Source organism: Schistocerca piceifrons, chromosome 8, assembly GCF_021461385.2.
Source record: "Schistocerca piceifrons isolate TAMUIC-IGC-003096 chromosome 8, iqSchPice1.1, whole genome shotgun sequence".
Taxonomy (NCBI): Eukaryota; Metazoa; Arthropoda; class Insecta; order Orthoptera; family Acrididae; genus Schistocerca; species Schistocerca piceifrons.
This window is the reverse complement of record NC_060145.1, coordinates 136,789,824-137,078,181: the sequence shown is the minus strand read 5'-3', so window position 1 is coordinate 137,078,181 and position 288,358 is coordinate 136,789,824. Positions and strand designations below refer to the sequence as shown.

The window sequence follows — 288,358 nt, the reverse complement described above, 5'->3', positions numbered from 1 at the left end:
CCCATACTGTTCAAGTGTCCACCGAGAAGGCTATTGCTGACGTAAAAGAACGATTGAGGAGTGAGATTGAAATTCGGACTGAAAGGCTATCAGTGATGAGATTCGCTGATATTGATATCCTCTCTGAAAGTGTGGTTGAACCCAGTCAATGAAATGAAATGTCAGTTGAACTCAGATTACAGACTGAGAAGAAATCAAACAATGACCGAAGTAATGACAAGTACAAGAAAAGAGAATAGAAATAAATTTAACTTCAAAACTGGGGAGCACGCTGATATCTTGAAAGCAAAATAATATACGGTGGACAAAGCAAGGGAACTATAAGACACAGTGTCTAACATGTGCATTAATTTGAAGAAGACATTTTTTGAGAGTAATTATCCTTCTGTACCGGGCCACAACCTCTAGAAATTTCATGAAGGAAAGCATGGTGCGTAGCAACTTGCAATGTCTCTCTACTTCGACAATTATGTCGTTATGTCGTTGTCAAGTATACATTGATGAAGATCACACGCTGCAACACATAAGGTATGCTGAAGAAAAATATCAATTAGGTGCCATATCTTATTAGATGCAGCATGTGGCGTTCATCCACTAATACTTTATTACGACGAAATTGTCGAAATCGGACGGTAGCACAGATAATAAAAAATAAAAACAATACAGCCTTCTACGAAACATGCTTTCTTTTATAAAATTTCTGTGAATGTTCGCCTGGAGCAAAGCATTACATAGAAGTGAATAAGAGAAGAAGAATAAAATTGAAGCTTTTGAGATGTGATATAACGGATGGATGCGGACAAGAAACAGGAAATGAGGTTTACATCCGAAACGATGACAAAAAAAAAAAAAATTGTGGAGAACATTAATTGAAATATGGGACATGTGTGAAGACGTCAGGGACTAACATCCATGCTACTAGAGAGAGCTATAGAGGAACAAGAGTGCAGGAAGAAAGAGACCGGAATATATTCAACATACACTCTAAGACAAAAATAAAATAAAAATACGACATACCACGGAGGAGTCATTCGAACGGGATGGAAATCTGTAGATGTGATGTACATGTACAGACAAGCAAATGATTTCAATTTCAGTAAAAATTGGAAGATTTGTTCAAGAAGAAGAGCTTCACAAATTGAGCAAGTTAACAACGCATTGGCCCACCTCTGCCTTTTACGCAAGTAGCTATTCGGCTTGGCACTGTTTGATGAAGATGTTGAATGTCCTCCTGAGGGATATCGTGGCAAACTCTGTCCAATTGGCTCGTTAAATCGTCAAAACCTCTAAATGGCTGGAGCGCCCTGTCCATAACACTCCAAACGTTCTCAGCTGGGGAGAGATCCGGCGAACTTTCTGGCCTAGGTAGGGGTTGCTAGGCACGAAGACAAGCTGTATAAATTCCCGCCGTGTGCTGTTGGGCATTATCCTGTTGAAATGTGAGCCCAGGATGGCTTTCCACGAAGGGCAACAAAACGGAGCGTACAATATCATCGACGTACCGCTGTGCGAGAAGGGTGCAACAGATGACAACCAAAGCGGTCCTGCTGTGAAGCGAAATGACATTTCAGACCACCACTCCTGGTTGTCGGACGGTATGGCGGGCGACTTGGTATCCCACAATTGTTAGTAACGTCTCCACAGACGTCTTCGCTGATCGTGGTCTCAATTTGAAGCGGGATTCCGCACTGAAGACGATTGTACTCCAACCAATGAGATTTAAGGTCGAAGACATGCCTGGTGAGGCCCTGGACAGCTCTGGGATTCCAGCCTAAGAGTTGCCTACCGCGCAGCTCAACAATCAAGAGTGTTTACTCAACAAAGAAATTCGCCAAACAGCCGTGCAGATTGAAAAGTCCTTTTATTTAATTTTCGCTACTATTTTCGGCAATTCAATATGTCATCTTCAGTCCCCATGTACACCTGTAAAAAATTATCGATTTTGGCATACTGGGGCCACCTGTTACTGGATGTCGTGAATTCGCAAGTTCTTCCTTCGAAGACTACCTTTGCCAGAAAGGTGGCCGGATCTCTCCTCAACAGAGATCGTTTGGAGTACTATATGCAGGACCCCCCCCCCCGAACCAGCTTCGAATTTTGACGATTTAACGCGCCAGTCGGACAGAATTTCTCATGACATCCCTCCGGAGGACATACAACTACATCAGTTAATGCAGAGGGCCCAGAAATGGACCAGCATGTTATTTACTTGCTCTATTTGTGAAGATCTTTCTCTTATGTAGATCATTCAATTTTTGTGAAATAGTAATTATTTGTTTGTCTGTACATGTACGTCATATTTATACCGACGTCCGTTCCATTAGCATAATTTCTTCGGTGTGCATCGTTTTCTTCGTCTTAGAGTGTACAATTGAGGATGTCTTTTGGTTCAATGAGCCATGCCAAAGATCATGCCAAATCAGTTCATATGAGCGGATAGTGATTCAGGGTACAGCGTTTTTCTTTGGATGGGGAACTATACGTAAGACCTGGAAGAATCAGAAATGGTTATTGGCATTAGACTCTGAGATGATGAGGGTGCCGTGGAAATAGAGCGGGCCGAATTAATTCAATCAAAGGACTGATGAAACCCACCTACCTTTAACGAAAATATCTTTCATGCGATCTAGAGCCTTAATTCTCAGTTCCTCCTTCACCTTATGACATATATTTCATCGAGAGTCCGTGACGCCTAAACAAAGCAGGATTCCCAGTAACGATGTAAGCCATGTGTCATTTCAGGGCCGAGATGACTATGCGATTAGGGGCGTCTTGGAAGCATAGGCTAATTTAATGACCAGTGTTTTCATTTATATACAGTATGAGCTGCTTTCCGTCTGTGAGAGACATGTAAGCTGTAAAAAGAGAAGTTCATCCTCAGCGCCTACCTTCACGACACCTAAGACTGCATCTTGCGATGTGAAGAGATGACATGCGGACGCATACGAAGGATTTCTTCCTTGACATCTGTACCAGAAAAGACGGACATGTGTTACTGGAACCACCTGATTAGAAACTTTGAAGATGAGACTGTCATGCCACTCGCTTTGAAAGCGCAGGAAGCATCCAGGAGTTCTCGTCGCTAAGCTGCATTCAAGGTCTCATTTATTAGGCGCAGCTTCGAATCGTATTGTCGCCTGAAGTACGTCGTCCACCGCAGCCTTAGCTGCTGGCTTGAGACTTGCGAGTCACCAGTTAATTCCTGTTTTCTCCAGTTCCTTGTCTATTAATATTTGTAATTCTTGAATGGTCTGGGGACGTACTTTTTACAAAATACTGGAATTTACTGTAACATTACATGACTGTACAGATAAAAGCCCAAAACCGTGTCACGTGAAGCATGCGGGTCAGCTCCGTCTATAGTGTCATATAAACTCGATGTAAGTGCTTTATGAATGCAGTGGTAGTTCCTGACGTACTTGCAGTAGTAACCGTTACTTGATTCCGGATTGTACGGGACAATATTTTAACACTCTTTCAATACGTAGCCGGCGCTAGAGGACTGCTGCCGCTAGCTGCTCCGCCTGCACGGGTTGGAGGTGGGCGTAGTGCCGACAACGCGCGCCAGGGGGCTGAGTCAGTGACTCGTAGCTGCGAACTCTTTGTGGCTCTGCGGCGCTCCTTTTACGGCGGATCCAGTGGCGCCTGGTGGGCGGCGACCCGCATCACCCCAAGGTCAAGTTGGCTGCCGCCTCCGATGGGTCTGGCCCTTGCTCAGTGGCTAGCTATTTCCTGTGGTCACCTACAGCCAAATTAGCAGTGGAACCCTCCGTACATGACACGTAGAATATGTATCCTTTTATAACTCCCCATTCCCTTACGCTATAAATTACGAGAAATCATAGAAGCAGTTGCGGGTTGACCCGAAAGACTCCTCACAAACGTGAAAGTGAATTACAACTGAAGTGTAATAAGTATATTAACGAGTCTGTTAGAGCTCTCAGAAATTATTTGCTCCTAAGTCAATGGCTTGAGCTGATAATTATACTACAACTGAACAGCTATCCAACCAAAATGCTTAGTGCCAATTCATTATATGGGAACACGCTGTTGTCTACTGTTGTGAAGGTAGTGGCAACATCCCTGTTTTTCCATCCGAAGTATCTTCTGATATTCCGCTATACATACAGGTTACCTAAGTCTGTAAAATCAAGTTAATTCCAGTGATCAAATAACTATCTACATAGTCTCTAATCTCCAAGTCCCCCCCCCCCCTGCTCCCTCCCTCACCACCACCTGAGGACAATGCACAGAACGTTCATACAACCATGTGAAACTGTCAGAAAAGTCCTTCATCTACGTCTACACTTCATGGATACTCTGCGAATCACAGTTACGTGCCTCGCTTAGGGTTCATGGTATCATTTTCAAAATAATTCTCTATTATTCTAGTCTCGAACAGCGCGCGAAAAATCGAACACATATATCTTTCCATGCGAGTTCCGATTTCCCATAATTTATGATGATGATCACTTCTGCCTATGTATGTCGGCGTCAAAAAAATATTTTCGCATTTGGAGGAAAAAGTTGCTGGTTGAAATTTCGTGAGAAGGTTTTCACGCAAAGAAAACCGCCTTTCTTTTAGTAATGGCCACACCAAATCCCGTATAACGTCAGTGACACTCTTTCCCCTACTTCACTATAATACAAAACTTGCAGCTCTTCTTTGAACTTTTTCAATGTACTCCGCAAATTCTATCTGGTAAGAATCCCAGGTTGCACAGCAGTACTCCAATAGAGGTCAGACAATCGTAGTGTAGGTTGTTTCTATAGTAGATCTGTTACATTTTCTAAGAGTTCTGCCAATAAAACGCAGTCTATGGTTTTCCTTTCCCAAAACATTTTCTATACGTTCTTTCCAATTTAAGTTGTTCGTAATTGTAATTCCTGGCTATTTAGTTGAATTTACCCCCTACAGTTTTGATTGACTTCTTTGAGATGTTGTTCAATTCACTCGTGACATTTGTATGAGCGTTGGTTGCATAGTCAAAGCGTTGACCCATCATGTGAATTTCCGCAGTTCGTCGTTTTGTGGTAAGATGCTACTGACAAAACCAAATCTCCCCACCCGTGGTGATTTTTTCTAGAAAATAACTGCACGCCTTTGGCGTTGGTATCAAACTGCAGCAGCAGTCAACGCGTCGATGTTTTGGTTCGGCGACAAAAGTATTCGGAATGAACTTTGCGCATTTTTTTCTCTTCTTTAAAATATCCTGGACAAAGCCTCGAACACTTGATTTAGAGATGTTGCTCCATTACGATTTGTTACACAGTAACCTTGACGCAGTACTGTCGCACGTCCACTGTTTAACACTACCTGCTCACAACTGACTAGTCCAATGTGTATCAGTTGTTTACATTTATCAGTTCAAGCTGCCACCATATTTACTGCGGTTGACGTCGCTTATAAGCCAGTCTCGAAACTTTTTGGACGCGTGGTATATATTTAACTTATTGGAGAAACTGCTTCACTGACTTTCTTTTGACTGTTACATCCGTTACGTTCAACATTCATTTCACTCATCTTGTATTTAATGTCAATACTTATTTTGAAAATATGAGTTCCATTTCTATAATTTATCTTATGTCATTTTATTTATATATTTTATATAAATTGCAGCTCGACTGCTTGGCTGTACACAAGACTGAGAACTTGCGATGCAACTGCAGCTTGGAAACGAGGCACAAAAATAAAAGATGAATAATTTAACTGAAAACTAAAAAAAATCGGAACTTCTATTTTCAAATAAAACAATTTATCAGCTACTGAGCTGCAAGTAGTATTCTCCTTCGAAAACAACGGAGAAAATCACGTGAACCTCATTTTCCCAGCTTTTACTACTACCTGAAGAATTTAATATTGTTCTAATGTATACATTCTTCCATTACTTCTTGGCAGAACAGTTCCATACCAAAGCCTGAATAACAAGTACACTGGTTTTATTCTGAAATGTCTCTGTTTGATTCGTTCCATACTATTTTATTTGTATTTCGTGCTGTAACACGCAATCGTTTCTAATTTAGTATTGTTCTTTGTGTTTGTTACCATTCAGCGGTACACAATCGTATTGAAGTATCAATTTTTCCAGTAAGCACCTAATCCTATGTACATTACCTACATTTTGTGCTCCCAAATTTCCTTTCTCTCTTTGACATCTGTATCAATGAGTAAGTGAGCGCGTATGTTGAATTTGTCACATATATGGTAGCAGTACAGCATCTGGCTGTCTGCTGTGGTGGCAACAGTGTAGCCAACGTAGCTTTCTCAGTCAAGGCAAAGAGATTTGTAGCCTTTCGGTAGCCATTCGACAGTAGTTAAGTTGGTGGCGGAAAGCACCGCTCTGGTCTCTTAAGGCTACCTGGGGGAAGTTCGTTGCTGGAAGAGGGTGCTCTCTGCACACGGGACTGGACTCTTTGGTGAAAGAAGACGGTACTCTTAAGAGCGACTTGGCGATGGTTAATGTTTTAATGTCTGATGGTGTGTAGCTAGTTCATTTTCAAGTTCAGTAGTCGAATTATTATATTTTTCAGAGCGTAGTCACGAGCACATTTCATTGTATATAGTAAGTTTTCCCGGACCTCGTTTTATGAAAGCAGAACACGTGGTACAGAAAGTTCGTTACTCCAGCACAGGGCTAAAATTCAGTTGTCTGACTTTTTCGACTGGAATGTACACTACTGGCCATTAAAATTGCTACGCCAAGAAGAAATGCAGATGATAAATTGGACAAATATACTAAACCTGACATGTGATTACATTTTCACGCAATTTGGGTGCATAGATCCTGAGAAATCAGTACCTATAACAACCATCTCCGGCCGTTCAAAAAATGGTTCAAATGGCTCTGAGCACTATGGGACTTAACTTCTTTGGTCATCAGTCCCCTAGAACTTAGAACTACTTAAACTTATCTAACCTAAGGACATCACACACATCCATGCCCGTGGCAGGATTCGAACCGTAGCGGTCGCGCGGTTCCAGACTGTAGCGCCTAGAACCGCTCGGCCACTCCGGCCGGCCATCTCCGGCCGTAATAAAGGTCTTGATACGCCGGGGCATTGAGTCAAACAGAGCTTGGATGGCGTATACAGGTACAGCCGCCCATGCAGCTTCAACACGATACCACAGTTCATGAAGGTTAGTGACTGGCGTATTGTGACGAGCCAGTTGCTCAGCCACCATTGACCTGACGTTTTCATTTTGTGAGAGATCTGGAGAATGTGCTGGCCAGGGCAGCAGTCCATCATTTTCTGTATCCAGAAAGGCTCGTACAGGACCTGGAACATGCGGTCGTGCATTAACCTGCTGAAATGTAGGGTTTCGCAGGGATCGAATGAAGGGTAGAGGCACGGGTCCTAACACATCTGAAATGTAACGTCCACTGTTCAAAGTGCCGTCAATGCGAACAACAGGTGACCGAGATGTGTAACCAATGGCACCCCATACCATCACGCCGGGAGATATGCCAGTATGGCGATGACGAATACACGCTTCCAATGTGCGTTCACCGCGATGTCGCGAAACACGGATGCGACCATCATGGTGCTGTAAATAGAACCTGGATTCATCCGAAAAAAATGAAGTTTTGCCATTCGTGCACCCAGGTTCGTCGTTGAGTATACGATCGCAGGCGCTCCTGTCTGTGACGCAACGTCAAGGGTAACCTCAGACATGGTCTCCGAGCTGATAGTCCACGCTGCTGCAAACGTCGTCGAACTGTTTGTGCAGATGGTTGTTGTCTTGCAAACGTCCCCATCTGTTGACTCAGGGATCGAGACACGGCTGGACGATCCGTTACAGCCATGAGGATGAGATGCCTGTCATCTCGACTCTTAGTGATACGAGGCCGTTGGGACCCAGCACGGCGTTCCGTATTACCCTCCTGAACCCACCGACTCTGTATTCTGCTAACAGTCATTGGATCTCGACCAACGCGAGCAAAAATGTCGTGATACGATAAACCGCAATCGCGATTGGCTACAATCCGACCTTTATCGAAGTCGGAAACGTGATGGTACGCATTTCTCCTCCTTACACGAGACATCACAAGTACGTTTCACGAGGCAACGCCGGTCAACTGCTGTTTGTGTATGAGAAATCGGTTGGAAACTTTCCTCATGTCAGCACGTTGTAGGTGTCACCACCGGCGCCAACCCTGTTTGAATGCTCTGAAAAACTAATCATTTGCATATCACATCATCTTCTTCCTGTCTGTCAAATTTCGCGTCTGTAGCACGTCATCTTCGTGGTGTAGCAATTTTAATGGCCAATAGTGTATGTGTGAACTTTTCTCGTGCGCATGTGTTTTACTTCTTCTACATTTTGATTTCATTTAAGTTTTAAGATCGTGTAGCTTTCTTGACACCAAGTGGTGGTGATTTCATCGTGTGTAATTTCAGTATCATCTTAATTAAGTTTTATTCTTAATTCCGGTGAAATTTTATTGGTACTTATGCCTATGCGGTTTACATCTGTATTCCTGAAGTTTTCACGAGTCTTAGTAATTTTGCTCTGTTCATGAATATTCACGGCATTTGCGGGTGTTTCACGCTAGCGTACCTTAGTTTCATGTGCAAGATTTTTCAGATAAATTTCGTTGTCGGAAAATGTTCCACAGTATTCTTATTCACAATAATTCAAGCACAGCTATAGGGACAAACCTTTGACTTATTGTGATGGGCAAAATTCTTTTTATCTCTAACCTTGCGTGTGTGAATCGTGAATGTTGCTGTGAACTTTTCTCATGCGGACCTAAGATTTTCTTTTCATATATCACCGCGACATACCTCAGTACCGAATATAATAATAATATAAGTGTGTTAATTAATTAAATAACAGACAACGACAGATCATAGTTTAGAATTACTTTGCTGATTTTTAAGATGATGTTTTATTTCAATAAACTACGTTAAACTGTAATGATTGTAAGATTATTTTTAATATATCCAACCTGGCGTTTCTGAAGCGCAAAGGGTAGGCTTTATATTTGTAGACTTTTGTTTGATTATCTTATTCTTTTTGTTGGGTTTTAAACTCTTGCTTGCTCTGAATTATTTGAGTTAATGGTTGTTGCTCATTGCATATATTCACTTGGATCGTTTTAGTAATGTTAACAGATTAGCTATGCCTACCAATTCCGTGATTGATTCAGATCTTATATTAAACTTCGCCAATTTTAATTAAATTTGATAGCGACCCAGAAAAAAATTTCTCTCCCACGAAACTTACAGTAGACTGCAGAGTTCCACATTGGCTAACTTCTTCCAGTTTCTGTTTGCAAATCGATTTCCAAATAACCATTCACTCATTAATAATCATTTAGTTCTACTGAATTTTGTTTGTTTCTAACTAGTTTTCGGCTTATTAGGCCATTTCCAGGAAACAACTGTGTAGTGTCTGCAGTGGACACTGGTTCTTAGTTAATCAAATATTATAAGCAAAGAAAAGATAAATCCACTTATACGGAATGTTGTGTAACAAACTTATTTTTCTAACGTTGAAATTATACTTTACGCAGCAGACAATATTGAGCGCAATAAATAATTACACTACACAATATCACAGGTTACATGGTTATAATGCTAAACTTACGGTAGACTGCAGAAGTTCCACTTTCTGGACAAAAACATTCGTTAAATATACGGGAATGACCAACCTCTAACGAGATAGAACGTGAGAACGTCGACTTCGCTCGAGACGCCAGCGTTCGACATTATTATGTTGTAGGGTTTCGGCTCTTGAGGAAGAATGGACTGCTTTTGCTACACAGACACTGAGAGACTTCATTGAAAGTGCCCCATCAGAGTTCAAGCCGTCGTAAAGACGAAGAGTGGTCTCACCCCTTATTAATGTCCATTAACAGGAGACCGGATACGTTCGATCAGATAGTATACATATACTACGCACCCACTGCAGACGGTTTGGTAAAGGTCAGTCCATGCCAGTATTAGCGACTTCCTGTTCGTGTATGGAACGGTGGAAAAGTTATTGTCTCTATGCCTCTGTAAGTACGATAATCTCTCTCATCTTGTTCTCATTATCTCCATGCGAGATCTACCTCGGAGGAACAGAAATGTTGCATAGTCTTCCTCGAACAACGCTTTTCTAATTTTACCCGATACGATTTCGTGAGACCAACGTCGTCTTCGTCTAAAGATTTTTATTTAACTTCCTTGAACCTTTCTGAGACAATTTCAGTTGGACTGTGCTGACCTAGTGCGATTCTAGCTCAGTGTCTCTATACGTGTTCGATTTCTGTTGTCTCGTCTGCTTGACCATACAGCATCTTCAAACACACAAACCACAGGTGCAGTACTCCGGATCAGGCTGCATTAGCATCTCATATGCTCCATCCTGTAAAGATCCACCACACTGTTCTGTAATGTTCTCATCGAACCAGCACCGTCCAGTCACATGTGATCACAGTCCATTTTCAACGTCAACCAGAAATAACCACTCACATACGGTAGGTGGAAGCGCTAACAGAGGAGAGTATGTAAAGATTGTCGGGGGGAAGCGGAAAGACTCTTGAGTCGATGTCGTAATGCGAAGGAGGAGTGATTTATCCGATGTGCTAGAGGGCACGATCACTGCCTTTCGGGCCAGGAGCATAAGCTAAATTTATAAACTAGTCGCTTGTCACTCTGGTTAAACAGTGACGTGCATGTCAAAATGGTGTTATTGAAAAAAGGTGGCGAGGGTAACTGTGGTGCACCATGGGGCATGTACGACAGGTGTGAACGACGGCTGTGGAGATGTGTACGAGTGAACAGACGTGCAACTGTTGAACAACTGGCCACCCAGAAAAACCAAGGCACCTGGTTCATGCACCCATAAATAACTGCCGTTTATCGGTGGCGAAGGCTGCAATCCGCATTCCAGTATCGTAACTGGACGGCCACTTACTGGCGACACGTGGCCTGTTGAAATGGATCACGTTTTGCGCTCCATCGAGCAGATGGCCGTTGGCGTGTACGGCGTGGAACGTGTGAAACAAATAGGGTGGGAGCGTTATAATTCCGCGAATGTTTTCATGGCATTGCCTGGTTGATATCGTCATTCTGAAAGGCACAATGCATCAACACAAGTATACATCTGTCCTTGGGGACCATGTCCACCCTTACATTCAGTTTATTTTTCCTCGTCAGGATGGCATCTACCAGCAGGGCAATGCAACATGTCACACAGTTCCCACTGTACGTGCATAGCTCGAAGAGCACCAGGATGAATGAATAGTGCTTCTGCGGGCACCAAATTCCCCACATTTAAACCCAATCGAGAATGTGTGAGACACCTTGATCGGGCTGTTCGCGATATGGATCCTCCACCAAGAAACCTAATCTAGCCACGACGTTGGGCAGGCAGGGTTCCACATCCGCATCGGTACCCTCCTGTAGCTCATTGAGTCTCTTCCTGCACCTCTCTCAGTGGTCCGCGCTTTAGGTTGTTATTCATGCTTTCGACAGGTGGTGAAATTAATGTGACTCGTTTTAACGTGTCTGAGGGCACCTTGTGGATGGCCTTGACAGTGATGTTGTTAATCTCCGTTGCTATGTCAATCCTTAGTTTCGCAAGTATGTGCAACCTACCACGAAGCCCTGCAGGAGGAAGTATGGAAACATTAAGCCGTGAGAAGGTAGGGACCACCAACATCTACATCTACATGGTTACTCTGCAATTCACACTTAAGTGCCTGGCAGAGGGTTCATCGAACCATTTTCATACTACTTCTCCACCATTCCACTCTCGAATAGGGAGTGGAAAAAAGGAACATCTAAATCTTTCCGTTCGAGCTCTGATTTCTCTTACTTTATTGTGATGATCATTTCTCCTTATGTAGGTGGGTGTCAACTAAATATTTTCGCATTCGCAAGACAAAGTTGGTGATTGAAATTTCGTAAATAGATCTCGCCGCAAAGAAAACCGGCTTTGTTTCAGTGACTGCCACCCCAACTCGCGTATCATATCTGTGACACTCTCACCCCTATTGCGCGATAACACGAAACGAGCTGCCCTTTTTTGCACTTTTTCGATGTCCTTCGTCAGTCCTAACTAGTTAGGATCCGACACCGCGCAGCACTATTCCAGCAGAGGACGGATAACTGTAATGTAGGCTGTCTCATCAGTGAGTTTGTCGCATCTTCTAAGTGTTCTGCCAACAAAGCGCTGTCTTTGTTTCGCCTATCCCACAATATTACCTATGTGGTCTTTCCAATTTAAGTTGCTCGTAATTGTAATTCCTAGGTATTTAGTCGAATTGACAGCCCTTAGATTTGTGCGATTTATCGTATACCCAAAATTTATCAAATTTTTTTAGTACCTAAGTGGATGACCTCGCTCTTTTCTTTGTTTATTGCCAATGGCCACTTATCGCACCATACAGAAATTCTCTCTAGATCGTTTTGTAATTGGAATTGATCGTCTGATGATTTAACTAGATGGTAAATTACAGCATCTGTCCGCAGCTCGCGGTCGTGCGGTAGCGTTCTCGCTTCCCGCGCCCGGGTTCCCGGGTTCGATTCCCGGCGGGGTCAGGGATTTTCTCTGCCTCCTGATGACTGCGTGTTGTGTGCTGTCCTTAGGTTAGTTAGGTTTGAGTAGTTCTAAGTTCTAGGGGACTGATGACCATAGCTGTTAAGTCCCATAGCGCTCAGAGCCTTTTGAACCATTTTTGAATTACAGCGTCATATGCAAACAATCTAAGGGTGCTGCTCAGATTATCACCTAGATCGTTTATGTAAATCAGGAACTGCAGAGGGCCTATGAAACTACCTCTCGGAACGCCAGATACCACTTCTGTTCTACTCGATGTTTTATCGTCTATAACTACGAACTGTGACCTCTCTGAGAGTAAATCACGAATCCAGTCATACAACTGAGACGATACTCGACATGCACGCAATTTGATTAATAGTCGCTTGTGAGGAACGGTATCAAAAGCCTTCTGGAAATCTAGGGATATGGAATCAATCTTAGATCCCTTGTCGACATCACTCATTACTTCATGGGAATAAAGAGCTAGCTGCGTTGCACAAGAACGATATTATCTGAATGCGTGTTGGTTATGTATCAATTATTTTCTTCAAGGTGATTCATAATGTTCGAGTACATATGATTCTACGCCCATTGAAATTGTTTCTCTGTATACAATGCTGTTCACTGTAGTCTTAAAGCAAATAAGATCCACCTTGAGACGACATTATACGGCCCTTCAGCAAAGTATTTTCATGTAAGACATGTGGCTTTTCGGTTGGCGAAATTCCTATGTTTTGGCTACTCATGTATCCAGTAAGGTGAAACGAGGACATCAACAAATGAGCGAAACGATGTACAGTACGTTAGCCGCTTTTGTTTATCCGGCGTATTAAATTCCTGCACACCACGAACACGATATACACGAAATTTTTGCTTAATTTTCTGAGCGTTACCATTCGAAATCTGAGATCGGTCTGATAGTTTTCTGAAAGTTTTTGAAATTGAATGCAGCATCACTTTTCTTACTTCAGCCAGTTTACCGTACATCAAAGTGGCTGGTTTCCTGCTTCTCTTCTTGTCTTTAAGCGATCTACATTCTCCAATAAAGGAGATTAACCTCGGTATCTTGGACTGTTCGGCTCTGTGGAATTTAGGGCAACGTTTTTCGAAGAGCACTTTGGTACTTGTGGCTCAGTGCTTTACAATTAACCGTAAAATGTAGGGCCTATATAAACTCTCTGTATAGAGCATTTTTATAACTATAGTTTGTTCGTTGGACGTTAAATGAATTTACGTCGAAGTAAATGCCACGGAAGTTAAGACAGTGATATGTGGGACAAGCGAGGTTGCCACATTTGTTTTACGACCTGGTCACATAATTCCATATTTGCTTTACCTCCAGGCACAATCCGCCCGTAAGCAGCTGTACAACGCTTTTCTGCTATTTTGGCAACCTTAAATATATCCGCTCCAACCTTCTCGTGAAAGATGAATTGTTTTGGTATGTGCAAATTACCTTATAGCACCCTTGATTTCCATGTGGCAATTTTGTATAACAATGTGGAAACAACGTACTCAATTCTCGTGTACATTGATTAATATTTGTATTAGTTATCGCTATTTTATTGATTTCTTAGTTAGTGGAAGTCAGCGTATTTCAGAAGCCCATATAGCAGTGCTGTATTAGTAGTAGTACCAGTAGCATTAGTAATAATAGTACTAGCAGCACCAGCATATAATATGCACACATAGCAGATGACCAACCAGTGATTGAACAAAATCACAATGTACATTTTAATAAATCATCACTATTTTGTAATATGATTAATATAGATACTGTGCGGCTGATATATGTTTATGTCACTACTTGTCGTTGAGAAAGGCTGTACTATCCATGGATAGACTCAGTTTCTTCAAGACCTGAAATTACTTGGCTCAAGTCTTCATCTCGAAATCACTGAGAACAATAAGGCAATTTTAACATCGACAGCTTATTTCCAGCTCTTTGTTACAACACCGGTAATGTTTGACTGGCTCTTGATCTCAAAATCGTGTGACAAGAATCGCTTACCAGTTTCGGATGAAATATGTCTGACCTTTTCTTTTCGAAACCAAATTCCAACTAAGTACATGTTTTGAAGGCGCGAAGAACGACTCCGAAGAGTATTTTCAGTAAAATAAGTATTCCTTATGTTTTCGACAAAGTCGATGAAACTCTGATTTCAAGTAATACTTTGTTGCATTAAAACACATTTTTACCTCTTACATTACTATTCTCTTTAGTTTTATTTGAATTCATAGTGATAAATATCAGGACATTTACGTTTCTGGAGTCAACTTCTTTTTACGTAAATCATACTAAATTTTTCCACAATATATAAAATGGATACTGAAATAGAAAACCAGGAGGAAAGTAATGAAAAACAGTTTTTGAACAAACTTTGAAGATCACGAGAATTCGAACAAAAGTGATATCGGACGATTCGTCTGAGAATCTAGTATCGTACGGTTTTGAAGAACGAGACGGATTTGGGTTGTTATAAGCAGTAGTAATTTTATTCACGTGTTGGCTCGTTTCTACAATGACACTGAGCTTATCACGGTGCTACAGAGCCCTTTGACTGCTGGATGTGCTCTCTTAATTCCATGCTGAATGTGGCTGTGTCGTCGTTGTACTGCTTGCCTAATGATGCTACCTGTGCTGAGAGATGGCTTTCCGGCCATTACGAAATACTTATCATCCGATAAAGAAAACTGAGTTTTGCACATGTTACACTCTAATATCTTCGGTCTATAAAGGATTAAATTTCTTTTCGTTTTTCAGGGTAGTTACTGTGCTCATCGAACTAAGCAAAGCATTGCACGAAATTTTAAAGAGGTTGCAGAGGTAAGAACGCGTTGCGTAAATTTTGCATATGGTTTGTAGTTGTTATAATTCTGTGTATGAAATGTGACTAAGATATCGAAAGTTTATCTAAAATTTAGAGAAGAACGATATCTCATTTCGTTCTAGAATTATTGGTTTGTATTTCCGGTGGACAGTCTCACACAGTGCGCCAAATTCTATCCCTGCGCAACTAGGGATAATGTGGCCATTGCAATCGTCATATTTAATAAATTGTTGAAGATATGGAAACGAGATTTTTTCGCAAATTATAATATGCAAAGTGGAAAGTATGTTGTATGAGAAATACTCAAAAAAACTTTTTTAATTCACCGATATATCGAATTAACTCGTCCACAGCAGTGAGAGGGTTGGCGAAATGGGATGCGTAATCACACGTCAATACCGCTTAAGCAAGACCCAGAGCTCATTTTTAAACACATCCTGATCACTTGGGGAGTGTCGGAGCATGACGAGTTAACTCGTCCTTAGCAACCAAATGGCTAAGATCAAAAAACATAAGTAATATATAAATGGGTTTACGTAATTAAAGATTTAATTTGACAAGGATGTGTCAGGTAGCCGTACATGGCCTTCTAGTAGGAACCATCTCGAGATTTTTCTGAAGTATTTTTGGGAAACTACAGAAAACTGTATAGCCAGTTGGAGAAAGTAGCCTCCATTGACCCGACTACAAGGCCAATCTGTTGACAACGTCCAACCACATTCGGCTAGTCCTTGGTGCGCAATAATGTTTTGTTTATACATTCTTGGAATGACATTATTTCATATTGCAAAACGCTAGTGTTACTCCGTTCATTTACTTCCGAGAACAATAAACACACAGTATACAAAACCACACACACATACACTATCGTCTGACCTCAGGAACATCACGACGATGTTTGGTTTCCATTTTAGGTAATGCGTGTTTCCATTTCCTATCCTCTTAAACTGAATCGGATCCCTCCATAATGAGTGAGATACTGCACTCGGAACGAGAATGTTACTACTGTTCACCGGTAAGTTTTGTTATAAGGGTTTCCCAGAAAACACATATTGAACGGCGAAAGTGTGTTGTGAAATGACAGAGATATTTTACTATCATGATTTAGTTGTGTTACGGTTTTTAAAACATTCTTTTAATTTCCTTAGGCAGTTTACATTTTTTCCCCTGTTGTTTAGAGTTATTTGTTTATTCATTCACGGAAGATTTAGGGTTATTCTTAATCTTGTGCCGTGGTTATGGACACAGCTGTTTGTCCAGTAGTTACCAAATTTCTTATGCGCATGACATATTGCTAAATGGTGTGGTTAAAACCCTCAATGTTTTAAACCGTTATTTACGGGGGTTGCCCAGAAAGTAACGCACTGCATTTTTCTCTTCAACAATTCTTTATTGAACGTAATGAGAATTACACGTACGAAGAATGTTGTTTTATCTGTACATCATATTTCTTCCTCCAGCTCGAAACAAGGGCGTGTATGTCCTGTCGGTACCAATCCTTGTCCTGGTGGCGGAGCCAGTGCTCCACTATGTGAACTTCATTTGCTGATTTACAAATGCAGTGCCAACTGCCGAGTCGTAATGCGTCTGTCCTTGCAATGACAACAACAGCTCGCTGCAACATGGCAGGTGTGACAGCCGTGGATAGCCTCCACGACCGCTGCAAATTATGAATCTCCGCCGAACCGCCTTTTGATGACCTCATCATCCGTGCCCAGCGAGTAACTCTATTTCTGTTGACAGCAGATGCTCTATAGACTTTGCACAAGCGTTTGTGAATATTCCCCACAGTTTCTTTCTCTGCAGTGAGAAATTCAATGACAGCACATTGCTTGTAACATGAATCACCTATAGACGCCATTTTGAAACTTTCCTGCAGCTACGCTATCTGTCGGAAGTGACGGAAACTTGGCTCAGGATGCATATGTAACGTTTCGCATTCGTAGCATTGTTTTTGGCTGAGAAAAAAAATGCGGTGCATTACTTTCTGGGCAACCCTCGTACAATAAGCAGATATACTAGTCATGAGTATTGCCCTTACGTCCCTTTTATGTAGTTTGAAAACTGTATACATATTTTGTGCATGTCTTCACCAAAAACAGTGATGCTATAAATTATAAACGAATATAGATACTTATAGTACGTACCTAAAAGAGCCCGGTTATTGCAAACGTATGATAGGATTGTCACTGCATAACCAAGTCAATTCGTCAGTATCTCTGTGTGTTCGTCCCATTTCAGATGACAACGAATACTCATTACTAGAAATTTTGTGTTTGTTATACAATCTATACGTTTAATTTAAGACTCATTTACCTATTCAGACCGAAATTAATAATAGTTGTGTTCCTTACGTTACTCAGAAACTACACAAAGAAAGTTACACTTGACGTTCCACGCTATGGCGATTGCGTAGTGTCAGAAGAGAGTACATGTTCTGCGATCCCTGCAGACACAGTTCTACTGCCGTGTGGTTATCACATGCTCCACAGTATGCGACCGAAATTGCGGGACATCTGGAAACCTACACCAAAGTTGAAGTAGGTGGGACAGTACGATTCTTCTGGCCAAAACGTCTGAACTGTAGACAAATTCAAAGATATTCTAGCATTGTATGATCCAAATTCAGTATCACGTGGAGCTGTAATGAAATGGTGCCAGCAACTTGACCAAGGCGTGGGAGGCGCTGATCGGGAAGGAAGGAAGATCCTGCACCTGCGGTTTACATCTTTCCGGAAAGCTGATAGAACATGAGAAGGGAAGAGGTTTTCCAACTATGTGGACGTTCAGTTCACATGGTTTTTGCAGATTTCATCATCAATGTCTTGAAAGAATTTTAGTTTCCACAAAAATTAATACGTCTAGTACAGAAATGTTTAGAGGAAACCCACTGCAGAGTAAAGATCATTACAGGAATTTCAGAGCATTTTCAAGCCAGAAGTGGTCTTAGACAAGGAAACGCATCATCTCCAATACTTTTTAATTTAAGTTTAGGAAAGATAGACGTAGAACACCAAAAATGAAACCAAGCTGAAGTAAAACTAAATAATATCGCAGTAAACCGGCTTGCATATGCGGACTAATTTGTCCTAATAACAGATAACAAAAGGGACTTGCAACTCAGGAAAAGATATTATAGAAAAACTGCAAGGAAAGCAAGGTCATAAACAAGCAGAAAATTGAGTACTTGGTCGTAAGGCATCCAACGATCAAACCCCATTGATAGTAGATGAATTCACATTTTACTGCATAGATATATTTAAATATTTAGGAAGCCTTTTTAGCGAGCAGAATGAAATGGAAACTGATATTAAGAAAAAGAACGGAGCGTCAAATAGATCATATTTTGGTTTTAGGGACGTCCTGTGCGATAGAGCAGTTTGGAGTAGTTATAAAATCAGATTGTACCAGATTATAATTCTCCTGATAGGTGGATATGGTTCTGAAACATTTATACTAAGGAAAACAGCTGAACAAAAACTTTGAGAGAAAGATAGTGAGGAAAATGTTTGGCTCTAAGGGGGCCAGTCACATGAAGGGAGGATATTAATAAACCAGGAACTGGCAGATCGATAATCGCAAGATCATATCGTCCGAAGAACTACCAAAAGATGATTGATGTGAGCTTAACAGCTAATTGAGATGGAAGGGGTAATATTACCGCGCGTAGTATTCTCAGGATCCGAAGAAGGGAGAAGGGGACTAGGAAGGCCTCGTAGAGGATGGAAGCATGATATGAACACGGATACAGATGTGATGTGCCTGAGAAAAGGAGAATGGACCATGAAATCGAGGAATAGAAATGATTGTTGGAGCAGTGAGGAGAACACATATGGTCTTCCACGCCAAAGAGACAATTAAGAAGAAGAAGAAAAAGAAAAAGAATGTTGTTCGAACGGCGGTTCTCGAACGGCTCCGTGACCAAGCAGTGGATGTGTCTCACGAGGAACTGAACGATTGGTAGAAAGTTCCGACCGTTGCTTCCAGAGATTTGATGATTTTGTCTAAAATAGAATCATGTATCTGTGTGACTGAATTGTAGTGCAGCGCTCAACAAAAGTCATTTGATCTGTCATAATAATGTGTAACTTAGTTTTTGAAACTGCCCCCTAAATATTAGTTCACTGGATGCTAGGCAAGTCTAATCGTTCGTTCTGAGCGACGGGAAACGTGATTCTCCTCCCGGCGTATTTGTTGACATAACAATCAACAGATGTGCTGTCGGTTCTCGGTATCCAAACAGCGCAATATACCAGGGAGCAACCGTTTCGCCATCATCGAGTGTGCTGACGAACTGGAAGTAATAACGATGGTGGAAGGGCTGTTCACTGAATGTTGCGCCCATTGGACACCGAGAACCGACAGTACATCCTTGGACTGTTCGGTCAACTGTAAAATGTCGTGAGGGTGATCTAGCCGTAGGTGCCCTAAAGCAACTTAATACGCTGTTGAGCGGTAGGGCTGGGTCAGGAGGCAAGAAAGCAGCTTTGACACTTGAATACATGCATAATCTTTTATTTAAATAAAAGCCAATAACTTATGACGTCAGCAAAATAGCTTTTAAAAACTGGTAAGAAATTAAACAACTTGCCGAATATTAACGAGGAAATGAGATCAGCGATTGACGTAAGGGAAAGAGATTTTAAACAATTAAGAAACTAGGCCATCTCTGAAACATTAACAGGTATCTGAAGTCGTCGAAGCTGCATTTAATAATCAAAACCATAACATTTACAAAAATTTTCAGTTGTCTTTTAAATATATTATCTTAAATGATTGCAGTAGATTTTGTAACAACGGTAGTAACATAAGCAACGCGTCACGTCCGTCGGAAACATAATTTCATAGCGAGGAGGAGTTATAAAGATACAATTCAGCCCTGCGACATGCGGGACAACCCGATGGGCAAGGTGTGTGATGTGAACTGACCACCCACGGATGTGCTGGTGGATGGGGCAGGTCCCGTACAACGTGAACGGCAACTAAGAGTTAACCTTGGAAAACTAGTAACAGTGCACTGCTTTAATAAGGACCGCACATATTCCATTATATTATCATTTAAGAGCCAAACATAAATAAATAAACAAACATCTACCCAATCAGCGAATATGATGATAAGCAACAAAGCACTTAACAACTGGGTAGCACCCTGATTACAGGAATGAGAAAACCAATAAGGCTTCGTGGCCCCAAACTTAATTGGCGAACCATTATTTGTACTAATTACGCAGCAGTAACAGTCATTACACACTGTTTCGAAATGGAAGAAAATATAGCCACAATTAACGAACTTGAAAGCTCTTATTAACATATACTTCACTATTTCAAATAGCGAAGCAAGCTAATCCCAGATGTCAAACTTTGTTTACCAGGCTGCTCGTAATGATTGCAGTGGAAAAATACATTCTTATTTTAGCAGACTTTCGCATGGAAAACCTCACGGTGGGTCAATTAACAACCCCACCAAAATGTTTTACGTATGCTTATCTAAGAGGATTACAGTGAAAAGGCACTCTGATTAAATTAGACTAACCTCACTAAAATATCTTGCACATGATTAACTAAAATGATTACATTGAAAGGCACTCTAAGTTAGACTTCACTGTATTTATAAGGAATAACAACGCACAGTTAAGCCCACGACATGGTCGACGGTAAGCCACTCGAAATATGACGAATTTAAACAGACAGTTCTGATTAATGTAGCTCCAATAGCTCTGTTACACAGAGCTCCAGAGTATCATCGCCACCACACCTAACCAAAAGCACCATTTTCGTGGGATGAGGTCTGTGCTCTGCAAAAGCTGTTTACTATGAGCTCCAGGTAGTGGAGGTAAACCGACATCGCGCCCCGGAAGTGCCCCTTCCAATTCGGCCCGCCAATTCTGTCAATGTTCGTGCCGGTCAAAACTCCTCCAACAAAGATTGTGCCCCGCTACAGCGATCTAGCGATCGATGGATCGATGCAAGTTTGCACGGTGCAGAGGGTGTCATTTGTTTTCTCAAGAATGGAAATACGAGAGAGAAGAAAATAATTAAAACAAAGGTAGTGTTATAACACTTCCAGCAGCTACTGTTATACCATAACCCAAAGCTGGACGCAGTTCGTAGAAATGAAATTATTTTGTTAAAGTAAATATGGTATTAAGCAACAGAGCAGTGTTACCCTCCGAGAGGAATTTCATTTGTGTTGGCCGTGAAATACCTAACGGAGGTAGCTTATCGGAAGTGAATGTCAGAATTACGTAAATATTTAAACAGTAACAAACAATAATTTACTTATCTACAGCAGCCAAATGATAATGAAAACGGTCGCCAGCCTAATTAGGCGTGAGCATGATTAACATTCTTGTTCAAGAAAATAGTTATAAGTAACTTTAACAGACAAACACAACCTATACTTTGCCACACGTGAGTGCAATGAACTCTGACACCTGCGTATGTTAACGTTAAGTTTGGAACTGACAGCTAGAGCAGAACAAACTATTTGCAAAAATATAACAGATAACGAAACACACTATTACCTTGATGACTTTGTCAAACTGAATGGCCTCAATAATATTACCATCAATATTCACTGTAGAATCATAAAATGGGCATAGGTTCAGTATTGCTTTTCAAACATTTTCCTATCTGACAAAAAATTGTAAATGTAGTTCACTGCAAAATTATGAACTAGTCATAGGTAAAGTCTCTCTCAACTAAATACTATTCTATTTAGAATGAAAGTTAAATGGAATTCACTAACAGGTTACTTCTCACTGTCTTTTGAATAAATAAATTATTTTTTTCACAAATAGTGGTCTTTCTATTAATTGTTATTTATCATGAGCATAAAGGATAACCTGTGGATCTTATTACACTATTAATATGCACTTTCAATACACAATAGAAACAAGTGCTTACCAAGTATGAGTATATAACTTTCCACAATTGCAGTTTTCCACTTTTACTTCAGTGAGACACAAAATTAACATATTTGTAAGATACTGACTCACCTTTTGGGATTTCCAACAGGCAGCAATGTGATCATTTACTAATCAAAACTTTATAAGCCTCAGTCTTAAGAACTTTTAATTTTGAAGTTGGCAACAACATATTAACAAGCAGTTTTAATAGGAAAATTATTTTCAGCAAGCATCATTTACTTTAGCTCACTATCTTGCCACATTAACTTTCTTTCAACAAAGGACACTTGGTAAGCACTTTAGTGTGGGCGGGACCCTAAGTGGATATGTGACTGAGGATAAATCACGATAGGTACAAGAGTTCAGTTAAAATTTACCTTGTATTTGAGTACTCTAAACATCCAATGAGCTGATTCTTCACTGTACAGTACTATAGTGTTCCATTACAGTGATTGCGCAATGTGGTGGCTTTTGCATGTTGGTAGGTGGATTTGCAGGTGTTATTGCGGGACTCTGTCATTTCTTGGTGGCGATGATAGACATCAATTTCAGAATCGTTCCAGCTCTTTATCCATCCATCCGAGGCATTGGAAAGCGCCAGGAAAAGCTTCTCTCAGAACCAACACAATACACAACTTTTATATGAGCAGTTGGCAGTTTGGTAGCTCGTCTGCGACTGACTCTTTGTTCCACCTTTTCTACCTAGGCCAACCACAATTTGCGATCGCTACACAGTTCCGTTTCCGAGGGGAACCACAACACCTTTTACATACAAAATAACTAAGAACCCTAAGTGATGGTCAGCAGTTTATGTAACAGCAAACAAACATTTTAAATAAAACAGAACATTTGCATATATTGGTAGTTCTACACAAAATTATTTAAATAAAATTATTTAATTTTAAAGATAACCAAAGAGATTATATGAGGAAGACAAAAGATCATTACAGAGATTATACTTCATTTGCTCATATCGTACACATTACGTAGGTCACACTTCCCACATTCTAAAAGACATCAAAGTTTTTAACAGAGAAAAGAATAAACACTCTCATGGTATGGATTCAATCCAACAACATTTGCAGAAACTCAACCTTATTAAATAAAACAAAAGGCTAAGTAAATCAGTAGAGCAGTAGAGCTATGGTGTTACAGTGTCACGATAAGACATCGTTTTCAGAGAGACGCGGTGCAGCACGCTGGTGCGTGGAACAAGACACTCGCCGTGTACTTGCGAGACCTTCGCACAGAAGTCGCTGGCTGTTGTTTACTGGCGCGACTCGCCGCCCACAGGTCGACCAATTAAGGTCCGGCGGTCGATCGCACGGGCTGCGGTCCGGTTCCAGTTACGGGGACGAGTCGACGTCACCGGCGCAGAGTCGCGCGTGACTGTGTGGGCGTGAACGCGCCGGGCACGACCTGCCGTAAACGCCCGCTGCAATCTTCTCAGCCACACAGCCCAGGGAAGCATCTCCTCCTGTTCCTACTCATTGAATCTGGATGTACTACTCAGAATTCTATTGGAAAGGGCGCGGTATTACTTTCGCCACTGCGTCTCCTCTACATTTGAACCAGAAACTTCATTCGTGGAGTGTACAAGGAAATATACTACACTCACGTTCAGAAATAAAAAACAGAATCCTTTGAACCACTAGAGATAGTGACGGGTCTCGATCTTCCACCATAACCCAGTCCATCAAAATCAGGTAATAAATATGAGCTAGCCAAGGAGGTGGAAACGTGGGTTCTACTATGCCGAGACTGCTTGGTAGCTAGAACAGGAAAACACAATTAATTAGCAGGAGTACCAAATAGGAATGTACATTCGTGCTCAAAATTATCCGAAAGACCTGAATTGCATTTCGCCTGATTCGCATGCAACCCACATAACGCAACTGTCTAGCAGGTCCTCTGATCGCTCCTTGGTACAGTCGTTTGACTACTGGAAATGGTTCCAACAAGTCACCACTAGAAAACACTGCTATGTATCGCAATAACTCAAGATGTAAAGTAATACCACGATACTACAAATATCAAGAAACACCTTATCGCAGATAAGACTGTCCTTAGGGCTTGTAAGCTCACATTTATTACAATAAATGACATACCTGAAATGTTACCACTAAGATAAGCAATGCACGTAGTAAGTTCGTCGTATTCATGATCTCCTCTTCAAAGTAACGTACCGTACTTATTATACAACACAAAATGAGATTAAAAATTTAAGTTATTAACGAGCAGCTAGTTCAGAATATGTACGAACTCCAATTGACACGACGAACCGTCTCGTTCCGCATACGGATTCAAACCCAGGTCATGCAGACTAAGCAAATATTTCGTTACTGACGGAAACTAACAGTCATTTCTGATTAGGCATACAGAGTGTGATATACCTTGATTTTAGACAGTATAAGTTAGCCAATATCAACTTTAAATCGCATAACGAAAAAAAATTTAACGGACGCGAATTCCTACCCAGCATCTATTGTCCCTGTTGAAGAACTACGAGAGGTCTTAAATATTGCTTCTTCACAAGCAACTTACTTGAATTGCCGTGAGGTAAAGCTTTGTGTTGGACAGGGATTCGAACCCAGAACCTAATCGGATAGATATCGAAGCACAATCAACTGTGACATATCGGATTTTCTCGGCAGTAGCTAGATGTTTTAACGAGATAACGAGACGAATGTAGTCTTGTGATGTTTAAATAAATCGGCTTACCGCACTAAATCGTGGTTTGTGAATCGTTTACCGGTCGTACTCTGATGCATTTCTCTGGTTGGGAGGCAAATTGCTTACTCACAAATTTCACAGAAGGAAAAGGGGGACGAAATGTTTCCCACTGGAAGGTCATGTTTTATTTAAATGATTACAAAATCAGGTAAAACGAACAGTCAGGTTGTCAGTATAAGCACATTACTGTTGTCAGTATGATGTAGCACTGCCCAGGGCCTGTAACGATAAAGGGCTCGTTTAGGTCAGTCATATTGTATACAGAAGTGGAAGAGAGAGCACCGCTAAATTCTACAATACGTATGCATTGCATACACACAGAAATTACTGTTACTAAGAAATTTGCAAAATTTGCTGAATTTTAAAAATGGCTTCACATCGAGCCTAAATGCCTAGAAGAGTCTTTACATTCTGCTGACATGAGAATAGCATAATCTCCACGTCAGAAGTTTGCTTCTACTTAACCATTTAATAGACTCGCGTTTACTCCACCGTGACTAATTTTGTAAGCTAAGCACATCATCCGTTACAGCACACTGCTGTGGCTAGGAAATGTGGCCACAATGGTCTGGTGGAACGATCCATCACAGGCGCAATGCATGGGTTCAGGCATTTATTTTTAAGAGGCGCAAACAGATGTACTTTACCTCTGGTAACCTCAAGAGAAATACGTTATAATCCATAATCCGCATTAAACATCACGTTCCTTCATTACCAATTGGCCAGAGCCGGTTTACGTTGGGAAATGACATAGCGGAAGTCATGGTAAACAGAAATACAGTCGCCAGTAAACTTACTTACATTAGAAAATTTTATTTTATTTGATGAACCGATAGCCATTTAAAGGAACAGGGCTCTTATTTTAATTGTACTTGATTGAACTAGAGACGTTGAAAAATTTGGTGCTGGACTGTGATTCGAATTCGTATCTCCTCTTTCGAGGCTCTGAATCTCTCGGAACAGTATAGTTCAATCATTTCGTTCCTTTTCCCAAGACTGCAATCTTCTCTAGGTCTCCTCCAAAGGTAAGTATGTGGGTCCGAATCCCGATCAAATACAAAAATATTCATAATTTCATTTCAAGCCCTATCACGTGCACACCGGCCTGCTAGTGAAAATTAACGTGCATTTTTAATGACTGTTCATATGTTGCCAACAATCGCAATAGGTGTCGTTATTTCTGGTCAAACACGCACACATCTTACCGTTGGTGAGTAAGCAACTGATATTTAAGCTATATTCGTGGATGCACGGTAGGTGTGCAGTTCTATTGTCGCTGAGGCACAAAAGTTTGTATCCTTATTTTACATTCAAACACCTAGCAGCTGGTAAGAAAAACCGATACGTAACATTTGATTTTACTTAGTTAACAATCCGATTACGTGTTGGGTTCGTATCTTCATCACAGAACTTCACATCATGCACTTCATCTTTAAATGCATACACACTTTGTTACTTCTGAATGGAGGTATATCAGACATCTTTCGTGGTTAGTTAACAGGGACAAAAAGGTCTTGATAGAAGTTCTGGTTTATCACAAAATCGTCGTCTTTTGTTTACAAGTTTAGATTTGGTTACTGGTATTGGCAAAAATTTCGGTAATTCATGACTCTTCATGGGTAGTCATCAATATAATACGATCAGATCAGATTAGATTAGATTACATTAGATCAATTCTTGTTTCATAGATGATGAATACGGCATTTCGTAATGATGTGGAACGTGTCATTTTAATGAAAGATTTCTTTACATACCATGATTCAATTTCTTTAGAACAAGTTTTTACTCTCGCTCTCTCACATTCTGTTTGATTTTTATCTCTCTCTCTCTCTCTCTCTCTTTCTCATCACACACACACACACACACACACACACACACACATTCTTTTTTTTTTTTTTTTATTTGTTTGTTTTGCTCGACTATCGGCGAGGCACGAAAACGCCTGTGAATGAGTTTCTTAGTTTTGAGTACACTTACGAAACAAATATAAAAACAACTGTGGCAGTTACTGATTTATGATGCTTAGTTTGCAGTCAGTTCTGAGTATTATTAGTAACTACGCTCCAGTCCCTAAACCTAATTACCGAAATGCGAATCAGACACATTACGTATTCCAGGCCGTGGCAGCTGCGACTTGGAGACACCAGCTATGGTCACTTCCCAGGCCGTTGTGCGATCACATCGGTTCGTCTTCTTCCTGCTGGTACTGTAACAGAGATTTGGAAACAAGGCAACGTATGTTTGGCAACTTTGTGATCGACGAGTTACTTCCTGGTGTGCTCGGAATTAAGCCTCAAAGTTCACTTGACTTTACCTGTCATTTCCATTGAATAATCTGAGTTATTATCGCTTGAGGTGTAACAAAAGATTGTAAATTTACGGTTTTCAGCCCAGGAAAGTCGTTGCACGTGGAAAACGCAACTAATCTCGTCCTTTAAATAGCGGTTGACGAGTTCTAGCAACTATTGAACACGCAAGTGGAAACTGAAACACGTTTTTCTTCGCCAGCTCTGTGGTACCGTGCTGACCTGTGAAAAAGTGTCTGTTTCGGTTCGCATTTCCAGTCTCAGTGACCGCATCGTTTTTATCTCTTCTGTGAAACAGCTACAAGCAGTCAGAACAAACATCGATAAGGAAATCGCAAGAAAATACTTGCGGCTCATAGTGCAATGGTGAAAAACTTACAATGCTGCACAACAGGTAACTCCTCTTCCCGCCGCTGACAAGCAAATTTTGAGTTTCTAGGAATACAAAACTTTATTTATGAAATGCCACATTTGTACTGGACGACACTTTCAACAATGAGATAGCGCAATAGAGTAGCTCAAGTGGAAAGAACCACTTCCTATTTAAATTTCTGCATCCTACATTGTTAGCAGTTCTGTGTAAGTGGTAGTTGTGTATTTTATTTCGGTCATTACAAAATAACGTCGAATGTATGCATTGGGTAACTGGCAACGGCGTTATGATAGATAAATGATCTACGAAGAAGAGAGTATGGTGGTCTGTTGGGCTGATGATATGTTTGTATATCTATGGTCTGGGTTCGATTCCAACTTCTGTCATTGATTTTTAGATAGGGAGAGAGAGATTCCATTCTCTTCTGGCTACGCCAAGTGAAGAAGATATAATGGCATTGTGGTCTGAAATTAACGTTAAAAATGATATTCCTTCTCTACCAAGTAGACGTTAGGTTGAACCACAATAAAGTCTGGAGTGGCGACATGTAGAAACTCTATCACCAGTAACCTTTCTTATACTTGTTATTTATTTCTAGTGACGAAACAAACGTTATGTAGGCTCACAGGATACTTATTCCATCTTTTATCTGAGCTTCTGTATGTCGATAAAATTGGTTTTCTACTGGGAATGCAACTCAGAACGTGCTTAACGCGCAATTTGATCCCTTCGGGACAATACAGCTCGGCTACAATGTGTTGTTTGTTCAAAACTGCAGATTCCTCAACATCTCCACATATTGCGCGTGAATGGGTTCGAATCCTGAATCGGCACCAAAGATTTCATTATGTATTATCAAGGTCTAGAATGAGGACACCTATCTGCTGGTGGATAATAATTTTGATTTTTCATGTATTTTCATTCGTTATCAACACTAACGATATTGACTTTTTTTACTCCCAGTGAGACACAGAACTATTTGCGAGATCACTGAAAGATCAAGATGTTATGCCGAGCTGGAGAAAAATTCGGTAGCTGACGTTTCTTTGTGTGTGGAGCTCTATTCCCAGTCAGAACTGAACTCATCGTCATATTATTTCTAGTTCAAACATGCTCACATGTCGCTGCTGGTGCAACATACCCATATTTAACGTTCGTTTTCTCTAGAACACAACAGCGATAGGTGCCGGGTTGGAGTCCTGGGAAGGAAAAAATTAATGTTTCGTCACGTCATTTCAGTTAAAACATCTAGCTACTGGCGATGTCACAGTTGGTTGTGCGTCATATCTGTCCGATTAGGTTCTGGGTTCGAATCCCTGTACAACACAAAGCTTTACCTCACGGCAATTCAAGAAAGCTACTTGTGGAAAAGCATTATTTAAGACCTCTCGTAGTTCGTCAACAGGGACGATAGATGATGGGTAGGAATTCGCGTCCGTTAAAAATGTTTTCGTTATGCGATTTAAAGTTGATATTGGCTAACTTATACTGCCTAAAATCGAGGTATATCACACTCTGTATGCCTAATCAGGAATGACTGTTAGTTTCCGTCAGTCACGAAATCTTTGCTTAGTCTACATGACCTGGGTTTGAATCCATATGCAGAACGAGACAGATCGTCGTGTCACTTGAAGTTCATACATATTCTCAACTAGCTTCTCATGAATAACTTTAATTTTTAATCTCATTTTGTGTTAAATAATTTCTACGGTATGTTACTTTCAAGAAGAAATCATGAATAAGACGAACTTACTACGTGCAATACCTATCTGACATAATAATAAGAGTGGTAACATTTCGGGTATGTCAATTATTGTAATAAATGTGAGCTTACAAGTCTTACGGACTGTGTTATCTGTGATAAGGTAATCCCTGATATTTGTTGTATTGTGGTATTACTTTACATCGTGAGGTATTGTGATACAGAGCAGTGTTTTCTAGCGGTGACTTGTTGGAATCATTTTCAATGGTCAAACGACTGTACCAAGGAGCGATCAGAGGACCTGCTAGACAGCTGCGTTATGTGGGTTGCATGCGAATCAGGCGAAATGCAATTCAGGTAGTTCGGGTACTTTTGAGCATGACTGTACACTATTGGCTATTAAAATTGCTACACCACGAAGATGACGTGCTACAGACGCGAAATTTAGCCGACGGGAAGAAGATGCTGTGATATGCAAATGACTAGCTTTTCAGAGCATTCACAAAGGTTGGTGCCGGTGGCGACACCTACAACGTGCTGACATGAAGAAAGTTTCCAACCGATTTCTCATACACAAACAGCATTCGACCGGCGTTGCCTGGTTAACCGTTGTTGTGAAGCCTCGTGTAAGGAGTAGAAATGCGTAACATCACGTTTCCGACTTTGATAAAGGTCGGATTGTAGATTATCGCGATTGCGGTTTATCGTATCGCGACATTGCTGCTCGCGTTGGTGAGATCCAATGGCTGTTAGCAGATTATGGAATCGGTGGGTTGAGTAGGGTAATACGGAACGGATCCCAACGGCCTCGTATCACTAGCAGTCGAGATGACAGGCATCTTATCCGCTAGGCTGTAACGGATCGTGCAGCCACGTCTCGATCCCTGAGTCAACAGATGGGGACGTCTACAAGACAACAACCATCTGCACGAACACTTCGACGACGTTTGCAGCAGCATGGGCTATCAGTTCGGAGACCATGGCTACGGTTACCCTTGACGCTTCATCACAGACAGGAGCGCCTGCGATGGTGTACTCAACGACGAACCTTGGTGCACGAATGGCAAAACGTCATTATTTCGGATAAATACAGGTTATATTTACAGCTTCATGATGGTCCATCCGTGTTTGGTGACATCGCGGTGAGCGCACATTGGAAGCGTGTATTCGTCATCGCCATGCTGGCGTATCACCCGTCGTGATGGTATAGGCTGCCACTCGTTACACGTCTCAGTCACCTCTTGTTCGTATTGACGGCACTTTGAACAGTGGACGTTACATTTCGGATGTGTTACGACCCGTGGTTCTACCCTTCATTCGATCCCTACGAAATCCTACATTTCAGCAGGATAATGCACGACCGCATGTTGCAAGTCCTGTACGGGCCTTTCTGTATACAAAAAATGTTCGACTGCTGCCCTGGCAAGCACATCCTCCAGATCTTTCACCTATTGAAAACGTCTGGTCAATGCTGGCCCAGCAATTGGCTCGTCACAATACGCCGGCCACTACTCTTGATGAACTGTGGTATCGTGTTGACGTTGCATGGACAGCTGTACCTGTACACGCCATCCAAGCTCTGTTTGCCTCAATGCCCAGGCGTATCAAGGCCGATATTACGCCCAGAGATGGTTGCTCTGGGTACTGATTTCTCAGGATCTATGCACCCAAATTGCGTGAAAATGCAACTACATGTCAATTCTAGTATAATATATTTGTCGAATAAATACCCGTTTATCATCTGCATTTCTTCTTGGTGTAGCAATTGAAATGGCCAATAGTGTAATTATTACTTATTTTTGTTGTAGTCCATGATCTGTTGGTTGACAATTATAGAAGACGCGAATAGACTAATTTACAAGTCACAAATCTTGCAGTGATGAATTAATCTCTCGTAATCTTGAATTCCGAATCCTGTGAATTTAAAGAAAGACTTGGCTGTCGACATGACAGAATGTAGAATTGTTTATAACTGCCAACTTAGTACTGCTGACTTTACTGTAGTGCCATTAAGGAACTTTACAACTGGGCTACGAAGACTTGATGGCAGCAGTGACTGAACTGCGGACGATGACTGACTAACATCGGCGCTGGCTGACCACTGAGCGCGGCTACGAACTGTAGACTGGCACAACTACACTACTCTCCTGCTACACAAGAAGTGGCCTTGCGACGAGCATAACTACTGCCACTGGCTGTGTGCTCTTTGGCTAAAAACGTGGTTCAAATGGTTCTGAGCACTATGGGACTTAACATCTGAGGTCATCAGTCCCATAGAAGTTAGAACTACTTAAACATAACTAACCTAAGGACATCACACAGATCCATGCCCGAGGCAGGATTCGAACCTGCGACCGTAACGATCGCGCGGTTCCAGACTGAAGCGCCTACAATCGCTGGGCCACAACGGCCGGCATACTCTTTGGCTAGCACAGCCGTTCTTCTGTTCCGTTTATCGAGAGAATCGCATCCGGCGGATCGATCTCTCAGGTGGCGGTGTGGTCGTATGACTGACGACATCACAGATAGGACGTTCGTATTCACAGGACATGTACATTGGTATGTTCTACAGAAATCGGTAGCATTTCAGTCACCTCAGTTGAGCATGTGTCCTGTTGCCAAGTAGGCACAGGATCCGCCATTGTCCCTGATAAATTGTTCCATGCGTGATGGCATCGACGCATATAAAGCGAATGGCGTCCTGTGGTATAGCTATCCATGCTGCATTCACTTGGTTCAAAACTTCATCTGTGGTGATTGACCCTAGGTCACAGCACTGCACTTTCCGTTTCACCATGTCCCACACATTTTTGATTGGCAACAAGTCTGGCGATCTGGCCAAAAGACTGACATCCATTGTCACCAAGAAGGCAAGTGTTCGTGGAACAACATATGGTCTTGCATTATCTTGCTGAAAAACGGCATTTGGGGTGTTGTGCGGAAAGGGTATAGCTACGAGACGCAGAATGTCATTGAAGTAGCTCATGCTGGTCACGGTGCCCTGGACACGCACCAACTGTGAGTTCTGGTTGTACCCAATAGCAAACCTCACTACAAGGTCTTGAGTTGGAGCTGTACATCTTGTACGACTGCAGTCAATGTGATGTTGTTCTCCCTGTCTGCGGCGAACCAAAATGCGGCCATCATTTTCAAACAAACGGAACCTGGATATGTACGAAAAACACTATCTTTGCCATTGCTATCCCCAGTGACGCGATTGCTGTCTAGCATGCTTCTGAACATTCGTCAAAAGTAGACGGAGAAGTGAACGAAGCGCACGTAACCCATGCCGTAATAAACGGCGACGGATTGTCACCCCAGATTGTGTACGATGTGTTACACTGTTCCGCAGTTGCGCCTGAGAAAGAGGAGGATGAAGATCTGTCCTGCACTAGTGTTCTAGTGCAATTGCTGTAAATATGAGTTACTCTAATTTTACCGTTGTTGTGGTGACGAAGTACACTGCTTTAAAGAAAGGAGAGGAAGGGGCGAAATGAAATTTTACGGGCTGAGATGTTATCTTAGTGATTACAGGATAGAGTCAATTTTACGAAAGTTCTATTTGCTTGGAATAGAGACGTGCACGTCTGTACACATTCATGATTCCATAGGCAACCGTATAAAGTTTTGCATGAAGGTATCAACCAACTTTTCTCACAGTGGGATAAATGTGTTAAGGGCTGTGGCAATAACTTTTTGGAGTAGTAAACGGTTTACTTATTTTAATCCACCTGGCCTTATAATTGTCACAGAAATATCTCTCTGCATCTACGCACAAAAAAGGAGGCAATATTGCTGCCGTGTGACCACTAATTATGTTACACTGTCCAGTCACCTGTAAAAGCCTGAATAAGCGCCTTTTGCAACGCGGACCGCAGGAAGAGAATCAGTGACATTCGGGAAGGTACCGACAGGGATGCCAACTGCAGTGCCGCGGCCAGCTGCCCTAAGTTCCTCGGATGAGAATCGTTGACGCGAACAGTCCGATCGAGGTGGTCCCACAGATTCTCGACTGGGTTTGAATCCAGGGAGTTTGATGGCCACGTAAGTACGGTAATCTCATCCTAGTGATCTGTATGAGAAATTACATTACGCTGCTGGTAGAAACCATCGAGCCGAGGAAAGACAAAGCCGTATATATATGGACATGGTTCTCAAGGATAGATGCATACTTGTGTTGATCTACTGTGCATTCCATAATGACGAGATCAGTTAGAGAACTACACGAAAATGTTTCTCAGACCACAACGCATGCCGTGCTTTTGCTTTCAGATGTTTCACGCCGCACCCCTCATCCGACTGATGTAGCGTAAAACGCGATTCATCTAAGAAGGCCACCTCCCACCATTTAGTGGACGTCGAGTTCTTGTACTGGCGTACAAATTCCAGTCTACGCCACCAACAAACAGCAGTTAAAATGAATGCATGAACTACGCACCTACTGCAGAAGCCCATCCGCAGCTGCGTTCGCTGAACGATTGTTGTGGGAACACTATTGGGAACTCCTTGATTCATCTAGGCGGTCAGTTCCTCGACAGTTGCACGCTTATTTGCCCATACTCATCACCACAGCCGTCGTTCACCCTTGTTTTCTATGTCCCTCGGTGCACCACAATTGCTCCGGCGACGATTTTGGATAGCGCTATTTTGCCATGCACAGTATACTTTAACCACTGCTGCAAACGCACAATTTACAAAGTTAGCTGTTTCGGAAATTATATTACCCTTGGCCCTAGAGCCAAAGATCATGCCCTTTGAACGTCAGATAAATCGCTCCCTTTCCGCACTACAAAAATAACAGCACTGCTTACCGCGCCATTCCGACACGCTTCACGTGCACTCCAATGGCAGTACCGCCGCGTTTGTGAGTTCTTATTGCACGTTGACGTCGAATGTAGGCGAAGTTCGCTTTAATGTGAGTGGACCGTGTATCTAGATTTGTGGGGCAACTGTTATAGACTTTACTCGGTGTAAATAATTTGTAGACACAGTACCCCCTAGCTTTATGCGCATGCGCATTGAAAGAAGCTATGACGATTCGCGGAACAGCGCGGCTCGCTTTTGGCGACACTCGTCCGCAGCCTCACAGATCCGGGGATAATGATGTGATGGATCACAAACACTCGTTTCTTGCGTCTTTTCCGCTTTCCGCACACACCAACGTATGACCTAAAAAGGCGAAGTGAGACTCCAGCCTTAATGACGTATCTCAATAATTGAATCTTCATGAAAATTTCTTTCAGTCTAGAGAGAGTAATTTTTTGTGTAGGATCATGGCGTGTCGCTTGTTGCCGTAGCACATAAAGACAAAAGATGCTCCCGCTAGGGTTTCGTGCAGGATGGAGATTGTAATGCTGGATGAAAGGTAAACCCTGTCTCTTTGTAAAATCTCGGCTGCAATACGTCAAACCTCATTACGGTGCAGAAACACTGGTCCATACTTTATGTGTAAAGCAAAAATTGGTACAACCAGTGCGGGGAACGTTGTACCACTATGCAAAGTTCGTCGTTTCTTCCCCGTACACGCTCTACTGAACACAAGTGCAAACAAAATCACAACAACGCACTTTAAGCGGATGTGTAATTTCAGATTCCAGTATAATGGTTAAAAGGTCGTTTGCGCGTTACCTATCACTCACTTTTTTTTTTTTTTAAGATTTGTGGTAAGATCTTATGGGACCTAACTGCTGAGGTCATCGGTCCCTAAGATTACACACTACTTAATCTAACTTAAACGAACTTACACTAAGGCCAACACAAACACCCATGCCCGACGGAGAACTCAAACCTCCGACGGAAGGAGCCGCACGGACCGTGACAAGGCGCCCCAGACCGCGCGGCTGCCCCGCGCGGCTTTTCCTTGTTATTTAAAAAAATATTGTTAGGTAGGTAGGCACTTTACTATCATTCCTTTGCATAGTAATCCCATATGTGAATCTAAGGCGACAGTCATATACCACCTAGCAGCATGAGAGGTCAACGCGCGGTAATACTGTATGAAAACATAACACTAACGTGTATGTTAGTTTTACTTATGAAAACTAGGTTATGCTATATACGTAATTCTGTTGTGGTTATCGCCACTTTAGCTCTACGATTGGCTTCTATTTTCTATCCTCTGTTTAAACGATTTGTAGACTCGTCACATATTTCCTTCTAAGTAGCTAATAACACTGAACGTGACTCGCTTTAATCTTCCCTTTCCTTATCCAAACAAAATAAAGAATTGTCTAAAGATCTGCTCACATCTTCAAGGCCAGCTACGCTGTACAATGAATCTATAGTTGCGTAACAGAAGTGAATAGCACAGGTCTTTAACGTAATAAAGCACATGAGTCGCCTCTACGCATCCCGTGCAGTTTTTACACAACCAATCCCTACAATACAATGAGGAACCTATCTTCACAATGAGAGGTTTCTGGCCCAGGCAACTACTCCAATATATCGGAACGCAGTATCGGACTCCACACCGATTAATAATTCCACCAATAAAATCCTCGCGGAACAACTGTTTCGTTAGCGTAGAGCAATCTCTCTAACGAAATCCCGCAGGATTCAACTACTTATTTACGCCCTGCGACTGCTAAGATACTGTACAAGATCCCAGATACCGCTTCATACCGATTCGAATTCGAATCCCAACTGACAAACTTACATTTCTGAACTTCGGTTAACCTCTGCAGATCAACACGAAGTGTCTCTAGCGCCACGACTATCACTGAAAGTTCAGCATTTTCACTGACTTATACCGCTTTGCAATTCAGGTGCAACCACGGTGAGAGAATCTGTCGCCAACCTGCTCCAAGCTGTTCACCGACTAAAAACACTGTGGAACATTAAGTAAGAATAAACAAATAGCGTTATTAACACTTAGTAATTAATAGATTGCAGTCAGCTTGTAAAATTTACGTATCTTTTCTGCCCCAGTAAGCTATTCACCTTTACTGTACTGGAACAAAGATGAATAAGCGCGCTGCATAAGTACGAATAAGATCCCTGACTCTGTATTCATATGGGGTTCGCAGATGTGCAGCGCTGATGCACTCCTTTATAGCATTGGGGTACTCTTATTCGAGAAATAGTTGAGTTTCAGAGAAAGAGATTTGATATTTCTCAACTTGGAAGAAATTATCTGAAATACTTTATTATGGAGACGTAAAATATGTTGTCGATTCTGTAGATGGAGAAGATTTCGAAGGAATATTTGAAGGCAACCAACGCATGCACACGAAGACAATGTTTGTTTTTAGAAACTATTAAGTGAAAGAAATTTTATCCCATAGATTAGTGTCAATTTCACTTTTGTTTCCAGCTAGCGCAATCAGTTTAAATGTCTGTAAAGTTTTTAATAATGTGACAATTTTGTAATTGTTAGAGTCACCTGATATTGTACATCCCTTTTTTGACAATAATTGGAGTTTAATTTTCAAGAACGACTTTCTTTAAAGTAAAATCCTCCTCCACCATTCTTAGAAAAGTTTTGAATTTTTTATCGTGTGTGTGTAGCACATTACGCCACACGAAGACACAGATTGTTATGTAGAGAATAGGTCATTTTTCTGTAGCTGCTGAATTCGGTAATTTCAATTTGCTTTCGTGAATGTCAGTACACCAAACACAAAACAGAATGCTAAGTGCCGGCCACGGTGGCCGAGCGGTTCTAGGCGCTTCAGTCCGGAAGCGTGCGACTGCTACTGTCGCAGGTTCGAATCCTGCCTCGGGCATGGATGTGTGTGATGTCCCTAGGTTAGTTAGGTTCAAGTAGTAGTATGTAGGCAGAAAATTTGGAAATTTGTGGTAAGGTCTTATGAGAACAAACTGCTGAGGTCATCGGTCCCCAAGCTTACATACTACTTAATCTATCTTAACCTAACTTACGGTAAGGACGACACACACACACACCCATTCCCGAGGGAGGACTTGAACCTCGGACGGGGGATCGCTATAGGCCTGTTGCCATTTGTCACATCACAAAGAGGAGAAATATTGTACACCTTCAATGCGTGTTTAAAATTTGGAAACATGTCTTTGAACCGATACAGTTTTTCCTGTGGCTTTTGTATGCCAAAATATCTTACAAATAATCTCATACATCACCGTCTCCAAACAGAGCATTCATAGCAACATGATGGCTCTGAGCACTATGGGACTCAACATCTGAGGTCATCAGTCCCCTAGAACTTAGAACTAATTAAACCTAACTAACCTAATGACATCACACACATCCATGCCCGAGGCAGGATTCGAACCTGCGACCGTAGCAGTCACGCGGTTCCGGACTGAAGTGCCTAGAACCACACGGCCACCTTGGCCGGCCATAGCAACATGATATTACGAGTGGAACAGAGAGAACGTTTGTGCTGACAGTACATTTAGCACCGATAACCGTTACCAGTCGTAACAACATAATTTCAGTTGGAGTGGGAGCAGTTTGGAGAGACCACTTATCCGCTTGCGTGTCTACAGGCCTTCAACAGTTGCTTGGCGCTCTGCGAGTGTAGTTTGTTACAGTATATAAATGTGATATTGCTATCTTCTCTAGTTATCTTCTCGTTACTATCTTACGAGCGAAGGACATCTATGAATTTCTTGCTTCACACCTCAGTTATCCCGACCTTCGCACCGTAAACTTCGGAAGAGATAAGCCTCAAACAATGCCGAGTGAATGTGTCCTTCAACAGTAGAAGCATAAAGGAACATTGTACTCCAGTGGGAAAAAGGAACATTCGCCAATGAACTGTATATGGTGACTGCAATTATAAATTAAACCATCTGGCTCTTCTAGCTGATAGCTTAGAAAAGATCGTACTACCAGTGATTAACTCAAGAAGTAAACACGTAAATCAGAATATTTGTGATGAATCTGAGTTTTACACCGTCAGAAGGTGATTCGCAACTGAAAATGCAGCAAATACGTTTTATATGAAAATACACTCTAAGACAAAAAAGACACTCCACGAAAAAAGTATCAAATTGGGATGGAAATCGGTAGATGTGATGTACCTACGAGTAGAGACAAACCAATGATTACAGCTTCATAAAAATTTCATAATTTATTCAGGAGAAAGAACTTCACAAATTAAGCAAGTGAATAACGCGTTGGTCAACGTCTTGACGTTATGCAACCAGTTATTCGGCTTGACGTTGATTGACAGAGTTTTTAGATGTCCTCCTGAGGGATATCGTGCCTAATTTTGTTCAGTTGGCAAGTGAGATCGTCAAAATCCCAAGCTTGTTGGAGGGCCCTGCCCGTAATGCTGCGAACTTTCTCAATCAGGTGACCTTGCTGCGCAAGGCAGCGTTGGCAAGCATAAAGACAAGCAGTAGGAAGTCTCGTCTTGTGCGGGCGGACATTACCTTGCGGGGAAGTAAGCCCAGGACGGCTTGCCACGAAGGGCAACAATACGGATCGTAGAATATCGTCAACGTAGCGTTGTGCGGTAAGCATGCCGCGAATGATAAACAAAAGCGTCCTGCTTTGAAATGAAATGATACCCCAGACCATCACTCCTGGGTGTCCGGCCGTATGGTGGGCGACGTTAGTATCAACCATCTCGGAATTTTGACTTTACAAATCACCAATTGGACAGAATGTGGCACGGTACCTCGCAGCCAACACCTCCAGCAATCAATAACAAACCGAATAACTGCTTCCATAAAGGCTCGAAGTGGACCAGCTCGATATTGATTTGTTTGTGAAGCTCTTTCTTTTTAATAAATCATCCAATTTTTCTGAACTCGTAATCGTCTGTTTGTCTGAACATGCGCATCACAATGAACGATTTCCATTGCATTAGGATAATTTCTTCGTGGTGCGTCGCTTTTTATTAATTTTTCCTTAGAGTGCATACATAGAAATGCATATCATTCGCTGACGTATGACTAAGGAGCTGTATTTATCAGCTATACAAACAATGCTCAGAAGAAGAAAACCATGGGAAACCATTCTAACGCTCACACGTCACACCACTGACTGTTACATTCTCCCGACTGTTAAGGTCTCCCGTAAAAATCGTCGCAGGCTGCTTAGGGTCTTGAATTAATTATTATTTCATTCTAAGAGAGCTGCACGGTCACCGATGGTATCTGGTTCGGATGTGTCCAAAAGAACAGATACCATCTTCATATAGTTAAGGCTAACTGGCCATTGACCTTCTTCTTCTGTGCTGGATGCAAATGCATTGCCCGAACTCTTACGGGACTCGGTAAGATTGTCTGCCGCGAGTAATAAGTCTAATGGGCAGGAGCACTACGAATCTAGTGTGTGGACATTAAGTTGGGAATGTGAGTCTCACGGGGAGCGTGCAAGGGATAAATCCCTGCAGTCGCACTAGTCTATGTGCGCTCGGTGGCCCAGCTGGATAGAGCGTCTGCCATGTAAGTAGGAGATCCTGGGTTCGAGTCGCGGTCTGGGCACACATTTTCAACTGCCCCTGTCGACACCTTAGGGTTTTGATTTAATTATCATTTCATTCTAACAGAGCTGCATGGACACCGATCTGTTATTTCGGATATGTTCATACATCTAATAGGACTACTGAGTCGTATTTATTGTGCGGAGAAAGTGTTGTTCAAGTGTAGACTAACATTAATCGATCCAGCCACGAGGTCAGTTTCTCACAATGACCTAAGGTGCACATTTTTCTACAGAACTTTCAGATACCTCTGTAAACAATAAATTGAAGTAGTGGACTTTCAATACTACTTTCCCGAACATTGATACTAAATCCTTGCTGATGAGTTGTTCTACCTTTGCATGGGGATTTTCTATGATTCAGAAACTGCTGTCGTGTAAGCTGATGATCATAGATTGCAGATTGTGCACAAAACCGGAGTCAAAACCTTTTGCTTAGAAGAACATCTGCTCATGATTGCTGTACACTTTTCAGGTCTTAGATATTGTACTGGTTTTCTGCGGTTAGGACTCCAACGTACCTGTGGGTCCCTTATCTGGAGATTCCCATGTCTTGCTGAGCAAAGAGCAGAATATGGTTCTTCACGACTGGTGCAGTTTCGCAGTTGACGAACATCTAGTGTCTACTAACGCTAGAAAATAGCTGGTGCTGCCTGTAGAGGGATCTTCTCTTAAGCTTCCATGATGCCTCCCGGTAACTTCCATTTGCTTTATCTCAAACAAATGTAATTTCGGCTTTGTTCTTCGTGTGAAAACGGGCCATCGTACCACCACTTCATTGCAAGTACTCCGACATGAATCTGCAGCATTACAAAACAGAGTGTTTATTCTGGAAGGACGATTATCATGTAGTAGAACAATGCCATCTGTTATAGGAAATTTCCAGGAAAATATTCGTATTCAGGAGTCACCACCCAAAGTTTGAATTCACAGTTCAAGTTCATCTACTACTCCGATGATGCGTTAAAATCGCTTTAAAAACGCGATATTCCGGCAAAGGTCTAACATTCTGCGTGGTGTCTGTCTGTTGTTCTATGTCGTGTCTCCCTACCACTTTCGCGCAACGACGCTCTGAGCGTGTTTTTTAGGGAATTGACTAGTTTGAACCTGGGACCTGTTGCTGGTAAGGAGACGCCAGACCACACATGACATGTAGAGTTCAGAAGAGTTCAGAAAGACTAGCGATGATATAACCAAATACTTAATGATTTCAGCGTCATCTCCACTGCACTCCCTGTAAAAGAATCTTAATACTAACTGAATTTAGTGGAAGGGGTTCAAGGCTTTCCTATTTTTAGTTAGCTGGTAAAATAACGTCGAAAAAGCAGTTAAGTTTACCATTGGAAATTTTATTCTACTCACAAAACATTGTTTATAAATTGCACTATTGATAAAAGGAAATGTTTTAATACAGGATGATAAAAACCAACTGCGTTCAACAAAAATGTGAACGAATATTCCCTGAATGGGTTTCCAAGTTCTATAATGGATCAAAGGATGACCTATGCCATATCACATCTATAATCTAGGTTTAAATTAAGTTTCACAAAAAGAGAAAACTATCAAAATGGTCTACAGTGACCCTCAATTATCTTTAATCACTTATCTAACTTGTCGTAAATTACAGTGGCTGATGTGGCTTCTCAATAATTATATAACAGAAAAATCATCGCGCTTTAGATTTTAACTTATGTAGCAAATGTGAATACCATGAGCTTTAATTGACGATCGACACTAGTATTATGTAAAAAGGGGATGTAACAGACGGGACTTCTGCAGTTCTGAGTGAAGCCTTATGCGCTCAAAAATGCGGCATGGCATGCGTTCATTACCTTGTCAGTGTCCGTCAGGGAGCGGCGGCTGGCGGCCGGCTCAGCTCCATCCAACTTGCCGTATCCGAAGCAACTCCTTTCTAACTTCTCCTTACTACAATTTACCGAAGTTGGTTTAAAAGAAGCTATCTGGCTGTGTTTTCAACTGACCAATCAGGGTCTCAATGTTAACCTTAAGCTCCGCCTACAAAAATTCTGTCTATCCAATGAGAAACGTTATACTTTTCGTGGTGGGACAATGTTTTTAACGTTTGCAACGTAACAGAGACGCGAGAAAGTCTCACGCTAACACTTGCGGCTGGTGTGGCCCTTTTAGTGTTATCGTAAGATCTATACTGTTCTTCTGGAGGGCTCTAGCTTTTAACATGGGCTGAGGGGTGGTCCTGCTGGTTAGCTGCCGACGTGGGTGTCCGTCCCTTATCGTGGGGCCTTCTAGCTTAACACAGTTCTGCTCTCAGCTTCTGTTCTCGTTTCTCCCTCGGAACTGCGTCTGTCTCACGGTGGGAAGGTATGACATGCATTTAGGCATTCTTGTGTTAGTCTGTGGTATTCCATTTGCTCACTTGTTACTCGTATTACTTTGGTTAATTTAATGTCACGATTTATTCGGAGCTATGTGACATACTACTGGATTTGCTTATCATGTCAGGGTTTTCATGGAAGGTGTTGGATTTGCCTGACACCTTACATATCACCACCCTTTGAACTTAATTTTTCACTGAAGTTAGGCAATGATTGAATCGTTGTCTATGTCAGTCAAAAATTATTTCTTTATCTACATTTTGTTGCCTACTGTTCAGCCACGTTATTCTGGTTCTATGATAGTTTGTATTACTAATTTATATTTTTGTATCCTTCCACATTATTCTCAAAAATATGTTTATATTGACAAGAGAAGAATGTTTTTATATTATTATTATTATTATTAATTTTTAATTATTTTCTTCCTTTATTTAAGTGTGAAGTTTGTTTTTTAAGAGGTTTGTTATTGAAAGTGAGGAGTCTTTCACATCGATTTTCTTAGAGATATTATTTTTAATAAATGTAGTAATTAAGTAAAATCTATTCCTAACACATTTTCTAAATATCATGTACAAGTAAAATGTTTTTGTTTCTAGACACTCATTTCAACATTGTTACACTAACAAATAAGAATTATTTCGAAGAATTGCTTTGACAAAGAAATATACATACACAAGTATTGAGATATTATCCTAACAAATGGTACAAATGTTAAAAAAAAGGGAAAACATCCAACAAGATAATTTTTTATTCTTTGTTTTTATAAGGCGAAAATAAGTAAAATATAGTTATTCTTTAATTTTTATTTGGAGAAAATAAGTGGCATATAGTTTTAGTGTTTATTATGCCTTACTTTTGTTCTTTATATACTGTCCATTTCGGAACTAATAACTTATTTTTATCGATAGTCTATTTTTTATTTAAGTCCATAGTCAATGACTGTTATTTTGTAGTTTATTAGCTGTCTGGTGTGCTTTACTTATTTAGTTTTTCACACGTTTATTTTGCACTATTCCTACATCACATAATTTGATTTCATACATTCACACAATCCTATGAATGTTTAAGCATGAGGTTGGCAAATGTTTTTGCATGATGGTGATGGACTTGAGCGAGATGGATGTGGGCAAGTATTTGATGTACAACTTCGTTCGTCATTCCTTGTTGGCTTTGCAAGTGTGTGTTGCTGTTGTGGAGGTCCCATAATGAAATGGAGCTGTGAGTGCAGAATCACGTGGTTTACTGGCTTTGTATGCGTGAAAGTCATCGTTATGTGTCGCTGAAAGCGGTCGTTTTTCGTTGTAATACTTCGCAGACGACTAGTTTACAATAGGATAGGGATTTTGGAAGGTATGTCGTCTATTCTTCACCCATCTTCTTTCTTGGTATCAATCTTGCAAATCTTCAACTTCTGTTCTTCCTGCTTTTTCTCTGCTTCTTACTTGCTTCTTGGTTCTTCTCTGGGTAGGATATGGAAATATTTATTGATAACTACTCGCATTGAAGTTCTCCTCTTAGTAACAGTTTGATAAACTGTTTGGGCGTGTCATTTTTAATTTGTGGAAGTTTTTCTTCAGTTCCATGCATCAGTGTGCTGTTTAATAGCAGTAGTGTGACTTTTACACATTTTTTTTTTTTTTTTTTGTGCCAGTGGTGGCTTACCCAAGCGGTCTCCTCGTCGGGCCGTTTTTTACTCACTTCGCTGAGTCGGGTCGTTCCAAGACCCTCTGTCCCAGCAGGGTTCCGCCACTCTGTGGTTCTGTGTTCTGTCCCAGCAGGGTTCTGCTTAGTGGGCAGATTTACTGCCCACTCTACAAGGGCCCTCTGTTGGTCTCGCTGTCCTTTCCCTTCTCTCGACGCTTCTGCCTTGTAGGAATCGTGTCTTGCTAATTATGTCCTTTTCTTTCTTGATACTTCTCGTGTTGCAACTTGTGGGTCGTTGCATCTGGTCTTTGCTGGAGTTTTTACAATGGTTCTTACAAAAAGTTTTACTTATAATCATCTAACGTATGTCTAGTACCTACATTGTTTTACACCTTCTTAAAAAGCTTCACAAATTTCGGCACCCTTTCCGTGTTACAATTCTAAGATATTTTGAGTCTTAACTTCTACAAGAATCCTCAAATTCGTTTTTTATTTTTTTTGTGTAGTGTCATGGTGTATAGCATTTTAGTATTTCATGCTGTTAGACTATCTATGCTTTATCCCTTCACCTTAATCTACGCTGCTATTGGTGTTATTTTTGTTTTTGATTTTATTGAAACTACTTTCTTTTTCCCACCTTTCTCTTTCTTCATTCTTCTTTCTCCTGATGATCTTATCTGCAACATAAACTTGAAATATTGTGCTGATTATTTATTTGAACTTCTTGAAATTTTTTGTCAATTTCTTTATGGACTTCTAACATGAGTTGAGATGATTCCCCCTTTTGTGCATACCATTCTAATACTTCATCCTCGTTATCTCGCATCATTCTTAATTGTTTGTTTATAACTGGTATTTCTTCTAATTTTAGCTTTTGCTCAAAGAGAAGTGTGACATTCCTGAATGTTACGCTACCTTTCCCCATATCTATTATCGCTCGTCTCTCATTTAAAAAATCTGCACCTATAATCAAATCTACAGTTAGTTTAGGTATAATCACGAAGTTGTCTTCGATCTTTTGACCTTGAGACGAAAGAATTAACCTTGTTTGTAACTTCCGCAGCATTGTTTCTAATAGGACCTCGTACTTTAATCTTATGTGTCTTCAGAACTGGCAATTCCTCATTGGCATTACACTGCATGAAGAAATTTTCTGAGATCGCAGTCAGTTCACTTCCGCTATCAATTACAATATTGACTGGGATATGCTTTAACATGGCCTTCACAATTGGTTGAATTTGAAAGGGTTGGTTCTGTTCTTCTCCTTCTTGCATTAATTAACGAATCCTCCACTGAATCATACGTGAGGCTTTTCAGGAATTTCCATTGTGAATTCGAACTTTCTGTAGGATCAGCTTCGACTGCTACTTCTCTCTCTTTTATTTCCTCTTCTCTATTTCTTCCTTCATTTACGCTTTCTTCAACATCCTCTACTTTTTCCTCATCCTCGTCTATCTTCTCCTTCTTCGTCGCTACATCCACATAATCGCATCTAAATGCTCTAATTACCGCTTCATAGCTTCCTTCATTGTATACGTTGGGTTGTGTGCCCACTAGTAACTTATTTTCAACTTCTGTTGACTGTGCATTATCCTCATTGAATTCGCTTTCCCTGGTTTCCATCTCAAATAGCTCTGCAATACTCATTCTTCGTCCTTTCCTCCTACATTCGTTGTGCATGCCTCTGGTAATTCACCTTCCTCGTCAGTATTCTCACAATTAATTTCGTCCCAACACGATATTGTTATTTTCCTGTCTTCGTTTTCATCTGGTCCCTGCGGATTTGTTTCTTCCTTCTTCTCTTCTCGTGACAAGGTATTTACTACTCTGTTCAAGGTGCTGCAATTGTCCTGGGTCGGTGCGTCATTCCCTTTGGCATGGGCGCTTAGCTGTCAATTCGAACGTTTTCGGGGTTTGGTGGTCTTACCTCCACCTCTCCTATCTGTATTCTCTTTTCTTGTTCAGCTTATTGATAGTGTATTCTTTGTTGATAATTTGTCGATGTATTGGTTCACCAGTACCTATTCCGGTTGTCGTTATTCCCTCTGTAATAGTTGTTGCCGTTCCTGGGTGAATTATAGTTATTGCCATATTCTCTTCTAAATCCATAACCGGTTCTTTGTTGAAATCTATTGTCGTTTCTTGGTGCGAAGTTATCACGTGATTCATAATTATTGGTTCTTCGTACTGTGTCTTGTGGATTCCACAGCTTTTTGCTTTCGTTTTCATGTGCGCTTCGTCTTTTTCCTGCGTCATCTTCCGAAAATATGAACTCTAGTTCCCTTAGAATACCTTTAAATGCTTCGACGTCATTGCCTCCGCGACCGACTAATGATTGCTGGTATTTCAATGGTAACTTCATCGTGCATAATTTAATCAACTCTCCGTCACTGTATGGTACATCTAAGCATTGATTTTTCTTTGCCATTAATTCGAAAAATTTCACGGGACTCTTCTCTCCTGAATTTTCAAAATATGGGTTCTGTAATAATTTGTACTTCACTCTGTTCCGTGGTTCGCTGGACCAATATCGTGAGAGAAACTTCTCTCTGAAATCTTCGTACGATCGGCATGTCGCTGCAACATTTTGCATGGTTTCTGCGACTGTTCCTGACATGTGTGCACATATAAAGTCTAATTTGTGTGCTAGCGTCCAGTGTTCTGGTAATCCTACTCGGAATTGATCAATAAAAGTTCGTGGATGTAATGAGTTTCCTTCTCGAAAGTGTCGAAATTTTCTGACTGTGAGGAAATGATCGTTGTCGCACTTCGTCATAGTTCCATATGAAATTCGCGATTCTTCGCCACTTTTGTTTCTGATCATTTCTCCCGTCGTTCTTTCCGGTTGTGGTAGATCCATTGGATATTGTCCACTGTAACTTTCGCGTACCCGCGGTGCAGGCTGTCTGATTTCACGTATGTTACTTTCCGCCTGTAATTGGAATCGAAAATGTATGACATCTTCGTTAATTACTCGTTTTTCCGGTGATGTTTACAGATACGGATGTGGTTGCAGACTCAGTGCTTGTTCGATCCTGTTCACTACGCTCTTCAATGGTTTGCAACAACTCTGTTCGCAATTTCTGAAATTGTCGCTTCGTTTGCACTTCTATTTTGACTATGCGGATATCGTATCTTTTCAGCGCTGCTTTTGTGATACGTTTGTGCAACACACTGTTTTCAACAATATCACGCGCTGTACCTGCTGCTTGTCTAGTAATTTCGTTTATCTGTGTCTATAGTTTCTTGACTTCTCCCTGGGTATTGTTACGTAATGTTTTGATCTCGTCCTGAATGTCATTACGCAATGTTTGTACGTCCACTTGTACCTTGTCAATGTCTGTTCTCAACTGATTGTGACCTGTTATTAAGTTTCCTATCACGTCTCGAGATTCTTTTGCCTCGTCTTCAATATGACTTAGGTGTAACTGAATTTTTTTGTTTTGTTCTTTAATTTCACGCATTTGTCTCGTGGTTTCTGCATTCTGAATTTGAATTTGGTTCGCTATGTCTTTATTTTGCCTTGTCATGGTTTCCGTAATTTGTTGTAATAATTCTGCCAGATTGGTGGGTCCTATTGTGTTTTCTTCCGACGTCCTACGCTCTGTGTTTTCGCCCAAGTGTTAGTTCGCAACCGATTGCATTGAACTGTGCTGTGACACGTTTCTGCTCACATTCCTTGTACTCTGTGGTGAGAAAGCTCTGATTACTTGTACTATGGGTTCTACGTATTCAAGACGCAAGTTAGAATCCTCATCGGCTGTACCTCTACTTTACTGCTCCTCTGTAGTATGCTGACCTAGGTTTTCTGTGCCTTGGCGTACATTATCCTCGTTATGGTGCGTTATCTGTCCTATTTCTCGTGATACTGCATCGAGTGTTCAAAAAATGGCTCTGAGCACTATGGGACTTAACTTCTGAGGTCATCAGTCCTCTAGAACTCAGAACTACTTAAACCTAACGAACCTAAGGACATTACACACATCCATGCCCGATTCAGGATTCGAACCTGCGACCGTAGCGGTCGCGCGGTTCCAGACTGAAGCCCCTAGAACCGCTCGGCCACACTAGCCGGCGCATCGACTGTTGTACTGTCCTCTATTCTCTGTCCATCTTCATGTTGGGTCTCTACCTCAATTCGGTCAAGGTCTCGATCTGCCATTGCTAATCTTTCCGAATCCCTTATTTTCTGTTTTAAAAGCAATTCAACCGCCCAACTTTGCGTCAACATGCGCTCATACGATCTCACGCGTTTCATAAACTTTTTGCACACACGACTTGACAATCAATTCACTTACTTGTTGGGTCAGAACCAACTTGTCAACGATGTATCCGCCACATGCGCGCTTGCATTGGAGAGAAAACTTAATTCTAACAATATTAAAATTCATAACTTAATTATGCTATTGTCTCTGCTAGAATGTCTCACTTTCTATTTAATACTTTCTTACTATCTATCGCTGCAGCTACTGTTTTCGACTATGCAGAACTTTAAGAAAAAAACTTTTTTACTACGATAAGTTTTCAACAGGATTTTTTTCTGACCTAGTTAGGCATGTGGTCGACCTTCCATCATGGTATTTTACCATTCTGGCAGGGTCGCCATTCTCTAACATTCTGCGTGGTGTCTGTCTGTTGTTCTATGTCGTGTCTCCCTACCACTTTCGCGCAACGACGCTCTGAGCGTGTTTTTAGGGAATTGACTAGTTTGAACCTAGGACCTGTTGCTGGTAAGGAGACGCCAGACCACACATGACATGAAGAGTTCAGAGAGACTAGCGATGATATAACCAAATACTTAATGATTTCAGCGTCATCTCCACTGCACTCCCTGTAAAAGAATCTTAATACTAACTGAGTTTAGTGGAAGGGGTTCAAGGCTTTCCTATTTTTAGTTAGCTGGTAAAATAACGTCGAAAAAGCAGTTAAGTTTACCATTGGAAATTTTATTCTACTCACAAAACATTGTTTATAAATTGCACTATTGATAAAAGGAAATGTTTTAATACAGGATGATAAAAACCAACTGTGTTCAACAAAAATGTGAACGAATATTCCCTGAATGGGTTTCCAAGTTCTATAATGGATCAAAGGATGACCTATGCCATATCACATCTATAATCTAGGTTTAAATTAAGTTTCACAAAAGAGAAAACTATCAAAATGGTCTACAGTGACCCTCAATTATCTTTAATCACTTATCTAACTTGTCATAAATTACAGTGGCTGATGTGGCTTCTCAATAATTATATAACAGAAAAATCATCGCGTTTTAGATTTTAACATATGTAGCAAATGTGAATACCATGAGCACAATAAATACGACTCAGTAGTCCTATTAGATGTATGAACATATCCGAAATAACAGATCGGTGTCCATGCAGCTCTGTTAGAATGAAATGATAATTAAATCAAAACCCTAAGGTGTCGACAGGGGCAGTTGAAAATGTGTGCCCAGACCGCGACTCGAACCCAGGATCTCCTACTTACATGGCAGACGCTCTATCCAGCTGGGCCACCGAGCGCACATAGACTAGTGCGACTGCAGGGATTTATCCCTTGCACGCTCCCCGTGAGACTCACATTCCCAACTTAATGTCCACACACTAGATTCGTAGTGCTCCTGCCCATTAGACTTATTACTCGCGGCAGACAATCTTACCGAGTCCCGTAAGAGTTCGGGCAATGCATTTGCATCCAGCACAGAAGAAGAAGGTCAATGGCCAGTTAGCCTTAACTATATGAAGATGGTATCTGTTCTTTTGGACACATCCGAACCAGATACCATCGGTGACCGTGCAGCTCTCTTAGAATGAAATAATAATTAATTCAAGACCCTAAGCAGCCTGCGACGATTTTTACGGGAGACCTTAACAGTCGGGAGAATGTAACAGTCAGTGGTGTGACGTGTGAGCGTTAGAATGGTTTCCCATGGTTTTCTTCTTCTGAGCATTGTTTGTATAGCTGATAAATACAGCTCCTTAGTCATACGTCAGCGAATGATATGCATTTCTATGTATGCACTCTAAGGAAAAATTAATAAAAAGCGACGCACCACGAAGAAATTATCCTAATGCAATGGAAATCGTTCATTGTGATGCGCATGTTCAGACAAACAGACGATTACGAGTGTTATCGTAAGATCTATACTGTTCTTCTGGAGGGCTCTAGCTTTTAACATGGGCTGAGGGGTGGTCCTGCTGGTTAGCTACCGACGTGGGTGTCCGTCCCTTATCGTGGGGCCTTCTAGCTTAACACAGTTCTGCTCTCAGCTTCTGTTCTCGTTTCTCCCTCGGAACTGCGTCTGTCTCACGGTGGGAAGGTATGACATGCATTTAGGCATTCTTGTGTTAGTCTGTGGTATTCCATTTGCTCACTTGTTACTCGTATTACTTTGGTTAATTTAATGTCACGATTTATTCGGAGCTATGTGACATACTACTGGATTTGCTTATCATGTCAGGGTTTTCATGGAAGGTGTTGGATTTGCCTGACACCTTACATATCACCACCCTTTGAACTTAATTTTTCACTGAAGTTAGGCAATGATTGAATCGTTGTCTATGTCAGTCAAAAATTATTTCTTTATCTACATTTTGTTGCCTACTGTTCAGCCACGTTATTCTGGTTCTATGATAGTTTGTATTACTAATTTATATTTTTGTATCCTTCCACATTATTCTCAAAAATATGTTTATATTGACAAGAGAAGAATGTTTTTATATTATTATTATTATTATTAATTTTTAATTATTTTCTTCCTTTATTTAAGTGTGAAGTTTGTTTTTTAAGAGGTTTGTTATTGAAAGTGAGGAGTCTTTCACATCGATTTTCTTAGAGATATTATTTTTAATAAATGTAGTAATTAAGTAAAATCTATTCCTAACACATTTTCTAAATATCATGTACAAGTAAAATGTTTTTGTTTCTAGACACTCATTTCAACATTGTTACACTAACAAATAAGAATTATTTCGAAGAATTGCTTTGACAAAGAAATATACATACACAAGTATTGAGATATTATCCTAACAAATGGTACAAATGTTAAAAAAAAGGGAAAACATCCAACAAGATAATTTTTTATTCTTTGTTTTTATAAGGCGAAAATAAGTAAAATATAGTTATTCTTTAATTTTTATTTGGAGAAAATAAGTGGCATATAGTTTTAGTGTTTATTATGCCTTACTTTTGTTCTTTATATACTGTCCATTTCGGAACTAATAACTTATTTTTATCGATAGTCTATTTTTTATTTAAGTCCATAGTCAATGACTGTTATTTTGTAGTTTATTAGCTGTCTGGTGTGCTTTACTTATTTAGTTTTTCACACGTTTATTTTGCACTATTCCTACATCACATAATTTGATTTCATACATTCACACAATCCTATGAATGTTTAAGCATGAGGTTGGCAAATGTTTTTGCATGATGGTGATGGACTTGAGCGAGATGGATGTGGGCAAGTATTTGATGTACAACTTCGTTCGTCATTCCTTGTTGGCTTTGCAAGTGTGTGTTGCTGTTGTGGAGGTCCCATAATGAAATGGAGCTGTGAGTGCAGAATCACGTGGTTTACTGGCTTTGTATGCGTGAAAGTCATCGTTATGTGTCGCTGAAAGCGGTCGTTTTTCGTTGTAATACTTCGCAGACGACTAGTTTACAATAGGATAGGGATTTTGGAAGGTATGTCGTCTATTCTTCACCCATCTTCTTTCTTGGTATCAATCTTGCAAATCTTCAACTTCTGTTCTTCCTGCTTTTTCTCTGCTTCTTACTTGCTTCTTGGTTCTTCTCTGGGTAGGATATGGAAATATTTATTGATAACTACTCGCATTGAAGTTCTCCTCTTAGTAACAGTTTGATAAACTGTTTGGGCGTGTCATTTTTAATTTGTGGAAGTTTTTCTTCAGTTCCATGCATCAGTGTGCTGTTTAATAGCAGTAGTGTGACTTTTACACATTTTTTTTTTTTTTTTTTGTGCCAGTGGTGGCTTACCCAAGCGGTCTCCTCGTCGGGCCGTTTTTTACTCACTTCGCTGAGTCGGGTCATTCCAAGACCCTCTGTCCCAGCAGGGTTCCGCCACTCTGTGGTTCTGTGTTCTGTCCCAGCAGGGTTCTGCTTAGTGGGCAGATTTACTGCCCACTCTACAAGGGCCCTCTGTTGGTCTCGCTGTCCTTTCCCTTCTCTCGACGCTTCTGCCTTGTAGGAATCGTGTCTTGCTAATTATGTCCTTTTCTTTCTTGATACTTCTCGTGTTGCAACTTGTGGGTCGTTGCATCTGGTCTTTGCTGGAGTTTTTACAATGGTTCTTACAAAAAGTTTTACTTATAATCATCTAACGTATGTCTAGTACCTACATTGTTTTACACCTTCTTAAAAAGCTTCACAAATTTCGGCACCCTTTCCGTGTTACAATTCTAAGATATTTTGAGTCTTAACTTCTACAAGAATCCTCAAATTCGTTTTTTATTTTTTTTGTGTAGTGTCATGGTGTATAGCATTTTAGTATTTCATGCTGTTAGACTATCTATGCTTTATCCCTTCACCTTAATCTACGCTGCTATTGGTGTTATTTTTGTTTTTGATTTTATTGAAACTACTTTCTTTTTCCCACCTTTCTCTTTCTTCATTCTTCTTTCTCCTGATGATCTTATCTGCAACATAAACTTGAAATATTGTGCTGATTATTTATTTGAACTTCTTGAAATTTTTTGTCAATTTCTTTATGGACTTCTAACATGAGTTGAGATGATTCCCCCTTTTGTGCATACCATTCTAATACTTCATCCTCGTTATCTCGCATCATTCTTAATTGTTTGTTTATAACTGGTATTTCTTCTAATTTTAGCTTTTGCTCAAAGAGAAGTGTGACATTCCTGAATGTTACGCTACCTTTCCCCATATCTATTATCGCTCGTCTCTCATTTAAAAAATCTGCACCTATAATCAAATCTACAGTTAGTTTAGGTATAATCACGAAGTTGTCTTCGATCTTTTGACCTTGAGACGAAAGAATTAACCTTGTTTGTAACTTCCGCAGCATTGTTTCTAATAGGACCTCGTACTTTAATCTTATGTGTCTTCAGAACTGGCAATTCCTCATTGGCATTACACTGCATGAAGAAATTTTCTGAGATCGCAGTCAGTTCACTTCCGCTATCAATTACAATATTGACTGGGATATGCTTTAACATGGCCTTCACAATTGGTTGAATTTGAAAGGGTTGGTTCTGTTCTTCTCCTTCTTGCATTAATTAACGAATCCTCCACTGAATCATACGTGAGGCTTTTCAGGAATTTCCATTGTGAATTCGAACTTTCTGTAGGATCAGCTTCGACTGCTACTTCTCTCTCTTTTATTTCCTCTTCTCTATTTCTTCCTTCATTTACGCTTTCTTCAACATCCTCTACTTTTTCCTCATCCTCGTCTATCTTCTCCTTCTTCGTCGCTACATCCACATAATCGCATCTAAATGCTCTAATTACCGCTTCATAGCTTCCTTCATTGTATACGTTGGGTTGTGTGCCCACTAGTAACTTATTTTCAACTTCTGTTGACTGTGCATTATCCTCATTGAATTCGCTTTCCCTGGTTTCCATCTCAAATAGCTCTGCAATACTCATTACTTCGTCCTTTCCTCCTACATTCGTTGTGCATGCCTCTGGTAATTCACCTTCCTCGTCAGTATTCTCACAATTAATTTCGTCCCAACACGATATTGTTATTTTCCTGTCTTCGTTTTCATCTGGTCCCTGCGGATTTGTTTCTTCCTTCTTCTCTTCTCGTGACAAGGTATTTACTACTCTGTTCAAGGTGCTGCAATTGTCCTGGGTCGGTGCGTCATTCCCTTTGGCATGGGCGCTTAGCTGTCAATTCGAACGTTTTCGGGGTTTGGTGGTCTTACCTCCACCTCTCCTATCTGTATTCTCTTTTCTTGTTCAGCTTATTGATAGTGTATTCTTTGTTGATAATTTGTCGATGTATTGGTTCACCAGTACCTATTCCGGTTGTCGTTATTCCCTCTGTAATAGTTGTTGCCGTTCCTGGGTGAATTATAGTTATTGCCATATTCTCTTCTAAATCCATAACCGGTTCTTTGTTGAAATCTATTGTCGTTTCTTGGTGCGAAGTTATCACGTGATTCATAATTATTGGTTCTTCGTACTGTGTCTTGTGGATTCCACAGCTTTTTGCTTTCGTTTGCATGTGCGCTTCGTCTTTTTCCTGCGTCATCTTCCGAAAATATGAACTCTAGTTCCCTTAGAATACCTTTAAATGCTTCGACGTCATTGCCTCCGCGACCGACTAATGATTGCTGGTATTTCAATGGTAACTTCATCGTGCATAATTTAATCAACTCTCCGTCACTGTATGGTACATCTAAGCATTGATTTTTCTTTGCCATTAATTCGAAAAATTTCACGGAACTCTTCTCTCCTGAATTTTCAAAATATGGGTTCTGTAATAATTTGTACTTCACTCTGTTCCGTGGTTCGCTGGACCAATATCGTGAGAGAAACTTCTCTCTGAAATCTTCGTACGATCGGCATGTCGCTGCAACATTTTGCATGGTTTCTGCGACTGTTCCTGACATGTGTGCACATATAAAGTCTAATTTGTGTGCTAGCGTCCAGTGTTCTGGTAATCCTACTCGGAATTGATCAATAAAAGTTCGTGGATGTAATGAGTTTCCTTCTCGAAAGTGTCGAAATTTTCTGACTGTGAGGAAATGATCGTTGTCGCACTTCGTCATAGTTCCATATGAAATTCGCGATTCTTCGCCACTTTTGTTTCTGATCATTTCTCCCGTCGTTCTTTCCGGTTGTGGTAGATCCATTGGATATTGTCCACTGTAACTTTCGCGTACCCGCGGTGCAGGCTGTCTGATTTCACGTATGTTACTTTCCGCCTGTAATTGGAATCGAAAATGTATGACATCTTCGTTAATTACTCGTTTTTCCGGTGATGTTACAGATACGGATGTGGTTGCAGACTCAGTGCTTGTTCGATCCTGTTCACTACGCTCTTCAATGGTTTGCAACAACTCTGTTCGCAATTTCTGAAATTGTCGCTTCGTTTGCACTTCTATTTTGACTATGCGGATATCGTATCTTTTCAGCGCTGCTTTTGTGATACGTTTGTGCAACACACTGTTTTCAACAATATCACGCGCTGTACCTGCTGCTTGTCTAGTAATTTCGTTTATCTGTGTCTATAGTTTCTTGACTTCTCCCTGGGTGTTGTTACGTAATGTTTTGATCTCGTCCTGAATGTCATTACGCAATGTTTGTACGTCCACTTGTACCTTGTCAATGTCTGTTCTCAACTGATTGTGACCTGTTATTAAGTTTCCTATCACGTCTCGAGATTCTTTTGCCTCGTCTTCAATATGACTTAGGTGTAACTGAATTTTTTTGTTTTGTTCTTTAATTTCACGCATTTGTCTCGTGGTTTCTGCATTCTGAATTTGAATTTGGTTCGCTATGTCTTTATTTTGCCTTGTCATGGTTTCCGTAATTTGTTGTAATAATTCTGCCAGATTGGTGGGTCCTATTGTGTTTTCTTCCGACGTCCTACGCTCTGTGTTTTCGCCCAAGTGTTAGTTCGCAACCGATTGCATTGAACTGTGCTGTGACACGTTTCTGCTCACATTCCTTGTACTCTGTGGTGAGAAAGCTCTGATTACTTGTACTATGGGTTCTACGTATTCAAGACGCAAGTTAGAATCCTCATCGGCTGTACCTCTACTTTACTGCTCCTCTGTAGTATGCTGACCTAGGTTTTCTGTGCCTTGGCGTACATTATCCTCGTTATGGTGCGTTATCTGTCCTATTTCTCGTGATACTGCATCGAGTGTTCAAAAAATGGCTCTGAGCACTATGGGACTTAACTTTTGAGGTCATCAGTCCTCTAGAACTCAGAACTACTTAAACCTAACGAACCTAAGGACATTACACACATCCATGCCCGATTCAGGATTCGAACCTGCGACCGTAGCGGTCGCGCGGTTCCAGACTGAAGCCCCTAGAACCGCTCGGCCACACTAGCCGGCGCATCGACTGTTGTACTGTCCTCTATTCTCTGTCCATCTTCATGTTGGGTCTCTACCTCAATTCGGTCAAGGTCTCGATCTGCCATTGCTAATCTTTCCGAATCCCTTATTTTCTGTTTTAAAAGCAATTCAACCGCCCAACTTTGCGTCAACATGCGCTCATACGATCTCACGCGTTTCATAAACTTTTTGCACACACGACTTGACAATCAATTCACTTACTTGTTGGGTCAGAACCAACTTGTCAACGATGTATCCGCCACATGCGCGCTTGCATTGGAGAGAAAACTTAATTCTAACAATATTAAAATTCATAACTTAATTATGCTATTGTCTCTGCTAGAATGTCTCACTTTCTATTTAATACTTTCTTACTATCTATCGCTGCAGCTACTGTTTTCGACTATGCAGAACTTTAAGAAAAAAACTTTTTTACTACGATAAGTTTTCAACAGGATTTTTTTCTGACCTAGTTAGGCATGTGGTCGACCTTCCATCATGGTATTTTACCATTCTGGCAGGGTCGCCATTCTCTAACATTCTGCGTGGTGTCTGTCTGTTGTTCTATGTCGTGTCTCCCTACCACTTTCGCGCAACGACGCTCTGAGCGTGTTTTTAGGGAATTGACTAGTTTGAACCTAGGACCTGTTGCTGGTAAGGAGACGCCAGACCACACATGACATGAAGAGTTCAGAGAGACTAGCGATGATATAACCAAATACTTAATGATTTCAGCGTCATCTCCACTGCACTCCCTGTAAAAGAATCTTAATACTAACTGAGTTTAGTGGAAGGGGTTCAAGGCTTTCCTATTTTTAGTTAGCTGGTAAAATAACGTCGAAAAAGCAGTTAAGTTTACCATTGGAAATTTTATTCTACTCACAAAACATTGTTTATAAATTGCACTATTGATAAAAGGAAATGTTTTAATACAGGATGATAAAAACCAACTGTGTTCAACAAAAATGTGAACGAATATTCCCTGAATGGGTTTCCAAGTTCTATAATGGATCAAAGGATGACCTATGCCATATCACATCTATAATCTAGGTTTAAATTAAGTTTCACAAAAGAGAAAACTATCAAAATGGTCTACAGTGACCCTCAATTATCTTTAATCACTTATCTAACTTGTCGTAAATTACAGTGGCTGATGTGGCTTCTCAATAATTATATAACAGAAAAATCATCGCGTTTTAGATTTTAACATATGTAGCAAATGTGAATACCATGAGCTTTAATTGACGATCGACACTAGTATTACGTAAAAAGGGGATGTAACAGATGAGACTTCTGCAGTTCTGAGTGAAGCCTTATGCACTCAAAAATGCGGCATGGCATGCGTTCATTACCTTGTCGGTGTTCGTCAGGGGGCGGCGGCCAGCGCAGCTCCATCCAGCTTGATGTCTCCGAAGCAACTCCTTTCTAACTTCTCCTTACTACAATTTACCGAAGTTGGTTTAAAAAAAGCTATCTGGCTGTGTTTTCAACTGACCAATCAGGGTCTCAATGTTAACCTTAAGCTCCGCCTGCAAAAATTCTGTCTATCCAATGAGAAACGTTATACTTTTCGTGGTGGGGCAATGTTTTTAACGTTTGCAACGTAACAGAGACGCGAAAAAGTCTCACGCTAAAATTTGCGGCTGGTGTGGCCCTTTTAATGTTATCGTAAGATCTATACTGTTCTTCTGGAGGGCTCTAGCTTTTAACATGGGCTGAGGGATGGTCCTGCTGGATAGCTGCCGACGCGTGTGTCCGTCCCTTATCGTGGGGCCTTCTAGCTTAACACGGTTCTGCTCTCGGCTTCTGTTCTCGTTTCTCCCCTCGGAACTGCGTCTGTCTCACGGTGGGAAGGTATGACACGCATTTAGGCATTCTTGTGTTAGTCTGTGGTATTCCATTTGCTCACTCGTTGATTGTATTACTTTGGTTAATTTAATGTCACGATTTATTCGGAGCTATGTGACATACTACTGGATTTGCTCATCATGTCAGGGTTTTCATGGAAGGTGTTGGATTTGCCTGACACCTTACAAAGGTTTTACCTGCCACTGCCATGCAGTGTTCCTTTTCATTGTATTTTATTACAAATACGAGTTGGACAGTCAGCTTTCAGATTGCTGCTCCTCGGGCTCCGTTACATAAACTTGCCGCCAAATGTAAGCCGGCCGGTGTGGCCGTGCGATTCTAGGCGCTTCAGTCTGGAACCGCGTTACCGCTACGGCCGCAGGTTCGAATCCTGCCTCGGGCATGGATGTGTGTGATGTCCTTAGGTTAGTTAGGTTTAATTAGTTCTAAGTTCTAGGCGACTGATGACCTCAGAAGTTAAGTCGCATAGTACTCAAAGCCATTTGAACCATTTTTTGAACCAAATGTAAAACCAATGATGATAAGGATGTGACTGTTCAGACTGACTTGAAAGTTCTTGTGGTGGTGTTAGCGGTGGTGCTGATGTTGGCAGTACTGTTGACAGATATTGTGGCTGCACTGAGTATATTTTCGGTGAAGGTGATGGTCACGGAGGTAAAACTACTGTAAGCGCTGGGACTGTGCTTACTCATGTTCAGCTGTTGTGACTGAGTGTGGGGGAAAAAGATGCGATAGTGAGTTAACGAATATTGGAGCTACTTTGGACTTCGGCTTGGTGGTATACTATGCTAAATTTGGAGTGTAGTTTGGCGAAAGAGTCAATGGTGATAGGAGAGTATAAGAAGGTTATATTAGAAATAATTTGGGTAATAAGTGGTGCGAAAATAGCTACATCTCCAAGAATTTCAGGTTCTTGGACTCTTGAGCAACTGAAATTTTCCCGTGACAAGATGTATACGAAAGCACTGCATTGGTATAGGCAGTGCAACAATTAAGGGTTGTCGACGATGGAATAAACACTTGGATAGTGACGTGTGTTCTGGACGGTTCAGAGTGTAAATATTTGTTTTGGATGTTTGAATCAGCGTGACGGTGTTCACGTTTTTAAATACTGCTAAGTGCTTCCATAACCTGTAGAGTAGCGCACATGCAGTTAAATACGCATTTGAGGGAGGTGTTGATGTGTTTTATAGGGAAGCTTTATTGCAAAAGGTGATACTATATGCCACAGAGACTGGAGTGAGTAGCTGTGCTGAAATCAACTAGTGTCGCCGACTGCATGTGCCAGGCTCATGAGACTGGCTTAGCTATATCGATGGAACACTTACAATGTTTCTATCTACCTTCTGTATTTACGTTTTTTGGCGTTCCAGAGAAACGCGAGGTCTGTTTAAAGCGTAATAATTTAATAATGTATATTATATTGTATTGTGCTGTATGTTAACCGGGGGCCTAGAAACGACGGAGAGGCTCCGTCCCCGCCGCAGCCGCAGTGGTCCACAACCCCACGACGACTACTGCAGTCCACTTCACCCCGCCGTCGCCCCACACCGAACCACTCTTTCAGGGTTATTGTGCGGTTCGGCCTCCGGTGGACATCCCTGGGGAACGTCTCACACCAGACGAGTGTAACCCCTATGTTTGCGTGGTAGAGTAATGGTGGTGTACGCGTACGAGGAGAACTTGTTTGCGCAGCAATCGCCGACATAGTGTAGCTGAGGCGGAATGAGGGGAACCAGTCCGCAGTCACCGAGGCAGATGGAAAACCGCCTAAAAACCATCCACAGACTGGCTGGCTCACCGGGCCTAGACATAAGTCCCCCGGGTGGGTTCGTGCCGGGGACCTGGCGCTCCTTCCCAATCCGGAAAGCCGTGCGTTAGACTGCACGACTAACAGGACGAGCAATAATGTCTATATTGTGTACACAACTATGCGAAAAACACTGACTAAAGGAAGAGGCAGGATGATAGACATCAGGGAATAGCTTGCACGATACTAGGGTGAGTAGTAGAAGGCAAACGCTGCAATGGAAGACACCATTCGGAATATATTCAAATAATACACTGAGGTGACAAAAGTCATTGGATGTCTCCCAGTATCGTACCGGACCTCCTTTCGCCCGGCATAATGCAGTAATTCGACGTGGCACAGACTCAAGAAATCATTGAAAGTCCCTGCAGAAATATTGAGTCATGCTCCCTCTGTAGCCGTCCGTAATTGCGAAAGTATTACTGGTGAAGGATTTGGTGCACGAACTTACCTCTCGATTACGTCCCATACATATTCGATGGGTTTCATATCGGGTTATGTGGGTGGCCAAATCACTCGCTCGAATTGTCCAGAATGTTCATCAAACTAGTCGTGAAAAACTGGTCCAGTGGCACAGTGCATTGTCGGTCGTTAAGTGAAAGCCGTCGATCACTGCGTTGTCCGTGGTGAGAAGTATTGCCTCAAATTTGATATTCTCGGCATATTCTTGACGCTGTTGATCTCATAATATTGAATTCCATAACGGTTTCCGAAATGGAATGCCCCATGCCTCTAGTCCCAATTGCCATTCCACGTTCGAAATCTGTTATCTTCCGTCGTGGGGCTCGTAAACATTTTTCACGTGATCAAAATATCCACGGGTATGCTGCCGGTCTATAGTGTCCAACGGGCACAATATTTCGGCGATCATACATGGAGTATGACCGCATGAGGATTCTGGTACAGACGTCGAGATACTGGGACAGCGTTGTTAGAGAGGCCATCGAAATTCGCACCAATGACGACCTCATAAACCGTGACTGTGGCTATAATCTTAGCAAGGCTTGGGAACCAGCGATCGGGTTAATCAAGAGTAAATCGAGCAAACGTATAGTTATGACGACCACGGCGGACAGAGCCATCACACCGACGTCATCTCAGACGCCGTCGCAATCTGTTCCACCGCGCGACCGTGGCGCGGGGCGCGGACGGCGGAGGGAGCGCGCCGCTGGCGGAGGGTATTTAAATCGGCCGCCGCCGCGACCGAACCCAGTTCCCTCTGAGCAGCCATAGCGTACGGATCTCCGTGCCGGCACGTTCACAGGAGCTCAGTCCGTCAGTTCACCTGATGATGGCGACATGTATGATCGCCGAAATATTGTGCCCGTGGGACACTATAGACCGGCAGCATACCCGTGGATATTTTGATTATCAAATACGCCGGGAGAAACTCACGGATCACATTTTTCACGTGTATCATCTGAGTACAAATGGCAGCTCCGTCAATGTACTGCCTTTTTATAGCTTGTGTACGCCAAACCACCGCCATCTGTATACACGCACCGCTATCTTACGACTTTTGTCACTTAGGTATAGAGGAAAACTTTCGGTGTAAGTGCTACTTCGGGATGAAGATGACACAAATAAACAAAGTATTTAGCTACTTATATGGATACCACAAGGCAACGCACTGTAAGTACCGAAAAGATAAAAAACTTTCGGGTTGTTAAGCGTTTCGTCACCGATTACTAAATTTCCGTCAATTCGGCCAACAGCACTTGGTCAACAACATAATGTTCTTGTAACATCTCCATCTGATGATGAGCCTGCAGTGGCTCGAAAACATGTTCATGCTTGAATAAATCGTAAAAAAGCGACTGGTTGCATATTTATTACGAGGTAGATTGCCAACAGAGCATAGTTTCAGACTGGGGAAGAACAAAGAAAGAAATCGACCGTGCACCTTTAAAGAAACCACCTCGGCATTCGCTTTGAGCGATTTAAGGAAAATCACGGAGAACCTAAATCTGGGTGGTCTAAGGTGAATTTAAAACACTGTGCAGTGGAACAAGAGCCTAGTGCGTTGCCAATACCTTCCTCCGCTATGCATCAAACGTAATGATCACGGTGGTAAAATTAAAGCCTTTCAGGCTCATATTGTGGCGTAAAGGCAGTCTTTCTACCCGCGCACTTTGCACCAATGGGATATGGAATCAATAAAATTTTAGTAGTGTAATGCGTACTCACTGTACCACAACATACGGTGGATTGTAAAATAAAAACGTACGTTTTTGTAGACACACAATTCGTACTTGACTTCCGGGAGGCGATCGATACAGTTCTGCGTTGTCGCGCAGTGAACAAAATACGAACGTTCGGAAAATCAGACCGGCTTTTTGGTTGGATCGACGACTCTCTTGCAGATAAAACACAGCATGTCGTTCTTTACGGACAGAAATGTTCGGACTTAAAAATAACTTCGTGTTTAGACCAAGAAAGTGTCACAGTTCTGTTCCCGTTCACCATATACCTGGAAACGATCTAGTGGATAGCAGCGGAAGTTCCATGAGGCAACGCTATGGAACTGCAGGGAAATACAGGAAGACCTACAGACATCGACGCTTGGTGTACGGACTGGCAGTGGACCCTCAGCATAAATGTACCGTACAACGCATAAATAGATGATCGACCCGTTATTGTATGAGTACACGATTGCCGAACAGCCACTGAAAGCAGTTATATCCATTGCATATTCTGGAGTCAGCATCGGAGAGACTTAATGTGGAACGACTGCGTGTAACTAATCGTAAGGAAGATATGTCAGATTCAGAATCATTGGAAAAATCCTCAGGAAATGTAGTTCCTCCACGAAGGAAGTAGCTTAGAAAGCCCTCGATCGATCGACACTAGGGTACTTTTCGTCAGAATGGGGCACGTCCTAGACAGGGGTGATAGTGGAAATAGAAAAGATCCGAAGGAGAGCACCGCTTTTCATCACAGGTACGTTCGCTAAGCGCAAAAGCATAACCAACATTCTTAGCCATCTACTGCGGGAGACGCTGCAAGAGACGTGGTTTATTGTCAAAATTCCGAACATGCACATTCCCAGAAGCGTCCACCAACACATTGCCTCCTCCTAATTATTGCCCGATCCTAATATATTGCCTTATCTATATTTAAAGTTTGCGTTTCAAAACGCTGTAGAAAAAGAACCACTACTCAGACTAACGTCGAATTTGAACAATAGATGACGCTGTTTGGAAATGTGTGGTAAGGTATTATGGGACCAAACTGCTGATGTGATCGGCCCCTAAGCTTACACAATATTGAATCTAACTTAAACTAACTTACACTAAGGACGACACACACACCCATGCCCGAGGGAGGAGCCGCGCGGACCGTAACAAGACGCCCTAGACCTCGCGGCTACACGGCGCGGCTGTTGACGCTGTAAGCGTCAGAATAATCACAAAAACCGACCCTCCAAACGGCTGTTTCTCAGCTTCCGTCCGAGACCCGCAACATGACTGTCTCCATGAAGGATCGTGCGCTGCTGGTAAAGCTTATTTGCAAGCCGAGAACTGAACGCCAGCAGCCGTGCGGAAGTTACGGACACTCAAAGGTATGAAAAAAGGCGTTGGTACGATGGCTGCTAAGAGCCTGGAGAAAAAGGTTACAGAATTCGACAAGACAGGTTCTTTTGAGGTACAGTGCGGTAGCTGACCGGACATCTGTGGAAGATGTGGTCACAGCATGACAGGAGGGGTGGAACGGTAGTGAGCAGTCGTGCGGGGCACGAGGAATTGCGCGATCGTTGGAAATGCCTGCGAGCGCGGTGCATAAAATGCTACGAAACTTCCTGCATTGCTGTCAGTACAAAATCACCCATGTTCAGAAGTAGCTTTCTGCTGATGTCCCGGCAAGTCATTAGTCCGCACTGGAATTTCTTGCTCGCATGGAAGTGGACAATGAACGGTCATGGAACATTATGTTGACTAATGAGGCACATTCCCGTCTCCAATGACATGTAAATCGCCGAACTGCAGAGTATGGACGGAGGAAAATTGTCCGCAGCTCGTGGTCGTGCGGTAGCGTTCTCGCTTCCCACGCCCGGGTTCCCGGGTTCGATTCCCGGCGGGGTCAGGGATTTTCTCTGCCTCGTGATAACTGGGTGCTGTGTGATGTCCTTAGTTTCGTTGGGTTTAAGTAGTTCTAAGTTCTAGGGAACTGATGACCATAGATGTTAAGTCCCATAGTGCTCAGAGCCATTTTGAGGAAAATCCGCACGCACGTCAGCAGGAACCACCTCATTCTGCAAAGATACCGATGTGCTGCGGGTTGTCGGTATCGTTTATCGTAGGGCCTTATTTTTTCGAGGAGATGAATCCTGTGAGTACTGTTACCTCTGCCGTCACTGACAGACGCTATGAGAGTCTTTTGCGCACCAGCGTCATTTCAGCCCTTCAACCTCTAACAATACCACCACTTGCAAAGTAGGTTAGAAATCAGATTAATAATGTTGCTCACGCAGCATATGTTCGCTTTATCGGGCAACAACAAAGTTATTGACTGTGGATGGTATCGCCAGAATGGAAATAATGAGGTCACTGTAAAAAAGTCATTAATTTGCCACTTACCTTGAATGGATTCCCACGTAGATTTCGTCGAAGTTGCTGTGGCTCATCTTGTTGATTCTAGGGTGATTCCACTTTGACTGCTAGAAGGTCCAGATCTGTATTTTAGCAATATTTGAATACCTAACAAATGCGTTTTTCAGGAAATTCTTAATGATCAAACAATCCCAGATCAAAACAATGATATGGTTGAAGTAATTTTCGACTTGGTGTTCACGAACCACGTTTTTATTAAACTTCTTGTAAATTCACATATACTTCTTAATTGTCACATCATCAAGAAAACAGTTTTGTATCAATCTTCATATATTTAATTTCCACTTTAACCAAACACAAGACTTGACTGTTCTTTTACAAAGCGAAATAACAACTTAACTTCTGCCAAAGTGAAACAAAGAATGCTCTGTGCGCATTCGCGCCAAAACGGTTACAAATAAGTCAAAGATTATGACAGTCTCACGGAAATGAACACACACAAGAACCATATCACTGTAATATATCAATACATCGGAGTACCTATACATTAATAAAACCAAATGTGAATATTGTCACAAAAATATGTCTGTTACTTCGCAATAAAGTACGAGGGCAGTTCAATAAGTAATGCAACACATTTTTTTTCTGAAACAGGGGTTGTTTTATTCAGCATTGAAGTACACCATTTTATTCCCCAATCTTTTAGCTACACAACACTATTTTTCAACGTAATCTCCATTCAATGCTACGGCCTTACGCCACCTTGAAATGAGGGCCTGTATGCCTGCACGGTACCATTCCACTGGTCGATGTCGGAGCCAACGTCGTACTGCATCAATAACTTCTTCATCATCCGCGTAGTGCCTCCCACGGATTGCGTCCTTCATTGGGCCAAGCATATGGAAATCCGACGGTGCGAGATCGGGGCTGTAGGGTGCATGAGGAAGAACAGTCCACTGAAGTTTTCTGAGCTCCTCTCGGGTGCGAAGACTTGTGTGAGGTCTTGCGTTGTCATGAAGAAGGAGAAGTTCGTTCAGATTTTTGTGCCTACGAACACGCTGAAGTCGTTTCTTCAATTTCTGATGAGTAGCACAATACACTTCAGAGTTGATCGTTTGACCATGGGGAAGGACGTCGAACAGAATAACCCCTTCAGCGTCCCAGAAGACTGTAAACATGACTTTAACGGCTGAGGGTATGGCTTTAAAATTTTTCTTGGTAGGGGAGTGGATGTGGCGCCACTCCATTGATTGCCGTTTTGTTTCAGGTTCGAAGTGATGAACCCATGTTTCATCGCCTGTAACAATCTTTGACAAGAAATTGTCACCCTCAGCCACATGACGAGCAAGCAATTCCGCACAGATGGTTCTCCTTTGCACTTTATGATGTTCGGTTAGACAACGAGGGACCCAGCGGGAACAAACCTTTCAATATTACAACTGGTAAACAATTGTGACAGCACTACCAAGAGAGATGTCAAGTTGAGCACTGAGTTGTTTGATGGTGATCCGTCGACCATCTCGAACGAGTGTGTTCGCATGCTCCGCCATTGCAGGAGTCACAGCTGCGCACGGCCGGCCCGCACGCGGGAGATCAGACAGTCTTGCTTGACCTTGCGGCGATGATGACACACGCTTTGCCCAACGACTCACCGTGCTTTTGTCCACTGCCAGATCACCGTAGACATTCTGCAAGCGCCTATGGATATCTGAGATGCCCTGGTTTTCCGCCAAAAGAAACTCGATCACTGCCCGTTGTTTGCAACGCACATCCGTTACAGACGCCACTTCAACAGCTCCGTACAGCGCTGCCACCTGTCGGAAGTCAATGAAACTATACGAGACGAAGCGGGAATGTTTGAAAATATTCCACAAGAACTTTCCGGTTTTTTCAACCAAAATTGGCCGAGAAAAAAAATGTGTTGCATTACTTATTGAACTGCCCTCGTAGTACGATATTACTGGGGTTGGAGTGCCGTAATGGTCACGTAAATAGAAAACCATTACAAACCGCTGTGTGGGTACGTTCATTTTCATGCAAGGTGGCACTCCTCCGCAAATTGCACAGCCAACTAAGCGGCTGCTGCAGAGGTTTTGCAAATGCTAGAGTCATCAGTCGTAATTTCCGTACAGACTGCGCATCCAGATCACGTGGTCCTTATCCGTGTTAGTTTTGGCTATGGGGTTATCTTAGAGAAGTTGTGTTCCGTGCTCCAGCCACGAACGTAACTGTAGGCATGCTTTGCGCAGTGCATTCTGAACGTGACCCCGAGACAATCGAATCTGTTGTGGAACATTCTGTTTCTCGATTTCAACTTGTCGCGGAAAACGGACGGCATATGAAACATATCTTGCGCCAATCTCACGATAGTCAGAAACAGACGTCATTTTCCTTTTTGTTCTTTCTGGTCTCAGGACAATTTAAAAAAAAAAATGTTATTTTGCTTTTTCTCCGATTTTTGACCTCACGACGATTAAAAACCAATTTTCCCCATACGATGTGATACGATGGTGACGTCGTGGAAGCCTTTCCTAACACTGCCACACCTGTTGACTGCCGAAATTGTATAGACATGCACTTTGAGCAGTACCGATGGTTTAATGTGCAATTCAAACCATAGCCGCCGAATTGCGATTCATCTGTCATTGGTAACCGATCCCATTTACGTTAAGAAACTTACAGCACCAGCTATTGGCAAAGTTTTCGTTTCTTTTTTTCCATTACGTTTCGCCTTGTGCCAACAATATACTGCCCCAATTTGACGTCAATCTTAGCTGTGGCTCTCTTTCCAGCGTTTTGAAAATGTAACATTAATTAGAGACACCCTGCATATTACGCTAATGGACAGTGAAGGTCAGATAAGATTGTGCGGAGTTCAACCAATCATTCTCAACGCGTTCAGTTCGCGACTGAAGCGTGGAACGGTAAACTGACTGGTAGAAAAAATATCCTCCGCCGCACACCAAAAGGTTGCTTGCGGAATATGGATGTATACGTAGATTTATGCAGTTACGTACCGTCTCCAATGTTGTAACATTATTACTTCGTGCGTAGCTGCCCTTCACACTTCACCAATTCTTCGGATTAGGATTTTACATTATTATTCTCCCGATGTCGTTAAATCCACAATTCAATAATACAAGTACTAATGCAGTACGACAAAAGTACGGGTTGAGACAGTAACTGTTAGTCAGTAATTATTCCAAAATGTTCCTCTTGACGTTCATGATACTCCCTACCCAGAGAACTGGCACAAAAACAGGGCATTTGTGACATTAGATTTACAGCGCATGTCACACTATACGGTAAGGTTTATCCCTTTAGATCTGCTACCGGAAAGACGAAACATGGCGTCGAAGCGCACCGAATTGAAATCCATTTAGTCACGCCAACGTCTTTACACTGTAATCCCTCTTACGTGGTACGTGTCGTCTTACTCTTAATAATAATGCGACATGTAACCGGAAAATAATTTATCACTACTTGACAGCTTTAGATTTAGTGGATATCATGATCTCATCCCGTGTACGAGTGTCAAAGGAGGACATTCAATAATTCAAGAAAAAATTTGATCGAAATTGTAATGGTCTATATTAGCTGATTCCCAGAAGATGAAATACGCCCGTTAATCCGTAAGTATAGTTTCTGGAAGTGTGAACTTCGTTGACATATTTTCTTCTTAGTTGGCGATAAGTTTGATGATATGTAATGGTTGACTGAGCTAACCAAAGAAAGATAGGCCTACATCGGGTTAGTAAATTGGAACGAGTCAGGGTGAATGCATACTGAACAATTATATACGATTCAAGGTTAGAGGCACGCGAGATATACACTCCTGGTAATGGAAAAAAGAACACATTGACACCGGTGTGTCAGACCCACCATACTTGCTCCGGACACTGCGAGAGGGCTGTACAAGCAATGATCACACGCACGGCACAGCGGACACACCAGGAACCGCGGTGTTGGCCGTCGAATGGCGCTAGCTGCGCAGCATTTGCGCACCGCCGCCGTCAGTGTCAGCCAGTTTGCCGTGGCATCCGGAGCTCCATCGCAGTCTTTAACACTGGTAGCATGCCGCGACAGCGTGGACGTGAACCGTATGTGCAGTTGACGGACTTTGAGCGAGGGCGTATAGTGGGCATGCGGGAGGCCGGGTGGACGTACGGCCGAATTGCTCAACACGTGGGGCGTGAGGTCTCCACAGTACATCGATGTTGTCGCCAGTGGTCGGCGGAAGGTGCACGTGCCCGTCGACCTGGGACCGGACCGCAGCGACGCACGGATGCACGCCAAGACCGTAGGATCCTACGCAGTGCCGTAGGGGACCGCACCGCCACTTCCCAGCAAATTAGGGACACTGTTGCTCCTGGGGTATCGGCGAGGACCATTCGCAACCGTCTCCATGAAGCTGGGCTACGGTCCCGCACACCGTTAGGCCGTCTTCCGCTCACGCCCCAACATCGTGCAGCCCGCCTCCAGTGGTGTCGCGAGAGGCGTGAATGGAGGGACGAATGGAGACGTGTCGTCTTCAGCGATGAGAGTCGCTTCTGCCTCGGTGCCAATGATGGTCGTATGCGTGTTTGGCGCCGTGCAGGTGAGCGCCACAATCAGGACTGCATACGACCGAGGCACACAGGGCCAACACCCGGCATCACGGTGTGGGGAGCGATCTCCTACACTGGCCGTACACCACTGGTGATCGTCGAGGGGACACTGAATAGTGCACGGTACATCCAAACCGTCATCGAACCCATCGTTCTACCATTCCTAGACCGGCAAGGGAACTTGCTGTTCCAACAGGACAATGCACGTCCGCATGTATCCCGTGCCACCCAACGTGCTCTAGAAGGTGTAAGTCAACTACCCTGGCCAGCAAGATCTCCGGATCTGTCCCCCATTGAGCATGTTTGGGACTGGATGAAGCGTCGTCTCACGCGGTCTGCACGTCCAGCACGAACGCTGGTCCAACTGAGGCGCCAGGTGGAAATGGCATGGCAAGCCGTTCCACAGGACTACATCCAGCATCTCTACGATCGTCTCCATGGGAGAATAGCAGCCTGCATTGCTGCGAAAGGTGGATATACACTGTACTAGTGCCGACATTGTGCATGCTCTGTTGCCTGTGTCTATGTGCCTGTGGTTCTGTCAGTGTGATCATGTGATGTATCTGACCCCAGGAATGTGTCAATAAAGTTTCCCCTTCCTGGGACAATGAATTCACGGTGTTCTTATTTCAATTTCCAGGAGTGTAGTTTGTGAAGCAGGTAACTGAAGCTGACTATGTACAGTAACTGTCTCTGGGGTTAACTTAAGTTTTCATATTCACGTCATTACTGGTTGTAGGCAATTGCTGCTGAATTACATCAGCAATACATCGCACCACAGGATAGCTACAGCATTTTGCATGACAAGCGCAAAGGGAATAACTAGCCATTTGTTTTCCGGAGAAGAACGAGGATCACTCTAACGCTATGCTGTTATGCCGAATACCTTCCTCGCGCCAGTAATCGAACGACTTGCATAAAATAAATGATTCTGAATCTAGCAAGAAGGTGTCAGTTCAACCAGGCGCCAGTTTTTTTATTTTTTATTTTTTTTAAGTCGTACGCTTCCTTTCTTAACAACAAAACTTTTCGAGAAATGAACATGTTTTGAAGAAGATGTTAGTTAGTCAGTACCAAGTGGAAGGCGGACTAAGAGCGAATGGATTTGCGGTACAATTTTTCTTCAGTACTTACAGAGGCATTATAATTAGTCACCATCTTTAATAATTTGAAATTTTCAAAACAAAATTTCACCAAGTGGCTATCGTCAGGTCACTGCAGCAGTTGCAGCAAGTGTAAGCAAATATTTCTAATTTCAGTGTGAATAACATATTTCAGTTTCTTATGCTCGCATGACGGATTCCAGCAACTTCTTATAATATCCGCAGATGAATTAATTACAAGCTGACGAATCTGATGACTTGAATCGATTTCGAGTTGAATTACTTTCGACTTTTTGTAAATTAACATGGCCCTAGCGAACGGGAATTTAACTAACGTGAATGACCTGGTGATAGATGTTTGGTGAACGCTGTTTTCAAAACATCAAGTTAAGAAGGATCATGACAACGTATGATTTGATGTGAAACGCTCCAGCAGGTTAAAACTGTGTGCCAGACAGGGACTCGAACGGTGAACCTCGAATTTCACCTGTAATGCTGTTACTCATTGTGCATCCAAGACAACAGCATGAAGGAAAAAAAAGTCTAACTATATTCTGCGAAAACTAACGAGAAAAACCATCCCTGACAATGAAGAATAAAGCATGAATCAATGTATGTTTATTGCTCTAGTTTTGACCATTACATATCATTAATACACTAACTTCTATGGATATTTTATAGACTAAAGGAGCTTAATTTCTGTTCTAAGAAAAGATAACGCTGACACATCATAATTTTCTTTCAAAGTTACAAACATTTTGTGAGTTAAACGAAAGCACACACACGTTGATATTCACTACGAGATCATCTACGTCGAGTCAATTAATAAAAACCACCTTAGCATACGTATTTGTCGAACGAACGAAAGATTTAGTTGTATGTACCTACAAGCTTAATGAAAAAACCGAGTTACACTTTCATTTCTGTTTTCTAATGAATAATGAGACCCTAAATAGATCTCGATAGCACAGAGAACAAAAGGTCTGTAATACAACAAATGTATTTTCTTTACAACAGAAGCAGTGAATGAAATTAAATCGAACATATCGAATAATTAATCAGTAGTATTTACACCTATCCCAGTTAGACACATTCTTTTATGGAAAATATTCTAATGGTTATGCGAAGCTGGCCCTTGTTATTTATTTCTATAATGGAGTTTATTATACTTCTTTGTAGAACTTAAGCACAACTTGTTTTCGTGTACATCAGATCGTTTCTTCTGTCCCAGTAATTTTCAGTAATTTGTTGACTTTCTTTTTGGAGAAATCGGTATGAAGAGGAGGTACTGTAGGGATGGCGGTTATTGCAGGAACAATCGGTTTTCAGTTATACCGATATCGTTTCATTTCTAGTTTAAGCTGACTGTTAAAACCACTCTAAATAACCAGTTCCTGAAATAAACGACTTTGGTTTTTTTATTGCTATTATTTCCAGTAATAAACGAACAAAGATTGAAAAATTCAAAGACGCCCTCAGATTATACGTTCCAAGATACCTAGAATCAAAATATCAAATAAACGAGGTAAATAAAAGGAACTCGGTGCGTATTCTCTTAGCTGCTTTTCGCGAAAAGTAATGTGGGGTTGATATTACGAAGAATCACTAGTATCCTCCGTCCGATTTGAATTTTTTGAAGCGCTTTCAAAAATTATTTTGTAGTCGAGAATGAGACACATATTTGGACACTACGAACAGTTTGTGCAAAAGGATGAAAATTGAGTATGGAGCACTATATATTCCTTGTTATGCTGTTCGTTTCGAATGGCTGCTCACAGATCAAGTCGTACCATGTAGATACAGGCAGCAGGTCAGTTACATACTATGTATATTATAAACAATCAATTAACTGATAAATTTTTAATTTATTCATATCACCTTAATTTCGTTTCTCTTTTGTTATGTCGTAAAAATGGCAGACAAAATTAAGTTTCTGAGAAAAATTTATAGCGTTATTTTCTTTAATAATTTCGAATGAAAAGTCTGTTTTTAATTAATATATTCATTTACTTTTTAACACGAGTTTGAATACAATTGATTTTACTGTTTCAAATAGTTCAAATGAGCAATTTACACAGTAGGAAAAGTAGAAAATTTAGGAGGAACAATTACGCCGCAAGAGTGAAAATTTCGGTAATGAATTAATCCATTCGCCAATATTTATTGTCCAATTTGTTCGTAATAACTCGTTCTGTAATGTGTGGTTCTGTAAGAAGACAATATCTTTCAAAGAGATATCAGAAGCCAAATGAGAAGCCTGGGATATACCTTTAATTAAGAACCAAAAAATTTAAGCTCCAGTGCTGTGACAAATTGACATACCTGCTTTTACTCGGTTATTAGAGAGAAATGAAAAAGCCCTGTTACAACCGAGACCAAGTAAATAACGAAAACTACCGGTTATACAGAACTAAAGTATCTGATCGGTGTTTCACGGTCCGATTCTCCATCCCTACCAGCTGGCTCGATCTTTGCAGCGTGTGCCAGCGACTGGTTTGCCCCGCCATCTGTTAGGACAACGAGTACTGAGATGAACTTTCACTTCTGCCGTACAGAGAGCAGCACGGCACTCCAGGCGCACGCTTCCAATGGATACGTAGCCCACAAACTCTTGGGTTATTGTTTTCGAGAGCGCAAGAATTGCCGTTTAATGAAAAATGTTTTTCGTAAAGGAGAAAAGAGTATTAAAGAAGTACGAAGTTTTAGAAACTTACAGAAGACCACTACATACATTTAAAGTCTGCTTTTAATCTGTTATTTTAGTTTAATGTTGTAGTAAGTTACTTACACACACAATAACAAAATCATTGTTTATTTCTTTAATGAAATCATGGCGACGTCACTCACAAACTTTCTTCTTATAGAGGTTATATTATGGTTTCTTTAGTGCTGCTTTATGAGTGAAATTTCGTGGCAGATTTTTGGAAACGCAGATGGTAGTCTTATATTAGAAACTACGGAAACGTAAGCAAAATAAGCTGTGATTATATTCTCTGCTGTTTCCTTATTCTCTCCTTAAAAAATTAAAAAGAGAAGTAATAGTAACAGATCGTGACTCAACTACACATACACAGTTTCGTTAACAACTACACAAATTGAAGAATGATTTCCTACGTTTTTCGCTGTACTCTGCATGTAAGCTGGTAACAATTATTTCTGAATCATGAAGCGGAGGTTAGTGGGTGGCAGTGCTGGAATACTGTTAGGAACAGGAGTCTCGTCATTTAGGCAGAAGGTCCAGTCTTATAAATAGTTACGGTTTATCTATTTTCAAAGTGCGGTTGTTGCATTACAAGTAATTAGCATTTCTGTTACCATACATTTACGCGCGAAGGACAAATTCCTTATCACTTGCGGGACAGAAGTACGTCTGTGGGAGACGCTGGAAAGGTAGCACACGGTATATGTGCGTAGTTATCATAAACATTTTTGTATGTACATAAAATAGAAAGAAATTCTTTGTATGTTATCAAAAGATAGCCACCGGTATTTCGGAAATTTATGAGTAATTTTTGCTACTAATTCACTGAAATGTTCTCATTAATTAATTACGTAATTAACAGATTAACTATCCCTGACTGTGGTGCTCCATCAGAACAATTTTATAAGTTAAAAACTTGATATGTTCTGAAGCACAGGCCTTTACATTACATACTGGAAGTTACAGTGAATCATACTGATGGGCCGAGTAATGTTAAGTGGTCTCTGAACAGTCTATTTTTAACTTTCGTCCAATGTCGACAAAGACATGAGTTGCAACCCGTAGCCCAGTAGAGATAGCTCTGAATAAGGGCCTGGGTTGCAAAAAGAGGAGTAATTTTGATTTTCAGATGTGTTGTATCACTCCTATCATGAAACATCCAAGTTTTAGACTTTGTCCTCCTTGTCCTTATCCGCTGTCCTGCAGAAACCGTTCCGAAATGGCACTTTTTTAAAAATTTTTCTCAGTAACTTGCTGCAACTGCATTTTAGAGAAAGATATGCCATTACCAATTTTAAAGAGCATTACATTTCCTGAAAGTTTGATACATAACATGGAAAATTCAGAACAGCTGCTGAGATACGAGGCTGTGAAAATCTATAAAAATGTCAATAAATCGCAAAAACGTAGATACGTGAGTCGTTTCACCTTAACAACGTCTTTAGTGCAGTTTGTGCACAATGCATAAGAAGCAGTGTTACAGAGGATTTAGCTTCCTTCGACATTCATGCAAAATATTTGTAGTTACTCCCTATACACGCCGAGAAATGTTGCGTAAACAATTTTAGTGTAAGTCGACTCGAAACTGAAAATATCATCCTCAGTCGAAAATAGTATTCCTGAACGTAGTATCATTTTTAAACCACTGTGAATGCAGTGTGTACATATAGTTTCTGAGATTCATGTAACTTCTTGTATGAAATACTTTCGAAGAAAAAACAATTTTTAACACTTTTATAGATACCCATTTTTCAAGAAAACAGAGTTTAGAAGAGATCTTAGAATTTATTTTAAAGATACATACCCAATTTTAATTTAAAAATTAACACTGGCTAAAATGTGGTTGATGCATAAATGGTATCACTTCGACCAATAGGCAGCGGATCATCCAACTCGACTTATTAAGTGTTGAATTCAACATCTGGTGCGTTACCACACGATTAGGATCCGCAATGAACTCATACAATGGAAGATCGAAGTCTTGCTTTTTTACAGATGCATTTGTTAACACAACTGTTCTTACATTGGCATAGTCTCATGTTCAACAATGCCTATGGAGCTGATTGTTTATCCATTAGCACTGTAGTGAGAGCATCAGTATCCTTATTGCGACCACACTTGAGGGCGTCTTTTTAATATTCTATCCACGTCTTGACTCGCATATCAGTTCTAAATGCATGATACTGAACTACCTCCATAATGTGAGACAAGGAAATTTTCAGATGTTTCAACGATCTTCTCTTTTCCTGGACCTAGATCTTTGAAAACAGAAACACTTCTAGTGTGGGAAACATGACTCTCAAGTGTGGTGCAGAATTTAGTTTTTCCCTGTCCAAACAGAGCCGAAATGGTAAATCAACCACTTACCGCACGGAGAAATATTATATTTTCTACAATACCCTTATATTCGAAGGATGTTTTGGAATACAGCGCATCTCCTATCTTATCCACTCAAGACTTGCAAACGAACATACTGTCTAGCGCTAACGTCGTCAGAAAAACGAAAATTGCAATGTCTTCTCTAATAACAACAACAGAAACGTGTTTGTGAGACAACGAAATAGCAGTTTTCGTAATTAACAAATGTTCATATTCTGTTGCCACCTTGGTGACCATTTGTGCTTGCTCTAATACCTTCTGAAGCAATGATTTGTTTTTTCATTCGTTAACAGTTTATCCTTTGGTATCTGCGGAGTCAATGTGCACACCAACCTACTTTTTAAGAAATTAAGATACTGAATTCTGATGCTATTGTAAGAGTAAATACGTATTACTGGACCAAGGGGATTAAGTGAACGGACAAAGTATGCGTGCATGTGTTTCCACGTTGACCGGTCTGGGTGAATTTTGTTCTTCATCTTGATATTTTTATTCAGTATACAATTACTGTATGTTTAATTGAATGCACAACTTTCAGTTTCTTCCAGCAGATATTCTTTATGCATTTATTGGCAACATGTAATAATTCCATGTTCTTGTTAATATGTGTAATTGCACGTTCACTCTCAGCTAAATTCTAAGCCAATTGGTCCGCTTATACTTTCTGATGTTAGTGTATCCATATGTTCCTTGTGTCTTACTCCAGAATATCTCTCCGTCTTCCCTGCATACTAGCAAAAGTAAGAGTCATAGTTTAGCTTATATAGTTGTGACTTGCTGTCTAAGTTTGCGGTCTTTATTAACTTTATTCATGAACTTGTTCTACAGTTTGTCGTTAGTGAGGAAAGTTGTTTTCACATTAAAACTACGAAATTAAATTGCAATTTTACGTTATGCGGTTCCTGTGAAAGACATCGCAACGTGAGTTATTTTATTTTGTCGACTTGCTGCAGATTGTAGTAGAGTGGTGACTGCAGAATTTCTCACTTGCCAGAGCGTGCTAGAAAGGAATGCCTCCGAATTATTAATCTGAAAACTCTTAAAGCTTTTTAAATAAAACAGACATTATTAGCAACTTTATTCTAAATGCCTACGTATTTGCAGTCCTCTCGTTGGGAGAAGTGTGTTCGTCGACATGGTGACTATGCTGAGAAGTAAATACGTAGACATGAAGGATAAAGATGCAGAATTTTAATAGCGTTTGTTTTATTTAAAAAGCTTTAACATCTTTCTCATAAAAATGGCAGAGGCATTTTCCTTCAGTCCACTCACGATCTATGTGTGCGTTCCTTTATGTAAGTATGCTTTCATTTAATGCAGATTATTATGTTCAATATTTGTACTCTGCACTCTGTAGATAATTGCTCCGAAGTCAGTCATTCTATGTTACCGTGGATAACCGGATTACTTGTACATTGCAACATCTGGAATAGTTGCTTTCCGAAAGATTTAAATGATGTCTTTCGGTATTCTACACAGAAGCATCTACAAATGAAAGGATAGCATCTGAAATATCATCAAACAGAACCGGGCAGTAACCGGCATATCTTTTGTAGAAGATAACTTCCTTTCTGATCCATTGGTTATCTGTTCAAAAATGGCTCTGAGCACTATGGGACTTAACATCTGAGGTCATCAGTCCCCTAGAACGTAGAACTACTTAAACCTACCTAACCTAAGGACATTACACACGTCCATGCCCGAGTCATAGCGGTCGCACGGTTCCAGACTGAAGCGCCTAGAACCGCTCGGCCACCCCAGCCGGTTTGGTTATCTGTAAATAGAAACAGTTTCACTGCTGTGGTTGTTTGACAGTCAACTATTCACTGCAAGTCCACCTCTCTGCATGTAGACTTTTCTGTTTCAATAACAGTAACAATGGGACAGTATAGGTATAGCAATTCTATGAACTCGAAGACTTTACGTACACCTACCAGGAAATGTCAGGCGAACAGACGGCAATAAGAATTATCCAGTACTTCTGTACTGCGGGACTGAGATTTGCGACGTTCTTCCCCAGTCCCGAGACGCTTTTATGTTGGAATATAACTAGCAAACGCCATAAGTCTATTTACGTTCGTCTCTGAATTAATGAAATTAATCTGTTGCTGGACTGTGTCGTCCTGGGTTGAATATCCACTGATTGACTGCTTGCGAAATTATCGGTATCTTCGGTCTTTATGTCAATAATCAGTTTTGGTTCCGGAAAAATGTACTAACATGCTAGGCAATACTGCCAATAAGACTCAGAATACAGATTGAAAAAAGGCAAACCTACATTTATAGCATTTGCATATTTATAGAAAGCTTTAGAAATTTTCGAATGGAACACACTCATTGGAATTCTGAACATAGAAGGGCTAAACAACAAGAAACGAAAGGTTTTGTACAATTTATGTAGACAACAGACTGCAGTTGCAAGCGTCGACGGACATGAAGCGAGGCAGGTTTGCCCCGCCTATAACCCACCTCCCCATTCCCACGCACTGAGTAAGCAGTAAAGGAAATCAGGGAGTAATTTGGAGAGTGAATTAAAGTTAAGGGAGCAAAAATAAATACTCTAAGTATTGGTAAATGCAGTATAATTTTGTCAGACGCGGCAAATAACAAATAATATGGACGAGAAATTGAATGCAATGGATAATGTTTTAGAAAATGGTTAGAAGATTAGAGGCGTAGATCGTCGACATAAGAAGGAAAAAATGAAAAATGAAATTTATTGCACAGGTTGAGTGAAATAAGGGATCAGTTAATAGGACACAACCTGAGGCATCAACGAATTCTCGGTTTGGTAGGAAGAATGTTTCAGGAAATAAATGTAGTGATATACTAAGGGCTGACTATAGTAAGCGGGAAAATGGATGTAATTTGCAGTAGTTATGCTGAAATGAAGGTGTTTGCTCAGGATAACGAGCATGGAGAGCTGCATCCGACCACTCTGGGCTGAAGAAATCAATGACAACATAGAATGACCTGCTAAATATTTATGAACGTGCTAAATAAACTCAATGTCGTAAAAAAATTATTACGCCTGGAAAGACGACGTCAGTTTTTATCCGATGACGGCATATGCCACCTGTGGGATGGTGTGTGTGTATTGTGTATTGAACCGCGGATCTAGAAATGATGTAGAGACCCCGTCCCCGCCATAGCACTCAGTGGTTGACAATCCCACAACAGGCTACAGCAGTCCACTCATCCCACCGAATCCAGAGTCGTTGTGCAGTTTGGCCTACAGTGTACCCCTCCCCCCGGGAAAGTCTCATAGCAGATCAGTGTAGCTCCAGATGTTTGGGTGGAAGAGTAATTATGGTGTACGCGTACATGGAGAGGGTGTTTCTGCAGCAATCGCCAACATAGTGTAACTGAGGCGGAATAAGGGGAACCAACCCGCATTCGCTGAGGCAGGTGGAAAACCGCCTTAAAAACCAACCACAATCTGGCCGGCACACCGGCCCTCGACAGTAATACGCCGGGCGTATTCGTACTGGGGACTGGCACGCCCTCCCGCTCGGGAAGCAGCGCGTTAGACCGCGCGGCTAGCCGGGCTGTCTGTGGGATGGTAGATGCACTCATAATGGTTTCGGTGTCGTCCACTAACAGATAGCGTAGTGGCACAGCTGCCAGATCGCAGTCTATGTCTACTCTCATAGCCAGAAGCCCCGATCTGACTGGTGCCGTCAGAGGATCACTTGGAAGATGGAATGGAGCTCCGCGGTCTTCACCGATAAAAGCAGATCTATCCTGCACGCGACTGATGGTCGTCTGCGCGTACGATGTAGACCTGGCGAGCACTCCCTTGTAGAATGCATTCTTCCCCGCCTCAGATCTTGAGGTCTGGGGTGAGAGAAGCTACAGTTCTCGTCCACCCTTCCTGTTTCTGGAGGGGACGCTAACCAGTTCTCGGTACATGCAGAATGTTGTTAGTCCCGTTCGTTTGCTGTTCTAGCAACAGGAAGGTAATGTGTTGTTTCAACAGGATAATGCTCGCCCACACACTGCCCATGAAACTCAACGTGCTCTTCAAGACGTGCAGCAACTTTCCTGGTCATCACGGTCTCCGGACACGTCTCCAGTCGAGCACGTATGAGATATGGTGGGAAGAGAAGTGACTCGAACGACTCGTCAGCCAACAGCTCTCAGAGAAATACGTGAACAGTTCTGGCACGCGTGGCATAACGTATCACATGACAGTGTTCGCCATCTGTACCATCGGCTGGATACCAGAGTCAGCGCCTGCATTGTTAGACTTGGGGCTGCACCACAAAACTAATATTGATGTTTCAGCATGGGTTGATACCTGGTACCTCAGAACTGCTTGTGCTACTGATCTGTAAATACACTCCTGGAAATGGAAAAAAGAACACATTGACACCGGTGTGTCAGACCCACCATACTTGCTCCGGACACTGCGAGAGGGCTGTACAAGCAATGATCACACGCACGGCACAGCGGACACACCAGGAACCGCGGTGTTGGCCGTCGAATGGCGCTAGCTGCGCAGCATTTGTGCACCGCCGCCGTCAGTGTCAGCCAGTTTGCCGTGGCATACGGAGCTCCATCACAGTCTTTAACACTGGTAGCATGCCGCGACAGTGTGGACGTGAACCGTATGTGTAGTTGACGGACTTTGAGCGAGGGCGTATAGTGGGCATGCGGGAGGCCGGGTGGACGTACCGCCGAATTGCTCAACACGTGGGGCGTGAGGTCTCCACAGTACATCGATGTCGTCGCCAGTGGTCGGCGGAAGGTGCACGTGCCCGTCGACCTGGGACCGGACCGCAGCGACGCACGGATGCACGCCAAGACCGTAGGATCCTACGCAGTGCCGTAGGGGACCGCACCGCCACTTCCCAGCAAATTAGGGACACTGTTGCTCCTGGGGTATCGGCGAGGACCATTCGCAACCGTCTCCATGAAGCTGGGCTACGGTCCCGCACACCGTTAGGCCGTCTTCCGCTCACGCCCCAACATCGTGCAGCCCGCCTCCAGTGGTGTCGCGACAGGCGTGAATGGAGGGACGAATGGAGACATGTCGTCTTCAGCGATGAGAGTCGCTTCTGCCTTGGTGCCAATGATGGTCGTATGCGTGTTTGGCGCCGTGCAAGTGAGCGCCACAATCAGGACTGCATACGACCGAGGCACACAGGGCCAACACCCGGCATCATGGTGTGGGGAGCGATCTCCTACACTGGCCGTACACCATTGGTGATCGTCGAGGGGACACTGAATAGTGCACGGTACATCCAAACCGTCATCGAACCCATCGTTCTACCATTCCTAGACCGGCAAGGGAACTTGCTGTTCCAACAGGACAATGCACGTCCGCATGTATCCCGTGCCACCCAACGTGCTCTAGAAGGTGTAAGTCAACTACCCTGGCCAGCAAGATCTCCGGATCTGTCCCCCATTGAGCATGTTTGGGACTGGATGAAGCGTCGTCTCACGCGGTCTGCACGTCCAGCATGAACGCTGGTCGAACTGAGGCGCCAGGTGGAAATGGCATGGCAAGCCGTTCCACAGGACTACATCCAGCATCTCTACGATCGCCTCCATGGGAGAATAGCAGCCTGCATTGCTGCGAAAGGTGGATATACACTGTACTAGTGCCGACATTGTGCATGCTCTGTTGCCTGTGTCTATGTGCCTGTGGTTCTGTCAGTGTGATCATGTGATGTATCTGACCCCAGGAATGTGTCAATAAAGTTTCCCCTTCCTGGGACAATGAATTCACGGTGTTCTTATTTCAATTTCCAGGAGTGTATAATCATTTCTAGTAATCAAAGTGCACTGTTGCAACAATGAATCTTGAAAGAATTTGAAACCCCTAAACTGGTGCAGTAACATTATTTCCAGCGGTGTATATTTAATACATGTTGATACCTAACAGGATAATATACACAGTAATCTTATAAAATGCTTAAACATTATTGGAACACGTTAGATACTGATAAAGAAACTGTTCTACACTCTTGGTCATAACTTACTTGACATTGGAGATCGACGGACTGGGAGAGGGGGGGGGGGGGGGATATGTACGCCAAAGTACGTAACTTCCCTGGCACGGCAGTACGAGAACGCTTAGCGTCCCCACAACCAGCCGTGTGTGTAACGGTATTTAGTACAGCAGTCATGATTGCGTCTCATATATTCATCACTCAAAACTTATTTCTCAGGAAAAAAGAATGAGAAAGCTACCGCTTTTGGATACCATAACGTCTAGCCAAATAACGGACAAATTATAGGCGACTCGCATTCGATGCCCGCCGCTGTGGCCGAGCGGTTCTAGGCGCTTCAGTCCGGAACCGAGCTGCTAGGGTCGCACGTTCGAATTCTGGCTCGGGCATGGATGTGTGTGATGTCCTTGGGTTGGTTGGGTTTAAGTAGATTTAAGTCTAGGAGACTGATGACCTCAGATGTTAAGTTCCATAGTGCTTAGAGCCATACCATGTGTGGCGTTATTTCAAAGCTGTGACGAAGATTCGGAGAGGGAGAGAAGATTTAACGAAAATAGTGTAAATATCGGCCATGTACTGCACGCCATCGCTAGAGTCATTATAATGGTTCAAATGGCTCTGAGGTCATCAGTTCCCTAGAACTTAGAACTACTTAAACCTAACTAACCTAAGGACATCACACAAATCCATGCCCGAGGCAGGATTCGAACTTGCGACCGTAGCGGTCGCGCGGTTCCGGACTGCAGCGCCTGGAACCGCTCGGCCACTCCGGCCGGCGCTAGAGTCATTATCTTGCAGTAAGTGTTCACAGACGCACGACCGATGCAGCACCTGCCCTTACTTCACAGCGGCCCCTGAATCATACATGCAATTCAGACCTTATATCGTCGAGTTCCACACGTATCTCTGCATGTTCGGCGCTCGCAACACGCCAGCAAATTCATCAAAAGGCCAGGAGAACGTGGTGGCCCGTCCACAATACCTACGACCGTTATTCTCGTACGCCAGCGTCTCTGAGTGTGGTGTTCATGTATCTTAGGGTAGCTATATAGGTAGATTCGCTAAATTCACCTCACAGTCAAAACAGGTCAGTATCAAAGTGACTCACAGACACAAGATCTTCACGCCTTTCTTTCCCATGTTGACTTACGGCATTGTTTATAGGACACTAGAAGAGAAATATGATACAGAAGTAAAATATTGCACAATCCAGGAAGAGGCAGTGGTCACTCCTTAACTGGTCTGAAAGAGCGGCAACAACGCCATGGGAGTAGGAGGTATACAATACTTGGTTTCTTTAGTAGAGTATTTGTGTATCATGGGTGAACAGCAGCAAAATCAACTCTCAAATGGAAGACAATCTAAAAAGAATCGCGAAAGCTAGTTATATCTCATCAGCTGGAAGGGGTGCCCAATAAATAATTCACCGAATTTTAACGTTGTTGGTTGGTTGGCCTTCGTTACTGTGGGTTTTGTACAGCGATACGTTCGAGTGTATGGATGGTAATGTTGTCACGAGGAAGTACTGCTACAAATAGCAATAGAAACCGAAAGGAGGACCTTGTTGTACAAAGACTCATAACCAAGAAGTTCAATTATGAAAGTTGGGATAAAAAGGTATAAATTTTATGATGCTGGTTTTATATGTAATACAGAACTCTAGCAAGTGGTATATGTGGAACTAAAGAAGTCAACAATGCATACTGCTCAAACTTTTAGGCTGGAAAGATTTGAGTTCATGTAGTCTTTCCGTCGGCATTTGTTGATGCACTTGTGAATGTAGACCTACGTCGAAACAGTGTTTATATTTGAAAGAGTTTAGAGTCAAGTATGTAAAACACCCTTTGTTGTTAATTCTTAACTGTTGGTCATCCTTTTCATAATCGGCCTGTGATTGGTTGAATTACGTCATTGTGATGTCACGCAAACAGATATTGAGTCGACGTTGCAACGCAGTTGCCTAGCAACGACCTTTCTGAATAAGTCACTGTGGAAGTTAGCTACTCCGGCCGTCTTGCATTATTTGGGTTAATTCGAAAAGTGCTCGAGTGTCCATTGTAACCGAGCTCGGTCTGACCATCAGCACGTTTCGAAGCGCAGGAAGTGTGTCGTAACGACACAGGAAACAGCACCGAGTTACTCATAACTAAGTGATACTGCGTCACTAGAGTCCTGCCCAGTGTTTAGTGGTATCTGTGGGGAAGATGGAAACTTTGAACAGAGTTTCCAGCCCCCTGTGAACTCGACCACACCTCCACCTCACCCATTGGCTGGGGCTCTTCGAAACTGTAGCAGAAGAATTAGGCGAAACCCATCCGGTTGTCAACCAACTGGAGCGCATCGGACAGATCAGTTTCACACTTTGGTTCATCACGGACTTCGCCAAGGCGTACCTAAGGTAAGAAGACTGTCTTTGAAAACAACAAGAAAGGAACAAGTTGCCGATCAATGCAGCGCAAAATGTAATTCGGAGTTAAGAGAATTTTCACGAATTGTCTCTATCAGTACGTAATCCAATAACAAAGAGTTGAAGGCGGCCAGTAGGCCTCGTTCTGTAGAAAGTGTTTCATAGACAAACTACGCGCTATTCACAACAGAAGTCCAAAGATGAGTAGGAGTCTTGGGTCTAATCTTTCCGCGATCTTTGAATCAGGTTCATATTCTACGCAGGCATTACTCCATTCCTATACCGTCAGAACAATTTGGTTGTCATACAGATGTTAGGAGGGAAATTCGTCGTGCAAATCATCATTTTTCTCTTTTTTCCCGAATGTGCACAAATCTATACTACTGAACGGCTAACTCATTTCATGGTTCATAGTTCATAGTTCACGTTCCCAGTTGGGTCATTCCATGGATCGGACGTAACATTTGTACTATGTACATTGAAGTATGAACACGAAAATAAAAAAGAACTAGTTGTGAATATGTCACTATATGCATAGAAGGTTTGAATATGAGCCGGCCGCTGTGGCCGAGAGGTTCTGGGCGCTTCAGTCCGGAACCGCGCTGCTGCTACGGTCGCAGGTTCGAATTCTGCCTCGGGCATGGCTGTGTGTGATGTCGTCAGGTTAGTTAGGTTTAGGTAGTTCTGAGTCTAGGGGACCGATGACCTCAGATGTTAAGTCCCATAGTGCTTAGAGCCATTTGAACCATTTGTTTGATTATGCGAGCTGTGTTGATTTTCTGTAATCAAAGGAACAGGAATTGTTAAGGGCTCTTTACACACCCAGGTTTGTCTCAGCAGAGCGTGTTTGCAATGACCGTCTGCACATCTGCTCTGCACAGTCGGGAATCAATAGCCGAGAGTGCGTAATATTTTCCGGCTATGGTCAAATTAAGTACATTTCGGCTCCCACCCGTCGGAGGTTCGAGTCCTCCCTCGAGCACGTGTGTGTGTGTTGTCCTTAGCGTAAGTTAGTTTCAGTTAGATTAAGTAGTGTGTAACCGTACGGACAGATGATCTCAGCAGTTTGGTCCCTTACGAACTTACCACAAATTTCTAAATAAGTATATTTGCTTGTGAGATAATTACTCTGTGCAGTGCTATTACTTCAGAAAATCAGTACGGAAAAGATCGACAAAAGACTGGCTTCTAAAATGTGTACCGCTTTTCGGGTCAAGAGCAAGGTCCGATTCCACCCGTCTGCTTTGAACAATAGCGCCCTTATAACGTCGTTGGTTTCAATGAAGTCCTGCATAACGTCATTGGTTTAAGTTGCGAGGGATGTATGCGACTTGTTATTAAGTGTTATTTTTGATTATCTTAATTTTTTGTATGCTCTACAATGTTCACTTGGCTGTTTTATTTGTTAATTTGACATGATTTTCTGGGGTTAACGTTAAATAGGAACTTCCGTGCGGAAGTTTAATTTCTCCGAGTTAACGATTGGTAGTTATAAATATAATGTTGTTCCATACTATTATTTCTCTGTATTCTGGTGAGTTCTTGTAGTGTGGTGTGGTCATATCGACGTAAGTCAAATGAATTGTAATTCTGTTCATAATAGAGGTTATTCCAATAATTTCTTTTTCTTTCCTAAATTTTACGTCGTTGATGTGCTGCGTGTATGAAATCGATTGTTATATTACATATCGTGTTGTTGTTAGTTGCGGGTCACTCTTGTAATTGATGCGTTTTTTTGTGATGTTTTGTAGTAGGTTCAAATTTGGGTGAATTCCCATGGGACCAAACTGCTGAGGCCATCGGTCCCTTGACTTAAACATTACTTAAACTAATTTACGCTAACGACAACACACACACCCCTGCCCGAGGGAGGACTCGAACCTCCGGCAGGAGTGGCTATTTTTTAGTAATGATTTAGTTAAGCCGTACTGAGTCATTCATTTTTATTGGTTACTGTTTCTAAAAAAAATGGCTCTGAGCACTATGGGACTCAACTGCTGTGGTCATAAGTCCCCTAGAACTTAGAACTACTTAAACCTAACTAACCTAAGGACATCACACACATCAATGCCCGAGGCAGGATTCGAACCTGCGACCGTAGCGGTTGTGCGGTTCCAGACTGTAGCGACTTTAACCGCTCGGCCACTCTGGCCGGCTGTTACTGTTTCTTTCCTTTATGTTTATCGACTTTCGTTTCGACAGCTATTTAATTTTTCCATATGTTTTTTCTTTCTGTTTATTATGGTGGGATTTGTTTGCATTTTTTCTCGATTAATTCTTCATTTTCCGGGGACTTGTATCACTGTTTTCGTTGGGTTACGTACTGCAGGCGAAGAATGCGAATGCTTTATACGATATCTTTTTGGTTACTTTAGATGCATTCGTTTGCGCAATTCTTAGTTTACGTGCTTTTTTAGTGTGTGAATTCTTGTTATCGCTTTCTTCGACTGGGATATATACGATTGGTGTACGTTGCTATTATCAATGTTTTCATGTTTTCGTTTGACTTATTTCCGAAGAACTTCTCTGTTTTACTATTAGATTTTTCTTTACTTTGTGGATCTGTGCGGCATCTTGGCTGAGCTATGTTAGACAAATGAAAAATTCGATTCCAGTTAGGTATTTATTGCCGTTTCTTTCGGTTTACTGTGATTCGTTTGCTGTGGGGATCTTTGGAATCGTCGTCTTCGTTTGAATTTCATAGATCTGTTTACATTTGTTCACATTTGAATAAATTGTTGTTTTGTGAAGCGTTGTCTGGTATCGCTGCCTTCGTTTGAGCTATAGATCAAGTGAAGATTTAGATTAAAATTTTGGATTCTAGTATTTTCTGGCTATGTTAATTTAATGGTATTTGTGTGTTTGAGTTTTGGATATTTTGTGTGAGGGAGGAGGAAGGCAGGAGGAGGAGGTGTGTTATCGCTCTCTTTGATTTATTTAGACCCAGCGGAAGTTCTGATTCCATGTATTGCGTTGTGTATGATATTCTTATTTTCGTTTTAGCTGCATAACTCAAGTGAAGTATTCTATTCCAATTTCGCATTTTTCCATATATTTTCGTTCCGTTTATTTCAGATTAATTCGTTTGTCCTATTTTTCGTTGCCTTGGTTGCCCTGAGATAAGCTTATCTTTATTAACTCTTTTTTAAAAGCCAAAACTCCCTCATACCTGCAGATGTCACGTTAATTTCATTTTATTACCTGACTGCAATATTTAGTGTGCTTTGTGCCTGTTTTCGAACATAATTGTCTATCCTATGGTCGCCATCATTTTGTAGGACGTACTCGGCCAGCTATTAAACGTTATCTATGGGTGTCTTAGTAACTACTGTTAAAGACTGTCTATAGACGTAATATGACGTCATTGTTCGACGCAAATGTCTGAATAAGACCTTACTTTATTACTCGGTTTCCTAAGCTAGCCTTCTGAAGAAACTAAAAATTGAAAAAGACGGGTAGTTTAGCTATTTTGAGGGCAGAGATATTATTTGTGTTTTACAGTATCACCATCATCGTTGATCCACATCATTCCGGAAACATGTTGTGACATACCATTTCATTTTGTCTGCATATATAGTCTGCGTCAGTTCAAACGCCTCCAGACTTCGCACAGGCCAAACAAAGACAGTAACACAGATAAATTTTTCAGTCGGTGCCTCATTCACACCGAATCTTTTGTCTGTGCAAACACTGTCTGTACAGACAAGTCACTTCATATATCTGAGCGTGTAAACGGCTATTTACAGACGTTACAAAACCTTCGCTATTCATGGAATATCCCAGAAGGAGGTTGCCTGTCCACCACCTTTCAGAGACAACAAAAATATGACTTCCAATATTTCAGATAATTATTGATCCAATTTAAAAATTTAAAATCCTGTCATAATCTCCCCATTTTGAGGTATAACCTGAAGTTAAAGATTTGGCACAGCAGAACAAGTTCTGCAGTTGGGAAACGTGTGTATATCTTGAGGCGGAACTTATGGTGCGCAAATACCCAGATCATATTCATCCAGTATATGAGAATGAGAGCAATTAGTGACTCACAACAAACTTTATACATAATTTCAGACCTGTAAGAAACTTTTACTCACTAACACCCCCCCCTCCCCCCCCCCCCCCCCCCCAAAACTGATGAAAGGAAATGAGGCTATCGCTTACTACAGTCTCGCGATTCATGCACTAAAACTGCCTCAGGCACGACGTTTTAATCTATTACTTCTTTACTACTGACTGTATTCACGACGCGATTTACAGAGAGATTCGACATATACCAGTGGATTTAGCTGCAAAATAATGTGAGGTCATAAACACCGAAATGTGAGAAGAGCTAGCTGTTGCTTAAGACGAAACGAAAATTACCCAGATTATATTAATCGAGTGTCTAGTAGTGAGAGCATTTAGCGCCATCCAGAAAACCTTATAATTTAGAGCCTTTTCTGTGCTCTTTCCTCGTTTATATACTTAACGTCAAATGTGTAACACATTAGCACTTTCGTAAAATAATCAGAAGTATAGATGAGACTTAGATTCTTTACAGAATCTTGCGTTTACTTGTTTGACACTAATTTATTAGAGTTGTCATAATTCGAGGGTAATGTCTTCTCCACGCACTCTCGACAAAGTTTGTGTACTGATACTAGTCTTGTAATTATGCGTTAGTTAGTTTATCACCACTGTTCGTTCTAAGGTCGCATGTTCATCACTGATTTTTAAATTGTTTCAAATATATTTGACCCAGCCTTCAAACGTGTTGCTGAAATGTTTATGTATGTTTTATATTACTCCCAGTAATATCTGTAAAGAAAGTCATTTTGAACAGATTTTTGTTACGACGTCAAACTGTTTTATTTGGGAACACCAAACTCAAAGATTTGTTTAACGATTTTCCCTGTATTAGGTAAGGGAATTACAATCAAGAGCAATGGAATTAGTCACAAAGTTCTGCAGAATTAAGTGGCCCCAGCTCAGAAACGCGCGCCGGCCGCTGTGGCCGAGCGGTTCTAGGCGCTTCAGTCTGGAACCGCGCGACCGCTACGGTCGCAGGTTCGAATCCTGCCTCGGGCATGGATGTGTGTGATGTCCTTAGGTTAGTTAGGTTTAAGTAGTTCTAAGTTCTAGGGGACTGATGACCTCAGAAGTTGAGTCCCATAGTGCTCAGAGCCATTTGAACCATACTACTCTATCCTGTGCAAGCCTCTTCAACTAAGACCGCTACGGTCGCAGGTTCGAATCCTGCCTCGGGCATGGATGTTTGTGATGTCCTTAGGTTAGTTAGGTTTAACTAGTTCTAAGTTCTAGGGGACTAATGACCTCAGCAGTTGAGTCCCATAGTGCTCAGAGCCATTTGAACCATTTGAACCTCTTCAACTGCGAGTAATTACTGCAACATACACCCTTCTGAATCTGCTTACTGGATTCATATCTAAGAAGAACTTATCTTCCTTCATTTTCCATTCTTTTCATAGTTGAGAAGAACTGCACACATTGGTAAGATATGCAAATCCATACATCCACATGGAGCACTGTTGCCACAGCCTGCCACAGAATCTTCATTCTGCTCACTGATGTCTCCAGAGAGACGTTTTGGATCAGCAGAGTTATTGCTTCTTTTTTCCGAGTCGCTAATTGCTTAGTCCTTGGAAGTGTGTGGCGCTCTGAAGCAGTTCATGAGTTAATTATCCATCTGCAGTCCACATCCCCTGTAACTCCTCAGTCTGTCCCCACGCGTTTTCCATACTTTTGGAGCCCTGGAGAAAGACGTTCATGGACGTCGATTTACTTCAGACAAAGAGGTGCACACATCTTATCTCACAGCGGGATAAATGTACTAACAGTTATGTCAATTACTTTTGAAATAATAAACAGTTTACTTACTTTTTTCAATGTGTCTCGTTTAATTTGACTATCCCTTATAGTTATCCACTAAGAGGCTGCCACGATTGCACCTTTATGTCAGCCTGTGCTTCTCTCGATGAACTTTCACATGTGGACCAGCTCTCGCTATATGTGTTACTGTGTCGGTTTGTCTGCAATCTAGCAAGATAACGGAATCAGCCCCTGTTTCCAAACGGGGCTTTTAAATGACTCGTTCTGCTGGTCAAAGGGAAATTTTACTCGATTCGGGGAATACCGTTGCCAGCAAAGGTGTACGTCATGGGGAACAAATTGGTGCTGAAATGAGTCGACTCAAGACTATCAGGGGTTCTAACTGCGCAAACACAGCCCACATAGCAGCGTATCATTTTTCACTTCTGAAGTCACCTGACAGGGCCCAGCTAGACAAATAACGATGAGCACTTTATTAGCAATAACATGAATGACATTTCTCATTGAATCACAGGAGCTGCAGTTAATTCAGTCACAGAAATACAACAAGACCTCCTGAATCTATAGGGAAACTGCCAAACTGTTTGATGTGTGTGTGTGTGTGTGTGTGTGTGTGTGTGTGTGTGTGTGTGTGTGTGGTCTTCAGTCCAGAGACTGGTTTGATGCAGCTCTCCATACTGCTCTATCCTGTACAAGCTTGTTCATCTCCCAGTACCTACTGCAACCTACATCCTTCTGAATCTGTTTAGTGTATTTATCTCTTGGTCTCCCTCTACGATTTTTACCCTCCACGCTGCCCTCCAATACTGAATTGGTGATCCCTTGATGCCTCAGAATATGCCCTACCAACCGATCCCTTCTTCTAGTCAAGTCGTGCCACAAATTTCTCGTCTCTCCAATTCTATTCAACATCTCCTCATTAGTTATGTGATCTACCCATTTAATCATAAGCATTTTTCTGTAGCATCACATTTCGAAAGCTTCTATTCTCTTCTTGTCTAAACTACTTATCGTCCACGTTTCACTTCCATACATGGCTACACTCCAGACAAATACATTCAGAAACGACTTCCTGACACTTAAATTTATACTCGATGTTAAGAAATTTCTCTTCTTCTGAAACGCTATCCTTGCCATTGCTAGTCTACATTTTATGTCCTCTCTACTTCGTCCATCATCAGTTATTTTGCTCCCGAAATACCAAAACACATTTACTACTTTAAGCGTCTCATTTCCTAATCTAATCCCCGCAGCAACACCCGATTTAATTCGACTACTTTCCATTATCCTCGTTTTGCTTTTGTTGATGTTCATCTTATATCTTCCTTTCAAGACACTGCCCATTCCGTTCAGCTGGTCTTCCAGGTCCTTTCCTGTCTCTGACGGAATTACAGTGTCATCGGCGAACCTCAAAGTTTTAATTTCTTCTCCATGGATTTTAATGCCTACTCCGAACTTTTCTATTGTTTCCTTCACTGTTTGCCTTTTGAGTAGTCTTTCGCGTTTTTTAATAACGCATATACGAAAAGAGCCGCGAAATATCTGTTAGTAATGCTGTGCTTTGAATTTCTTTATCATCATTACCTTTTAACAAAGCAAAATATATATATTGAGATCTTATTGTTCTGTATCTGGCCTACAATTAAAGGAACGTTTTTTCGTGACTGTAACTCATTCTAAAAATCAACATATCTTCCCTACTTTATAGTTATTGAAAATTGAAATTACTTGGTTATGAACACTGATGTTACAGTTCGTATGATCGTTCAACAACAAAATTTTGCAGTGGATTTTGTTTCTCGGTAAAACACCATTCAATGCCACGACTAGCACAAGAACATGAGACTCTTATTAAAAAAAATACGTTTTCACTATAAAGTTTGCCAGACCAGAACGGAGCACAGCAAGATTCCTATTAGATTTTGACGGTACATTAACTTATTTGTACTGTGAGTTATATACTATCAGCAGCCCGCGTCAACCTGCAACACATCATAAAATCTGCTGATCTGCACTGCAAGTCTGGAAGCTAAAAGAAATAATATTATTTTACTGTTACTTTACCGCTTCCTTGCGGTATGATAGACTATATTGGAAGTCGTTTGAATACGCCGCCGGCAGCGGCTCTTTCGTTCGCCACGCAGCTCAGCACCACAGATAATATTTATATAACTGAAAAATGTCTCAACAGGATGGGATAATAGGCAAGCAAGCTTTAACAATTAATAATGCAAGTTTTCATTTACATAACTCTATTAAAACATTTAAATATTTCAATTGTTACACACCTTTATGAATTCACACGTAATGGCGTACATCTCTTAGTCTCGACAAAAGAATGCTACACTAGCGTTCGCTACTACGACACAGGATATCTTACTCGCTCGACTCCCAGATGAAGAAGACAAAGAAATTGATGTGCGTCACGTATTATATACTAGTTACTTATTTTAATCTTTGTTCGACATTTCTCGTCTGTGGCGGTTTCATTACTCGCCGACGCAGATATTCTCAAAAAAAAAAAAAATAATAAAAAAAATACATAATTTTATACAATAACACAATATGATACATATAATTTTCTCGTTACTACATAATATGTTGTTTTTGTTTCTTACTAGACGTTACAATGCCCCCTGGCAGCAATTGACTAACGTTAAGAATGTTCGGCAATATGCTGCCACTAACGTCTGTTTGGTTATTGTCTGTTACCTTGGTTGGAACATTCACTTTAAACTTCTTAGTTCTTTTACACTGTAGGTTTAATTACACTTTTTATACTGTTCTTACACTTTGCGAGGTGACCATAAACCTAGTCCCAGGGTCATTACATTTATCTGGCTCCCCCATTCGGGCTACGTGCGATCAGAAAACCTGGGAAAACTGCGCCGGAGCCATAGTCATCTCGCCTGGTTTGTTTTAATACCCAGTTTGATCACAAAAAGTTCAGACTCTATCCAATGTTCACAGATAACAAAGGCTATTTATGACAACGTGTTAAACGTTTAGTCTCTTTGTTACCAATATACCTTCTACCCTTTTTCACATTTGTGTTCTGTATTGCAATGAAAGTCACTCATTAAACAGTTTTACAGTGGTATAATGAATCGTCTCTGCACTTACTCACGACAATTGTTTTAAAATGCTCTAGCATTCGTGCAAGTTTACTTCATTAACATGACGAAAACATATTATATCTATACATCACTGAACCGATGAATACTTTGAGTCTGCATCGAGTAACTAAAGAAAAACACAATGTTTGTGACGTCATTTCGTGTCCAATATACCGTTTTCATATTAGTGCATTAACCACATAGTTGATAGTTCATTTGAATGACAACAATGTTGTACGGAGCGGGCGGCGCGAAGCAATTGTTGAGTCGCGTCGTTTGGAACGCCGCGTGCCGATGGCCGCTGGGTTCAACGACCGGCTCTCAGTAACAGCGACGTCGTGCTGACGTGGCGCAAGCAGTCGCGAACCGCGCCGAACCATTCGCCGATGTCGGCGAGTTGCCGTGGTTTACCGCGACCGGCCGGCTGGCGGCAAGGCACTCGTCTGTGCTTCTCCGCATGGCTCCCCGTCGTAGTGCATGAAACAAACATTCCACAACGGTGTACTGTCTCTAAGGACACAGATTACTAGCTGTGGAAGAAAATGCAACTTGTTTAAAAGTGTTTATTGTTCATTACGCCGTCGCTTCGCTGGTATGCACAGGATGTTTTGGCATGATAACAGGTTTCTTGTGGCATTGTGACACTGGTATTCAGGGTTCGTCACACGCACGTTGTACTACACACTTTCACTTGTTCTCACGGTTGATACACTGCCAGAGCGTCTTTCAACACGCGAAAATATTTCGGTACACACATACTAAATGTCTCCGTCGAGCGATGTTTGTTTGAATCGACTCCGAACGGATCACTAACTACCGTTTGTACTCACAGTGTACTACTGTTCGTTGAGCACTGCATTATGACAGTTAGTCACTCAACACTTAACTTATACCGACGTATATATTGGTGCAGATACAACAGTCATTTTCTGTCCCTACTACACACAATATTCCGTCCTTTCCTAGGTTGTTTATGCACACAGTTTATTTTTAATGCATAACAACTGTTCTTAGCATAATCACTCTCATCTACATTGAGTCCATTGTGTTACCTTCTCATTACACACTTTTAATACTATTACTAGGCATATATTGCTTTTTTGTAATTATTTAAAGGTGTGTGATTTTTTTTTTTTTGTACATAGCTTTCTTTTCCTCCTTTAGTGTAGCTTGCCAGGTTATCACCCATCTAGCAAACAGATTTTACCATGTGCATGACAGCTTGACTTGGGCATGTTGTTCAATAAATACTTCATTTAGTACTAGTATTATTTTTAACGGTCCGTCCTACAGGACTACAGTGTAGTTTCCGCGTAACTTCATTCGCGTACCGCGTAATTAATATTCAAGAACGTGTGCCAAGTACACAGGCTTCAATTGAAGCATTAATACATACAAAGCATAGGTTACACGGAACGGTTTTGTTTTTTATTGGATTCTGCTCCAGTGTCGTTCTCAGATCACTATTGGCAGTAAACATTACATCACATAATTATTTCGTACTACAAAGTCAATTTTTGGCTAGTATAGACTCTCTCTCAGGGTTCCTTGATTCTAACACAATTACATCTGCTACATATTTATATGAGATTTCATCATTAATTGTACTTACTTACTACAAAATGATTCAAGAAATTAATCATTATTTTATCAACAAAAGATTATTCATTGCTTGAAGAGCATGTAGTATTTTAATGACACTAACTGTCTGTAAACCAAGTCTTCCATTTGCATATTATTGCTCAGTTTACTGATTCTACTTCCTCAAAATTGTAACTATACATAAATTCTTTCTTAAACTTGACATACTTATACTCTAAAACACAATTGAAATCTTCTTACCACTACTATTTACATCAGACATGTCACTGAATAAATAACTTTACATCTTTACGTGGATACAGTCCTTTTATTTTCCCCGTCTGGTGATGTGCTAACAAATAGCTACATTCGTGTGCCAACATCTTCCGAATCTCTTTAGCCATTACTTCCCTCCTCGACCAAGGGATGGAGTCAGTTGCGCGACAGTATGTTTTGTGGGGCATCACCTCTATGTGATAGTGGTACCCTTTGACTATTCCTGGTCGGTCGGTAAATACCATAGTATATTCCGATAGCAGCTGCGTCAACTGTTGCTTTTGGATATCGCTTAAACCTTCAGATTCCTGCACTTTGGTTTGAAATGTCTCAACATTTGTTTCAAAATTTCGATCCTCTAAATTCGGGTAATAGAGGTCTGCTACACGTGAAAAATCATCGAGGTGTAGTACCCAGGGGTTCCTACATTTGATATTAATTCGATTACAACATGGCACAAGTACCTCCTTCGATTTCATCATAGACAACTCAATCCTCCTACCTTTATTAACTATGCTTAGTTTCCCCAAGGAGAGGTCGATCACTGCGTCCCTCTCACGGAGAAAATCTACTCCCAGAATGCAGGCCACCTTTAGTCCTTTAACAATGAGGAACGAGCTCACTATGGCTTCGCCCTCCTTACAAATCTCTACCTGCACCTGGTATTTAACTAATTGGCTCTGTGCACTTATGGCTCCAGATACCTTACAATTATTAACCGGGAAAGTCGGTATGCTACGTCCTTTTCCCAGTGCTTTAAATAACTCTATACTCATTACACTTACTGAGGCACCTGTGTCGATGATTATATTCACTGCAACATCATTGATTTTCGCTTCTATTATGGCTTGCACATTTTCGTTATTATCTTTCTTACATTCGTGCGGTTCGTTCAGTAGATCTTTATCCATACTGATACCGTCGTTGTATCGCAGCATACATATTCCAGGTATATTATTATCATTCGTGTTGCTCTCACTCCACCCCTCGGCCAGCGATGGAGAGCATATCGAGGCCGATCCTAGTTTGTTGGATTGCTTACTTGTGAGGTACTTGGACGGCTATTGTCCGTGACCTCCACTATGTGTACATTCTGATTTGTAGGCCGCCACGGCTGCGCAATAGGCGCGTTTTGCGGTGGTGGTCTATTGTTGTCATACCGGTCATTACCCTGTCGCTCTGGGCTTGTTCTCTGATTCTGATGCCAATTTCGATTACTATCACTATAATTGCTATGCCACTGACCTCGCGCATTTTTCCAGCGGTTGGTCTCTGACATTCCGGATTCGTACCGGTCGTCAAATCGACGCTTTTTGTTATAAGTTGGTTGCCCATACCCGTTCTGGCTTCTACCATTACTACCATTTTGCGAAGGCTCTTGCCGCTTGTTACCACCCCCACCATTTCCATGGTTGTGGTTTTGTGCACTATTATTTCTGTCATGGTTACACCCTGATCCATTATTCCGCGAGTGATCGCACGCTGATTTTGCGTCTTCCTGGATCAAGTCTATTGAATCTAGAACAGACAGGAAATATTCCATGTCGCTTTCTGGTACGTGTATTAATTTCTCTTTGATATGAATGGGTAAATGTGATTTTAGTAGTCTTATTATGTCTCTTGGTGATATAGGCTCGTCCCAGTAGCGCGTTTTGTTTATATACTTTTCAAAATACCGCCTCAAATTCCCAAGACGGGGTGAGTACGGTTCGGGATTATATACTTCTTTTCTTAGACGCTCTTGTATACAAGGCGACCAATATTTCGACAGAAACGCCCTTTCGAACTGTTCATATGTCATGCAGCTGTCTGCTACTTCCGTAGCCCACAACGCTGCATCACCCTGAATGTATGACATTACGTATTGAATTTTCTGTGCTTCATTCCACACACTAGGCAAGATATTTTTAAAGCTTTTTATGAATACTACTGGGTGTACTGACTTCCGTTCAGTAGTAAACGTTTGAAACTGCCTATTTTTGATTAAACTTTCTTCAACTAATATTTTTGAACTATATGAATTTGCTCCTGGGACATATGCTGTCTGCTCCGAACCGAAGCTACAGCTCTTCGCATTATCGACTACAGATTCACCATTGTTGTGTCGCGTATAAGTTTGTGCGTTGCCAAAAACATTGGCTGTTGGCGACACAGTTTCATGTTCCAGATGTTTTCTGCTTTGTGCTAAACCCTTTTCCAAGTCGGATATCCGTTTGTTAATATTCACTTGCCACTGCGGAATATCCTCACTGAGTATTTGTTTGATGGTTTGCACGTCGTTCTGTACCTGACTATTTACTGCGGTACTGAACGATTCGGAATTTCTATCTGCTATGGCTGCTTGTACTTTAGAATTAATATTTTTGTCAATCTCACTCTCCTTCACTTCTAGCCATGAGTTGAATTCGGTTTCAATTTTAGTTGCTTGTTCGTTCCACTTCTGCTCTACAAGCTGTGTGGAATCTATTTCTAGCTTTTCTACTCGGTTGGCTAATACACCTATTTGGTCTACCCTGTTAGTGTTTGCTACTTGCAGGTTATTGACCTGTACCGTCAACTCCTGCACGGCCTTAGGTATCGACTCATAATTCTGTTTCATACCTGCAATCTCTTTTTTCATGTTTTCTAACGATTGCACAAGTTGCTGGTCTCGCTCAGCTTGCTTGCGATCTCGCTCCGCTTGCTGGCGATCTCGCTCAGCTTGCTGTTGGGCAAATTCTGCCTGGTAATTTAGCACACGCTCTAATATAGCCTGAAGTGAATACCCGCCAAGAAGATTGCCACTCTCTGGTTCCTGCTTTTCTGGAGGTGGTGTAATTTTCATTTACATAACTCTATTAAAACATTTAAATATTTCAATTGTTACACACCTTTATGAATTCACACGTAATGGCGTACATCTCTTAGTCTCGACAAAAGAATGCTACACTAGCGTTCGCTACTACGACACAGGATATCTTACTCGCTCGACACCCAGATGAAGAAGACAAAGAAATTGATGTGCGTCACGTATTATATACTAGTTACTTATTTTAATCTTTGTTCGACATTTCTCGTCTGTGGCGGTTTCATTACTCGCCGACGCAGATATTCTCAAAAAAAAAATAATAAAAAAAATACATAATTTTATACAATAACACAATATGATACATATAATTTTCTCGTTACTACATAATATGTTGTTTTTGTTTCTTACTAGACGTTACAAGTCCCCGCCCGCAGATCCGAATGGGGGACTATTTTACCTCCAGGATATTTTACCCAAGAGGAGGCCATCATCATTAAACGATACAGTAAAGCTGCATGCCCTTCAGGAAAAACTACGGCTGTAGTTTCCCCTTGCTTTCAGCCGTTCGCAGTACCAGCACAGCAAGGCAATTTTTGTTAGTGTTACAAGGCCAGCTAAGTCAATCATTCAGATTGTTGCCCCTGCAACTAAAGCTGTTTGATAACAAGTCTGAAATCAGAGGTTCGTGGAGCACAGTCACAATGAACGTAACAGTACAAACTGTTTGGCTACAGGGAACACTGTTTGGACAGCTGTCCAGAATCGACAATCAAAAAAAAAGTTTAAGAGCGTTGGATACCAGGTACTGGCGGTGCAATCAGCAGAGGCGAAGGTCGCCTAGCGTTGCTCGCGGTAGATTGCTAGCGGCTTTTAGAGGGCTCCGAAGGCGATTGTGCCCAGGCTTTGGCTGTGGCCGTGTGGCGTCCTAAATACAGTGGAAGGCTACGGTGTGGACTAGTTGCACTGACATGAGTCGCAGACGCAAGTAGAGCTGCAATGGCGGCTCTTCCTAAGGGCGACATGGACGCCACCTGTGGTGAAGTGGGCGCCTCTGATTAAAATGGCAGCTGCCGCAATTGCCATGAAAACAAGCCTTTGTTGTTGTGTTTCTTCGGAACAGTTTTTGGCACACGATCCGTAGCGCATACAGGGTCTCGCTTCGGCCACCAGAGCCACTGGCTAGCTATGCCGGTGGACTGTACGTCTGGACACCGCAAATTCAATGCTGCCAACACCAGGCGAGGTGCTGTAAACACCCAGCTCCGCTTCCTCGGTGTGTGGCACAGAAGTCGTCGCTCTCCACGTGTACTTCCGCTCAGTCCCAAGTCGTAGCGCGTAGCGATTAACATAGAAGGGAGAAAATCGGCTTTGAATGGCAGAAACGCTATAGATCAGTCTGGATCGACGACTAATGGTATACGTTTGGTACACCCTGACCACAGGATACGAGGGTGCGAGCACCATAATTATGATGCAGTGAATCTCCACCTACATTGCCCTCCATAAGTTTGGAAACACCATGCTTCGTATTACAACGGAGCAATATGGAAGTGATCTATGTGAGTTATTGGTTAGAATACGGAATGGCAAGCTCAAATAATGGTTAATAATGACACGTACAGTATTGTACACTTAATTATTGTACATATATATACATACATATTGGTACGTACTTATATTGGTCCGTTTGATGCAAACCGGGGCAACGGCCTTGCCGCAGTGGATACACCGGTTCCCATGAGATCACCGATGTTAAGCGCTATTGGGCGAGGCCGGCACTTGGATGGGTGACCATCCAGCCACCATGCGCTGTTGCCATTTTTCGGGGTGCACTCAGTCTCGTGATGCCAATTGAGGAGCTACTGGACCGAACAGTAGCGGCTTCGGTCAAGAATACCATCATAACGACCGGGAGAGCAGTGTGCTGACCCCACGCCCCTCCTATCCGCATCCTGCACTGAGGATGACACGAGTTTCCTGTCTGTATGAATCTCTAGGCGCTTTACCTTTTCCTACCAGCCCTACATAAGATATACGACAGAATCAGCACAATGGTCTCCCTATCTTCTTCAAAAACAAGTTATCTACATTAACCCAACAGCGTTTTCCAGAATATACGTCGTATTTCTTGCGAATATTCCCATTTAAGTTTCATTAGCATCTTTGTTACCCTTTCGTAAGGGATGTACCCCTTTACGACATTAGTAGCGCCTATATGATTTCTTTTCTACTATGTTTACATACCTACTTGATAATAACTCTGAACGCTGGTACAATTTGTCGCATATCGTCTTGTATGCGATTTCAGTTACAGATGAGTCGCATTTTCCCAGAACCCCTCCAACAAATGTAAGTCTTACATTCAACTTTCCTAATACCGATTTTAGTTAATCGTCCTACGTGATGACAGTTTTCAGATACTGTGGGGTTCTTACTGTTTGTTACAGGAACTTTCTTGCTTTTATTCATTTCTGTAGTCTTTCTGCAGCTCCTTCGCACATCGACCATAGTTCCCCACAGGTAACTGCATTTTCAGTGAGCGATCTCGTAGTTCTGCTTTCCTTAAGATAAATCGTTTCCGTACATTTATCAGCCAGAAAATAATGACCACCGACCTACTTAAGATATAAACCCGCGCATGCAACGACGCGTTGCCGATGTTATCCGAGCGAAAGGTAGACGCACTGGCTATTAGGTAGGTGGCCATAATGTTCTGGCTGATCAATTTGTACAGGTTGGTCCATTGATAGACACCGGGCCAAATATCTCACGAAATAAGCATGAAACGAAAAAAAACTAGAAAAAACAAAACTCATCTAGCTTGAAGGGGGAAACCCGATGGCGTTATGGTTGGCCCGCTAGATGGCGCTGCCATACGTCAAACGGATATCAACTGCGTTTTTTAACATAGGAAACCCCATTTTTATTACATATTCGTGTAGTACGTTAAGAAATATGAACGCTTTAGTTGGACCACTTTTTCCGCTTTGTGATTGATGGCGCTGTAATAGTCACAAACGTATAATTACGTGGTATCACGTAACATTCCACCAGTGCGGACGGTATTTGTTTCGTGATACATTACCCGTGTTAAAATGGACCGTTTACCAATTGCTGAAAAGGTCGATATCGTGTTGATGTGTGGCTATTGCGATCAAAATGCCCAACGGGTGTGTACTATGCATGCTGCTCGGTATCCTGGACGACATCATCCAAGTGTCCGGACGGTTCGCCGGATAGTTACGTTATTTAAGGAAACAGGAAGTGTTCAGCCACATATGGAACGTCATCCACGATCTGCAATAAATGATGATGCCCAAGTAGGTGTTTTACCTGCTGTCGCGGCTAATCCGCACATCAGTAGCAGACAAACTGCGCGAGAATCGGGAATCTCAAAAACGTCGGTGTTGAGAATACTACATCAACATCGACTGCACCCGTACCATATTTCTATGCACCAGAAATTGCATGGAGACGACTTTGAACGTCGTGTGCAGTTCTGCCACTGGGCACAAGAGAAATTACAGGACGATGACAGATTTTTTGCACGCGTTCTATTTGGCGACGAAGCGTCATTTACCAACAGCGGTAACGTAAACCGGCATAATATGCACTATTGGGCAACGGAAAATCCACGATGGCTGCGACCAGTGGAACATCAGCGACCTTGGCGGGTTAATGTATGGTGCGGCATTATCGGAGGGAGGATAATTGGTCCCCATTTTATCGATGGCAATCTAAATGGTGCAATGCATGCTGATTTCCTACGTAATGTTCTACCGATGTTACTACAAGATGTTTCACTGCATGACAGAATGGCGAAGTACTTCCAACATGATGGATGTCTGGCACATTGCTCGCGTGCGGTTGAAGCGGTATTGAATAGCATATTTCATGACAGGTGGATTGGTCGTCGAAGCACCATACGATGACCCGCACGTTCAACGGATCTGACGTCCCCGGATTTCTTTCTGTGGGGAAAGTTGATGGATATTTGCTATCGTGATCCGCCGACAACGCCTGACAACATGCGTCAGCGCATTGTCAATGCACGTACGAACATTACGGAAGGCGAACTACTCGCTGTTGAGAGGAATATCGTTACACGTATTGCCAAATGCACTGAGGTTGACGGACATCATTTTGAGCCTTTATGGAATTAATGTGGTATTTACAGGTAATCAGGCTGTAACAGAGAAATGTTCACAAAGGTACATGTATAACATTGGAACAACCGAAATCAAATGTTCAAACGTACTTACGTTCTTTTTTTTTTAATTTAAAGAACGTACATGTTACCAACTGTTCGTCTAAAATTGTGAGCCATACGTTTGTGACTATTACAGCGCCATCTATCACAAAGGGAAAAAAGTGGTCCAACTAAAACATTCATATTTCTTTACGTACTACACAAATATGTAATAAAATATGGGGGTTCCTATTGAAAAAAAACGGAGCTGATATCCGTTTGACCTATGGCAGCACCATCTAGAGGGGCAACCATAGCGCCATCTGGTTTCCCCCTTCAAGCTAGACAAGTTTCGGTCTTTGTTGTTTTTTCGTTTGACGCTTATTTCGTGAGATATTTAGCCCGGTCACTATCAATGGAGCACGCTGTATACAATGGGGAAAAGTTTAACGAGCTAAACTGGTACTTAAGGACATTTATTTACAAAGCGGAGCTTACGCGTGACCTTCATTAAGCACGTAACACGCATAAAATGTTACCACTGTGTTTGCGTACGAGCAAACTGTATTAGTCATCGTAGGCTGGATCAAGTACGCAACAAGTACGCACATACGCTAACACGTAAAGACGCGAAAATCCAAGTCGGTGTAGTGTTGTGAGTAGCATTACCGATTCGAAAATACGCGTGTTATGCCGTTAGTTCGTGTCTCGCAACATCCAAATTTTAGCCGGCACGGTAGCTCAGCGTGTTCGGTCAGAGGGTTTAGCTACCCTCTGTAACAAAAAAATCTGAGTGAATGGACCTACGAAAAACCTGAACGGGTGTCATCGGACGTCCGCCACCAACAAATTCGACGAACTATATACACTCCTGGAAATTGAAATAAGAACACCGTGAATTCATTGTCCCAGGAAGGGGAAACTTTATTGACACATTCCTGGGGTCAGATACATCACATGATCACACTGACAGAACCACAGGCACATAGACACAGGCAACAGAGCATGCACAATGTCGGCACTAGTACAGTGTATATCCACCTTTCGCAGCAATGCAGGCTGCTATTCTCCCATGGAGACGATCGTAGAGATGCTGGATGTAGTCCTGTGGAACGGCTTGCCATGCCATTTCCACCTGGCGCCTCAGTTGGACCAGCGTTCGTGCTGGACGTGCAGACCGCGTGAGACGACGCTTCATCCAGTCCCAAACATGCTCAATGGGGGACAGATCCGGAGATCTTGCTGGCCAGGGTAGTTGACTTACACCTTCTAGAGCACGTTGGGTGGCACGGGATACATGCGGACGTGCATTGTCCTGTTGGAACAGCAAGTTCCCTTGCCGGTCTAGGAATGGTAGAACGATGGGTTCGATGACGGTTTGGATGTACCGTGCACTATCCAGTGTCCCCTCGACGATCACCAGTGGTGTACGGCCAGTGTAGGAGATCGCTCCCCACACCATGATGCCGGGTGTTGGCCCTGTGTGCCTCGGTCGTATGCAGTCCTGATTGTGGCGCTCACCTGCACGGCGCCAAACACGCATACGACCATCTTTGGCACCAAGGCAGAAGCAACTCTCATCGCTGAAGATGACACGTCTCCATTCGTCCCTCCATTCACGCCTGTCGCGACACCACTGGAGGCGGGCTGCACGATGTTGGGGCGTGAGCGGAAGACGGCCTAACGGTGTGCGGGACCGTAGCCCAGCTTCATGGAGACGGTTGCGAATGGTCCTCGCCGATACCCCAGGAGCAACAGTGTCCCTAATTTGCTGGGAAGTGGCGGTGCGGTCCCCTACGGCACTGCGTAGGATCCTACGGTCTTGGCGTGGATCCGTGCGTCGCTGCGGTCCGGTCCCAGGTCACCGGGCACGTGCACCTTCCGCCGACCACTGGCGACAACATCGATGTACTGTGGAGACCTCACGCCCCACGTGTTGAGCAATTCGGCGGTACGTCCACCCGGCCTCCCGCATGCCCACTATACGCCCTCGCTCAAAGTCCGTCAACTGCACATACGGTTCACGTCCACGCTGTCGCGGCATGCTACCAGTGTTAAAGACTGCGATGGAGCTCCGTATGCCACGGCAAACTGGCTGACACTGACGGCGGCGGTGCACAAATGCTGCGCAGCTAGCGCCATTCGACGGCCAACACCGCGGTTCCTGGTGTGTCCGCTGTGCCGTGCGTGTGATCATTGCTTGTACAGCCCTCTCGCAGTGTCCGGAGCAAGTATGGTGTGTCTGGCACACCGGTGTCAATGTGTTCTTTTTTCCATTTCCAGGAGTGTAGAACAAAATGAGATAAAAAAGAGTCAGCGTGACAGACTGCCGTCCTAAGGGGCCCGGGTCCGATTCCCGGCTGGGTCGGGGATTTTCTCCGCTCAGGGACTGGGTGTTGTGTTGTCTTCATCATCATTTTATCCCCATCCGGCGCGCGGGCCGCCCAATGTGGCGTCGAATGTAATAAGACCTGCACCAAGGCGGCCGGACCTGCCCCGTTAGGGGCCTCCCGGCCAAATGCTCATTTTTTTTTCAAACATTCACAGAACAACCGAAGATAATATTCCCCATTTTATAGCAAAAAGTTGCGTCGTTAAAAAACTAGCTTCTGCCTCGCAGCAGGAAGAAACACGAAACTCATTCGCAATTACGATTCATGAACTGAACTTAGTAAAGTGACAGCAAAATTATCACCCCATACTGCTTCTGTCAAATAACATTACAATTACAGAGAGTTCCTGACTCGAAAAATCTGAGCTTACTCCCACCCAAAATTGCCTCGAAATGACGCCTCGAACTCAGCACTGGCCAGTTCAGCGACTCTTGTTCAACTGGCTAACTCTGTACATAATCGAACTGCCTCGCCTCCGTGCACATAGACTGAAAAATCTTTGAGTGGGCGAGCTGGCCACTCAAAAAAAAAAAACGAATTTTTCAGTGGTACCACACGCCTCCTCCAGTCATAAGAATGGAGAGTTGACGCCTGTTTCCTTGTCCTCAAAATTTTCCTCCGGTTCAACGGCCAATGTGACCATCGCGCGTGGAATTGAAGTAGCCAACCGCGAGGGCGTCTGTTAGGAAAACCCGCTCCTATAACGACCAACCTCAGTCACGGCTCAAGCTAACTTTGGAAGTAAAGACTCAACTGCCGTCCTCAAGCTTCTGCTGCAAAACTCAAGCAAGAAAGTCCAACTTTATAAAACCAGAAATCATATGGATGGATTGACTGACGCATTTCACATCATTAACAACCGACCTTAGTATATGGACTTGGACCCTACGATGGACGTCACCGATACTCGTCTGTAATTATGCTCATTAGATCTTATACCCTTTTAGTAGACAGAAGTGATTTGGGCTCTATATCCGTTTCAAGGGACCATTCGCTGTGCAAGGGATTCTCCCTCTTCCCAACAGGGCAGTAGTAAGTCGGTTGGTTGAAGTATTGTTGTGTGGGTTACGTTCGAAAAGGTAGTTATGGAGCCTATATTACGTCAGCCATAAACCCAGAAACGTGCTGTCCGGTCATGAGCATCCTCCTTCAGTACCCCGCTCTCCACATGTATATCGATGAAACTGAACTACACCGTCGCCCTGGAATAAGGTTAGAGTGGTTAGAGGAAGCTCCAGGTACCATGGTACCTGAGTACATGTTTCCATCGACACGGTAAGCTCCTCGTTACAGATCACTGCAAATAGCTGTTTTGCTCTTAAATTCTTTTTGTGTTCCTGATTCGGTCTTCGTCATGCATTTTTATTTCTTAAAGTAAGTCCTGAGCTAAAATTAAATATTCTTATCGTTTTAAGGCTCTTATATTTTCTTCTTAAATTCATCACAAAGATGCTACAGATTACTATATACTGGATCACGCAAATAACAAAATTACTTTGTTTGTTAAGCGCAGTTACCTGCTATGTATAATTATTCCAAGCAACGTATTTCCTACACAGATCAAAGTACGCAGTAATAAAATGTTCGAATTTAACCACAGATTTGATTCATTCCTCATACTACGTGCTTCAGAAGATATCTTCCATCTTCAGCTGTGACAAAGGCTGAACAAGATATTACTGCTTATCCAGATTTCCAAGGCAGTCGCATTTCCATCTACGGACATGAACAGGAAACGGAAGCTCTTCCACCATGGTTCAAGTGATATTTGCGAAGGAATTTCGTTTCTTTAGTGTGCTGATAATTTTACCTGCACTGAAACCGGGAGATAGATATCCAGCGATCACAGGCCCTCCAGACCACTCGCTGCTTCTACAAACTGCCTCCATTCCTTCCTGTTTTGTGCCCGGTTCCTCCAGCTGTCTTCAGTCCCCAGGGCTTCCAGGTCCTTCGCCAGGTCGTCCATCCAGCGCTGCCTTGGTAGTCCAACGGGGCGTTTGGTGTTTGGTTTCCCCTCTAGTACCATCTTCGCCTGTCTTCCATCTGGGCCGGCCGGTGTGGCCGAGCTGTTCTAGGCGCTTCAGTCTGGAACCGTGCGACCGCTACGGTCGCAGGTTCGAATCCTGCCTTGGACATGGATGTGTGTGATGTTCTTTGGTTAGTTAGGTTTAAATAGTTATAAGTTCTAGGGGACTAATGACCTTAAATGTTAAGTCCCATAGTGCTCGGAGCCATTTTTGTCTTCCTTCTGGCATACGGGCTACATGGCCCGCTCACTGTATTCTTTTGCTCTTTATCTTCTGTAGGATAGTTGGCTGTCGCATCAGAAGGTAGATTTCCTCGTTTTCCCTCCTCCTGCATTCTCCGTTATCTAAAACGGGTCCCCATATCTTCCTCATTACTCTTCTTTCAAATATTAATAGTTTTTTCCTTTTCTCGCTTAGTCATGCTCTATGTTTCTGAACCGTACATTACTGCTGGGCATATAACTATGTTGTAGATTTTCATCCTAGTGTTCACTGAGATCGATTTAGAGCAGAGCGCCTCTCTGAGGGAATGTAGGCATTTCATTCCCACTTGTATTCTTTCCTTGATGTCCATTTTTATGTTTTTGTCCGTGGTAAACCAAGATCCCAAGTATTTGATCCGGTGTACTCTCTCGAACCTCTTGCCATCTATCTCAACAAATTCTTCCTGCTCTTGTCGTCTTCCTAATTGCATGAAACCTGTTTTGGCTTGATCCACTTGGAGCCCTACCTTCTGTGCATAATTGTCCATTTTCTGGTACATTCCTTTCAACTCATGCTCTGATTCACTTAGTAGTACTATGTCATCTGCAGATGCGAGACAATTGAAGTTACCGTCCACCTGTACTCTAGCCCACTCCTGTTGCCTACACTCTTTTATTGTTTATAATTTATTTTATTTATTTTTATTTTATTATTTATTTGTTATTTACAACGGAAATTTATATTAATTTAGCTAACTTTTATTTCAAAATGTACTTAACGTATTTTTGATAATACTTTTATTTAATTTGATGCCACTTACTGGTTACTGGTACACAGTAGATGAACAGTGTAACAGCAACAGGGCATCTATTGCTTATTCCGCAAAAAAGGAAGTGCCTTCCTTTACAATGATACTTTTTTCCTTTGCTCAACCATTTATCGACGTATGTGTACGAACCACTTGATCAAAAGCAGCAGCGATCTGCGAGAGTAAGTAAAACTTCCTCTATGAACTCAACAGTAGATTCTGTACTCGAAATATTCAAGCGCCGTAGATAACAGGAGTTCGCTTCTAGCAGCAATCGTGGGTGGTCGTTAGAATTTGTACGAGAGCCGAGTCATTCTTGAGAATTAGCTTCGCAGCTGGAAAGGAGACATAGAATTTCGCTAGCCCAAGGAAGTAGCGGGGCTGTTATGATGGTATTTTTTAAGGAGATATATATTAATATCCGTCATGTTCTTTTGTAAAGGAGCAGAGAGAAATAAACAATAAATTCGATATTTTGTTGTAAATTCTGATCTCGTACTGGTATTTTACCTTCATGGTTCGCATATCCTTAATTATGAGAAATTCGTAGTCCAGAAAGAAGAAGTGGAATGTTAGACACAAGAGTCTGGTCGCCCACTACTAGTACTTCCAAAAACTGACCGCACTCAAGATAGAACCTTCTCAATAGAAGGAAGGTCATTGAGTCACGTCCTGTAGATAGCGTTGAGTTATCAGACCTGCCACTTGTCTTGTCTTTACACATTTGGGATAGTGTTTTCCCAATTGAAAAGTTCTGAGTGGGGATTTCAACTCTGGTATCTGCCTCCCAAAAACCTTCACCAGAACCGGAGAGCTAGACCTAGTTTGATTAGTTAGTGGTAGAATATAGGGAAAGGAGAAATACACGTATGTGTCGTTTGTTTGTATGTTTATTTGTGGATGACTATAAGAGTGAAGTCTTGCTCAAGCTGTACCATTGTGGATGTATGCTGCTCGCATTTCCACGCGGATAATTTCCACGGATCACTGCATTACAGATTAAGATTACGAAGTTGCTTGACTGATAGTAAAATAGTTTTAATTGTGAAGTAGAAGTATTTTTTTATTGCTAAAATTTGCCTGCCTTAGACAATGTTCCAGTGGGTATTCTACGGGTCATTATTGTGGTTTTGTTGATGTCGATACATTTACGCTGGTCGGACTGGCCTAGCGGTTAGAAGCGCCATGTCACGGATTGCGCGGCCCCTCCCGAAGGAGGTTTGAGTCCTCCCTCCGGCATGGGTGTGTGTGTGTGTGTGTGTGTGTGTGTGTGTGTGTGTGTTTTGTTAGTTGAAGTTAGTTTAAGTAGTGTGTAAGCCTAAGGACCGATGACCTCAGCAGTTTGGTCGCTTAACAATTCACACACATTTAAACATTTTTTTGATACATCTATGACAAACACACATTTTTCAATGGAGTGTCCTTATCGTTCACAGATAGACGCAACGCTTGATAGTTATTTTCATCTCCTCACTGTTTCATCCCGACAGAAATACAGCTCTGTACTTCAGCAACATTTATAACGCTCACTGATATCGTTATGAAATATCGTGTATTTCCATGAAAACCGTGTTGCAAATCATTCCACGTTATCATTTGGTTAAATATCAAGTGACTTAATGTGTAACCGATAAATTTTGTGGTACAACTGAAATTTTAGTTATTTATCACGGTGTTTGTTGTTCTCACCGGCGGATTTTAATGAATCCTAAAATCTAGTGAACAGTTGTTTTCAAACGCAAAAGGTGCAGCGAGAAATGAAGATGAGTTGGAGGTACCAGCTGATCATTAATCATGGATGAAGTACTTATATCTGGATCCGGATTCCATCTATAAACGTAACAACGCTTCCAATCACAGTAGGAAATAGGAGTGATTTACTTACCTCTGGCGTATGATGTTGGCCCTGGGCCACCATGGCAGAAAATCAAAGTGATGTCATCATTAAAACACTGACCATTTCTTAAAAAAAATATGTCACTAAAGTCCCAGTTTAGTACAAAAGAGATTTATTACATTTTTTAAATATACAAATGTACAGTATATTTCATTTACATTGATTTCAGTATCATCATATCAACAAATGATTCGTGTTTACCAAAGCTGGCAAGAAAGACAACGTCTCTTGCTCTAAGATTGCTTGTAGATTTGGCGTGTAGTCTGTATTCTTGCACTTTTATAATTTCTGCGAACACAAAGTGCGGTGAACGCAGGGCAGTCCACATGATATGAAATAAAATAGCAATAGCTTTTAAAATAAGGAGTTGCGTTTGTACTTATCGAAGTCTTAGAGCGTTTTCCCTCTCCATACAGGTAATTAGATATGATACGAGGGAAACTTTAAATTATTTATAAACGAGAGTAACAAGAAAGATTGGAGATAATGCTTGTATAAAGACAGGTTATCGAGAGTAGGATTTTGTAATTAGTAGTGAGCAAGAAAGCTACTTTGAAGTCGAAGTTGTTAAATTGATAATGAAATGAATCTCTTTTCGGAAAAGAACGAAAAATTTTTAGCAACAAGGAAGTACTCCAACCAGGCACTCTTCAATTGCACAGTCTTCGAGCACATATCTCGTGATATCTAAAGACACCAAGCATTCTTTGACTAGCAATCCTAAGGGACAGGAAATGGCAGGCGAATGCTGTTTTTGTTTGAAAATTTAATCTTTCACTCTGTAGCGAAGTGTAGACCATTATCTGCGTTTACTGCAAACTTAAATAGATTACGTGAGAGGATCTATAACTTGTCCTTGTTCTGAAATTTTTGCAGCGTACATTCGTCGCCAGGGTGAAAGAACCATCCTGAAACCAATCATCGCGTTCTGGCTAACACATACTCCACGAAAGCACATTTTGCAAGAGGGTAGGAGAGATTCTGTGCAATTTGGTAATTCGGTAAATGTTACTGGTACTGAATCCTTGAAACGTTTCATGAGGCGTGCCTGAGTTGTTCAGTGATTAAGAACCTTGTCGGCCAATGGTTAAGCTTACGATTCGAATCCCGACGCAGCTCACAGTTTTCCCATCTTGTAATGTTTCATTACAGCATGAACTCTCACTCTCTCTCTCACTCTCTCTCTCTCTCTCTCTCTCTCTCTCTCTCTCTCTCTCTCACACACACACACACACACACACACACACGCACACACTCCTGCAAGGTGAAAGATCCATTGTGGAGCAACGCAGTGGTAAAGATATGAAATGAAGAGAAAGTAACGTGTATTCTAGCAATGCTCATGGAGTTTCTGAGAAAATATTTTGACAGTGTGGTGATATTCGAATGGTAATACAGCAAGAAAGTGAGAGCGTGGAGACATTGGGTTCGTCGATGGAATGGAAGGTGGTGAGATGAGTTAACTGTAAGTATGGAAGTGGACCATGAAGAGAAGGTAATCCGTGCATTTGATATCTGGTAATATAGAAGGAAGCTGAAAATAGCCGGTCTGGTAAGTTAGTTGATGTAGACCATGGAATTAGCCATAGGGAGCTCAACGCGGATGCACACCATCGTATACCCTCATTAGTAGGTGGAAAGGAACGCGCCAAGACAAAACAAGTTGGACGTCCATGAAAGAGATTGCTCGACGAGACTAAAGAAGGCGTTGAAGGGAAAGTAAAGACAATAAGATGCAGTGGTGAGAAAGGAAAGCTAGCAATAGTAGGAGGTAAAGGCAAATTGCTTAGGTAACATCCTACCTGGGCAGCTGAAAGCAGCCCCGATGATTATGACGATGATGAAGATGGTGATGTGATTATGATGATGATGAGGTAATAAATGTGGCGATTCTGCGCACAATCGACGAGGATAGGACTATATGGAAAAAAATATAACTAGAACGAGAATGGTAGGGCATGGAATAATTTGCATGTTAGTAGAGCGGACAACAGAGGGAAAAATTATAGGGAGGAACAGAGATTCGAATATATACAAGAAATAATTCAGTATATTAGTTGTAACTGCTAGTAAGTGACGAAGAGTCTGTCAAAGAAGGAGGAGGTGTAGAGAATTGCACGAAACCAGTCACAAGACTGATATCAAAGTCACTATACGAAGGGTATTCATGAAGTTACGTAATTAAATATTTGCTTGTTTGCAGGTACGCTCCGCACCACTGTAGTCTAGCACCCCAGAGCAGGCTAAACCAAATGGCGCAGACCATTGATTCAGTGGAGTATCGCGTGGTAATTCGTTTTCGACAGCAGCAGAAATGTTTCATTGTCTTAGGCCAATCCAGACACCTACGGAAATCTTGACGCAATTTTTCTGTTGCAGAGTTATTTCGCTTCAAAAGCCGTAAACGAAGTATCGCACGATTCTCCACTATATCAATGTGCTGCGCCGTTATGTTTTGCTTACACTACGCGTCCTAGGGTCCTGTGGCGCCGAGATTTCGATGTATCAGGATAACACACGCGTAGCCGCAAACAAAGAGTAATTAATTACCTAACTTTACCTTCCGAAGTGATGACTAAACATTTATGATAGTCATGTTATGGCGTGTGATACTGTATAATATGGTTGAACAACAACCGTTAGAAATACTGGTGATAGAGAACAACAATGAGAAGTTGTGGTATTCTACAGGATGTTTCAGAATTCATTTTTCACACTTCTAGAGGTTGTAGAGGGGACTTAATAGTTCAAGTTTCACATGGGAACCCACACCCGGAAACGTCACTCATCGACGCTACAGAGCGTCAAAGTTAAACGCGCAAGCGCCTGTAAATGTATTCCTGCACAGAATGATTCTGTGATGATCTTACAAACTTTCTAGGACGACGGAGAAGGAAAAATGTATCACTTTGATGTGAGGGTCCCTGTACAGGAAACGAACGCGTCGAAAGTTATAGGGGAAAACCTTTTTGATACCTCTGTGAATGTAATACATGTACTTGTACTATTGTTGCGAAGATTTTAGGGTAGGCAACCTTCCTAGGTAGTAGTATGGACCAAAAAAAGAAAAACCTCCAGTAGGCATGAGGTCAAAAATGCATTCCGTAAGAGTTATGAGCACTTGTTCAAAATAGGAGAGGTATTTCACAGTCGCGAAGATGAACAAGTTCTCACAGGTTCTCAGATATAAATTTCAATGACCATGTTTACTGGATATTTCTTCCTTGTTTTGGTCCATGCTACTACCTTTGAAAGTGGTCTAGTCTATAATCTTAACAACAACAGTAACTGTACATGTGTTTCCAATCCCAGAGGTATCAGAATGATTTTCCCTTATATCTTACGACTCTTACCTCAGACTGACACATTTATCCTTCTCCATCACCCTAAAAAGTTGGTTACGTTATCAGCGAATCACTATGTACGTACATATATACAGGTGCTGGTGTCTATAGTTCTGACGTTTCCGGACATGAGTTCCTAGGGAAAACTTGATCTACTAAGTTCCTTCTGGAACCCCTAGAAGTGTGTAGCATGAATTGTGAAACACCCTGTGTAAATGGTGGGATGATACATTACAGTAGAAATGCGTGCAGATAGATCGCATCTGCAATTTTAATGTAGCTACGGTGAAGGGGTTGTATGGATCGCTGTCTGAGGCAGAGTGTCTTGCAGTGAGAGCGGCTGCTTGGAGGGGGTGTTCAGTAGAGCCACTCGAACTTGTATCCGAGCAGCGGCGCGTTGCGCTCGTCCTCCTCGGTGTGGGCCTGGTCGGGCCGCAGGTCGACCAGCGTTATGTTGGGCTGGTAGCCGAACTCGTTGGCCAGGTACTTGACGTTGCGGCCGACGCCGTCGCGGCCGTCCGCAAAGTAGCCGCCAACCTTGTTGCCGCTGCGGTAGCCCTCCTCGTTGTGGCCGTGGTACGGCAGCGTGTAGTTGAACCTGCAGCACGTAAGCACACCCGTACAGCGCAGTGACACGTCACAACTTCACACATGCTGCAAGTTATTTGAGACAAAAAAATGATACACTACAAGCCATTAAAATAGCTACACCACGAAGATTACGTGCTACAGACACGAAATTTAACCGACAGGAGGAAGATGCTGCGATATGCAAATTATTAGCTTTTCAGAGCATTCACACAAGGCTGGCGCCGGTGGGGACACCTAAAACGTGCTGACATGAGGAAAGTTTCCAACCGATTTCTCATACACAAACAGCAGTTGACCGGCGTTGCCTAGTGAAACGTTGTTGTGATGCCTCGTGTCAGGAGGAGAATTACGCACCATCACGTTTCCGACTTTGATAAAGGTCGAATTGTAGCCTATCGTCATTGCGGTTTATCGTATGGCAACATTGCTGCTCGTGATGGTCGACATCCAATGACTGTTAGCAGAATATGGAATGGGTGGGTTCAGGAGGGTAATACGGAACGCCGTGACGGATCCCAACGGCCCCGTATCACTAGCAGTCGAGATGACAGGCATCACATCCGCATGGCTGTAACGGATCGTGCAGGCAGGTCTCGATCCCTGAGTCAACAGATGGGCACGTTTGCAAGACAACAACCATTTGCACGAACAGTTCGACGACGTTTACAGCAGCGTGGACTATCAGCTCGGAGACCATGGCCACGGTTACCCTTGACGCCGCATCACAGACAGGAGCGCCTGCGATGGTGTACTCAACGACGAACCTGGGTGCACGAATGGGAAAACGTCCTATTTTGGGATGAATGAAGGTTCTGTTTACAGGATCATGATGGTCACATCAGTGTTTGGTGACATCGCGGTGAACGCCCACCGGAAGCGTGTATTCGTCATCGCCATACTGGCGTATCATCCGGCGTGATGGTATGGGGTGCCATTGGTTACACGTCTCGGTCACCTCTTGTACGCACTGACGGCACTTTAAACAGTGGACGTTACATTTCAGATGTCTTACGACCCGTGGCTCTACCCTTCATTCGATCCCTACGAAACCCTACATTTCAGCAGGATAATGTACGAGCGCATGTTGCAGGTCCAGTACGGTCCTTTCTGGATACGGAAAACGTTCGACTGCTGCCGGGGCCAGCACTTCTCCAGATCTCTCACCAATTGAAAACGTCTGGCCAATGGTGGCGGAGCAACTGGCTCGTCACAATACCCAGTCACTACTCTTGAGGAACTGTAGTATCGTGTTGAAGCTGCATGGGCAGCTGTACCTGCGCATGCCATCCAAGCTCTGTTTGACTCAATGCCCAGGCGTATCAAGGCCGTTATTACGGCCAGAGGTGGTTGTTCTGGGTATGATTTCTCAGGATCTATGCATCCAAATTGCGTGAAAATGTAATCACATGTCAGTTCTAGTACAATATATTCGTCCAATGAATACACGTTTTCTTCTTGGTGTAGCAGTTTTAATGGCCAGTAGTGTATTTAAGAAAAAATCCATGTTCTTTCATGAATGAATTTTCACTTTGCACCGGAGTTATCGCTGATTTGAACGTTCCCAGGAGATTAATATTCAGAAGGAACCTTTTCTTACACGGTTACATGGTCAACTGACTGACCTGTCCAGCCAGCCCTAACGCTGATCTGGCAAAATGTTTTAATCGGGCGGGAATATGCAAGTGCGAATTTGTACAGGAGATAATACGAGAGAGCCGGACATACTGGCCAGCACGGGCATGAGGGACATTTCAATTTTCTAGTCCATACAGTGCTGCAATCGCATGGTATCTGCATGAGACCCCTCAGTTAAGCATAGTCATTTAAAGGAACTGGGATACCACTTTGTCTCGTAGTTACGATTTATGTGGTTTTGAAACCTCACTTTGTGTAAAAAAAGGAGGATTCCGTGTTTTGGTCCTTGATGGGGCGATCGCGTGCGACCTGTCACCGCATCATCCCTGCCACTGGCGTAACTGGACGTGATATGGGAGAGGCATTTGGTCAACACAGCACTCTCCTGGTCGTTGCCGGGTTTCTTGATCTTGGAACCGCTAGTAAGCGGTCGAGTAGCTCTTCAGTTGGTCTGACGAGGCTAGGTGAACCGCTTACCAACACCCCCCCCCCCTCCCCACCAAATAAACTTCCCTGAAAGTACCGGGAATCGAACTTGGATCTTCTGCATCGCCATCAGCCGTGTTGACCACTCAGCAACAGCGGCGGTCTTTACATTATGTAATTATTACAAATTTACATTAGTTAGCTTTTGAGAGTAGTTAATGATCGAAAAAGTTTATCGCCAACTAACAACAACTTTTGTGGGCCCGAGTCTAGGCAGACAAAACGGCCAGCCAATGTCCAATATACTCGCCCTGAACAAATTCTTTCTTCTAACATATTTGGTGTCACTTATGGGTACTTCTTATCAGATTCGACAGCAAACGAACGACACCAACGACGTTCTGGTATACAACCTAACGTCACAATGAGGGGATGAAAAGACAGAAAAGGTATATGAGGATATTTAACGTGTAACTCAGTCTGTAAGAGGCGATGAAAATCTAATAGCCATGGAAGATTGGAACGCGATTGTAGCTGAAGGAACAGAATAAAGTGTGCCCTGAGAATATGGGCTTATCAGTAAGAATGAGAGAGGAAAAAGACTATTTGAGTTCTGCAAACGTAATAGCGAATACTGTGTTCAAGAATCATAAGAGCAAGAGATATACTTGGTAAAGACCGGGAGACACGAGTAGCTTCCAGCTGAATTACATCATGAATAGGCAGAGAGTCCGAAAACATATTAAATTTTAAGGGATATCCAGGAGCAAATATACATCATATCACAATTTAAGTATGATGAAAAGTAAAGTTCAAGAGAATCGACCGAAGAAATGGAGACGAAAGGAAGTGGGATAGTGAAGTACTGTACAGTGAAGATATGTGTTTTAAGATCGCTAAGCAGACCGATACTGTCATTAGGAAATCCAGAGTAGGCAGTTCAATGGAAGACGAGTGCCATCTCCAAAGAGGGCAGTAACAGATGCAGGGCAGACAAACGTAGATACAACGAACGTAACTACGAAGAAACCTCGGGCAACAGATAAAATACTTCCAATGATCGCCGAAGGAAGCAAGTACAAAAATGCCCAGGGACATACCGGAAAATATCAATATAAAACCCTTAGAAATGGAAATAAATAGCTAGTGCAGGGCAGCCAGGCCGAAGTGGCTGCAGGAAAGATGTGAAGAAATCGAAAAAGAAGACCGTCGGGAGAATTGACTCAGCGTACAGAAAAGTCAAAATAACTTTCGGTAAATTAGAAGCAAGGGTTGTTAACAGCAAAATTGCTGTGAGAATTTTACTGTTAAACGCAAAAGAGACAGCGGACAAGTGGCAAGATTACATTGGAGGCCTCTATGAGGAAGGGTAACTTGTCTGATGACGAAAGAAGAGAGGAAATTTGAGTCGATATAGATGACAGAGGTGATTCAGTGTCAGTCAGAACTTAAAAGAGCTCTAGAAGACTTCAGATAAAATCAGGTAGAAGATATAGATAACATTATATCGGAGTGCCTAGCATCACTGGTGGAAGTGAAAAGCATACTACTATTTAAGATGGTGTGTAGAATCTATGAACCTGGTCATTTACCATCAGACTTTCGAAAAAATATAATTCACATAATTCTGAAGATAGAAATGGCACGTAAGAGCAAAACTGATGCACAATCAGCTTAACTACACATGCATCCACGGTACTGACGAAGGTAATATACAGAAGAATGGTAAAGGAAATTGGGGGTCCGTTAGACGATGACCAGTTTGACTTGAGGAAAGTGTAGACAATAAAGAGGCAGTCCTGACGTCTGGATTGATAAGGAAAGCGGGAATGAAGAAAAACCAAGACACACTCATGGGATTCGTAGACCTATAAACGCGTTCGATAGTGTAAACTGGCGCAAGATGTTCGGAATTCTCACGACAATGGGAGTAAGCTACAGGGAAAGACCGGTAATATACTGTACATTGTGTACAAGAACCAAGATGGAACAATAAGACTGGAGGACCAAGAACGAAGTGTTCCTGTGAAAAAGGATGTGAAACAAGTATGTAGTCTTTCGCTCTTTCTTTTCTATCTGTGCATCGAAGAATCAATAACGGAAATAAGAAAAAAGGTTTAAGAGTGGGAGTAAAATCCAGGGTAGAAGGAACCAATGCCAAGATTCACTAATGACATTATTATCTGCGGTGAAAGTGAAGAAGAATTACACGATCTGTTGAATGGAATGAACGGTGTAATGAGTACAAAATACGGACTGAGAGTAAACCGGGATATGATAAACTTAATGAGATGTAGCCGAAATGAGAATATAGAGAAATTTAATATCAGGATTGCTGACCACGAAGGTGATGAAGTTAAGGAATTCTGCTACCTTGGAAGCAAAATTACTCATTTCGGACGAAACAAGGACGACACAAAGAGCAGACAAGCAGAAGCAAAGAGGGCGTTCCTGGCCAACTGAAGTCTGATGGTATTAAAAAGAAACTCAATTTGAGAACCAAATTTCTGAGAATATATGTTTGGAGCACAGTATTGTATGGTAGTGAATCATGGACAGTGGAAAAACCGGAAAAGAAGAGGATCGAAGCGTTTGAGTAGTGACGCTACAGAAGAATGTTGAAAATTAAGTGGGCGGATAAGATAAGAATGAGTTCATCGCAGAATCGGCGAAAAAGGACCATACAGAAAACGCTGTCAAAGAAAGGGGAAAGAATGATAGCACATATGTTAACGACATCAGGGAGTGACCTCTACGTACTAGACAGAGTTGCAGAAGGTAAAAACTGTAGAGGAGACAGAGATTTGAATATATCCAACAAGTAGTGGAGGACATGGGGTGTATGTGCTATTCTGAGATGGAGAGTCATAATAAATGATGATAATATTTGTGATTAATAATAAGCGTAATATTTACGCAGTGTAATTCATAACAATCCGTATCAAATACCGAAAAAATGATTTATTTTTTGCAAACATCTCTAGTATACACACATAAGCGCAAAGGATCGTGCCAGTCGTGCGATCCAAATGACACACAGAGAACAATACAGAACTGGTCAAATACATATCGAATGCTGATATAAGTTGAAGAAGAGATGTTTTTTTACTAAAAATCGACCTGGAGCACAACACGAAGGTATTTGGAGGGCGTCAGTCCATTTTTAACTCAAACAAGAAAAGGAAATTGATGTGACCCCAGAGTCGTAACTCCTGCCAGGTAGACTTCCTTTCTGCAACGGACGGTGAACGGGTCACCATACACGGTCAGGCGAAACCAGAACGTTAGTAAATTTTAGCGGACGTCTGCAGAGGTTACTATCAGCACGGAACTATGTTTCACTCATTACGTGAAACAAATAGTGCGAAGCTGTGATATCACTGCACACCAATCTATAAGTAGCGCCCCGTTGTTTAAACGGCAGAGTTTCTACGTGTGTTCGTGCAGGATTTCTTAGATCATCGCGGCTCATCCTGACCAGTCCGAAGACAATCCACTGCTGCTCAAGATTGTCTACGTCGGATAGGCTGCATTGTGTACTAAACGGAGTCAGACTCAAAGCTGGACTGTCACAGGCTAGGAATGTTGTACAACGATCTATTGAAGTTGGGTATTTTTATGTCATTGAATAAATGTAGCCTACCTTCGAAAAAAAAAATGTAGTCATTTCAATATTTGTGCATATAGGTGTGGGTGCCTGATGTTTGGTGGCAGTCTCACCCCCCGTGTATAGTGCTTGTTGCCAATATATATGTTTGGCGACGAAGCACAGTTACAAGAGAAGTTTTCGGCTATTTACTGTTGCTGGAGACAACATGCGTCGGCCTGACAGATAAAGATCAACAATGGGGGCAGGATTTTAACTGCTCTAGAGGAATAACCATCCTCATAATTTGACCAAGGAGACCAAAATGTCTGGAAAGTGGAGGGTTTGTGGTATCTGTAAAAGGTTTCCAATATTGGGGTTGAGGTAACGCGTCCAGGATGTACAATGTAGGCCCATCAACAGTGAGCGGTTATTGGTGAGGAGGAAAATGTCTATTTTGCAAAAACTGTGTCTAAAAGTGTTTTAATCATTTTGTTATTTCTCGACAGTAATGTCGAATTTTTCTAGGAAAAAATTAATTCTAATATATAATTAATGTTTTGCTCTCAACATGTAATTTATACTGCAGACAAAGCCAGGTTTCTTTTTCGAAAGTAAAACTAGTTTCGTCAATTTATTTAGCTCTTTTGTGCTATTTAGCCACTATGCCAGAAACCGTGGCACAATGGCCGCTTCAGTACTTTTTGGATTATTTATTCAAAGTCTACATCTCGACATATACTCCGTAAGACCTTACGGGGTGTACGGTGAAGTTTACATTGTATCACCTTTCTTCCTTTACTCGGAAATAGAGAGGGAAAAACGACTGTCTGTACTTGTAAACCCTAATTTTTCTTATCTTATCTTCGTAGTAGTTACGTAAAATGTACGTTGGCTGTCGTAAAATTGTTTTACAGACAGCTTCAAATGTTGGTTTGATTATTTAGGTACATTACTTATCCAACGAGAATGCAAAAAAAAAAAAAAAAAAAAAAAAAAAAAAAAAAATCTGTTAGGTATGATAGTCTGACTGTACACTGTGATTTGATATTTCTAGTTCAATTACAAGTTCACTAAAAATATGTCGAAACCTATGTGGCCGTTAAGCCCGCCCTTCCTCTACCAAACTCTGCAAGCAATTATTGTAATTACAATGCAACGAATACCTGTAGTTGCATACAGGCGTTGATATAAATCAACGGGGACAGTTGAAAATGTGTGCCCCAACGAGGACTCGAACCCGAGATCTCCTGCTTACATGGCAGACGCTCTAGCCATCTCAGCCACCGAGAACACATACGATAGTGCGACTGCAGGGACTTATCTCTGGCACGCTTCCCGTGAGACCCACATTCCCAACTTATTGTCCTGCACTATATTCACAGTACCCCTACCCATTATACTCATTACTCGGACATGTCCGAAAGAACAGATACCATCTTCATACATATATAGTTAAGGCTCACCGGCCATTTGATCTTCTTCTGTGCTGATGAACAAACAGTGCCCGAACTCTTACGGGAATCGGCAAAAAGCCTTTTACAGAATAGGAGCACCTCTCAAGGAAACCTCTCAACTTGAATTTGAATACTTCACGTTTATCATTCAATTTTTTTTCGTTCTTCTGGAAGCCTATTGAAAATGAAACCCGCCCAATAGTGCACACCTTTCGGTACAATGCTTACGGAAATTTTATCCAAGCACATATTGTTTTGCCGTCTAGTCTTCAGTGAATGAATGCTATAGTTTCTTCTGAATGAGTAATATTATCAACAACAAATCCCATGATGGAAAATATGTAGAGGAATGGCAGGGATAGGATTTAGAGACACTTGAATGACAGCCTACACGGAGCTCGCTAACAGACACGGCTGCTCGATCTGACCGTCTATTGCTGGCTGAGACTATTCTTGGAGAGTGCACACACTTGTTCCCAAATATAACACCATACGAGATAGTAGGGTGAAATTGGGCAAAGTAGACAAACCTTCGTGTTTCAGTGTAAGAGCCTGTGGAAAACATTCTTAAAGTGAAGACAGCACCATTCAGTTCCTGCACAAGATCTTGCACCTGATGATTCCATGAAAGCCTTCCATCTACCCCATTTTAAAGAATTTAAAATGTCCTACTTCACCGACTATCTGATCACGTTACGACAGTGAAATTTTAGGTTTACATGAGTTTCGTATCGGAAACTGTATGCATCGCGTTTTGTTACTATTTTGCAGTAATTTGTTCCTTGAAGTTCAGTGCTGATCTTACTGGCTACCCCGCTACCTGCGTCATTTATAAGCACGTTCAAAGTCTTCCACAATCAAATTTGCGTCATCTGCAAAGAGAAAAACATTGACGCATCTATCTCATTTAACGGCAGGCCGTTGAGATCAAGAATTGCAGTGGATTTAGTTCTGAACCCTGTGGCGCCATTCACTTCAAATGACTCCACTCAGATTCAAACCTCTTTCCTGTTTATTAATACTGAAGGACAACACTGCTTCCTACTTTCCAGATATGAAGTAAGCCGTTCATATATTTTTTCCTAATCCCATAATGAAAAAGTACTGCACAGTCCAGACAATCAACTGCTCTTGTTAAATCAAAGAAAATACGTGCTATCTTAATCTATCGTTAACCCTGAAAGTGCCTCACACACAAAAGAATAAGTTGCGTTTTCTGTGGATACTCGTTTGCTGCAGCCAAACTGTGTGCCCGACAGAAAATTATGTATACCGAGATGTGTTATTACTCTCCTATACAGTGCTTTCTCAAAAACTTTTGAAAACACTGGAAACAAAGAATTTGGGCTGTAATTGTCTGCAGTATCTCTTTCACTCTGTTGTAAAATGGTTTCGATAACTAGTATTTCAACACATCAAGAAAATGACAAATCACATTCACACTACACGCGAGACTGGATTCAGAACTAACATACTGTGCACGGATCATAATCCCGCTGGAAATTTCTTCATACTTATGAGAGACTTTTCTCTTTCATCTTCGCTTGTTTGCTGTAGCTGCATGTGATGTAATTATCTCGTGACGTGGAGGGGGGGGGGGGCGTAGATTTCAAGAATTTTGAATATTTACCAGTACCAATAAAAATTTTATTTAACTTCGCGACTACTGATGAATGCATATTTTGTATAACTCTGATGGATCACAAACATTTTCATTCTCACATAAGAGACGTATAAAAGGCTGAACACCGGTAATCTGTCTGATACCTTTTTTCTCAATTGATAACATAGTTTTAACTTTATTCTGAGAGATCTCTATTCTCTTCGAGTAGTCCATTGGTTTGACTTCTCTGATCACACAGTATTGTCTACGGCAGAATCCTTTTACCAGGCTCTGAATTCACTTCGTAAACCTCTCTTCCAGACTTGAAGATATTCAGAGTTAATAGCGTTTACATGAAGATGTCATAGTACAAATAGGTCTATTTCTTAACTCTCGTATACTGACAATTTGTAACGTACAGTACGTGGTCAAAAATATGAAAATACCAAAAATGATACACATCATCCTGCCTAATACGGGAAAGGAGAAACGGTGGCATTAGAAACTAAACGATGATGGAGAGGAATAGCAATCACGCACGTTACTCTCGAAAAGTAGACCACGAACGGTCAATAATATCGAAATATGGTGACTTTGGTGGCCAGGGAAGATGCGATAATTCATCCTGGTGCTCACAAAGCCAGGGCGCGGGCGCTGTGTGAACAGAGTCTTAGAACACAGAATCATCCTTGGAAAAAACACTGTAGCACAGGATAGACCTGATTAGTCAAAATGATCATATAACACATGGCAGTAACGTTAACATGTAGTCATGGAGCCGTTAGAGTACCACGTTATGGCTACCGAAATCGAAGCCGAACCCTAACATCTTTCACTTTTTGGGCGTAAATAATGTAAAACAAGACTCATAGGAGCAAATCACTTCCTTCCATTGCTCCATAGTCTAGGCTTTATGGCTTCGGCACCACGTTGTCCTGTTACTATCATTTGTATCACTGATAAGTGGTTTTGGAATTCCAGCTAACGCTGCTATTCCCTGATTATGGAGGTTACTTGGTGTTGTTTTGGTTCTGATAGCGTTCACGAGTGCAACACTAGGTTTCCTGAGACTTTTGCAGATGTCCTATTATTTTTCATGACAATCCTCTTGAACGAACGTCATTCACGGTCACTCAACAGACACTTTCGTCCCCATTGAGAGTTAGTGGCTCTTGTTTTTCCTCGTCTTCGATGCGGTGCCTCCTGAAACACCAAATACTTCGGCTACTTTGTTTACAAAATCACCCACCATACGAGCACCATCAATTTTTCCAAGTGACATAACTACGACATAATCCACTCACCACTACACTGAGCACTGTTCTAACCATGACTGACACTTGCAACGTGTTGAGGACATTGTACAATTGCCGTTAGTGGTCAAATACAACAGTGCAACAAGCAAGATGGGCTAGCAACTGCAATCATTTTCAAGTATTAATTTCTCGCGTTGTTTCTACATTTTTGACCATCTCCTATGTTTCACAGGGTATGCACTTTTATTAATTCGTACCATAGGAGGGATAAGTTTCCATTTTCAAAGGCTAAAGAAGGATACATTTTGTATTTTTATTGCAAATTGACGGTATAAAACACAGCAAAATTTGTTTATCTCCTTCGATAGTTAAACAAAATTTGTTATTGTGGGTGATTGTTTCCAACTGCCATCAACTATCACGCAAGTGAATTGATTGGTAGAAGTTTCTTTAAAGAATTCGAGCAGCGAGGTGCTGTCCACCATTAGCTAACAACCTTCATATCTCATCCATAATACCGATAAAGGCCATTACACTACTGGTCATTAAAATTGCTACACCACGAAGATGACGTGCTACAGAAGCAAAATTTAACCGACAGGAAGAAGATGCTGTGATATGCAAATGATTAGCTTTTCAGAGCATTCACACAAGGTTGGCGCCGGTGGCGACACCTACAACGTACTGACATGAGGAAAGTTTCCAAACGATTTCTCATACAAAGCAGCAGTTGACCGGCGTTGCCCGGTCAAACGTTGTTGTGATGCCTCGTGTAAGGAGAAGAAACGCGTACCATCACATTTCCGAATTAGATAAAGGTCGGATTGTAGCCTATCACGATTGCGGTTTATCGTATGCGACATTGCTGCTCGCGTTGGTCGAGATCCAGTGACTGTTAGCAGAATACGGAATCGGTGTGTTCAGGAGGGTAATACGGAACGCCGTGCTGGATCCCAACGGCCTCGTATCACTAGCAGTCGAGATGACAGGCATCATATCCGCATGGATGTAACCGATCGTGCAGGCACGTCTCGATCCCTGAGTCAACAGAAGGGGACGTTTGCAAGACAACCATCTGCACGAACAGTTCGACGACGTTTGCAGCAGCATGGACTATCAGCTCGGAGACCATGGCTGTGATTACCCTTGTCACTGCATCACGGACAGGAGCGCCTGAGACGGTGTACTCAACGACGAACCTGGGTGCACGAATGGCGAAACATCATTTTTTCAGATGAATGAAGGTTCTGTTTACAGGATCATGATGGTCTCATCCGTGTTTGGCGACATCGCTGTGAACGCACATTGGAAGCGTGTATTCGCCATCGCCATACTGGCATATCACCCGGCGTGATGGTATGGGGTGCCATTGGTTACACGTCTCGGTCACCTCTTGTTCGCATTGACGGCACTTTGAACAGTGGACGTTACATTTCTGATGTGTTACGACTTGTGACTCTACCCTTTATTCGATCCCTGCGGAACCCTACATTTCACCAGGATAGTGCACGATCGCATGTTGCAGGTCCAGTACGGGCCTTTCTGGATACAGAAAATGTTCGACTGCTGCCCTGGCCAGCACATTCTCCCGATCTCTCACCAACTGAAAATGTCTGGTCAATGGTGGACGAGCAACTGGCTCGTCACAATAAGCCAGTCACTACTTTTGATGAACTGTGGTATCGTGATGAAGCTGCATGGGCAGCTTTACATGTACACGTCGTCCAAGCTCTGTTTGACTCAATGCCCAGGCGTATCAAGGCGGCTATTACGGCCAGAGGTGGATGTTCTGGATAGTGATTTCTCAGGATCTGTGCACCCAAATTGCGTGAAAATGTAATCACATGTTAGTTCTAGTATAATATATTTGTCGAATGAATACCCGTTTATCATCTGCTTTTCTTCTTGGTGTAGCAATTTTAATGGCCAGTAGTGTAGATTATGTGCAACACCATAGGTATATCTTCATAATGTTGCTACTGTGCAGAGCATGGAATCCCGGTAAGACTGAGGAAGGGACGTATGTGATGACGTAATTTGATTACGTGAGAAATGTAGTAGGGAATATAAAGTGTGCAGCGTCAGGCTGTTTTACGACCAGTCGACGCGACGTGAATGGAGCTGTGCCCGCCTGGCGCTGCTCCAACGAGCTTTTTCTGTCTTCTCCAGGCCGCTAACAGATGCCGAAGCGTCACTCGTCTAAGGTGGAACTGCAGCCCAGTTCCTCAGACACCTATCTACTGTAATACAGGTTCTCCACACTTTTAGGGTAGCTTTTTTTCTTTTTAAATCACCGATCGTTAATGCTGGGATGATTCGTTAGTTTCCTTAGTAAGGCTATCAATGTATTTCTCACACTTTTAAGAATCTGGTTTACCACAAGACTAATTTACGAGATGCTGATTTAGTTTGTAAGGCAAGTTGGTATTAACAGAGAGCTAGAATTTTAGTGTGCTTAAAAGTTATATCTGTAATTTCTAGACTCGTAATTTCTTATGGACTGACTTGTGTCTGACTGCGACTCAAACCTGGAAAGGACGCACAGTCTTAGTCTAGCAAGAAGTTTCAAATCAGCGCACACTCCACTACAGAGTGAAAATTCATTCTGGACTGACGCATCGTCGAATGGAAGTGTGTAACATTATAATTAATGTTCAAATAATAATTTATTACTTCAAGATCTCCACTAATCAGTGTAAACATTCACAATACATGTTTCGGCACAATAACTGTCATCTTCAGATGTGACAACGACCCACAAACCGTTTCGTCATAATCTGCAGATACTGGTTGCATGCATACAGAACATCGTGAAAACAGTATAAAGTATGTCAATATCGTTTGCATACATTTGCCGTCACCTGGTAAAAGAGAGGTTCTTTCACATCTGACGGCAGTATCGTTGAACAAATATGCAGGGTGACAAGTATTGAGCTATATGAAACAACCGTACATTAGTTATAAACTACTGTTTGCACTCACTTTATTCAAAATGTAAACTTCACTACAGATTTTCCGATTTAGGTTATAACATGTTCCATAAGCATGCCATCACTGGCGATGATGTGGCGCAGAGGAATAGCGAAATTCTGCACGACCCGCTGAAGTGTTGGAACATCGATGCTACCGATGACGTCCTGAATGGCTGTTTTAGGCTCAGCAATGGTTTTGAGGTTATTACTGTACACGTTGTCTTTAATATAGCCCCACAAAAGGGAGTCGCACATGTTTACATCCGGAGAATATGGCGGCTAATCGAGACTCATGCCAATGTCCTCTGGGTACCCCAGAGATGGAATGCGATCCCCAAAGTGCTCCTCCAGGACATCAAACGCTCTCCTGTTCCGATGGAGTCGAGCTCCGTCTTTCATGAACCACATCTTGTCGAAATCAGGGTCACGTGAATAGTGGGCATGAAATCATCTTCCAAAACTTTCACGTACCGTTCAGTAGTCACCATGCCATCAAGGAATATCTCACCGGTTATTCGATTACTGGACATTGCACACCACACAGTCACCCGTTGAGGGTGAAGAGACTTCTCGATCACGAAATGCGGATTCTCAGTCTCCCAAATGCTTCAATTTCGCTTATTGACGAACCCATCCAAATAAAAGTGGGCTTCGTCGCTAATCCAAACCATATGCGCATGGTAATTCCCATCATCCCCCGCGGCCAACCATGCAATTTGAAGGTCCTAATGCAAACCATTCAGAATATATGGCGATTTTATTTCATATAGTTCTATAATTGTCACCTTGCAGCCATATCAAATGCTTATTCATCTCTCGCTGTTGCAAAATGAAAGCAAAGTAAGAGTTAGAAGTCGGTTCTTGACGTATCTTGATATGAAATTCCCGTAACATTATGTTCATTGCCACGCTAAACGAACATGAGTATTTTTAATTATTATTATAAATTTAATTAAATTTAATTAATTATTATTATTATAAATTATTATAAATTATAAATAAATAAATAAATTATAAATTATAAATTGTTTTAATTAATTATGTGACTAGAGTGTTTTTCTTTCTTGTTGTAATCGATTCGTATCAATGTTGTATACCGCAGTACGCTGCAAGAAGAATTATTGTGAAAAATGTTTAACACAGGAAATGACGCTGCGGAGTAATTTCAATAGGATGGCGCCCGCATTCAGTATGCTAACAGAGCGGGGCTTGATCTGTAGTTTGCGTATCGCTTTCCTGCTGGGAGTTCGTTAACTTCTTTTCATAGTTATAAGAAAACCGGGAAGCCAATATCCAGAAGATCTTCCAACAAATTCCTTTGGGTACTATAAAAAATGTTTCGAGACCGTAATTAATATCTTCCACTAAGTATGCAACGCAATGGAGAACTTTTTTTAGCAATTGTGTAACGGCATTTTGTTAGTCTATAATACGTTTCTTGCTATTTTACAGCGATAAGAGGTCACCATTGTCTTCCTTGTTGTAGCCGTTAGGAAGTTGGGTTACTTTCAATTAGTTCGTTTCGTCATTGATTATTAAATTTTATTGAAATTCTGACGATAGAAAGGGTGAGAATTCAGATCTATTGGGCAGATAACTGAGCTGTCTAGAAGTCTCGAGGCAAGATATGCTGCTAATCCAGAGTCACGTCACCTTCGACAGCCATTCTGTCGTGGATATAAGGTCACAAGATGAGGCACTTTGTGTCCACGTACAGGAACGTGCTGTGGATATCGCTGTTCATGCAAACCTCAAAAATGGTACAAATGGCTCTGAGCACTATGGCACTTAACTTCTGATGTCATCAGTCCCCTAGAACTTAGAACTTCTTAAACCTAACTAACATAAGGACTACACACAAATCCATGCCCGAGGTAGGATTCGAACCTGCGACCGTAGCGGTCGCGCGGTTCTAGACTGTAGTGCCTAGAACCGCTCGGCCACCCCAGCCGGCTGCCAGCATCAGTTTAGTAGTTAACACAGATCGTAAATTCGCAGTTTCTCCACACAGCATCCGTCTTCGCTAACGTTGCCCAATTTATAACTGTTGGAGTATCGATCTTTTTCTTTCCATGCTAAGTACACTGGTTCTGAGCAGTTCTCATGTTCAGCTAAATAAATAAAGTTTCCTAAAACTGAATAATTTATTTAATATCCACCACTCTATCCGTACCGCCTCTTGAACTTGTTTCGCCCCCTACACAGAATTATCGGTGCTTTATTTACTCTTTCCAATCGCTATCTGTGGCTGTGTTGTACCATCAGGATCTGATTTTCTTGCATTACACTGAGAGGCCTCCAAAAGCGGAAGAATTTGGTCCAAAAATGAAGCACTGAACTTCAAAATTATTCACAAACACTTTTGTACACATTGAATAAGCTTCCTCCGATGGTGTGAGGCAAACCAACAACGAAACGTACCAACCGAAAGTAGGCAACAGATTCATAAACCGGTTTCAACAGAAAAAAATACTATTGATATGTCGCTGATTAGTGAGATTTTCTGGTCGAATAATTTATATTTCACTAACACAGACAAAGCAGAACTTTAAAATGAACAGACCTCAATTTGACTGTATTGTTGTTTATTTAATTACGACCCAAGTTTAGGCCTTTTTCAAGTTATTGAGTTTATACGTATGAGTAATATATATAGCAGGAGATCAAGCTCAAAATCTGCAGTATACGTTAATGACAGAAACTTAATCACTTTAAAATGGCATAAAAGGCTCCTTTAGCGATTTGTTTTATGTTGTTTAATATTACCCGGTTCTATATCAACGGTGTTTAATATTTATGCCATTGTCTAGAATATTGGCACTAGAGCATATGTCAACCACTTTTTTTTAACTATTCCTCTTTTTAACAATATTACTTTTGTCGTGCTCTTGTTTTTATTGCTTTTTATTACTGTAATACCTTTTATACATTATAAGCTTATTACAGACTTCAACTATTGTATCCCCCTTTATTTTCACTGTTTCAATTAATTATTGAAAATTAGTGTATGCCGACATTAGCGACATCTAGTGAACTTACAACACAAACATCTTGTGGCTACTGTACGACAGCTTGTTTTGAACAGTAGTTTTACTGACTACAGGACTCGTGCATGTGATGTGTCTTATATGTATTTGACGATGCTGGTGCTGATTCCGCAGTTAACATTTGACGATGCCACTATGGCTGCAGTACATTAGGACTTTGTTTTTATGAAACAGTTATGCCTCTTCATATTTAAAGCGCACAAATGTAAATTTTATCAGTACTACTTTTCAATATGCTCTATGTATTGTTCGTAAGCTGTCTACAGTTTGCGAGTGTATTTATATTTTTCCCATTTTTGCTGCAAATCTGATGATGGTCATTAAAGACCGAAACCGGTAATCTGTTAAACAAAAAAGATTGTGACCATAGACGTAAATTAAAGGAAACTTAAGTGTGAATTGCAGAGTAACCATGTACATATAGATGTAGATGTTGGCTGTTTGCTGTGGTGGGAGTTACGTACCTGTAGAGCAGGGCATCCATAACGTCCTGCATGGTGACTCCCGGCGGGAGTCCGTCCCTGACGGGCTCTCCAGGCGGAACACCCAGTCCGCCACTCGAGGCTGGGACGCCACCACCGGCAGCTCCAGGGCCGGAGGATGGCCGCCCACCGAACGCGGTCGGGCGCTCGCCGCCTTGCTGCCGAGTGCCCGGAGGCGACGCCTCACCTCCAAATGGGGCACCGGCGGTTCCAAATGGGGCACCAGCGGTTCCAAATGGGGCACCAGCGGTTCCAAATGGGGCACCAGCGGTTCCAAATGGGGCACCAGCGTTCTGCGGCCCTGGCCGAGCGGAAGCTGGGCCTGTCACCTGCTGGCCGGGAGCGCCGCCAACTCCCGAGGGCGTCTGTGCTGGGACGGCGAAGGGTCGCGCTCCGAACGCCGGCTGCTGCCCCACTGGTTGGGAAGGTCTGCCGGGCTGAGCTGCTGTGCCGATAGTTGGCTGCCTTGGCAGGCCAGGGCGCTGCCCTCCGAAGCCGCTCCCACCGTCTCCTCTGTCGACACTCCCAGCGCCTCCAGCACCGCCCCCAAAGCTACCGGCACTGCCACCTGCCACAGGAGCCCTAGAGATGCCGACGACGCCGCCTACAGCACTACCTGGAGCTCCACCTCCGAAGCTCCCACCAGTACGATCTGCGACGCCACCTCCAATGCGATCTTGGACGCCGCCTCCGGCTCCGCCGCCTTGGCCACCACCGAAGCCACTGGCAGTTCTGTCTCCTGTGCTGAAACCACCGCCGACGCCTCCAGGTTGCCGAAGTGTTCCAACGGATGCGGGACTAGGTCTTCCAGGTGCTCCAGCGGATGGGGGACCTGTTACAAGAAAATAAAGTTCGTGTGTAGGTAGCATTCTGTACAAATGTGGGATTCGTTATAACTTAGCTACTCCCACGTGACAGGAGAGTATGGTGTATCGATGACTTGGCGGCCGGAGTGGCCGAGCGGTTCTAGGCACTTCAGTCTGGAACCACGCGACTGCTGCGGTCGCAGGTTCTAATCCTGCCCCGGGCATGGATGTGTGTGATGTCCTTAGGTTAGTTAGGTTTAAGTAGTTCTAAGTTCTAGGGGACTGATGACCCCAGATGTTAAGTCCCATAGTGCTCAGAGCCGTTTGAACCATTTTTTTGAATACATCGATGACTGTAACGACATCCAGAACCACTCAAGATTGTACTCAACAGAGTACTGAATGCCAGTTACAAATTTAGAAAATGTGCGTGAAGTCTTATGGGACTTAACTGCTAAGGTCAACAGTCCCTAAGCTTACACACTACTTAACCTAAATTATCCTAAGGACAAGAACACCCATGCCCGAGGGAGGGCTCGAACCTCCGCCGGGACAAGCCGCACAGTCCATGACTGCAGCGGCCTGGACCGCTCGGCTAATCCCGCGCAGTTATATATTACCTGGAAGTAATTCCTTTCTTTCAGGAGGATAGTTCTGCATGGTTCGCAGGGGAGCTTCTGTAAAGTTTGGAAGGTAGGAGACGGGGTACTGGCAGAAGTAAAGCTGCGAGGACGGGGCTTGAGTCATGTTTGGGTAGCTCAGATGGTAGAGCACTTGCCCGCTAAAGGCAAAGGTCCCGAGTTCGAGTCTCGGTCCGGCACACAGTTTTAATATACCAGGAAGTTTCATATCAGCGCACACTCCGCTGCAGAGTGAAAATATCATTCAGGTACCTGGACGGGGACGATTTGTTGACACACAGTCGGCACGAGTTCAGTAAATATCCTTCTTGTGAGACACAACTGAGTCTTTATTTTCACGAAGCAATGAGTGCTATCGGCAGCGGATCTCTCATTGATTCCATATTGCTAGATTTCCAAAAGGTTTTTGCTACCGTTTCTTACAAGCGGCTTGTAATGAAATTGCGTGCTTATGTACAAACGTCTCAGTTCTGCGACTGGATTCGTATTTACCTGTTGGAAGAGTCACAGTTAATAATAAGTGATGGAAAATGATCGTGTAAAACGGAAAGGACTCTGACGTTCCCCAGGAAAGTGTTATAGGCCCTCTGCTGTTACTAGCCTATATAGAACATTTAGGAGACAATATGAACAGCTCTCTTAAATTGTTAGCAGATGATGCTGTCATTTACTGTCTAGCAAAGGCATTGGAAAATCAAAACCAATTGAAAAATGGTTTAGGCATGATATGTGTATGGCGCGATAACTAGCAGTTGACTCGAACTGATGAAGAAGTGTGGGATGATCCACACGAGTACTTAAAGGAATCCGTCAAATTTTGGTTACACGATGAAACAAATGTTCAAATACTCAAATGTGTGTGAATTCCTAAGGGACCAAATTGCTGAAGCATCGGTTCCTAGACTTACAAACTACTTAAAGTAACTTAAACTAACTTATGCTAAGAACAACACACAGGCCCACGCCCGAGAAAAGATTCGAACCTCCGGCGGGAGGGGCCGCGCAAAACGATGAATCACACATATCTAAAGGCTGTGAATACATTGAAGTACCTAGGAATTAGAATTACGAAAAATTTAAACTGGAACGATCATATAGACAGGGTGTCTCTCTTAAGTGACATCAGGCACACTTTCTTTGGTTTAGCCCGGCGGAGTGGCCGCGCGGTTTGAGGCGCCGTGTCACGGATTGCGCGGTCCCTCCCGCCGGAGGTTCGAGTTCTCCCTCGCGCATGGGTGTGTGTGTGTTGTTCTTAGCATAAGTTAGTTTAAGTAGTGTGTAAGTCTAGGGACAGATGACCTCAGCAGTTTGGTCCCTTTGGATTTCACACACATTTGAACATTTTTTCTCTGCTTTTTTGTATATACCTGCAATATCATTTTTGCAACGTGTAGCTGGAGTCAGCTCAAACAAATACTACTCATCACGCGAACTATGCGACACCCAGAGTCGACGGAAAGCGTCGGTCTGTTTCCCAATACGAAAAAAATTGTTTTAAAGCAGAATTTTGCATGCCTGTTCGATAGAACGGACCAAAATTAGTCTGGTGTGATATTCGCTTTATCAGTGTGCATTAACACGAACAGTAAAACACGAGGAATCACCAGTTCTCTAGAGGCAACGGCACCACCAGAGCCCGCACTGACTGCTACCGCCACACAGCAGCGCTACTCACTCACTTCTGGAGTACTGGTCATTCGTCGTCTTGTACTGTACCTGTTAATTCATATCGATGAAACGAGTATCGCACGGGACTAGCTTCGGGCCGATCTATCGAATGGTCACACAAAATTCTCCTGTAAAGATCGTTTTATTCGTAATGGGAACCAAACTGACGCATTCTGTCGTGACATGATGAGCGATATTTGTTCCGGCTGAGTCTAGCCAGCTACACAATGCAAAAACGAAATTGCAAGTATCTGCTTAAACACCAGAGAAAATGGATCTGTCGACTCTTAGAAGAGGCAGACTGTATAATGTTGTGGGAATGGCAAATTAGACACTGTGTTCTATTGGCTGAACACTTAAAACATGCAACATGTCTTTTAAAGAGACCGCCTAAGCCACGCTTGTCCGTCCTTCGCTAGAGTGTTTCTGTGTGGTATGTGATCATTACAGGATTGAATTGACGGAGGGCATCATAGACCCAGCTCGTTTTGTAGTATCACGAAATAGGAGAGAAGTGCCGGCCGCAGTGGACGAGCGGTTCTAGGCGCTTCAGTCTTAAACCGCGCGACCGCTACGGTCGCAGGTTCGAATCCTGCCTCGGGCATGGATGTGTGTGATGTCCTTAGGTTAGTTAAGTTTAAGTAGTTCTAAGTTCTAGGGGACTGATGACCTCAGCTGTTAGGTCCCATAGTGCTCAGAGCCATTTGAACCATTTTTTGAGGAGAGAACTGCCACAGGCATGACAAGCGTGTTGGGATGATCATTAAACCAAATGCGTTTTTGGTTGCGGCGAGACCTTTCCACTAAATTTCAGTCTCCAACGTTCCCCTCCGAATGTGAAAATATTTTGTTCACATCCACCTACATAGGGAGAAATGATAAATTGTGGAGTAGTCATGTGGATGTAGTAGCAAAGAGAACGGAAACCAGTAGCTTCCGATTACAATATTAGTGTTAAAACTCTACTTATACTTGTATTATAGCAATACAATGACCACGCAGAGTGGCCGCGAGGTTTGAGGCGCCATGTCACGGATTGAGCGGCTCCTCCCGCCAGAGGTTCGACTCCTGCCTAGGGCATGGGTGTGTGTTTTGTTCGTAGCATAAGTTAGGTGACGTAGTGTGTAAGTCTAGGTACTGATGACCTCAGCAGTTTGGTGCCTTAGGAATTCTCTCACAAATTTTTTTGCAATGCTATGAAGCGAAGTGAATTTGAACGTGATAATGAAATCAGTATCAGTGAGGGCGAATGCAAGGCTTAGAGTTGCTCACAGATTTGTGGGAAATAGCAAAATGGTTCAAATGGCTCTGAGCACTATGGGACTTAACATCTGTGGTCATCAGTCCCCTAGAACTTAGAACTACTTAAACCTAACTAACCTAAGGACATCACACACATCCATGCCCGAAGCAGGATTCGAACCTGCGACCGTAGCAGTCACGCGGTTCCAGACTGAAGCGCGTAGAACCGCACGGTCACCCCGGCCGGCGGGAAACAGCATTTCATCTATGGAGAAAGCACCATACAAGACTTACTCTACGGTTATCAGTCCATCATGCTGTAAATGCTCCGTGGGCGAATACACTAATTAACGAGTTACTAACTACATTCCTGTGTAAGCGGTACACAGTGTGGCTATGATTAAACTACATTAGAGGTTTGGACCTGACCTCCAACGAACGGAGGCTGCAGCTCAGAGCCGATGGCCGGAGGGGTGGCAGCCGTGGTGGTGGGGATGAGGCAGCCGCTGCAGCCGTTGACGCCGTCGAGCCTGACCGCCGTCCTGGTGGAGCCGGGGGCTGCGGGGGCCGTCGAGGTGCGCGCCGCTGCTTCCGGCGCCGCCGGCTGCGTCACAGGGCGCGCTGTCGTGCTGGCGCGCGGCGCCGTGCGCATCTGGTCCAGAGCTGGCGACACACAGCACAGCGGCACACGCTCACGCATCTTTCCAAGCTCACATCACAGCTTGAAAAATATCTCTCTGCCACCGCAAGGAGCAGTAGCGAGAAGTGGCGTTGAGTAATATACACTGAGATGACAAAAGTCATCGGATACTTCCTAATACCGTGGCGGAGCTTCTTTCGCCCAGCGTAGTGCAGCAGCAACACCTGATATGGACTCAACAAGTCGTCGGAAGTGCTCTGCAGAAATACTGAGCCGTCCATAAATGCGAAAGTGTTGACGGTGCTGGAGTTTTCTCACGAACTGGTCTCTCGATTAAGTGGCGTAAAAGTTCGATGCGATTCATGTAGGACGATCAGGGTGGCCAGTTGATTCGTTCGAACTGTCCAGAAGGTTCTAAAAATCACTGGTTAGCAATTGTGGCCCTGTGACATGGCGCACGGTCATCCATATAAATTCCATCGTTGTTTGGCAACATGAAGTCCATGAATGGCTGAAAATAACAATTTTTAGTCAATGATCGGTTCAGTTGGACCAGAGGACCCAGTCCATTCCATGTAAATACAGCCAAAACCATTGTGGAGCCATCACCAGCTTGCACAGTGCCTTATTAACAACTTGGGTCAGTGGCTTCGTGGTGCCTGCGCCCCAGTCGAACACTGTCATCAGCTCTTACCAACTGAAATCGGGACTCCTCTGACCAGGTCACAGTTTTCCAGTCGTCTATGGTCCAATAAATAGGGTCACGAGCCCACGAGAGGCGCTGCAGGGGATGTCGGGTGTTAGCAAAGGCAATCGCATCGGCCGCCTGCTGCCATAGCCCATTAACGCCAATTCTGGATACCATCGTCGTACTTCGTACATTGATTACTGTGGTTATTTCACGCAGTGTTGCTTGTCTGTTACTACTAAAAGATCTATGCAAACGCCGCTACTCTCTGTCGGTAAGTGAAGGCCGTCGGTCACTGCGTTATGTTCCTCATGCTTAGCTGGGTGGTAACCTGCTTACCTGCCACGCACTGGGAACGGGTTCGATTCCCGGCCGAGTTGGAGATTTTCTCCGTTCGGGGACTGGGTGTTGTGTTGTCCTCCTCATCATTTCATCATCATCACCGGCTGCAAGTTGCCTAATGTGGCGCCGAGTAAGATAAGACTTGCACTTGGTGGCCAAACCCGACTGGGACATCCCGGAGAACAATATCATATGATCATTTCATTTTACTGCGTTATGTAACCACCTCCGAAACCTTTTCACATGAGTCACCTCAATACAAATGACAGCTCCGCCAATGAACTGCTCTTTGTATCTTGTATACGCGATATTACTGACACCTGTATACATGCATATCGCTATCTCATGTCTTTTGTCACCTAACTGTACATCATATCCAACTATTCCCCTTCCACATCTAACCCGGCCTGGCTAAGCTCTGCATGCAGTGTCATCCCTAACTCCACCGAGAAGATTTAGGAGGCTGTTCAGGTACAAGAATTGAAAATGACCTCTACGCTGTCCATCAAAAAAATAGAGAACCACCCAAAAAAAATGGCTGGATATCGAGGTAACTTCGTACTTGGACATACAACGGCGGGCATGTAAAGGATTGGAGCCGCAGTTCTCTGTGGGAGGTAGAATGGCCACCAGAGTGCATTGGTGTCCTTTGTGTTTGATGTTGTTGTTGGGCCTGGTTGCGTATTTAAGACGCGTGAACTGTGTCAGATGTTGAGTCATCACTCCGAGGGACACGAAGACGCCGCGTAGTCTTCGGAGACAGAGTGATCAGAATCTGACACGAGTTTAAAAGGGGACATGCTGCGGGCTTCCGTTTAGCCGGCTGTTCGAATCCCTTGGGCATTTTATGGAGAACATGACACTGGGAAACGCTTTCAGAGGCCACCGAGGAAGAGCGCCTTGTGGATCGGCAGAAGAGGCCAAGCCGGCTGCTTTCCTGTCGTACTGTGGGGAAACGAGCAGCACGTTAGGGCGTATGCTGCAATAACACTGACTGAGACTAGGGTTCCGGCCCGTTTCTAACATACGAAATAATCTAGCACATAGCTTTTCGTGTACCCGATGGTGTGTAAGGTGTCCCTTATGAATGCGGTACTATCTATATAGATGAAACAGTTCTCATAGTTGCGGAGCTTTGCACTGAGCACAAGGTAGATGTTAAACAGAGGAAGATTGACAAGTATGCCATAGCTGAACATTTCCTGGAGAACGGCCACAAAACACAGATCGAAAAAAGAAGTCTTGGCTCCTGCGTCTGCATATTTGGATTCTGTTATGAAGGAGGCAGCCGAGATTAGAATACACAGAAACAATTTTAACAGATACCAGAGGTACGTACTTACTGGTGCATGTGAGCGGGCTTTCGGTATGGAAAGGAACCAAAGATGGATGCTTGACGCTTGAAGGGAGGCGAGAGTGGCAGTTTCAAACGTGGAGGGCCGGATCTGCTTTGAGCTGCTGAGTTCAACGTCCACGCACGCGTCTCTGATTCGTTTCTGATGCTGCAGTCATGCCTTTCTAAGCGGGAAACGGCGCCAGCCCCGGCTATCAGTGGTTCTTTTTTCCTCCTGACGACGGTGGCGGAGGTAGTCATCGAAAGTTAGAGAATTTTATTCTAATTGACGTGGCTTGAAAATCGAGATAATTTTGTTCAGACATACCGCCACGAATGACTCCGAGAAGACTAGCACAATGTAGGACTGCATTGGAGCGTAAGGGGAGGCATGCTCGTCATCAAGATATTGACTGATCACATCTGACCACCACAAAGGAAGATCGGCATATTGTGCACCAAGTACATCGCAGTACCTTCACATCTGCGCCCGCTATCCGAGAACAAGTAATGGAATTCCTGCAACATTCTATGTCGTTCCGTTTCAATGGTAGGAAACTAGAAGCTGCCAGACTAGGGAATTTGCCGCCCCACAGGTTGTTGTTGTTGTTGTTGTTGTAGTCTTCAGTCCAGAGACTGGTTTGATGCAGCCCTCCATGCTACTCTATCCTGTGCAAGCTTCTTCACCTCCCAGTACATACTGCAACCTACATCCTTCTGAATCTGTTTAGTGTATTCACCTCTTGGTCTCCCTCTACGATTTTTACCCTCCACGCTGCCCTCCAGTACTAAATTGTTGATCCCTTGATGCCTCAGAATATGCACTACCAACCGATCCCTTCTTCTAGTCAAGATGCGCAACAAATTTCTCTCCTCTCCATTTCTATTCAATACCTGCTCATTCGTTATGTAATCTACCCATCTAATCTTCAGCATTCTTCTGTAGCACCACATTTTGAAATATTCTATTCTCTTCTTGTCTAAACTATTTATCGTCCATGTTTCACTTCCATACATGGCTACACTCCGTACAAATACTTTCCGAAACGACTTCCTGACACTTAAATCTATACTCGATGTTAACCAATTTCTCTTCTTGAGAAAAGCTTTCCTTGCGATTGCCAGTCTGCATTTTATATCCTCTCTACTTCGACCATCTAATTCCCTCAGCATCACCCTTTTTAATTCGACGACATTCCATTATCCTCGGGTTGCTTTTGTTGGTGTTCATATCCTCCTTTCAAGATACTGTCCATTCCGTTCAGCTGCTCTTCCTGGTCCTTTGCTGTCTCTGACAGAATTACAATGTCATCGACGAACCTCCATGGATTTTAATTCCTACTCCGAATGTTTCTTCTGTTTCCTTTTCTGCTTGCTCAATATACAGATTGAATAACATCGGGGATAGGCTATAACGCTGTCTCACTACCTTCCCAACCACTGCTTCCCTTTCATGCCCCTCGACTCTTTAACTGCCATTTGGTTTCTGTACAAATTGTAAATAGCTTTTCGCTCCTTGTATTTTACCCCTGCCACGTTATCGCCACCGAAATCACAGCACAAATTACAGTGGGCTAGGTTGGAGGGGTGCTGTGACCGAAAAATGCAGGCTGCCGACGAATGGCGCTGCATTACAATTAGCGATGAGTCGCGGTTGTGACTTAACCCGGATGACCATCGTTGGTGATTATAGCAGTGACTCGGGGAAGCCTCGTTGTTCCAAATTTTTGGAGAGGCACAATGACTCCTGGCATCATATTGGGGAAAGCTATTACGTATCACTTCAGAACAGGGCTGGCAGTAATTGAGGGTACTCGAACGGCATAACAGTGCGTCACGGACACCCGCCCTCCTCACGTTACTTTTCCAACACGGAAATGTTTGACAGAAAAGATTTCTTTGTATAGTACCGCGTCATAATATATAAAACTACTGCTGCTGGAGACAAACCAACCTTTCGGCCACGGTTGAAGCGGCCTTCTTCTGGGTCTACTGGTGCGTTGTAGCTATGCAGTGTTCCTTATATTTTGTTGTTACTGTTCACTGCGCATGCCATTACGTCATAATTTTAAAAAGATAGTTCGTTTCATTGGTCACTTAAGGAAGAAGGAGAGGGAACTTTATTTTAATAGCTTATTGCGGTGGAGGGAGAACGTAACCTCCGTAGTCTATTGGATCTTATGTTATGTACCATGATTTTCTCCAGCAGCAGTAGTTTTATACATTATGACGCGTTACCCAGAAAACTTTTATATCGACTGACTCTGTCCGCGGCAGCCTACGCAATCGTACAGAAATGTTTCACACATGGCACCAGTGTCTGTGAACTGTATGCGTGATTGTGAGATATTCCCGGGGCCAGCAAGACCTCCATATTCGATCCCTGTAGGACCTGTGTGGGACCAGCTCGATCGTCGACCCTGTCTCAGTGCCAGTATCCGGGATGACAAGGACATGCTAGAAGAGTTGTGGGCCAGCTTTCCTCGGGAGAGGGGACAACACATTCTCCCAAACTGGGTGAGTGCATACGTCCAGGCTTTAGGGGCTGCAACTTACACCGATAAATGCACTCATACTGTAAAGTTCTTCGTACATTTGACTCGAATTTGTAATCAATTGAAATAACATCACATAGCCACGAAACCCATGAAGTTTTATTTCGTTTCCTCCTCCTCTTTATTTATTTATTTATTTACACGTCAAGTTCAGTAGGACTAAACTGAGGAGCAAATCTCCAAGGTCATGGAACGTGTCAGTACATGTAATTGCAACGTAAAAGTAATAACAGATAAAAATAAAGTGTTCATGAACCCTAAAAAAGTCAAGCCATAAGTTTAAGTAAACGCAATCAACAATACAACAAGAATCAGCTTAATGTTTCATGGAACTCCTCGACAGAATGGAAGGAGTGATCCATGAGGAAACTCTTCAGTTTCGATTTTAAAGCGCGTGGGTTACTGCTAAAATTTTTGAGTCCTTGTGGTAGCCTATTGAAAATGGATGCAGCAGTATACTGCACACCTTCCTGCACAAGAGTTAAGGAAGTCGGTGTCAACTGCAGGTCTGATTTCTGCCGATTATTAACTCAGTGAAAACTGCTTATTCTTGGGAATAAGCTAATATTGTTAACAAGAAATGACAGTAAGGAATATATATATTGAGAGGCCAATGTCAAAATATCCAGACTCGTGAACAGAGGTCGAGAAGTGGTTCGGGAACTTACACCACTTATTGCCCGAACCGCCCGTTTATGAGCCAAAAATATCCTTTTAGAATGGGAAGGGTTACCTCAAAATATAATACCATAATATAAGCGAATGAAAACAAGCAAAGTAGACTAATTTTCGTGTCGAGCGATCACTCCCTTCAGATAGCGTTCGAATAGTAAAAATGACAGCATTAAGTTTTTGAACAAGATCCTGAACATGGGCTTTCCATGACAGTTTACTGTCTACCTGAACACCTAGAAATTCGAACTGTTCAGTTTCAGTAATCACATACCCATTCTGTGAGATTAGAACGTCGGGTTTTGTTGAATTGTATGTTAGAAACTGTAAAAAATGAGTCTTACTGTGATTTAGCCTTACTTTATTTTCTACAAGCCATGAACATATGTCATGAAATGCACTATTTGAAACCGAGCCAATGTTGCACACAACATCCTTTTCTACCAAGCTAGTGTCATCAGCAAACAGAAATATTTTAGAGTTACCCGTGACACTAGAGGGCATATCTGTTACATAAATAAGGAACAGGAGTGGTCCCAACACTGCTCCCTGCCCCCCCCCTCCCCCCGCCATTTGACGGTACCCCACTCATACTCTACATTACAGCCATTCTCAACACTGTGAATAAATAATGACCTTTTTGCTGTCTGCCTTTTACTGCTAGTACCCCGTTTAGAACGTTTTAATGGAAAGCAACTCTCAATGAGCATGAGAAATGTATTAAGGAAAGCATTATATTTATCGTCTATGTTTTCGGCACTATAAACATCCTTCCACTCTTGTTCCTTGATGAGGTTTAAAAAACTCTCTATTGCTGTTGCATTAACTTTGCTACATCGTTCGTAATTATATGTGACATTCGTTTGAGCACAAAGGCCTTTTAATGTTAAAATTTGTGCATCATGGTCTGGAAGGCCATTCACCCTTTTACTCTACTGAGTACTTCGGTTCTTTTGTCAGACAGTAGATAATCAAGGAGGTGATATAAATGAATTTAAGAACATCTAGTGATTAGCGGCTTCCTTCTCAGATCCGCCTTTTACGACGCCCTACCTAAAACACACCACGAGCGTTCCGATATCAGAGCGCCAGCAAAGCGTATGGCTGACTACCGACCTCAAGACTTAACGCGGCACTTCACCTCTTCCCCAAACACCATGGACTCTCAGTTTCAGACGCTTGAGTTCCTTTCACTTGGTACGATTCCGGAAGATTAAAGACACCACGTGAAACGGATAAATAGCAGCGTTCAGAAAGACCGAGATACTTCGCCAGCAGATGGCAAGAAGGCAACGTGTCGAAAGTACGCTCCAAAACAAAGATTTTACTCAGTTGAATTCCTGAGAAGAATTCATCAGTGCAATTCGCATAGAAAGCCTGAGAATAACTTAGGATGTGTGTAATTGCAACTCTGATGTGAAGAGAGGAACCCACGTCAGTCTGTATCAAAGTAGCAATGTTGTGTTTGAAAGCTTGGTGGAATCAAAGTAGGAATGTTGTGTTCGAAAGCTTGGTGAAAGTGCATGTCGCTGTCGATAAGAATCACGAGGGGCTATAGGATTTGTCAGCGGGTGGAAGCAAATTTCTAATCCCGAAGATACAGGCTATCCCTAAAAGCTTCTGTTGGGAACAGAACGCAATGGTACTAAGGACGAAATCCGCGAACAGATACACTGGTCGAGATGTGCCCACCACTTTTTAGTGAATGAGCAGTACTCCTATTTAATATGCGTCGCTGTCCTTATTAAATATTCATTTATTTTCTCATTTACCTTTACTTATTAGTTTTTCGATTTTAATTTTTAACAAACGAAGAAGAACAACATCGTATTTAATGTAACTAGCGTCATTGTCATCTTCTTATAAATTTAAAAACTGTTTTTAGTATTGCATCCTTAAATCTTGATCTTATCTCTTTATTTACACTGCAAATCTCTTGGCAGAAGAGCGGGATATTATACCTCTCGCGGCCCCCACTTCGCTTATATGGGGCGAGGGGGATAAGAAAACAATAAAGAAAAAAACCTAATGTTCTTACTCATATATTTGTACAAAATATTTCCTTTGTAGCCGAATGTGATGGTGATCGTAATTACCGAAACCGGTTATTAAACTAAATAAAGACGTTTTCTGTCAAAAACTCTTTTAATTTCTACAAATTTTATCGCTGCAATCTTCATCGTGATCATGTTACCCCTCATCAAGTATTTCTTCGATCCAATGACGTCATCAAGAAAACCTTCTTAAGCAGGTTAACAGTTCATTGTTTAAGCGTTATTGAAATGTATATTGCAAACACTGTTCACCGTGATTTAATTTGCCCACTTCTTAAAAAAGTGAAGTGTCTGTAGAGGTGGCAGCGGCCAGCGTCTTTACTAGATCCGGACTTTCATTTCATTGGATCTTAAAATATACGAAAAGTTGCCTCGTCCTACAAAAGATATATACTGTAAAAACAATAATTGAAAGATGGTTGACAAAAATTACATACTAAGTTGGAGATCGAGCGAATGACTCATATCCTGTTATTTTTAATACGTTTTACATTATAATCGCATGAGCATTCCACATTTCCGTAACCGTTTTTGACGACAGGTGTTCACGTTCAGCCTACAGAAATATGCTGCAAGGGTTTTCCGTTGACAACACGAAAACCGCTTACAACATGTGCCTTTAATCTTGTAATGGGCACTGCCTAGTCGAAAATGTTTACGGAAATGTGAAATGCTCGTGTAACCGTGTCGTAAAAAAGGTGTTAGAAATAACAAAAAACATAACTGACTAATCATTAATTCAGCGATTATACGATTCAACATTTTATGTTAACGGGTTCTACATAATTATATTTTTTGTTTGTAGATGCAATTGTTGGTACTGTTTTAACACCCGTCACCAAGGTTTATTCCTGGTTTTCGTACTCTTGTTTTATTCCTATTTTATTTTTTGTAGGCGCGCCTGAAATTGACAATTCTGGCAAACCGATAACTTTGGCACATAAAAATTTTTGGTAGTAAAAAATGGCCTTTCAGGAGAAAAAAATTATTTAATAAATTTACTTTTGCTCATTCATAAACGATAATGTTGAACCCACTGGTCATAACTGTCTCCAGCAACTTCCAAGTCGAGTCACATAAGCTGCCTCCGACGTACACATTACTCCGTTATCATGACGACAACATAGAAACTGTGGCTCGTGAAGAGGTATAAAAGCTGTCTTTATTACTGGGCAAAGAAGATTACGAATGTTTGTGTAATATACAGCATCCACGACATTCAATGTTGTGGTTTCAAGGGAGTAAATTTGTTAGACGCCCTCTTTTTTGCCACAACAGTAGTTTGGTACTATTAACGGATTTTTGAGAGGTAAATCACGTAACTTCCAATCCTCGTCCAGCAATCATTGTTATTAGTTTACGTTCGAATTATAATTTTGTTCATCTGTTTCAGCCTATGATATATTCCTGTGTTGCCTGTCTGGAAGTAACCGGAATGATTCCTGTTTTACATGCCTCCGATGATATTAGGTCTCAATCTTTGTTTAGATATAATCTTTGTTTAGAATTACTTTCAATAGAGTTTCTCATTTAGTTTCAAGTTCTGTTTTCCCAAAAGTTAATGAGCGCAAAGAAAGAAAGGATGATAACTCAGCCACGCACAACACAATGTTGTTTCCTTGAATGTGTTTCAGTCGGCATGTTCATATCCTGTAGGCATTACACTTTATCGTACTTACGCGGTCCGAGGCGGATGTTCTTCATGCTGATGATCTTGAAGTCCCCGTTCTCGTCCGTGGCGTACACCGTCACGTGGTAGACTCCGTCCGCCGTGATGAAGCCGAACTCCCCCATGATGATGCCTCTCTCATCTGTGGACATGTCGTTATAAATGATTCACTACTTACGTGGCCATTCTTTGCATAGTTATGAGACTTTAATTAAGTCTCGAGGCACAATTATAATAGCAAACTGAGGAGTGACTCTATGAACTGATTTATAGACGCGCATTTGTTATAGAATCGTTTCAAACCCTTAGTTGTAGGACAGTGATACGAAAAAAAGTAAAGTATCTATCAGCTGCAGCGTACATTTGAATGCCATCGCATACTTTTACGAGCTAAGGTCCGTTCCTTGTCGTCCAAATACCTGAAATCCATCTTTATTATTATTTTGTGGAAACACCTAAAGACCTACGGTTAACATAGAAACCAAAGAACTCAGAATTTTCTTCACATTGAACTGTTTTGGAGATATTAAACTTCTGTTAAAGACTACTAAAATTTCCAATGCGTATCGACAAGTAAATATTATGATTATGTTCTGAACTTCGCTCAGGTGGCAGTTACCAGAGACGCACTTGTCATAAAGATGTAAAGTAGAATTTCGACAAGAAATTCGTTTGTTTCATTGACGTCCCTTATTCTGGTCGTTCTAAATAATGTACAACTCTCTGATACCATTACTGTTCATTTTTATGTCCGACTGTAGTATTACCCGATGCGTAATTATTTCTTTATAAATAACAGGTACTAGAAAATAGTCTATTTTTGGATATTCATTGACGTCGTTCACAAAACAATATGTTCGACTTGTTGTGTAGTAAAGTCGACATACATGTTAGGGTTTTCGTATGTAATACTATGCATGACAATTCACTGATTGCTTACACAACTTGCACACACGATTTTAACAAGTGCTATAGAGTTGTATTAACTGTTTTACCGATGCTTTGACATAGGTGTAAAATTAATGTTGAGGTGTTGTAACACATTCCGGTCATCAAATGACGAGGAGAGAATGTTGCGTGTCTGTAGACGCCCCGGACAGTGGTCAAAAATCAACGTGATTGTCGCCAGCCATGGAGCTTTACAACCAGGAGTGATGTTCTAGTGTGTCGTTTCTTTCCATACCTGGATCCCTTTGGTAGTCATCCGCGCCTACCCTGCAACACAGCGGTACATCCACGGTATGCTACGCCCCATTCTTTTGCCTTCGTGGCAAGCCATCTTGGGTTACATTTCAGCAAGATAATGCCCGCCGGCATGCGACGAGAATTTCTACTACTTGTCTTATTGCTTGCCAAATCCTGCTGTAACCAAGGTCGACTAATCTCTCCCAAACTGAGAACGTTTGGATCATTTTGGCCGGGCGCTCCAACCATCTTAGGGTTTGACTATCTAACGCGCCAGATGGATAAAATTTTGCACCATATCCTTCAGTAGGACTTCCGACAACTGTATCAATCAACGTCATGCCAAATAACGGCTTGTATAAGGGCCAAAGGAAGACCATCGCGTTATTGACTTGCTGACCTTCGTGAAGCTCATTTTCTTGAATAAATCACCCAATTTTCCTGAAATTGTAATCATTTGTATGTCTGTACATGTACATCATATTTGTCGATTTCTGTACCATTCGGATACTTCCTTCGTGGTGCGTCGGTATTTTTTCTTTTTTGTCTTAGAGTGTATATGCACTGAAGAGCCAAAAAAACTGGCACACCTGCCTAATACGGTGTAGGGCCCCAGCCAGCACGCTGAAGTGCCACAACACGACGTGTCATGGACTCGATTAATGTCTGAAGTAGTGCTGGAGGGAACTGACTCCATGAGTCCTGCAGCGCTGTCCGTAAATCCGTAAGAGCACGAGGAGGTGGAGATCTCTTCTGAACAACACGTTGCGAGGCATCCAAGATATGCTCAATAATGTTGATGTATGGGGAGTTTAGTGGCCTGCTGAAGTGTTTACATTCAGAAGAGTGCTCCTGGAGCCACTCTGTAACAATTCTGGACGTGTGGAGTGTTGCATTGTCCTGCTGGAATTCCCCTAGTCCGTCGGAATGCAAAATGGACATGAATGGATTCAGGTGATGAGACAGGATGCTTACGTACGTGTCACCTGTCACAGTCGTATCTAGACGTATCACGGGTCCCATATAACTCCAACTGCTCGCGGCTAACACCTTTACAGAGCCTCCACGAGTTTCAACAGTACCCTGCTGACATGCGGGGTCTGTGGTTAGACTCCTCCGACAAAGCAGCATGCTTCCAGTCATAAACAGTCTAATGTCGGTGTTCACGGACACAGGCGAGGCGTAAAGTTTTGTGTTGTGCAGTCATCAAGGATGCACGAGTGGGCCTTCGGCTCCGAAATGCCATATCGATGATGTATCGTTGAATGATTCACACGCTGACGGTTGTTGATGGCCCAGCATTGAAATCTGCAGCAACTTACGGAAGTGTTGCATTTCTGTCACGTTAAATGATACTCTTCAGTAGCTGTTGGTCCCGTTCTTGGAGGATCTTTCTCGGTCGCTACAATGTCGGAGACTTGATTGTTTTACCGGATTCATGATATTCACGGTACACTTGTGAAATGGTCGTACGGGAAAATCCCCACTACGTCGCTACCTCGGAGATACTGTGTCCCATCGCTCGTATACCGAATGTAATACCACATCAGACTCACTTAAATCTTGATATGTCATTTTAGCAGCAGTGACCGATCTGAGAACTGCGCCAGACACTTGTTGTATTATATAGAAGTTGCCGACCGCAGCGTCGTATTCTGCCTGTTTACATATCTCAGTATTTGAACACGCATTACTATATCAGCTTCTTTGGTGCTTCAGTGCTAAGGATGCATCCAGTAGACTTGCAGGTAAATTTACCGGTTGTACACTACTTTTTGCTCTAGGCCTCTAGAGCCACACAATTGTTTACGCGACTTTCAACTGTAATAAGTCTTGGAGTTTAAATTTGGGAAAGCGCATAACATCAGACTTCAGACGTTGAAATTCTGGGAAAGTTAGAAGTTAAGAAATTTTAGACCCTTTTGATTTGTACTCATTTTATAATGTGTATCAAGGTAACCAAGAGGATGACACGGTGATCTAATTTTCGGAAAGTGTTCCTCTTGCTGCATGCAAAGGTCGTTTGCTGCAACATGTGAATCCACGATCTGTTTAGCCTGAGGCCTTCCTCTTTGTTGTTAAAGCTATGGTCATGCATGTGAATTTCTGTAGCTTCCCTCAGTAATCTGGGTTGGTAGGTGTTCTGCACAGAGTGAATTTTCGCGTCAGTGAGTTTTACTATATGATCAGTAACACACAGCGCGTTTTCCGCCACGCGAGGTTTTTCCACCTGTACCAGTCTGCAATAGCGCTTATGTTTGATGATCCTCGTGTTGATGCCTCGTCCAGTCATTGTTACATAAACCGTTCCATGTGTTACAGGGTACCTATGAGGTATTTTCCGGATGATGCAAGTGGGTCCCATTTGTCCTTTGATGATATGAGACACACTTTAGTCTTGATGGTCGGTTTGTAAATAGTCTTCACGCCGTGCTTGCGCGACATACATACGATTTTTCAAAAAGTGTCCACGACAGCTTCAACAATTTTACGATAAATAATTTCACTCCAACCTCATACCTGTTGCAATATTTCTACACCGTTTTTCTGTATGTGGTGACTGTGTTGAGTTGTATCGATGACCTTTCGTAACACAAGAAGCGTAGTATAAACTAGAGGTCTGCCCTCGAAAGTCCTCTGGTTTCTTGAGCGAACGAGGCAACCTAGGTTTCACGCAATCGATACCTACTGACTCCTTTTTGATGCCTAGAGTGAATTTATTCTTTTTCGCAAAACGTTTATCGCACGATTGCACAAAATATGTTACATAACTCTCCTAGAAAGATAACAGCAAGCCAGTCAATGAAGTAGTGATCACAGACCGGGTTAGCACTGTTGTAGAGCTCCAGGGAAAAGAAGACTGCCAGTGAGCGACGAGCGCACGGAAAAGCTCGTCGCAAAAATGTTCTGGATCGCGAAATGAGTCGAAACACCAAATACAAAATTTTTGAGACGGTGAGCCAATCATTTCCTCGAAAAACTCAACTTCGTACCGATATACAAGGAAAAAATTTCGAGTCTTTTCTTTAAAAATAATATGTTAGATAACAAAATTGCCTGCCGGAAAGTTAATTTGTGTTACGAGTTGGACAAGTATCTCAATTAATCCTTAGTAGTATGTTAATAAATAACAACTGTTTCACATTCTTCGCACATTAGGAAAATTAACTTTTTATTTGACAATGTTGTTCTGAAGCAACGTAGAAATCAGTGGTAATCTATGAATACTCTCTGTTAGTCTTTCTTTCACACTTCCGCAAACAAGCAACTTGTGCTCTCTGTGATCCAGAGATATTTGTATGAATTGGATTCTATGACAACCGGGGGCCTAGAAACGACGGAGAGGCTCCGTTTCCCGCCGCAGCCGCTGTGGTCCACAACCCCACGACGACTACCGCAGTCCACTTCACCCCTCCACCGCCCCACACCGAACCCAGGGTTACTGTGCGGTTCGGGCCCCGGTGGGACTCCCCAGGGAGCGTATCATACCAGAAGAGTGTAACCCCTATGTTTGCGTGGTAGAGTAAGCATTAATATTACCGAAAATGTCATTTGTCTGTTTCATTATCACATATACGAACCGATAATTAAAGAAAATTTTAGTTTTAAAATTTTAAAAAATACTGTAATTATGCCTGATGAATGTATAAAACTGTTGAACAATGTCTTGTGAATGAACATGAGGAATCTGAAATGTGAATATTAAATTATTAGTACCAAAAGCTGGTTTTCAAAAATACCGTTAAAATCATATTAAAAATTAAAAACTCAAACTCGAAGTTTTGGGCTTCAAAGGTTAGATATTCATACATTTCTACGTGACACACATGATTTTTAAATTCGGTTGAAATCGGAAACGTTGAAGAAAGGTTAAATTTTTGGCTGAGTCTCCCCTTAAGTGAGTAAGAGATAATACAGACATATTCGAATGTGCGACCTTTCTTCTCGTGGCGGTGCTGCTGCCCCTCGATGACGAATCCGAACTCGTAGGGCCTGTTCTCGTCCGTGTAGTCGTCGTCTGAGGCAGCGGGCGCTCCCACCACCAGGCCGCACAGCAGCGCCGCCGCCGCCACCGCCCTCACTACGGCCAGCCTCCTCGCTGACAGTGCCTGCAACACGAGGAAGGCACACCGTGACAGCGAGGGAAGGGAGGGGCCACACCTCCACAGGAAAACCACTCACTGGAACCAATATTGCCAAAATTTACTACACTACTGGCCACTAAAATTGCTACACCACGAAGATGACGTGCTACAGACGCAAAATTTAACCGACAGGAAGAACATACTGTGATATCCAAATGATTAGCTTTTCAGGGCATTCACACAAAGCTGGCGATGGTGGCGACACCTACAACTTGCTGACATGAGGAAAGTTTCCAACCGATTTCTAATACACAAACAGCAGTTGCCCGGCGGTGCCTGGTGAAACATTGTTGTGATGCCTCGCGTTTGCGGTTTATCATATCGCGACATTGTTGCTCGCGTTGGTCGATATCCAATGACTGTTAGCAAAATATGGAATCGATGGGTTCAGGAGGGCAATACGGAACGCCGTGCTGGTTCCCAACGGCCTCGTATCATTAGCAGTCGAGATGATAGGCATCTTATCCGCATGGCAGTAACGGATCGTGCAGCCACGTCTCTATCCCTGAGTCAAAAGATGGGGACGTTTGCAAGACAACAACCATCTCCACGAACAGTTCGACGACGTTTGCAGCAGCATGCACTATCAGCTCGGAGACCATGGCTGCAGTTACCCTTGACGCTGCGTCACAGACAGGAGTGCCTGCGATGGTGTACTTAACGACCAACCTGGGTGCACGGATGGCGAAACGTCATTTTTCGGTCACCTCTTGTTCGACGGCACTTTGAACAGTGGACGTTACATTTCTGATGTGTTACTACTTGTGACTCTACCCTTCATTCGATCCCTGCGAAACCCTACATTTGAGCAGGATAGTGCACGACCGCACTTGCAGGTCCTGTACGGGCCTTTCTGGATACAGAAAATGTTCGACTGCTTCCCTGGCCAGCACATTCTCCCGATCTCTCACCAACTGAAAATGTCTGGTCAATGGTGGCCGAGCAACTGGCTCGTCACAATACGCGAGTCACTACTCTTGATGAACTGTGGTATCGTGATGAAGCTGCATGGGCAGCAGTACCTGTGCACGTCGTCCAAGCTCTGTTTGACTCAATGCCCAGGCGTATCAAGGCCGTTATTACGGCCAGAGGTGGTTGTTCTGGGTACTGAGTTCTCTGGATCTATGCACCTAAATTGCGTGAAAATGTAATCACATGTTATTTCTAGCACAATATATTTGTCCAATGAATATCCGTTTATCGTCTGCATTTCTTCTTAGTGTAGCAATTTTAATGGCCAGTAGTGTACCTGCAAAGTTCTCAAAGTAAGTCATTTGATTGAGAGAAAAGAAATGTTATTAACCTGACTGTCAAAAGTTTGGTGTCATTACTCCCTGTGTTCTAAAAATTTAAAAGTAACAAACACACACACACACACACACACACACACATATATATATATATATATATATATTTCACGCTGCTGTAATATTTACACCTGGCTACCTCACCATCAAACTTCGATTATCACGTTCCCAATAGTAAAACAGCCAAAGTCATTCGTTTCACTCAACGCAATATTCCAGAAAACGTAAGCACAGGGAAAAAACTCATGTAAGGAGACCACTGATGGAGAGAATCTACAGGAATGAATCACGTCTCTTGCATAGTAACATCATTCAAATAACAACAATTTTCAAACGAACTCATCTAATTATAATCGTACTAGCAAACCTGGTAAACCTTCTAAATTGTTAAAAAAATACTGGAATTGGATATAAATCCTAATTGCCGGCCGCGGTGGCCGTGCGGTTCTGGCGCTGCAGTCCGGAACCGCGAGGCTGCTACGGTCGCAGGTTCGAATCCTGCCTCAGGCATGGGTGTGTGTGATGTCCTTAGGTTAGTTAGGTTTAAGTAGTTCTATGTTCTAGGGGACTTATGACCTAAGATGTTGAGTCCCATAGTGCTCAGAGTCATTTGAACCATTATATATCCTAATTTCTTTCTCTGCTTCTCTCTTCCCATCTCCTTCTCCCCCTTCCTTTGTCGGTTTCCTCTTCCTCTGCCCTCTCTTTGTCTATCATCTGCTTCCTCCTCTCCCTGTCCATTTCGTCCTGCCCCCCTATCTCTCTGTATCTCCTCCTGCCCCCTGTCTCTCTGTGCGTTTTATACTTTCTCCTGCCTTTCTGTCCATCTTCTTCCACCTCTCTATCTTCACTTCCCCCGCTCTCCTCTCTGTCCACTTCCTCCATACCTTTGACTGTGACCCACTGATTATTATTATTATTATTGCAACAAAACGTTGACTGGGAATTGCGGACGCGTAAAATGATTTGCTACATTGTTTGGCAGCTCTATCTGTGAGGATAGTAGCTTCAGTGGCAGTATTTCGCATTGTTTTAATTCGCAAAGGTGTAGGATTACAATGTTTCGGACGATTCAGATTCTGTAGTACTAAATGAAAGCCAATAAGCCAGAAATAGGACTTTCCTGTTTTATGTTACGACTGACTACGAGGAAGAAGAAAAAAACAGTACATTGTTGTGTATACAATTTTAGGGTGGTCCATTGATCGTGACCGGGCCAAATATCTCACGAAATAAGAGTCAAACGAAAAACCTACAAAGAACGAAACCTAGTCTGAAGGGGGAAACCAGATGGCGCTATGCTTGGCCGGCTAGATGGCGCTGCCATAGGTCAAACGGAGATATATATATCTCACGCACCGACATAGGTGCATTACACACCGCCATGTTACACGGTACAATTCGGAGCACTCTAGCGGCAAAGACATGAAGAATAAAGATGTGGAGTGTTAATAACGTTTGCTTTATTTAAAAAGTTTTCAGAGTTTCCACATTAAAAATTCTGATGCATTATTTATCAGCACGCTCTCGTAGTTTCTGGTCACGATCCGTCGAGTGATGCGGCGCAACGCTAGGACACTCGACGCGAATTCGGACGGGTGAAATCCCAGTTCAGCCATCGAGATTTAGATTTCCGTGATTTCTCTAAATCGCTTTACGTAAATGTCAGGATAATTCGTTCGAAACAGCACGGTCGATTCCCTTCTCCAACCATCGCTAATACTTCATGTATGCGACGCATCTAATGATCTCGTCGTCGATGACGAATTAATCCCTAATATTCCATCGTTTTCCTATCGACGCGATCTCCTAGCATTGACAGCTTCTAATAGCGAGTTAAGAAATTCGATTCCCGATTCCCACTTCAGGGTTTGATAGGGCGACAGAGGCCTGGAATCGGGTCTACGAAGACCCGTGAGGCTTAACAAAACGAGTAACGAAAATAGCCTAAGACGGAAAGAGAGGTCATACAATATAACTGTTCTGTGACGGAATGTGTAAGTGGCAATCAAGGAGTTTCCGCTCGAGGGCCGTGCATTCAGAATCGGTATACCAATCAGGCAAAATCACCGTGAGCGTTGAGGCAGTCATCTCACCGACACACCAGCTTGAACAGACCCGTTTCGTAAAACAACGTGTCCTGCTGTATGAGAAAGTCCGTAAGTGCCTGCTGCACATCATAATTGGCAGTAGTCGTCGGCATTCAAGGTCTTTTTTTAACGGACCTAAGAAGCGATAATTGCTTAGGGAGAGATCAGAACTGTAGGGGAAGTGCTTGAGTGTCTCCCACTTGACTTCTGTGTTAGGATATTTCAGATACGGGGGCATCCTGTGTCGAATCGCGACCAGTATTAAACTTGGCGCACCATTCCACAATAGTGGTTTTCGACATACGTGCTGTCCTATACATTTCCTTCGGATGACCACTGGTGTTTGTTGTTCGGCAACCAAGGAAAGAACAGTATCACGTTAGCCCTGTTTGGACGCATTTGTTAATATAGACGCCATAGTTCACGTTTGCGCATTTACAGCACGCACGTCTGAAAGACACGAATGCCACACAAAACGCCTGTCTACGTGTCAGTGCTTATATACCCGCATCGGAGTCGCGCTACGTTCCATATACATTGAAGCAACGTCCTCATACCGAAACTTTTTGATCACCCCTTATATCTTCCACCATCCAGTGCCCAGAGCTATGTATTACAAACGTAACAGCTCATATCTTATAGTTTCTCTTTCTCCTCCTTGTACTCCTTTTCCTTCTCCACCTTCTCGTTCTATTCTCCCTCTCCCTGTCTCTTCCTTTCCCTCCCTCCCTTCTTCTCTCTCTCTCTTCCTTACACACACAAACACACACACACATACACACACACACAAACAGACACACATTTTATTAGTTCAGCCCCCACGTCAACTCCGTGCATGACATGGGCAGCTGTACATGTACACGCCAACCAAGCTTTGTTTGACCCAATGCCCAGGCGTATCAAGGGCGTTTTTACAGCCAGAGGTGGTTGTTCTGGGTACTGATTTCTCAGGATCTATGCACCCAAATTGCGTGAAAATGTAATCATATGTCAGTTCTAGTATAATATATTTGTCCAATGAATAGCCGTTTATCATCTGCCTTTCTTCTTGTTGTAACAATTATAATGACCAGTAGTGTACTTAAGGCTGAATTTTATTGTCTTGTGGTCCTGACACAGATGCAAAATTCAGTAAAAGTTCAATAAATTATCAAAGGACTCTTCCTTGTACGTATACTTCGTTTAGTAACCTAGTACGATCCTCGAAAGAACGGTATATAGTTTTAAGAAGCCGAATGTAACTATCGTATCATCGATGCTTACATGCTGCTCAGTGGGTTGTTCTTATTTCTACCAACGAACGACAAATTGCCCCACTGAATTCGCAGCGCTCTGTATGCGCATTATACACGTGTGGTGTTTCTGCGTCAAGTCTTTATAAATACTCATGTACCATTTTGTTCCAATGTATTTACCAAAACATATTTCAGAAACATGCGAATAGTTGTATACAGGGTGTAAGAAAAAGATATGGCCAAACTTTGAGAAAACATTCCTTACCCGTGAAGGAATAAAATGTGTTTTATGGACATGGGTCGGAAACGCTTTATTTCCATGTTAGAAATCATTTTCTACTTCTCGTCATAATCAAATTTATCACCGGATAAGTACAGAATACATCGGCATTACATGAAACTTTTCTCGTATGAAATGTTCAAAACACGTTTTTGGTTGTGTTTGGTTAGAACGTATAATAAGTTGCAATTTTTCTGTTCACCAATAGTGTATGTTGCTCCAATTGAACGAAGGTATCGTTGACATGTGCCTCACCTCGTTGCTTATATTGACAGGTGACTCATTTCATTTCTCCTCTAGTATCAAGAATATAACATCAAATGCTTCGTGTTCATTGCGAACGTGGCTTCTGATACAGTGCAGTGGAAGTTTGCTCAAATGATGTACCGATTAGCAGACAGCAATGGCCGTGGTGCTCGACGTTTGTATCGGGAGAGATTTTAAGAACGACGGTGCCTCGACTGGAGGATTTATAAGGCACTGGATCGTCTTCCTAGTGATAAAGAAACGTTTAAGCCTACTACTCGTGGCCCCCCAGGCCTAGAAGGACGAGGATACCTGGACTTCTTCGTGCATTTGACGACAGCCCTAGTGTCAGTGTAAGATAATTAGCTTAATTAAGGAACGTTGACCTCATGACTGTATGGAGGGATCTGCACAAGAAGCTGCTCTATCGTTACCATGTTGAGAAACTGAGGAGGCCAACATGGAAACATACGAGGGAATTCACTAAGTAATGCAACACTTTTTTATGAAAGGAAGTTGATTTCATTCAGGATTCCAATACACCATTTTGGCTAAAAATCCGTAATGCAGAATAATCTCCGTCCAATGCGACGGCCTTACGCCACCTTACAGGGAAGGCTTGTATGTCTGTGTGGTACCACTCTTCTGGTCGACGTCGCAGCCAACGTCTTGCTACATCAGTAATCCCCACACCATCCACATATTGCTTCCCGTGAGTCCATCCTTCATACCCATCAGATGGAAGTCCGAAGGTGCGAGATCCGGGCTGTAGGGTGTACGAGGCAGAACAGTCCAATGAACTTTTGTGAGCTCCTCTCGGGTGCATAGACGTGTTTGAGGCCTTGCATTGTCATGTAGAAGGAGAAGTTTGTTTGTATTTTTTTGGCAAAGAACACGCTGAAGTCATTTATTCGGTTTCCTAAAGGTAGTACTATACACTTCAAAGTTGATAGTTACATCATCAGGGAGGACATCGACCAGAAGAACCCCATCAAAGCCCCACGCCATGACTGTACCAGTTGAGGATGCGGCTTTGAACTTTTCTTCAGAACAGTAGTAGTCTGGCGCCACTCCATGGGTTGCCGTATTGTTTCTGGTTTGGAATGATGAGCCCATGTGCCACAGCTTCTGACGATGTTCGATAAACAATTGTCACAGTCAGACACGTAAGGTACAAGCTATTCCACACAGATGGTCGGTCCTTCGTTGGTCTTTATGGTCTTCTGCTAGGCGACGACGAACCCTGTGCTCACACACCTTTGAGTACCCCATCTGGTGGACGCTTGTGTTAGCACTACAAACAGAGAAATCCAGTTATACAGCGAGGAGTTTGATTGTGATCTGTCCATCACTGCGAATGAGATTGTCCGCACATTCAACCATTGGAGGAGTCGCATCTGTGTGCAGCCGGCCGCCACATGGGAGATCGGACAAGTTGTCGCAACCTTGTTGTAACGATGACAGGTGCTTCACTATGAGGTAACAGGCGCGTTGTGGCGCCCTGAAAATATTCTAAGTTCAGAGTTGGCGGCCTCCGCTTGGGCCGCTCGGCAAGCCGCAGCACGTTAGCAACGGCGTGATGCCGCACAATGGCCGGACCACGTCGTCCATCTGACAGCGTGGCTGGGAATTCCGTGGTGACGCTGTGTCGATGAAGGAGACATGCAGGGAGTGCCAAAGATGGCGGACTTTGTGAAACCTTAATGGCAGACATTTCAAAGTTCATATAGAAATTAGTAGTAGCCAGAGAAATCATGATCCTCAAAAAGAAACATGTACGTTACGATTACTTGCATGACAATTCTTATGGTGTAATCAGATTTTCAATATCTTTATTAGTTTAAAGTTTAGTATCTGACTGTAAATTATACAAGTAACACCCAGCAACGAATTTCCAAAACAGAACATTTCATCCGAGTTTGTTGATCGACATGTCTTTAGAAAGCTATTAGTGTAGACCTAAATTGGTATGAATTACAGGCATGTTGAATAGTACATGAGTTATTGGAGGTCGAAGTGGCCAATTCCTACTAATGGCGTGAGGCCATAAATACTCCACAGTTACACGAAAAAACGGTCGCAGCATGCTTATAAATACATTTATTCATCTATGTCTTTGTTTATGTCCGATATATACTATTCCTGAAGAAATTGGTCAATTATTTACCGTGTTTTAGAAAGCACAGAGATATTAGCCTACTGGCTTACTTCTGTTCTATTGCTTTGATATATGTTTATTTGATTTGTTTATGTATTTAATAATGTGTGTTAGAGCGTGTTTATGGTCCAGCCATAGGAATATTTATTTAATTTCAGTTTATTTAAATGAAAATACAGTATTTTGTATGTGTTTTAGTATGTTAGTGAGTGTGCGTTGGCTTGAAGACATGACGGGAACAAATCACAGCGCTCATTAATGGAGAGACTGTATGGAAGTGGGGGGAGGAGCATGGAGTATGGCACAGGACAGAGAGAGTGCTGGACAGGAAGCAGCGATGGGCAGTCGCAGGAAAGACTTGGAGAGTGGAGCAGTTTCCGCGTGGTTCGAAACTGATAACTTCGGTATTTACCTAAACGGACTATAATGTAAATTGTATATTGAAAATCATGTGAACGGCCGTCTGATGATGAACTTCCCAGTTCGAAACCGGTAACGGCGCTATTTACCTAAATAAATAGCAGTATTAATAGTGGCTGGTTGCTGTTTTCTTCTCTATAAGAATTAACCTACATTAAGAAATATTTCGTAGTGCCGACTTGTGCACTTGTGAGATTTCCGTGGCGTCTGCAGTGAAGACGTAGTATGAGTTTAGAAGTGAATATCTCGCGAGCTATTCAAAAATGGTTCAAATGGCTCTGAGCACTATGGGACTCAACATCTTAGGTCATAAGTCCCCTAGAACTTAGAACTACTTAAACCTAACTAACCTAAGGACATCACACACATCCATGCCCGAGGCAAGATTCGAACCTGCGACCGTAGCGGTCGCGCAGTTCCAGACTGAAGCGCCTAGAACCGCTCGGCCACACCGGCCTGCTATTCGATTCATGAGTCTATACATATTGTATACTGTAGACTCAGCAGTATTTGGCTTGTAATACGGCAACTACGTATCCCAGCCCCTAGACAACTAAACCAGCCAAAACTTTTAATATTTCAACTCTGAGTCGGAGGGTATGTAGTTGAGGGCCACACCACATCATTTTTTTTGGAAAGTCAGCACCACTCAATGACTCACTGTGCTATTGTTCACCGCCAGGTCCCCATAGACGTTCTGCGAGCGCCTACGAATATCTGTGATTCCCTAGTTTTCTGCCAAAAGAAACTCAGTGACAGCTCTCTGCTTGGAAAGCACCTCCAATACAGACGTCATTTTGAAGGCTAAGAATAGCGCCGTCTCCTATCGGAACTTTATGAAGATATAGGCCTGGAGTGGGATATTCCAAGATATCCCACAAAAAATTCCGCATTGTTTCAAACGAAATTGGCAGAAAAAATGAATTACTAATTCAAAGCCCCTCCTATTTTCTTGCTGCGTGTATCAGGAATGTTTCCTGAATGTTGGCCATACCTTTTCCGTACAATCTGTATATCAAAGATGGAATTAGCTTTATAGTAGAACTTTCGCAATACACCGATGTTATTAGAGGCACTTGTTGTAGTCATTCTTTTTGAATTTTTTAGAAACGCATCGTAATTTACCATCTTGTCTTTGAACCGTTTTCTATCACGTTTAGAATATGAAATCGTTCCCCGTGGCGAGTACACTTAGAAATGACATGTTCCCTGGAGGAGAGACTGCAGTAACATTGAGTATAAACACACAAACAGATGAGGGATAGCTGCCAAGGCATAAAGCGTATCCATAAGCACCGGTTCTTTACTGGCACATCGACACAGGTGGTCTTGGGAAAACATCAAGATCTTCGATTCTAACTGGTCATTATAGACTTGGAGAAATTAATATTGAATAAAATTAACTCAGCGTATAATATCCTGCGACATTCTACAACACCCCCAGCCGATTGGTGCAGGCAATTATACCTGTATTGACCACCAGTCGACTGTGAATCCCCGTGAGCTTTCGGCAATATATAATTTTCATGAACCCTGTAGGCTATAATTTGGTGCGGACTTGGATTTAGAGTCCTTATTGGCAGCAGCGGCGGCGACGATGTAAGAAATAAACGATGGCAGCAAGAGTGCCGTTCATCGACCTCGAAGGCAGTGCCGCTAGTTTTTGAGCCAATAAATCTCAGGCGATTGCTTCATCGGCACCTTACCGGTGGCTGCCACTTCCGAACGATTAAATAAATCACACGTGTGTGACGGACGTGCGCGGAAAGCTGTAGGGACGTGGGTGAGCGCTCAGCACGTGACACGGGGTCACCTCATTGGCGAGTCGTACTTTCTCCAAGCACGCGCATAATGAGTTAGCGAATCCCCGCCGTCGCCTAGGGCCGCTGTGCACGCGCAAAAAGGTCACGTGTGACGCGACTGGACGATGCACGGTACAGCTCTATTCGTGTCTTTCATACATTATTATGTCACATGCAATGGATCTAAGGCCTTCTTTTATTGTTTATATTTTTTAATAGTAGTTTAACCTTAAACAACATTGATCGCAAAGAAAACAAACATTCTATATATATATATATATATATATATATATATATATATATATATATATATATATATATAAAGTTAAATTAAAGTAACCTGAAAATTCAGATGCTTAGTAGTCTGAACAGTATAATACGATTTTCAAAATGGAATGATAATTAAATGGATCCCCCAGCTGCAAACAGGCGTTGATATACTTCATTGGGGACATGTTGAAAATGTTTGACACCACCGGGACTAGAACCCGGGATCTCCTCCTTACAGGGCAGATGCTCTATCCAACCGAGCCACCGAGGGCACAGAGGATAGCGCGCCTGCAGGGACTTATCTCTTGCACGCTCCCCGTGAGACCCACATTCCCAACATGTCCACACCACTACATTCGTAGTGCGCCTATGCCCGAACTCGTACGGGTCTTGGTAGATTAATCTGCCACGAGTAATGAGTGTGATGGGCAAACACCTATTAGGCGCACTACGAATGTAGTGGTGTGGACATGTTGGGAATGTGGGTCTCACGGTGAGCGCGCAAGAGATAAGTCCCTGCAGGCGCGCTATCCTCTGTGCCCTCGGTGGCTCAGATGGACCGCCGGCACGGTGACTCAGCGTGTTCGGTCAGAAGGTTAGCTACCCTCTGTAACAAAAAAAACTGACTTAATGGATCAACGACGAACTGCAACGGGTGTCTTGCGACGTCCGCCCCGACCACATCCAGCGAACGAAAACGAACAAAATGAGATTAAAAAAAATAATAAATAAAAAAAGATGGATAGAGCGTCTGCCATGTAAGCAGGAGATCCCGAGTTCGAGTCACGGTCGGGGCACATATTTTCAACATGTCCCCAATGAGGTATATCAACGCCTGTTTGCAGCTAGGGTGCCCATTTATCATTTCATTCTAGCAGAGCTGCAACGTCATCAACGGTAACTGTTCTTTCGGGAACAGATACTACCATCATATGTAACGATTTTTAGAAGAATCGAACTCTCATTTGTACACTGGGGTGACCAAAGGTTATGGGACAGCGATATGCATACATACACAAGTAGGTAGTATGGCGTACACAAGGTATAAAAGGGCAGTGCATTGGCGGAGCTGTCATTTGTACTCGGGTGATTCATGTGAAAAGGATTATGGCTGCACCACGAGAATTAACTGAGTCTGATCGTGGAACGGTAGTTGGAGCTAGACGCTTGGGACATACCGTTTCGGAAACATTTAGGGAGTTCAACATTCCGAGAACTACAGTGTCAAGAGTGTGCCCAGAATACCAAATGGCTCAAGTGGCTCTGAGCACTATGGGACTTAACAGCTGAGGTCATCAGTCCCTAGAACTTGGAACTGCTTAAACCTAACTAACCTAAGGACATCACACACATCCATGCTCGAGGCAGGATTCGAACCTGCGACCGTAGCGGTCGCGCAGGTCCAGACTGAAGCGCCTAGAACCGCTCGGCCACAACCGACCGGCCCCAGAATATCAAATTTCAGACCTCTCACCATGGCCAACAGAGTGGCCGACGGCTTTCACTTCATGACCGAGACCAGCGGCGTTTGCGTCGAGTTGTCAGTGCTAAGAGAGACGCAACATTGCGTGAAATAACCGCAGAAATCAATTTGGGACGTACGAGGAAATTGGCGTTAGTGGGCTATGGCAGTCTCTGCTAACAGCACAATGCCTGCAACGCCTGTCTTGGGCTCGTGTCCATATCGGTTGGATCCTAGACAACTGGAAACCCCTAGCCTGGTCAGGTGAGTCCCTATCTCAGCTGGTAAGAGCTAATGGTAGGGTTTGAGCGCAGTGCAGATTCCTGGAAGCCATAGACTCAAGTTGCGAAAAAGGCACAGTGCAAGTTGGTGGCGGCTCCATAATGTTGTGGGCTGCGTTGACATGGCAGGACCGGCTCCTCTGGTCCAATTGAACCAACTGAAACCATTTATAGCCTGTCATGGACTTCATGTTCCCAAACAACAACCGAATTTTTATGGATAACAAGGTGCCATGTGACTGGGCCACAATTGTTCAATTCGACAATTCGAGCTAATGGTTTGACCACCCAGATCGCCAGACATAAATCCCATAGAACATTTACGGGATGTGATCGAGAGGTAAGTTGCTTGACAAAATCGTGCACCGGCAACACTTCCGCAATTATTGACGGCTATAAAGGAAGCATGGCTCAATACTTCTGCAGCTGACTTGCAACGACTTGTTGAGTCCATACCACGTCGAGCTGCGCAGTACACCGCGAAAGAGGAGGTCCGACACGATATTAGAAGGTATGCCACGACTTTTGTGACCTCAGTGTAAAACAGCTTCAAACGTCTGATTATTCTACGAATGAGTTTACGTGTTACATATTTGACATTAAGTGTGTGTGTGTGTGTGAGAAAGAGTTTGACATTATACTTAAAGTGATTTGGAAGTCGGTACTGCTTTCATTGTGAAATACAGTATGAATATAGTCTGGTCAATTTGTGATCCATTTTACACAAAAGCAAGTTTTTCGCCCATTTCGCTGTTCATGAGGTCTTATCTCCTGAACTATGTGTCGTACACTGATATAATTTTGCAGATGCATTCAGTGGCATATGTGGATACTCTCTTCAAACTGTGTTGCGAATAGAGTCAGTAGTAAAGGCGTAATAAATTAAAATGTCATGATGAAGTTTTACTGCATGAACAATGAAAATGTTGTAACCGATAACTTTTTCCTTTCATCACTTTTTGGGGGATGTACGAGACAAAAAGGTTCGTAGAAGTTTCGTAAAAGTTTGACATTTCGTGTGAAGTTTGCTGGAAGCTGGCTAATTACTATCTTTTTCAAATACTCGATGGATAACGTCCGGGTATTTGCGTGTCGCCAGTTACGCTGCCGCAAGACAAACGATTGTACTTGTCTGTTCTGGTAAACTTTTAATGATCAGCTTATGACTGCATTTAAAATTTTTAAATTCCGTCAATAATTTCGCAAAATGTCGAAAATCAAATTCTTGTTGCAAGCCGTTAGATAGGAAACCTGCAACTAGTACCGAGTTATGGGCTCCCAGATAGTCTACTAGTAATATAAATACTAAGGATATTAGATTATAATCATGAGTACATTAGGTACAAGTGTCTTCAAAGAATAGTTTCATGTGGAGTATCTTACTCAAAATAATTTGAATCTTCATATATAACCTATGCACAAGTGCTTTTAATGTGTACTACCTGAGTACTCGGCATTGCATTTATTCCAGTCTTCCATTAATCCATCTCCTTCTTCCTCCATTCACTGTTCATCTCCACTATCATCTCTCCCTGTCTATCTTCTCCTCCCCCCTCCAATTTCATCCCCTCTTCCCCATCTCATTGTCGATATCGATATCGTCCTCTCCTTGTCTTCGTCAACCTACTCCTCTCTCTCTCTCGCTCTGTCCATCTGCTACTCCCCCCCACCCCCCGCCTCTCTCTGTCCATATCCTTCTCCCCATCTCTCTGTCCATCTCTTTCTCCTCCCTCTAATTCCATATCTTCTTCATCTTGTCTTTCTCAGTATCCCCCTCCTCCCTCCCTCTCTCTCAGTCCATGTTCTCCTCTTCCATTTCTCTGTCCATTTCCTACTTCCCTCTGTCTATTCACCGCCTCGTCACCCATCTCTCTGCCTATTTATATCTCTTCCTCCTCCTGTCTCCGTTCCAGTACAGGTTGTTTATCACCTTGCAGCAGCGAATGGCGCGAATTCTTCATTGTAAGTAATCGAAACATCTCCATTTAATAATAATAATTTGTTTACATCACTTAAAATCCTCGTGATGCACAATTAAAATTAAAAAGACATTGTCTCACATTTCGTTTTGCTTGTAGGGCACCATCACTCCAAAGAAGTTTCGTCAAGTGGAGAGACAAAACACGAAATGTAATGTAAAACGTGAACTAGCCGTCTGAAGATGAACCTATCGGTTCTAAACCGGTAACGGCGCTGTTTATGTAAATAAAAAGCATTGTAAAAAGTGGTTGGTTGCTGTAATCTTTTGTGTAAGAGTCAACCTATATTTTCTACACAGCCACGGGCTCAAAATATCAGTTTCTGACAAAATAGCGTAAAGCTTTGTGTCGTGCCGTCATCAAGAATACACGAAAGCCCATATCTATGATTTTTCGTTGAATGGTTCGCACACTGACACTGTTGGCACTTTTGTCAACTTGAACGGTTCTCTTCAGTCGTCGTTGGTCCCGTTCTTGCGGGATCTTTCTCCGGTAGCAGATACGTCGGAGATTTGATGTTTTTCCGGATTCCTGATATTGACGGTACACTCGTGAAATGGTCGTACGGGAAAATCCCCACTTCATCGCTACCTCGGAGATACTGTGTCCCATCGCTCATGCGCCGACTATAACACTACGCTCAAACTCACATAAAATCTTGCTAGCCTGCCACTGTAGCAAAAGTAACCAACCTAATAAGTGCACCAAAAACTTGTTTTATGCAAGCATTGCCGACCGCAGTGCCGTATTCTGCTGGTTTACATTACAAAGTATTTGAATACGCATGCCTATATCAGTTTCTTTGGCGCTGCATTGTACTTGTACAGATACAACTTAGTCTTGGGCTGATATTACGATTATTGAAAACCTTTTTTCGGAAGGAATCGAAAGCTGTGCCGATGCAGCTGAGGCGATGTTCAATGTTTCCACTCGATAATACCGCTATAATGTACAATTTCATGGCAGTGTCAACGGAACGGACAGCAGGTGACGTCACAAGACGTACAGTATGATGAAGGGTGTCCTTGAATAATTTTAGCTTCATTGTATAGCTTTTGACGTGCGGCTAGACTACCATTCCACACTACTGCTTTCTTCCTCCATCTCACGTGTTCAGAGATGCGACTACACACTAATATGCCCACCTCACTCGCTCGCAGCCGCACAAGGAAAGGTTCCTACTGCAGCTGTAAAACGTCTGTTACGTACGATTACTGTGCAGTTTGAGAGTCAAACCGAGCTAATGAACGTCCACAGCGACATATTTACCCGTTGCCCTTCCCAGTAGTTCAAACAGTCACATTTCTCCTAGGGTCATCGCCTGGCATTACACAAGCACCTACATGGTGCGTAGAGAGCCGACGGCCGTTTACTGCTACGTCCGCGGCGCACCTGGAGTGGGCGAGACGTAGTAAAACTGGTGGGTAAGGGCTCAAGTGCATGTTTAAAGACCCTAATTGTCAGTTTCAGGGTTCTTCTGCGGCCCACGTAGCGCCAGTGTCGAATGACACCGGCGAAACAGCTCTATTGATTCCTACTTGGTTGCCAAATACGTTAGCGGTGAGTGGTACTAAACTTACAACACCAATTTCATCATCGTCGTCATTATCGCCACCACCATCATTACGTAGTCTGTATCATGCCCCATGTTGTTCGAAACGTTGATACTACTGGTATGTGTGTTGCGTCATCATGTCAACAGGACGCTAATCATACCCCTCCTTCAATAATAAACTCGTCGAAGAGATGCTAAATCTTAATCCTAGATTACTAAAACCTCGTAAAATTTAGGATGGGAATTGATAGCAGCTCGGGGTTCTCGCCAATATGATATCGTCAGTTTAAGGCGTGAAAGAGGATATTTTGTACTTATTTTGTATGTGACATATAATTGCAGACTTTATAATTGTGGACAACTAATGTATAAATAATAAATTATGACGTCCTTTGAATAAAACATGGAGTAGTAAAATTTACGTTGGTTTGGTAACAATATAACGTTTTCCCTCCTTTAGGTCTCTTGTGTTAAGTTTCTTTTCTTCTCAACGTCTTTCAAATTCGAAAAATGAAGCAATCAACCTAAGCACATAATGGGCGAATAACTTTAAATTTATATCAGTTTTATTTCGTGAACTGCACAAGATATCGAAACGAAGTGTTTGGGAGATGATGGGAGGTGGAGGGGCGCGTAATTTTGCTGCATGGCTAAAATCTTAACTCTTACATAAACAGGGATACTTGACAAAAGTGTGCTAAGGTTGAAAGGAAAAGCAGTTGGAATTTGGTTATACGTTGAAAACACTCCCAGGTAGGATTGTCACGCTCGACTACGGCGCTATATGGAGCAAGAAGACAGGAATGCGCTACTAGGATAAAACTAGTTTCCTCGTGGCCCCGCTACACTGAACAGTCTAAGAAACTGATATAGGTATGCGTATTCAAATACATAGATATGGAAATAAGCAGAATACGGCCCTGGAGTCGGCAAGGCCTATGTAAGACAACAAGTGTCTGGCACAGTTGATACATCGGTTACTGCTGCTACAACGGCAGGTTATCAAGATTCAAGTGAGTCTGAACGTGGGGGTTATAGTCTTCGCACGAGCTATGGGACACAGCATCTCCGAAGTAGCGATGAAGTGGGGATTTTCCCATACGACCATTTCACCGGTGTGCCGTGAATATCAGGCATCCGGTAAAATCCAAATCTCCAACTTCGCTGCGGGTGGATAAAGATCATGCAAGAACGGGAGCAACGACACAAAAGAGAATCGTTCGACGTGAGAGAAGTGCAATCCTTCCGCGAATTGCTGCAGATTTCAATGCTAGGCCATCAACAACTGTCCTCATGCGATCCATGCAACGAAACATCATTGATATGGGCTTTCGGAGCCGAAGGCCCACTCGTGTACCCTTGATGACTGCACGACATAACGCTTTACGCCTCACCTGGGCCCGTCAACACCGACATTGGGCTATTGATGATTGGAAACATGTTACCTAGTCGGGCGGGTCTCATTTCAAATTGAATCGAGCGGGTGGACGTGTACGGGTATGAAGATAACCCCATGAATCCATGGACCTTGCATATCAGCTGGGGACTGTTCAAGTAGATGGAGGCTCTGTAACGGTGTGGGGCGTGTGCAGTTGGAGTGATATGGGACCCCTGATACGTCAAGGACGACTCTAAGAGGTGATACGTTCGTAAGCATCCTGTCTGGTTAGCTGCACCCATTCTTGTCCGTTGTGTATTCCGACAGACTTGGGAAGTTCCAGCAGGACCATGTGACACCCCCCACTTTCAGAATTACTACAGAGTGGCTCTAGGAAAACTTTTCTGAGTTTAAACACTTCCACTCGCGGGGGCCCTACTCGATATTAGACAGGTGGACCAGTGCCTTTGGCTCTTCAATGTGTATAGAACGTAGATACCCGGTTAACTGGGAGTGTCGCAAATTGAATGCTTAACGAACTTCTAGTGTGTCAGAATGGGCTTCTGAAATCTGTTTGAAATGTACGTACGTACATGTGTGTAAGTGAACAGGTATTATGGTAACAAGTAAAAAAGTGAAGTTGTCATGAGATTCCTGCTTGGCAGCGTTTAGAACGCAGTAGCCGAAGAATTTCGGGACCACTTGAATGGAGTTAAAAGTCTCATAATCACACATTATGGGTTGAAAGCAGTCCGGAGAAAGAAGAAAGGAAAGCGCAGCAGCAGGAATGAGATTAGGGACAAACTTAACGCCAAAGATGGGGGCCACAAAGTATGTATGACAGAAGAAGCAAAGCTGATGATTTGAGGCCGAAGTATGGAGCACGATATTGTACGGAAGTGTATCATGAACTGCCTGGAAACCGGAAAGGAAGAGAATCGAAACATGAGATGCGGTACTTTAGAAATATGTTGAAAACTGGAGTGACTGTCAAGAAAAGAAATGAGGAGCTTCCCCGCAGAATCGGCGAGGAAAGAAAGATAAGGAGCACATTGACAAAAAGAAGGGACAGTATTACAGGACATGTGTTACGAGAGGCTCTATTATTTGCTGGGTGTATTCCAATCTCTGTTTTCCTCTACAGTTTTTACCGTCTACAGCTGTCTGTAGTATCACGGAAGTTATTCCCTAATCTCTTAACGGACGTTCTACCATCCTGTCCCTTTTTCTTTTTCCCCTGTATTTATTTCCTGGTCGATTCTTTGTACAATCTCCTCATTCCTTAACTTATCAGTCCTTCTACACTACTGGCCATTGAAATTGCTACACCAAGACGGCCGGAGTGGGGTTGCGGTTCTAGGCGCTACAGTCTGGAGCCGACCGACCGCTACGGTCGCAGGTTCGAATCCTGCCTCGGGCATGGTTGTGTGTGATGTCTTTAGGTTATTTATGTTTAATTAGTTCTCAGTTCTAGGCGACTGATGACCTCAGAAGTAGCATAGTGCTCAGAGCCATTTTTTTGCTACACCAAGAAGAAATGCAGATGACAAAGGGGTATTCATTGGAAAAATATACTATACTAGAACTGACATGTGATTACATTTTCAAGCAATTTGGGTGCATAGATCCTGAGAGATCGGTACCCACAACAACCACCACTGGCCGTAATAACGGCCTCGATACGCCTGGGAATTGAGTCAAACAGAGCTTGGATGGCGTGTACAAGTATAGCTGCCCACGCAGCTTCAGCACGATACCACAGTTCATCAAGAGTAGTGACTGGTGTAGTGTGATGAGCCAGTTGCTCGGCCACCATTGACCAGACGTTTTCAATTGTTGAGAGATTTGGAGTATGTGCTGGCCAGAGTAGCAGTCGAGCATTTTCTGTATCCAGAAAGGCCCGTACAAGACCTGCAACATGAGGTCGTGCGTTATTCTGCTGAAATGTAGGGTTTCGCAGGGATCGAATGAAGGGTAGAGCCACGGGTCATAACACATCTGAAATGTAACGTCTACTGTTCAAAGTGCCGTCATTGCGAACAAGAGGTGACGGAGACGTGTAACCTATGGCACCCCATACCGTCACGCCGGGTGATACGCCAGTATGGAGATGACGAATACACGCTTCCAATGTGCGTTCACCGCCAAACAAGGATGAGACCATCGTGATGCTGTAAACAGAACCTGGATTCATCCGAAAAAATGACGTTTTGCCATTCGTGCACCCAAGTTCGTCTATGAGTACACCATCGCAGGCGCTCATGCCTGTGATGCAGCGTGAAGGGTAACCGCAGCCGTGGTCTCCAAGCTGATAGTCCATGCTACTGGAAACGTCGTCGAACTGTTCGTGCAGATGGTTGTTGTCCTGCAAATGTCCCCATCTGTTGACTCAGGGATCAAGACGTGGCTGCACGATCCGTTACAGCCATGCGGATAAGATGCCTGTCATGTCGACTGCTAGTGATAGGAGGCCGTTGGATCCAGCACGGCGTTCCGTATTACCCTCCTGAACCTACCGATTCCATATTCTGCTAACAGTCATTGGATCTCGACCATCGCGAGCAGCAATGTCGCGATACGATAAAACGCAATCGCGATAGGCTACAATCCGACCTTTATGAAAGTCGGAAACGTGATGGTACGCGTTTGTCCGCCTTACACGAGGCATCACAACAACGTTTCACCAGGCAACGCCGGTCAACTGCTGTTTGTGTATGAGAAATCGGTTGGAAACTTTCCTTATGTCAGCACTTTGTAGGTATCGCCACCGGCGTCAACCTTGTGTGAATGCTCTGTAAAACTAATCATTTGCATATCACAGCATGTTCTTCCTGTCGGTTAAATTTCGCGTCTGTAGCACGTCATCTTCATGGTGTAGCAATTTTAATGGCCAGTAGTGTAATTTCCAACAGTTTTCTGTAGCACTACATCTCAAACGCTGCGATTCTCTTCCTTTCTGGTGTTCCCACAGTCCATGAACTACCATACAATGCTACGCTCCAAACGTACATTCTCAGAAATTTGTTCCTCAAATTAAGGGCTTTTTTTGACGCTAGTAGACCTCTCTCGGCCAGGGATGCCCTTCTTACCATGGCTAGTCTGCTTTAGAGTTCGTCCTTGCTCCGATCATTATAGGTTATTTTGCAGCCTAGGTAGCAGAATTCCTTTACTTCATCTGCATCGCGCTCATCAATCCTGATGTTTAGTTTGTCGCTGTTCTCTTTTCTGCTGCTTCTAATTAGTCTCGTCTTTCTTCGATGTACTGTCAATCCATATTCTGTACTCAGTAGACTGTTCATTCCTTGCAGCGACGCCCTTATGCCACCTTGCTGGGAGGGCCTGTATACTCGCATGGCGCCACTGTCCTGATCGATGTGGGAGTCATCGTCTTGTTGCACCAGTAACCTCCCCGTCATCCATGTACGGCTTCCCGCGAAATTGATCGTTCCTTGGGTCAAACAAATGGATGCTGGAAGAGGCTAGTTCCGGGCCAGTGGGTGGATGAGAGCGAACAGTCCAAGTTTTGTGAGCTCCTCTTGGTTAGGTGGACTTGTGTGAGGTCTTGCGCTGTCATGGAGAAGAACCCACGTTTCATCACCTGTGACGATGTTAGATCAGCGCAGATGTTCCTTCGTTGCTCTTTATGGTCTTTTGTTAGGCTGCGAAGAACCCAGCGAGCACACACCTTTGAGTGCCCCAACTGGTTGACGAGTACGTCGGCACTACCAACAGAGATGTCCAGTTGCGCAGCGAGACGTTTGATTGTGTTCCGTCGATCAACTAGAATGAGAGTGTCCGCACGTTCCATTACTGCAGGAGTCACAGTTGTGTGCGGGTAGGCGGCACGCGAGAGTTCGGACAGGTCAGCGTGACCTTATTAAGATGTTGACAGACGCCTGGTCCAACGACTCACTTTGCTTTTGTAAGCTAGGCGGTGTCCGTAGATATTCTGCCAGCACCCATGAATATCTGCTATACTCTGTTTTTTCACCAAAAGCAACTAAATGGAAGCTATAACGAAATTTTCACTCTATAGCGGAGTGTGCGCTGATATGAAACTTCCTGGCAGATTAAAACTGTGTGCCGGACCGAGACACGAACTCGGGACCTTTGCCTTTCACAGGCAAGTGCTCTACCACCGTGCTACCCAAGCACGACTCACGACCCGTCCTCACAGCTATAATTCCGCCAGTACCTCGTCTCCTACGTTCCAAACGTCACAGAAGCTGTGAGAACGGGTCGTGAGTCGTGCTTGGGTTGCTCAGCTGGTAGAGCACTTGCCCACGAAAGGCAGTCCCGAGTTCGACTCTCGGTCTGGCACACAATTTTAATCTGCCAGGAAGTTTCATATCAGCGCACACTCCGCTGTAGAGCGAAAATTTCATTCTAGAAACATCCCCTAGGCTGTGGCTAAGCCATGTCTCCCCAATATCCTTTCTTCCAGGAGTGCTAGTTCTCCAAGGTTCGCAGGAGAGCTTCTGTGAAGTTTGGAAGGTAGGAGACGAGGTACTGGCGTAATTAAAGCTGTGAGGACGGGTTGTGAGTCGTGCTTGAGTAGCTCAGTTGGTATACCACTTGCCAGGGAAAGGCAAAGTTCCCGAGTTCGAGTCTCGGTCGAGCACACAGTTTTAATCTGCCAGGAAGTTTTAAATGGAAGCTCTCTGCTTGAAACGCATGTCCGTTACAGACGCTACGCTGGAGGCTAAATATGGCGCAGCCATTTATCGGAACCTCATGAAATTATAACACTGAAGCTGGAGTATTCCATGATGTCACACAACGAATTCCTCACTTTTTCAGTGGAAACACGCCGAGAAAGAGAATATAGTCGATTACTTAAAGGATGCCTTTCGCAGACATAAAGTAATAAGTTTCATGGTAATTAAGTGAGCCGTAGAGAATAAAAAATGCTGAGAAAGATAGCAGTTAAGAACATTGGGTGTAACTGTTACTCTGAGATGTGGAGTTTGGCACAGGAGAGGATAATATGGCAGACCGCATCAAACCGGTCAAAAGAATGAAAACTCCAAAAACCCGCAAAAAATTAAAAATATAATCCCAGCCGTCTTGACCTCCAGCTTTAGAAGATTTTTAGGATATTTTTGTAAAGAAATGCCAATAAGCTTGCATCACTGTGATTTCAAGTGCAGATACAAATATAGACCATTCCAGTTAAGAAAACATGCTGATTTTGGTATGTCACTTGATTCAAGAGTTAAGAGCATTGTCCCTACCACAGACTTATGTGCCCCTCTGCTTCAATCAGTTTCGGAAAACCTCGTCTCGATGTCTTGAACTGTTTTAGATGTTTCGCCCTTCGTCATTTGCAAAGCTCGAGTCAGACGTTATCATCATGGGTTTTGTACCAACCGATTACATCGTCTGCTTATTCGTGTCATGCTTTTCCTTTTGGAATCAAAGGCTTCCGCGGCTGAAATCAATTAAAATGAAAGTTTTCTGGGTATGATACCCCGTACTGTGATAAATAACTATCACTGATAAAACCTATGTTCTGGCCACGTTTACAATGGCCTTCTTCTGGACCTACTGAAGTAAATGTACGGAAGCACTTAGCGACAAGATTTGCTCTCCAAGTAGTTGGCAAGTGAGGCTTGAGTTCTGCCGCTACTATGCTCCATAATATACTTTCTGAGACTAAGCTCAGCAGACAGAGTTCCTGTAATATTAATAACACACGCTTCAGGATGTGTACGATATTCCTGTGCCTGCGATGAATTCATTTGTTTTATCGGCGATACGGATAATGAACTGGGGCAATACACAGTGGCTTTTCACCGTTTACGGAAAATACTTCCTGGCAATACAGTCTCACACAGTTATAAATACAGGTTACTTTGTCTCGCTTGCTATGAATAATATAGATGTTTCGGTAGAGATTCTGTCCCCATAACTTCAAATTTATTGTCTGTGATGCAGCAGTAACGAAGCGGAACGCTTAAGTGCGAGGTATGTGTTACATTACCTTCGTATTTTGATTTACGACTGCATACGGTTACGATCTTTGTGAGAGACATTTCCAAAATATAAAGTATTTCATAGCGTTAGTGGGTCTCTTAGAACAGCCTTGTTTGAAACAGGGAAAGTATTGTCGTTGGAAAGTTGTCGATGAACAAGAGACAGTCACGTAATCGCTCACATAAAAGGAGTGAAGTAACAAGAGACGATGGGTGAGAGTGAAAAGTTGGGATAATAGGGGAATAACGGGCATAAGGGAAAGTTGGAACAACTAGTTGGCTTCTTTGGTGTCAGGACACGTACAGAAAGCAAGGAAAATTTCATCGTAGCTAATCACTTAGCGCGTACATAAGTTCAATTTTCCACAGAGACGGATACTCATGGTCAAGGAATATTTTGTACGATTTCCACTCCCTCTCCATTCGAACATAAATTATGACCAGCTATGCGAAGGTGTTAGACACTGTGCTTATAGAATGAGATTTTCAGTCTGCAACGGAGTGTGCGCTGATATGAAACTTCCTGAGAGATTGAAACTGTGTGCCGGACCGAGACTCGAACTTGGGACCTTTGCCTTTCCGGAAAAGTGATCTACCGTCTATTTTTATCTCATTATATTCACTTTCGTTCGTTGCATCTGCTCGGGGCGGACGTCGTAAGACATCCGTTTAAGTTCGTTGTTGATCGATTAACTCAGTTTTTTTTTGTTACAGAGGTCTGCTAACCCTATGACCGAACACGCTGAGCTACCATGCCGGCACCCTGTGACCGAACACGCTCAGTTGCCGTAACTATACCGTCTGAGCTACCCAAGCACGACTAATGCCCCGTTCTCACAGCCTTACGTCTGCCGGAGAAGGCAAACGTCCCGAGTTCGAGTCTCTATCCGGCACACAGTTTTAATCTGCCAGGAAGTTTCATATCAGCGCACACTCCGCTGCGGAGTGAAAATCTCATTCTGGAAACATCCCCCAGGCGGTGGCTAAGCCATGTGTCCGCAGTATCCTTTCTTCCAGGAGTGCTAGTTCTGCAAGGTTCGCAGAAGAGCTTCTGTGAAGTTTGGAAGCTAGGAGACGAGATACTGGCAGAAGTAAGGCTGTGAGGACGGGACGTGAGTCGTGCGTGGTTAGCTCTGACGGTAGAGCACTTGCCCGCGAAAGGCAAAGGTCCCGAGTTCGAGTCTCGGCCCGGCACACAGTTTTAATCTGCCAGGAAGTTTCACTGTGCTTTTAATTTTCTCATCCTCGTTACAATACTAACCTACGAAACGTTGGTTCCTTCGAAATCTTTTTGTAATGTTTATTGTTCATCGCATTATCCCACAAAGTAGTAGAAACGCATTCGATCAATATGAGCAGTCGTGATGATAGACTTCAGACGACAGCAAAACACAGGGGAACATCTTTCCGCAATAATATTGTGGCGTAATAGATACCGGTTTACTCATTTCTCTCGCGCGATGCTCGATGACGCGGCGAATCACAGATATAGAGGATGATTGATGTACGCAACGGAATGAGCGCGAACTCGTCGCGATAGAACGGAGACCCCTTAAGAGTCCAGAAGAGTCGCTCCGTTGCGTCATACTCTTCTTACCAAATATGCACAGCGCTGGAGAAAACGATTTCCTCGCCGAAGTGCGCAAGGAGCAGTAAATCCTTATCATCATCGTCGCTTTCGAATACTGTTTGAGTACCAGAAAGCCAAGGGGAATACCGCACCCACAGTGTTACCCTCTTCCTCAGAAAGAGGCTGAGAGAGAAAGCAGGGCCATCCCACGCAGTGACGCAACGCGTTTTGACACCTTGCGCTGCAGGTGGGATGCTACTGAATGGAAAACCTCGCCCGAGGGGCGGAAGTAGGCAGTTGGATGTATACACAGTGGTTTCGACTAACGCTAAAAGTCAAGGCGTTTACTCTGTACGATTGTACTATAGAGAAACGTTTACCTCTCATGCATTGTTCAGAAATTTCATCCAGAAACTTCCATTCGATACTTGGGAGTAAGTATACGCAACGATTAAAGTGGAACTGCCACGGAAAACTAACCGTAATATGGCGAACTGAGGATCTTTGGAAGAACCCACGAGTGAGGCAGATTGCAAACCGGTCGTCTGACCAGTAATTGAAAACAGCTCTTCAGCCTGAGACACGTGCCAGATAGGTTTGATGGAGGAAATACAGAAGATTACGAAGAAGAATAAGACTTGCAGGCACGAGTTCGTTTCACAAGCGCGAAAGCCTCACGGAGATGCTCGCTCAAGGCTAGTGATGCTCTCTTCAGAATAGGCGTTGTGCACCACGCCGGGGTTTACTGTAAAAATTCCGAGTGCGCGCGTTCGTAAAAGAGTCAACCAACATTCTGCTTCCACCTACGTACCGTATTCCCGTCAAATGACCATAAAGGTAAAATTAGTCTCTAGCTGACGGGGATGCTTAACAAAAAATCTGCCGTCTCGCCAGTAGTTATTGGAACACAAAACAACACTGCATCTACATCTACATCTATACTCCGCAAGCCACCCAACGGTGTGTGGCGGAGGGCACTTTACGTGCCACTGTCATTACCTCCCTTTCCTGTTCTAGTCGCGTATGGTTCGCTGGAAGAACGACCGTCCGAAAGCCTCCGTGCGCGCTCTAATCTCTCTAATTTGACATTCGTGATCTCCTCGGGAGGTATAAGTAGGGGGAAGCAATATATTCGATACCTCATCCAGAAACGCACCCTCTCGAAACCTGGCGAGCAAGCTACACCGCGATGCAGAGCGCCTCTCTTGCAGAATCTGCCACTTGAGTTTATTAAACATCTCCGTAACGCTATCACGGTTACCAAATAACCCTGTGACGAAACGCGCCGCTCTTCTTTGGATCTTCTCTTGAACACTGGTTCAAGAAGTGGCCCACGCTTCACACACTGTAAGATGGCTTGCAGAGTATAAATGTAGAGGGAGAGGAAATTGTCGATGTAGACATATTTCACATTAATATTTGCTAGTGTATATATATCTCAGTACTTTTTAAGGACAGGTCTGGGCTTCATCAACGTCATGGCAAGAAATTGATGCTAGCAAGCACTTTGGAAGGCTTCAGAGAATCCCTGTGAATGTGCCTGGCGCAATCAGTCAGTGTAGCATCATCTCTAAGTTTACTGTATGTCCACTATGGAAGTGTTACCAGCGATCCAAGTTAACTATGCAGTAGTTTCTGTAATAGTACTTGTCCCTAAATTCAGCTTTACGACTGTTTTGAACATTTTACGACAAAGGTAAAAAAAGTGAATTCTCCATTAGCACTTTAGATTAGTTGGTTGGCTAATATGGAGGAGAGCCCAGACTGCGAGGTCATCGGTCCCATCGGATTAGGGAAGCAAGTCGGCTGTGCCCTTCGAAAGGAAACATCTCATCATTTGCCTGATGCGATTTAGGGAAGTCACGGAAAACCTAAATCAGGACGGCCGGACGCGGGTTTGAACCATCGTTCTCCCCAATACGAGTCCAGTGTGCTAATCACTGCTGCACCTGGATCGATAGTACTTTAGACTGTAAATCACGAAACAGCAGCAGATATCTACTAAACTGTTGGTGCAAAACCATTTTAGTAAATTTGTAACGAAAATTAAGAGAAAAAATTTCTTACGTGACTAAAAATATATATGGCCCATATGGGCATTATACACATTTATAAGGTTTTTCTTTGATTCATCTCGACGACAAACTGGAGTGCGTACACAGCTACATAAACGTGTATACATAGGAAACGCTACTTTCGGTGTTGTAAAACTCACAAATGTTAGGGTATTCGAAACTTTCACTGACGACAGTTCAAAATATTTGTAGACGTCTGTATTCCGTTCCATCTGTTTCATTTGGTACATTTTTGTATTTTACTCTATCAACAGGTTAATTCATTAACTCCTACTATATCCATGGATTTCTACTAGGCCGTGTCTTTTTACCTGTTTGAACCTCTGCTGCGTTCACTATCCCATCTCTTGAAGCTACCCAATCGTCTTCTATTGTATTCCTTTCCCCTGTTTTAGTCGATCATTGGCGAATGCTCTTAACAGCCTTTGGTTCTTCCAGTTACCAAGGTCCTAAATTCTTAATTTATTCTGGAAGTTTTTCAGTTGTAATCTTCCGTTGATAGCAAATATATTATGGCCAGAGTCCACGTCTACCCCTAGAAATGTCTTACAATTAAACATGTGGTTTCGAAATCTCTGTCTCGTCATTATATAATCAGTCTGAAACCATCCTCTGCCTCCAGATGACTGCTACGCATACAATCTTCGTTCTCGATCCTTAAACCAAGTCTTAGTGATAATTGAACTATGCTCCATGCAAAACTCTGATAGGTGCCTTCCTCTTTCGTTCCATAGTCCATATTCTCCTGCAACAGTTTTTCTCCCCTATCTTTCCCTACTCTCCTATTCTAGTAGACCACCACACTTAAGTGTTCATCTTCCTTAACTATCTCAAATATTTGTTGTATTTCATCGTACATTCTTTCAATCTCTTACACTTCTGCATAGCTAGTTGGCATCCAAATTTTACTATTGTGGTATTTGCTGGCTTCGTATCTGTCATGACAACGATAAAGTTTCATTGTGCTGTTCATAGCATCCTTCCCGCATTCCTTCTTTCTTAATCATTGCTAGATCTACTCCTACAGTACCCACATTTGATTTTATAACCCTGTACTCACCTGACGGGAAAATCTGTTCGTTCTGACACCGAACTTCACTAAAACCCACATCAATGTATCCATTTTCCTTTTTAAATTTTCTATCCCACCTACCTGATTAAGTGGTCTAACGTTCCTCTCAACCACCCGTAGAATGCATGTTTTGTTTTTCTTCATGGCATCCAACTGCGTAGTCCACTCCTGGCGACCCTAGTGGTGCACTGCTCTACCTTCGGAATATTTTACTCAAGAGAGTGCCATCACCATAAATCCACACAGTAAAACTGCTTGCATCAAAAAGCCACACAGTAGAACTGCAAGCATCGTAAAGCCATACAGTAGGCCTGCGGGCTTTCGGGAAAAAATAACGGCTTTAGTTCTCACTTGCTTTCAGCCGTACCACCACAACAATGCCATGTTGTTAGATGGTGGTAGCATCAGGTACCCACTAACTCACAGTCGTACTCTGCGCAGACAAGAAAATAGAAACTAAGGTACAAATTAAGTAATTTTAAGATCAATAATCGTCAGCAATGTGCTTTGGTGTGTATTCAAAACGTGTATGTTACTTTAATCCACAAACAAACTCCGAACAATGAGTAATGAGAATCTTTGAGGGTAAACAGAAAAGTTGCTAGTGACTTTGAGACACAGTTCCGGACGGATGAGTGGAAAGGATCGAACAGTAACCTTAGCGAAATTGATTGAGAAAAATTTCGAAAAAGAGTCTGTTTTATTTCGACGGAGTAGGGACCCCTGAGCAAGAACTGTGGGACAGAGTTCGGTAATCATTACCTATGAGGAGGAGGAAAACTGTCAGAGTCCAATACGAATACTGTACCTTCATGCGTGAAGCCTAAAGTTAACGTGATAGTGGTATGTCAAAAGCGTCAGAAAAACAAAACCTACAGCTCCTGCTTAGGGAGGCAGCAAATGCTCGTAGGAAGAGACCACCCTGTTAGCGACCGGAAAACCAAGAGAGAGCGCTAGACTCGGCTGACGTCACAGGAGAGCGTGCGGACCCGTCACACGATTCAACAGAGCCTCACCTCAGCAGATGGATTGTCACAAAAACCGCACATTCGGTACTGGCTAGGAACAAAGTAGCCTTGGTCGCTTTTCGGACATCCCATGCTCCGACTAACACGTGTTCGTTCAAAAATGTTCAAATGTGTGTGAAATCTTATGGGACTTAACTGCCAAGGTCATCAGTCCCTAAGCTTACACACTACTTAACCTAAATTATCCTAAAGACAAACACACACATCCATGCCCGAAGGAGGACTCGAACCTCCGCCGGGACCAGCCGCACAGCCCGTGACTGCAGCGCCTTAGACCGCTCGGCTAATCACTCGCGGCTAACATGTGTTCGAATATCCGGATTTACACTTTAGAAACGTCCAGCAACAGCCGGTCGGAGTGGCTGTGCGGTTCAAGGCGCTGCAGTCTGGAACCGAGCGACCGCTACGGTGGCAGGTTCGAATCCTGCCTCGGGCATGGATGTGTGTGATATCCTTAGGTTAGTTAGGCTTAATTAGTTCTAAGTTCTAGGCGACTGATGACCTCAGAAGTTAAGTCGCTTAGTGCTGAGAGCCATTTCGTCCAACAACATACAAAATGCAAAGAGAATATTTTATGCAGGGCCTGCTTTGCGACTTCGCACAGCTGAATTAATTAGACTGGAAGGTTTTAGTATTATCTTGACTTGGAGAGAATCCAGCTTATTGTAGAATGAGCACAAAAACAGACATGATAAAAAGTGTTCATCTTCAGACTCGAGAGTGGTACTAACTCAGTAACCAATTTCTGTGGGAGTAATGGTCATCGTGGTCAGCTACTGGCCAATTGCCGGTTGGAGTCCAGAGACAACTCTCCATATTTGGCAGCTGGACACAATTGTTACCTTCGGCAACTGAGCGTTGCGACAGCTAGGCCGATAGCAGCTGTGTCACGTCCCACTTGCTAACCCTCTCTCTCTCTCTCTCTCTCTCTCTCCCTCCTCTCTCTCTCTCTCTCTCCCTCCCCCTCTCTCTGTAAGCAAGATCCGCAATCGGCAGCTGTGAGGCGGGTCATCCTTCTCGCACAGCAGGCGGTGCGTCACGGTATCTGGATGGAAGCCGTGCCAGGCGAGGCGACTCCATCTGGGGACCTTGGCAGGGGCGTACACACGTGTAAGATTCAGCACGTCTTTCCACGATCTCTGCGCCTCCACTCGTTTCGATAACTTTTTCTTTGCGGTTACGTTGTGAGAATACCTTATGGGCTGCCCCCCGAGGCAAAAGACAAGCAGGTGCATCGATATGTCGACTACTGGAATCTGGACTACAAGTTCTTTGATTTCCAGACACAAAATTTATCGTCATCGATCCAGCATAAAACTGACGGTGCGCAGCTGCCGTTTCGACGAGACCTTGCTGTTTCTGAATTTTCAGTGGGTTTCTACACGTCAGTTTCATTTTGACCTTGCGGAATACACATAATCAAGGTTTTTAATTTCTATTACCTGGGCCATCGCATATGAAGGTGCACGGAGATGCTTTTTCTACTTTTCACGTAATTTTAATGTATTCTCCACCCATTATTCGCTTTTAATCGTTTTGATATGTTGTATTTTTTGTCTATCCCTTCTGAGGGTAAACAACTGCTGTTCCATATTTTCGTAAAAATTCGAAAGGTTTCTTTCAGCGGCTATTCCTACCAACAGTTCCTCATTTCTTTGTTATTTCTTCACTTCCTTTTGAATTCTTTCTGTATTTATTCAAGTTACTACACTACTGGCCATTAAAATTGCTACACCACGAAGATGACGTGCTAAAAACACGAAATTTAACCGACAGGAAGAAGATGCTGTGATATGCAAATGCTTAGCTTTTCAGAGCATTCACACAAGGTTGGCGCCGGTGGCGACACTTACAACGTGCTGACATGAGGAAAGTTTCCAACCGATTTCTCATACACAAACAGCAGTTGACCGGCGTTGCCTGGTGAAACGTTGTGATGCCTTGTGTAAGGAGGAGAAATAAGTACCATCACGTTTCCGACTTTGATAAAGGTCGGATTGTAGCCTATCGTGATTGCGGTTTATCATATCGCGACATTGCTGCTCGCGTTGGTCGAGATCCAATGACTGTAGGCAGAATATGGAATCGGTGGGTTCAGGAGGGTAATACGGGACGCCGTGCTGGATCCCAACGGCCTCATATCGCTAGCAGTCAAGATGACAGGCATCTTAGGCATGGCTGTAACGGATCGTGTAGCCACGTCTCGATCACTGAGTCAACAGATGGGGACGTTAGCAAGACAACAACCATCTGCACAAACAGTTCGACGAAGTTTGCAATAGCATGGACTATCAGCTCGGAGACCACGGCTGCGGTTACCCTTGACGCTGCATCACAGACAGGACTGCCTGCGATGGTGTACTTGACGGCGAACCTGGGTGCACGAACGGCAAAACGTCATTTTTTCGGATAAATCCAGGTACTGTTTAGAGCATCATGATGGTCGCATCCGAGTTTGGCAGAATGACGGTGAACGCACATTGGAAGCGTGTATTCGTCATCGCCATACTGGCTTATCACCCGGCCTGATGGTATGGGGTGCCATTGGTTACACGGCTCGGTCACCTCTTGTTCGCATTGACGGCACTTTGAACAGTGGACGTTACATTTCAGATGTCTTACGACCCGTGGCTCTACCCTTCATTCGATCCCTGCGAAACCCTACATTTCAGCAGAATAACGCACGACCGCATGTTGCAGGTCCTGTACAGTCCATTCTGGGTACAGAAAATGTTCGACTGCTACTCTGGCCAGCACATTCTCCAGATCTCTCACCAAATGAAAACTTCTGGTCAATGGTGGCCGAGCAACTGGCTCGTCACAATACGCCAGTCACTACTCTTGATGAACTGTGGTATTGTGTTGAAGCTGCATGGGCAGCTGTACTTGTACACGCCATCCAAGCTCTGTTTGACTCAATACCCAGGCGTATCAAGGCTGTTATTACGGCCAGAGGTGGTTGTTCTGGGTACTGATTTCTCAGGATCTATGCACCCAAATTGCGTGAAAATGTAATCACATATCAGTCCTAGTATAATATATTTGTCCAATGAATTTTAATGGCCTGTAGTGTAGTTTTCAGATTTACCAGTTTCCTCTTCACCACTTTTCATCGCTTAGAACGTTTTGCTCTAAGCATACAATTTCACAAACACCTCTTTCAATCCAATATCAACAGAGATCTTCCGTTGATGGAAACTTCCTTCTCCCGCTGTGGTGTGCTTGCAACGCCTGCCATGCTTCAGCTATCCTTTGTAATCCTACGATTATGTAATTGTTTACTTGTTCGACTGGGTGTTTTCGAATACTAATGTCCAGTAAATCACGACTGAACCTGGTACCAGTGCTAACCATATCGCCTAACCCCAACTGTAACCAGAGTTAAGACATTCGATTCTCGCAGTAATCCTTAGATTGAGATGTCACAGTAATATCTTATATTAGAAGTTACACTCAAATACCTGGAAAATAAACTATTCTGAATCGCCTTCGGCGTTGACATTTAAACATTCGTAATAGCACTTGAACTCCTACCTTGTTGTCTAATTTATTTTCGTATTCCTACGACACGGTCTTGGAAGGAGATTTCGTCTTAATAGTAAAGACTGAAGGCTATGAATCTTAAGCAACTCAGAAAAGGGTCCTCGAATTAAGAAACTGCTTGATGTGATTTCCTCGTTGATGCCATACGTAGTCACATCGTCCTGCGTGCACTTAAGAAGTTTTATTTGACGAGGTTTCTGTATATGATACAAAATACTGGTTGTCGCAACTGTGGTGTAAAAGTTGCTAAACATAACGTCGAGTTTCGGAGGATAATGGATAATATTTTATCAGTAATGAACATCGTAAATATTTGTATTCAGTATCAAGATTACGTTTGTTCGTAGTAACTGTAGACGATAGTTTTAAATAACATCATTATATTTTTAACAAACTATTCGTGTAGCACAGGAAATTTCTGAACGTCGACACTACGATTCCAGCTGTTTCATTGATAAAGTAGCAGTTGTTGGTTGTTCAACATGATGTCCAATAAGTAATAACATCACATGGCCGGGTTTAAAAAAAATGGTTCAAATGGCTCTGAGCACTATGCGACTTAACTGCTGAGGTCATCAGTCGCCTAGAACTTAGAACTAATTAAACCTAACTAACCTAAGGACATCACACACATCCATGCCCGAGACAGGATTCGAACCTACGACCGTAGCGGTCGCTCGGCTCCAGACTGTAGCGCCTAGAACCGCACGACCACTCCGGCCGGCTGGCCGGGTTTAAGGCTAAGGCTACAAACAACAGTAGACATCGGCTTTTGATTGTAGGATCACTTACTGTACCGTTTCTCAGCTTTCTTATAGGTCAGTAACACCAATGGCAGCACGTAGTATCCGATTTTACTCTGGAAAGTGATTGTGTCTACTACTAGGAAGTGATTATTACGACCTGGCGGCGGTATGCAGCGATATGAATGGAAAAAGATTACAATGACTGGCGTGACGCAGCTACTGTGGAGTCTGTTTACCGGCTGTTAGGACAGAGCCCCCCCCCCCCCCACTTGCTTCCAGATGATAGCCAGTCAGTGTGAGGACGACGTTGATCGCCTCCTCATGCGGGTGAAAGCGCCAAGGGCCGCAACAGGCAGGAGGACGGGTTCCGTACAATAAGCTGCAGTGTCCTTTGCTGGCAGCTTCTCAGCGCTAAGTCGCTACGGAAGGTGCTGTTGAGTCACAGCGCTGTATTCGACTCCCCGCGTTGTTAAGTCAGTGGTGGAGTGACAAAACTCTTTAAACAAAACACTGTTTCACTTCATCTTCAACTGTGGAGCAGCGTGTCATTGCAGTTGATATCTCGACCACTTCCTTACTAACTAGAATGATTTGATATAGTTCTGCAACTCATAGTAATTGTTGTCCCACTTGTCTGTAGCTATATCCACAGTAATGTTAGTCATGTCTCTTCGCTGATGACAGCAGTATGACAGTCACTGACAAAACAAGAGAACGCCTTGCTGAGAAAACAAATGAAACACTCAAGGAAGTTTATGACTGGTCAATAAGCAATAAAGTGACATTGAACATAAAGAAAACTAATGCTATGAATTATAGTTTGAAGAGGAAAAATTACAATCTTAAATTAAATGTAGATGGCACCTCTATAGAGTGTGTAACAAATGCAAAATTTCTAGGAATGGATATTGATTCTCAGTTGCAGTGGTGTGAACACACAAAGGTACTTGCAAACAGAATGTCATCAGCATGTTATGCTCTTAGAATCCTATCATCAGTGTGTAACATGCAGCGTCTTTTAGTTACATATTATTCATATGTACACTCAATTCTTAGCTATGGCATTCTTTTCTGGGAACAAACGCGCAAAACATGAACCCAATATTCAAACTCCAGAAAAGAGCCATAAGAATTATAACCGAAAATAGTAGTTGAGCTCATTGTAAAGATATGTCCAAAACAGTGGGGATTTTAATTACTCCATGTGAATACATTTACCAGGCAGTTCCACACATCAAAAATAACATTGGTAATTACTGCACAGACAGCTCTGTCCGTGAGCATGCAACAAGAGAGAGACTCAACTTACATTTACCAAGAAAAAATAAACATAAAACTCAAAACAGCATTTTCTACCAAGGAATAAAACTGTACAATAAATTACCGAAAGAGGTTAAAGAAATAGCAAAAATAAACTTATTTAAAAAGGCAGGTAAAAAGTACCTGTTATGCAATACATTTTATGCATTGAAGGATTACTTAGATAAAACAGAGTAGGGGTTTGATAAAAAATGTTATACAAATAAATAATAATAATAGTAATGATTATAAAACATCCAACATTCCACATAACACCTTCACTTTACTTTTTTTTCCTTTGTAGAAATACTTACCCCCAAGCTATGCATGGCACAATACCTACTAACCTCTTCCACTTTCTGAGCTCAACATCTCACTCATTATGGAGGGATGCTGACTCAGTTTTTCAGGATAGAAAATGGGAAGTTGCGTTACAGAAAATGGCCCAGAGATCACCAGTGTGTGTGTGTGTGTGTGTGTGTGTGTGTGTGTGTGTGTGTGTGTGTAGTGAGGAAAGTGTTATGAAACAACGTACGTATAGTGTGTGCAGTGACTGATAGTGAGATACGAGTTAACAGTATGGCATTACATTATTTGATAAGTTATCTGTAAAAAAAAGTATTGTATACCAGGAGTAAATCTAATGATTGGCTCTAACTAGAAGTCTGTAAATACATTTGTATACGAATTAGCATATTTTAAATAAGTCTAAACTTGTAAATACTTTGGCATCTCCTATATCCTTCTAAAAGAGAGATCTACGGATGAATAAAGCTACTATTAGTACTACTACTACTACTCCCAGGCAAAAAAGTGAAGGACCTAGAAAGGGAGGAGGAAACGAAATGAAACTTGGTGAGTTGAGAGGGTATGTGATGAAATATCATTGATAAGAAATTCGAGTCAAATTTATAAAGAACTTGTCAGTATGAGGCCAGTTACCAACATGACGTTGCACCGCCTGTGGTCTGGATGCATCGACTGATACGGTCCGGAAGGATGTCAAAAAACAGCTGTATCCTCTCTGGAGGCAACGTAGGTCACAACTGCCATAAATGAATCTCGTTATCCTTGATACAGGCAGTGGGACGGAATTGACATATGAGCTGAAGGTAGTCCTGCCCTCAGTACCACGCGGATAGTTCATAGAGACACGTGCCGTGTGTGGATGTGTATTGGCCTGTTGAAAAACGGCACGACGATATTATCGCATGACACGTAACACATCTACACCTGCATCTACATTGATACTCCGCATGTCACACCTAACTCTGCGTCGCTACTGTGTTCGTTTGTACCATCGTTGCTACGAGGGGTCTCTCAGACCCGACCAGCATGTCAGTCCGATTTGTTAAGGATAGGGAGCTTAAAAGGGCTTCACATTTACGTATGTTGTCTTGATGAAGTAAACAAACACGTTTTGCTTTGGGTTTGGGTAAATGGTTGTCCTTCATTATTACGTAAGCAAATTATACAGTGATTCTAACATTTACATACCGTACAGGGCAAAAATGGTTAGACAATGCGACTGTCGTGTGTCATAGCACACAAAGTAGAACAATGAAAGCTACGACACCAAACTCAGGTACGAACAGGTGAGTAGGAAACATGCTCGAAAACGTTGTAAGTAAACGGACAGTCTCCACAGGGTCTTTTGATCGTACTGTTTCCACATGTCGTTTTACCACACCGGGCCACTTAAAAAATTAAACTTGAGTGTTTTTTGAGACGCACAGACTTTGAGCATTTGTAACAAATGTCATACGTTTTGCTATCTTCACACCCATAGCACCGTCCTCTTAGGCGCCATACTCTGGTTCGCACTCCCATCGTCTTGCTGTTCGACCCCCGCCAGTCTGTTGACAGATCTTTTGAGAGGTCGGTTGATACGCTTACTGCCAGCCCTGTGTAGTAATTGGCCTCTGACAAGAGCCTTCCCAAGCGATTTCAGAAAGTCTCTCCACGTGGTCTCCCCCTGGTTGTTAGCTCTGAAGATGACGTGACTATTTATGCCTGCTACATTCAGTAAGCAAAAGAATAAGGCCAACGGCCACCTTCTAATTGTTCTTGCTACCTCATAGGTGGCACAAATCTGATCTACTAAATCTACCCCACCCTTAGTAGCATTAAAAAGAATTATCATCTCCGGCTTCATTTCTTCCCCAGTGGTTGCATGTATTTTGTTGCCATGGTGCATAGTACTCATTAGAAGTAGGCACCTGTTTTTCTTTGGTACATACCTCATTAATATGCACGTCTTCTGAAAGCCAAAGATACTTTTAAAAGCATTTCTACCTCTTGTGTTCACGAATTCCGGGGGAATTTCCATCTTCTTCTTCTTCTTCCTTACTGTTCCCAAAAGTGCTAATTTATGATCTGTCAGAAGTGACAGGGCCAGTTCATAGCTCGTAAACCAGTTATCCTTCGTAATGAGGTTTTGGAAATATGATTACACAACCTTTTGACATCAGCTGCACGATTACTCAACTCTTTGGGTCCATCTGGCTGCTCACCTATATAAACTTCCAAATTTTGCGTGTTCGCCGTTCTTGCATGGGCTAGATTGAACACTTCTATTACAAATTTTCCAGGTTTGGAAGGAATGTACATTCGAAAACTACGCCGTCCTCGAGATTTTGACAAGCATTTCAACTTCAGTGGCATATTCTCCAAGAGAAAAGTGTGCTCTGAAATTTTTGGCGAACAAATCAAATTTGTTTAGTGTAGGAGCCAGTTTACCCTCTTTTCGCCTGCCGGACATCGTTGACTTATCGTCAAATCTCGGACACTGTGCCAGAAACCTGAATCTCTGTAGGGTAATTGTAGAGTAGAATAATTCCCAATCCTGTTCCACCTGTGTCCCAGAGTTCAACCAAACTTATAGATTCCACCCAAATACAACAGACCAAGAAATGCGTCAATTACACCTTTATCAATCTCATGAACAAAGGTCTTTCATCCATTTAGTACGCTTGTCCTTACCAACAAAATATTTCTTATTGTTCTGATACCTATCATTGTCATCCCCACTTTCGTCTCTTTCCGTATCTTGTTCACTATATAGTTCGACTTCTACGTCTCCACCTTCGTCACCTGATTCGTCACTAACGATTTCATTTCGGAGTGCATCGTTACACAGGTCTTCTGTTACATCCGTTACAGATCTGGTCTGAAATAAATAAGCTGATTCAGCAATTTGAATGTGTGCTACAAACGTATTTGTGTTGGGGCGAACGATACCATCCTTGCTACTCTGGGTCCTATAGCCTCAACAAGAACTCACTTACTTGCTATAGTCGGTCTGGCAGACCCAAACACGCTACAAGCACTCCTAGACAGTGGACTTCCGCCGTCACTTGACGAGCAAATGGCACAGCTGTGTCAGGTAGGAAGCTAAAACGAATCGCTCACACGAGTCATGGTCCGGGAGACCCATCAGTAGCAATGCAGGGTTAAATGCCTGACGGAGGGTCACCTTCACAATAATTCTGTCATTACAATCTCGAACAGCGCACGGAAGAAACGACCACCTATATCTTTCCATGCGAGCTATGGTTTCTTTAATTTTATTATGATGATCGTTTCTCGCTATGTTGGTCGGTGCCACCAAAATATTTTCGCATTCGGAGGGAAAGTTGGTGGTTGAAATTTCGTGACGGGATCCGCCGCTAGGAGAAACAACTTTGTTTCAGTTATGTCCACACCAAATCCTGTATCATTTCCGTGACACTCTCACCCCTTTTTCTCGATAGTACAATATGTGCTGCTCTTCTCTGAACTTTCTCCATGTACCCCGTTAATCCGTCCCAGACTGGGCAGTACTCCAAAAGAGGATGGACAAGTGTATTGCAGGCAGCCTCTACATCGAACCTGTTGCATTTTCTAAGTGTTCTGCTAATAAAAAGCATTCTTTGGTTCACCGGCTCCACAACATTTTCTATGTGTTCTTTCCAGTTTAAGTTGTTCGTAATTGTAATTCCTAGGTATTAAGCTGAATTAATGGTCTTTATATTTGACTAATATATAGTGTAACCAAAGTTTAACGGTTCCTTTTAGCGTTCATGTGGATGACCCCACACTTTTCATTATTTAGGAACAATTGCCAATTTTCGCACTATACAGATACTTTCCGAAATCGTTTTGCAATTTTTTTTATCTTCTGATGAGATTGCTAGACGATAAACGGCAGCATTATTTGCAAACAACGTAAAACGAATACTTAGATTATTTCCCAAATCTTTTGTATAGATAAGGAACAGCAGAGGGCCTATAACACTACCTTGGGGAACGCCATAAATCACTTCTGTTTACTGGAAGACTTAATGTCAGTTACTACGAACTGTGACCTCTCTGGCAGAAAATCAGGAATCCAGCTGCATAAATGGGACGATATTTGATAAGGACGAAATTTCACTACAAGCCGCTTCTGTGGTGCTCGTACAGTGTTTAAAGCCTTCTGGAAATCTAGAAACATACAATCAATTTGAAATCCCCACTCAACATTTCCTGTGAGTAAAGAGCTAATTGTGTTTCACAAAAAGATGTTTGTTAAACCCGTGTTGACTGTGTGTCAATAGACCGTTCTCTTCTAGGTAATTCATAATGTTCGAACACAATATATGTTCCAAGACGCAGCTGCATATCGACGTTAATGATATGGGTCTGTAATTTAGTGGATTACTCCTACGACATTTCTTCAATATTGATGTGACATGTGCAACTTTCCCAACTCTGGGTTCGGATCTTTCGCCGAGCGATCAGTTGTACACGATTGTTAAGTATTATAACTATATTAACCGAAATGTTAAGGAATGTATTACGGACGCCAAGCAATCACTGGTTAGCCTCATTTCGGTCACTATTTTTTTCGTTTATTTTTCTCTTCACTTTGAACGCCTACGACATTTAAATACAGAATTAATAAAATACACTCCTGGAAATTGAAATAAGAACACCGTGAATTCATTGTCCCAGGAAGGAGAAACTTTATTGACACATTCCTGGGGTCAGATACATCACATGATCACACTGACAGAACCACAGGCACATAGACACAGGCAACAGAGCATGCACAATGTCGGCACTAGTACAGTGTATATCCACCTTTCGCAGCAATGCAGGCTGCTATTCTCCCATGGAGACGATCGTAGAGATGCTGGATGTAGTCCTGTGGAACGGCTTGCCATGCCATTTCCACCTGGCGCCTCAGTTGGACCAGCGTTCGTGCTGGACGTGCAGACCGCGTGAGACGACGCTTCATCCAGTCCCAAACATGCTCAATGGGGGACAGATCCGGAGATCTTGCTGGCCAGGGTAGTTGACTTACACCTTCTAGAGCACGTTGGGTGGCACGGGATACATGCGGACGTGCATTGTCCTGTTGGAACAGCAAGTTCCCTTGCCGGTCTAGGAATGGTAGAACGATGGGTTCGATGACGGTTTGGATGTACCGTGCACTATTCAGTGTCCCCTCGACGATCACCAGTGGTGTACGGCCAGTGTAGGAGGTCGCTCCCCACACCATGATGCCGGGTGTTGGCCCTGTGTGCCTCGGTCGTATGCAGTCCTGATTTTGGCGCTCACCTGCACGGCGCCAAACACGCATACGACCATCATTGGCACCAAGGCAGAAGCGACTCTCATCGCTGAAGACGACACGTCTCCATTCGTCCCTCCATTCACGCCTGTCGCGACACCACTGGAGGCGGGCTGCACGATGTTGGGGCGTGAGCGGAAGACGGCCTAACGGTGTGCGGGACCGTAGCCCAGCTTCATGGAGACGGTTGCGAATGGTCCTCGCCGATATCCCAGGAGCAACAGTGTCCCTAATTTGCTGGGAAGTGGCGGTGCGGTCCCCTACGGCACTGCGTAGGATCCTACGGTCTTGGCGTGCATCCGTGCGTCGCTGCGGTCCGGTCCCAGGTCGACGGGCACGTGCACCTTCCGCCGACCACTGGCGACAACATCGATGTACTGTGGAGACGTCACGCCCCACGTGTTGAGCAATTCGGCGGTACGTCCACCCGGCCTCCCGCATGCCCACTATACGCCCTCACTCAAAGTCCGTCAACTGCACATACGGTTCACGTCCACGCTGTCGCGGCATGCTACCAGTGTTAAAGACTGCGATGGAGCTCCGTATGCCACGGCAAACTGGCTGACACTGACGGCGGCGGTGCACAAATGCTGCGCAGCTAGTGCCATTCGACGGCCAACACCGCGGTTCCTGGTGTGTCCGCTGTGCCGTGCGTGTGATCATTGCTTGTACAGCCCTCTCGCAGTGTCCGGAGCAAGTATGGTGGGTCTGACACACCGGTGTCAATGTGTTCTTTTTTCCATTTCCAGGAGTTTATATCGTAATTAACACGTATCTAATTCATGAGATAGGTTCGCAGTTCCGAATAAGAACAAACATGAGCCGTGTAATGGAATGACGACAATGAACATTTGTGTTGGATCGGGACTCGAACTCGCGTTTTGCCGGCCGGAGTGGCCGAGCGGTTCTAGGCGCTTCAGTCTGGAACCGCGCCACCGCTATTGTCGCAGGTTCGAATCCTGCCTCGGGCATGGGTGTGTGTGATGTCCTTGGGTTAGTTAGGTTTAAGTAGTTCTAAGTTCTAGGGGACTGATGACCTCAGAGGTTCAGTCCCATAGTGCTCAGAGCCATTTGAACCATTTGAACCCGGGTTTCCGCTTTGCCCGAGAGGTCGCCTGATCGCTCTGGCTATCCGCACACGACTCGCGGCCTGAACCATGTGTCGTCGTTCCTACGTCGCAACCTCTACTCCTACGTGCATTATGTAACTCCCGTACAGGGGAGGACATTGTAACTGAAAGTCGCTACCCGGTATTGGCGGATAAATACGGTATTGCAGTGCACTTCAGTATCTTACATCTTAACTGTCATTTTTATGAAAAATGTACGTCTTCCTATTTCTAACTGCTTATCAGATACAGAAGTCCAATTTTCATTGCAAATATAAATTCTGAATTGTTGATCTTTTCTAAAAGAATGTTAGTAAAGATCGTGTAAATTAAAAAAAAAAATTACAATTTTTTCGATTTTTCCTATTTTACTCGAATCATAAAAGAAATTTGTACATATGGAAGAAGCCTAGAGATACTGACAGGCTTCAGATAGATTATGTAATGGCAGGACAGAGATTTAGGAACCAGATCTGAAATTGTAAGACATTTCCAGGGGCAGATGTGGACTCTGACCACAATCTATTGGTTATGAACTGTAGATTAAAACTGAAGAAACTGCAAAAAGTTGGGAATTTAAGGAGATTGGACCTGGATAAACTGACTAAACCAGAGATTGTACAGAGTTTCAGGGAGAGCATAAGGGAACAATTGACAGGAATGGGGGAAAGAAATACAGTAGAGGAAGAATGGATAGCTCTGAGGGATGAAGTAGTGAAGGCAGCAGAGGATCAAGTAGCTAAAAAGACAAGGGCTAGTAGAAATCATTGGGTAACAGAAGAAATACTGAATTTAATTGATGAAAGGAGAAAATATAAAAATGCAGTAAATGAAGCAGGCAAAAAGGAATACAAACGTCTAAAAAATGAGATCGACAGGAAGCGCAAAATCGCTAAGCAGGGATGGCTAGAGGACAAATGTAAGGATGTATAGCCTTATCTCACTAGGGATAAGATAGATACTGCCTAGAGGAAGATTAAAGAGACCTTTGGATAAAAGAGAACCACTTGTATAAATATCAAGAGCTCAGATGGAAACCCAGTTCTAAGCAAAGAAGGGAAAGCAGAAAGGTGGAAGGAGTATATAGAGAGTCTGCACAAGGGCGATGTACTTGTGGACAATATTATGGAAATGGAAGAGGATGTAGATGAAGATGAAATGGGAGATACGATACTGCGTGAAGAGTTTGACACAGCACTGAAAGACCTGAGTCGAAACAAGGCCCCGGGAGTGGACAACATTCCATTAGAACTACTGACGGCCTTGGGAGAGCCAGTCCTGACAAAACTCTACCATCTGGTGAGCAAGATGTATGAGACAGGTGAAATACCCTCAGACTTCAAGAAGAATATAATAATTTCAATCCCAAAGAAAGCAGGTGTTGACAGATGTGAAAATTACCGAACTATCTGTTTAATAAGTCACAGCTGCAAAATACTAACCCGAATTCTTTACAGACGAATGGAAAAACTGGTAGAAGCCGACCTCGGCGAAGATCAGTTTGGATTCCGTAGAAATATTGGAACACGTTAGGGAATACTGACCCTACGACTTGTCTTAGAAACTAAATTAAGGAAAAGCAAACCTACGTTTCTAGCATTTGTAGACTTAGGGAAAGCTTTTGACAATGTTGACTGGAATACTTTCTTTCAAATTCTAAAGGTGGCAGGGGTAAAACACAGGGAGCGGAAAGCTATTTACAATTTGTACAGAAACCAGATGGCAGTTATAAGAGTCGAGGGACATGAAAGGGAAGCAGTGGTTGGGAAGGGAGTGAGACAGGGTTGCAGCCTCTCTCCGATGCTATTTAATCTGTATATTGACCAAGCAGTGAAGGAAATGAAACAAAAATTCGCAGTAGGTTTTAAAATTCATGGAGAAGTAATAAAAACTTTGAGGTTCGCCGATGACATTGTAATTCTGTCAGAGACAGCAAAGGACTTGGAAGAGCAGTTGAACGGAATGGATAGTGTCTTGAAAGGAGGATATCAGATGAACATCAACAAAAGCAAAACGAGGATAATGGAATGTAGTCGAATTAAGTCGGGTGATGATGAGGGAATTAGATTAGGAAATGAGACACTTACAGTAGTAAAGGAGTTTCGCTATTTGTGGAGAAAAATAACCGATGATGGTCGAAGTAGAGAGGATGTAAAATGTAGGCTGGCAATGGTAAGGAAAGCGTTTCTGAAGAAGAGAAATTTGTTAACATCGAGTATAGATTTAAGTGTCAGAAAGTCGTTTCTGAAAGTATTTGTATGGAGCGCAGCCATGTATGGAAGTGAGACATGGACGATAACTAGTTTGGACAAGAAGAGAATAGAAGCTTACGAAATGTGGTGCTACAAAAGAATGCTGAAGATTAGATGGGTAGATCATATAACTAATGAGGGGGTACTGAATAGGACTGGGGAGAAGAGGAGTTTGTGGTACAACTTGACTAGAAGCAGGGATCGGTTGGTAGGACATGTTCCGAGGCATCAAGGGATCACCAATTTAGCATTGGAGGGCATCGTGGAGGGTAAAAGTCGTAGAGGGAGACCAAGAGATGAATATACTAAACAGATTCAGAACGATGTAGGTTGCAGTAGGTTTCTGGGAGATGAAGAAGCTTGCACAGGATAGAGTAGCATGGAGAGCTGTATCAAACCAAGACTGAAGACCACAACAACAACACTCTTCTCGGAAACGCTCGTAGAGCATGCAACTTCGTTTAAAATTTACCACACATAGGAAACGAACTGGACCGCCCGCCTGGCACACAAGCATCCTAACACATAGCCACACAGCCTCTCAAAAAGCATAACCATCTTTTAGGGTATTACGCTCGGAAAGGTTCAAAGTCGAAGTTTTTCAATAACTTGTGATAGTCGCATCGAAATGCTTTGGAAGATTGATATTTGAGTTGTGAACTTTAGGTACGATATATATAAATGATATAAAAATACAATTGTACACTGTAGGAAATACAGCAACAGGCAGTTTATTTGAGATGATTTTGTTACACAGTTACTAGTTTTCATCTAAGCCCATGGTCAGATGTCAGCGTTGACTTCCTAGCAAGTTTTACATCTATATCCTAAAACATAACAAAATTTTCTATGATGCATGATTTACATTAGAAATGTACAGCCACAGTCACAACAAACTCGACTGCACACTGAATGAGCACCTAGAATTAAGAAACCAAATGTACGTCCAAAATTTCATACAACTGCTACAATTTGAAACTAGAGAAACAATTATTAATTGACATAGGCAATATTCTTCATTGCCCATTGCCAGAATCTTTCACATATCACGTTCCTTGGCAATCCAGATCAGCAGCCGATGTAAACAGGTGTATCCACCATCTTGCTTGTATTTCTGTTCATTGGTCAGTATGGACAGTAAAAGAAAATCGAACTACTCTCCTATAATATGTAAAGGAGGGTTTTTCACAAACTAAGTGTAGAAATATGTAACTACAAAAACTCTGTCATACAGGGTGTAAATTTTAAGTTGACAAACCAGAATAACTCGAAAAATAAGCTTCACACGAAAAAATATGTAGAATCCAAAGTTGATTATTTTCGGGGGGACATCGACTGGTGCTAAAATTAGCCCGCCACCCCAGCCCCCTGGGGGTGGGGCGGGAGGCAACTTTAAAATTTCAAATGGGAACTCCCATTTTTTTTTTTTTTTTTTTTTTTTTTTTGCAGATTTAGATTCTACATAAAATCTGCGTACATTTTGTCTTAAACATTTGTTTTCATTCTTGGTAGTTGGCGCTGTAATTCAAGAAAATCAATGTTCTCATTTTTGCGTGGAAAATGGTTACGGATAAATACAAAATACTTATTTAATTCGTAAATTTTGATTCGCTAAAACTAAAACTCTCCCTCTCTCCCAACCGGATAGGGTTTGAGAGAGAGGAATAAGAGTTTACAAATTTTGAGCCCAACTTATCCGAATCTGCGGAAAAAATTAATATTTTGGTCAACATTTGTAAACCTCTAATTCCTCTCTCTCTCTCAAACCCCACGCTACGGAGAGAGAGAGGGAGAGTTTTTGAACCAAAATTAACGAATTAAATAAATATTTCTTATTTATCCGCAACCATTTTCCACGCAAAAATGAGAACATGAATTTTATTAAATTACAGCGCCAACTACCAAGAATCAAAACAAATGTTTAAGACAAAATGTACGTAGGTGTTTATGTAGAATCTGATTCCGCAATAAAAAATGGGAATTTCCATTTGCAATTTTAAAGTTGCCTCCCGCCTTACTCCCAGGGGGCAGGGGTGGTGGGCTAATTTTAGCATCAGCAGATGTCCCCGTCGAAAATAATCAGCTTTGGATTCTACACATTTTTTCGTGCGGAGCTTATTTTTGAAGTTATTCTGGTTTGTCAACAAAAAAATTACACCCTGTATTTTAAGACGCAAATGCAAAACCCTTCGTAATCTGTTACAAAAAATTTTGTTATATTTTAGGACGTAAATGTAAAAGTTGGAAACAATGCGCTCAGGCCAGAAACTATAATGGTTAATAAAATCATTTCATGGCAACTTGTGGCTGGTTGCAGTATATCCTACAGTGTACATAACGAAAACAGCGGTGGTATTCTACAACCAAAATGGATAAAATAAAAATCCAATTGCATGTTGTCTCCTTGTTATTCATGAACAGAATACGGTTCACACAACACTCGGAGTTCTTTGGTGAGTAAGGAAGGCCACGAGCTTGGAAGCCTCAGAAACGTGTATGTCGGTGGAGCGGATCTGATGAGTATGCAGCTGAGAAAGTACACTACTGGCCATTAAAATTGTTACATCACGAAGATGACGTGCTACAGACGCGAAATATAACCGACAGGAGGAAGATGCTGTGATATGCAAATGATTAGCTCTGCAGAGCATTCACACAAGGCTGGGGCCGGTGGCGACACCTACAACGTGCTGACATGCAGAAAGTTTCCAACCGATATCTCATACACAAACAGCAGTTGATCGGCGTTGCCTGGTGAAATGTTATTGTGATGCCTCGTGTAAGGAGGAGAAATGCGTACCATCACGTTTCCGACTTAGATAAAAGTCTGATTGTAGCTTATCGCGATTTCGGTTTATCGTATCGCGACATTGCTGCTCGCGTTGGTTGAGATGCAATGACTGTTAGTAGAAGATGGAATCGGTGGGTTCACGAGGGTAATACGGAACGCCGTGCCGGATCCCAACGGCCTCGTATCACTAGCAGTCGAGATGACAGGCATCTTATCCGCATGGCTGTAACGGATCGTGCAGCCACGTCTTGACCCCTGAGTCAACAGATGGGGACATTTTCAAGACAACAACCATCTGCACGAACAGTTCGACGACGTTTGCAGCAGCATGGACTATCAGCTCGGAGACCGTGGCTGCCGTTACCCTTGACGCTGCATCATAGAGAGGAGCGCCTGCGATGGTGTACTCAACGACGAACCTGGGTCCACGAATGGCAAAACGTCATTTTTTCGGATGAATCCAGGTTCTGTGTACAGCAGCATCAGGATGGTCGCATCCGTGTTTGGCGACATCGCGGTGAACGCACATTGGAAGCGTGTATTCGTCATCGCCATACTGGCGTATCACCCGGCGCGATGGTATGGGGTGCCATTGGTTACACGTCTCCGTCACCTCTTGTTCACATTGACGACACTTTGAATAGTGGACGTTACATTTCAGATGTGTTACGACCCGTGGTTCTACCCTTCATTCGATCCGTGCTAAACCCTACATTTCAGCAGGATAATGCACGACCGCCTGTTGCAGGTCATGTACGGGTCTTTCTGGATACAGAAAATGTTCGACTGTTGCCCTGGCCAGCACATTTTCCAGATCTCTCACCAATTGAAAACGTCTGGTCAATGGTGGCTGAGCAACCGGTCCGTCACAATACGCCAGTCACTACTTTTAATGAACTGTGGTATCGTGTTGAAGCTATATGGGCAGCTGTACCTGTACACGCCATCCAAGCTCTGTTTGATTCAATGCCCAGGCGTATCAAGGCCGTCACTACGGCCAAAGGTGGTTGTTCTCGGTACTGATTTCTCAGGATCTATGCACCCAAATTGCGTGAAAATGTAATCACATGTCTGTTTTAGAATAATATATTTGTCCAATGAATACCCGTTTATCATCTGCATTTCTTCTTGGTGTAGCGATTTTAATGACCAGTAGTTTATATCAGAGTAAATGTTATGACACTGCGACAGCTGAAGTGTAAGAGGTAATTATCACGGATAATTTCAAGAAATTGATGGAAAGAGTAAAGCTGTTTCGCTTCAGTGGGTCTACCATTCCCAGTGAGAGGGAAATACAAACGGCCGCAGCGAGTCGGTGCCGCGGAGCTGTGTGTTTGTGCGCCCTACTGCGGCTGCAGGAGAGAGGCTTGCAGGGACACCGCTCTCGGCTCTCTGTCCTCGAGTACTCGGCCGACAACCGTGACCCCGGCGCGACCCGCCTTCCCTGGAGAGTGGCGCAACGGACTGCCGCCCTCGGAGGATGCCCACATGTTCATCCCATCAGCAGCTTCGTAATAGTCTACTGCAAGCTCCCAACAGTCCTAGTCCTGGTCTTTCACGAGTCGACTCAGCTACAGTACCGCTCACTAACTTCAGTATTCCCAGTCATTGACATCTAATTCCCTGTAGATATCATAAGCTGAAGAGACATAGAAACTGGTACAGTATCGTGTAGGACCCCAGGCAGCACTCAGAACTGCCGCAACACGACGTGGCATGGACTCGATTAATGCTTGAGGTAGTGCTGGAGGCAACTGACACCATGAATCCTCCAGGACTGTCCACGAGGGGGTGAAGCACAGCACTTTGCAAGGCATCCCAAATACGCTCAATAATGCTCATATCTGCGGAGTTCGGTGGCCAGCAGAAGAGTTTATACTCAACGTTCCGGGAGCCACTCTGTAGCAATTTTGGACGTTTGAGGCGTCGCATTGTCCTACTGGAATTGCCTATGTCCGTCGAAATGTACAATGGATATGAATGGATGCAGGTTATCAGACAGGATGCTTACGTACGTGTCGCCTGTCGGAGTCGTATCTAGACGTATCAGGGGTCCCATCTGTATACGCCCTACACCATTACAGAGCTTCCACGAGCTTGAACAGTCCCCTGCTCACATGCAGGGTCGATGGATTCACGAGAATGGCTTCATACCCGTAAAAGTCCATCCAACGGATACAATTTAAAACGAGACTCGTCCGACCAGGCAACATGTTTCCTGTCCTGTCATCAACAGTTCAATGTCGGTGTTGATGCGCCCAGGCGAGGAGTAACGCTTTGTGTCGTGCAGTCAGTTCTTGTTATCAGTATGTGAACGGTTCGTACAGGGTTCTAATATCTTCCAGAAATCATCGTTTAAAGCCGGTTCTTGAAACTTTCTAAATAAGCTTTCTCGGAATAATTTACGTCAATCTTCAAGAGTCTGCCCGTTCAGTTTCTCCATCATCTCCGTGACACTCTCTCACGGGTCAGACAAACTTGTGACCATTCGTGTTGCCCTTCTCTGTGTATATTCAATATTCTCCGTTAGACCTACTTGGTACGGGTCCCAGACACTCGAGCAGTATTCTGGTATGGTTCACAACAGTAATATGTAAGCAATCTCCTTTATAGACTGATTCTATTTTCCCGTTGTCTCAATAAACAGAAGTTCACCACCTGCTTCAGCCACAGCTGAATCTATGTTATAATTCCGCTTCATACACTCCTGGAAATTGAAATAAGAACACCGTGAATTCATTGTCCCAGGAAGGGGAAACTTTATTGACACATTCCTGGGATCAGATACATCACATGATCACACTGACAGAACCACAGGCACATAGACACAGGCAACAGAGCATGCACAATGTCGGCACTAGTACAGTGTATATCCACCTTTCGCAGCAATGCAGGCTGCTATTCTCCCATGGAGACGATCGTAGAGATGCTGGATGTAGTCCTGTGGAACGGCTTGCCATGCCATTTCCACCTGGCGCCTCAGTTGGACCAGCGTTCGTGCTGGACGTGCAGACCGCGTGAGACGACGCTTCATCCAGTCCCAAACATGCTCAATGGGGGACAGATCCGGAGATCTTGCTGGCCAGGGTAGTTGACTTACACCTTCTAGAGCACGTTGGGTGGCACGGGATACATGCGGACGTGCATTGTCCTGTTGGAACAGCAAGTTCCCTTGCCGGTCTAGGAATGGTAGAACGATGGGTTCGATGACGGTTTGGATGTACCGTGCACTATTCAGTGTCCCCTCGACGATCACCAGTGGTGTACGGCCAGTGTAGGAGGTCGCTCCCCACACCATGATGCCGGGTGTTGGCCCTGTGTGCCTCGGTCGTATGCAGTCCTGATTTTGGCGCTCACCTGCACGGCGCCAAACACGCATACGACCATCATTGGCACCAAGGCAGAAGCGACTCTCATCGCTGAAGACGACACGTCTCCATTCGTCCCTCCATTCACGCCTGTCGCGACACCACTGGAGGCGGGCTGCACGATGTTGGGGCGTGAGCGGAAGACGGCCTAACGGTGTGCGGGACCGTAGCCCAGCTTCATGGAGACGGTTGCGAATGGTCCTCGCCGATATCCCAGGAGCAACAGTGTCCCTAATTTGCTGGGAAGTGGCGGTGCGGTCCCCTACGGCACTGCGTAGGATCCTACGGTCTTGGCGTGCATCCGTGCGTCGCTGCGGTCCGGTCCCAGGTCGACGGGCACGTGCACCTTCCGCCGACCACTGGCGACAACATCGATGTACTGTGGAGACGTCACGCCCCACGTGTTGAGCAATTCGGCGGTACGTCCACCCGGCCTCCCGCATGCCCACTATACGCCCTCGCTCAAAGTCCGTCAACTGCACATACGGTTCACGTCCACGCTGTCGCGGCATGCTACCAGTGTTAAAGACTGCGATGGAGCTCCGTATGCCACGGCAAACTGGCTGACACTGACGGCGGCGGTGCACAAATGCTGCGCAGCTAGCGCCATTCGACGGCCAACACCGCGGTTCCTGGTGTGTCCGCTGTGCCGTGCGTGTGATCATTGCTTGTACAGCCCTCTCGCAGTGTCCGGAGCAAGTATGGTGGGTCTGACACACCGGTGTCAATGTGTTCTTTTTTCCATTTCCAGGAGTGTATTTCTATGAAGTGTTACACCTAGGTATTGGTATCAGTTGCTCGATTCCAACTGTGATTCACTGATATTGTAGTCAAAGGAAAATGCGGTTTTTTCGTTTATGAACATTTCAAGCAAGTTATCAATCTTTACAGCATATCACAACTGTTAATACATTTTAGAATTATATACTAATCCCTTCAGCTGCTGATGGGCGTTGACATGTGTCAACGGGGACAGGTGATAATTTTTGCCCCGCCCGGGACTCGAACCGAGGATCTCGTGCTTACATGGCAGACGCGCTAACCATCTGAGCCACCTAGTGCGAGTGCGGGGACTATCTCACGCACGCCTCCCGCGAGACCCACATTCTCACCATATATGTACACACACTACATTCGTAGTGTCCCTACCCAACGTACTCATTACTCGTGGAAGACATTCTTACCAAGTCCCGTAAGAGTTCGGGTGATATGTGTGCATCCGCACAGAAGGAGGTCACAGCCGGTATTGCCAGAACTATATACTTAAACGGATATGGCGTCTGTTCTTTCAGACATGTCTGAAGAAACAGACACCATTGATGACCTGCCATGACGTTCCTCTTCTGTGCAGATGCACACATATTACCCGAACCCTTACGGGACTTGGTAAGAATGTCTTCCACGAGTAATGAGTACGTTGGGTAGGGACACTACGAATGCAGTGTGTGGACATATATGGCGAGAATGTGGATCTCGCAGGAAGCGTGCGCGAGATAGTCCCTGCAGTCGCTCTATCCTCTGTGTCCTCGGTGGCTCTAATGGATAGAGCGTCTGCCATGTAAGCGAGATCCCGGGTTCGAGTCCCGGTCGGGGCACACATTTTCACCTGTCCACGTTTATATATATCAACGCCCGTCAGAAGCTGAAGGTGTTAATATAGAATTCTAATTTCGTTCTAGACGGCTGTAGGTCATACACTATACCCATATAAGTTAATACATTTATTCGACTGTGAGGAAAGACGATCAATGCCTTCATCGAAAAATTTTATGGTTGCCTACGGAACAATGGTTAAACCCAAGCGAGTACCATTTCGTCCAAAGCAAATCGACGACCACGAATGTCTTTCCTCAGGACTCCAAAAATATGGATTCCGCATGTTACTGCCCACTGTACATAGGCTATCACAATATATACTGACGGGACTGGCAATTGTTACACCATGGACTTTTTAACCGAAACCTATTGAACTGAGAGACCTACATTTAGGTGCCTTTGGGATATTTTTATGGAAAATTTTATCCTTACGCGAGGTTACTTCTCTTTACAGTACAGAAAACAGCCATTCCTCCAGACTAGGAGTGGTGTGAGTACATGGTTTCTACTGGGTGTCTACTGTTACTGGAACGTTTCAAGTGCAGGCCGCAGCAAATTATGTCCAGAAGATATGCAGGTGCAGCTAATTGTGGGAAAAATCGAATAGTTGGATGTATCACACAGACAGATCCATATATATTTGGTTGAAAAACGAAGGATGCAAGGCAGACTCAGGACAACCGTGTGGCAGCCAGAGCAGGCACGGGTCCGTCCAGAAGGAGTTCACCACGAGAAGATCACAGGGTTGTTCAACTGGCTCTGACGAATAGTCCGATGGCGACGGCTGAAATTTAGGCAGAGGTTGCGGGAAGAGTGTCACCAAGAACAGTCAGGAACTGATGACTGGAAGCTGGGCTGAGATCTCGAGTTGTCATACGTCATTTATCGCTTATACCGTACCACAGACAGCACAGACTTGCAGGATTGTAGAGCCAGAGTCGAGTGAGACATTGAATAGCATTCTCTCGTGTTCGACGATGACTCTCGCTACTCTTACGTAGTGCTCAGATGGACGGTAACGTGTCCGTAGACGAACTGGTGATAGGTCACAGGGAGCAGCGGAGCTTGAGATTTATATTTCTCCAGTTCCGGGAATCACAGTATATGGAGGTATTGAATATGAAATTTGTTTGAAATGATTATTGAATCGAGACCCTACCTGGAAAGGTATACAAGGCTTGATATACAAGGTTATTACAAATGATTGAAGCGATTTCACAGCTCTACAATAACTTTATTATTTGTGATATTTTCACAATGCTTTGCACACACGTACAAAAACTCAAAAAGTTTTTTTAGGCATTCACAAATGTTCGATATGTTCCCCTTTAGTGATTCGGCAGACATCAAGCCGATAATCAAGTTCCTCCCACACTCGGCGCAGCATGTCCCCATCAATGAGTTCGAAAGCATCGTTGATGCGAGCTCGCAGTTCTGGCACGTTTCTTGGTAGAGGAGGTTTAAACACTGAATCTTTCACATAAACCCACAGAAAGAAATCGCATGGGCTTAAGTCGGGAGAGCGTGGAGGCCATGACATGAATTGTTGATCATGATCTCCACCACGACCAACCCATCGGTTTTCCAATCGCCTGTTTAAGAAATGCTTCTGCTTTAGCCTTTTCCCTAAGATTTTCCAAACCGTCGGCTGTGGTACGTTTAGCTCCCTGCTTGCTTTATTCGTCGACTTCCGCGGGCTACGCATGAAACTTGCCCGTACGCGTTCAACCGTTTCTTCGCTCACTGCAGGCCGACCCGTTGATTTCCCCTTACAGAGGCATCCAGAAGCTTTAAACTGCGCATACCATCGCCGAATGGAGATAGCAGTTGGTGGATCTTTGTTGAACTTCGTCCTGAAGTGTCGTTGCACTGTTATGACTGACTGATGTGAGTGCATTTCAAGCACGACATACGCTTTCTCGGCTCCTGTCGCCATTTTGTCTCACTGCGCTCTCGAGCGCTCTGGCGGCAGAAACCTGAAGTGCGGCTTCAGCCGAACAAAACTTTATGAGTTTTTCTACGCTCTATCCATCTGAGCCACCGAGGGCCCAGAGGATAGTGCGCCTGCAGGGACTTATCCCTTGCACTCTCCCCGTGAGACCCACATTCCCAACATGTCCGCACCACTACATTCGTAGTGCGCCTATAAGATGTTTGCCCATCACACTCTCGTGGCAGATTAATGTCTCTGAGCACTACAGGACTTAACATCTGTGGTCATCAGTTCCCTAGAACTTAGAACCACTTAAGCCTAACTAACCTAAGGACATCACACACAGTCATGCCCGAGGCAGGATTCGAACCTGCGACAGTAGCAGTCGCGCAGTTCCGGACTGAAGCGCCTAGAACCGCTCGGCCACCGCGGCCGGCAGGCAGATTAATCTACCAAGTCCCGTACGAGTTGAGGTGTAGCGTGTGCGTTCGCACAATAAGGTCAATGACCGGGTAGCCGTATTTTTAACTATATATGAAGGTAGTATTTCTTCCTGAAAGAACAGATACCACTGATGACCTGGGAACTTCTCTAGAATGAAGTGATAATTGAATCGACACCCTAGCTGCGAAGAGGTGTCGAAATACATAATTGGGGACATGTTGAAAATGTGTGCCCCGACCGGGACTCGAACCCGGGATGTCCTGCTTACATGGCAGACACTCACAATTTCGGAAGGATATCAAGACTTGAAAACAGTAAGCAAATGGAGGTAAGTTACGGGAGATACGCAGAAATGAATAGGTTTGTACAAATAAACTAGCGTGGAGAGATGCACTAAACGAGCCTGGGGTCTGAAGACTACAACAAAAATAGATAGTATTTTGGGATGAGGTGAGAAGACGTACTTTCATCCCAGGCTACAGCCAGAGATCTTCATTAACTGCTAGACTATGTGTTTCGGCTATGGGGAGATATTACTCAAGTTGACAATGGGAGACTGCTTCCACGCCATTCGTGTCTATGAGGGTCTCACGTCATACTGACCTTGATGTAGGACAACTATCTCGAATCAAATGTTAGTTTAATACTTTAATTCCCGTTATAAGTGGAATATGTCCATAAAGTTTGATAACTGTCAGACTTAATCGTGCAACTCATTCCATTTCCGACAGTTTACTTGCCATCATTTTGTCAACTTTTAGGTTGCATTTAACAATCGCAAAGGGCTTCTGTGAATGACATACAGTTTTATTAACTACCTTGATAGTTCATCATGTAGAGTGTCATCAATGGCAATCTATTTTCCATTACTGGACAATCATGATTTAGCGCAGCTATATGTAACCGTCGGAAAAAGATCAAAGCTATTCCAGGCGCCAGAATCGAAATCCTTACAAAGGAAGCATTACTTCCACGGTGGTATAAAAAATTGCCGAAACTCAAAAATTATTCGGTGGAAGAAGGAGTATTAGGTTCCTACGTTCGTCGACGACAATGCCATTAGGCAGAGCACAGGGTAACATTGGGGAAGTAAAAACTTTTAATGGCTGCTCCACATTTTTGAAGTGCTTACTCTCAGACACCAAAACGATTTGGCTGTATTCGAATTACAAGTATGTCTTTGAATTATTTGAAACATTGACTGTGTGAGAGGCCGTGACGCACTGACAGCCACCAGACTGGTCAAGATAGTACCTATTTATCAGAAAGTTGCCTCTGATGTGCTATTGGGAGGATGCATTAATGGCAAGACAAAATATGCAAATGAAAGTTTGCACGATTTCATTTCGTCCAAGTGCCCAAAGAAAAAGGGAATAAAAAGAAAAACAAAATTTAGATCTAGTAGAAGCTGTTTGTTAATTCAATATAAGATGTTTTGAAGATATCAGGTGTTCCAGCACTTCTTGATCACCCACTCAGAAGAAGAGCTACTTATCAAGAGATCAATAACGGATCAAGCAGTCTTCAAGATGCTCCCTTGAGAAGTAAACATTCAAGGGGAAGGCTGCCCTGGTAATGAAATTACAATAAAAGAAGACTTACGGGAGCAGGAAGTGAAAGTGCATGGTAGTGTCGCATTTTAATAGTTTTGCCTTATACCAGCGATCTATTTTAAATAAAATTTTGAAATCATTTTTTCATAAGTTTGTTTTTTAACTTCAATGTCAACTTTTTATTGTAAATATTAACCAGTCCCAATGAAATTTCTGCAGGAAGTAATCTTGAGTTATTTGTATACATCTATGCATTAATATTTTCGTAAATGTAGTTTGTCTATTTTATTGTCATACTTACGTACTACCAATTAAAGAGAAATAGATTTTGAAAATTAATAACATTTCTTATAAAATGAACGTGTGCGACTGTTGAACAGGATTTTGTGAACGGTCCCTGAAATGTGAAAACTGAAGTGTGAGTACCAAAAGTTCGTTTTCAAAAGTATCACTACAATCATACTAAAAATTCAAAACTCGAAAACCAGTGAAATTTGGGATTTCAAAACTTGAATATTAGTACACATTTACGTGATAGATATTACCTTAAATTCCCTAGAAACCGGCAAAGTATAAGTAAAGTTAAATTGTTGGGTGGACGAGGTTCCCCTTAAGTGATTCAGTTAAATCACGGAAACCCAGCTCTGGGTAGTGAGATGTAATTTCAGTAATCGAGTACCGATTATTGATGCAAAGCCACCTTGCAACACCTTGCAACGGACTCTTTGATCCTAACCTCCACTTGATATTACGTAAATGCTATTTTTGTTACACACAAGACGTGTTTCTAACATCTACAGCACGTTGCTGACTGTTTGCTGATACCAAACAAGCTTTCAGAAATTTAATTTTTAGATCGCTGTCAGAAATCCTTATATCGAGTGTTGAAACCAGATAAATCCATTACCCCATATTTTTCTACCACAAATTGAGTATCCATAACAACTACAGATGATGAGAAGAAAATACGTTTCATGGTGGCTTACTCTTTAGGTTAATTACAAAACTGTACCACTTATAAACAAAGGAATTTACTATGAAATATCAATATCGATTTAAATGACTTTTTCAAATATATAAGTAATTCGGCTAATGTTAGAGGAAAAAGATGATACTAACTTTCAACAAGTAGATTGGGTCAGCAACTTCTGTTAACGTGTATAAGGAAAAACCAGCCGAAACTTGCAAATTTTTTCTTTTGTTCATTCAATGACTAGTTCAGGGATTAGACGAATTTTTAAATCACCACAACACAGTCGAAAATGGCATTTCCAAAGATGTCAAAAGTATCCAGCGAACATTAACAATGCACTATAAATGTTTAATGCACATTTTTGACATCTTCGGAAATACCTTTTCTGTCTATGTTACGATGATTTGAGAATGGGTCTCGGCCCTAAACTAGTCATCGAACGAATAAAAAGTAAAATCTTGCAACCTTTGACTGGTTTTTCGTTATACTGAAAAAGGTGGTGTCTTACACCTACAATTGGATGCAAACACATCAGATGAAATAATATTAAGAAAATCTTAAATTATTCGTAATTTCGGAAATATGGTTGGTATGTAAAACCTAAGAACTGTTTTGGAATCAGCACAACAAAGCATTACGTTTAAACACTTAACACATTTTACAATCGTTTTAAATTTCGCAAGAATTACATTTTATGTTGCTAATATGGCAGGACGAGTCATCGAAGGAACATATGACGAATATTGTTACTGCCACATTTGTTTTCATTATGACTGATTTAATAAGTAATAGTCTCTTTTGTGTCAAAGGTATTATAAATTGAGACGGTGCTTATCACCAGGCAAACATAATTTTACTTGGTTTATGTGACCACATGTCCGCAAAACAGATGGAGAGAGGCAGGTCTGTAAATACGTTTTTGAGAGGCGAACGGCAGCTCAAGATCAGATGTCATTAGGATAGGTCGTGTGACCTAAAATCGAGTATTTTATGTGACTATCTGCCAATATTAGATTGGCAACAGTGAAACAACATGGCCGAAGTGTGTTATTGTGGATATTGTGAATTGTGATTTATGTGAGCTGTGTTTACTGATAAACCAAGTACGTTGCATTAACGTTTATACTTATTTACTAACACGTGGGGCATAGCACTATTAGCGCAAGTGAAGCTAGGTACTCATCTCCTGGAATGGCCTGTAGTCAGTATAGTTCACCGCTGTAATCGAGGAGATCCATCAGTTAGATCTGTAACATCGCTTAATTTATGCGGGCTCATATTTCAATTTATTGTAGACATCCAATGATGGTAAATGACAGAATGGACGGATGGGTGTTTCAGCCGCGGTCCTTCTGGAGCCACCTCGCTCCGAAAAACTTCAGGTGCTGCAATAGCAGCCTCTAGACGTCTTTGTGTCGAAAGAGACGTACTTTGAATGCGTCTCCCGAAGAATGACTTTCCAGATAGCTTCTGTACTGATCCAAAATTCATGTGTGTTGGCCGCTGTACTTGGGTCCCGAACGAGCGCTGACCGACGAAATCTCATACATGTTCCATGAGTGACATTTGAGGAGAATGGGGAGGCCAGGGAAAAGAGGTATGTGCCTTATAGAGAAAAAGTCTTGAACGTAAGTTGCAAAAAGTTCGAACAGTGTGCACGTCTTACCAGCAGATGTCATTTCCCGTATATACAAACCTACACGCAACGCACGCTTTGGATCAGCTATTCAAAGTACGAAGCGTGTTTTTTAAGTAAGTATCGTTTTGAGATTAAAAAAAGACGTGCTAAGATATCTCAATAATTTAATTTTTACATAAAAGCTTGTACCTTTATCTACGCACTGACGCCATTACAGTCTGATTCTTTCTTGTTTACGTTGTGTACTGAGCGTTTAAGATGCCTCCGATAATCGTGAGTTCCGCCAACTGTGAAGTACGGGCTATTATAAGATTTCTTAGTGCTAAAGGCCTAAAAGCGATCGATACTCATCATGAGATCTGCGCAGTTTACGGAGAAAACATTATGAGTGATGGAATGGTAAGAAAGTGGATGAGAACATTTAAAGATGGCCTCGCAAATGTGCATGATGAACAACGGAGTGGGCGTCCTTCGGTCGTTAATGAAAGTTTGGTGCAGGAAGTGGACAATAAGGTGAGAGAAAACAGACGCTTTACGATGTCCTCCTTGCGGGATGACTTTCCTAATGTTTCTCGTAGTGTTTTGTATGGCATTGTGACCGAGCACTTGAATTACCGAAAATTGTGCGCACATTGGGTACCGAAAATGTTGACGGATGTGCACAAAACCAAACGTTTAGACATTGCATTGACATTCCTTGAGCGGTACCACAACGACGGTGATGATTTCTTAAGCCAAATTGTTACGGGCGATGAAACATGGGTGACCTACGTCACACCAGAATCAAAGCAACAGTCCATGGAAGTTAAGCAATGGCACCGTTTTGCTGCAAGACAATGCCCGTCCACATGTGGCTAATCAGACAAAAGATCTCATCACATATTTTCGACGGGAAACTCCAGAGCATCCTCCGTACAGACCCGATCTTGCGTCTAGTGACTACCATCTGTTTCTGCACTTGAAGAAACACCTGGGCGGCCAGCGTCTTCAAGACGATGACGAAGTCAAAACAGTGGTGATGCAGTGGTTAACAAGTCAGGCGGCAGACTTCTATGAGGAGGGTATTCAAAAACTGGTGCAATGTTATGACAAGTGCCTCAATGTTGACGGAAATTATGTAGAAAAGTATATTAAGGTACAGGCTTTCATGTAAAAATAAAATTATTGAGATGTCTTAGCACTTCTTTTTTTTAATTTCAAAACGGTACTTACTTAAAAAAACAGGCCTCGTACGATTCTAATCTCTATGTGCATCGCTACGGACAACGGAGTTTTTCCTCATATTTTCAAAGCTCCTTGAAGTATAATGTACAGACAATGGAGCCCTGGAAAGGAAGTCCTTCACCATCTGCAATGGGACGTCCCACGACCAAGAACTGACAATCTGCTACAGGAGGGTTCTTAAGAAATATATAAAGACGGGAACAGGAAAATGTTCTAGACGCCAAATCTCACATTCCTCAGGAGAACCAAAAAACCATGTTTCTCTTTTTATGTATAACGGTTTTATATCCAAAAGATTGTGAAGGTATTCTGATGCCACAGAATTATGCTGCATAACTCATTACTGCAAAATACTGATTTCAAACGAGATCGTGATTAGGGCTACGAGAAACTGGACGTCGTTTCTGCGATACTGCAAAAAGACTTGGCAGGAACGTAACCGCTGTACATGAGTAGCGGTAGCGGTGACCACGAGAATGTACGGTCGCAAGAAGACCGATCTCTGGCCGGCCACGTGGCCCTACCGAGAGGGAAGACAATCGTGTTCGGCGTATGGCTTTGGTTTATCGTACTGCATCTGCAGCGGCAATATGAGCAGCTCGGAGCTATACGCCCTGTAGCCTGCATTCCACTGGTCCAAAGCGCTGCCATTTGCGACTTCAGTGGTTTTAAACGAGAGGTCATTGGAGAGAAGGGTCGAGGTTTGTTGTGTTTTGTGACGAAAACTGTTTCTGTCTCAGTGCCAGTGATGGCCGTGTGTTTGTTAGAAAGAGGCCAGTTGAAGGCCTGCAACCAATCCGTCTGTGTGATAGACAGAATGGACGTACACCTGAAGTTATGGTCTGGTGTGCGATTTCATATGACAGTAAGAGCATCCTCGTGGTCCTACCACGCAGCCCGACTACAAATTTGGACGTCAATCTGGTGATTCGACACTGTGATTTCATTCTAAAACAGCAACCCAGGATGCTCTACAGAATGGGAGATAATCGAACGACAGCTCCAACGTCATCCACAACCAGAATTAGCCGTCCCTGTCTTGACTGACCAAGTGCAACTGGCATGGAATTCCATACCACAATCTGATATCCGGCAGCTGTACAACACAATGTATGTACGATTCATGCTTGCATTCAACATTCCGGCTGTTACATTCGTTATTAGTGCAGCAGCATTTAATATTTTCAGCAGCTTTTCTCGAGCTTACATTAATCTATGATCTTGCACCACTTAAATATGTTACCTAGACAAATGTATTCCTGAAATTTTATTACTCTTCCACCTCTCTAATCGCCATTCATCAGCAAAAATCAGTCCACAGTTCGGCCCTCTTGGCACAGTCAGATACAACGAAAGCCCAAAATACCTGGGAGTCACTTTGGACAGAACTTTAACATACAAAAAACACCTTTCCAACTTGGCCACCAAGATACAAACACGAGTGAACCTTGTGAGAAAGCTGGCAGGCAGTACATGGGGAGCAACCACATAACTCCTTCGAGGAGCATCCCTTGCACTGGTATACTCTGCAGCAGAATGCTGTGCACCAGTTTGGCTCCGAAGCGCTCACGTAGTGAAAGTAGACGTCCAACTGAACTCAGTTATGAGAGTAATTAGTGGTACAGTCCGGTCTACATCTACTTGCTGGCTACCAGTGCTTTCAAACATCTGTCCACCAGACCTCCGTCGAAAGTCTGCTCTTTACAACCTCTGTCAGCAAGTTTCTGAAAAGAACTCGATCCCTCTTCATAACGATTTGCTATCACTGCTCAGAAAACGCCTCAAATCTAGAACACCAGCATATGAAATGGGAGTCCAAATGCTATCCACAGGATTCGATAAGGACGCAGAGTGGAAACGTGAGTGGCAAGCTACAACAACTCGAAACCAAGAACTGGTAGACAATCCAACAGTTCCAGTTCCATGCTTCCACCAACCAAGGGAGGTGTGGGTGCAGTTAAACAGATATCGGACTGAAGAGGGTAGGTGCAAATACAACATGCACAAGTGGGGCTTTTCAAGTGACAGTGTGTGTGACTGTGGTGACACCCAAACAATGAGCCACATTGTGAATGAATACCCAATCAGACGTTTCCCTGGTCGCACTGAGAAGCTCCATCAAGAATCCCTCGAGGCACTCAGCTGGATAGAGTCCATCAACATCCGAGTGTAGTCTGTATATCATTTCATATGTTCATTTTTATATATATTTCTTTGTTTTGCTAAATGTGTAATACTGTAATTGATGCACACGATAATAATAATAAATTATTTTTGGTGTTGCGGTTTTTTTTCGTCAGAGGGAATAATAATAATGAAATAACATGAGAGAAATCGGTTTAACAGTGGTGTGGGACAGGAATGCAATTCTTCTACCCTAATGTTGAACCTGTGTATCGAAGAAGAAGAAAAGACAGAACTAAATGAAGGCTGAAGACTAGGATAACAATTTAAGGTGAACGGATGTCAACAATTAGATTGATGTTAGTGGAAGTGAAGAAGTTTCAGAACCTGTTAAATCGAATGAACACCCTAATGCGCACACGTACTATGCATTGAGAGTATACAGAAGAAACATGAAAGCAATGACGATAATCACAAATAAACTTGAGATAAACTAAACATAAAAATTATGGGCCACGATGTAGACGAATTGAAATAATTCTGCTACTGTGAAAGAAAAGTAGCGCCTGACAGACGATACAAGGAGCAGACTAATACATGAAAAGAGGTATTCCTCTAAAAAAAGAAGTCTATTATTGTTAAATATTAGCCTTAATTAGAGGAAGACATTTCTGAGAATGTACGTGTGTGGTACATTTTGTATGGACCGAGTTATGGACTGGGGGGAAAACGTAAAAGAAAGAAAACTCGAATAGTCTTTGGCATGGTATTATGGAAGGAAGCTGAAAATCATGTAGATTCAAAATAACGAAATAGGTTAGCTGCAGAATCGGCGAGGAAAGATTTATATGGTATAAACTGACTAAGAGGAGGGACAGGATGATAAAATATGCGTTAAGCCATTGAGTCATCAGGGAATAGCTACCATAAAAATGTAAAAGTCGTGTGACTAGGAGCCGGCCGGATTGGCCGTGCGGTTCTAGGCGCTGCAGTCTGGAACCGAGGGACCGCTGCGGTCGCAGGTTCGAATCCTGCCTCGGGCATGGATGTGTGTGATGTCCTTAGGTTAGTTAGGTTTAAGTAGTTCTAAGTTCTAGGCGACTGATGACCTCAGAAGTTAAGTCGCATAGTGCTCAGAGCCATTTGACCCATTCGTGTGACTAGGACCACCCGTCGGGTAGACCGTTCGCCGGGTGCAAGTCTTTCGATTGGACGCCACTTCGGCGACTTGGCGCGTCGATGGTGATGAAATGATAATGATTAGGACAACACGACACCCAGTCCCTGAGCAGAGAAAATCTCCGACCAAACCGGGAATCGAACCCGGGCCCTTAGGATTGACATTCTATCACGCTGACATTTTTTTATCGGTATTGTTCGTTGCGTTTGGTCTGGGTGGACGTCACGAGACATCTGTTCAAGTTGATCGTTGGTTCCTCTACTCAGTTTTTTTTTTTTATTACAGAGGGCTAGCAGCACTCTGACCGAACACGCTGAGCTACCGTACCGGCAAGCATTCAGCTACCAGAGCGGACATAGCTTCCATGATACTAGAGGAAACTGCAGAAGATTAAAGCTTTAGCAGAAGACAGAGATTAGAGTATATCCAACAAATAAAAACTGTTAAGGCTTTCGTGGCCACTTGTTGACAAACTGCCTATTGGTTTCTGTCTCGGGTTCTTCGGCCGACGTTCATCTAATGATTTTTCTGACGTTTCGCCAGCACGAGTGGCTGGCATTGTCAAAGCTTCACCCTCCATTGCCGGAGGTGAACTGGAGCCGAGCTCGCGGCCGCAGACTATATGTACCTGGTGCGCCAACGTCCGAGGGCTTCTCCGCGGTCATTTCCGGTGCGGTTCTCCTCTTGCTACCTGCGACGGTCGTTCGCTGCAGTACGGGAAGCCAGGATCCGTTTACCTTAAGGCTTTCCTCTTTCTTGTTGAAACTGTTCGCGTGTTTTTGTATTTCTACAGCTTCTCTAAAGAAGCGCGTATGATAGTGCTTCTCTACTGCCATTTCTAGATGTGCTGGTCACAAGGGACGGCGAAAACCTGGGACACAGCGTGTATCGAAAACCGACACACACGGACCGATACCTGCACAAACTGTCAAACCACCACCCGAGCCAGAAAAGAGGCATGATTAGTACGCTCTGCCATTTCTAGATGTGCTGGTCACAAGGGACGGCGAAAACCTGGGACACAGCGTGTATCGAAAACCGACACACACGGACCGATACCTGCACAAACTGTCAAACCACCACCCGAGCCAGAAAAGAGGCATGATTAGTACGCTCTGCCATTTCTAGATGTGCTGGTCACAAGGGACGGCGAAAACCTGGGACACAGCGTGTATCGAAAACCGACACACACGGACCGATACCTGCACAAACTGTCAAACCACCACCCGAGCCAGAAAAGAGGCATGATTAGTACGCTCTGCCATTTCTAGATGTGCTGGTCACAAGGGACGGCGAAAACCTGGGACACAGCGTGTATCGAAAACCGACACACACGGACCGATACCTGCACAAACTGTCAAACCACCACCCGAGCCAGAAAAGAGGCATGATCAGTACGCTCGTAACGAGAGCAGGACGAATATGTGAGCCGCAACACCTCAAACGAGAAATGCAACACCTGGAAACTGTTCTGAGGAGCAATGGGTACTCCACAAATTACATTAGAAGTGTAACAGAGCCAAACACTCGGCGAAGTAAGGAACCAGAAGAAGAAATGTCGGGTACGGCCTCTCTGCCATACATTCCCAGAGTGACGGACAGAATCGGCCGTATATTGCGCAAACATGGCGTAAAGACGATTTTCCGACAAGGAAGATCAAAGAGTGTCTTAGATCGGCGAAGGAGAAAAGAGACCCACTTGCAATGTCGGGAATATACCGTATACCATGCACATGCGGAAAAGTTTATGTCGAAATGACTGGACGATCCATTAACACCAGGATCAAAGAGCGTAAGCGACATTGCAGGTTGGGGCAGGTGGAGAAATCGGCCGTGGCAGAGCACGCACTGAATGAGACCGACCACGTAATAAAATTCGCCGACACGGAAGTTCTGGCTGTAGAGAAGCACTATCACACGCGCTTGTTTAAAGAAGCTGTAGAAATACAAAAACACGCGAACAGTTTCAACAAGAAAGAGGAAAGCCTTAAGGTAAACGGATCCTGGCTTCCCGTACTGCAGCGAACGACCGTCGCAGGTAGCAAGAGGAGAACCGCACCGGAAATGACCGCGGAGAAGCCCTCGGACGTTGGCGCGCCAGGTACATATAGTCTGCGGCCGCGAGCTCAGCTCCAGTTCACCACCGGCAATGGAGGGTGAAGCTTTGACAATGCCAGCCACTCGTGCTGACGAAACGTCAGAAAAATCATTAGATGAACGTCGGCCGAAGAACCCGAGACAGAAGCCAATAGGCAGTCTGTCAAATAAAAACTGTTTATTTATGACGAACAGAACGGCTCACAAGAGGAAGTTGTGGCGAACTGCAGCAAATCCGCTGGAAAAAGAAACAGGATAAATGAGGCTTATTCGAACAGTTATCGATAGCCATTTTTCCTGCGTATCTCTGTCGCGAATGGATTAGGAAAATGGGGCGGGATGCCAATAGTTCGCGGTTCAAAATGGTTCAAATGGCTCTGAGCACTATGGGACTTAACATCTGAGGTCATCAGTTCCCTAGAACTTAGAACTTCTTAAACCTAACTAACCTAAGGACATCACACACATCCATGCCCGAGGCAGGATTCGAACCTACGACCATAGCGGTCACGCGGTTGCAGACTGAAGCGCCCAGAACCGCTCGGTCACTTCGGCTGGCACAGTCCGCGGAACCCACTCTATACACACTGGACAGTAAGCAGGTGGAAATACAACAGTACAGTGACCACATACTGTGTCGTAAAGGCGTGTTGAAAACAAAGCCTGTTGTTTACCTGGGTGTAGTAAGACAAGGTAAGGTTTGTTTGTGCTAACGCCGCTGTTCGTTCGCCAGCTGGGGAATAATTCCGGCCCGCACCTTTCACTGTTTGCCTCCAGCGATGTGTACCGTCTCGACCAGTGGCACCTAGCCGCGTTAGCGGTCGTACCCGTGGCGCTTCATTTGTCTTGCGCCTGGCGGGACGAAGGCTGACGCGATTAGCATCTGCTTTCGTGGTCTCGCCTGCGCAATTACGGCGGTGCTGCGGGCAGCAGGAAGCGTCGCTGCGCATCACCGTCGCACTGTAATACCGCGAGAGTAATTGTCGCGCACTACAGCTGCTAACGAGTCCTGCTTCCTCGGTGGCTTACCGCACGTGGCGCACACCTCTTCTCGCGTTCCTTCGCATACTTTTTCGTGTAATTTTCTCGACAGCCAGCGTCATCATGTGCGTTTTTTGTTGGCTGGGCACTTTCAGCCATTAGCTTATGATGTTTTTACGCTGAATGAGCAGCTTAAGACGTAACACCCATTTCATTTCTGCAACAAGTGAAGATGTCGAAACGAGGTTTTCAGCGGATGACAGTGCACACGTAATATAGTTAAAGGGCTAATACAACTCTTGTAACAACGGAGTTATGAAGCAAGTACATTTCCTTCAATGTGCGATGTACTTTTAGGATTCAGATGTTCAAATGTGTGTGAAATCTTATGGGACTTAACTGCCAAGGGCATCAGTCCCTAAGCTTACACACAACTTGTTGTTGTTGTTGTGGTCTTCAGTCCTGAGACTGGTTTGATGCAGCTCTCCATGCTACTCTATCCTGTGGAAGCTTCTTCATCTCCCAGTACCTACTGCAGCCTACATCCTTCTGAATCTGCTGAATGTATTCATCTCTTAGTCTCCCTCTACGATTTTTACCCTCCACGCTGCCCTCCAGTACTAAATTGGTGATCCCTTGATGCCTCAGAACATGTCCCACCAACCTATCCCTTCTTCTAGTCAAGTTGTGCCACAAACTTCTCTTCTCCCCAATTCTATTCAATACCTCCTCATTAATTATGTGATCTACCCATCTAATCTTCAGCATTCTTCCGTAGCATCACATTTCGATAGCTTCTATTCTCTTCTTGTCCAAACTATTTATCGTCCATGTTTCACTTCCATACATGGCTACACTCCATACGAATACTTTCAGAAATGACTTCCTGACACTTAAATCAATACTCGATGTTAACAAATTTCTCTTCTTCAGAAACGCTTTGCTTGCCATTGCCAGTCTACATTTTATAACCTCTCTACTTCCACAGTCATCAGTTGTTTTGCTCCCCAAATAGCAAAACTCCTTTACTACTTTAAGTGTCTCATTTCCTAATCTAATTCCCTCAGCATCACCCGACTTAATTCGAGTACATCCCATTATCCTCGTTTTGCTTTTGTTGATGTGCATCTTATACCCTCCTTTCAAGACACTGTCCATTCAGTTCAACTGCTCTTCCAAGTCCTTTGCTGTCTCTGACAGAATTACAATGTCGTCGGCGAACCTCAAAGTTTTTATTACTTCTCCATGGATTTTAATACCTACTCCGAAATTTTCCTTTGTTTCCTTTACTGCTTGCTCAATACACAGATTTAATAGCATCGGGGAGAGACTACAACCCTGTCTCACTCCTTTCCCAACGACTGCTTCCGTTTCATGTCCGCCGGCCGGTGTGTCCGTGCGGCTCTAGGCGCTTCAGTCTGGAACCGCGTCACCGCTACGGTCGCAGGTTCGAATCCTGCCTCGGGCATGGATGTGTGTGATGTCCTTAGGTTAGTTAGGTGTAAGTAGTTCTAAGTTCCAGGGCACCGATGACCATAGATGTTAAGACCCATAGTGCTCAGAGCCATTTGAACCATTTGAACCTAATGACAAACACATACACCCATGCCCGAGGGAGGACTCGAACCTCCGCGGGGACCAGCCGCACAGTCCATGACTGCAGCGCCTAGACCGCTCGGCTAATCCCACGCGGCTTTTAGGATTCAGTGTCTCAGTGTGTAAAAACAGAACCCTTATAGCATCGCTTGGTTGTCCGTCAGTCAGTCTGTCTGTCTGTTAAGAACTCTTCTTCTCACGAACCGGTAGACGTACCATTTCATATACAGGGTGTTATAAAAAGGTACGGCCAAACTTTCAGGAAACATTCCTCACACACAAAGAAAGAAAATATGTTATGTGGACATGTGTCCGGAAACGCTTACTTTCCATGTTAGAGCTCATTTTGTTACTTCTCTTCAAATCACATTAATCATGTAATGGAAACACACAGCAACAGATCGTAGCAGCGTGACTTCAAACACTTTGTTACAGGAAATGTTCAAAATGTCCTCCGTTAGCGAGGATACATGCATCCACCCTCCGTTGCATGGAATCCCTGATGCGCTGATGCAGCCCTGGAGAATGGCGTATTGTATCACAGCCGTCCACAACAAGAGCACGAAGAGTCCCTACATTTGGTACCCGGATTGCGTAGACAAGAGCTTTCAAATGCCCCCATAAAGGAAATTCAAGAGGGTTGAGGTCAGGAGAGCGTAGAGGTCATGGAATTGGTCCGCCTCTACCAATCCATCGGTCACCGAATCTGTTGTTGAGAAGCGAACGAACACTTCGACTGAAATGTGCAGGAGCTCCATCGTGCATGAACCACATGTTGTGTCGTACTTGTAAAGGCACATGTTCTAGCAGCACAGGTAGAGTATCCCGTATGAAATCATGGCGGTGAATCTAGGAAGTACAGTACATACTGACGAAACTAAAATGAGCTCTAACATGGGAATTAAGCGTTTCCGGACACATGTCCACATAACATCTTTTCTTTATTTGTATGTGAGGAATGTTTCCTGTAAGTTTGGCCGTACCTTTTAGTAACACCCTGTATTAAGGACTATGGTTCCTTGTCGGTGTAAAAATGTTATGTTTCTAAGTCAGTTCAGTCAAAAGATACGGCTGTTTATCACCTGTATTTCGATACTTGATAACTCACTCCTCAAAATCTATAGTGTGGTTCCCGCTGACCTAGAATCACGAAATTTGGTAGGAAACCAGGTTTTACAGTACAAGTGAAAGGAAAAATCCGGAAATGGTTGATTTCTAATTTATAACATTAACAAAAACTTTTTTGCCACTTTTTTTAACCGTCTATCTGTCTGTTCGTCTGGCTGTTAAGAACCGATTTCCTTAGGAACGGGTAGACGTATCAAGTTCAAACATATGACACGTACTTAAGTTTTGGAAATTTGTGGTGAGTTCCTATGGGACTAAACTGCTAAGGTCATCAGTCCCTAGGCTTACACAATACTTATTCTAACTTAAGCCGGCCGGAGTGGTCGAGCGGTTCTAGGCGCTACTGTCTGGAACCGCGCGACCGCTACGGTCGCAGGTTCGAATCCTGCCTCGGGCATGGATGTGTGTCATGTCCTTAGGTTAGTTAGATTTAAGTAGTTCTAAGTCCTAGGGGACTGATGACCTTAGAAGTTAAGTGCCATAGTGCTCAGAGCCATTCGAACCATTCTAACTTAAACTAACTAAAGCTACGAACAATACACACATATATACACGAGGGAGGACTCGAACCACCGACGGGTGGAGCCGCACGAACAAGGCGCCCTAGATTGCACGGTTGCCCCGCACGGCCCGTACTTAAGTTTATGGTTCCTTAGGGACGTAAAACATTTAAGCTTCTAAGTCTGTACGATGAAAAGATTCAGCCATTTATATCACATATTTTGAAACTCCCCAACTCACCAGTCAAAACATATAGGGTAATAACCGTTGACGTAGGATCATGAAATTCGGCGAGAAGCAAGGTCTCACAGAACAAGTGAAGGAAAAAATCTTAAACTTATTCATTTTTAATTGTATCACACAAAAAATTTCATGTTGCAGTTTGAATATATACTGCACTAATTATGAGTCAAAAGCAAAATAGACGAACATTACTACATGCAAACGTAAAATGTATGTTGCAGTCATGTTTTAGTAAGTACATAAAAATGTTAAATTAAATCTTCTCTCTCAACATATATAAACGTAGGTCCCCTGTTCGCTTCTTTTTGTGTGACCGAGCTAGTCTGAGGAACTGCTATGAGATTCTGATACGTTCTTGGTGTTCCCGAGGCCATTGTCTTGCCAGTATCGATATCGATAACAGGCAAAAACCGTTGGGAGCCTTGAATCCCAAGATGAATGAACCATATATATACACATAATTAAGTTGGTACGGAACCCTCTGTAGGCGACCCATACAAGTAATTCGCCAACGTTTTAATAGCATTAGGCAAAGCAAAGCATAATTCCACGTCCTAGTCGAGACCGGCCAATGGGACCGACCGCCCACCGTATGGAATTGGAAACGCCGTGTGGCTAGGGCCTCCCGTCGGGTAGACCGTTCGCCTGGTACAAGTCTTTCAAGTTGATGCCACTTCGGCGATCTGCGTGTCAATGGGGATGAAAAGATGATGATAACGACAGCAAAACACCCAGTCCCTGAGCGGAGAAATGCTCCGACCCAGCCGGGAATCGTACCCGGGCCGTTAGGTATGACATTCTGCCGCGCTGACCAGTCAGCTACAAGGGGCGGACGCCCACCGTATCATCCTCGACCACTGGCGCCATTTTGATGCGATCTGGAGCGATGCGTGGTCAGCACTCCATTTTCCCAGGCGTTATCTCAGTCAAGCAGGTTCTCAGGTGACATCAGGAAGCTGAGTGTAGCCCGTTCCAATCCCCTCAACAAGGAAAATTCCGTAGCAGTACTGGGAATCGAGTCCGGGTCCTCCGCATAGCAACCAGGTACGCTGACCACTAAGTTACGGACAGAGGCAATAGCATTAGGTTCAAATGGCTCTGGGCACTATGGGACTTAACATCTATGGTCATCAGTCCCCTAGAACTTAGAACTATTTAAACCTAACTAACCTAAGGACAGCACACAACCCCCAGTCATCACGAGACAGAGAAAATCCTTGACCCCGCCGGGAATCGAACCCGGGAACCCGGGCGTGAATAGCATTAGGAAGGACCGTGATAGTGATATAATAGTTGTTGATGTTGGCGTTCAAACTTTTCGCTGAAGTAGCCGAGAGATATTACGGCAGTGTTGCTACTCAATTTCAGCACTTTCCTCAAATTTTTGAGAAAAGGTTCAACATTAAAATTAACGTGCGTTATGTTACTGCACTCGTATTTCAAATGGTTCAGATGGCTCTGAGCACTATGGGACTTAATATCTGAGGTCACCAGTCCCCTAGAACTTAGAACTACTTAAACCTAACTAACCTAAGGGCATCACACTCACCCATGCCCGAGGCAGGACTGTACCGGTCGCGCGGTTGCAGACTGAAGCGCCTAGAACCGCTCGGCCACACCGGCCGGCCACTCGTATTTCCAAGAACTTTAGGAAGCCGCTCCACAGAAGAACCCTATTTGCCTTAAAAACTTGGTTAATTAAGGATTTATGGCTTTAACCATACAACAGACTTACGTGCATACCATCATACACAGTAATCCTCGTTTCAACATCTTCAGACAATCACGAAGTTAAAGGTGTTTCTGTATAGGTTAGGTAAATATACACGTGTGAACATAAATCGTGGACGCCCATGCAAATTACTGTTCCCTGTGACATGTGTGTAACAGACATACATCACGGGAAGCAGAGTGGCCTGCGTCTCGTATAATCCGGGTTTGCAGCTGGCGACCCTAGCGTCCAACGTTGTTTACGCAGTTCAAATGGTTTAAATGGCTCTGAGCACTATGGGACTTAACATCTGAGGTCATCAGTCCCCTAGACTTGGAACTACTTAAACCTAACTAACCTAAGGACAGCACACACATCCATGCCCGAGGCAGGATTCGAACCTGCGACCGTAGCAGCAGCGCTGTTCCGGACTGAAGCGCCTGGAATCGCTCGGCCACAACGGCAGGCTGTTTACGCAGTATTTTATTGTAACTTATGATCACAACGGGTGAATCGCGTAAGACATAACGCTCGTTTTAATTCGAGAAAGGTTAAAAATATCGAAACGAGATTTTCAGAAAACAGTAGTACACAGGCGGCACTTAATTTTTTGCGTGTCTGATCCTTTTAAGTCTTGTATCAAGCGAATTACTGGAGCATACGTAGATTTTCTCAAAAGGATGGATATGTTTTTTAACCGCATTGGAAAGCTCTCAGAGTCGGCCGGAGTGGCCGAGCGGTTCTAGGAGCTACAGTCTGCAACCGCGCGACCGCTACAGTCGCAGGTTCGAATCATGCCTCGGGCATGGATGTGTGTGATGTCGTTAGGTTAGCTAGGTTTAAGTAGTTCTAAGTTCTAGGCGACTGATGACCTCAGAAGTTAAGTCCCATAGCGCTCAGAGCCATTTGAAGCATTTTTGAAAGCTCTCAGAAACAAAAATACAGTGGCATCGCTTGTTAATGTTGACATGAAACTCTTTGCAAACACATCCAAGGAAAGTCCTAAAATAGAAAGGTAACGCGGTCGAGACCGATTGTTGCGCTCTAAATCCTGGTGAGTCGGGCCCTCATTCCAAGTTCCAGCGTTGTGTCAAGCCTTTCATTCGTTTACCTGATTCCACAAAAGATGCTCACCTAAACATGAGCGGCTACACACATATGAAGTACACTGTCCATGTTAATGTGACCATCCGTCAATAGCTTAAATAACTGGATTTTGCAGCTCTGGCCGCTGCGAGACGTGCAAGGATAGTGTCTGTGGGGTTCTGGAAGGTACTGGAGGGATGTGGAGCCATGACGACTCCAGAGCCGCGGCCAGCTGCGCTAGGTTTCTCGGTTGACGATTCGTGGCGAAGAGTGGCTCTGAGCACTATATGACTTAACATCTGAGGTCATCAGTCCCTTCGTGGCGCTGACAGCCTGCTCGAAGTGATCCCACAGATTCTCGATTGGGTTCTAATCCGACGAGTACGGTAAGCTCATTTTGGTGTTCTTCGAATCATACACGTACCCAGCGGGCTGTTTACTCCATGTTGAATTTTTCTGCTGGTAGTTACGATTGTGTCAAGGAAAGGCAAACTGTATGCAGGTGTAGAGATGGTCCCCAAGGATAGATCTTGAGGTATTGTGCCTTCTAAGAATTACAAGATCACCTACGGAATGCCACGAAAATATTCCCATACAATAACGCTCCCTCCTGGTTTCAAGGTAATTGCTTTCAGACTGTTCACGCCGTACAGGCCAATAGTCATCTGTCCGATGCAGAAGAAAAACGTGATCCATTTGGAAACGCCACCTATCGACTCTCACAAGAGGAGGCCACGACGATTGGAATGCGGATTTACTGTAAACTCCGTACACTCGTAGTACTCCACGAGGACAACAAAATGTGTAAGCAGTAACGCGTACTTCTCAACCGTTACTGAGAAAATCGCAAGATAATTTCGGTCGTCGAATATATATCTGTGCATGGCCATTTTACCCATGAAGCGGCTGCAGCCGAGTGGTGACGGCACGGTAGCTCAGCGTGTTCGGTGAGAGCGTTAGCTTCCCTTCACAATAAAAAAAACTGAGCGAATGGATGAACGAACAAACTAAACGGGTGTCATCGGACTCCACCCTGAACAAATTCAGTGAACAACATAGAACAATTTAAAAAAAAAAAAGTGTTGGCGTTCAAGCCGCTGGATCGCTGGATCGAGTTCCGTTCGTCATTTTTTTTTATTTTCAACACAATCATTTTCCTTACTATTTATTTTACAACTGATATGATGGGAAAATACGCATAAAGTGATACTGAAAATGCATGCTTGTCCGTGTTTTCAAAACCTTTCATATTTAATCGAAAGCGAACGAGAAATTGCTTCTCGGAAGACCCTACTAAAATACACTCGACACTGCATAATCAATTATCAGCACCGATTTGTAAGGAAATACTGCGTTGTGCATGGTTTGCTTCCAAACTATCGTCTGAAAGAGAAGTTTTTGAAAATTTTAACAAGGTTTGTTTTTCCACAGAAAACGTCAAAAGACCTTGCGTATGCGGTGCCGTTTAACTTTGTTTTTACGAAAAATACCATCCTGCAACTTGTACTCGTAATGTCGAAAGCAACGATTAATTGTACAACTTCCGAAAGCCGTCTGTGCCGGTCAAAACTTGGAGGTAACAAGTCGTTACGGGCTCTTTCCAGGTATAAGGGATTTCTCAAATCACGGACAAGCATACATTTTCAGTATGACTTTATGCATTTGGTCGTTTACTAGTCGATAGTTATGATTACTACATTATTTGTGATAATAAAAATTAGTAGACTGCCAAATAACATTGTAGCTTTAATAAAATTTCATCCGATTACACGTATTTTCCCCATTGTATCAACTGTAATATAAATAATAAAGAAAATGACTGTGTTGAAAATAAAAATAAAAACTGATGAACGGAACTCGATCCAGCGATTCAGCTTCTTGATCGCTTAACACATTAAAAAAAAAAAAAAAACATTTTGTTCTATATTGTTCGCTGAATTTCTTCAGGGCGGAAGTCCGATTACACCCATTCAGTTTGTTGGATGATCCGTTCGCTCAGTTCTTTTATTATAAAGGGTAACTAACGCTCTGACCGAACACGCTTTTTATTTTTTAAAAATATCATTTTGTTCGCTTTTGACCGTTGCATCTGCTCGGGGCGGACGTCGTGAGACATCCGTTTAAGTTCGTTGTCGATCGATTAACTCAGTTTTTTTTTATTACAGAGGGCAGATAACACTGACCGAAAACTCTTATTATTTTTTTCCATTTTGTTCAGTATAGTCCGTTGCGTTTGGTCTGTGCGGACGTCACATGGCGTCCGTTCAAGTTGATCGTTGATTCCTTTACTCAGTTTTTTTATTACAGAGGACAATCGGCCCTCTGACTGAACACGCTGAGCTACCGTGTCGGCAAATTTAACCAGTGGTGGGATTCACAACTGGGACCGAAGGAGTTTTGATTATGAATCAAAGACGTTACCCTAAGACCACGGGTGCGAACCCTATGATGAAATGAACGCCCTTAGCTACTTACAGGCGTTGACATGCGTAAACGGGGACAGATGAAAATGTGTGCCCCGACCGGGACTCGAACCCGTGCTGAGCTACCGTGCCGGCACCGCTTCAATGTCGCCGCTTCATGGTTAAAATGGCCACGCACAGATATGTATTCGACGACCGAAATTATCTTGCGATTTTCTCAATAACGCTTGAGAAGTACGCGCCACGGCTGACCCATTTTGTTGCCCTCATGGAGTACTGCGATTGTACGAAGTTTGCAGTAAATCCGCGTTCCAAACGTCGTGGCCTCCCCTTGTCAGTAGACGACCAGTTACGGTACTGGCGTGCAAACCGCAGCCTTCATCGCAAATGACAGCAGTCAGTGGGGGCGTATGAACCAGGCGCCTGATGTTGTGGGCCACAAGCAGCAACATTCGCTGAGCGGTCGTTGAGGAGACACTGTTGATAGTCCCTTGGTTCATCTGGGCGATCAGTTGCTCAACAGTTTCACGTGTATTCGCCAGTATACATCTCTGCAGCCATTGTTCACCTCTGTCATCTATAGCTTGTTCTACATCTACATCTGCATTTATACTCCGCAAGCCACCCAACGGTGTGTGGCGGAGGACACTTTACGTGCCACTGTCATTACCTCCCTTTCCTGTTCCAGTCGCGTATGGTTTGCGGGAAGAACGACTGCCGGAAAGCCTCCGTGCGCGCTCGAATATATTCGTTACCTCATCCAGAAACGAACTCTCTCGAAACCTGGACAGCAAGCTACACCGCGATGCAGAGCGCCTCTCTTGCAGTGTCTGACATTTTACTAAACATCTCCGTAATGCTATCACGCTTACCAAATATCCCTGTGACGAAACGCAGCGCTCTTCTTTGGATCTTCTCTATCTACTCTGTCAACCCGACCTGGTACTGATCCCACACTGATGAGCAATACTCATATATAGGTCGAACGAGTGTTTTCTAAGCCACATCCTTTGTTGACGGGCTACATTTTCTAAGGACCCTCCCAATGAATGACAACCTGGCACCCGCCTTACCAACAATTATTTTCATATGATCATTCCACTTCAAATCGTTCCGCACGCATACTCCCAGATATTTTACAGAAGTAACTGGTACCAGTGTTTGTTCCGCTATCATATAACCATGCAATAAAGGACCCTTCTCTCAATGTATTCGCAATACATTACATTTGTCTATGTTAAGGGTCAGTTGCCACTCCCTGCACCAAGTGCCTATCCGCTGCAGATCTTCCTGCATTTCGCTACAATTTTCTAATGCTGCAACTTCTCTGTATATTACAGCATCATCCGCGAAAAGTCGCATGGAACTTCCGACACTATCAACTAGGTCATTTATATATATATTGTAAAAAGCAATGGTCCAATAACACTCCCCTGTGGCAAAACAGAGGTTATTTTAACGCCTGTAGACGTCTCTCCATTGAGAACAACATGCTGTGTTCTGCTTGCTAAAACCTCTTCAATCCAGCCACACAGCTGGTCTGATATTCCGTAGGCTCTTACTTTGTTTATCAGGCGACAGTGCGGAACTGTATCGAACGCCTTCCGGAAGTCAAGGAAAATAGCATCTACCTGGGAGCCTGTATCTAATACTTTCTGGGTCTCGTGTCGTGCACCACAGTTGTCTCGGCGCCAGTTTTATATAGCGCCATTTTGCCATGCGCGGTATACATTAACCGCGGTGGCACGCGAGCCATTTACAGACTAAACTGTTTCGGAAATGCATCCACCCTTGGCCTAAAAGCAAATGATTGTCCCCTTTTGGATGTCAGACATATTGGTCCCTTTCCGCGTTGAGATAACTACTGCACTGTTTTATATACGCTCTACTGCTCCTCACCTCCAACCTCCAGTATGAGAGTGGTTATTTCATGCTGACGTCTAGCATAGGCGGTGTTCACATTAATTTCACTGGATCGTGTACTTTTCGTATGCTCCTTCATTTTTCTTATAAGTTAGTTAGCATTTAGCCCCATTTGAACAGTTATAACTGGCACTGTATCTACACTATTGGCCTTTAAAATTGCTACACCACGAAGATGACATGCTACAGACGCGAAATTTAACCGACAGGAAGAAGATGTTGTCATATGCAAGTGATTACTTTTTCAGAGCATTCACACAAGGTTGGCGCCGGTGGCGACACCTACAACGTGCTGACACGAGGAAAGTTTCCAACCGATTTCTGATACACAAACAGCAGTTGACCGGCGTTGCCTGGTGAAACGTTGTGATGCCTCGTTTCTGGAGGACAAATGCGTACCATCACGTTTCCGACTTTCATAAAGGTCGGATTGTAGCTTATCGCGATTGCGGTTTATCGTAACGCGACATTGCTGCTCGCATTGGTCGAGATCCAATGACTGTTAGCGGAATATGGAATCGGTGGGTTCAGGAGGGTAATGCGGAACGCCGTGCTGGATCCCAAGGCCCTCGTATCACTAGCAGTCGAGATGAGAAGCATCTTATCCACATGGCTGTAACGGATCGTGCAGGCACGTCTCGATCCCTGAGTCAACATATGGGGACGTTTGCAAGACAACAAGCACCTGCACGAACAGTTCGACGACGTTTGCAGCAGCATGCACTATCACCTCGGAGACTATGGCTGCGGTTACCCTTGATGCTGCATCACAGACAGGAGCGCCTGCGATGGTACTCAACGACGAACCTGGGTGCACGAATGGCAAAACGTCATTTTTTCGGATGAATCCAGGTCATGTTTACAGCTTCATGATGGTCGCATCCGTGTTTGGTGACATCGCAGTGAACGCACATTGGAAGCGTGTATTCCTCATCGCCATACTGGTATATCACCCGGCGTGATGGTATGGGCTGCCATTGGTTACAGGTCTCGGTCACCTCTTGTTCGCGTTGACGGCACTTTGAACAGTGGACGATACATTTCAGATGTGTTACGACTCGTGGCTCTACCCTTCATTCGATCCCTGCGAAATCCTACATTTCAGCAGGATAATGCACGACCACATGTTGCAGGTCCTGTACGGGCCTTTCTGGATACAGTAAATGTTCTACTGCTGCCCTGGTCAGCACATTCTCCAGATCTCTCACCAATTGAAAACGTCTGGTCAATGGCGGCCGAGCAACTGGCTCGTCACAATACGCCAGTCACTACTCTTGATTAACTGTGGTATCGTGTTGAAGCTGCGTGGGCAGCTGTACGTGTACACGCCATCCAAGCTCTGTTTGACTCAATGCTCAGGCGTATCAAGGCCGTTATTACGGCCAGAGGTGGTTGTTCTGGGTAGTGATTCCTGGGGATCTATGCACCCAAATTGCGTGAAAATGTAATCACATGTCAGTTCTAGTATAATATATTTATCCAATGAATACCCGTTTATCATCTGCATTTCTTCTTGGTGTAGCAATTTTAATGGCCAGTAGTGTATGTCGTATAAAGCAGAGTGCTGAGGAAGCACGTTTCATTTTACTAGGGTTGGCTTAAGTTCTTGCCGCATATAACGGCGGGGCCTGTCACGAGATCAGCACTTGACGGATTTCCATGGCAATAGCCAGTTTCAGCCGTCTTGTCTTTCAACTCTAGCACAGTGCTCCGACACGTTTGCGAAAAATGTCAGCGCCGACGTTAACGAGTGGTATAGAAGATGTTTCAAGATCTTTGTGTCAGACGTCGAGGGGAATAACTTTTGATAGATATAAAATATCCGCTGGCGCTTCCAGGCAACTAGGCGTCATTTGGTGTTCACCGGTCCTGAGACGAGAAGATTTCACTGAACTGTCCGGGTCGCTGCGAACTACCTACCCCAGTTCATTTGAGAGAATTATTTTCAAGAAGAAAACCTTAAGAATCAGTGGCTAAACGGAAACCTGTAGGTGGCTGGACTATGGGACTTAACATCTGAGGTCATCAGTCCCCTAGAACTTAGAACTACTTAAACCTAACTAACCTAAGGACATCACACACATCCATGCCCGAGGCAGGATTCGAACCTGCGACCGTAGCGGTCGCGCGGTTCCAGACTGAAGTGCCAAGAACCGATCGGCCACACCGGCCGGCAGACATGTAGGTACTTCAGAACAGAATCAGGAAATTTTATTTTCCTGGGCCTTCCCCATTGCCGGCCACTGTGGCCGAGCGGTTCTAGGCGCTTCAGTCCGGAACCGCGCGACTGCTACGGTCGCAGGCTCGAATCCTGCCTCGTGCATGGATGTGTGTGATGTCCTTAGGTTAGTTAGGTTTAAGTAGTTCTAAGTTCTAGGGTACTGATGACCTCAGATGTTAAGTCCCATAGTGCTCAGAGCCATTTGAACCTTCCCCATTTCATACGGAGCACATGACTGAATTGTAGATAACACACAAGCCATACACACAAGTCGAGTGCCTATGCCCTGCCGCATCTCAGGCGCATAATCAACACGAAAGGAAGTATAGCAACGCCAGGGAATGTCGGCAAACATTTTTCTCTAACAAACGTTCTTCCCAATGACGTTATTCACCACTCACAGATATTTGATAGAACGGCTTTCAAACACCCTGCATAATCGTACTCATCTTTTGAACAGCTTTCGAATTCCGTTATAAAAGGTGCATCCTGCTATTAAAAAAACATACTTGCTCCGTTTCACACGATGCAAGAAACAGAACATTTACGACCTTTCCTTCGTGGCTGACCACATTCATATAAAATTTTTTCAAGGAAATTTCCGCCATCAGTGATGAATGCAGGTGACAGGAATATATTAGCTGCTAAATACGCTACACTGTATCTTAATGGTTTCTCGCATTGCCCAATGTCAGCTATATTTTGTGTCTTGGATATGTACTTGTATCCCTTAATACGACAATTGGTCCGTAAGACCACACACACACACACACACACACACACACACACACACACACACTCACTGGTCATACCGGACTCTAGAGTCCATTACCGCAGCAACGTATTTTCGTAATAATACCAGAAAGATGTACTTTGACATGAGATGTCACTGACACGTAAGACATTATTTAGTGTTGAAATGCACTTGAGAATGGCTACAAAGCCCAAATGGCAGTGAAAAACGACAGAATTTTTTTTTCAGAAAAGAAAAAATTACCTGTCCATTTGCGCTCTACCATTTGCCGTAACACCTATTTCGATCTCTTAAGCCATTCACGAAATAAAAGGAGTGTTATGTCTTAAGCGACTCACCCTATATACACTCTAAGAAAAAAAATTACGCACCGCCAAGGAATTACATTAATGGGGCGGAAATCGGGGGGATGTGATGTACATGAACAAACAAACGACTACAATTTCAGAAAAATCGGATGATTTATGAGAAAAAACTTTACAAATAGAGCAAGTCAATAACGCGTTGATCCATCACGGGCTCGTACGCAAGAGTAGCGAGTAAGCCTAGGGACCGATGACCTCAGCAGTTTGGTCCCATAGGAGCTTACCACGAATTTCCAATTGTTCCACATACAGGGAAAGTGGATAAAGATCATCCGCTAAAGTCATTCGCTAAAGCGGACGATATGTGACAGTCATTGGAGAGGATTTTGGAATAAAATAAGAGGACGACAGCTGCAAAAGTCACTGCAGAGCTGAATGTCGCTCTCGCGGAAGCTCTCGGAAAAAAAAGAATAAATAAAAAATAAAAAATAAAAAATTAAAACTCCAACTTCTAGCGGAATTTACATCCAGTGTTTGAAATATGACGGGGTTTCGGTGATGTTTCGGTTATTCACACCATGGAATTCCATTGGCACCCTGGTTACTCTGCAAGGCCGCATTACTGCCAAGGATGGGGTTACTATTTTGGCTGATAAGGTCCTTCGCACAGTACAATACTTGTTCCCAAATGAGGATGCTGTGTTCCGCCGCTGTTCACATAGCTCGCAACGTCCAGGACCGGTTTCGTGAGCACGAGGGTGAATTTTCGTATCTGCCCTCACCAGTATAGCCACCAAATCTCAACAGTATTGAGCATTTAAGGTCTACTTCGGGAGTGAAGGATGCACAATCACTATCCACTTCTATAATCGTTACCTGAACTTGAAACTCCCTGACAGATTAAAACTGTGTGCCAGACCGAGACTCGAACTCGGGACCTTTGCCTTTCGTGAGCAAGTGCTCTACCACCTCAGCTACCTAAACACGACTTACGACCCGTTCTCACAGCTTCCGCTCTGCCAGTACCTCGTCTCCTACCTTCGAAACTTCACAGGAGCTCTTCTGCGAATCTTGCAGAAGTAGCACTCCTGGAAGAAAGGATATTGCGAAGACATGGCTTAGCCACAGCTTGGGGGATGTTTCCAGATTGAGATTTTCACTTTGCCGCGGAGTGTGCGCTGATATGAAACTTCCTGGCAGATTAAAACTGTGGGCCGGACGGAGACTGGAACTCGGGACCTTCGCCTTTCGCGGGCAAGTGCTCTACCATTTCTGTTACCTGAACTTGCCACCATTTTGCAGGAATAGTAGTATAAGATTCCACTGGAAAGCATACAGATCTGTATTAATTTACTCCGAGACGACTGGAAGCTGTTTCGAGTTCCACGGAGTTTCCTCTACGTTTTAGGCATGATAATGTGTTGTGATTCTGGTGTTTCCATATTTTTGTCCACCACCTGTAAATTTCAGCCGTGTTAGATACAGGAACATGCCGAGATTCTAGTGAACACCTGCGTGGTGTATGCAGGGAAGCGAAGCGAACGCTAAGTACAGAGGTCAGGCGCGGAGCGGCGGGTCACTCGGGTTTGTGAGAACCTGTCGTAGGGACTAGTGGCTGGCTCACACTACGTTACGCGACCGCGAGTACGCTCCACCAGCGGCCGCGCTTTCCCGCTACAAAGGGGAGAAGATTCACTCCGCTGTTGCGCAACTCTGCTGCTATGATGCCGCCGTTAAGTCCGCGGGGCGCACTTAACTCACCGTTGGCGGCATTCAAACGTCTGCAGCCGGCTGTGGAGCCGTCTCACGCACCGAGTGAAGCAGCAGGCGTCCCACTCAGTTATTTGGCAGTATGAATGTAAAGTAAGAGAGAGCAGGAACATTAAAAACAAGTAATATGCTAAGAAACCAAAACATTTTGACCATTACCTACTGGGAGACTTTGTGCCCCTGGTGGTTTTGTGGGCACCTGCCGGGTTAAGGAAAGTTGTAACGTCTCCTGGCAAAACACATATTATATGTGGAAAAAATTAGAGAAAAGAATAATTGAACTGGATGATTTTCAAATGGTTCAAATGGCTCTGAGCACTATGGGACTCAACATCGGAGGTTATCAGTCCCCTAGAACATAGAACTACTTAAACCTAACTAACCTAAGGACATCACACACATCCATGCCCGAGGCAGGATTCGAACCTGCGACCGTAGCGGCCGCGTGGTTCCAGACTGAAGCGCCTAGAACCGCTCGGCCACTCCGGCCGGCCCATTAAATAACAGACTCACCATACTACATGCACATATTGCTTAATGCTTAATGCTTTAAAGTGTCCCCGACGGCGATGGCATCTTCCACCAGAAGAACTGTGCTTGTCACAAAGCCAGAATCGCGCTACAGAGGTTTGAGGAGCTTGATAGTGAACTCACATTGATGTCTTGGGCACCAGATTCGCCTGTTCTCACCCGATGGAACAAGTCTTGGACGCTATAGGGCGCCAACTCCGCACCCGTAAACCATTTGCGCGTAATTTACGTAAATTGAGTGATCTGTGTTTAGAAATCTGGTGCCACATACGTCCGGCAAAGTACCATGCCATACACAATCATTGCCCCATCACGTTCTAAAGGTGAACCGACACGCTGTTTGGGATAATGTTTCAGTTCATCAGTGGATGTTGCTTAACAATGGCGAGTGATAACAGTGCAAAATACACTCTAAGACAAAAAAGATCGGCACACCAGGAATGACTTATGTGAATGGGATGGAAACCAGTGGATGTGATGTACATGCACAGGCAAACAAATGATTGCAATTGCGAGAAACGATGGATGATTTATTCAAGAGAAATACCTCAACAAAACGAGAAAGTCAAGTTTTTGTTTATATCTGACCCTTATGCAGGTAGTTATTCGGCGTGGCATCGACTGACATAGTTGTTGGATGTTCTCCTGAGGGATATCATTCCCAATTCTGTCCAACTAGTGCAATAGATCGTCAAAATCCCGAGATGGTTGGAGGGTTACACCCATAAGAGTCGACGTTCTCGGTTGGGGAGGGATCAAGTGATCTTGCTGCCCAAGGTAGGGTTTGGCAAGCGCGGAGACAAGCAGTACTTTCGCGTGTGTGAGCGGGAATTATTTTGCTGAAATGTAAATCAACGCTGGCTTGCCACGAAGGGCAACAATACGGGGCATTGAATATCGTCGACGTACCGCTGTGCTGTAAGGGTGCATGGGTGACAACCAAAGGGCTCGTGCTATGAAAAGAAATGGCACATCAGACCATCACTCCTGGTTGTCGGGCCGTATGGTAGGCAACATTCAGGATGGTATCTCATTGCTGTCTGAGGCGTCAATAGACACGCTTCGTCCAGCAATCTAATTGACTGAAGTAGACCTGTCTTCAGTGAGAGTCCCTCTTCGAACTTGAGTCCCGACGATCAGCGAAGACGTGTCTCGAGACGCCCTGAAAAGTGGTGGGATACCAATCTGTTGTCTGCCATGCGTCCCGAAAACCAGAGTGACCGTAAGGGGTACCATTTCTTTTCATAGCAGGACCCCTTTGGTTGTCATCCGCGGCAACCTTACAGCACAAAGGTATATCGACGATATCCTGCGCTACGTTTTGTTGTTGTCCTTCATGACAAGCTATCCTGATCGCTACCTCCATAAGAACTCAAACCACCACCCTAGGCAAAAGAGGGGGGTCTTAAAAACACTAGTGGATAGGGCCAATAATATTTGTGAACCAGGCTACTTACAAGAAGAACTAAATCACTTACGAATGGCTTTTGCGAAAAAATGGTTATACGAAAAACGAGATTAACCGAGCACTTCACCCAAGTAGAAAAATGCCTAAAATTAGGAGACAGCAACAACCATCAGCTGGAAAAATATTTCTTCTGTTCATCCATAACATCACGGATCGCACTGGGAAAGTTCTAGCCAAGTTTCAGGTGGAGACTATTTTCAGACCTACCAAGAAAATTAGTGAATGCCTAAGATCAATAAAAGATGCTCGTCACCCCCTAGTCACCCCAGGGGTATATAAAATTCCGTGTAGTTGTGACAGGGTTTACATAGGAAGTACAAAAAGAAACATCAATACACGGTTGACGGAGCACAAAAGAAACTGTCGCTTGGGACATATCGACAAATCGGCAGTAGCGGAACATGTTTTAAAGGATGAAGATCACGAAATAAAATTTGGTGAGACAAGCGTGCTAGCGAGGACGCCGCATTATTATACACGTATATATAGAGAGGCAATTGAAATCCACAAACATCAATACAATTTTAAACGTAAAGAAGAAGGATTAAAATTGGACAAGATATGGCGGTCGACGTTGCATCAATCACGTGACAATCGATTGCCTGCAATCGAGAGAACAGACGATAGCCAGAGATAGCTACACATCGACGCCACGTGACGTGCGGTGGCACCCTCTACGATCTCCATATAAGCGGCAGCCCCAGCTCCTAGCAGCCAGTCGTCGACTCACCTCGGAAGATGTTCTCCGTAGTTGAGAACGAAACGTCAGGGAGAAGAAGTTTTACAGATCGACCACGGCAACTTAGCCCGGAAGTGTTTACTGATGAAAACGCCGGCCGTGAAAGCCTACATGGGATGAAGCTATCCTGGATTTACATTTAAACAAAATAATTTCATCCTGGACACGGTGACAGTTTCTAATACTTCTCTTCGTGCTTGCCGAACCTTACTCTTGCCAGCAAGGTCGCCAGATCTCTCCTCAACTGAGAAGATTTCGACCATTATGGCCAGGGTTCTCCAACCATCTTGAGGTTTTGACGGTCTAAAGCGGAAATTGAACAGATTTTGGCACGATATTCCTCACGAGGACGTCCAACGAATCTATCAATGAATGTCAAGCCGAATAGCGGCTTGCATAAAGACTAGAGGTTCTAACAATACCACCACTTACAAAGTAGGTTAGAAATCAGATTAATAATGTTGCACACGCACCATATGTTCGCTTTATCGGGAAACAACAAAGTTATTGACTATGGATGGTATCGTAGGAATGGAAATAATGAAGTCACTGTAAAAAGGTCATTAATTTTGGCACTTATCTTGAGTGGGTACCCACGTAGATTTCGTCGAAGTTGTTACGGCTCATCTTGTTGATTCTAGGGTGATTCCACTTTGATTGCTAGAAGGTCCACATCTGTATTTTAGCAATATTTGAAGACCTAACAAATGCGTTTTTCAGGAAATTCTTAATGATCAAACAGTCCCAGATCAGAACAATGGTATGGTAGAAATAATTTTTGACTTGGTGTTCAAGATCCACATTTTTATTAAACATCTTGAAAATTCAGATATACTTCTTCTGAATTGTCACATCATCAAGAAAACAGTTTTTTATCAATCTTCATATATTTAATTTCCACTTTAACCAAACACAAGACCTGACTGTTCTTTTACAAAGCGAAATAACAACTTAACTTCTGCAAAGTGAAACAAAGACTGCTCTGTGCCAATTCGCGCCAAAATGGTTACAAGTAAGTCAAAGATTATGACAGTCTCAGAAATGAATACACACAAGAACCATATCACTGTCATATATCGATACATCGGAGTACCTACACATTAATAAAACCAAATGTGAATATTGTCACAAAAATGTGTCTGTTACTTCGCAGAAAAGTAGTACGATATTACTGGTATCGAGAACTGGTGTTGGAGTGCCGTAATGGTCACGTAAATAAAGAACCATTACAAGGTGAACCGATACGTTACTGTCTTGCTCAATTTGTGAAGCTCTTTCCTTTGAATAAATCAGCTATTTTGTCTGAAATTGTAATCATTTTTTGTCCGTACGTGTACATCACATCTCTCGATTTCCGTCCCTATCGACTAATTTCTTCGTGGCGCGTCTTTTTCTTTTGTTCAAAAATGGTTCAAATGGCTCTGAGCACTATGGGACTTAACATCCATGGTCATCAGTCCCCTAGAACTTAGAACTACTTAAACCTAACCAACCTAAGGACATCACACAACACCCAGTCATCACTAGACAGAGGAAATCCCTGACCCCACCGGGAATCGAACCCGGGAACCCGGGTGCGGAAAGCGAGAACGCTACCGCACGACCACGAGCTGCGGACTTTTCTTTTGTCCTAGAGAGTATTTTGTTACTGGTGTCCTCGTACACTACTTGATAATTACTGGATAACAACAAGATTTCCACAAGTGACTCTGCGTCGCAGTAATGTCGTTACATGAAGCTACTGGCAGAAGAAGCTAACAAGCGGTCTACCCCAGCAGTGCACACGCCGGTGTAATCACTTCTAACTCGTAAGATAATATCTGGTGCAGGTAGGTGGGAAAACCAGACACCTGAAGACCATTGTAAGAGGATGCAATCAGTTGTAGCATGAAACTGATGGCTGCAATGAATAACATTGTTGAAGGAAGACCACAAGAGCATTCCATTGTCAGTACGATGTGTATCATCTCACAGCTGACGAAAGAAAGCCTGCAAGGGAATGGTACATTGTTTCACATGTTCACAGCGGGGCTCCTTGGCTGCATGGTGGTGATCAGTTCATATTACGTATACCATAAATGTAGAGGACCGCCGGTTCCTCTAAAATTACTCCAGACCCTTCCCGGACGGTCCTTCTACTACAGCTGTTCAGAGTAAAATGGACACCCGGAAGTTTTGGTTCACCCACTGCACCACTGTAGCAATAATTCAGGCCAGGGTAATGTTCTCAAATGAAACCGAATTCAGTTTGACAACCGCGTATGGGAATCTTCTTTTACGGCGAATGTGCGCATCTCGCCATGGTGCGCCAAAGATAGAGGGTCGTGATGATTACGATGGACATGGAGTCATTGCCTGGCCATCTGTGATGAGAGGTGCCCAAACACTGCTGCGAATCTTCGTAGCACCTTTGGTGACTGGGTATGACATTTGTCGAGAAAGTGGAAGGGCATATCCGAATTTTCCGTGATGTAGTGGAACTGCCTTCATTTTCATGGATCACAGGAGCATCTGAAGAGGACTGACAAAACTGCTCAAATACGGGAAGCAGTGAAGATGGGGGTGTCTGGAGCCGGCTGTATATTCGTGTGATGTGAATGCCTTAAGGAGGGACAGGACTTCGAAAATTGAAAAAAAATCGATTTTTCAAAAATATGGCTATTTTGTAGCTCACGTCTTCCTGAATAGTTATATGTATAAACAATATATATTCGAGAAACTATAAAGCGCGTTATTTGGTCTTAAGTGTACCAAGATGCAGTGCCACACACCTCTGCACAGCATTGTTCTGTCATATGTAATTATATTTCGCTCTGTAGAATTCAAATGTTTGTTTTATATTCAGAAATGTCTTCATGTTGGTACCCAAAACCCAAATGAAAGTATTAATCAATGTGTATGGTAAAGATTGCCAAAAACCATTTTTGTGGGAAGAAATGCACCTCCTATTAGTGTTTATGGTGCAGTTTCATATTTTAATGATGGTGTACAAAACAGGTATATGTTTTAGAGAAAATGAGAATTTAGCCCGGAGTGAACTGCATCAAAGCTTTGTATGCGATCGACAGAGAGTGTATAGTGAAAGCAGATAAATCATTTTTGGAGGAGATAAAATCAAGAAGAGTGCATCATAGGAATGTGAAAAGAAAGAAAACTGACTTAGAAATGAAAAAGAACCTAGTTATGGTGCTGGACAGTTCTAAAAGAATGCCAAATAAAAGCAGAAACTTTAAAAGCCATTTTCCACACAACACAAATTTATGTACTTAGGTACATGTAACATCCAAAATAAATATCCTATTACTTTCAAATTTGGCATGCTTATTAAACACAAACTCTTTAATGCAAAACTCTAGAATTTTCCAAATATATTAAAAAATGTGGTAAAAACTGAGATAATTATCTATAAAATTTGAGTTTTTTCTAAACATGATGTTTAAAATGTAACAGCTCATTCATTCTTTCATATATTAAATAAAATTCTAGAGTTTCATACACCTGTAAGTATGGTTTGTAAGCTGTGCAAAATTCATAGAACAATCTCTCGTACTTATGAAGACAAGTGTGCCTATAGCAACAAATGCAGCCAATAGTAAGTGAAAAAAATTATGAAATTCCACGTATAAAAAAATTTATTTTGTTGTGTTTTTGAACTTCCACTGCTCTGAGTGTGAATCCTGAATTCTTCCTGATCACAGGGACATAGTTTCATTAATTTATTTGTAAAAGTATCGACAGAGGAAATTAATTTGACGTCCTACCCCCCTTAAGCCAAATATTAACCGCTCTCGGGATAAGCATTGCTAAAAGCATACCATCACTACAGCTCCTCCTCAGATCAAACAGATACCTGTATGTAACAGTCTGTATGGATATGAAATGGAATTTTCGCATTGGCTCAGTCGTAGGTAAAGCAGATGGCAGATTTAGATTCATTGGCATGAAGTTAGGAAAACGCATTCGATCTACAAAGAAGACGGCTTGCAAAGCATTCGCGCGACGTATTTTAGAACATTTCTAATGTGTATGGGATCCATACTATATATGACCAATAAGAACGATTACAAAAAGGACAGAATGAATGGTCACAAGTTTGTTACCTGACAGAGATGCTGAAAAGCATGAACTGCCAGACCCTTGAAGACAGACGCAAGCTATCCCGTGAAAGATACAGTAATATGTGGTATAATGGTTTACTCTTCACTGTTTCTTGCAGAATATAGATGCAGACAGCCCTGACCAGATTTTAACGTCGACGATGATTTATTGTTGCCAATGTTCTACACACGCATTACTGATATGTTGGAGAGAGGGAAGTTGCTATTCGATACTGCTCTGGCTATTTGTTTCGGTTTTAAATTATTTTTTAATGTCCCATGTCTGTCCAAATCGTGAAATATTCAGCGTCTTGCGCGAAGAAAGTAGATTTATTGACGAGATCTTTCGGTGTCTTAGTGCCCATACCAACAGAGTTACAACACAACATTCGAGAGTTTCCTATCAGTTGACAAGGACTGCGCCAAACTTTGGTACTGTAATATGTAAGTAAGTAACAGTGTAAGTGAAGATATTGAACAACAATATACAGACTGCAAATTATGATTCGTGTTATATTAGGAGAACCATAAACCATAACAGCAACATGTGTTTTGAGTATATTGAAAAGTAATGTGCTTTCAATGATAATGAACTTGTCCTAGACATCGAATAATTTTTATACTTATTACCTCATGACGCATTTCAGGAGAATCCCGTTATCAGATCTGTTAAAATCAATGAAATGTATCTTGTCCGTTTCTACTACATTCAGTAACACCATAAGTGTCCAAACTCTTTGTTATTTTTTAATAGATCTGATGATTGGGTTCCCCGGAAACAAGTCATGAGATAATAAATAAAAAGAAACTATTTTGTGACCAAGATAAGTGTATTATGGTACAGTTTCAAGTATGGTGGCAGATCTCCTGAGGGATTTTTTGTTTAAAATGATGAAGTAATGTGATCTGCTGCGGTTAGTATAGTGATAATAACAACCATAATAGTAAAGGACAGTGGACTCAAGCTACTCACGCTATTAATCTCCGAGATATACACAGAGCGTAACAAAATGATATCAGCAAACTTCAAGAGCTTAGGGAACAAACTGAGAACTGGAGCCCTTATCAAGACACGTCATTCAACCACGCTACAGAGTGTCAAAGTTACAGTGACCAACGCCTGCCTCTAGGCTGCCCCTTCAGCAGTAAACGTGAGTTTGATTACCAGCACAGTATTGTTGGTCCCCTGTGAACACCGTCGATTCTGTCTCACGTCTTGAATTCTGTCAAGCTTACTGCGAGGATAGATAACCTTGTAGGTAGGACCACCACAGCTATGAGCAGTCATCTTGGGTATTAACAAACGTAGTCCTTTTATTTTTATATATATGAAGATAGTAACTGTTCTCGAAAGAACAGGTACCATTGATGACCGTGCAGCTTCTCTAGAATAAATGATAATCAATTGAAACCCTCAGCTGCTGACAGGTGTTGTTGATATACCTCGATGGGGACAGCTGAAAATGTGTGCCCCGACCGGAACTCGAACCCTGGATATCCTGCTTACATGGCAGAGGCTCTATCCATCTGAGACAGTGAGGACACAGATGAATAGCGCGACTGCGCGCAGGTTTCCCAAACTCTTACGGGAATAGTCGCCTTAGTGTGCGCGAGTAATGAGTGGATGGGCAAACATCTATTAGGTACACTACGTATGTAGATTGTGGATATTTGCGAATGTGGGTCTCACGGGAAGCGTGCAAGAGACAAGTCCCTGCAGTCACACTATTCATCTGTGTCCTCGGTGGCTCAGATGGATAGAGCGTCTGCCATGTAAGCAGGATATCCCGGTTTCGAGTCCCGGTCGTGGCACACATTTTCAGTTGTCCCCATCGAGGTATATCAACATCTGTCGGCAGCTGAGGGTTTCAATTAATTATCTTTGATTTTTAGATCACTGCCGGTATCGCGCCAAAAAAGCCGCATTTTCAGCCGAAAATATGACTAAAAATTAGATCTACGAAACTCGGTACTTTGAATCCGAATTTCGCTGTCCGTCAGAACAAACGTAGCTAAATGGCGGTATGACATGGAATAAAACAGCTGGATGGTTCCGCTTCTTCAGGACTCTGACGTAACTAACACAAGTGTAAGGTTCCTGACAGTGGGTTCGTCCTGAACAGCTGTCGAATAACAACTAATTTGTACATTGCTTAAGGGATTTAAAATAGTTGTTTATCAAGTATTTTGAAGCTACAGAGTGTCGCGCATCCGAAACATTCACTTATTATGGACGATGTAGTATAGTAGCTAGATCCCTATTCAACGAAGTAACGTTTTCGCATCCAACAGCGGGGTAATTAAATTGTGTAAATGAAGTGCAGACGCCAGATAACGTTCTTCGTCGACCCAAGAACATTTCAACAAATAAACTGCAATAGAAAGCCTCCTTACCAGATAAGTCTCGGATGGTCGCTCTGAAGGCTCCACCTCAAGGACCCAACGCAAAAAAGTCACGTACGTTGGTGGTATTTTACAAGTTTAGCACCGAAAGAACCGGAGATAGGAGGTGGGTTGTGACAGTTGCAGTATGTCATTTGAGTAAAAGATGATACAAGTACATGATAAGGAACGTAAATCGTAGTAGGAGGTGTCAAGGACGCTGCTATGATCAGATGTTTTGTAAAAGTACCCAGGCGCTGTGCTTAGTGTAATGACTTACTCCAGCATGGCTGGTCAGAAGGACATCTACTGTAACGCCGTAATTGAGGTGGAAATCGTTTGGTCCATTCATTACGCCACTTCCTGTTCATGACGCGAGGGAGTAACATATTTCAACAGCCCGCAGTAAAGTGTACGGCGGGAGGCGGCTCTGGCAGTCACAGGTAGCTGGAGATTACATCTGCGACGCGGGCCGCAATTACGGCAGGCTGACCGGGCTGACCCCGTGGGTCGATAGCAGTCGCTGATCGGTTTCTCCTGAGACCTTCCTTTCACTGTCCTGCCGTCTCCGTGGGCCCAGGAACCGGCTGACTCGACACCTGTCCTTCTATACTACAGGCACTCACCTCAATCCCATGTTGTAGCTAGATGTCACTGTGCGTCTATGTACACTGAAGAGCCAAAGAAGCTGGTACACCTGCCTAATATCCTGTAGGGCACCCGCGAGGGCGCAGAAGTGCCGCAACACAACGTGGAATGGACTAATGTCAGAAGTAGTGCCGGAGGGAACTGACACCATGAATCCTGCAGGGCTGTCCACAAATCTGTGAGAGTACGAGCGGATGGAGATCTCTTCTGAATAGCACGCTGCAAAGCATCCCAGATATGCTCAATAATGTTCATGTCTGGGGAGTTTGGTGGCCAGCGGAAGTGTTTAAACTCAGAAGAGTACTCCTGGAGCGACTCTGTAGCAATTCTGGACGTGTGGGGTGTCACATTTTCCTTCTGGAATTGCCCAAGTCCAGCGGAATGCGCAATGGATATAAATAGATACAGGAGGTCAGACAGGATGCTTACGTACCTGTCACCTGTCAGAGTCTCCACACTATTACAGAGTCTCCACCAGCTTGAAAATTCCCCTGCTAACATTCAGGGTCCATGGATTCATGAAGTTGTTTCCATAGTCGTACACATCCATCCGCTCGATGCAATTTGAAACGAGACTCGTCCGGCTAGGCGGCATGTTTCCAGTCATCAATACTCCAGTGTCGGAGTTGAAGGGGCCAGGCGTGTCGTAAAGCATTGTGTCGTGCTGTCATCAAGGGTACACGAGTGGTTCTTCGGTTCCGAAAGCCCGTATCGATGTTTCGTTGAATGGTTCGCTAGCTCTTGTTGATGGCCCACCATTGAAATCTGCAGCAATTTGCGGAAGGGTTGCACTTCCTTTACATTGAACGATTCTCTTCAGTCATCATTGGTCCCGTTATTGGTAAGGAGTATTACGGGATTCGTGACATTCACGGTACATTCATAAAATGGTTGTTCGGGAAAATTCTTCACTTCATCGCCACCTCAGAGATGCTGTATCCCACTGCTCATGCACCGCGTACAACACCACATCAAAATTCACTTGAATCTTGACAACGTGCTGTTATAGCAGCAGTAACCGATCTTAGAACTGCGCCAGACACTTGTTGTCTTACATAGGCGTTGCCGATGGCACCGCCGTCTTCTGCCTGTTTACATATCCCTGTATTTGAATACGCATGCATATACCAGTTTCTTTGGTGCTTCAGTGTATATAGCCTCCGTAAGTCACTGTACGGTGTGTGGTAGAGAGTAGTTCACACCAATGTTATTGATTTTTCTGCCTATATCATTTTCGATTGAACGAGGGTAAAATGACTGTACGCCTGTGGTTGTGCCTTAATACACTACTGGCCATTAAAATGGCTACACCAAGAAGAAATGCAGATGATAAACGGGTATTCATTGGACAAATATATTATACTAGAACTGACATGTGATTACATTTTCACGCAATTTGAGTGCATAGATACTGAGAAATCAGTACACAGAACAACCACCTCTGGACGTAATAACGGCCTTGATACGCCTGGGCATTGAGTCAAACAGAGCTTGGATGGCGTGTACAGGTACAGCTGACGATGCAGCTTCAACACGATACCACAGTTCATCAATAATAGTGACTGGCGTATTGTGACGAGCCTGTTGCTCGGCCACCAGACGTTTCCAGTTGGTGAGAGATCTGGAGAATGTGCTGGCCAGCGCAGCAGTCGAACATTTTCTGTGTCCAGAAAGGCCCGTACAGGACCTGCAACATGCGGTCGTGCATTATCCTGCTGAAATGTAGGGTTTCGTAGGGATAGAATGAAGGGTAGAGCCACGGGTCGTAACACATCTGAAATGTAACGTCCACTGTTCAAAGTGCCATCAATGTGAACAACAGGTGACCCAGACGTGTAATCAATGGCACACCATACCATCACGCCGGATGATACGCCAGTATGGCGATGACGAGTACACGCTTCCAATCTGCGTTCACCGCGATGTCGCCAAACACGGATGCGACCATCATGATGCTGCTGTACACAGAACCTGGATCCATCCAAAAAAATGACATTCGTGCACCCAGGCTCGTCGGTGAGTACGCCATCGCAAGCTGTGATGCAGCGTCAAGGGTAACCGCAGCCATGGTCTCCGAGCTGATAGTCCATGCTGCTGCAAACGTCGTCGAACTGTTCGTGCAGATTGTTGTTGTCTTGCAAACGTCCCCATCTGTTGACTCAGGGATCGAGACGTGGCTGCACGATCCGTTACAGCCATGAGGATAAGATGCCTGTTATCTCGACTGCTAGTGATACGAGGCCGTTGGGATCGAGCACGGCGTTCCATATTACCCTCCTGAACTCACCGATTCCATATTCTGCTAACAGTCATTGGATCTCGACCAACGAGAGCAGCAATGTCGCGATACGATAAACCGCAATCGCGATAGGCTACAATCCGACCCTCATCAAAGTCGGAAACGTGATGGTAGGCATATATCCTCCTGACACGAGGCATCACCACAACGTTTCACCAGGCAACGCCGGTCAACTGCTGTTTGTGTATGAGAAGTCGGTTGGAAACTTTCCGCATGTCGGCACGTTGTAGGTAGCGCCACCGGCGCCAACCTTGTGTGAATGCTCTGGAAAGCTAATCATTTGCATATCACAGCAATTTCTTCCTGTCGGTTAAATTTCGCGTCTGTAGCACGTCATATTCGTGGTGTAGCAATTTTAATGGCGAGTAGTGTATGTTATGTCATATTATTATAATCACCACGCCAGACGAGCTGCCGTGCGGGATAGCCGCACTGTCTCGGCCGTCTTGTCACGACCCGCGTGGCTTACCCCGTCGGAGGTTCGAGTCCTGCCTCGGTCATGGGTGCGTGTGTCTTTCTTAGCGCAAGTTAGTTTAAGTTATATTAAATAGCGTGTAAGTTTAGGGACCGATGACCTCAGCAGTTTGGTCCCATAAGACTTACCACAAATTTCCAAACTTTTTTTCAGACGTGCTATTATGCGTGCATAATGTTCTTACAGTATTCACCTACGAATGCAGATTCGCAAGACCTGCACCCTTCATTCGATCCCTACGAAACCCTACATTTCAGCAGGATAACGCACGACCGCATGTTGCAGGTCCTGTACGGGCCTTTCTGGATACAGAAAATGTTCGACTGCTGCCCTGGGCAGCACATTCTCAAGATCTCTCACCAATTGAAAACGTCTGGTCAATGGTGGCCGTGCAACTGGTTCGTCACAATACGCCAGTCACTATTATTGATAAACTGTGGTATCGTGTTGAAGCTCCATGGGAAGCTGTACCAGTACACGCCATCCAAGCTCTGTTTGACTCAATGCCCAGGCGTATCAAGGCCGTTATTACGGCCAGAGGTGGTTGTTCTGTGTACTGATTTCTCAGGATCTGTGCACCCAAATTGCATGAAAATGTAATCACATGTCAGTTCTAGTATAATATATTTGTCCAATGAATACCCATTTATCATCTACATTTCTTGTTGGTGTAGCGGTTTTAATGGCCTGTAGTGAATAGTTAGTGCCAACTCGCCCCTAAATTAGTAAGTTTTAACACAATTTCGGAGATTAGTACGGTGCTAGGATATGTCAACTGACTTCAGTAAGCAATTAAAAGGGAGCATTCCTCAGAACTTCAGTACGTTCCACCAACTCACACGCCAACGGCTCACAATGATGAGAATCAAATGTGTGATCAGGAGCAGAGGCATTTCAGATTTCGCACAAGCGATTACTGAGTCTCGATCCTGCAGTCATAAATAGAACAAACTAAATCGAGAGTAAATCACACTTTCTGAGAAGCGCATATTTAACCACCATGTGCTGAAAGCAGCCTTTCTTCTACTGCTACAGGACGTCGTTGACGTATCGCAGGTGTTGTAGCCGCCGTTCTTGGAAGGTCGCGAAGAGTGAACCGGAGACGGGCAGCTTTCGATTGCAGATGTACCGAGATCTCCTGCCAGGACAACGGACGTGACTGCAGTGCAAGAATGTTTTTGCCGAGCGCACTTCTTGACGGCGTGCCAGATGCGTGAAAGGTCGCTGCTAATCCCAACGTGATGATTGAAATTACAGCGTCTAATTATTCCACGCATCCCTTGTAAGTGGAGAACGCACCGATGAAACACGCTGCCAGAGTTGAAGTATGTCTCGTCTGGAACCAGCCGTTTACCTACGAGGACAGATTGAGACACTGCAATTACGTATAACAGGTTTGAAATGCGTGGCTTTCCTAATGGTAATATTTTTCTCCGGATTGTCACTTTGCTTTTCCAACGTTTCCATCCGACGAAAACGGCTGAGTGCAGCAGGATGAAGAAATGTAAAAGATTGAGAATGGAATTGACAAATTAACACGGACGTTCAAACTTTTACGAAACTTTTTCTCATTGACGCCCGGCACAAAATAATGAACGGGAAAATGTTTATCGCTCTGCTATATTTTCGCTATTCAAGTAGTAGAATTTCATCAGGCATAATGTTTCAGTTTATTACTGATATCCTACTATCTGTATTCACGACACATTTTTCTGACGGTATGCACTGGATGCATCTGCAAAATTATGTCATTGTATGCCGCATAATTCAGGGGATAAAAGGTCGTAGAAATGCACATGCATGAAAAATTTTTGCTTAAAATGGTGCCAAAATTACCCAGAATATACCCATCCAGTGTTTGATAGTGACAGCGATTAGCGACGACCAACAAACTTGAAAGTTTATTGGGTTGGTTCAAATGGCTCTGAGCACTATGGGACTCAACTGCTGAGGTCATAAGTCCCCTAGAACTTAGAACTACTTAAACCTAACTAACCTAAGGACAACACACACATCCATGCCCGAGGCAGGATTCGAACCTGCGGCCATAGCGGTCGCGCGGTTCCAGACTGAAGCGCCAGAACCGCTCGGCCACCAACGGCCGGCGTTTATTGGGTTGGTTGGGTTGCTTGGGGGAGGAGACCAGACAGCGAGGTCATAAAGTTTATTCCAAACCTTTTTCTTAACGTACCTCACTTACATGTTTAACGTAAAACATGCAACACATTAAGTCATTTGTAAAGTAACTTGATATTTGAAGGCGTTATATACGTGGGAGTCGATGCCTTGAAGAACTGGGCGCGGAGGATTCACTGATCTTAAACAAAGACTAAGAATTCATTTTGGCAGCAGAGGAACTTCACGGATGCTTGTGTATATGTCAGTGTCACATGTGGTACTATTTCCCGCTACCATGTGCCTCACTGATTTCTAGATCGTGACTTCCATTGTCAAGATGCGGAAAACCTTCCCATAGCTGTCGTCAATATCACAACGATAATTGTTCTTACTACTCCGTTTTGGTGAATTTTTCTTCAGCGTTTCCTTTCTCTATATCGATCGGTAGCGTGCAAAAACGAATGTTTGAGGAAAAACTGTCATTGATTTTATTGTGAAAGCAAAAAACTGCGTTGAGAGCGGGCTTTAATTCGACGTTCATTTACACATTTAATGTTTGAAAAGCGCTGGTTATAGCTAAATATGTCCTACTAGTGTCTCCTCTGTCGTAATTTGGGTTGAGTCAGGTGAAGATCAGAGGGGAGAAACGGTCAGTTTGTTTACACTGGCCGTCGTTTTAAAAGCGTCCATTCGAAAGCACGTGCGAGGTGCCTTTTCTAATTAGCGCCTGTTGATTCGGCAACCGTTTTCACACTTTCACCGCCACACCGCTGCCAGCGCCAACACGCAGCGACTCGATAGTCACATTAGTCGGTCTCTCATCCCTTCTACTGGAATCTGATGGAGATCAGCATTGATGCTAGAAGAACTAAGCCAAGACAATTTATATATAAAATGATCTTCTAGGGATGAATAAGGTATGCATAAGGCAATAAAATTGTCAGAAAGACTTCAAGCTTGAAGGTAATGTTTTGATAACACCTTTTGTAAGCTTGTGAGAGATTCATAAGTATACCCAACATTTCGACAGAGCTCAAAAAACATTTCCGAAAGGAGAGGACAAAAAATAAACTGGATCCTCATTCCAGATCCCATATACGTCACACATTTTGACAACGGAAGAGTTGGTTGGTTGATTTGGGGCAGTGGGCGAAACAACGAGGTCATCGGTCCCATCGGGTTATGCAAGGATGGGGAAGGGAATCGACCGTGCACTTTCGAAGGAACCATCCCGGCATTTTCCAGAAGCTATTTAGAGAAATCAATGAAAATCTAATAATGTGGTAATTTCCAAGAATGATTGCCTATCGAAGTCATGGGGTCCAAACGATACATATCTAACGTGCGATCCTAAATTGATCATGCGACTCTGATGGCGGGCGTTATGAGTATGTTTACGGTGTTCACTACAGCGACGACAAAAGAAGAGCGTTACAAAAATACTTGTAATAGTGGTTGAATCCTTCTGCTCTGAGTGTCTTGTCGGACTGAAATCCGTCTGTGATGTCTTTACTACCAGGCAGTATGAAGTGCTTTATCAGACGCACTAAAATGACCTTGTCTCTGGACAATACTCTGACAATGAAACACTTCCGGGATTCTCGTTCTGTTCCACCGAATTCCCAAATATGATCGATTTCACTCTTTGAAGGTCGTCCCCTCTGGTTCTCCCTTCTTGCTATGTGAGATTCGTCCACTTCAGCAACTTTACTCGGTGTACCAATCAGTACACTATCGTTCGTCGCTGTTACATAACACACTTCTCTGCAAAATCTGAAATAGTCGCACACGGTATTAGCAGATAAGTCAGTTTCCGATGCTGTTGCTTGCAAGATGTAGTCTCGAATGCATCAAGATAGAAGAATTACGCTGGTCTGGGTGGATAGTTTGGAAGAGCCGAACCATGTATTCTTCCTCATACTCGTTCGTTTTCCGCACTGTCTGCAATAAAATTGTAACGTTATTTCAGCATCGAAACTCCTCTTACGATGTTTTACACACTTCGCACACCATCACAGTCTATGCAGTCCCTCCTTTCCTAGTCCAGTAGTACTCCATATTGCGACAAAACGTCAAACAATCTTCTACACTGGATAAGCATGGAATTAGATTTTTCCATGTGAGAGAATCCGCCGAAGAAACGTCAGGAACACCACAGATCCCACTCGATACCGACATAAATCGTCTGGGTTTCCCTACAAACTCACAAATAATTCGTGGATTAGTTTCCCTTTTATCCAGTACTATAAAAAAAGTGTTTCAGAATGATTCTTGCCTCTGCTTATCATATCAGTGCGTAACAAACAGATGCATCAGCCAGAGACAAAGAATGTGTACCACAAACACATACAAAGTACAGAAAAATTGTTAATTTTATAATCATAACACATTAGTAACAAGCATGGTCCTTTCCAGATGCACACCTAATCTTTTCCTATGAACAACCTTGGCTAACCAGCCACGCTAAGATTTACAGGTGTTCATTGAAAGCATAGCAAAAGGCTGCATGGTTATGTAGTTTTGCCGCGCAGAATATGTTTTTAATTATTAACCGGAGATTAAATACCATATTTTTCTCTCTATATCTATATCTGTACCCTAGTCTGAAAATTCTCTTGCAGCGTGTGGCAGGGAGTACTTCAGATACTACTTCCATTTCCTGCAAAAAAAACAGCTGTTTTAACAGAGGATAAGACGCGTATAACAACTTAAATTTGGATCACAAAAAATGGTTCAAATGGCTCTGAGCACTATGGGACTTAACATCTGTGGTCATCAGTCTCCTAGACTTACAACTACTTAAACATAACTAACCTAAGGTATCGCACACATCCATGCCCGAGGCAGGATTCGATCCTGCGACCGTAGCAGCCGCCCGGTTCCGGACTGAAGCGCCTAGAACCTCTCGGCCACGGCGATGGATCACAGGAAGGTGATTTAAATCCACCATCTTCAATCATTCAGCCAGTTCGTAAGTCACACAGGGTGATTGTCACTTCCTCGTGCAAATTTGTACCCTTTACAGGGTGTTTGGTTGATAGTACTGGTAAAGAGAAGTGATATGCAAAGTCCAATCGCTTCCAGGTTACAAACAAATGTCAAACAAATTGTTCCATTCTAACACTTCTATTCGATGAAATAGCCATAGCAATTTTCTGTTACAGGTTATCATTACATGATGATGATGAAGTCCCATACTCCGTAACAGAGCGTAGGGGACGATGCGGGAGACCCGCACCGCTGTACTAGGCAAGGTCCTAGTGCAGGTGGTTTGCCATTGTCTTCCTCCGACCGTAATGGTGATGATGATGAAAACGACACCACAACACCCAGTCTTCTCGAGACAGGTGAAAATCCCTGACCCCGTCGGGAATCGAACCCGGGAAGCGAGAACGCTACCGTGAGACCACGACCTGCGGACTATCATTACATGGGTAATCTATTAAATAGTGTGCTAAATATTCCCAGACATGAAGCACACACAAAACGTATGATATCCACTTATCACGGAGAGTACTTTCCCACTGGTGCCTAACATCAGATTGAGCCACATACGCTGAAGTCGTTTCTCCAATTTACTGAGGGTAGCACAATACACTTCAAAGATAATCGTTGCACCATGAGGGAGGACATCAAACAGAGTAACCACTTCAGTGTCCCAGAAGACCATCGCCATGAACTTACCGGCTGGGTGTGCGGATTTAAACTTTTTTTCGGACGAGAGGTGGTGTGGTGCCATTCCAGGGATATCCATTTTTTCTTTTCAGTTCGAAGTGTTAAACAGATGTTTCATCACCTAAGACGATGTTCGCCAAAAATTATGACTATCAGTCTCATAATGCACAAGACATCCTGCATAGATGGTGCTTCGTTGTTCTTTATGGTTTTCTAATAGGCGGCGAGGAACCAAACAGGCAAACTGCTTTGAATACCCTAGCTGGTGGATGAGTTTGATAGCGCTACCATCGGAGACGTCCAGTTGAGCAGCGAGATGTTTGACTGTGATTCGTCGATCACCTCGAATGAGAGTGTCCGCACGTTCCAACATTGTAGAAGTCACAGCCGTGTGCGGAAAGCCAGCACGTGGCAGAATGGAAAGGTTTGCGCTACCTTGTTACGACGATGAAAGACGCCTCGCCCAACGACTCACCATGCTTTTGTTCACTTCCAGGTCGTCGAAGACATTCTGCAGATCCTTACGAATATCTGCGATGCTCTGGTTTTCCGCCAAGGAAATTCAGTTTCAGCAACTTGCATGGAACGCACATCCGTTATAGACGCCATTTTGAAGGTTACGTACAGCGCCGCCACCTATCGGAACTTCATGAAACTGTAGGGGCTGAAGCGGTAATATTCCACGATGTCCCACAACAAAATCAGCGTTGTTCAGCCGTATTTGCCAGAGATAAAGAAACATGCGGCGTTACTTATTGAACCTCAGCCGTATAAGATATAAGGAAATGACTTTAATAGCTGGTTTCCGTAAACGACTCCCGCGTTTTAATTTCTTTTACTCGTCGCCGTTCTTTAGTCATGACCCAGTTTCCAATCTTCTTCAACATATTTACTCCGCTGGCCCCTACACAACGTGTGGCGGAGGCTGCGTTCTGTTAATAGATTACCGATATTTTGTCCTATTCCAGTCGCGCATTGAGTGAGAGCAAATTGAGTGACATGCCTCTGTAAGCGTCTTATTTTCTCTCATCTTATCCTCGAGATTCCTATGCAAGATATGCAATCGTCACGTCAGAATGGTTGCACGTTCTTCTTGAATGCATATAGCTTCTCTGCATTTATGCAACAGAGTTTTGCGAAAACTACGGAGGTTTTATCGAAAGATCCCTGTTTAAGTTTCCCAGACACTGCTTTTGCCCTGTTTTATGGAATTATACTGATCTGTTGCGATCCTAGTGGCACGTCTCTGATTTCGATCGACATCAACTGATATTCCACTTCACACATCTACCTCCACGTCTACACGAATACTCTACAGTTCACGTATAACTAGCCTGGTAGAGGGTTCATCGAACTGTCTTCTGACCATTTCTGTGCAGTTCTCCTCCCGGAAAGTGGTTGGGAAAGACGAACACTTAAATCTTCCTGTGTGTGCTCTGGTTTCTTGTTTTATTACGATGATTATTTCTCCCTGTTTAGGTGAACTCAACAAAATACTTTTGCATTTGGAGGAGGACGTTAGAAACTGAAATTTTTTAAAAAGATCTTGCCGCAACGAAAAACACCTTTCCAGAATGAGATTTTCACTCTGCAGCGGAGTGTGCGCTGATATGAAACTTCCTGGCAGATTAAAACTGTGTGCCCGACCGAGACTCGAACTCGGGACCTTTGCCTTTCGCGGGCAAGTGCTCTACCAACTGAGCTACCGAAGCACGACTCACGCCCGGTACTCACAGCTTTACTTCTGCCAGTACCTCGTCTCCTACCTTCCAAACTTTACAGAAGCTCTCCTGCGAACCTTGCAGAACTAGAACTCCTGAAAGAAAGGATATTGCGTAGACATGGCTTAGCCACAGCCTGGAGGATGTTTCCAGAATGAGATTTTCACTCTGCAGCGGAGTGTGCGCTGATATGAAACTTCCTGGCAGATTAAAACTGTGTGCCCGACCGAGACTCGAACTCGGGACCTTTGCCTTTCGCGGGCAAGTGCTCTACCAACTGAGCTACCGAAGCACGACTCACGCCCGGTACTCACAGCTTTACTTCTGCCAGTACCTCGTCTCCTACCTTCCAAACTTTACAGAAGCTCTCCTGCGAACCTTGCAGAACTAGCACTCCTGAAAGAAAGGATATTGCGGAGACATGGCTTAGCCACAGCCTGGAGGATGTTTCCAGAATGAGATTTTCACTCTGCAGCGGAGTGTGCGCTGATATGAAACTTCCTGGCAGATTAAAACTGTGTGCCCGACCGAGACTCGAACTCGGGACCTTTGCCTTTCGCGGGCAAGTGCTCTACCAACTGAGCTACCGAAGCACGACTCACGCCCGGTACTCACAGCTTTACTTCTGCCAGTACCTCGTCTCCTACCTTCCAAACTTTACAGAAGCTCTCCTGCGAACCTTGCAGAACTAGCACTCCTGAAAGAAAGGATATTGCGGAGACATGGCTTAGCCACAGCCTGGAGGATGTTTCCAGAATGAGATTTTCACTCTGCAGCGGAGTGTGCGCTGATATGAAACTTCCTGGCAGATTAAAACTGTGTGCCCGACCGAGACTCGAACTCGGGACCTTTGCCTTTCGCGGGCAAGTGCTCTACCAACTGAGCTACCGAAGCACGACTCACGCCCGGTACTCACAGCCAGGAAGTTTCATATCAGCGCACACTCCGCTGCAGAGTGAAAATCTCATTCTGGAAACATCCTCCAGGCTGTGGCTAAGCCATGTCTCCGCAATATCCTTTCTTTCAGGAGTGCTAGTTCTGCAAGGTTCGCAGGAGAGCTTCTGTAAAGTTTGGAAGGTAGGAGACGAGGTACTGGCAGAAGTAAAGCTGTGAGTACCGGGCGTGAATCGTGCTTCGGTAGCTCAGTTGGTAGAGCACTTGCCCGCGAAAGGCAAAGGTCCCGAGTTCGAGTCTCGGTCGGGCACACAGTTTTAATCTGCCAGGAAGTTTCAAAAACACCTTTGTTTAAATGATTTCCACCCCAACTCGCGTGTTATACCTGGAGCATTACCTCTCTTATTTCGCGATAACACAAAACGAGCTGGCCTTCTTTGAACTCTTTCGATATCCTGCGTCAATCCTATCTAGTAAGGATCCCATACCGAACGTCAATAGTCTGTTTAGACGACCTGCCATTAAAACGCAGTCTTTGGTCCGACTTTCCCGCAAAATTTTCCATACGATCGTTCATCTACATCTACATCTTCATTTATGCTCCGCAAGCCACCCAATGGTGTGTGGCGGAGGGCACTTTACGTGCCACTGTCATTACCTCCCTTTCCTGTTCCAGTCGCGTGTGGTTCCCGGGAAGAACGACTGTCGGAAAGCCTCCGTGCGCGCTCGAATATCTGTAATTTTACATTCGTGATCTCCTCGGGTGGTATAAGTAGGTATATTCGATACCTCATCCAGAAACGCACCCTCTCGAAACCTGGACAGGAAGCTACACAGCGATGCAGAGCGCCTCTCTTGCAGAGTCTGCCACTTGAGTTTGCTAAATATCTGCGTAACGCTATCACGCTTACCAAATAACCCTGTGACGAAACGCGCCGCTCTTCTTTGGATCTTCTCTATCTCCTCTGTCAACACGACCTGGTACGGATCCCACACTGATGAGCAATACTCAAGTATAGGTCGAACGAGTGTTTTGTAAGCCACCTCCTTCGTTGATGGACTACATTTTCCAAGGACTCTCCCAATGAATCTCAACCTGGCGCCCGCCTTACCAACAATTAATTTTATATGATCATTCCACTTCAAATCGTTCCGTACGCATACTCCCAGATATTTTACAGAAGTAACTGCTATCAGTGTTTGTTCCGCTGTCATATAATCATACAATAAAGGATCCTTCTTTCTATGTATTCGCAATACATTACATTTGTCATTACATTTGTCTATGTTAAGGGTCAGTTGCCTCTCCCTGCACCAAATGCCTATCCGCTACTGATCTTCCTGCATTTCGCTGCAATTTTCTAATGCTGCAACTTCTCTGTATACCACAGCATCATCCGCGAAACGCCGCATGGAACTTTCGACACTATCTACTAGGTCATTTATATATATTGTGAAAAGCAATGGTCCCATAACACTCCCCTGTGGCACGCCAGAGGTTACTTTAACGTCTGTAGACGTCTATCCATTGAGAACAACAGGCTGTGTTCTGTTTGCTAAAAACTCTTCAATCCAGCCACACAGCTGATCTAATATTAAGTAGGCTCTTACTTTGTTTATCAGGTGACAGTGCGGAACTGTATCGAACACCTTCCGGAAGTCAAGGAAAATTGTATCGAACACCTTCCGGAAGTCAAGGAAAATGCCATCTACCTGGGAACCTGTATCTAATATTTTCTGGCTCTCATGAAAAAAAAAAGTTCAAATTTGTGTGAAATCTTATGGGACTTAATGGCTAAGGTCATCAGTCCCTAAGCTTACACACTACTTAACTTAAATTATCCTAAGGACCAACACACACACCCATGCCCGAGGGAGGACTCGAACCTCTGTCGGGACCAGACGCTCAGTCCATGACTGCAGCGCCCCAGACCGCTCGGCTAAACCTGCGCGGCCCTGATCTCATGAACAAATACAGTTCCCGGACAATAATTGTGCCCTGATTTATGGAATTATACTGATCTGTTGCGATCCTAGTGGCACGTCTCTGATTTCGATCGACATTAGCTGATATTCCACTTCACACATCTACCTCCACATCTACACGAATACTCTACAGTTCACGTAAGACTGCCTGGCAGAGGGTTCATCGAACTATCTTCGAACCATTTCTGTGCCGTTCCACTCCCGAAAAGCGGTTGGGAAAACGAACACTTACATCTATCTGTGTGTGCTCTGGTTTCTTATTTTATTACGATGATTATTTCTCCCTGTTTAGGTTGACTCAGCAAAATATTTTCGCTTACGAAGGAGGACGTTGGTGATTGAAATTTTGCCGCAACGAAAAACACCTTTGTTTAAATGATTTCCACCCAAACTCGCGTGTTATACCTGTGGTATTATATCTCCTATTTCGCGATAATACAAAACGAGCTGCCCTTCTTTCAACGTTTTCGGTATAATGCGTCAATCGTATCTGGTAAGGATCCCATACCGAACGTCAGTACTCCAGAAGAGGACGGACAAGACTAGTGTAGGCAGTCTGTTTAGAAGACCTGCCATTAAAACTCAGTCTTTGGTCCGACTTTCCCGGCAAAATTTTCCATACGATCGTTCCAGTATAAATTGTTCGTAACTGTGCACCCTTCACATAACTTCTGTGTTACGACATTTGAGATGTGGCGAGTGTGTTATCATGAAGCAGTGCGTCCCTTGTCACGCGCCATTCAATAACGGTGGTTTCCGTAGACATGCTGGCCCATACACATTCTTCTATCTCTGATGGATGTCTTTCGGTGTTTCTCCGTCGGCAGCCAAGAAAAGAATAACAGCACAGATCTGATAATAACGTCTCCACTATTCACGTTTCCGCATTTACCGCAAGCACGTCGGAAAGATACGAATTCAACACTAATCTCTTGGCTAAATGTAGGTGCTTGTTTACCAGCATCGGAGTCGCTCTACGTTGTACATAACTGCAACAACGTTCTCGAGTGGACACTTTTTGATAGTTCCTTATTACTCGCTGGATTGACAGCCTTTAGATGAACGTGATTTGTCACGTAACCGAAATTAACGGATTCATTTTAGCACTCGTGTGTATGACTTCACAATTTTAATGTTTAGAGACGATTGCCAATTTTCGCACAATAAAGATATCTTGTCTAAACCATATTTGAATTGAAACTTCCTGGCAGATTATCAGCGCACACTCCGCTGCAGAGTGAAAATCTCATTATGGCATATTTGAATTGGTTTTCACCTCAAATTCTGGAACAATGATCAACAACTGGTTGCATTAGCTTTTTGTATGCCATTTCTGATATTGTTGCATTGTACCTTCATTGAACCTTCGGACAAATGTACTACAGAGACTACGTACTTTCACTCTTGGCCTCGTTACTTAGGGTCATCCGTCAATACTTAAACGTCGTAATGTACCCCAGGTGCTCAACACTAATCTTTTAAATGGATACTATCAGGTTCTTTCCCTTTGGTCTGGCATTATGTACTACATATTCACATTAAAAGAAACGTTTCATTCGTTACACCAAGCAGAAATTTTGGCCAGGTCTTTTTACGTTTTAGGGACAGACATAATGTCTGCATATATATTCGGAACCTGCTGGAAACTTATAACTGATCGTTTACTGCAGCTGCAGTTGTGATTTGATATAGGCAGTTGCCGATTACTACTATTGTGAGTCATCTTTAAATGTTTTCAGCATAGTCCTGTTGCTGGCCGGAGTGGCCGAGCGCTTCTGGGCGCTACACTCTGGAACCGCACGACCGCTACGGTCGCAGTTTCGAATCCTGCCTCGGGCATGGACGAGTGTGATGTCCTTATGTTAGTTAGGTTTAAGCAGTTCTAAGTTCTAGGGGACTGATGACCACAGCAGTTAAGTCCCATAGTGCTCAGAGCCATTTGAACCATAATCCTGTTTTGCCAAAAATTTACGTGGTGAGACAGTGAATACATCAAAATACAAGTCAATTTTTACCGTAAGATAAAAACGACAACCAATCACTGTCAATAATACTGTTTACGAAGTTCACATAGCACTGATATTTTCATTCATAGTTAGGCCCTATTTCAGTACAGAACTCCTTGTTGTGAGGCAACATCATCATACAGGACTTTCGTCAAACCTAAACTCAGAGTTCATAGCTAATTCTATGTAATTTCAAACGTGAACAGCCCTCTTAGGTTGAACTTGTCGGTTCGAAACTGATCGCTCCTAACTGACAGTATTATCCCTGCAGCATTACACGCACTTCCTCGACTTGTATAGCTGCTCCAGCATTAAAATACTGTTATAATGTTGCGGCAGCTATATGCGGTAGCAAAGACAGTGTATGACGCTGTAAATAAGCTGAAAATGTTTGACGATGGTTCGACCTGGCCGAAAGCGAAAAACGGCCACATTACCAACAGTTCCTTACAATCGTCCAATGTTTTTACATGGCTATGAGATATCGTCTTTGCTCTGCGACATGAGTCACGATTTCCTGTCAGGGGGGTCACAGTTCGCAGTAATTGATGGAAACCCGTATACTGATGCCGAAGTAACATCTGGAGTTCCAGAAGCAAGCGTTAGAGGTCATCTGCTGCTCATAGTCTATGTAATCGATTTAGGGTTTGTTTGCAGATGTGCAACAGAAAATATTGTTTACAGATGAAAAGAAAAGTTGTTGTTGGGGAGGCAAACAAAGAGTGCGTTTTGTTGACAGAACGCAGAAGATGAAAGAAATCTACTAAGGAAACTTCTTACGGTACGCTAATTTGTCCATTTGTGGAGCATTATTGTGAGGTGTGGGATCTTTACCTCATACCATTGACGGAGAACTGTGAAAAACTTCAAAGGACAACTCATTACGCCTTCTCACGAAAGTGTCATGGATATGCTAAGGAAGCTGTGGGGGCAGTCATTAAAACAGGGGTGTTCTTCGTTAGGGAAAGGTACTTAGACGAAATTTCACTCACAAACTTTCTCCTCCGAGTGTGAAAATATTTTTTAAATTGCCACCTAAGTGGGGGAAATGAGTATCGTGATCAAATAAGAGAAATCATATTTCGTACGGAAAGATTTGGGTGCTCACTTTTGCGACGGGCTACTCGAGAGTGGAATCGTCGTTCAAACACGTAAGTGTGAACTGAATAATAGCCGTGTACATGTGCATACTGATAGCCTGCAGCGTCGTTTACGAACTGTCTGACAGTGCTGCAGCCCTACCTCCGAGAGTTATAAATGTTCTACGGTTAGCACCGCGAAAGAAAAATCTTCGCAGGTCGGCAAGGATGAGTCCGGGAGTCTGTGTGTCGTTTGGCAGATCACTGCATGGCGGAACTGCATAGGAGCGGCTGTGAAAGTAGCCATACCTGCGTGAGAGCCATTGCTGGAGTCCCCGCGCGCAGTGGCTACGGGCTGTCGGCGGACGGGAGAAACGGTCCGCGAGTGGTGAGGCGACGTGACGTAGCGCGGTGCGCTGCGCTGTGACAGACACCGGAGAACCGCCACTGCGGGGGCAGGGCGCCTCTTGCCGCCTTTAAACGCCCCCCACCCCCACGCCACTCACCACAGACGCGGCCGCCGCCTCCGCAGTAGCCCGGCGTCGGGACGCTCCGAGATGCTCCTCCTTCTTCGGCGCAAGCTTCCCCCATCCTCACGCAGTGACCTTTCTCTGCCTTGGCACCGTGACCGTCCAGTCAGGAAACAATGGAAGATGCGTACTCGTAGATTACGGTGCGAGTGCTTCTCTGTTCTGCGGCAGCGTCTAGAATACCGCGCCTCAGTGGACACTGCACGTCCGGCAGCCAGATACATATGACTGTTTATGTGGTAGGAGTGACATCATCATCTGTATTTGTTGATGTTGCTGCTGTAAAGGGTAGGAGAAGATCCCATGCCCCCTAACGTCTACAGACGTTAAAGTAACCTCTGGCGTGCCACAGGGGAGTGCTATGGGACCATGGCTTTTCACAATATAATTATAAATGACCTAGTAGATAGTGTCGGAAGTTCCATGCGGCGTTTCGCGGATGATGCTGTAGTATACAGAGAAGTTGCAGCATTAGAAAACTGCAGCGAAATACAGGAAGATGTGCAGCGGATTGGCATTTGGTGCAGGGAATGGCAACTGACCCTTAACATAGACAAATGTAATGTATTGCGAATACATAGAAAGAAGGATCCTTTATTGTATGATTATATGACAGCGGAACAAACACTGGTAGCAGTTACTTCTCTAAAATACCTGGGAGTATGCGTGCGGAACGATTTGAAGTGGAATGATCATATAAAATTAATTGTTGGTAAGGCGGGTACCAGGTTGAGATTCATTGGGAGAGTGCTTAGAAAATGTAGTCTATCAACAAAGGAGGTGGCTTACAAAACACTCGTTCGACCTATACTTGAGTATTGCTCATCAGTGTGGGTTCCGTACCAGGTCGGGTTGACGGAGGAGACAGAGAAGATCCAAAGAAGAGCGGCGCGTTTCGTCACAGGGTTATTTGGTAAGCGTGATAGCGTTATGGAGATGTTTAGCAAACTCAAGTGGCAGACTCTGCATCGCGGTGTAGCTTGCAGTCCAGGTTCCGAGAGAGTGCGTTTCTGGATGAGGTATCGAATATATTGTTTCCCTCTACTTATATCCCCCGACGAGATAACTAATGTAAAATTAGAGATATTCGAGCGCACACGGAGGCTTTCCGGCAGTCATTCTTCCCGCGAACCATACTTAACTGGAAAAGGAAAGGGAGGTAATGACAGTGGCACGTAAAGTGCCCTTGCCACACGCCGTTGGGTTGCTTACCGAGTATAAATGTAGATGTAGATGTAGATGTATCAACTGCTAATTGATTTGATTTTAGAACAAGTATTTACTTATTTATTAAGTGTCCAATATATCGGCATGTTCCCCATCATGCTGTAAACTAATTTCCATAGTCCTCCATGTTCCCGATGACATATATTTGAGCATGCCCGGTGTTACACTGCGAAATTCGTCCTCATAGCATTGCACAGTTCTTAGTTTGTAGCACAACGACGTGCAGATACGTGCGTGTTAATGACTCTTCATAACAAGTTTTCAGGTGTGATGAGGTTAGGACTTCTCGATCGTCTTTTCAAGGGAGCTGGTGTTGTTGTTAAACCACGACCTATCCACCGTCCTGGAAAGTGTTCACTTACTATCTCGCGCACTGCAAGAGCGTAGCGTGGAGGCGCTCCATCATGGACGGCCAGTGTGGCCGAGTGGTTCTGGGCGCTTCAATCTAGAACCCCGCGACCTCTACGGTCGCAGGTTCGAATCTTACATTCGGCTTGGATGTGTGTGATGTCCTTGGGTTAGTTAGGTTTAAGTAGTTCTAAGTTCTAGGGGACTGATGACCTCAGATGTTAAGTCCCATAGTGCTCAGAGCGATTTGAACCATTCGCTCCATCATGCTGCAACCGTCTGTATGTTGTGAGGTCCTTTCCTCAAGCTGAGGTATTAACCATATTTGTAAAATATGTAAATAACTTGCACCACTCACAGTCCCTTCATCTGTGTAATGAGGATTCTCTCTGGCTCAAACGACAATATTTCTAACTCGTGAGAAGAGATAAATGACACATTCATCTGAAAACATAACTCTGGCACTGTTCACTGCATTTGGAAACTCATTTAACAAACCACGGCATGCTAAAAGACTCTCATTCTGATCTGTATCCGATAACTCTTCTATGAACGGCGGTTGAAAATGTTTGACCATAAGGTCTTTTTTCGTGCGATATCGCGCTGTTGCCCACGGTATACCGACTTCCAAAGCACGTTTACGTGTAGACTTAATGGGAGGTTGTTCAGTCGAAGCAAAGACTCCGGCACAGGATTCTTCCCGTATCTTCTTCCTTCCACGCCGCGGCCTGTCTTTAAAACTGACAAAAACAAAAGCATGTCTTTCTCAATCCTGATAGTGTTGCCTTGCGCGGTGGAGCCTTATTAAATCTTTTCTAAAATACTATTTATAATCAGTCTCATCGTCTGCCTTGTGTGGTGTCGTTCGTGCACCCACACACTTGTCACTAAGTGCTTCTCGTCCGCAGCTCGTGGTTGAAGGGACTGTGAGTGCTGCAATTTATTTACATATTTTACATGGTTAATACCTCAGCTTGAGGAAAGGACCTCACAACACGCATACGGTTACTGCCTTTGGATCACAGGATTTCAGGTTCGATTCCCGGCCGGGTTGAGGATTTTCTCTGCCTGAGGATTGGGTGTTTGTGTTGTCCTCATCATTTCATCATCTTTATCATCATTCGTGACAGTGATTCGATTGGATTGCGTGAAAAATTGGACTGTGTAAAAATTGGGACTTTGTACGGGCGCTGATGACCGATCAGTTGAGCGGTCTACAAACCAGACATCATCACTAAGCTCTGCTCAATAGTGTAACTATGACAGCTCACATCAGTCACAGCTACAAACCGACTGCGACTGCAACAGTATGTAAACATATATTCCAACAACTGATAAGAAGTAACATAGGTACCAACTTGCAGCCGCGCGGGATTAGCCGAGCGGTCTTAGGCGCTGCAGTCATGGACTGTGCGGCTGGTCCCGGCGGAGGTTCGAGTCCTCCCTCGGGCATCGGTGTGTGTGTTTGTCCTTGGGATAATTTAGGTTAAGTAGAGTGTAAGCTTAGGGACTGACGACCTTAGCAGTTAAGTCCCATAAGATTTTACACACATTTGAACATTTATCAAGTTGCATAACAATACTTGGTACTAAACATGGGTTACACGGGTATGGGCACTTCTCACCCATCCTGCAGTAGAGTCCAGTCCGAAGACTGGTTTGATAAAGCTCTCCACACTAGTCTATCCTGTGCAAGCTTCCTCATCTCCAAATAACTACTGCAATCTGCATCTTCCTTACTGTGTTCATCCCTTGGTCTCCCTCTACAGGTTTTATCGACTCACGCTTCCCTTCCCTTAAAAACTGACAGTTCCTTTATGTGTCAGAATGAGTCCCGTCAACCGATCCCTACACGTACTCACTTTGAGCCATAAATTTCTTTTCCTACTAGTTCGATTCAGTATCTGCTCATTAGTGACGCGAACTACGCATCTAATCTACTGCGTTCTTACACAGGGTTTTCCCGTAAGAGCATGCAAAAATTTAACAAGACATCGAGCATGCTCCACTTAACGATTTCAGGAACGGAACCTGGGATCGGGGAAGCCAGCTTAAGGAGACAATAGGAATAAAATCACATTAGGAATAAAATCAAATTCCTGTGTACTTTTTTATTTATATTAGTTACAGTTAACTGCAAGTACCATCATTGACACAATCAAAGTACCTTTTGTACTGTATATTACAAAATGTGCTGAAACTGACGGCCATCAACCCCAATACAAGCATGACATCGGCGAACAAGATTCTGACGCACCCTGGCAAATATCCCTGGTGTGTTTCGAGTCACATCACCGGCAGCTATAGTTGTGGCAACTAATTCCATCTCCGTACCCACTGAGGTCTCATACACAAGTGACTTTAGATATCCCCATAGAAAATAATCAAGGGGTTCAGGCTATGGAATAGGGCGTCCCTTTCCAATCCAGCGACCAGCAAATTCAAAATTGAGATGATTGTGGACATCCACACTGAAGTGAGGCTGTGCAGTGCCAAGCTGCAACCACATCCTCTCATGAACAGCCAAGGGTCCATCCTTCAACAACTCAGGCAGAATTATTTGCGGTCTAAGGCGCTGCAGTCATGGACTGTGCGGCTGGTCCCGGCGGAGGCTCGAGTCCTCCCTCGGGCATGTGTGTGTGTGTTTGTCCTTAGGATAATTTAGATGAAGTAGTGTGTAAGCTTAGGGACTGATGACCTTAGCAGTTAAGTCCCATAAGATTTCACACACAGAGAATTATTTGCACGACTCCCAAGTAAACAAAATGTGCAGCATGACTACCCAGTAATCAGGTTCGTACTTCTTGTTTCCTTGCAGGAAATACGGAATATACATTAAATAAATAGTACAGTTCGTTTAAACTTGTACACATGTTAGCTGTAAATAAACTGGGAAACGGTAATGCTAGACAAAGTGCTATTGAAGTTTACTTCCATATCTCCTTAAGCTGGCTTGTCCAACCGCAGGTTCCCTACCTCAAGTCGTTCAGCGGAGCATTGTCTACGCCCTGTTACATTTAGCACGATCTTACGGAAACACCATGTACAGGACTACGTTTCAGAAGCTTCTGTTCACCTATTGACTGAACTGGTTATCGTAGACGTTTCACCTCCATATAAGGCTACACTCCACACAAATACCTTCAGAAAAGACTCTCCCTTACCTAAATTTCTATTCGATATTCCTCTTTTTACATTCCATCACCCTTGTTTTACTTTTGTTGATATTAATCTTATAACCTCTTTTCACTACATTTTTCATTCCTTTCAAAGTCCCTTGCAAGACTCTTGCCGTCCCTGACAGACTTACATGGTCATCGTTTAATGCCGAAGCTTTTATTTCTACTCCATGGACTTTGACGCATTTTTCAAATTTTTCGTTGGTTTCCTGTACTGCGTCTTCAATGCACACACTGAATGGCATTAGGTATAGGAGACAACACTGTCTCATTTCCTTCTCAGCTAATATTTCTCTTTGATGGTCTTCGATTCTTATAACTGTAGTCTGGTTTCTGTACAAGATGTATCTAACCTTTGGCTCCCTGTAATTTATCTCTGATACTGCCGGAATTTCAAAGTTGTTATTTTGTTTGCAATCGATTTCGAGGGGGCATTACATTATTCTCTGACCCCTCTATGATACCATGTATTATATGGTTTGGTTGATGTGCTGCCGCCGCTTTCACCGTAAGTAGGAATTGAAGTTCAGCATAGTAGACATCGGTTGTTTCGTACCCCCTCTGAGGTGTATGCTGATCTTTACACGGTACCCACATGATCACCTAATATTACAGAGACGCTTGAAGACGGTTAATGTAACACGGAAATCGACTGAAACTGAAATAAAACCTATAAATAGAGCTGAAGATGTCATACCTACTACAATTATTGTTTTTCAAAGGGCGATTCAGAAAATACAGTGACTATAAATAGTACAACTATTTAATGCATAGCGCCATTCTGATAAGAATCACACTGGATGTAACAGAAAGTTAATTTTTTACTTACTTTGTAGGTGTTGTGTACGATTCCCCTTGGACACACAGACAACATTTAATTTATGTTGCGTGCTCCTATACACTATTATAAGCTCATAAATTATAACACCCGTCTCTCAAACGTTATTCACGTTTTCGGAGAAACACACTAACGTGTAACACCGCTTCTTTTACTCATCTTGCAAACAACAGATGCAGTTAAACAAGTAGGTTCTATGTTCCTAGGCTTCTATAAACCGTCAACACCACACCACATCATAAATTACTAACCAAAATACGACCACACAGACTGTCTTCGGAAGTATGTTATTGGCTCGAAGGATATTTGATTGACAAGCCAACTGCGTTACAGTGGACGATAAATCGAAAGTAGCTCCTTGTCCAGTTCTATTGATGTTACCAAAGTTTTCCAGTTACTGGCGTCTCTTTCATTCGCTTCCTAGACACAACCAAGGTTATCAGTTCTTAAGTGTTATTCTTCAATTATGATCTGTTTATTTATCCCATCAAGATTAGGGCCATCAGGTCCTGCTAGACACCTAATAATGCAATCTGTATATATTACTTTACATTCACACAGCGACAAAGATGCTATGAAAAAGATTCACATTTCATATGGGGTACAATACGTAGAAATAACTGCAATATAAACAGAGGAAAACAGTGGCAGCTACAGCACAAAAAAGCAGAGTTTGTATTAGTTCATGAAAAGTAGAACCACAATGGCACGATAGAATCAAGTGGATTTAGACACAGATACTGGCAGCAGTATACGTGAGACAAAGTGTGCCAGGGGCAGAGACAGATAGAAACACATGTTATGTTAAGAAATGCACAGAATGAGACGTGAATGGGAACTGAAAACCGAAGGAACCATAACTGGGAAGAGATCTAAGTATTTTATTCAGTGTGTGATAGAGATAAAACTAGCGAAAAGTGTTGATTTTCTGGAAAAAAATATGAAGTTAACTAAAGGAAGTGCTTCAACTTTTTCTTGAAGACAAAAACACATTGATTAGTGTGCAGAGTATAGGACAGTTCGCTTCAGGTGCGAACCGCAGCAACAGAGTAGCAGTTTGCTAATATATTGTCTAGGTGAGTGTTATGTGACAGCTTTTGTCTTAAACTGTCATGCAACATGTTTCATAATGTTATTTGCTCGTACCGTTGGTCAATGTAGTCATTCTCTTATACTGCTTTGTAATTACAGACTATATCCACAACCACCAATGATTGTGTTGTTTATTGCCATCCTTTCATGGCGAGGGACCGCAGAACTGAGAGCCTACGAGCTGACTGACAAAATATGAGTTTTCTTAAAAGTAACAGGCTGGACCATAAAATTGTTCACAGTCCAAAGCTGAGTTTCAAACCGGGTAAACAACACGGGATTCACTTCTCCCACAACCGCGCTCCAGGTGATGAACGGATCAGTCTTCTACCGAAAAAGCAGCACTATTCCAAAAACCGTGTAGGAAGATAAAACTTTATGCAGATGTAGCTTCCTTCCAGAGGCCAGCGTGAGAACCGCAGTTTGCCTCAGCGCTCAACGGCCGCGCTTCCGAATAAAGTTTTGTTTAAATTTGTAAAAGAAACATTGCTATTGGTGCATAGCATTATTTTCCACAGACTGCGCGCTTTTTCAAGCGTGTGTACGTGGGAGCTCTCTTGTTTGCCAGCTTCAGAAAAGTATCATGGAGTGGGAGGTCTCTTGTCTTCTTCACTATGCCACAACACTATTGGTTACTAATAGCGAAGTCTGCAACAATCGGAGGTTGTTCAGCGTTACTACTAAAATGTTACTGGATGGAACTCGCCATGTCTGTTTCTGTTGGCCGGCGAGATCCCTGCTCTGACAGACACAGCCAAATCTCAGAGTGTTAAGATAGAGAACGCTCGCAGCTAGGAGATCGTTGCGTAAGCACTTGCTGCTAGGAGATGAAGGAGGAAAGACTTGCTGCCAGGGTGCTGGTGAGACGAGCCTTGGTGTCGTGTAGAAGGATGTCTCCACTCAAGTACTGAATACAGAGGGCAGGCTGGACTCCAGCCGCTGCATTCACGGTACCCATGTTTGGTGAGATGGGCAGTATTGCTAACACCGACGCCATAGGGACGCGAAGTTAATTTACTACGTTCAGGAGCCAGTTGTGTAATTTTAATGTTATGCAGCCACCTAGGTTCTCTCATTATGCATTCTGGTGAGTTTTCTGGTGTTCGTGCCCATTTTTCTGTGATCTTTCTGTAATTCACCAACCGCTCTTACAGCCAGTGTCCGTATCTCATAACTATGCCAAAGTTACATTTTACAATTATAATCCCTTGTCCGCTTACAAAACTTTAATTCAGCTATATCAATAGGTAACTCATATGTTAATGCTTACGATAAGACGACGTATTCTTACAGTGACCACTTGTTTCTTTTATAGTTAGATGATCCCCCCTCTTGTTAACGTGTCTGGAGGATGGCACAAACAGCCTGAAAAGCTTGTAAGGTTGTTGCAGGTTAGTTTGTGCTGAGAAGTAAGTGTTAAGAAAGAAATTCCATACGTTGTGCCGTTTCCAAGTTAACTAGCATTGAAGTTAGCCAGTCAGGCCACAGTGAGCACAATTTCAAGTGGTCCGCCAGAGATGAGCACAATTTCAAGTAGTCCGCCAGAGATGAGCACAATTTCAAGTAGTCCGCCAGAGATGAGCACAATTTCAAGTGGTCCGCCAGAGATGGTGTCGCCAAACGTGTTCGCTTTCCTAAAATCACTAAAGGCTGAGCGGTCTCGTGCCCTACCATGCACGCTATAACAACTGATACGAACTGTATATGGCGCTCCGCCTGAATTTGTGCACGCAAAGGCCTGGTTAGTTAACTTCTATGACGATAAAATCAGCAACGGCGTAGCGTATCGAATTTTTTTCTTAACAGTTACTTCTACCCTGCAACACACTTACAAAATTTTTCAAACTGTTCCTAATCACTCTGTATGTGGGTGACATGGTATCTGCAGCGCACAACAAAATTAAAGAATCACTTTTGCGAAACCCCATAATTACCTCCTGTTCCAACGCGTAGATTTTAAAGTTGCATCATAGGTGCCTATAATCTGTCTCTGTAATGGTGCAAAAGCGTGGTGCCCTGTGACGTCACACTCGGGCTCGGTGACGTTTCAAACTGCAAAGTGTTGACACATCCTAAAAAAAAGCCACAGCTCTGTAAGGTTGGTTCATAATGTCACATTGGCATGAAATTGTATGGCAGTTCTGTCCAAAGCCACCACGGACTCGCCGCACGATGGGGAGGTCTTCATACTCACCCGCATTTCACCCCTTCTTTTGACGGCTCTGTGATGGGATATCAGAACCATAACACGCACCTTGGAAATCACGTGGTTTTGTTGTGTGTGGCGGGAAAAACATCGCCGCTCAGAATCACCATGAAGAGACCTCACGGTATGACATAAATGGTGTCAGTGAAACCACCCCTTCCCTTGGGGCGCTGATTCCAACACGTTTCGCGGTCGAACACGACAGTTCACAGTGTGATGACCATCAGGACGACGTTTCTGACCTCGTTAGACACTGCTGGCACTCCCTGGGCGTTTCAACTCTACTCTCAGGACATCATCATGGGACTCTAGGCACACTGAACGTGATCTGATCTTTTTGAAGTGTAGTGCGACAGCAGTTTTTGCTACGGTACATAGGGTGGAACCACTAGGGACCGTTCAAAATCATTCGACGAAATCTGAACGCGATTCGAACCAAAGCAGCAAAGGGTGTTTATGCTTTTCCATCCCTCTTGTTTCGCAACCTACTGCCTACTGTGGTGCATGAACACGGGGAGAGGTGGGGGGGGGGGGGCAGTAACTGTATTAACATTGCGTGATTAAAACGACAAACGGTACGTCTAAAACCGCCCAGTTCGAAAACACTCTTGGTGCAACCCATGCACCTTTGTTGAGACGTTACAAATGTACTGTACCTCTCAGGACACACATACAACTTCGTGTGGCAATACGTTTTTTTAGCGTGTTTTGATTATTAAAACAATCAGTGAAAGTGATGACTTACGTCGTGTGACATTCTTTGTAACGGAAAAAGCACAATACCTTATAATCTCAAAAAGACATCTGCAATGCAAGAGAAGCAGAAGATCAAAGATGCAAACATCACCAAAAATATTCACTTAAAGAAATGTACTTGAAGATGAGAATAAATTCTCGAAATGTGCCGTGCTAAGAATGAAAAAATGAGTAACTGGCGCAGTTTGTCATTATTCAAATCCTGTTACTCTTTGCAATTCACTATTGCTATTCCGCCATTTGTACCATTTTCAAGCACAATATTTGATGTTGTATCGCAGACATACTTTAAAATTAATATTGTAGGACTGCGTTTCTTTTGAAGGCAGGTGTACCAGTTTCCTTGGCTCTTCAGTGCCGCAGTACAAATACTGACAGCTATAACTTTATTAGTTCACGATCAGTATTATTTACTCACACTACCACTGGAAACACTCAAATCACTTTAATACTATTTGTCATAATAAGTTTGTTATTTTTAGGAAAATATGATGTAAAGAAGATACTGTATGTGTGAAAACCTGACCCGATGTAAGAGATGATCAGGTTAAATTAATAAACAAAACAATCACAATCACAGGTGCTTTTTTTAAATTGATTATGCAGTGGGGCTAACTGTACTGGACTGTACATGTACATTTTTCTTGTGTTGCGTTTCCCCGCTTCGTTGTCATATACCGGGCGAGATGACGTAGTGGTTAGCTCAATGAACTCGCATTCGGGAGGACAACGGTTCAGATCTGTGTCGGCCTCCCTGATATAGGTTTTCCGTGATTCCCCTAAATCGCTCCAGGCAAATGACAGGATGATTCCTTTGAAAGGCAAAGCCAATCACCCTCCCCACCCTCGAGACAATTCGATCTTGTTCTCCGTCTCGAATGACCATGATGTGACTTGGACGTTAAACCCTAATCTTCCTGCTGCCTCTATAAGGTTCGCGACCTCACGGTCATTGTAATTTAGCCGATCAGGTTTACTTTCAGAACTGTCACACCCTAATCAGAACAACGAATATTCACTCGATTAGATTTACTCCCAGAGTTGTGAGACCCTGATCAAAATAACGAATATTCACTCGCAGAAGGACGTAGGAACGTGGGAAAAACGTTAATGAGTAAATTACAATTCTCCTTCGTTGCTGAAACCAGGTTTTGTCCAACTTAGATATCACGAATACCTTTGACTTCTACTTTTTTCTCAAACTTAAAAGGTGGAAGAGTGTCCTGGCTGCAGAATGACATCAGAAGCGAATACAGATGCACAACCTCGGTAAATCAACTGCTAACACACCCACTCATACGAGAGGTGATAATCAAGCCTGCCCTTCCTTGATGATCTTATTTGTCAAAAATTAGCCTCAGGAGTGCCACTGAAAGGTCGCCTCTGCTGCTGACGTAATGCGTACGTGTTATGAGAAGCGTGCGGTGTGCTGGTCCAAGGCATTCGTCACAGGCCGCCCGTGAGCGAAGGGACTGTTGTCTTTAGTGTTCATCACTAATAGGAAATGCAAACTCCACGGCGGGCTAGCAGCAGTTTCTTTCTTTCTTTATTCACTATCTGTCTAAAACTGCTATTTTGGAAGTAACGGGAATTTCTGAGCCTGCGTGACATTCTCATTTCACTAATTCCTTATTTTCTGTACGCATGAAACTTCATTTTGAAAACAGAAATTATTATTAATCCCTTTAAATCCTACACTAAAGTTGTAGCAACAACCAATTACATACTATCAGGACCCTGTAATCTCTGCAGTTCACGCCTAGTGAAAGAAAGTCACAATTTAATGCCCCGTCGACGTTGAGATAATTAGAGACGGATGACAGTCTTAAATTTCACAAACTTGAGAGAATAGAGTCAGCTGTTGCCTTGGTTACGTAACCGTACCAGAATGAGCCTCATATGAGTTGCCGGAAACCGTGTAATATCTAAGTCATGATATCTGGATGGACATCTCCGTGCGTCAATTTGTTCATATACTGCTGGTGTAAGGTCCCTTGCAAGCCTTATACGGCTGATACTTACGCAAATACTTTTTAAATTTTTTGTGCACACAGCAGTACACCTGTAAGAATTGTACACGTGTGGTATGGTACTATCAGCCACAATGGCGCCATTACGGAAATCGGAAAACAAATCTCGGGTGTTTCTCTTAGAAACCAATGTTACAGTTTTTGGTTGATAAATGTATGTTTTCACTGTGATTCTGTCGCCTAAATTTGCATTTCAGATGTAATTATTAATGTGTAGCACCTAAAAAAAACGCAGGTTAGCTGGTGATGGCACATGGAACTATTTATCTTTGCTTATTCCTGAATCATTCCATATTCTCTATGCACTGATACATAAACTGCCAATGATGACCCGAAGAGCTGTCTTAAGTAATGACTTATTTGATAACACCCTCTTCCAAAATGAGGAACTAATTCCTCATTTTACATGTAACGTACTGGTAAAACATTTCCCTTAACAGAGGGCAAAAGGGCTTAAAATCTCCGTTAAGCTCTCTTCATCTAGCTTTAAATGCGAACATTTTAGGTTAGGTTTAAACCTACATCATCAGGTGGATTTACATTAGTTAGTATTGTGTTACGAATTTTTGGAGGAACTTGTGGCACTCTCTAATGAAGAAACAAGACATTATTTCAGAACAGGGTTTTGGGTTTCTTCTGACAAAAAATTAAACTTATATCTAACGGTAAACATAAAATAAGTAAAATAGAGTACCTCCAGTGATCAAAGGGTTCCTTTCGTTGTCATAACACATCACATGTATACCGTCATATTTGTGAACAAATATGGCGTCTGGAAACTGCTGGGTGCAAGGTTCGTATAGCAGAAGAGAAGGCATTATCGCAAAGTACAAAGAATATACATCGTAACAACATTACTACAGATTAGTTTTTAAAGGGTTTGGAGGTGTTTGTTTTGAGGTGTCGAATAAATTTGTTGGAATAAACACTTCAGGTGGCATATAAATACGATCTAGGCGGACGGAATAAATATCGCCGAATCTTGGCACACTTCTTTCAGCCTTATTATGGTATGGCTGTATTGAACACGCTGTTGTTTCAATGAATCCGAGATTGGCTGGAATTACCCGATCTGCTCGTAACGACTGCTTCCGATAAAAACTGCTTTGTAAGCTGTAACATTAAATTTTAACTAATAAATGTTGGTTCTGATGTAACACAGCAGACACTTTCGACCACTACATGAAATGCTTGAAATTGTCCGTCCCTTTCCATATTGTTCTGACACTCCATAAAATGTACGTTGAAGAATTCCACAGAGCAGTTCGACATTTGAGTAACGGAAATAGCCCTATGGCCGGCTTCTCTGTAGATTTTCGTCAAATCGCACCAGTAATCGCAAACGGCACGATAACAAACGAAGTCAACGCATCTAAAGTCGCCAATTAGCATAGCACGTTAATATACGCTAATAAGCTAAAACTTTATAACCACCTGCTTAATAGCGTGATGGTCCACCTTAGTAAAGCAATACAGCAATGATTGTACGTGACTTGGATTCGACAAGTCCTTGGTAGATTTCTTAAGACAGGTGCTACCAGATGTGTACGCGCAGGTCACGTAGTGCCAGCATATTACGGATAGGTTTTGTAAGGGGTTCACCACCCTGCCGGAGCAAATGCAATCTCTATGTATTGCTCACTTGCTAGAACGACAATTCACAGGCGCTGCCTGAGACATAAAATATCTTTGCCCCTGTCAAATGAGAGCTGCAATAGAGTGGCAGGTCAGAGGAGTCACTGCCGCAGTTGCAGTCGCTCGCTGCTACAGGGTAGTTGTTGTCTGTCGCTGGTACAGCGCAGTTTATAGTTACTAGTTGTTAAAAGTCACAGTGCAGGACAAATTGTAAAATTTTATTATATGGAACTGAATAACAACTGTGATCAGCCGCAGAGCTAAATGATACCATGGAATGAGATGATGATGAACAAATGAATAATTGTTAATATAACGAAAAATCAACAGTGTGATTAAGTCAACCATCTATTGTAAGGTATAGTTTATTATTTTTATTGGCTTGCGCGTAGTTAAATCACTTGTCTGAGATGTTAATATGAATTTGTTTCAATCTTTTCTTTTGTGATTCGTCAGCATCAGTTGACCCAGATTTGTAATATATTCAATTTTCCCGTGTCGTGGATTGTAGATCTTCATCAGTAACGTAAAAAATTTTCAGAACATAATTGTTTTTACCAGTAAACTATACAAATATAATTTTCCCTTAAGTCATTGCCGGTCCCGATCCAGCCATTTATCTAAATTATAATATTCCAGAATTTTTGTCAGATCATAGTGATGTGCTATTTAGTAATCAGACGACCAGCTGTGCAGCAGTGTCACTAAGTAACGCCAGTTTTTCGAGTAATTCAGATCTCAGACAAATGTTATCCATTATTAGTAGGTAGGCCAGCATTGCACTAAGCTGTGCCATTTACGAGCAGATATATAGATAGCGTTTCCGGCGACACCATCACGAGGTTAGAATTTTTCAGTTTATTTCTCACGGACAGATTCAGACCGATTTCACAGGACCATGGCGTAGCGCGGCTTACCTCAAAATTTATCAGTTTTTCATGAGTTAAGATTTATCAGTTTTCATACGTCTGAATTTAATTATCCAAATTTAACTACAGAGTGGCGCACGAAATGTGTTACCATTTTGTTTTTCAATATAAACTTTATTGTCAATACAATCTGAAAGGAACATATATTACAATGAAGAGCCGTCCATGGAGTTTTGTTCTAACTCAGCACATGCTCAATATGTCCACCATTTCGTTTCTTAACTTCCTTCAAACGCACACTGAAGTTAGTGTTTGCTCTACGGCACATGCCTTCCGTAATTTCACTGCAAGCTTGAAGAATAAGTCTTCTGAGCTCCATTAAATCACGTGGACCTTTCAGGAAAATCTTTTCCTTTAGGTACCCCCAAAGAAAAAAGTCACATGGATTGAGGTCTGGATTATTGGGGGGCCAATTTTGTCCGTCATTGAAGCGACCTCGAAACCTGACTGAAATGATCCGCATGTTGAAATGCTCGTGTAAAAACTCCAACACAGTGTTTGCAGTATGTGGCCTTGCTCCATCTTCCATGAACCACCGCGTGTTGAAGGGCAAGGCAGTAGCAAGAAGCTGTGGAATTTAATGGAGCTCAGAAGACTTATTCTTCAAGCTTGCAGTGAAATTACGGAAGACATGTGCCGTAGGGTAATCACTAACTTCAGTGTTCGTTTGAAGGAAGTTAGGAAACGAAATGGTGGACATATTGAGCATGTGCTGAGTTAGAACAAATCTCCATGGACGGCTCTTCATTGTAGTATATATTCCTTTGAGATTATATTGACAATAAAGTTTATATTCAAAAACAAAATGGTAACACATTTCGTGCGCCACCCTGTATATTATACGGGAAGGTTACAGTTTGTAGGCGCGAAGCTGGCAGCCGATAGCCTACCATATAGCTTCAGATTTGGCGAATTGGTGGCAAAGAAACAACCTGAGTTCACCAAAATATTCCTCAAACCACTCTGACATGATCCTGGTCTTGTGATATTATCTGTTATCATGTTTGAATGTGCCATCGCCGTTGGGGAAGACTTCAGGGCCTATCGGAGTGGCCGAGCGGTTCTAGGCGCTACAGTCTGGAAGCGCGCGACCGCTACGGTCGCAGGTTCGATTCCTGCCTCGGGCGTGGATGTGTGTGATGTCCTTAGGTTAGCTAGGTTTAAATAGTTCTAAGTTCTAGGGGACTGATGACCTCAGAAGTTAAGTCCCATAGTGCTCAGAGCCATTTGGACCATTTTTGAAGACTTCAGGCGAGGAGGAATACCGCTGGCCCGCTGTAATGTTCATGTGCTCCACAGCTGTTGTGGTGCCGTAGATTACTGCCGTGAGACCCGCGGAAGACCAAGTGAATGTCCTCAATAGCACAATACTGTCCCGAATGGCCTGCGTCGGTGGCGAAGTGCACGTTTCGAACAGCTGTTCGTCTGGGTGACTGAATAACTGGACACATCCGTCGACCTGGTGTAACAGGAGGCGTGATTAATTTGACCGGACGACACGTTTCCATTGATCCACGGCCAAATCTTGATGATCCCGTGCTCACTACAGTCGTAACTGCCTGTGCCTTTGGGTCAACATGGGAACGCGTAAGAGTCGAAGCCCCACTTTAAACAGTGTGCGCTGAACAGTGTGTTCAGAAACAATTGTGTCTGCACCAGAATTGTACACTTTCGCCAGATCCGCAACAGACTGCCGCCCATCTCGCTTTTCAGATCACACAGGCCTCTGACGACCACCTCCTCTAGTGAGACGTGGTCGTCCAACACCTCGTCGCCTTCTCGTAGTTTCACCGACCTTCAACCACTTTCCATAGACGTTTCACGGTACCAGCAAGCGAACAGTCGACCAGCTTCGCCTTTCCCGAGATTATAGTTTCCAGAGCAGAGCTATAACAATCTGCTCTCTGTTAAAGTCGCTTATGTCAGTATATTTGCCTATTTGCTTTTCATATCGCCGGCAGCATGATTCTCCATTCGAATCTGCTTCGCTTGTACAGGGTGTAAGTTTTAAGTTGACAAACCAGAATAACTCGAAAAATAAGCTTCACGCTAAAAAATGTGTAGAATACAAAGTTGATTATTTTCGAGGGGGACATCTGCTGGTGCTAAAATTAGCCCACCACCCCAGCCCCTAGGGGTGGGACGAGAGGTAACTTTAAAATTTCAAATGGGAACTCCCATTTTTTACTGCAGAATCAGATTCTGCATAAAAACCTACGTACATTTTGTCTTAAACATTTGTTTTGATTCTTGGTAGTTGGCGCTGTAATTCAAGAAAATCAAAGTTCTCATTTTTGCGTGGAAAATGGTTACGGATAAATAAAAAATACTTATTTAATTCGTAAATTTTGATTCGCTAAAACTAAAACTCTCCCGCTCTCCCCATACGGTGGGGTTTGAGAGAGAGGAATTAGAGTTTTACAAATGTTGATCACGAAACAAACAAAACTTATCCGAATCTGCGGAAAAAATTAATATTTGGGTCAACATTTGTAAATCTCTAATTCCTCTCCCTCAAACCCCACGCTACGGGGGAGAGGGAGACTTTTAGTTTTAGCGAATCAAAATTTACGATTTAAATAAGTATTTATTATTTATCCGTAACCATTCTTCATGCAAAAATGAGAACATGGATTTTATTAAATTACAGTGCCAACTACCAAGAAACAAAGCAAATGTTTAAGACAAAATATATGTATTTTTTTGTGTATAATCTGATTGCGCAGTAAAAATGGGGGTTCCCATTTGAAATCTTAAAGTTGCCACCCGCCCCACCCCCAGGGGGCTGGGATGGTGGGCTAATGTTAGCACCAGCAGATGTCCACCTCGAAAATAATGAACTTTGGATTCTACACATTTTTCGTGTGAAGCTTATTTTTCGAGTTATTCTGGTTTGTCAACTTAAAACTTACATCCTGTACAAGCAAAGCAGAGACGAATGGAGAATCATGCTTACACCCTGTTTACTCTCCTTACTGCGTCACGCGCTTGCGGTGTTACCAAGCGGCATGTAATCTCGTAGTGGGTACTGGTAGTAATGTTTAGCCTCTTCAGTGTAAAATAAATGAAGAAATATGTGGCATCTGAACAACTGCGGTTTGTAATACCAGCATCATACCCTGATTCACTTCCACCTGAACGTGAAAAAATAGTGAAAATAATCAGAAAAACTAGACAGTAGAGTACCTGGCGAAGATGGAATTACTGCAGAATTATGAAAATTGGACTCCAAAGACATAAAACAAAAATTTCACAGAATAATATCAGAAATCTGAAGAACAGAAAATCCCCAAATACTGGAAGAGCGCCTTGATACACCTGCTCTACAAGAAAGAAGAAAAAAACAGATTCGAACAATTACAGAGGAATCTCGCATCTTCCAGTAACTTATAAAAGCCTCTTTAAAGCTTTGCTGAAGCGACGTGAGTCGGAAAAGGACACACAGACTGGTGAGAATCAGGCGGGAGTCAGGAAAGGGAGATCCAGTATGAAACATATCTTGAACATCAGAAACTTACAACGCGTCAGACGGTGCCGGAACATTGTAGTCCATTTGTGGATTTCAAAAACGGTTACTATTCTGTTGACAGACAAACGCTGTTTCATAGCTTAAAAGAATTAGGCGTCTATAGAAAAATCAGAACCATATTCCAGGAAACTTCATCAGAAAGCACTTCAAAAGTGAAATTCATGGGAGTAATCTCAAGCCTATTCGAAATTCACGAAGGAGTCCATCAAGGAGATGACTTATAGCTGCAGTTGTTCAACATTGTACTGAAAAACATAACCCCAAAATGAGAAAAGCATGTCAAAAGTATCGAAATTGGAAAATAGGAAGGAAAAACAGTCGCTGTGAAATTCCTGGCCTTTGCTGATGACCTGGCTATATTAACAAGCAACAAAGAATAAGCCAATCTGAACCTGGGTAAGCTATATGAAATCTCCTGTAAAACCGGACTCCATATTTCCTACGAGAAAACTCAGCATATGGACACCAAATCAACTGAAAACTTCCACTGGAAACACAGTATGGGAAAATCTGACACGTTACTCACTTCAAGTATTTAGGAGAAGCCATTCAACCAACAGAACTGAACACAATCTCCAACACAGAAAGAATATTCAAACTGAAAAAGGCATACAAAATGATATTGTGTCACTATAGAAAGGGCAATATCTCGTAATGCAAAACTACGGCACTATAACACGGTTGTTCTACCAGAAACCTTTTAAGCAGCAGAAACCACAGGTATTAGAGGCAGGACAGAAATTCATGAAATAAGAAACAAGAACGAAAAATTCCTTGAAAAATCTGTGAGGCTGTACTCCGAGACGGAACTTCGGTCAGGCGATCTACCTCCAAAGGAACACTATGAATACACAGACAACATCATAGATAAAATTAGGAAAAAGACTCCTACAGTTCTATGCACTCCTATGTACTTGTAGAATGCATGAAAACAGGTTCACTAAGAACATTTTTAACATCGTTAATGCAAGCAAAGTAAGGACTAATTGGATAAAAGGACAAGGAGATCCGCGACAGTTGAAAATTTAAGAAGGAGAAACTGAGGTCAGATGACAGTTCAGAAGTAAAATCAAAAATAAAAAACTTGAACTACGCCCAGCCTAGAAAGAAGAGAAGAAAAGCGACAAACGGAAGCACGAAAAAGCACAGTGAACTACGTTGAGGTCTTGGGAAGAAAAGAAAAGAAGGAAAGTAAGTGAAACTGTGATTGACTCGAGTTCACACGTTCTCCTAAAAGGGAATAATAATCGAAAATAATAGCAATAAATGAAAAAATACAATAGCGAATATGTAATTACACAATAAATTAAACCTAAAAATTAAAATAAAAACATTCTCGAAAGTCTTGCAATTCCGAGGGCCGATATCTTGCCGGTATCGATATCGATATGAGGTAAATATCGTCAAGATTCTCGATTCAAAAATGTTCAAATGTGTGTGTAAACTTACGGGAGTTAACTGCTAAGGTCATCAGGCCCTAAGCTTACACACTACTTAACCTAAATTACCCTAAGGACAAACATACACACACACCCATGCCCGAGGGAGGCCTCGAACCTCCGCCGGGACCAGCCGCACTGTCCACGACTGCAACGCCCTACACCGCTCGGCTAATAACGCGCGGCTTTCTCGATTCCCGGGATGGATTAACGAGATATCGTGCCAAATTCTGCCAAACTGGTGCGTTAGATCTTCAAAATGGTGAGCTGGTTGGAGGGCTCTGCCCATAATGCTCCAGCCGTTCTCAGTTGGGCAGAGATACGGCGACCAGGTAGGGTTTCTCAGGCAGAAAACAAGCAATAGAAAGTCTCACCGAGAGCGGACGAGCGGATGTTATCTAGCGGAAATATAAGGACAGGATGGCTGGGGCAACAAAATGGGGCGTAGAATATCGTCGACGTACCGTTCTGACGTAAAGGTGCCGCAGATAACAACCAAAGAAGTCCTGCTACGAAATTAAATGGCATCCACGACCGCCAGTCCTGGTTTTCGGGCCGTATGACGGGTGAGAGTCAGACTGGTGTTTCACCACTGTCCCAGACGTCTCCAGACACGTCTTCCGCCTGGAGAATTGACTGGAGAATTGTCTACAGTGATGAGGCACTCTCGAACTGAGTCTCAATGAGTAGCTTACTGTTGTCAATCAGTGATGAAGCCTACAATTTGCACTTCAGTATCGCAACTGGACGTCCACTGTGTGGCGGCAGGTGGCTTTTTCAGATGAATCACGTTTTATGCTCCATCGCAGAGGTGGCCGTTGACGTGTACCGCGTGAAACGTCTGAAAGCAAACATCCTGCAACAACTGTCGGAAGGGTTCAGACCAGAGGGCATTCCTCCTGTGAAGTTCTCATTCCGGAAGGCATAATGGATCAACACAAGTATGCATCTGTTCTTGGGGACCATGTCCAAACCTACGATGGTGCCTACTAGGATGACAATTCGACGTGTCATACAGGCCGCAGTGTATGTGTGTGGTTCTAAGAGCACCAGGATAAGTTTGCAGTACTTCTCTGGGAACCAATCTCGCCGAATTTAATCCCAATCGGTAATCTGTGGGATCATCCCGATCGGGCTGTTCCCGCTATGGATCTTCAACTGAGGATCTTAGCGCAGCTGGCCGCGGCTCTGGAGTCGGTACGGCTCCACGTCCCTGGCGGTACCTTCCAGAACCTCACTCTTCCTGTACTTCTCGCGCCGCAAATGGTGATCATTCAGGCTTTTCACAGGTGGTCACTCTAATGTGACTGGATACTGTATACGAGGTGCGACAATAAAGTAATGAGGCTGATTTTCTTTGCAAGATGTGGCAACCCTGGAGGCTTGCATAGGCGCAATATCTTTGACCTTGGTCTATAAGCTGCTTCTAGTCCAAGCGGCACATCGATGCAACTGCTCAGTCATGAGTTGTACTGTAATAAGTTAACACGTGTTTGTGTCTCTCGTCACGGAAATGGAACTGCATAATATTGCGCAATGGTATGCCATTTCTTGCTGCGTTAAACTGGGTGAAAACGCGACAACTTACGTTAAGCTTCAGACGGCTTTTGGAGAGTAGGTTATGCCAAGAGCTCACGTTTTTCGTTGGCATAAAATGTTTAGTGAAGGCAAAACGAATGTTGAAGATGAAGTCTGCTGTGGATGACCATTAACCTCACGGACAGATGTCAACTTGGCCAGGGTGCGTGAACTCGTACGATCTGATCGAAGATTATCCGTGAAAATGACTGCAGAAGAACTGAACATCAATTGAGGAACGGTTCGTCTAATAATAACTGAAGATCTTGGTATGAGAAAGATTTGTGCCAAAATGGTGCCCAAAAATCTCGCACCACAACTGTGAGAAACACGGAAAAATGTGGAAGCCGATCTGTTAGAGCAAACGGAAATCAATCCAGAATCGTTGGCCGTGTTATCTCTGGTGATGAAAGTTGGTTTCTCTGTACGATCCAGAGTAAATGACAAAGTTCACAATGGTGCTCAAAGGGATCACCCAGCCAAAAAATGCTCGCATGTCAAAGTCAAAAGTAAAATGCATGCTTGTATGCTTCTTTCATTCCAGGGGAATTGCTCATAAAGAGTGGTTGCCTCCTGGACAAACAGTTAGCCAATTTTACTACAACGACATTTTAGAAAGCGTTCTTCGTGTCCGTGCCAACATTGCTGATCATTGGTTTCTGCATCACGATAATGCGCCATCCCATACTGCTCTGTCAGTACAGCAAATTTTAACCTCAAAACAAATATCAGTACTACCACAGCCACCTTATTCGCCAGATGTCGCTTCGTGTGACTTTTTTCTATTTCCAAGAGACAAGTCGGCGGTCAGAGGACACCATTTCCAAACAACACAAGATGTCCAAAAAGCTGTGACGAGGGTCTTGGAGGATATTACAGAAGATGTGTTCCAGAAATGTGACCATGAACGACAGAAGCGCTGGAAAAAGTGTGTGAAATCAGAAGGGAACTACTTTGAAGGAAACAACACTAAACCTGACTAAACGGTAAGCAACATTTTTTTCATATCACTTCATTGTCGTACCTCGTATTTCATGTACACATATAAAAAAACCGATGATGTCGTGTATTCGCCAAAAGTAGTAGCTGAAGATGAATGTCGAACTACGGATATGAAATATGTAGTTCTGGTTTCGTTAATCACAAAACTGACGCATGCATAGATTTCACCCGCTGTTTTACTTTTGTATGAAGAAAGTATTTCCTATACTCATTTATTTATTGGAATTTAATATAAGCCTGATAATTTTCTTTCGTGTTTCGTTAAGTTGACTGAGGTAGAGGCACAATTGCACTACAGATCTCATTACCCATTCTAGATTTTACTTCCAAGTCGAATCCTGATGTTCCTTGCTGTTTTTGTAGGTTTGGTAGAAATCTGTATTAGCGACTCCAACGCTAGTCAAAAAGTCAACAGATGTTTTCGCATACGAAATACGAGAATCCTTTACAGTCATTTAGGATAGTATGTTTCCCCATCCCGTTCTTTGCAGTTAAGTCATCCCACTACCGTAGGTCCCCATATGAAAAATGTACTAAGTTCAGAAATTTACGGCACCTCAGTTAACGTAATATCATATCTAGATTGCAATAATTCCACTTGGCCTTCTAAGAGAACTCTTAGTCGCGTTGCAGTTTCTCATCATTTCTCTAGAGAGTAACCTTGCCCGTCTACAAACATGTTTAAATCCAGTTATCAGCTGTAGTAGATCTAGAAGCTGAGGCGGTTAAAAGGTCGGATGGTAACTGTTGGCAGAAGCGTCTTTCAGACCGATGCTAAATCACAGTTATATGTACAGAAACAGGTAAGTCAATTGATGCACAAAATGGCCGTAGTAGACATGTTCCTGTACGAAACCTCTATTACAAGTTATTTGAAACAAAAATGAATACCGAGGTAAGTGCGAAGCATTCTATAGCCACTGACAATTTGAATAAAATCGTTTTGGGCATTAGGCTGTGTCATTTTGAAAGTAAAGCAAATACTGACCCTACAAAGTGAGATAGGTCCCCGTTCCGTGGATCATTTGTCAAATTATATTCACATCACGTTACACATTAATGTATAAATACGGCTGCATGCTGATTCTTCTTCAGTGCTGCTGTAACTTAATAATTCCTATACATCAACTTTTACACGTTACAAAATTATAAATTTAGAAATTCTTCTACGGAACAGAGGGAGTGGTCAAGGAGAAACTTTTTCAGTTTGTTTTCAAATTTAACTTTGTTGCCTGTCAGACATTTTACCTCATTGGGCAAATGAAGAAAAATTTCGGTGCCAGCATTGTACTAAAGGCAGCCTGAATGCGGAGTAATCAACTTCATTTTTTTCTTCTGGTATTTTATTGATGGGTGTTATTGTGCCTTTTGACCTGCAATGGATTATTTACAACAAACTTCACGAGGGAATATATATACTGCGAAGCAGTAATCAAAATGCCTAATTCCTTAAATACATGTTTACAAGATGAGCGTGGGTGAGCACCAATATTACCCTGACAGCACATTTTTGAGCAACGAACAATTCCTTTCTTAAACGTGAGTTACCCCAGAACATCATTACATATGAGATTACTGAATAAAAATATGCAAAATATGTCAGCTTGCTGATTTGTCTCTCCACAAGATTTTCAATGATTCTGATTGGAAAAATGACTGACTAAGTTGTTTTGGAAGTTCCAAAATGTACTTTTCCCAGTTTAAATCCTCATCAATATGGATATCCGAAGCTTTGACGTTTTCACCATATTCTGTTTCTGCTCACCGTGTGTTAACCTATCATTCATTTATTACCTCTAGATGTACAGAACTGAATATGTTGTATCTTTTTAAAATTGAGAACCAATGATACTTTTAAGAACATTTTTTGCCATTTATTCTGTTGCTATACGTATACTTGGGTGGATTATAATGCTAGTATCAGCCGCAAAAAGAACTAATTCTGTTTGTTGTATGCTAGACGGAAGGTATTTTACACATGCACTGATGAGCCAAAACATTGTGACTACTGCCCATCGCGAGGCTCGATGCCTCCTAGTGGTGCTTACAAGTAAGGTTTTAATTCTTCGGTCTTTCATCTTGCTGATTAGGCCCAACTTGAAAGGAATGAATATTATTATTTTCTTAGTCCATGCTTTATGACTGCCTTCTCCTGGTCTTTTCACTTCTTGGTAATGCGAGAGAAAGGTAGCCTCTCAATTACGATTAGAGCCCTTTTACCTCGACGAAGTTGTAATATTTATATGTATGATCTACTATTGATCCTAACATGACATGTGAGCGGCTTTAATTGAATTCTTAGAGGGATTTGCTTCCATAAGGACCTGATGGTATTTTAGTATGTTTTAGTGTTGTCCATGGAGCCCACCAAGTCAAAGGATAGTCCTACGTATTTGTGCTGTTTTGCCGGTTGGTTTCCAAGCCGTGTTATTTACCTGTCTCCTTGCTGATGTGAGACACGCAAACTGTAAGCTGGTAGAGTTTATCACTTCTCCTGGTTTTTAAATTTTACTGGGTGGTAGTTAGTGGAGGAGGCGCTTCAGGGCCCTCAGTTATTAGTAATATTCGATTAATGAAGCCGACTAAATATTGTTATTGTAATACACTACTGGCCATTAAAATTGCTACACCACGAAGATGATGTGCTACAGACGCGAAATTTTACCGACAGGAAGAAGATAAAGTGATATGCAAATGATTAGCTTTTCAAAGCATTCACACAAGGTTGGCGCCGGTGGTGACACGTACAACGTGCTGACATGAGAAAAGTTTCCAACCGATTTCTCATACACAAACAGCAGTTGACCGGCGTTGGCTGGTGAAACGTTGTTGTGATGCCTCGTGTAAGGAGGAGAAATGCGTACCATCACGTTTCCGACTTTGATAAAGGTCGGATTGTAGCCCTATCGCGATTGCGGTTTATCGTATCTAGACATTGCTGCTCGCGTTGGTCGAGATCCAATGACTGTTAGCAGAATATGGAATCGGTGGGTTCAGGAGGGTAATACGGAACGCCCTGCTGCATCCAAATGGCCTCGTATCACTAGCAGTCGAAATGACAGGCATCTTATCCGCATGGCTGTAACGGATCGTGCAGCCACGTGTCGACCCCTGAGTCAACAGATGGGGACGTTTGCAAGGCAACAACCATTTGCACGAACAGTTCGACGACGTTTGCAGCAGCATTGACTATCAGCTCGGAGACCATGGCTGCGGTTACCCTTGACGCTGTATCACAGACAGGAGCGCCTTCGGTGGTGTATTCAACTACGAACCTGGGTGCACGAATGGCGAAACGTCATTTTTTCGGATGAATCCAGGTTCTGTTTACAGCATCATGATGGTTGCGTCCGTGTTTGGCGACATCGGGGTGATCGCACATTGGAAGCGTGTCTTCGTTATCGACATACTGGCGTATCACCCGGCGTGATGGTATGGGGTGCCATTGGTTACACGTCCTGGTCACCCCTTGTTCGCATTGACGACACATTGAACAGTGGACGTTACATTACAGATGTGTTACGACCCGTGGCTCTACCCTTCATTCGATCGGTGCGAAACGCTACATTTCAGGAGGATAACGTGCGACTGTACCCGTACACGCCATCCGAGCTCTGTTTGACTCAATGCCCAGACGTATCAAGGCCGTTATTACGGCCAGAGGTGGTTGTTCTGGGTACTGATTTCTCAGGATCTATGCACCCAAATTGCGTGAAAATGTAATCACATGCCAGTTCTAGTATAATATATTTATCCAATTAATACCCGTTTATCATCTGCATTTCTTCTTGGTGTAGCAATTTTAGTGGCCAGTAGTGTAGAACACCATTTGCATATATTCATATGACGCCTATGGCGAAAGTTGTTTAAAGGGCCTAGTTACCTTATACTTGTTCGTCGGCACTTGCTACTAAGGTGACTGAATTTGAGGCGCCCTTGTATTTTACACATACACTGATGAGCCAAAACATTATGACCTGATGCCTCCTGGTGGTAGTGCGGCTACGTGACTCAGTAAGGGAAGGATGTTGTTGTTGTTGTTGTTGTGGTCTTCAGTCCTGAGACTGGTTTGATGCAGCTCTCCATGCTACTCTATCCTGTGCAAGCTTTTTCATCTCCCAGTACCTACTGCAACCTACATCCTTCTGAATCTGCTTAGTGTATTCATCTCTTGGTCTCCCTCTACGATTTTTACCCTCCACGCTGCCCTCCAATACTAAATTGGTGATCCCTTGATGCCTCAGAACATGTCCTACCAACCGATCCCTTCTTCTGGTCAAGTTGTGCCACAAACTTCTCTTCTCCCCAATCCTATTCAATACTTCCTCATTAGTTATGTGATCTACCCATCTAATCTTCAGCATTCTTCTGTAGCACCACATTTCGAAAGCTTCTATTTTCTTCTTGTCCAAACTATTTATCATCCATGTTTCACTTCCATACATGGCTACACTCCATACGAATACTTTCAGAAATGACTTCCTGACACTTAAATCAATACTGGATGTTAACAAATTTCTCTTCTTCAGAAACGCTTTCCTTGCCATTGCCAGCCTACATTTTATATCCTCTCTACTTCGACCATCATCAGTTATTTTGCTCCCCAAATAGCAAAACTCCTTTACTACTTTAAGTGCCTCATTTCCTAATCTAATTCCCTCAGCATCACCCGACTTAATTAGACTACATTCCATTATCCTTGTTTTGCTTTTGTTGCTGTTCATCTTATATCCTCCTTTCAAGACACTGTCCATTCCATTCAACTGCTCTTCCAAGTCCTTTGCTGTCTCTGACAGAATTACAATGTCATCGGCGAACCTCAAAGTTTTTATTTCTTCTCCATGAATTTTAATACCTTCTCCGAATTTTTCTTTTGTTTCCTTTACTGCTTGCTCAATATACAGATTGAACAACATCGGGGAGAGGCTACAACCCTGTCTTACTCCCTTCCCAACAACTGCTTCCCTTTCATGTCCCTCGACTCTTACAACTGCCATCTGGTTTCTGTACAAATTGTAAATAGCCTTTCGCTCCCTGTATTTTACCCCTGCCACCTTTAGAATTTGAAAGAGAGTATTCCAGTCAACATTGTCAAAAGCTTTCTCTAAGTCTACAAATGCTAGAAACGTAGGTTTGCCTTTCCTTAATCTTTCTTCTAAGATAAGTCGTAAGGTCAGTATTGCCCCACGTGTTCCAGTGTTTCTACTGAATCCAAACTGATCTTCCCCGAGGTTGGCTTCTACTAGTTTTTCCATTCGTCTGTAAAGAATTCGTGTTAGTATTTTGCAGCTGTGACTTATTAAGCTGATAGTTCGGTAATTTTCACATCTGTCAACACCTGCTTTCTTTGGGACTGGAATTATTATATTCTTCTTGAAGTCTGAGGGTATTTCGCCTGTTTCATACATCTTGCTCACCAGATGGTAGAGTTTTGTCAGGACTGGCTCTCCCACTGCCGTCAATAGTTCCAATGGAATATTGTCTACTCCGGGGGCCTTGTTTCGACTCAGGTCTTTCAGTGCTCTGTCAAACTCTTCACGCAGTATCATATCTCCCATTTCATATTCATCTACATCCTCTTCCATTTCCATAATATTGTCCTCAAGTACATCGCCCTTGTATAGACCCTCTATATACTCCTTCCACCTTTCTGCTTTCCCTTCTTTGCTTAGAACTGGGTTTCCATCTGAGATCTTGATATTCATACAAGTCGTTCTCTTATCTCCAAAGGTCTCTTTAATTTTCCTGTAGGCGGTATCTATCTTACCCCTAGTGAGATAGGCCTCTACATCCTTACATTTGTCCTCTAGCCATCCATGCTTAGCCATTTTGCACTTCCTGTCGATCTCATTTTTGAGACGTTTGTATTCCTTTTTGCCTGCTTCACTTACTGCATTTTTATATTTTCTCCTTTCATCAATTAAATTCAATATTTCTTCTGTTACCCAAGGATTTCTACTAGCCCTCGTCTTTTTACCTACTTGTTCCTCTGCTGCCTTCACTACTTCATCCCTCAAAGCTACCCATTCTTCTTCTACTGTATTTATTTCCCCCATTCCTGTCAATTGCTCCCTTATGCTCTCCCTGAATCTCTGTACAACCTCTGGTTCTTTTAGTTTATCCAGGTCCCATCTCCTTAAATTCCCACCTTTTTGCAGTTTCTTCAGTTTTAATCTACAGGTCATAACCAATAGATTGTGGTCAGAGTCCACATCTGCCCCTGGAAATGTCTTACAATTTAAAACCTGGTTCCTAAATCTCTGTCTTACCATTATATAATCTATCGGATACCGTTTAGTATCTCCAGGGTTCTTCCATGTATATAACCTTCTTTCATGATTCTTAAACCAAGTGTTAGTTATGATTATGTTGTGCTCTGTGCAAAATTCTACCAGGCGGCTTCCTCTTTCATTTCTGTCCCCCAATCCATATTCACCTACTATGTTTCCTTCTCTCGCTTTTCCTACACTCGAATTCCAGTCACCCATGACTATTAAATTTTCGTCTCCCTTCACAATCTGAATAATTTCTTTTATTTCATCATACATTTCTTCAATTTCTTCGTCATCTGCAGAGCTAGTTGGCATATAAACTTGTACTACTGTAGTAGGTGTGGGCTTCGTATCTATCTTGGCCACAATAATGCGTTCACTATGCTGTTTGTAGTAGCTTACCCGCATTCCTATTTTCCTATTCATTATTAAACCTACTCCTGCATTACCCCTATTTGATTTTGTGCTTATAACCCTGTAGTCACCTGACCGTAAGTCTTGTTCCTCCTGCTACCGAACTTCACTAATTCCCACTATATCTAACTTCAACCTATCCATTTCCCTTTTTAAATTTTCTAACCTACCTGTCCGATTAAGGGATCTGACATTCCACGCTCCGATCCGTAGAACGCCAGTTTTCTTTCTCCTGATAACGACATCCTCTTGAGTAGTCCCCGCCCGGAGATCCGAATGGGGGACTATTTTACCTCCGGAATATTTTACCCAAGAGGACGCCATCATCATGTAATCATACAGTAAAGCTGCATGCCCTCGGGAAAAATTACGGCTGTAGTTTCCCCTTGCTTTCAGCCGTTCGCAGTACCAGCACAGCAAGGCCGTTTTGGTTATTGTTACAGGGCCACATCAGTCAATCATCCAGACTGTTGCCCTTGCAACTACTGAAAAGGCTGCTGCCCCTCTTCAGGAACCACACGTTTGTCTGGCCTCTCAACAGATACCCCTCCGTTGTGGTTGCACCTGCGGTACGGCTATCTGTATCGCTGAGGCACGCAAGCCTCCCCACCAACGGCAAGGTCCATGGTTCATAGGGGGGAAGGGAAGGATATAAGTGGAAAAGAGATGAATGGGCAGCCATTAAAGCAAAGGTACGGACGCAAATGCGGAAATCCACTGATATAAGCGGTTTTGACAACGGCACATTGTTGTGACACTGCGGCTGGAAACGGGAACCTCTGAAACGGCGAAGCTGGTCGCCTGTTGGCGTACTATTGTGAGCAATGCCTATGGAAAGTGGTTTAAAGACAGTGAAATAACGAGTAGGCCGTATGGTATTGGACGAAGACGTCTCACCACAAAACGTAGGGATTAGAGAATCTCCCACTGTGTAATTCAGGATAGGCACCGATCTGTGGCAGATCTGACGACAGAATCCAATGTAGGTGCAGGCACAAGTGTTTCGGAGCACACCACTCAAAAGCTAATGTTGAACGTGGAGCTCCACATCACACGACCCCTGCGTGTTCGTTGAGTCGCCCCAACGACATCTTCAGTGGCGATTGCAGCGTGAGCGCAGCGTCAGGGAGTTTTCACTGTGAATCAATAGAAACGTGTCTCCTGTCGAGTGAATCGCATTTCTTGTTACACTGGATCGATGGTTGGGTCCTTACACTGGATGGCTGCACGAAACGTGCTACTGGCCACACTGAGTTGGGTTTCCATGGGATCTATGGTAGTAATCGAAGGCGTCATGACAGCAGTCAACAACGAGAACCTTGTTGCGGACCACCTGCATCGCTTCATGACTGAAGACTACCCTTACGACGATAGCGGGATAATTGTCCGTGTTTCAAGGTCAGGCTCGGGCTGCAGTGATTTGACGGGCATTATGGTGAACTGACGCTGATGTCTTTGGCAGCAATTGTGCTTGATTTGTACGTATTGGAATACATGTCAGGTGCCAGCTGCGTGTCCGTAGACCACCGCTCCGTAATAAGAGGGAATTGTTTGACCTTTACCTAGACATCTGGTGTCGTATACCTCTGCGATCCTATCAATGACTTCTAAAATGCACACCAAGCAGAATCTCTGCTGTACGGTGTTTGAAGAGTGGAACAACTCGCTATTAGACAGGTGGTCGTAATTTTTCGAATCATCGGTGTACACTCCAATCCAAAAAAGAAAAAAAATCGCACAACGAAGAAATTATCCAACTTGGCCGGAAAACAGTAGATGTGATGTACATGTACAGACAAACAAATGATTACAATTACAGAAACAAATGGATGATTTATTCAAGCTTCACAAATTCAGCAAGTCAATAACGTGTTGGTCTGTATATGGTACTTACATAAGCAGTTATATGGCTTGATATTGTTTGATGGAGTTTTTGGATATCGTCCTGAGGGATATTGTGGCAAATTCTGTCCAATTGGCGCGTCTGATCGTCAAAATTCTGAGATGGCTGGAGGATCCTGCCTATAACGCTCTAAACGTTCTCAATTGTGGGGGGGGGGGGGGGGAGGGAGATCCAGCGACCTTGCTGTTTAAGGCAGGATTTGGCAAGGAGGAAGAGAAGCAATAGAAACTCTCGCCATCTGCCGGCGGGGATTATCTTGCTGAAGTGTAGACTCAGGACGACTCGCCATGAAGGGGCATAAAACTGGGCGTAGAAAGTTCGTTGACTTACCGCTTTGCTGTAATGGTGCCGCAGATAACAACTAAAGGGTCCTGCTCTGAAAAGGAATGTCACATCAGACCATCACTCTTGGTTGTCGGGCCGCGTGGCAGGCGTCAGACTGGTATCCCACCGCTGTCCGGGACGTCTTAAAACGCGTCTACGGCCTAGGATCTCATTGACTGGAGTAGAATTGTCGTCAGTGATGAGTCCCTCTTAGAAGCGAGCCCACGTGATCAGCGAAGACAGTCAGGATAGCAACCTAACTGTCACCTGCCATGCGGTCCGACAACCGGACATTCAATTTCCTAGCAGGAGCCCTTTGGTTGCAATCTGCGGCAGCCTTACAGCGCAGCTGTAGGTCGACGATATTCTACTCCCCGCAATGCGTCCCTTCATCGAAACCCTTACTGGGCTTACATTTCACTTCAGCAAGATAGTGTCTGCCCGCACACGGCGAGAGTTTCTAATGCTTGTCTTCTTGCTTGTCAAACCCTACTTTCACCAGCAGGGTCACTGTATCTTTCCTCAATTGAGAACGTTTGGACCATGGGGAGGTCCCTCTAACCATAACGGGATTTTGACGATCTAACGCGCCAGTATGTTGTGTTCCAAAAATGAACAGCATTGAGACAGAACTGATGACACTTTCTGCGGTACCTGACCATCATTTTGCAGGGCAGTGCTCAAGCACGTACAGTGCAAGCTGTTACTGATTTGTCTGACTGCTGGGGCTGATAAGTGCTATACCATCTACTGCACTCCCCTTACTTAAACCCTTGCAAGTTCAACTCGATTTCTAAACTGAAGGAAAAACTTCACAGCATTCGCTCAGAACTGCTACAAATTCTTCTGGCAATAGACCACGCCGCTCGAATTGTCAACACGACTGACAATTCTAAGAGTACCCTACAACTTCCACATCGCTGGCAACGAGGGTTATACACAATGCTGGTGACTACTTTGAATGTCAGTAAAACTTTGAAACACGTATCTATTTTCTACGACCTGTAAATAAATAGTTGCAACTATTACAGTTCCAACCCTCGTATAAGACTGAACAAACTATAATACAAAAATAAAAAAAAGACGCACCACAAACGAATTATCCGAATGGGAGGGAAATCGGTAGATGTCATGTATACCTACAGTCAAACAAATTATTATAATTAAATAAAAAATTTGATGATTTATCTAAGAAAAACAGCTTCAGAAATTGAATAAGTTAAATAACGCATTGTTGCACCTCTGGCCCTCGTGTCAACAGTTACTGGGGTTGGCCTTGATTGGTTGAGTTGTTGGATCCCTTCCTGAGATATATCGTGCCAAATTCTGTCCAGTTGGCTGATTTCTTCGGAAACATCCTGAGCTAGTTGGGGGCCATGCCCGTACTGCTCCAACCGTTCTGAACTGGGGAGAGGTCCGATGACCTTGATGGCCAAGGTAGTGATTGAAGACAAGCAGCAGAAATCTCGCCGTATCCCGGCGGACATTATCTTGCTGAAATATAAGCACAGGATGGCTTGCCATGGTCAACAGCCGGCCGAAGTGGCCGAGCGGTTCTGGGCGCTACAGCCTGGAACCGCGCGACCGCTACTGTCGCAGGTTCGAATCCTGCCTCGGGCATGGATGTGTGTGATGTCCTTAGGTTAGTTAGGTTTAAGTAGTTCTAAGTTCTAGGGGACTGATGACCTCAGAAGTTAAGTCCCATAGTGCTCAGAGCCATTTGAACCATGGTCAACAAAACGGGGCGTAGAATACGTCGACGTACCGTTGTGCTGCAAGGGTACCGAGGATAACAACCGAACTGGTCATACAATGAAACGAAATGGCACTCCAGGCCAGCACTCCAGATTGTCGGGACGCATGCCGAGGGACAATCAGGTTGGTGGTATTCCACCACTGTCCGGGCGTCTCCAGACACGCCGTCGCTGGGCATTGGGGCTAAGTTCGGAGCGGGGCTCATCAGTGAAGACAATTCTACTCCAGTAATAAGATTCGAGGCCGAATGTGCCCGACACCGTTGCAAAAGGGCTTGTTCGTGTGTAGAGGTCAATAATAGTGGGCACATTGGACTCCTTGAGCTCAACCATCATACTGTGAGCCGCCCATTAATGGTCCTTCTGTTCACTGAAGCACCAGCTGCACGTCGGATCGATCATAATGATGAATCCGGCGATCTGAGTGCCTCTTTGACAATTGCTCGGTCCTCACGTTCAGTAACCTCTCCAGGTCGACCACTCCCGTCTCGCTGCTGTGATCGGCCTTGATTCACCCATTCCTCCCTTATCGGCGAACAGTAGCATCGCTCCTATTCATATGTAGAGTGGTTCGTCG

At 43.2% G+C, this 288,358-nt stretch overlaps 1 protein-coding gene across 1 annotated transcript; it reads right to left on the bottom strand.

The window, feature by feature from the left end:
- Positions 1–108,528: 108,528 nt before the first annotated feature.
- On the bottom strand, positions 108,529–255,220 carry LOC124712133 (protein lethal(3)malignant blood neoplasm 1). The gene is made up of 6 exons (XM_047242431.1): positions 255,106–255,220; positions 148,179–148,350; positions 143,067–143,198; positions 133,533–133,766; positions 128,729–129,578; positions 108,529–112,289 (listed from the first exon to the last, which is right to left on the bottom strand). Exons 1-6 carry the CDS (start codon positions 255,118–255,120, stop codon positions 112,049–112,051), a joined length of 1,644 nt encoding a protein of 547 aa, XP_047098387.1. The 5' UTR covers positions 255,121–255,220; the 3' UTR covers positions 108,529–112,048.
- Between the last annotated feature and the right edge of the window lie 33,138 nt (positions 255,221–288,358).

Bases quoted from the DNA above. Each gene is read 5' to 3' on its own strand.
- LOC124712133 (XM_047242431.1), bottom strand. The intron at 143,199-148,178 runs GTCGCACATTCG...ACATGTCCACAG, and splicing joins GCACCGCCACGAGAAGAAAG to ATGAGAGAGGCATCATCATG. The intron at 133,767-143,066 runs GTAAGTACGATA...GTGTGTCGCCAG, and splicing joins GAACATCCGCCTCGGACCGC to CTCTGGACCAGATGCGCACG.